This window comes from Bos javanicus, chromosome 9, assembly GCF_032452875.1.
Source record: "Bos javanicus breed banteng chromosome 9, ARS-OSU_banteng_1.0, whole genome shotgun sequence".
NCBI classification, from domain to species: domain Eukaryota; kingdom Metazoa; phylum Chordata; class Mammalia; order Artiodactyla; family Bovidae; genus Bos; species Bos javanicus.
The window spans coordinates 86,731,856-87,016,801 of NC_083876.1; the positions used below are offsets into that span (position 1 = coordinate 86,731,856).

Sequence of the window (284,946 nt, forward strand, 5' to 3'; positions counted from 1 at the left end):
TCGCCCCGAATCAGAAATTTTAGCCCTTAAAGGTAGGATTTACTAATCAGAAAGATGGTTAATCAGAAAGATGGTTCCTGGCTAATTGTCAAGTGAAGCGAAGTAAAAGTCACTCAGTCGTGTCCGACTCTTTGCGACCCCATGGACTATACAGTTCATGGAATTCTCCAGGCCAGAATACTGGAGTGGGCAGCCTTTTCCTTCTCCAGGGCATCTTCCCAACCCAGGGATCGAACCCAGGTCTCCCGCATTGCGGGCGGATTCCTTACCAGCTGAGCCACAAGGGAATATCAGTTGTATCAAGGGCTGTACCTTTTACAGCAGCGGATGGTGGGTGCGTCTTTAGTGCAAGTAGCTATAAAACCGTGTTTCAGCTCGTATCTCTACTGGTTTTTATCAATACTTTCGATGAAATAAGAGAAAACAATTTTAAGGCAAGAGGACAATTTAAGCTTATAAAGTTTTCTTTGCTCTTCGGCCTCCTCCCTTCCCTCTAATGTGCATTGTGCAGCTCCGTTGTGCATTACCCAGACCTCCTCCCCAGTGGCAGAAATACCTGCTCAAATCCTAAAGATCAGTTTTTCTCCTTCTGGTGACAGCCATGTAACTCCTTAGAAGATAACATTGCTTTCTCAGTCCTGTAAGGGGTCCCCTTAAGGTGTGCAGACATCTTTGGTGAACTTTTAAGAACAATGCAAGTGTATCATTTCCATCAGAGTTAATTTTTGGTACAGAACAGACTGGTAAGATGACCTGGGGAGACACTGGGTTGCATCTAAAGGAAGCTCTTAGCTTAAGCGCTTACCACAGGCCAGATTTCCTTCGTGGCTCAGACGGTAAAGCGTCTGTCTACAATGCCAGAGACCCAGGTTTGAACCCTGGGTCGGGGAAGATCCCCTGGAGAAGGAAATAGCATCCCGCTCCAGTACAATTGCCTGGAAAATGCCATGGACAGAGGAGCCTGGTAGGCCCCAGTCCATGGGGTTACAAAGAGTCGGATACGACTGAGTGACCCCACTTTAAGACCATATTAATGTGACTAGCTGTATTACTTGGAGAAGGCAATGGCACCCCACTCCAGTACTCTTGCCTGGAAAATCCCATGGATGGAGGAACCTGGAAGGCTGAAGTCCATGGGGTCGCGAAGAGTCAGACACAACTGAGCGACTTCCCTTTCACTTTTCACTTTCATGCATTGGAGAAGGAAATGGCAACCCACTCCAGTGTTCTTGCCTGGAGAATCCCAGGGACGGGCGAGCCTGGTGGGCTGCCTTCTAAGGGGTCGCACAGAGTCGGACACGACTGAAGCGACTTAGCAGCAGTAGCAGCAGCAGCTGTATTACTTGTATTCTGCTTATTTTACAAGATTATTGCCCCTTGTATTACCAAATATGACAGAGCCATCAATAAAAATTATGATGACTAGTCAACTTGAAGTGATTGACCAAATATATAGTGCTATAAGGTCAATGATTATAATGGAATAACTCTAGCTATGAGAAGCAGCAACAAGAGGGAACCATTTCCTGAACCATAACAGACTAGTAAGACAGGCAGTCTAGAGATTTGGGCTGCTGCTGCTGCTAAGTCGCTTCAGTCGTGTCCGACTCTGTGTGACCCCACAGACGGCAGACCATCAGGCTCCCCCGTCCCTGGGATTCTCCAGGCAAGAACACTGGAGTGGGTTGCCATTTCCTTCTCCAATGCATGAAAGTGAAAAGTGAAAGTGAAGTCGCTCAGTTGTGACCGACTCTTAGGGACCCCATGGACCTCAGCCCACCAGGCTCCTCCATCCATGGGATTCTCCAGGCAAGAGTACTGGAGTGGGGTGCCATTGCCTTCTCCGAGAGATTTGGGCTACTAGACCAAAAGTCACACTAGACTTTTGCTGTTCTTTAAACACTACTTGTGGAGGAAGGGTTCTGCCGCAGGGCCATCCTATCATGTTGGAACTCTTCTTTTCCAGTTATCATATGATTCTCTTTCACCTCGTTTAGGTCTCTTCCTCATAGTCACCTCTCAGTGAGACCTTCCCTGACCACGACAGTTAAAGTTAACCCCACATGCATACACTTCTATTTTTCTTCATAGTACTTTTTACAATCTAACATGCTATTTAGGAAATTTGTATGTTGTTTCCAGAATGTCAGTTCCAGAGGGAAAGCCAATTTTGTCTGTTTTGTTTACTGCTGTATCCCTAGTGCCCGACAGCCTGCCACATAATAAGTGAATACTTATTTGTTGAATGAATGAATATTGGCAATTAATTAAAGAAATGCAAATTAAAATAATGAAATTGTTAATGGGAAAGTAAAATAATACAGTCACTTTGGAAGACAGATTGGCAGTTTCTTACTTGATCAAAGCTAAATATAATATTACCTTCATATCAAGAAATCACCACAGTTAGGTATTTACCTAAAGAAGCTGAGACAGGTCCACATAAAAACCAGCATACAAGGGACATTCCTGGTGTTCCGGTGGCTAAGACAGCGCTCCCAAAGCAAGGGGCCTGGGTTTGATCCCTGGTCAGGAAACTAAGGATCCCTGTGCAACTAAGACCTGGCACATCCAATAAATAAATAAATCTTTTAAAACAAAAACCTGTGCACAAATGTTTATAGCAGCTTAATTCATATTTGCTAAAATTTAGAAGCAACTGAGATGTTATAAATAGGTGAATGAATATACAAACTGGTTTAACAAACTGGGATAAACATCCGTATAATGAAATATTATTTAAAGATCAAGAGAAATGAGCTAGCAGGCCATGAAAAGATATGGCAGACCTTAAACACATATAAGGAAGTGAAAGAAGCCAGACTGAAAAGGCTACATACTGCGTAATTTTGACCATATAACTTTGATAAAGGGAAATTATGTAGATGGTAGAAAGATCGGTAGTTGCCAATTTTCTGGCACATTGAGGGAGAAATAAATAGTTGAAGCACAGGGATTTTTAGGGCAGAGAAACTACTTTGTATGAGTGAAAGTGAAAGTAGCTCAGTCGTGTCTGACTCTTTTTGACTGCATGGACTACACAGTCCATGTAATTCTCCAGCCTGAATACTGGAGTGAGTAGCTGTTCCCTTCTCCAGCGGATCTTCCCAACCCAGGAATCGAACCAGGGTCTCCTGCATTGCAGGCAAATTCTTTACCAACTGACCTATCAGGGAAGCCCCTATGGTTATGTTTATTACCACATATGGGGATCATGGCATCTGGTCCCATCACTTCATTGGAAACAGTGTCAGACTTCATTTTGGGGGGCTACAAAATCACTGCAGATGGTGACTGCAGCCATGAAATTAAAAGACGCTTACTCCTTGGAAGAAAAGTTATGACCAACCTAGATAGCATATTCAGAAGCAGAGACATTACTTTGCCAACAAAGTCAAGGCTATGGTTTTTCCAGTGGTCATGTATGGATGTGAGAGTTGGACTGTGAAGAAAGCTGAGCGCCGAAGAATTGATGCTTTTGAACTGTGGTGTTGGAGAAGGCTCTTGAGAGTCCCTTGGACTGCAAGGAGATCCAACCAGTCCATTCTGAAGGAGATTAGCCCTGGGATTTCTTTGGAAGGAATGATGCTAAAGCTGAAACTCCAGTACTTTGGCCACCTCATGCGAAGAGTTGACTCATTGGAAAAGACTCTGATGCTGGGAGCGATTGAGGGCAGGAGGAGAAGGGGACGACAGAGGATGAGATGGCTGGATGGCATCACTGACTCGATGGACGTGAGTCTGAGTGAACTCCGGGAGTTGGTGATGGACAGGGAGGCCTGGCATGCTGCGATTCATGGGGTCGCAAAGAGTTGGATATGACTGAGCGACTGAACTGAATTGATGGGGCTTCTGCTCTCATTGTGTCTGCTCTAAACAAGCACCATCCACAACACAAGTACCAGTAGGGGCATGGCTGACATTTGAACCTGTGAGAGCTGATTATGGAGCCCATACAATTACCCACTGCACTACAGCTGGTGGGGCAAGCAAAAATGAAAGTCGCTTTGTCATGTCCGACTCTTTGCGGCCCCATGGACTATACAGTCCGTGGAATTCTTCAGGCCAGAATACTAAAGTGGGTAGCCTTTCCCTTCTCCAGAGGATCTTCACAACCCAGGGATTGAACCCAGGTCTCCTGCATTGCAGACAGATTCTTTGCCATCTGAGCCACCAGGGAAGCCCCAGAGAATACTGGAGTGGATTGCCATGCCCCTCTCCAGGGGATCTTCCTGACCCAGGGATCAAACCCATGTTTCTTATGCCTCATCATAGTATGATGCTATCTGTATTGGTGGGTTCCCAGGTGGCACTAGTGGTAAAGAACCTGCCTGCCAATGCAGGAGACTTAAAAGATGCAGGTTTGATTCCTGGATCAGGAAGATCCCCTGAAGGAAGACTTGGCAACCCACTCCAGTATTCTTGCCTGGAGGAGCCTGGTGGGCTGCAGTCCCTAGGGTCCCAAAGACTTGGAATGACTGAATCAACTTAACAGCAGCATATTAGTGGATACATGACATTATGTATCAATATTTGCAGAACTCTGAAAAACTAGGACACAAAAAGTGAGCCCTAACATAAACTATGAACTTTAGTTCATAATAGTGTACCAGTATTGGTTCATCAGTTGTAATATATGCACCAGACTAATTCAATAGGTTAATAATAGGGGAAACTGGGAGAGGGTGGAGAGATCCCAGCCTCTGGGATCTAATGTCTGATGCTCTGAGGTGCAGCTGATATAGTAATAATAGAAATAAAATGCACAGAAAAGCTAATGCGTTTGAATCATCCTGAAACCATCCCCCACCCCTCGGGTCCATGGAAAATTTTTCTTCCACAAAACCTGTCCCTAGTGGCAAAAAGGTTGGGGACCCCTGGTGTGTAGGAACTCCTTGTACTTTCCATTCAACTTAACTTTAAACCTTAAATTGCTCTAAAAATGTGTGTATACAGAAAAAAGATTTACAATTTTTCATCTTTTACCTTAAGTGATTCAGAAGATAAACAGTCCTAAATATGAAATTTTACATATATAGCACTTAACATAGTCTATGGCTTTATGGTTATATTTTCCATAATTACCTCTAAATATGGAGTCCCCTGAGTTAGTAACCTTCCACTCCTCTCCAACCTCACTCACATAAAAATCTTAACCTTAGTGTAGCAGAATCTTTAAAATAAAAGAGGTTTCATTTATTTTTTTCTTTCCAAAATCTAGTGCTTTGCTACATTATACTGAATGATGTTTTGCCAAAGATATCTGCGATGGTTAATCTTATGTCCACTTGACTGGGCTAAAGGATACCCAGATAGTAAGGCATTGTTTTTGGTGTGTCTGTGAAGCTATTTCTGGAAGAGACTGGTATTTTAACCAGCATACTGAATAAAGAAGATTACAATCACCATTTTATTTGGGCATCATTGAACTCCTTGAGGACTAGAATAGAACAGGCAGAAAAGGGGCACATTCGACCTCTCTGCTTGACCTAGGATATTCATCTTCTGCCCATGGACCATCAGCACAGCTGGTTCTTTGGCTTTCAGTCTCAGACCAAGACTTCAGACATCATTGACCTTCCGGTTCTCAGGGCTTCAGATTTGGACTAAATTACTCCAGAGGCTTTCTTGGTTCCCACAGACAGACGATCACAAGACTTCTTAGCTTCTATAACCACACGAGCCAACTCCTATAATACCTATACCTATGCATGCATGCTAAGTCACTTCAGTCATGTCCAGCTCTTTGCAACGCTATGGACTGTAGCCCACCAGGCTCCTCCATCCTTGGGATTCTCCAGGCAAGAATACTGGAGTGGGTTGCCATGCCCTCCTCCAGGGAATCTTCCCAATCCAGGGATTGAACTTGTATGTCTTACGTCTCCTGCATTGACAGGCAGGTTCTTTACCACTAGCACCACCTGGGAAGCCCATCTGTACCTATAAATATCTATTATTTGGTTGCATCCCATCTTAATTGTGGCACACAGGGTCATATGGGATCTTTCTTTGCTGTGCAGAGACTCTAAATGTGGCACAGTCTTATGTTAGTGGCTCTGCAGCATTCGGGATCTTAGTTCCCCCACCAAGAATTGAACCCAAGTCCCCTTCATTGCAAGATGGATTCTTAATCACTGGATCCCTAGGGAAGTCCTCAGGCAGAAGTCTTTACTGTGGTTTCTATGGAGATGGGTGAGACAGAAGTAGGTCTAGCATTGGCTGCTTTGAATAATTTCAGTGGGCTCTGCGGTACAGAGGCTATCTCTAGTTGTCTGGTGCCTGCCCTAGGATGATTAGGGCAGAGAAATACTGCCTGTTGGAGTTTAGTAAAAGCCTGATGTTGTTGTTTAGTCACGAAGTCATGTCCAGCCATTTTGTAACACCATGGACTGTAGCCTGCCAGGCTTCTCTGTCTATGGGACTTCCCCAGGCAAGAATACTGGCGTGGGCTGCCATTTCCTCTTCCAGGGGATCTTCCCGACCCAGGGATCAAACCCATGTCCCTTGCATTGAAGGTGGATTTGTTACCACTGAGCCATCAGGGAAGCCTTAAAAGCCTGATAGTGACTAACCTAGACAGCATATTAAAAAGTAGAGACATTACTTTGTCAACAAAGGTCTGTCTAGTCAAGGCTACGGTTTTTCCAGTAGTCATGTATGGATGTGAGAGTTGGACTATAAAGAAAGCTGAGTGCTGAAGAATTGATGCTTTTGAACTGTGGTGTTGGAGAATACTCTTGACAGTCCCTTGGACTGCAAGGAGATCCAACCAGTCCATCCTAAGGGAGATCAGTCCTGGGTGTTCATTGGAAGGACTGATGTTGAAGCTGAAACTCCAGTACTTTGGCCACCTGATGCGAAGAGCTGATTCATTTGAAAAGACCCTGATGCTGGGAAAGATTAAGGGCAGGAGGAGAAGGGGACGACAGAGGATGAAATGGTTAGATGGCATCACCAACTAAATGGACATAAGTTTGAGTATAAACTCCAGGAGTTGGTGATGGACAGGGAGGCTTGGCGTGCTGCAGTTCATGGGGTTGCAAAGAGTCAGACACGACTGAGTGACTGAACTGAACTGAAGAGGTGATTTACACAGACTCTGGATTGGTTGGTTTACATATAAAAGGCAGGCTCACAGAGGAGAAGTTTACTAACTCTAGAAATTAGCTCTAAGCTTCCCTGGTGGCTCAATGGTAAAGAGTCAGACTTGGGAACTAAACAATAACAGCAACACAAATTAGCTCAGCCCTGGAAGTCTCTCTAGGGTCAGCCAGGCCCCAGACAACAGAACATATAGAAAATGAGAAAATATAGTTGATACATAGAGATTATGAAGTTGCCCATCATTTTGGCATCAAATGAGGTAGAGGATGAGAAAGTGAGGCTGTGTTCTAGTGAATCAAATAAAGTAAAGCTTGACTCAAAAGAAGAAAACCCATTCCCAAATACTGGAAGCCCAATGAAGGTAGAGCAAAGAAATTCTGCAATCTGGCTTCTGCTTCCACATGGAGACCCCTTCGTTTCCTAAAAATAGTCTTAAAAGGGTAACAAGACAAGTAAAAATGGGGCCTTACAGCAAAACAGTACCCACTTATCTGTGTTACAAAATGTGAAATCATCCCTAAATAGACTCAAAAAGATTTCTACCTCCACCATTGAATTTTTCTTGCAATATTTGTCACAGATGTCCTAATTTCAAAATAGGATAGTATTTTTAAATGTTTTGGATGTTTTTTTAATCTTCTTTTTCCACGCTTTTTGTCAGAGTACCAATCAAACACTCATTTACATCTCATTTAACATCCTTGGACACAGATGTCTCTGCATGTGTTCAGGTTTCTGAAATCAGTTAGCTTGGGGAGCAGACAGCAGAGCCAGTCTCTTGATTCTGGGGCCCCTCTGACTATAGTTATGGTGGAGAAGGAGGCAAAGATTTCCCACACTTTCCTGTTTTTTCATTTCTCTCAACCCAGCTCATGTCCTTAGAAAGTTGGTTGAACAGAACATTTTGTAATCATCTCTATAAACATACAAAAACAAGTTAAAGTATGACTTTGTTTAAAATATTTTATGACCCAATAGAATGTATTCTGCTCTATTTCCCCTGGAGAAGGAAATGGGAACTCACTTCAGTATTCTGGCCTGGAGTATTCCATGGACTGTATAGTCCATGGGGTCGCAAAGAGTCGGACACGACTGAGCGACTTTCACTTCACTTCACTTCAGAATGTATTAAGTCAGTACATCAAGGTTAAAAACCACAGCTCCATCACTTACTATCCTGTGCATTCATGCTAAACCACTTCAGTCTGACTCTTTGCAACCCTATGGACTGAGCCTACCAGGCTCCTCTGTCCATGGGATTCTTCAGGCAAGAATACTGGAGTGGGTTGCCATGCCCTACACCTAGAGGATCTTCCCGACCCAGGGATCAAACCTAGTTTGCCTGCATTTTCTGCATTGGCAGGCTGATTCTTTACCAGTATGCCACCTGGGAAGCCCTTATTATCCTGTAACTCATGGCAAAAAGCTTCATCTCTATACACAGAAAAGGATGATACTGTAAAAGCAGTTTTAAAACATCTTAGGGGAAAAATAAGGTAAAATGTGTGAATGGTTTTGGAGATGTAAAAGGAATATCTTTCTCTCTTTCTTTCTTATCATCTCCTGGGGGTCTTCAAGAAGTTCGAAAATGTGTAGTTGTGTAACTCTGGAAAATAATGGAGTGGAACTGTGTTGCAATAGAAATGTAGTGACTCACTGTCTCCCAGAAATTGGAAACAGACATAGATTATGTCCCAGACTTCCCTTTGGTGCCAAGACTGCTTTTGGATTACAGAAAAAGTGGAATTCAAGTTCTGATTGGGAGACAAATAAAAATAATGGGATCAGTTGTTGGAAAAGAAAACTTATTAAAGTTTGGAGTCAAAGAGTACTATCTTGCATGAGAACAAAGATGTATTTTTTTATACCTCATATATACTTTGTTTTCTATGTATTAAATTTTTTATTTACTTGGCTGCTTGGGTCTTAGTTGTGGCATGTGGGATCTTTAGTTGTGACATGCGGGATCGTTAGGTGCAACATGTGAACTCTTAGTTGAGTTGAGACACGGAAACTCTTATTTGCCATATGCGAACTCTTGTTAGTTACAACATGCGGGGCCTAGTTCCCTGATCCAGAGATTGAACCCTGTCCCCCTCTATTGGGAGGGCAGAGTCGTAGCCACTGGGTCACCAGGGAAGTCCCTGTATTAAATTTTTTCAAGACTATCTTCAGCTATATAAAGGATTATCTTCAAGGAACATAAAGTGTCTAATGTGCACAGAAATACAAGGGGTTTCTATAGGCAAATTTAACTCCTCTGGAGACAAACAAGTGAAAGAATAATGTCTGGTCAGGAAATGGGGTGGGCTCTGTTGGGAAATACAGACTACGTTGCTCACCTTCCCCAACTACTTTTTCTTTCAAATGTATTTTGGAAACTCATATTACTAATTCAAATTACACAAACCTACATATATCCATCCTGTACATATATCTGAGCCTGACTGTGGCTCAGACCATGTACTCCTTATTGCCAAATTCAGACTTAAATTGAAGAAACTAGGGAAAACCACTAGACCATTCAGGTATGACCTAAATCAAATCCCTTATGATAATACAGTGGAAGTGAGAAATAGATTTAAGGGCCTAGATCTGATAGATAAGAGTGCCTGATGAACTATGGAATGAGGTTCGTGACATTATACAGGAGACAGGGATCAAGACTATCCCCATGGAAAAGAAATGCAAAAAAGCAAAATGGCTGTCTGGGAAGGCCTTACAAATAGCTATGAAAAGAAGAGAAGCGAAAAGCAAAGGAGAAAAGGAAAGATGTAAACATCTGAATGCAGAGTTCCAAAGAATAGCAAGAAGAGATAAGAAAGCCTTCTTCAGCGATCAATGCAAAGAAATAGAGGAAAACAACAGAATGGGAAAGACTAGGGATCTCTTCAAGAAAATCAGAGATACCAAAGGAATATTTCATGCAAAGATGGGCTCGATAAAGGACAGAAATGGTATGGACCTAACAGAAACAGAAGATATTAAGAAGAGATGGCAAGAATACACAGAAGAACTGTACAAAAAAGATCTTCACGACCCAGATAATCACGATGGTGTGATCACTGACCTAGAGCCAGACATCCTGGAATGTGAAGTCAAGTGGGCCTTAGAAAGCATCACTACGAACAAAGCTAGTGGAGGTGATAGAATTCCAATTGAGCTATTTCAAATCCTGAAAGATGATGCTATGAAAGTGCTGCACTCAATATGCCAGCAAATTTGGAAAACTCAGCAGTGGCCACAGGACTGGAAAAGGTCAGTTTTCATTCCAATCCCAAAGAAAGGCAATGCCAAAGAATGCTCAAACTACTGCACAATTGCACTCATCTCACACTCTAGTAAAGTAATGCTTAAAATTCTCCAAGCTAGGCTTCAGCAATATGTGAACCATGAACTTCCTGATGTTCAAGCTGGTTTTAGAAAAGGCAGAGGAACCAGAGATCAAATTGCCAACATCCGCTGGATCATGGAAAAAGCAAGAGAGTTCCAGAAAAACATCTATTTCTGCTTTATTGACTATGCCAAAGCCTTTGACTGTGTGGATCACAATAAACTGTGGAAAATTCTGAAAGAGATGGGAATACCAGACCACCTGACCTGCCTCTTGAGAAATTTGTATGCAGGTCAGGAAGCAACAGTTAGAACTGGACATGGAACAACAGACTGGTTCCAAATAGGAAAAGGAGTTCGTCAAGGCTGTATATTGTCACCCTGTTTATTTAACTTATATGCAGAGTACAGCGCTTCCTGAGAAGCGCTGGACTGGAAGAAACACAAGCTGGAATCAAGATTGCCAGAAGAAATATCAATAACCTCAGATATGCAGATGACACACCCTTATGGCAGAAAGTGAAGAGGAACTAAAAAGCCTCGTGATGAAGGTGAAAGTGGAGAGTGAAAAAGTTGGCTTAAAGCTCAACGTTCAGAAAACGAAGATCATGGCATCCGGTCCCATCACTTCATGGGAAATAGATGGGGAAACAGTGGAAACAGTGTCAGACTTTATTTTTGGGGGCTCCAAAATCACTGCAGATGGTGACTGCAGCCATGAAATTAAAAGATGCTTACTCCTTGGAAGGAAAGTTATGACCAACCTAGATAGCATATTCAAAAGCAGAGACATTATTTTGCCAACAAAGGTTCGTCTAGTCAAGGCTATGGTTTTTCCTGTGGCCATGTATGGATGTGAGAGTTGGACTGTGAAGAAGGCTGAGTGCCGAAGAATTGATGCTTTTGAACTGTGGTGTTGGAGAAGACTCTTGAGAGTCCCTTGGACTGCAAGGAGATCCAACCAGTCCATTCTGAAGGAGATCAGCCCTGGGATTTCTTTGGAAGGAATGATGCTAAAGCTGAAACTCCAGTACTTTGGCTACCTCATGCGAAGAGTTGACTCATTGGAAAAGACTCTGATGCTGGGAGGGATTGGGGGCAAGAGGAGAAGGGGACGACAGAGGATGAGATGGCTGGATGGCATCACTGACTCTATGGACGTGAGTCTGAGTGAACTCCGGGAGCTGGTGATGGACAGGGAGGCCTGGCGTGCTGTGATTCATGGGTTCGCAAAGAGTCGGGCACGACTGAGAGACTGATCTGATCTGATCTGACATATATCCTATGTTCTGATCATTAGATTTGATTTGTTTTTAATCTCAGTCTGAAACAGCGTGAAAAGGCCAATGGTTGCCATTGGATCCCTCCAGTGGGTGAGATATCACTGCAGAAACCACGTGCCAGTTAATATTGTTGTTGGGTATCTCATAGTAGGCAAGGAATTAGTTGAATGACTAGTTTACTATGCAACAATTTTGGCCAAAGATTTTGTAGTTTATCCTAGCTAAAAACACAGGAATGGGGGGAAGGATTGATAAAAGAAGAAGAGGAGCTAAGAGAGAAACCTATTTCTTTTTTGTGTTAAAAGTTTTATTTAAAAAAAAAAAAGACTTTTTTACCCTGCCTGAATGGCAACACCTCCAAGTTCTTCTTAATCAATAAGCAGTCCTGTTAACCTGAAAGACCTGAATTTCTTAGCATTTCTGTGTCAACCTTAAAAAATAAAACAGCCAGTTATTTTACCAGCAGAATGAGTTTGTTTAGGAATAACAGAGGAACTGCAATAAGGGACATGCTAACAGAGTTTTGCCAAGAGAACGCACTAGTCATAGCAAACACCCTCTTCCAACAACACAAGAGAAGACTGTTCACATGGACATCACCAGATGGTCAATACCGAAATCAGATTGATTATATTCTTTCCAGCCAAAGATGGAGAAGCTCTATACAGTCAGCAAAAACAAGACTGGGAGGTGACTGTGGCTCAGATCATGAACTCCTTATTGCTAAATTCAGACTTAAGTTGAAGAAAGTAGGGAAAACCACTAGATCATTCAGGTATGACCTAAATCAAATTCCTTATGATCATACAGTGGGAGTGACAAATAGATTCAAGGGATTAGATCTGATAGAGTGCCTGAAGAACTATGGATGGAGATTCGTGACACTGTACAGGAGGCAGGGATCAAGAACATCCCCAAGAAAAAGAAATCCAAAAAGGAAAAATGGTTGTCTGAGGAGGCCTTACAAATAGCTGACAAAAGAAATGAAAGGCAAAGAAGAAAAGAAAAGATATATCCACCTGAATGCAGAGTTCCAAAAAATAGAAAGGAGAGATAAGAAAGCCTTCATAAGTGATCAATGCGAAGAAATAGAAGAAAACAATAGAATGGGAAAGACTAGAGATCTCTTTAAGAAAATTAGAGATACCAGGAAACATTTCATGTAAAGATGGGCACAATAAAGTACAGAAATGGTATGGACCTAACAGAAGCAGAAGATATTAAGAAGAGGTGGCAAGAATACACAGAACTATACAAAAAAGATCTTCATGACCCAGATAACCACGATGGTGTGATCACTCACCTAGAGCCAGACATCCTGGTGAAGTTGAGTAGGCCTTAGGAAGCATCACCATGAACAAAGCTAGTGGAGGTGATGGAATTCGAGTTGAGCTATTTCAAATCCTGAAAGATGATGTTGTGAAAGTGCTGCGGTCAATATGCCAGCAAATCTGGAAAACTCAATAGTGGCCCCAGGACTGGAAAAGGTCAGTTTTCATTCCAATCCCAAAGAAAGGCAATGCCAAAGAATGCTCAAACTACTGCACAATTGCACTCATCTCACACGCTAGTAAAGTAATGCTCAAAATTCTTCAAGCCAGGCTTCAGCAGTACGTGAACCGTGAACTTCCAGATGTTCATGCTGGATTTAGAAAATGCTTTATAGGAACCAGAGATCAAATTGGCAACATCCACTGGATCATCAAAAGAGCAAGAGAGTTCCAGAAAAACATCTACTTTTGCTTTATTGACTACACCAAAGCCTTTGACTGTGGGGATCACAACAAACTGTAGAAAATTCTTAAAGAGATAGGAATACCAGACCACCTGACCTCCCTCCTGAGAAATCTGTATGTGGGTCAAGAAGCAACAGTTAGAACTGGACATGGAACAACAGACTGGTTCCGAATCAGGAAAGGAGTACATCAAAGCTGTATATTGTCACCCTGCTTATTTAACTTATATGCAGAGTACATCATGAGAAATGCTGGGCTCAGTGAAGCAGAGGCTGGAATCAAGATTGCCAGGAGAAATATCGATAACCTCAGTATGCACATGACCCCACCCTTATGGCAGAAAGCAAAGAACTAAAGAGACTCTTGATGAAAGTGAAAGAGGTGAGTGAAAAAGTTGGCTTAAAACTCAGCATTCAGAAAACAAAGATCATGGCATCCGATCCCATCACTTCATGGCTAACAGATGGGGAAACAATAGAAACAGTGACAGACTATTTTGAGGGATTCCAAAGTCACTGCAGATGGTGACTGCAGCCATGAAATTAAAAGACACTTGCTCCTTGGAAGAAAAGCTATGACAAACCTAGATAGCATATTTAAAGCAGAGATATTACTTTGCTGATAAAAGTCCGTCTAGTCAAAGCTATGATTTTTCCAGCAGTCATGTATGAATGTGAGAGTAGGACCATAAGGAAAGCTGAGCGCCAAAGAACAAATGGTTTTAAACTGTGGTGTTGGAGAAGACTCTTGAGAGCCCCTTGGACTGCAAGGAGGTCCAACCAGTCCATCCTAAAGGAAATCAGTCCTGAATATTCATTAGAAGGACTGATGCTGAAGCTGCAATAGTTTGGCCACCTGATGTGAAGAAATGACTCCTTGGAAAAGACCCTGATGCTGGGAAAGATTGAAGGCGGGAGGAGAAGGGGATGACAGAGGATGAGATGGTTGGATGGCATCACCGATTTGATGGACATGAGTTTGAGTAAGCTCTAGAGTTGATGATGGACAGCGAAGCCTGGCATGCTGCAGTCCAGGGGGTCACAAAGAGTTGGACACCACTGAGCGACTGAACTGAACGGAACTGAAACTAGGTGAACTGAAACTGAACTGAAACTAGCTGGAGACCAAAGCAGAAGGACACACTTTTATAGAGAAAAGGGGATTATTGGGAGGGTCGGTTTTGAGTAGAAATCCATTGGAAGAGAAGTGTGAAAGTGTTAGTTGCCCAGTTGTGTCCGACTCTTTGCAACTCCATGGACTGTAGCCTTTCAGGCTCCGCTGTCCATGAAATTCTCTAGGCAAGAATACGGCAGTGGGTTGCCATTCCCTTCTCCAGGGGATTCAGGGACTGAACCTGAATCTCCTGCATTGCAGGCAGACTCTTTACCATCTGAGTTACCAGAAACCTCTGGGGAGAAAGCCTGAGTTCAAACTTCTCATTGACCGAATGTGGTAGTTTCTCATTGGCAGGCTATTGCTGGGTAAGGAGAAAACCTTCCTTATGCTGGAGCAGTACACAGTAAGCCTCTTCCTTTTGGAAATGCATGGTACCTCTCTCTTCTTGTTTTGGGGTTCTACAGCACAGGGAATGATAAGGCATGAGAGCTCCCCCTTCGGGGCTTCCAGACATCCGTCATTTTATTTTATTTTTTTAAGGTTTTTTTTGGTTATGTTTTTGGTTGTTCTGGGTGGCATGTGGGATTATAGTTCCCAACCATGATGAATTCTGAGCCCCCTGCGATGGAAGCTTGGAGTCTTAACCACTGGGCCGCTGGAGAAGTCCCTACTTTTTTTTAACTTATTTGCTTTTTAAAAGCTTTTATTTTTATTAATTTTTCTTCCAGTTTTATTGAGATATAATTGGTATATAAGTTTATGTATATATTTAAGGTATACAGAGCTTCCCTTGTGGCTCAGCTGGTAAAGAATCCGCCCGCAATGCCGGAGACCTGGGTTTGATCCCTGGGTTGAGAAGATCCTCTGGAGAAGGGAAAGGCTACCCACTCCAGTATTCTGGCCTGAAGAGTTCCATGGACTCTATAGTCCATGGGGTCTCAAAGAGTTGGACATGACTGAGCAACTTTCACTTCAGTTCACTTTAAGGTATACAACATAATGAAGTTATTATTACAATAAGTTTAGTGAATATCCATCATCTCATATGTATACGAAATTAAGAAAATAGAAAAAAAATTTTCTTGTGATGAGAACTTTTAGGATTTACTTTCTTAACAACTTTCGTATATTACATAATATAACATACATCAGTGTTGCTTGTATTTATCGTGTTTTCGGTTACATCCTAGTATTTATCTTATAACTGGATGTTTGTACCTTTTAACTGCCTTCATCCACTTCCCCCCTCCCACTGCATCCCGGACTTTATTTTAAAAGGGGTTTCATTAATTTATTTTCACATTTGCTTTAGAGGGTTTCACCAAAAGTTTTTTTTAACCTGAAGTGGGGAAGAAAAATCTGTCATTGTCAATTTATAGGTTAAGAAACTGACTAGAAAAGCCCTGAGAACCCAGGTGACCTGGCTTCCAGCAGAGTGCTGCTCCCTGCCTCTCCAGTGATCCAATGAATTTTGAACTTAATGCGCGGTTGTTCCTTGGCCTTGGCACAATAAATCCCTGCTGCTAAGTCGCTTCAGTCGTGTCCGACTCTGTGTGACCCCATAGACGGCAGCCCACCAGGCTCCCCTGTCCCTGGGATTCTCCAGGCAAGAACACTGGAATGGGTTGCCATTTCCTTCTCCAATGCATGAAAGGAAAAGTGAAAGTGAAGTCGCTCAGTCATGTTTGACTCTCAGCGACCCCATGGACTGCAGCCTACCAGGCTCCTCCATCCATGGCATTTTCCAGGCGAGAGTACCGGAGTGGGTTGCCATTGCCTTCTCCAACAAATCCCTGGGAAACTTTAAAAACTATCAATACCCAAGCTGCTGCCCAGACTTATTAAATCAGAAACTCAGGTTCCCCGGAAGACCCCAGAAACAGCAGTTTTTAAAAGTGCTCAGACAATTCCCAAGTGCAAACTAAGGTGAGAAGTAATAAACCCCTCCTCCAAACATGAGGGCTTCCCCAGGTGACGCAAGTGGTGAAGAACTTGCCTGCCAGTGCCGGAGACAGAAGAGACAGGGGTTGGATCCCTCAGTTGAGAATATCACCTGGAGGAGGGCATGGGAACCCACTCCAGTATTCTTGCTTGGAGAACCCTCATGGAAGAAGGATTCTGGCGGGCTACATATAGGCCATAGGGTCGCAGAGAGTCAGACAGGAGTGAAGCGACCTAGCAGGGCACGCTAGGTGATATACCCCAACTGTGATATTCAGTTCAGTCGCTCAGTCGTGTCCGACTCTTTGCGATCCCATGGACTGCAGCACGCCAGGCCTCCCTGTCCATTACCAACTCCCAGAGCTTACTCAAACTCACATCCATCCAGTCGGTGATGCCATCCAACCATCTCAGCCTTTGTCATCCCCTTCTCCTCCCGCCTTCAATCTTTCCCAGCATCGGGGTCTTTTCTGATGAGTCAGTTCTTCGCATCAGGTGGTCAAAGTATTGGAGTTTCAGCTTCAACATCAGTCCTTCCAATGAATATTCAGGATTGATTTCCTTTAGGATTGATTATCCAAATATGATACGTTCAACAGTGTTCTGATACATTACCATTATTTTCACTTTGTAGATATATGTAAATATATACACATAGAGACATACTGATGTACACAAACAGTATATACTAAATCAAAAACAAAGGCAACGAGAATGTTTACACTCATTCAGGTGAGGAAATTCTCCTCAAATCAGAGAGCCGATCTAATGACGAAATCGGACCTTCTGTGACTTGACCCCGCCCCCGAACGTGGTGCGGCGGCCTAGAACTATAGACCCGCAGCTGCTCTCGGAGACTTCCGGGTCCCGCCCCGCCCTCGCCCCGCCCCGCCCGGCCCCCACAAAGGCCCCCGCCCCACCAAAGGCCCCGCCCCTCAGGCCCGCTAGGCCTCGGCCTCCCGCCCGCAGGCCCACGCCCGCCGCCCGCCCCCGGCCTGTCCAAGATGGAGGGCGCTCCGCGGGCGCCCCTCGCTCTCCGGCTGCTCTTCTTCGCGGCCCTGCCAGCCACCGGGTGGCTGACGACCGGCACCCTTGAGCCGCCGCTCCTGCCGCCAGCCCCGAAGGTAGGGCTAGGCGGACGCGAGTCGGCCGGGATCCTCGGGGAGAAGCCCGGGCCGGGGACTTGGGACGGCAGCGTCCGCATCGACACCTTCCACCTCCCCGCGGGCAGGCCGTGGACTGGGGGTAGGGCTCCCAAAGGGCTGGGAATGGTGGGAAGAAGCACCCAAGGAAACGGGGGCGGCGGGGACGAGGGAGGCGAGAGAGTGAAAGGGAATCTTTAACGTGTGGTTAAGCCCGGCGCAGCGGAACTGCTTGTTGCGGTAGTCTCGGCTGTTGCCGTCCTGACGGGCGTTTGCCGTCGAAAGTCACCGATCACAGCCTTTTGTAATGGCGCCTTCTTGGGGTAGAGCCGGGCTCTGGGGCGAGGCAGTGTTTATGTGCTAGGGAAACGTGGAAGTTGCTCAACGGGAGAGAGCGAGGGCGTTTCCAGGCCACCTGTCTGTTCCGGCGGGCGGCGGGAAGAAATGCCTGCCACCGGCGCGTGGGGCTCCGGGTGCGTGCAAGCCGGGTGCCTGGGGGCCTCAGAGGCAGAGAGACGGAAGACCCAGCGCCGACCCTGCCGGCCTGCCTTTAGCGGGCGGTGTTAGAGGAGCCGGTCTCTGAGCGCGGTGGGGCAGGCGCGCCAGCATCCCCTGGGAACCTGGTAGAAACGCTCCAATCAAAAGCTCCAGGGTGAGGACCCAGCAGAGTGTTCCAGCAAGCTCTCCATCCAGGTGACCCCGAGGTGGGCTGAAGTTTGCGCATCACCGCGTGCTTGTACTGAAGGGTGACTGACTGGTTCTTACTGCTTTTGCTCGGGTAGGGGGGACTGTCGCTGCCCTTAACCAGTATTTGCCACTCAGCCGTTGAATGTGTGATAGGGGGAAAGTCTGAAGACTTGGCAATGCGATTAAACGACATAGGTGCACCTTTTCTTACTAATCAAGACCTGAATGAATACCCAGCAGTCAGGGGTGACTGACACCATAAATGTCACTGTTTTACCTTCACTGTTTTAAGAGTTACGGCGTTACCCTTCCTGGCTACAAAAATAATAGCGTACCTTGGTTTCAGTTCTCTTGGGACATTCCAAGAAGCCGCACCGTCCCAAGCTCTAAGAACCACTTATATACGAAGTGGACCACAGTTGCAGCTGTTCAAAAATATGAGATCGAGACCAAATTAAAATGAAGTAATTCCTAGAGTCCTGGAATTAGGAAATTGGTTATCCCTTTTCCAGATTTTAGAGATTTATCATAGTTATTTATGAATCCCAAAGACCTTTGAGTCTATTCCTGTTACATGCTTGCCTTTAGACTGCAGGCTGATAATACACCATACTGTGGGTTCTTAGTGAGCTGTTCATTTCAGTTCTCCTTATGACTTCTGTCTGCTTTTGGAAAGTCCAGATCTACACTCATTTCGTTGGTTAAATGAATGCTCTGCAACTAGGAGGAGAATCTCATTCCTTGGAAGGTGTATGTGGGAAGCTGAGGCCTCTGAATCTAAACATTTATCAAAGTTGTATTGTGAAAATTTTCAAAGATACAGAACGTTTGAAAGAGTTTTAGAGTGGTTGTGCATATTTGATAGGAGTTTTTCTGTTGACTTTTATGTAGCAATGGTGTGTTTGAACTCTCCGCATCATGGTAACCACTGGACTACTGTGGTTATTGAGTATTTAAAATGTCGCCAGTGTGATTGAGGAACTGAGCTTTTAACATGTTGTTTAGTTTTAATTAAATGTAAATAGTCACATTTGGTTAGTGGATACCATATGCCAACTCATAACATAATGCACAACATAATGCCAACTCAGCCGACCATTTGTATTTTACTGTACTTGCTTTATCACACACGTTTTCATTTGTTTAGCTTCGTATCCCGCCTGACCTAAATGTAAGAAAATTGGTTGAAATCAGGAAAATTCTCTGTGTATGTCTTCAGTCACTCAGGTTTATTGGATTATAAGCAGTTTTCTGTTTTGTTTACATATGTAAGTTGTCAGATGTTGAGGTTATACAGATTGTGAAGTAATAAAAATTTTTTTACAGTTCATTCTTCTGTTATTAAAATGACTTGGTCACCAAGGAGAGGGAGGCAGCCAGAGGACGCTTCTTTTCTTATATGTGTAAATATTTATTTCTTATATGTGTAAATATTTATTTCATTTATTTCCCTCAGACTTACTTTAAACCAGGTATCTATTACTTTTGTTCTTAGGAAGCCATTTTGTCCCAGGTGGGCAATTGTAAGTGACAGAATCAGAGGAGAATTGAAAATGAGTAGGGGAGACTTTAGTTCTGCCACCCTTTTCTAAGTGTACACTGCCCTGGGTGACAAGCCTGTACTTCCAGTTCTGTCAGAGGCTCTTGGAAAGAACAAGAAATATGACCTGGCTCTGAACTTTGGTTTAGGAGGCAGGAAGGGATGAGAGTTTCTCCTGATGTGAAATCATTCAAGAGGATCCAAAAGAATGTAATTGGAGTTGGCCCTCTGGAAAATACAGTGTGCTCCTGTCTGTTCATTGTCTTTTCCAAAGACAACGGGCCCAGTTCTACTGGGCAGGTGATGTATGTAAGTGCAGTAAATTACTCACAATATAGGGTATGTTCTCGACAGAAAGGCAGAAGCTATAAAAAGGTTTCTCAGAAGAGCATCACTGGAGGCTTATCTCCAGACTGTTAGAAGAACAGTACTCTACAGTTTTAAAACAGATCGTCTAGCTTGGAAAGAATGAACTCTTGATGGAAATTTGGGCATAAAACAATACAGCCAGCAACTTAATGGTTTATTGAATGTTAGTTTGTTCTAAGAGATGAGTTCACTTGTTCTAACCCACACTTAATTCTAGATAAGGATGGGCCAGGAGAAAAGTGGACTGGAGCTGAGGAATCACTAGTCCTAAAGCTTCCTGGGCTCCTCTGGGAGTTGGGAAGTGGACCAAAGCCATCCTGAATAGATGGTATGGACTTACATGTTAGTATCCTGTTTATCAGGTTGTCCCAGGAATCAATAAACTCAGCCCATAAAATCACTGTCTTAGTCTCTCATTTGTTAGAAATATATAAAGTATTGGGGTTGCTCATGGTGCCAAGAAATACACTGGTATGTTAGTTTCATGTTTATGAATAATTTTTCTCTTTGAAAATTAAGAACCCCCCCGCCCTGCCAAAAGGCATTAAGAGGAGTCTTCTTTTTATTCTAGGATAACAATGTCTGTGAATACACTTAGGAAAGAATTTCATTTACAGATAACCAATTATAGTTCCTGTGACCCTGAATACTTAAAATAGTGCTTTCTTCTGTGTAGTAAGCATCTCATGAATAAACTTAAATATTTGAGTAGACTGTCTTTGAGCATACCGTGAGAGGCAGTGAAACTGTGCATCCCAAATCCTTGTCCATGGGCATTAGAAGACACCTTTAAGAAGGATAAGAGCAAATTTGTACGTGAAAACAATAAAGTTGGAAACATTTGATGTCCGCTCTCATGGAACAAATAAATAAATGGATGGTATATTACACAATGCTGTTTAAAAAAAAAAGTGTCTACATCTGCCCACATAACTGTTTTAAATTAAAGAAGGTCCAGAAAAATACATGCAATATCATTCCACTTATAAAGTTCAGGAACAGATAAAACTAAACAATAGGTTGTTCAGAGAAAGAGAACACAGGGAGTTAAACTGTAAAGGAAAGCAAGATATGTTAACATGGAAGACAGGATAGGGATTCCTTCTGAGGGGCAGTGGGAAATGTGACAGAAAGGATCATGCAGGGGACTTAGAAGATATGAATGACATTTTAGTTTTGCTCCTGGGTAGGAGATACATGGGAGAAGGCAATGGCACCCCACTCCAGCACTCTTGCCTGGAAAATCCCATGGATGGAAGAGCCTGGTGGGCTGCAGTCCATGGGTCGCTAAGAGTCAGACATGACTGAGGGACTTCACTTTCATTTTTCACTTTCATGCATTGGAGAAGGAAATGGCAACCCACTCCAGTGTTCTTGCCTGGAGAATCCCAGGGACGGGGAACCTGGTGGGCTGCCGTCTCTGGGGTCACACAGAATCGGACATGACTGAAGCGATTTAGCAGCAGCAGCAGGAGATACATGAGTGTTTATCTTTTCTTTTAAACTTTATATTTGCATATTACATGCTCAGATACATGATATATTTCATATTAAATGGATAAGTGTATAGATTATGAAAAACTTAAATTGTGAATAATGGCATTTAAAAGGCTGTAAAGGGAATTCCCTGGTGGTCTAGCAGTTAAGATTCAATGTTTTCACTGCTGGGGTCCTGGGTTCCATCCCTGGTTGGGGAACTAAGATCCTGAAAGCCACGCCCCGCCCCCCCCCGCCCCCCACACACAAAAGAGCTGTAAAAATGAAACTGATGAATTGTGGTTTGTTTTTTTTTTTCCTGATGAGTTTTTTAACAGTGTTTGTTTAATGTAGTCATATGCGATCATACAGTAAGTATAATTGAGGGAGAAGAGAATGAACTGAGTTACTCTTAGTTCAGCAAATGCATACCTACCTGATTTGTGTATTTATTTTGCAGGACAGCATCAGAATTAATGTAACTACCCTGGAGGATGGGGAGGTGTCTAAAGAACAGGTGTGTCTTTGTTATGCTTTCATTATATCATTTAGCTAAATATCATGCAGACTATTTTATTTTTTTATCTATACACCTCATTTAGTTAGATAAAGTATTTTTGACATGAAGAGTTTGTCATCATTTGTAAACCATTGGAATTAATGTATATGCTGCTTTATTTTAAGGTTGTTCTTAACATAACCTATGAGAGTGGACAGGTATATGTAAATGACTTCCCTGTAAATAGTGGTGTAACCCGAATAAGCTGTCAGACTTTGATAGGTGAGTACTGCTAAATTATTTCCATAATTATTCTGTGTTTTTAATAACACTAAATTAGTGAAACACAATTCTTTGACGTTATTTATTTCCATTTTAAATTAATAATATACATCATTACTAGAGTATATGATAACACTAATGGATTTAAAACTCTTTTCCTACTTAATATTGGTTATTTCTGGCATTTTCATATATTCTCTATCATGGCATTGATATTGCTCGGAACGGCATGTCTGGTAGGTTAATGACAATGTAAGAATGTGTCTCGAGGTAGTAAATAGGGATTTAGAAGCAAGGCAAAATCTCTTCACATTTGTAAAAAGCAAAGAGAAAAGTGAATTGTCTTTCTGCTTCTACCTTTATGTCTGTATTCCATTTTCCTTTTTAACCTTTTAAAACCTTGAGTTATTTAAAGACAAGCAAACATGTTACATTGGAATATACCCATTGTTTGAATGACATAAAGAATATGAGAAATTTGTATAGTATTCCTGTTACCTATTTTAATATACAGATTTAAGGCAGTAAATATTTCTCTGAGCACTTGTGTCCTATATTTAATTCATTATGTGTCTTTATTATCATTCCATTCATGTTTTCCAGGTATTTATTGTGATAGTTCCTTGTCCTAGGAGTCATTGTGAAGTATATTGCTTAATTTTCAAACACTGAGGGATTTTTTTTCTTTTTTACTGATTCCATCTCTATCATCAGAGATGTAGCTATATACTTTTAACCCTTTGAATTTAGAGACTTGCTGTATAGCTTAACATATGGTCAGTTTTCATAAATGTTGCTTTCCATTTGTATTTGAAAAGAAAGTTAATCATATAATTAGTTGGATATGATGTTCTGTATCTGTCAGGTCAAATTTGTTAATCACGTTCAGTCTTTTATGGATGTACTGATTTTTTTGTTTGCCCTGTGAATTACTGAGAATTGTATGTTAAAATCTGCACCACGAACACTTGTCTGTTCTTTCAGTTTTGTCAGTTTTTGCTTTGTATATTTTGCCATACAGCATTACTAAATCCATGCAGATTTAGAGCTGTTATGTCTTCTGGTGAATCCACTCTTTTGTCATTATAATATGTCCTTATTTATCTCTAGTGATATTCTTGCCTTAAAATCAGCTTTATCTAAATATATTATTTTACCAGTCACTGTTTTTTGGCTGGGCGTGGAGGAGGGTGGTGGATTGTTTTGTGGTATGTTTCCATTTTTTTTCAGTCTTCCTGGGTCCTTATAATTAAGGTGAATGTCTTACAAGCAGCATATACTTGTGGTTTCTTTCTTTTTTTTAATTCAGGCTATCATTCTGTCTTTAATTGGAATTTTAATTTACTTATATTAATGTAATAAGTGATATGTTTAGATTCAGATAGTCTATATTAGTTGTTTTCTATCTGTGTCTTATCTGTTCTGTTTCTTTTTTTTCCTTTTCTCTCCTTTTCTCCTCTTTTGGGTTATTTACTTTTTGTTTCATTGTCCCCCTCTATCTTGTTGGTTTTTATATTATTTTACTGTTTTAATGGTTACCCTTGAGATGAGTAAACTCGTACTTTTATCATTTCCCAACCACTGCAGGAATCTTAGAACACTTAAACTCCATTTATTCTCTTCTGCTTTTAAAATTTTTAATTCAATTTAATTTTTTCTTTTTTTTTTTTAGCCTTGTGCCTTGAGGGATCTTAGTTCTCTGACCAGGGATTGAATCTGGGCCATGGCATTGAAAGCCCCGGGTCCTAACCACCAGACCACCAGGGAATTCCTCCCCTTGCTGCTTTTGTGTTGCTATTTTCATGAATTGTAACTCTTTGGATTCCTAAACCCTGAGCACCATAAGTTGTTCTTAGTGTTCTCCTGTAGGCCGATGTTCTTTTGTGCTTACCCTCACAGTTACTCTTTCTTTTGCTTTTCATTCCTTCCTAAATATCTGTGTGCCCCTCTGGAGTTATTTCCCCTCTACCTAAAGAATTCTGCTCAGCATTTTTTCAGTGCAGATTTCAGTGTCCATGTGCACGTTCATGTCTCATATGTTTTCTATAGTTCTCAGTGAGAGAGTTGGTGTACTGCAAGTTAATCCATCATAGCAAGGAAAAGAAGTGCCATTACTGGCTTGAATAACATTCCACTGATGTTGTATGTATTAGTCATCTTTCTAGTCATCCCAGTTGCATTGAGTATATTTCCTTGAAAGCTGAAGTAAAAGCCTGTCTTATCACTTCACAGGAATCTTTAAAACATTAAATGCAACTACAGCAAGAGTCTTCTATCCTTAATTCTTAAAAAAAATTCTTCTTTGTAGATGTATTAGTTATATTGCTGTTTTAACGGTTTAACCCAAACGTCGTAGCCTGTGACACTATTATCTCCTAGTTCCTGTAGCTCATAAATTTGAGCTTGGCTTAGCTGGGTCCTCTGACTCTGGCTCAGCTGGGAAAGGTCTGCTTCCTAGCACTCGTGGTTCTTGACAGGGTTCATTTCCTTGTGAATTGTTCCTCACAGGATGTTAGCTGGAGTCCCTCCTTCATGTTCTTGCCATGTGGGCCTCTCTGTCGAGCATCTCACAACATAGCAGCTGGCTTTATCACAGAACAAGAGAGACTGTCAGGGAGAGCACACCAGCAAGACACCAGTCACAGTCCGTATAATCTAATCACACACGTGACATTCCAGCACGTTCACTGTATTCTCTTTGTTCGAAACAAGTGTCTAGGTCCAGCTCGCACTTTATGGAAGGCAGTTACAAAGGGGCAGGAAGGCTGGAGGGGCAAGAGTCATTGAGAGCCATTTTGGAAAGCCGTCTCCCTCAGTGCAGAAAGTCAGAATATAGAGGGCTCTTGTTGTTACTAGTTTTATTCTGTAGCAGCCATTACAGATTTGGAGGAAGAGTCATATGCATCAGTACGCTTTGATGTATTGACATGACTGCCTTTTCTCATCTCTTGAGTCTCTGTTCTGGTGACTGGCCTTTGGGCATACGAGTAGGTTGACGAGCAGCCTACCCTTCCCTGAGGGAGACTGCTGGGTAAACAGTGAAAACACTGAAATGGACCACAAGAGAGGGGAAGCTTTCCAGATAGAAGCTCAGAGGATGCGAGGGAGGTTAGGCAGATGAGAGAGAGGGCACCGTAATGAGCCTGAAGGAGGAGGACCAGGCAGAGAACCACCAGCGAGGTCATAGGGTGCCGCTGAAGGCATCTGACAAGGACACTGTGTAATCAAAACCATGTGATGGTGAGATTAATCCGGCACCATCCTGTGAATGGTTGAAGAGGGAGGGATTACAGAAGGGGAGAATAGTTAGGTAAATACCTCAAGAGTAAGAGGCTAATGAACTAGGTGTTGGGTGGGGAGGTAGGTGGAGCTGGAAAGGACACACAGAAGAGGTACTTTGGATCTGGAATGGTCCAAAGGGAACAACTGACTGGATAGAGGATGAGAGTGAACACGTAGGAGGCAACCTAGTCATTCTCGTCTTTGGTAGTTTGGAGAAGGCGGAGGGGTTTATTAACAGAAACAGAGAAGTCCAGAGGAACAGGTTTGTGAACTTAGATTGAGACCAGGGGTTAGGCCACTTGTTTCTCTATAAGAATGTAGGTACCTGTTTAAAAATTATAAATGCTAGCCTGTACCCCCTGAAATTTTAAGACTAGAGTGAGGCTTTAGCATCTGTGCTGTTCCCAGTTGATTCTGATATATAGTTAGGGTTTAGAACCACTAGACCAGGTATTTGTTTTAAATTATGTATTTATAATTCTTGGTGGAATCACTACTTCACATAGGCTATAGAATAAGAACTTAATTCGTCCTCGAAAGGAACTCGGCCCAGTTGAGACAGGTTTATAAACTAAGAACTACACTGTTGGTGCTTTAAATTTTTTTTATAAAAAGGCATGAACTCAGCATTTTAAGGATATGGTATCTAGAACTATTAAGTAGGTGTTAATTAAAAATGTATGGGAGGGGACTTCTCTGGAGATCCAATCGTTAAGACTTTACCTTCCAATAAAGGGGGTATATCTCTAGGTGGGGCTAAGATCCCACATGCTTCACAGCCAAAAAACCAGAACACAAAACAGAAGCAATATTGTAACAAATTCAATAAAGACTTTGAAAATGGTCCACATCAAAAAATAATAAAATTTAAAAACCTAAGGGAGGAGAGTGAGTAACGGAGAGCATGCTGGATCAAGGGAACAGCTCTGTAAAGGCACAGCGTCGGCTTAAACGGCTAGGCCTGCATGCAGGATATCCGTCAGGGTTCCTTTTTGGCGGATTATTCCTAGCCAATAACATTGGAGGAACAGAAACAAAATGCTGCTTTTGCAGCAGTTTTGTTGGTTTCTAGTATCTTTTTCTATAGCACTCCTCAGGTTTATAAACCAATTGCAACTGCCACCCTCCATTGCTGCTGGGATGGGGGTGGGGTTTCTCAGCCAGAACAACAGGGCCAGTAGCCGATCCCACTCCATCCTTTGTAAGTGGGGAGTAATTACGGGGCTTTCCCTCCCTCATTCCCACCCTCCCCATCAATTAACCCTGTTGTGTAAATAGTTACACCTTACTGGTTTCTCATAGCTAATCTATGGAAAAGAATAGGAAAGGTGTGGCAAGTGTGAAGTTCCATACAAAATCTGAAAGTCATCAGGCATTTTTCCCTTTAAATGAGTATAAGAATTGTAGGGGTTTGTCAAGTTGTCTTTGTTGCCATAGATCTGAAACATCAGTGAGGTCAGAAATAAAGGCAAAGATAATGGTGTACACCTGTCTTGTTCCATGTAAATGTCAACAAAATGATCAAATTCAGTAACTGATTTGGTGGCATTTTTTGTTCAAAGCTATCACTATTTTTTTTTGAACAGTGAAGAATGAAAATCTGGAAAACTTGGAGGAAAAAGAATATTTTGGAATTGTCAGTGTAAGGATTTTAGTTCATGAGTGGCCAATGACATCTGGTTCCAGTTTGCAACTGATTGTCATTCAAGAAGAAGTAGTAGAAATAGATGGAAAACAGGTAAGATAGTGCGCTTGCCATCTGGGAATTAATTGTAAAGATTTGTGTTCAGTGTTATGCACACGTTCAGTTATTTATTTCTGACTTGATAAGGAAAGAAGCTACACTAATGTTGCCTGTATCTAATCATTTAGAATTGTCTTACTTGTTTTAGCATTTACCTGTTTAGAATTTAAAATCTTAATTTGAAAAAAGATCATATTCATACATGTTTATATCTCTTAAAATTATGATCATTATTAAATAGAGCAAGTAAGTGAAGAGATTGAATTTGGTTTGTAGCTCTGCTGCCATTTCTTCTGGCCAAGTCTCTCTTAAGTCAGTGAAATGAAACTGAGAGGAAACCTCTCATAGTGAGCGCTAAAGCACACTGTGGGTGATTAAAGTTGCAAATTAATTGTCTTAAAGAGGAATTCTGTGAATAGCACAAGTTTGTTAGTTTCAGAAATCAGGGAAGAAAATTCAGTTTTAGACTCTTGCCAGGTTGTGTCACTATTCAAAATAAAGAGAATTGCTTCTACTTTTTCATAGGCTCAACAAAAGGACGTTACTGAAATTGATATTTTAGTTAAGAATCAGGGAATAGTCAGACGTTCAAACTACACCCTGCCTTTAGAAGAAAGCATGCTCTACTCAATTTCCCGAGACAGTGACATTCTATTCACCCTTCCCAACCTCTCCAAAAAAGGTACTTCAAAGACCATTATTTAAAGTATTAAGGAAATGATTTCTTTAATTGGTAACTTTTTCATCATAGTTAATATGTTTGGAAGTAAGCTTCTTTTAAAAATGCTTTATAACATGAATTGCTTTATGTATCCATTTTGTAAGATGTGGTCTGTGCTGATGACAGAGGGACATTTTGCTGAAATCATCTAAAAATACATAATAAGAATTTCATTCACTTAAGTTCATTTAGAAGAGGAAATATCATTTTTTCCACTGAAACACAGAACTTAAAAAATTTGACTTTCTGTGTGACAGAATCATAACTGCTATAGCTCCCTTCTTACTGTCTTAATTTGAGGTTCCTTTCTGGCATTTAAATCTAAACAATCAAATGTTTCTTTTTCTCCTATCAAAAAAGTGGATGTTCTCACCATCTTAAATGTTACTGGTGTAAAATCCTAGAACTAGTGGGAGAGTCACCAGCACGTTCTTGGCATTTTGGTAACTTGGGTCTTCCTTCTCAGGAGAAAGCGTTAGTTCATTGCAGACCACCAGCCAGTATCTTATCAGGAATGTGGAAACCACTGTAAATGAAGCTCTGCCTGGCAAATTACCTGAAACTCCTCTCAGAGCTGAGCCTCCATCTTCATATAAGGTAAATCAGGTATTTGGGATTATCTTTATATGTGTTACAAGCATTTATGGTTATGGTAAAGAAAGTAAGTGCTAGCGTTTAAACTGAGGTGGAAACCATGAGATTTGGATCCATGGGACATTGTTAATAATGAACTCATCACGGTTTTAATGTGACATTTTTAGGTATTCCTGTTTTCCTTCTTAGTAATGTAGTCAGATGATGATGGTTAAGGCGTTAGATTTCAGTTTGTTTGGGGGTCTTTCTCATATCCCCATCTGTCTGTTTATTCTGTGACTTCATGCATGCACACATGTACACACACGCACAGTCCCCTCAAGACTTTGTACGGTGACTCAGCACACTTGGTTGAATGTACTTTCTGAAATCAGACTGCTTAGGTTTGAATCCTGGTTCTGCCACTGACTAGCTGTGTCAGCTGGGACAAGTTCCTAGCCTCTCTAACCTTTTTCTTTACGTGTACAGCAAAGTCCATAAAGTGATGCCTTTTCTATGAGGTTGTTGTAAGCGTTTAAATACGATGGGTGCAAATGTAAATATACATTGGCACCTGTTAAGTACTCACATATGATAATAATAGTATACTGCTGACCGGGGAGACAGGGTTCAGAGAGTATGGTGAAATCTCTTTATTAGCTAGGCCCCTTACTCAAAATAATTTACATTTAAATGAGCAGGATCTGTGTTTAGTAACAAAAGATTCCAGAGATGATTCTTTGAAGAGGTTCTCGCTGAAGGTTAGGTTAGGATTGCTTGCTTTGGGTTACTGGAGAAACCTCTGTCACTTTTTGAATGCCTGAACTCTGGTGCCCTTACTAATCTTACTCCATCTCTCTCAGAGCAAGGAAGAACAGACTCTTCAGTCCTTGCCCAAGTTTCTTCTATCACTGTTGAAGTACGCAGTGAACTCCCCATCACCAATGGGCATCACCGACTTGATGGACATGAGTTTGAGCAAGCTCCACGAGTTGTTGATGGACAGGGAAGCCTGGCGTGCTGCAGTCCATGGGGTCGTAAAGAGTCAGACACGACTGACCAAATGAACTGAACTCCCTATAGGGTTCCAAAAGCTACGAATATGTCTGTCACTCTTTCCTTCTGTTGTCTTCCAAATACTGGAAACACATAGTTGACAGGTCCATTCTGCGTAAGTGGACTAGCCTTCTTGTCATGCATGCTGATACTTAGTCATGTCTGACTCTTTGGGACCCCAGGGACTGTAGCCCGCCAGTCGGCAAGAATAGTGGAGTGGGTTGCCATTTCCTCTACAGGGGATCTTCCTGACTTAGGGATCAAACCCATGTCTCTTACATCTCCTGCACTGGCAGGTGGATCCTTTACCACTAGTGCCACCTGGGAAGCCCTTTATAGTTAGACAACACGTATAAATTGTAAAGGATAGTAACATGTAACAAACACTTATGCCCCTTTTGCTAGAAAATAATTTTTTAAATTGTGAATAACTTTGAGGTACATTAAAAAAAATAAGATGTACCCATTTAAAATGTACAGTTCGATAAGTTTTGACATGTTACCACCTTACAGTCAAGATGTATGAATGTTACCATCACCTAAAACTAGAGTTTCTTGAGCTCAAATGAAACTTGCGTATCTAATAAAAACTTTTTTCTTTAGGTGATGTGTCAGTGGATGGAAAAGTTCAGAAAAGATCTATGCAGGTTCTGGAGCAGTATCTTCCCGATATTCTTTATGTTTTTGAATGTCATGGTGGTTGGAATTATAGGAGCAGTTATAGTAATAACCATCTTAAAGGTGCTTTTCCCAGTTTGTGAATACAAGTAAGTATTTCTCATTTTTGATCAACTTTAGTATTCTTAATGATTAAAAAGTAGTTGTATTTACTATACAGTAGAAAATAGAAAAATTAGGAAGAGTAAGACAAGTGGGGGGAAAAATAGTATATCTCTTTTTTTCTAGCCCATCTTTCAGCTTTAGCAAAATTAAAAGACTTTTATTGGCTACTTATATGGTCAAGACACTTGTCTTAGGAATTCACACGTGGCTAGGACAAACTCTGCTCTGTAAGACCTTAGTGTATTGGAGAGAAAGGGAACAAGTGTCTGTAATGGAAAATGCATTGTGTATAATAAGAAAGAAATGAAACAAGAGGGCTTCACTATGTATTTTCAACTGCAAAGTATCAATTTAAAATGCAGTAAATTTTTGAAGACCAGCAAGGTATTTTAGTAACAGGAGAAAGTGAAAGAAAGTAAAAGTGAAGGTCGCTCAGTCCTGTCCAACTCTTTGGGATCCCATGGACTATAGAATTCTCCTGGCCAGAATACTGCAGTGGGTAGCCTTTCCCTTCGCTAGGGGATCTTCCCAACCCAGGGATCAAACCCAGGTCTCCTGCATTGCAGGTGAATTCTTTACCAGCTGAGCCACAAGGGAAGCCCAAGAATACTGGAGTGGGTAGCCTATTCCTTCTCCGGAGAATTTTGCAGGCGGATTCTTTACCAACTGAGCTGAGTAACAGGAGAAATGCTGTTTAAAGATCTATGGTTGCATGCCAGTGGAGTACTAATTAGAAAGCTACTTGGGCCTAGTCCTCTTGCCCACTTTGTGAAATCTAGGACTGTGTATGCCATGGAGATCTATAATTTACCCTGTGATCTCCTACAGTACCAGCTAAGGATCTTCCTCTTACTCCTCCAAACCAATTAGTTTGGTTAAAGTGAACTAACCATCATAAATAAAATCAAGCAAAAATACCTAATCCCAGGTATACATTTAATTATAACCTCAAAGTAGCCCTGTCTTACTTTAGTTTTAATTTTTATATTTCAGAGGAATTCTGCAGTTGGATAAAGTCAATGTTATACCTCTCACAGCTGTCAACTTATATCCAGATGGACCTGAGAAAACAGCAGAAAACCCTGGAGATAAAACGTGTGTTTAGAACACCATCTCAAATCATGGACTCTGACTTAGCCTAATGGTTCAAATTTGCCACTTAAATATAATTTTCTTTAAGCCATTAAGAATCGGTTTGTACACTAGAGAAATTGCTAAACTCCTAAAGCTGTCTAAAACTTGATCTTTAAAGTGACAGTTAAAGTTCACCTTATTCTATAATAAGGCTGCCTGTTCTGGTGGTGAATTAAAAAAAAATTTAAATGCAATGGAACAGAAGACATGTGAATAAACTTTGAAACTACCAAAAAGAAAAAAAAAGGGCAAGACAAAATGCCAACGTGCCAATCCTTTTCAAAGTGCCTTTGTTAAGGAAATTATATACACTTAATTACTATAATATATAAGACTTTTGAAAAGCACTTTATGAAATTCTAATTTAAAAGCTCAAGAACTTAACACTTATTTTTTTATTCAGTAAAATGTGCCTTAATATTAAGTATGTGACTCAGTATAAAAATCACTGAAGTGTGTATATCATGATTTGATTGTATCCTGTACCAAGACTACTTACCTTGAATGAACCAGGATTTTAAAATAGTGACATGTTCTCACTCTAAAAATAAACTTTTTTTTTTGAAGATAGAAGTACAGTGTTTTTGCAATAAAATCTTTGCCCATGTGAGTTACTTCTAAGAGCTCCTTTCATAACACTGGCTGAAACCAAGGGTCACATCAATTAGTAAGTCCATCAATGTTGCCAAATTAGAATGTGCTTTGCTCTTGTGGTTCTAAGTATAGTCCTGTTTCCCCTACAATAATGTTTGGTCTTTTTTTAACCATCACCCATATTGACGTATATTTTACAATATGATCTAGGATATATAGTTCTTACCTTTACTCCATGTTTTACTTTCTGTTCTATTAAAATTCTTTTTTTAAAGTTTTTTTATAATTGTAACCCATCATTTAAATGGCTTATTCGGTGGCTCAGTGGTATAGGATCCACCTGCAATGCAGGAGCTGCAGGAAACACGGGTTCGATCCCTGGGTTGAAAAGATGGAGAAGGGAATGGCAACCCACTCCAGTATTCCTGCTTGGAGAATTCCAGGGACAGAGGAGCCTGGCAGGCTACAGTGCATAGGGTTGCAAAGAGTTGGGACAGGACAAGTGATTTAGCAAGCATCATTTAAAACACTTTAGAAGGAAATCACTCGATTTTAAAACCACCTTCAATTTTGGCTATAAATAGGTATGTGTAGTGGAAGAATGATAGTAAAGGAGTCATTCATTCTGCCTAGCTGTTTTTAATAAGGAATAACAGCCCTGTGTAATGTACTATGTCCATCTTCTAGACAAATAATATAGTTTACAATTTGATCCTAAAGTCACCCAGCAATTAAGTTTATTTTTTTATATTCTTCACTAAGTTGCTAGAAATCACCAGTTCTAACTTTCAACAATGACAGGGTCTTATTTCATCCTTTAAGCATAAGCTTGTAGCCTCTTGTGAGGAGAACAACGTAGGAGGCTTTCACCGGAGGGCACAGGCGCTGCGGTCAGCAGTTCCCAGCCTGCCTTCTCTCCTTACCTGTGATACTTGAGACCGTGGCAAATCATGCGGGCTTCCTGAGGCTCTGTTTTCTATGGTTGGGGTGATACAGAAAGTATTACTTTACAAGAAATTATAAATAGAAATCTTACCTAAAGTTTTATACCATTACTCTTTATTTCATTTATTTATATTTGTACTGTTAATTATTATTTTATTTACACTTTGCATCCATGAGTAATGGGTTAGTGACTTTTAAGGGTACAGTGAGCAGCACAAACATAAAGGTAGCTTCTTGCCTACAGTGCAGCCTTTTACATGTGGGCAGAATACAGTCAGGCAGGCAAGACTGTACAGATGTGTATATATATATATATATTTTTTTTTTTCTTTTAAATTGCACAGTAAAATGAAGGGGCCTTTAAAGCTCTCTCAGAATGAGGAGGGAAACTGGCCATAACACCAGGCAGGAAGGAAAGTACACTGGGTGTGGTCCGCCTGGCTACTTGTGTAAAAATATTCAGGGACTTCAAGTTATCCCCTGGCACCTACAGAGCTAGAGCCAGTCTTATTCTTCAGAAGCAACAGCAGCCACAGGCAGGGGAAGAGGATACACTCGCACGTGCGCATACAGACAGTTTTGCAAGCCAAGTAACAGCACTTTTGGTACACTAGTCAGTGAAAGAGAAACAGAGTAATGCGAAAGTAAAACAAGTCTGCTTGTAACTTGAAAAAATTGCCTTTATTCAGAATCATACTTTTTTTTCACTTACCATAACGAAAGTTTAAAAAAATATAGCGCTTGGTGCAATGAAATACTACATTTAATTATTCAAACACTTAATGCAAGGTTGCTCACAGTTTACATGTGAGAATTTAGCATGATCCAAACTCAAATATCCATTTCTCATATCTTTCAATGTCTGCAGCAGATACTGACTTTGAAACCTTTTTTAAAGCCATTTCAAAATCCTCCATAGTTGTAGGCATATGCATTTCTTCTCTTGAAAGATTTCTGATTTCTTCTGGGGTCAAACCTTCAATACGCCTTCTCATTGCCATCAAGGATGCATCCCTAGGTTTTAAATTAAAAAGACAAAAACCATAAAATGATGTGCTAGGCAAATACAAAACTGTGAACAGAAGATTTTTTTCAGTGCATGTGTTATTCTGTAATTACTTTATTATATATACATAAGTAGTACTGCACAGAATCTAGTATTGGACAATTAGGCCTGTTTTTGAGCTGTTTTGTTAGCAGTTAAATCTGAGCAAAAAGCCCAAGAAGTAGTAGAAGGATATAACAGGAGGGCAACTGAATTTAATTAAAGGTGTACCATAAAGAATAAGCATCACAGGGACAGGAGAGAACTTGTTGGCTGGAAAACTAAATATTTTCTACTGCATGTGTAAGAAAAACTAAACAGTCAAGTGGTCTCTCCTTTCCCCTCCTCTGTATTAGTGCTATTTTTTTTTAAGGAGAAACTTCAGATTCAACTACCTCCTTGCTTTCACCCAGTTTGATCCTTAACAGCAGCCACCACGTGTGCAAAGCGACAGCTACAAAGGGTTTCATACACACATTATTGCTAATCCTCACATCAGCCCTGCATAGAATGTTTACTTTGGAGGTGAGTAAACCAGTGCAGTCAAGTACCTTCCTAATAATGTCCAAGCTAATACTAAGATTAGGTCCAAAGCTACTTCAATAACGTTTTGAAGTAGAGACCATCTTTTCTTGTTACTGATACTCCTATCACATTTATGACACTTTACTGAAAATGAGACTGTACTCCCGTCTGATGTGCCAGATCAATCTATACTGGACTACGTCTCCTATGGAACAATATACTGAATGAATGCACCAATGTTAATTTTTCTAACCCAGGCACTTGCAGCAGTCACCGTGCAGACTGGACTCTGCTCAGTCATGCCTCGCTCTGCTTCCTCTGCGACCATGTCTGACATACCTGATATGGCTGAGATTATAAAATTTGGTAAGTCAAAATTGAAGACAGAAATAAATGGAAGAGGAAAATCCACTGCTTTCAAAAGAAATGACAACAGAAGCAAGCAGGCAAGTTTTAATAAGGTGTATGCCGCCAATAAGCACCATACATGCCACAAGCTCTGCCTTCTTATTTTACTTTTAGCTGTTTTAATTTTGTAAGATGCAGAGTGTGGATCAAATTTAAATGACTGTGCTGCCCTTTTCATGTCAAAGAAAGGAGAACTACTTACAGGAGGGCTGAAGGCCATTCCTGCCTCTCCCATCTGCCTGTCTGGCCAGTGGGGAAGAAAACCAGTTTACATGCTGGTGAAGGAGGAAGCTGGGAGGGGTGGCAGTGAAATCTAGAGTAAAAAGCAACTGGTCCAAGGTGTCCCATGGGCTGTTAAAATGCAGTGTAACCAGTATAACATTTTCTTTTGTTCAAATGATTTTAATTACTAGAATGTACACTTTTTAAAGTATGCAAATAAAAAGTGTTAAAACCTAAAACTTTTTTTTCTAATCCAAGACAATTACTGGTTATCTATTTTATATCAGTTGTTTTAATAACACTACCTTCTTGAATGTGTAGCTTTTAAATGAACCACAGTCTTCAGTGACATACAAGATAACCAAACAAGATAACTAGCACCAGCTAACACTAGCTTAATGCCAAAACGTGTGTCTCTGACTAGGTTATATAATGTGGGTCTTTATTCATCTAAATTTAGCATTAAAACTTCATAACAGAAGTTTACACTGACAAAAATCTATGCTTCCTAAAAACAAAACCAGAACCAGAAACAAAAACCTATACTTTGAAAATAATTCATACCTGCACACGTTGGTAATGTCCGCACCTGAATAACCCTCCATGTTTTCTGCTATACTCGCAAGGTCAACGTCATCAGCCAATTCCAGCTCACGGAGACTTATTCGTAACAGTTCCTCCCTGCCTTTTGCTATTGGGAAAAACAAAATATAAATGAATATATATAAACATAACATATAAAAATATATAAACATATACAGAAATACAAATCAATATAAACATAAATATCAACATAAACAATGTTCTATTTTTCTCCAGTCTACTTTCTGTTTTTCAATTCTTAGAGCTCATTTGCTTAAAAAATTTAACAGCTATTCCCTCACTGAATTTAGTTTATTTTTAAATTTAAATTTTTAATTGAAAAAACTTTTTTTAATTGAAATTTTTTTAAGTTTTTATGTTTTTAATTGAACTGGTTTGTCTTTTAAAGTAATACCAAACTTCAAAATTTAGCAAAACTACTGAAGAGTCAACATGAGGGACTTTCCTGGTGGTCCAGTGGCTAAGACTCTCGCTCCCAATTCAAGCAGCCTGGGTTCAAATCCTGGTCAGGAAACTAGATCCCACATGACTGCAACTAACAGTTCGCATGCTGCAACTAAGACCTGGTTCAGCTGAGTAAATAAATACAATAAAAAAATATTAAAAAAATAAAAGTTAACATGAGCTTCCTGACTCAAATGAAGATACCTGATGGTAATGGAATATAGATTCTTTTCTCAAGACGTCGTCTTAAAGCCTCATCAATATCCCAGGGAAAATTAGTAGCTGCCAGAACCATAACCATTTTGGAAGGGTCATCATTTTCAGAAGCACCTCCAACACCTTGAGGAAGGGTAAGAACATAGTAAAAAAAAAAAAAAAAAAAGCAAAGTAAAGCAAAGCTCAAATACTTAAAGATCCTCAAATATTTAGCACAACGTTAAAAGCAATGTAATCATCAAGCCTCCTTAAGACTTACAAAGCAAACTGGTTACATGTGTGAGTTTGCAGTTCAAGAAAAATGAGTTTTTGCAGCATGCAGAAAATATGACTCAAAAACAGATTTAATAAAAAGACGAGTTCAGCAAAACTATGTAATAATTTAAAAAATTCTTCAAAACCATACATATCCCCCTCTAAGGCCAATTTATCTGCATTTGTTTCAGTTTCGTGGCTAAGAATGAGGTCAGCGTGTGTGACAAAAGGTGCTCAGTGAAGGAACGGCCGTTATTTCCGGCGTGTCCCCACTGTCAGCATGCCCAGTTCACTGCTGTCGATCTCCAGGGCCTCCTCACCAGCCCCTGGCCACTGGAGCTGGGGGTCAGCACTGTGCGTGGAGCTTATCATGCTTGTACACACGCATACCATCCATCTGAACCAGCAGCTCGGCCTTCACCCTTCTGCTTGCCTCGTGCTCTTCAGAAGTCCCTCTGCGGCTGCAAATGGAGTCTATCTCATCAATAAATATAGTAGCTGGAGAGTAAAATCGAGCCTGCAGGAAGAAACCAGGCAACACCAGGTTTTTAATTCCATTTAAAAGTAATCTACAGTTAAGCGCTTAAAAAAGAGTGGAGGAGCCTCCCACACTGTGCATCTCTCCCTCCTGTCCTAATACTGAGGAGAGAGGAGAGAATTGGAAGAGCTAAAATACAGCCTCTAATACAGACTTATTGTATACTTAAATATTATATGGCAATTTCTATACTATTCAATACTCTAATTGGCTATATATGTCATATAAATACAGGATTATCCTGTACATTACAATGATACGGATAACAATAGTGGGAAGACATTTATAGATACTGATAAGTGTTCTAAAATTGAAGAAAAATTTTGTTAAAGAGAACCACTACCTTCTATATTAATAATATCACATAGATTTTTAAAAATATTTAAAATATATTTAAACTTTAATATTTTGTTTATATGTAAATTTATTTTAATGTAAATATATACAGTATTATATATATAATGTATAAATATATTTAAATTTAAATTTTTATAAATATAAATTCTCTCTAAGGAATTCTAACTAAATTGCCATTTTTCATTTGACTAATACAAGTACAGCTGACCCCTGAACAATTCAGGTATGAACTGCATGGGTCTACTACATGTAGATATTTTTCAGTAGTAAATACTATATTACTACCTAGGCTGGTTGAATCTGAGGGTGTAGAGGAATTGTGGATACAGAGAGCTAACTATAAGTTACATGCAGATTAATCTTCACATTGTTCAAGGGTCAATTAGAAGAGTCAATAAAAATGGCCTTTTTTTTTCTAAGATAAAATTCATATAACAAAAAAGTCATCATTTAAACCATTTTAAAGTACACAATTCAGTAATCAGCATATTAATACTATTATGCAACCATCATCACTGTCAATTCCAGAACACTTCAGTGCCTACCCCACCCAATAACCCCCACTGTTCTTCCCCAGCCCCTGGTGACCACTGATCTATTTTCTGTCCCTGTGCATCTGCCTCTTCTGAACACTTCAAATTAATGGGATCATACAACATGCGGCCTTTGTGTCTGCCTTCTTCCACTCAGCATGTTTTCAGTGTTTATTTGTGTTATAGCATGTACAGTACTTCATTCTCTTTAATGGCTGAATAATATCCCCCAAGTTTAATTTTGTACCTTAAATGCATTTCTTTTTCCTCAAATCAAAGGACAGGGGAGATTGATCCACTGGTCAAGTATTACCTAATAAACAGCTATACAAGATTCAGTAGTATCACCCTTTTCTTAAGGAGACAGAAGCAGCATTTTATCTATTTATTTTTGTGGGGTTTTTTTTGTTTTTAGTAGACTTTATTTATTGGAGTATAGTTGATAAGAAGCATATTATTATAGTAACTAATATTTACTGTTAATCATTTTTTAAATGAAATATCCACACTTACAGAATCACCACACAAGAAAGCTTGAAACTAAATGATGGCAAGGATTTCTCAAAACAGAGCGTTAAGTGAACAAACAGCATTTTAAAAACAGAAGTCCACAATGGCAAATGAACACAACAGACTTGACCATGCAATTGTACTGGGTCCATCAACTCTTCTGACCATGAGGTTACAATCCAGTACCCTCGAACAGGCACTGTGCTGAAAGATTCTGCCTCCAAAGTACAGATTTACTTTTAGTCTGTTCACTTGGAAAATCCTAATATTAAAATCTGTTTCTTTCCTAGTTAAAAACTTGAATTTTAAGTCATCTATTCGCTCCAAATACCAGACCACCTGACCTGCCGTTTGAGAAACCTGTATGCAGGTAAGGAAGCAACAGTTAGAATTGAACATGGAACAACAGACTGGTTCCAAATAGAAAAAGGAGTACGTCAAGGCTGCATATTGTCACCCTGCTTATTTAACTTCTATGCAGAGTACATCATGAGAAACGCTGGGCTGGAAGGAGCACAAGCTGGAATCAAGATTGCCGGGAGAAATATCAATAACCTCAGATATGCAGATGACACCACCCTTATGGCAGAAAGTGAAGAGGAACTAAAGAGCCTCTTGATGAAGGTGAAAGACGAGAGTGAAAAAGTTGGCTTAAAGCTCAACATTCAGAAAATGAAGATCATGGCATCTGGTCCCATCACTTCATGGGAAATAGATGGGGAAACAGTGGAAACAGTGTCAGACTTTATTTTTCTGGGCTCCAAAGTCACTGCAGATGGTGACTGCAGCCATGAAATTAAAAGACGCTTACTCCTTGGAAGGAAAGTTATGACCAACCTAGACAGCATATTCAAAAGCAGAGACATTATTTTGCCAACAAAGGTCCGTCTAGTCAAGGCTATGGTTTTTCCTGTGGTCATGTATGGATGTGAGAGTTGGACTGTGAAGAAAGCTGAGCGCCGAAGAATTGATGCTTTTGAACTGTGGTGTTGAGGAAGACTCTTGAGAGTTCCTTGGACTGCAAGGAGATCCAACCAGTCCATTCTGAAGGAGATCAGCCCTGGGATTTCTTTGGAAGGAATGATGCTAAAGCTGAAACTCCAGTACTTTGGCCCCCTTATGCGAAGAGGTGACTCATAGGAAAAGACTCTGATGCTGGGAGGGATTGGGGGCAAGAGGAGAAGGGGACGACAGAGGATGAGATGGCTGGATGGCATCACTGACTCGATGGACATGAGTCTCAGTGAACTCCGGGAGTTGGTGATGGACAGGGAGGCCTGGCGTGCTACAACTCATGGGGTCGCAAAGAGTCAGACACGACTGAGTGACTGAACTGAACTGATTCGCTCCAAAAGGATAATACCATTTTAAATTAAGGTATCTTTTTACTTGGATTTTTAGGCACTATGTACAAACAATTTGGTACTTTCTTTTCAAGAAACAGAGGGGGAAGATAAACTGGATGGAGGGAAAGAAAAAAGCAAACATGCAAGAAAATTTGTAATTGAAATTTTAGCTAGCAACCATCAGAACCAATGACAAAATCAAATTTCAAGCAAAAACTACTAGATTTGAGTTTTCCCCCATACTAAGGGTACATAGAAAGGTCTAAATTAAAGCAGAGGCTATGTGGCACACTTAAAATTGGGTTTGGATGACCTGGGAAAATATCATAGAGAGATGTGGAAGAGGACACGAACTGTTTCTTCTGCCTGCGCAGCACCCCTTCTTATGATAAGAGAAGCTCTCCTTTTCATTTGTACATAAATCATCTCTTTCTCATTCTTACTCCACTACTTCAAGTAAGGCCAACCTCTGCTGGAGTCCCAGGAGAGTCTAGGCACAAGCGTGTGACTCAAGCAAGGCCAAACATTAATCACCGGAGTTTTGCTGGAACAACTGAGAAATGAGGACTAATTCTCAGGGATTACCATTAGGACAACAAAAATAAGATTTAAACCTCTAACGGTGATCTTAGTCACCATATGGATCTGCCAATGTCAAAGTCAACCCAGAGGTAAAAAGAGCCAAATGTTTAGACAAAAATAATTCCCAAGGACATCTGAACTGCTGGATCCTGCTAGACCTAAAAATCTAAAACGTAACCTGATAATTCCCAGTTATGTCACCTAACATACTATTGTTATTGTTTAAATTGATTTGATTACTTTTTTTTCCCCTTTATCAGCTGCACCTGCAGCATGTGGGTTCACAGTCCCCAACCAGGGATGGAACCCATGACCCCTGCATTAGAAGTGCAGAATCTTAACCACTGGATCACCCGGGATTAGATTTCTGACACTTGAAAATGAAAGTTCTTGACAATATAACAAAACAATATACAGTTAAGTTTTTAAGTGTCTGTACCAACTCATGTGAAAAACCCTGGACAGATTTTAATATTTAAGTGGGACTACCCTAGTGCTACAGTGGATAAGAATCTGCCTGCGAGAATCTGTAGGGGACAGTGGTTTGATCCCTGGTCTGGGAAGGTTCCACATGGTCACAGAGCAACTAAGCCTGGGAGTCACAACTACCAAGCCTCAGAGCCTGTGCTCCACAGCAAGAGAAGCCACTGAAACCAGAAGCCTGCACAATGCAACTGGAGAGTAGCCCTCACAGCACACAGAAAGCCTGGACAGCAAAAAGGACCCAGTGCAACTGAAAATAAATCATTTAAAAAACAGTATTTGTCCATGTATGGAAGAAATCAACACAATACCATAACGCAATCATCCTTCAGTTAAAAATAAATTAATTAAAAATAGTAATGATAATATTTAAGTGGGCTTATTCAAAATATAGGCCTTGAGCCATGCTCACTTTGAGAGATTCTGGTGGGGCAGGGCACATAACAGAGAGGCAGTCATCTGCAGAGCAGTCAAAACCAAGACATAAGAGGCAGTACAATTTTACTCCTTGAGAGAGTCCACATGATGAAAAGGAGAAAATCAAGCTGGTTTCAGGGGAGCCATAAACAAAATTCAGAGAGGCAGGAGCTCTAAACTGCAGGCACTGGTTTGTGATTGAACCTCTGATCAAGTGAGCAGCTCAAGGTAGCACCCTCCAGATAAGATTTAAAGATGGTTAAGATTTTCCTAGGCAATACCAGGGAAGCCAGTAAAAAATAAGTTGTTTGATACATTTTATAAACTGCACTATAAAAAGAAATACTACAAATTAGCACTTTGTAAGAGGCTTTCCCTCATAGAAGAAAACAGTCCTTTTTCCTCAATACAAAACCCTACCTTATATACCTATGGCTGATTCATACTGATGTATGGCAGAGGTCAACACAGTATTATAAAGTAATTATCCTCCAATTTAAAAAAATAAATTAAAAAAATACAGTAAAAAATAAACTCCCTACATTAAAAAAATAATCAAATAATTCTTAAACAGTAATAGTAAATACTAATGAGTTCTTATGAGTCAGGGTCTATATGAAGCAGCTGAAGTGCACTGGCTGAATCCACCCTCCAAACATTAGAGGTCAGTTCAGTTTAGTCGCTCAGTTGTGTCTGACTCTGCGACCCCCATGGACTGCAGCACGCCAGGCTTCCCTGTCCATCTTGAACTCCCAGAGCATGCTCAAACTTATGTCTGTTGAGTCGGTGATGCCATCCAACCATCTCATCCTCTGTTGTCCCCTTCTCCTCCTGCCTTCAATCTTTCCCAGCATAAGGGTCTTTTCCAGTAAGTCATTTCTTCACATCAGGTGGCCAAAGTATTAGAGTTTCAGCTTCAGCATCAGTCCTTCCAATGAATATTCAGGGTTGATTTCCTTTAGGACTGATTGGTTTGATCTCCTTGCTGTCCAAGGGACTCTCAAGAGTCTTCTCCAACATCACAGTTTAAAAGCATCAATTCTTCGGCACTCAGCTTTCTTTATAGTCCAACTCACATCCATAGATGACTACTGGAAAAACTGTAACTTTAACAAGACAGACCTCTGTTGGCAAAGTCATGTCTCTGCTTTTTAATATGCTGTCTAGGTTGGTCATAGCTTTTCTTCCAAGGAGTAAGCGTCTTTTAATTTCATGGCTGCAGTCACCATCTGCAGTGAGTTTGGAGCCCAAGAAAATCAAGCCTGTCACTGTTCCCATTGTTTCCCCATCTATTTGCCACAAAGTGATGGGACCAGATGCCATGATCTTAGTTTTTTTAATGTTGAGCTTTAAGCCAGCTTTTTCACTCTCCTCTTTCACTTTCATCAAGAGGCTCTTTAGTTCCTCTTCACTTTCTGCCATAAGGGTGGTGTTATGTGCATATCTGAGGTTATTGTTATTTCTCCCTGCAGTGTTTATTCCAGCTTGAGCATAAACATTAGAGGTAGGTCCTAAATTACTGTCCTCCTCTTATAGATAAAACAACTGAGCAATAGGAGAGGAATTCTCCCACAGGTAGCTAGCTGGGAAAGTGACCGAAGTGGGATCTAAACCAGGCCATCTGACTCTAATGACCCCATACTTAGCCATTCATTCTACTGAGCTTACATTTTTAAACACCAAGTTATTCTGGAATACTGGTAATTTTTTCCCCTGAAGAGAATTTTTCAAAATGATTTAAGAGGTTCTCTATCAGACACCTACTGTGGGATGGACTATTAATAATCCATAAGAACCTGTCAGAATTTACATCCTGCCTTATGAATTATCACAGTTGAAGGAGAAAAAAATGGGAACTGAAACAGGAAGAAGCCTTTACAGAAAACGGATAACATTAAATTGTAAGGGTTTTTGTTTTGTCTTATTCTGAGCCTAGGAAGGAAGATGTAGTATAATGTTAGCATGATCATCTAAGATTTTGGCCACCATGACTAAGAATGTACATCTTTGTCACTATTTATATAATAAATGCAACTCTGTGTTCATGCATATAACTAAACAATTTCTTAAATGAGGTAAGATGGAAACAGTTAAGTGAAACTTAAAGTCCAAAGTCTAAAAGCTACTGAATTCAACCCACTCAGTCAGAACTTGTTGAATTATATTTCGTCTACTGATACTCAGATGAATGGCAGTGGAAGAAAGAAAAAGAAACTCGAAGAAGCAAAGAACTGAATTCAAAGATTATGTCATTAAATTCCAGGTATTTGATACAGTGAATAGATCAGAGGTAATCTCAGTTCCATATTTACTTGTGATTTTCACCTTTCCCCATTATTTACCAATACTGAATTTACTATATTATAACAAAGCCTGGCTTAAAAAACATAATAATTTCACATTCCTATAGCAGCAGATCAGTAACGCAGATCCCATAGCATAAGCATGTCTGTAAGCTAACAGCCATTCCTCCAGAGAAAAGGAGTCAAAGAGAAACACAAGTAATTCATGTTAGTAAAAAGTTTCTAAGGATGGAGGAGCCTGGCAGGCTACAGTCCATGGGGTCGCAAAGAGTCGGACACGACTGAGCAACTTCACTTTTTCTTTTTCACTTTCTTTCAAGGGCACAGGAACCATACCCTGGGCACAAGCGCATCCTGCCTGGTGATTCTACACCATGGAGTTAGTTACAATTAATTTTCTTCCCTTCTAGAAGTAAAGAATCATTAGAGTTGTCTCAAGCATTCACCATTTCGAACAGAAGACGAACAAGCTTCTCAGACTCTCCTCTGTATTTGGAAGTCAGAGTTGATGAAGAGACATTGAAGAATGTTGTCTTACATTCCGTTGCTACTGCTTTAGCAAGGAGGGTCTTTCCTGTGCCAGGTGGGCCCACCATTAACACTCCCTGTTGGGAATATAACAGTGTCAGCAAAGGTTTGTATGTCGTTGTTCTAATTCACAAGAATTCCATTATTAAGAATCAGTCTTCAACCAACTTACACGTAATACTGAGATAAGTTAAAGACAAAGATAAACAGAAGGATATTTTATCACAAATTTATTTTTTGCATTACAAAAGTAAGGTAATTACACATTATTAAAAATTTGGAACTAAGAGATGAGAAAAAATATAATCAATATTATAGTACTGATATCATACCCTAACACACGTACCATTAGGATCTAGATATATTTCCTGCTAGTCCTTTTGCTCAAACAAATTAGTTGATTTTTTTTTACATGGTTGTAACTCCAGGTATGTCTAGAATTTTGTATCTTGCTTATTACTTAGCATTTCAAGAATTCCAAAAAACAAGTACAGAGCGAGCCATTAGCACATTTCCCAAATCCAGGAGTTATTTGGATACTTTTCAGATCAGCGTGTGACTTTTATGAAGTACTCATTAAGGTTTCCCTGGTGGTTCAGTTGTAAAGAATCCGCCTCCCAAAGCAGGGGACACAGGTTCAATCCCTGCTCTAGAAAAATCCCACATGCTACAGGACAGCTAAGCCCAGGCACCACAACTACCAAGCCTGTGCCCCAGAGCCCAGGAGTCGCAACAACCGAGCCTGCGGGCTGCAGCTACTGAAGCCTAAGCACCTTCCTAGAGCACGTGCTCTGCAACAAGAGAAAGCACCGCAATGAGAAGCCCGGGCGCCGCAACTAGAGCAGCCCCCAGCTTGCTTCATCTCGAGAGAGCCCACGTGCAGAAATGAAGACCCAGTGAAGCCATATATAAACTTTTTAAAAAGGAGTACTCATTAGATGCAGATACGTCTTATTAATTTCTTAAGAACAATTCCAAGAAATACAGATACAAGTTCTGCAACACAACATGTAAAATGGAGTATTTTTGTATTTAGGCAACTTGTTCATATTTGCTAAGTTCATTATAAATCTGCTATGTGTATATCTTTTCAAAGATCACACTGCATCTGTTTACTATTCTGGAAACCTTGCAATAGTTTTTCATCTGAATAACACAACATATTTAAATTTTTCTGTACCTGCTCTACGTTCTACTCCCCCTTCCCTCAACACAGGTAAATATTGGCTCTCTACACAACGCATTTGCCGTTTGCTTTGACAATGTTGTTAACAGTAAGAAACTTACTTTCCATGGTCTCCTAATGCCTTTAAAGAATTCTGGCATCCACATTGGTAACACCACAGCTTCCTTAAGCAACTTTTTAGCTTCTACTAAATCAGCAATATCATCCCTGAAAGAGAAGATATTTGATTAAAACCTTAGACCACATATTTAGTTCAGTGCAGTCATTCTTGAGAGTCACTGAAAGCACATGGTTTTATGTTGCCGACAGAACGTGAAGCCTCTTCCTAGGCGCGCGGGAACTAACACACTGTGACGAGCTCCTGCCACACCGGCCAGTACACACACAGGGCACAATCTGCATCTTCAAGTCTTGGCACTCATGATTTTCAGCTTGGTGAATGAGAACACAGGTCTATAGGCCTACTCTTTATTATTATGCCATCTTATTATAAATTTCTGTTCTTAAAATGCTCATTCCATAAATTCCATAGTTTAGAAATAATGAGCCCACTAAAAAACAAACATAAGAATAAACATAGCAGAAAGCAGACACAGGTTGTAATTCAGCTGCTTCGCCCCCTACTCTACCAAGAGGTGGACAGCAAGGTTAGTAGAAATTGCCACAAAATCATCATCAACCACAAGACCACCACTACTGCAACTACGAGTACACATGGCGTGATAATATATTACAATACATGACGTGATAATATATTTTAAAATATCCCCAAAACTGCACCTAAAAATAAAGTTTTAACAAAAAATATATAACTGAATGTGCCTAACTTTGTGGGAAATGGAACTTTAGAACTTGTGATAAATTTTAGTTCAATTAGATATAGTATCTATTTTTTAATAATTTATGAAGTATAGTTGATTTACAATGTTATGTTAGTTTCAGGTGTACAGGAGGGTGATCCAGTTAAATATACATAGAGCATCTTTTTTTTTTTTTATTCTTTCCCCTTATAGATTAGTACAAAATATTGAGTATGGTTCCCTGTGCTATATAGTAGATCCTTGTTGATTATGTATTTCATATATATCACTGTGTAATATGTTAATCCCAAACTTCTAATTTTATATTAATAAAGTTGAGAACCACTGCCCTAAGTAAGAGGATATAGGAGCAATATGTATTGTATAAACCTAAAGATAACCAGCAATACATATGCATAAGAGTGACTGCCGTTTTACCTTTAAAGAATGTCCCCAAAAGAAGATGAAATTTTTGTGATCTTGTTCACATTCTGTACATAGGATTTTTAAATTTAATAAAAGTTTCATTATTTATTTCATTAAATTAAAAAATTTAAACAAAAACTGGTACAGCCTGAATCAAAGTGAAGTCTTTCATTATGTGTCTTCTGGTTCTATCCTCAAAGACTGATCTTCAGCGCATGCCCATTTCTGTTCCAAAAAGCAACATCCAGTTGTTTTGCTGTGCTATAACTTACCATCGAACATTGGGATTCTGAGAAATTATATCCCTTTCCAAAGCTTCTACTAAGTCCTTATCGTACCCAGTACTATCAAATTTATTTGTCTCTGGTTCTGTAGCTGCAGCAGGTGATTTGTTCTACACAAACAGAGGAAAAAAACATGAGCTTAAGATTAACTCAAACACTGTATTTCATTTCTATGAATCAGAAAGAAAGACTGGACTCAAGTGACATTTTTATAAAAGTTAATGTAACAGTACAAGTAATAAGGACAGAATCAAAGACTGTTAAGTCATCATTCTACATCAACATCAGAGTTTCATACTGAATTTTTATTTTTATGTAAAAAGTATGACAATGGTGTTAAACAAAAATATTATGCATATGAACTGACAACAGAAAAAATTAATATTGAGATAAATTGTGGTCACTAGTGAATATTAGATATGTATATTTATCTCAAAGCTTTAGAAGAGAGAAGGTTAAGGACAGATGGTTTCTTTAGGTAAGATGATAGGTTAATCTTTAACACCTACTCAGTTCCTACTGATGCTCCAAAAACACTTTTTGATTATTCCCATATTCCCCCAAGAGACACCTCAGCCCTTAGAAGAGATTTCCTCCCATCCTCTGTGATGTCAGTCATTAGGGCCACAAAGCTGCATGCGAAAGCACTCCAAGGCACAATGACAAACTCACAGGACACTGCAGGATATCTCAAACTTTTGAGAGAAACACAAAAACATCTATTTGAACACTGGGTGGACTGCCAGCTCAATGAAACCTAATAGAGAGCCCATAAACAGGTCCACACGAATATTCCCCCCAAATTTTTGAGAATGGTATAAAAATTTTATTGAAATATATATTATTTATAATGTATTAATTTCTGCTGCACAGCCTAGTGACTCAGTTATACATATATATATTCTTTTTCATATTCTTTTCCATTATAATTTATCACAGGATACTGAATATAATTCCCTGAGCTTTTCAACAATCCTTTTCAACAAATGGTGTTGGAGCAACTGAATATGTATGGGCAAAAAATGAACCTTGAGCTAAGCCTCACACGTTACATAAAAATCAACTCAAAATACATCATGGACTTATATGTAAAACATAAAATTATAAAACTTTTAAGAAAAAAATTTTTAAAAATTGGGATCTAGGGATAGGCAAAGGGTTAAGAACTTGACAACAAGAATACATTCTATAAAAGGAAATACTGCACTTTACCAAAATTAAAATCATTTGCCTTGTGAAAGATCCTGCTAAAACAATGAAAAGACAAACTACACACTTAAAAAAAATCTGCAAAATATATATCTGACAAAGAACTAATCTCTAGAATATATAAAAAACTCTTAAAACTCAACAGTAACCAAAAAAAGTCATTTGTATAATGGGCAACAGACCTGCCCATTATAGAAGAGACATTTCTCTGAAGAGTCTTGGTTCTGTGCTCTTATTTCCTTTTCTTAAGTCAGCTTGTACAGCGACTGTTTAGAAGAGTAGACTAATTCAGCATAGACTGTTAGATGGTTGAGAAGAACAGCACTGGGGACTTTACATTTGCTATAACCCAGTTTTTACTTTGCCCAGGTGGTGTGGAGGGGCCTTTTGGTACAACGAGCCAAACAAATGATCCAGTGCTTTACCATTTCACAGGCTAGGTATGTGCCTCAGTCAAGGGAGTGGGGAGGTGGAAGAGAGAGGATTGAAACTAAATTCTTAGAGTCCTATCTGCTTCTTACTGCAAGGGAGCGTAAGCATTCAAATAATATTAACTAGCACTGAAATCCCGGTTTATAAAGCTCATTCCTCACTAACAGGAACCAGGGAACTAACAGGAACTAACAGGAACCTTGTTTCCTGGAGAAGCAAGGGTAAATACAGGAGGAGCCTGGAACACACTATTTTGTCAGAGAATGGTGAGTACATGTTAAAAAGACTTAAGATCCAGCTTCAAGGGTCTCCCGCTCCTCAAATCCTGGACAATTTAAGCATCAGAAAGATAGTAACAAATTTTAATTCATTGAATAAAATAAGAATCCATGAGTCCATATAGATAAAATTAAATAAAGGGGAAGAGATAGAGCTTTTTCTTACAATTCAAAATCAATTAATTAAAGAAGAGATAATAGCATTAGAAAATGATTTTTCAATTGTCAGAGGAGTAAATGATTCAGGCAAGAACTGGTGGATGCTGAAACAAATAAAATTTTGATGAGAAACAGGATATTTATATAATCTCAAAAGTATCTCCCCACAAATGACTATAAAGGGAAAAAGAGTAACTTTATAGTGGAGAGACTTGGCAGACGCCACCCTAACCAAGTGATCCAATTTATCACAAGTAACAGCAATAAACACCCTGTGTGCCTCCTTATATGATATGCTGAGGAGAACAAAACTTCACTTCAGTGGCACTCCTGCCAAGAATGCACAACCTTAATCTAATCACAAGGAAACATGAGGTGAACCCAAACCGAGGAACATTCTACAAAATAACTCTTTAAAAAGGCCAAAAAAGATAAAGGCTGAGGAAATGTTCACATTAAAAGACGCTAAAGAAACGTGACAACCAAATGCAACAAATGGAACATATGCTTCTATATTGGGTCCTGGCAGGCGGGGGGGGGGGGGGCTATAAATGACATTATTAGAGTGGCAAAATTTTACAAAAGTCTGTGGATTAGATAACAGTACTGTATCAATGCAAAATTAATGATTTTTGATCACTGCTTTGTGTTTGTATGAAAAAAATGTCCTAGTATTTAGAAAACCAACACTAAAATATTTAAGGGTAAAAAGGCATGATTCCTACACTTACCTACCCTCAATGCTTCAGGAAAGATCAAGTATACAGAGAGTAAATGATAAAGCAAAAAGGGTAAAATATTAATAAACGGTAAAAATGGGTAAAGAATATGTTTCTTTATTACCAAGATAGAAAGTTACAAAAAGCAACCAAAAATATTTGTTGAATACTGAGTAGGAAAAATCCTACCCCAGGTGCAGTGTGACTATGGTTTTATTACAGTAGCAGATTTAATTCCTAAAAATTATTAAAATTTGTACAGTCTTCACTTTTAAGGTTAATAAATAACTTTTTAACTTATAAAAATCAGTAACATTTACCTTTTCTTCTCTTCCTTTATTCTGTTCTTTCTTTTCCCGACTACGAACAGCTTTCCCTCTGTCATTGTGAAGATTGTGTGTGGATGGACGGTGAACTCTGACAGCTGTACTTGGACGGTTACCCTGTGGTTTAGGGTCACTGTACTGAGAAGACTGGCGCTTTCTAGGTCCTGGTGATGGTCTAATCAAAGACAAGATCATGAAACTCATAATCAACTCTTGGAGTTGGTACAAATATAGAGGAACACACACAGTGTGTATATCAATCTATGCAGTGGCAATAACTGAACACAAGACAGAACTGCAGGTCACTGAAAGCTAAGATCCAGCACTGAAACTGGACATGTCTGTGGTGCAGTATGGTTACATGGCAGAAACAAAGGAAGGCAAGTGATTACCACCTCGCTTTTGAAACGAAACACCTGTTGTATAGCAAGGATAAATGAAAAAATAGCTTGATTCTTGAAAACTGAAAAGAGAGCAAAATAATCAGAGAAGGGAGTTTTATCAAACGAAAAAGAACAAAGCAAGGTGTAGAAATCACATTTATGTACTAACATACACACAGCTTGGTACCATTTTATTTAGAATATATCATAGTTCTCATGTTTTAATTAATAAAATTTAATCATTTTTCATTAATCATTTTTTAAAATCATTTTAAACACAAGCTGGAATCAAGATTGCTGGGAGAAATATCAATAACCTCAGACATGCAGATGACACCACCCTTATGGCAGAAAGTGAAGAGGAACTAAAAAGGCTCTTGATGAAGGTGAAAGTGGAGAGTGAAAAAGTTGGCTTAAAGCTCAACATTCAGAAAATGAAGATCATGGCATCCAGTCCCATCACTTCATGGGAAATAGATGGGGAAACAGTGGAAACAGTGTCAGACTTTATTTTTGGGGGCTCCAAAATCACTGCAGATGGTGACTGCAGCCATGAAATTAAAAGACGCTTACTCCTTGGAAGGAAGGTTATGACCAACCTAGATAGCATATTCAAAAGCAGAGACATTACTTTGCCAACAAAGGTTCGTCTAGTCAAGGCTATGGTTTTTCCTGTGGTCATGTATGGATGTGAGAGTTGGACTGTGAAGAAAGCTGAGCACCGAAGAATTGATGCTTTTGAACTGTGGTGATGGAGAAGACTCTTGAGAGTCCCTTGGACTGCAAGGAGATCCAACCAGTCCATTCTAAAGGAGATCAGCCCTGGGATTTCTTTGGAAGGAATGATGCTAAAGCTGAAACTCCACTGCTTTGGCCACTTCATGCGAAGAGTTGACTCATTGGAAAAGACTCTGATGCTGGGAGGGATTGGGGGCAGGAAGAGAAGGGGACGACAGAGGATGAGACGGCTGGATGGCATCACTGACTGGATGGACGTGAGTCTGAGTGAACTCCAGGAGTTGGTGATGGACAGGGAGGCCTGGCGTGCTGTGATTCATGGGGTCACAAAGAGTCGGACACGACTGAGCGACTGATCTGATCCGAATCATTTTTCCATTAAAAAAACCCGATACAAGCACTGGCTATGGATAGTTACAAGAACTCATGTATGGTGCTTTGCCTTTATGTAGATCACTTCACCTTTATTTTTGTGGCAGAATTGAGATCTCTCAAATACTTATTAGGCTCCTACTATTATGCTTCTAGACTTGGTTGGGGTAAGATGAGCAATAAAAATGGTAGGGGAGTCCTGTACTCAAATACCTCAGGTAGAGTTAATAAAGAAGATACACAAGACTAGGCAAATATACCAGAAAATGTGAAAGAGACCTAGTGCTGTGGCAATGGGAATGGCCTCTTGAAGACACAAAGCAAACTGGATCTGGAAACACCCTTCTACTTTAGGAGTTGACCTAAATAAGATGGTACAACTGCAGATAAGAAAATGAATGAGGAAAAGCAAGAAAGCAAGATAAGCTTAATCTACATAAAGGTCATAAAGACAAACTATAAAGATACAATGATAAACACTCAAGGACGATACTGGAGCTTCCCTGGTGGTCCAGTGGTTAAGAATCTGCCCGCCAATGCAGGGACACAGGCTCAATTCCTGGTCCCAGAAGACTCCACATGACACGGAGCAACTAAGCCTGTGCTCTGCAACAACAGAAGCCACTGCAAAGAGAAGCCTGCTCACCACCACGAAGAATAGCCCCCACCTGCCACAGCTAGAGAAAGCCCTCACATCGCAACGAAGACCCCGTGCAGCCAAACAAATAAATGTTTTTTGATAAATGAAAAATGAACTAAAAACAAACAAAAAAAAGATGATACTGAACAGATAAGCTGGTTCAGTAAGTAGATCTAAATATCACCAGTTCAGGAGGCTTGGCTGTTAGCTGACTGTCACTGAAAAGGTTTTAGAAAGACCAGTCTCATAATGAGTAAGATACACTGATGAAAGAATCACAAAAAACAGGGAGGCGTTATCAAGGCATAAGATGAGAGCCTAGCTTATGGAGTGATGATAAAAGTATAAAAGACACACTGTGAAAAAAGAGACCCCTAGATATCTTTCATATTGAGAAATGAGAATTTGGGAGGATGATAAAGCCAAACCAATGTACTGATTTTTATGAAAGGAATGATGGGGGTTCAATTTTGAATTTAGAAACTTGGGTAGCCAAGTAGGGATACTGTTTTAAAATATATATTTTTTCCCTTTAAAAAAAATAGACACTGAAATATATTTAAGTAATAAAGAATTTGAAAAAGTCACGTGTGTGTGTGTGTGTGTGTGTGTCAGTCACTTAGTTGTGTCTGACTCTGCGATCCCATGGACTAGACCCGCTAGGATCCTCTGTCCATGGGGATTCTCCAGGCGAGAATCCCGGAGTGAATTGCCATTCCCTTCTCCAGAGGAACTTCCCAACAAGGGTTAGAACCCTGGTCTCCTGCATCGCAGGCAGATTCTCATCGTTTTTGAGTAGCTCAAATGGTAAAAGTCACCTGCATCCCCACTATCCAGAGTTAACCACTTAACATTATTTTCTTATAGTTGCCTTTCATTTAAACAAAACTGGAACCATTACACATACATACTCCCTGGAGGAGGAAATGGCAACCCACTCCAGTATTCTTGCCTGAGAATCCCAGGGACAGAGGAGCCTGGTGGGCTACCACCCATGGGGTCACAAAGAGTCAGACACAACTAAGTGCCTAACACACACATACATACAAATGCTCTTATTTTTCTCTACTCATTGTATCATGAAGCATTTTTAGTATCCTTTCCATCATTACCTCACACATGACTTTTAATGGCTAGATGGCAGTCAGTCACATAAAATGTACCACACTTAATCTACTTTTTGGGGGGCAAAACCACATGGCTTGCAGAATCTTAATTCCCTGACCAGGGATCGAACCTGTGCCACCTACAGTGGAAGCAGAGTCCAAATCACTGGAACACCAGGAAAGTCCCTTTATCCACTTCTTACTGCTATTCATTCACCCGAGAAATAATTTACTGAACTATTACTACTGACAGGCACTACTCTGAATTCAAGATAAAAATTAAAAAAAAAAAAATAACTTTAATAAAAGCCTTTACTCTCACAAGTTTACACAGCAGTGTGTATGGGGGGCAGATGGGGTTTCAATGAAGAAATAAACAGTACATCAGATGATGCTAAGTGCCATCTAAGAAAATATAACAAAGAAGGGTAGGTGATATGGAATGATACAGGCAGGCTGATCAGAGAAGGCCTTTCTGAGGCAACATTTAAGTTGAGACTTGAAAGAAATTCGAGAACAAGCCATCACACACCTGAGCTGAAGGAAAGCTGAGTGCAGAGAACTGAGGTGCTTGCATCTGACTCGTTCAAGAAGGCAGAACTGCAAGCAGTGAGGCCACAGAGGTGGTGGGACAGGGGCTCACGGGGTGGCGCTGAGGGACATGCTGAAAACTGGGTTTTATCCAGTGAGGTGAGAAGATGTTTGAGGGACTTCGGCTGACTTTTAAAAGACAGTTTAAAAGAATTATACCTAATGGCTTTATACTATTTTTAATCGTTCCTCTGAAAGCCTTCAATGAACCTCCTTGTACAAACATGTTTGTGCACAGCACTAGAAGAGAATGCAGGATCGACTGACTCTGTTCCTAAAATGGGATTAAAATTAAGGCGATGTCATGGTTACAATCCCCAACAGAGTTGAAAGAATAAGCTCTCTCCAGTACTTTTGCCTGGAAAATCCCATGGACAGAGGAGCCTGGAAGGCTGCAGTCCATGGGGCTGCTGAGGGTTGGACAGGACTGACAGACTTCACTTTCACTTTTCACTTTCACGCTTTGGAGAAGGAAATGCCCACTCCAGTGCTCTTGCCTGGAGAATCCCAGGGACGGTGGAGCCTGGTGGGCTGCCATCTATGGCATCGCACAGAGTTGGACACGACTGAAGTGACTTAGCAGCAGCAAGCATGAGTACAGATTAAGACTAACAGAAAAATAAAGAGTTTTGAGGGATATTCAGCTGAGGAAGCCAAGTTAAATAAATTACAGGAAGAAACAAAAAGGTGTAGCAAATAAAGTCAAAGAGGAGGACTTTGTAGCTAATAGCTATCCAGGGCGTTTAAAATCAGAGACAGAACAAAATATGGAAGAAAGCCAGAAGCAATAAGGAGGGACCCTACAGCTCATCATTATAGACTTTTCAAGATGAAAAGCTCATTTAACAACTTTCTACTACCCCAAAGAGAGAAACCTCCTGCCTCCTCTTGTTAAGATTGCAGCAATCAAACAGTTCATTAAATCTGAAATCACCTGAATAATCACTGGGCACATCTATTCACTGGAAAGTTCTTACCAGTAACTGAGAAAGGGGTTATGGTGCTGTTACAGACTGAGTTTTTGTATTCCTCCCAAACTCATTATGCTGAATTCCTAAACCCCAGTGTAATCATTTGGAGTAAGGAAGTAATTCAAGTTAAATAAGGTCATAAGGGTGGGGTCCTGATCTAAGAATTAGTGTCCTTATTAAGAGACACCAGAGAGCTTGCTGTTTCCCCTGCCATGTGAGGATGCAGAGAGGAGGTCAGCTACTCAAGAAGACTCCTCACCAGAAACCAAACTGGCTCACACCTTAAGCTTGGACTTTCTATAGATTTAGAACTGTGAGAAATAAGTTTCTGTTGTTTAAGTCACCCAGTCTGTGGGATTTTGTTACGGCAGCCAGAGTGACCAATACAAGGGGAAAATGATGATTCTCCAGAAGGAGGGACAAAAAGAAAGTTAAGCAGGAGTAAAACATATTTATAGGCAAGATAAAATAAAAACACAACTTCACTCATCTTTTATTAGTTCTACTTTGGAAATTAAGAAAAAGTAAACATAGATGTGGAAAATTTTTCAATTTATTTATAATAAGATAAAAGGGGTTAACTAGTGTAGGTTATATTCCTTAAAAGTGCAGCAAATAACCCTTTAAAAACAGCAAAGAATAGGGTCTAAGATGGCTTATAAATCACCTATGTTTAGGTAACTATAAAGAGCAAGGTACTTTACCTATTTAAGCTTAAGTTTTCTCATCAGAAGTTGGGGCTAACAGTTTAGTACCTACCTTCTAAGTCTGTTTTGAGGATTAAATAATATATGTAAAACAACTGACATGGTACTTGGCAACACAGTAAATGTACAGCAATTGTCTACTATTAGGATTAAAAAAAATGATACAAAGTTATATATTATGGATATAGCACAACTACAACCATGAAAATAAACAATGTATAATAAACAATGTATAAAGGACTAGAAGTTGCACTAGGATGACTGTATCATTTCATCTCCACTTTTATGAATTTTCCTGTTTTTCTTTAATGAGCCTACTGCTGTAGTTTTGAGGGTTTTTTTTTTTTTTAGTGAATTCTAAAATAAAACAGAATATATACACACACACACAGACACACATATATAAAAGTACTTAAGAGTAAGGGTAAAACGTAGTAAATATTCAGAAGGTATCACCGTCAATAACAGAATAGTAGTACTTGTATCTGGAGCTGAAAAAAATGAAAGTGGCTAAAAACAATCAATGCCCATTAGTCAATCCTAAACTGGAGAAGAAACACTTCGGTATGGTACTTTTTAAAGTGTGATCCACCAACCACTTGGATTAGAATCGCCTGCAGACTCCTGGGCTCCCCTGCTATTATACCCGACTCTCTGGGATTGAAACCCCAGAATCCACATTCTGAATGAGTTCACCAAGAGATCTTTATGTATGCTAGGGTTTGAGAATGACCAATATGGCAGAGAGTGCTATCTTTGTAACCACACACATCTGGGTTCAAATCTTAACTCCACCAGCTACTAGTTTTGTGATAATGGGGAAAAGTTACCTAACTTCACTGTATCTCAACTATTTTACCTGAAACACAGAGAAAATATAACTAATTATTTGGAAGGCTTATTGTGAAAAATAAATACGATAACGTGTATTCTGTATTAGTGCTCAGAACCACATGAGTACTTAATACCTAGCACCTGTCATAAAATGTAGTCAAGGAGTAACAGTTGCAATGATAGAATCTTAAACATCTAAAAAGCACCTGAGCAATGTTTTAATGCAAGGCTCTCAAACTGGTTAAGGGGCAAAGAAACTGAAAGTCACTGTTCTTTGTAGAATGCTATTGTACACTGCTGCTGCTGCTGCTAAGACGCTTCAGTCGTGTCCAACTCTGTGGACTGCAACCCACCAGGCTCCTCCGTCCCTGGGATTTTCCAGGCAAGAGTACTGGAGTGGGTTGCCATTGCCTTCTCCGCTATTATACACTAATATATTTAAACACACAATACAAACTAAGAAATCTATTGTGTGAGTAAAACAGATAAATGACATCCACTTGCACTCCTGTCAGTTAAAAAAAATATGCAGTGGAACTAAGCATAATTGGCTCTTTTGAGCATTTCAGTAAATAGAAACTTTCACTAATTGTTCATTTGCTGGCACCAGGTAATAGCAATCTGGAAATAAAAATGTCAGAATAAAACCTATAATTGAGAACATTTTATCTTTTTTTCCTGTTAACTAAAAAGCCCACTTTTCAATTTTAGCAGCAGTGTAGCTTGATAAACAGCAGTGTTCTGTGACAGCTTTTTGAGAACTACCGTTTCAGTCTAATTTCCTCACTTTACATAACAAAATCTGAGGTCTAGAATGGTTATACGCTTTTCCAAAGCTACAGACAGTGGCAAAGACAGACCTACAGCCCAGATATTTCAGTCTCCATCCCCATGTTCCTTCCACAAGGTGTATCTCTACTCCTTTGAGCTCATTCACAAAAGAATATGTCTACCTAAATTCCATTTACTGAAATGGGTCACAGAATCACACAATTCACAATTTAAGTTACAAACGGTATTTAAAAAAACAAACCCTTGCCCATTCCCGTCTCTCAGCCCCTCAGTCCTCCTGGACAGGACCGATGCGGATCAGTTCTGTGTCAGTTTGTTTCTTAAAGGGTCTCCACTTACCTTCGTTCGGCAGGTACAGGCAAGGACCAGACTTCTCCCTCAGACGCTGGAAGCTCGTGTTGTGCGGCTTTTAATGGAGTGCTGTCTAGTTTAAAGCTCTCTAGTGTTTTCATGATATCCTTAACGTGTTTCGCTTCCACATTTATTTCCTGCCAAACCTAATTTCAAAGGAGAATATGGTTCTTTAAATTTCTATAACTAATAAATCACTGCCAAATTAAGTTGGGCCATTTATTAAGAATGCTAGAAGCCTCCATTTTGACATCAGGTATCCAGGAAACCATACCAAAATGTTTTGTTGAAATTTTAATAATGGCTCATAAATTCTTTATTTTTAATTACAAAATTAATTCTGATACAATGAATGAAGTGTTCTGGCTAATTAGGCCATTGTCACTGACTTGTGACGACGTGCACTGTAAGTCAAAGTGCACAACAAATTTAAAAGTTAGCTGTACCTTTAAAGTCTGGCAAAAATATTACTTCTGCAAGTTGTGCTTTGATGGTTCTTATGCTACTTAACTGACTTTAAAAACGCTCATCAGAATTGACTAATTTCACAATTCACTAATGGAATGCATCCCACAGGTTGAAAAATAAAGCTTCAGAAGACAAATGGCTCAATTTACATACAACCTATATATATATTCTTAAAAGCTGCCTTGACAACTTTAAAATGATATATATTTCATACATATATACATACATATATATACATATATACACATATGAAAGAAATGAAGCTAGCAATGTTTGGTTTTAAAACTAAATGATTTAAATATCCTTTCTCTCTCTCTGCTTTTTTTTAAAACCACATTTAATCTTGGCATTTCCCCAGTGGCCCAGTGGTTAAGACTCCCCCTCCCAATGCAGGGGGTGCAGGAATGCAGGTTCAGTCCCTGTTTGGGGAGTTAAGATCCTACACGCTTTGGGGCCAAAAAATCAAAACATAAAACGGAAGCAATGTTGTAACAAATTCAAGAAAGATTTTAAAAAACACACTCAATCTTTTATTTATATTTATTTTTGGCCATAGCACGTACCTTGCAGGTTCCCACAACAGGGATTAAACTTGTGTCCCCCACAGTGGAAATGTGGAATATTAACTACTGGACAGCTAGGGAATTTCCAATTTAAATATTCTCATAAAAAACTTTAGACTTCTTAAGTAAAAGTTGCTGGCCTAAGAACAAAAGGTCTTAAAAGTCTTTCACTGGCAAATTTAAGACACTTTACAAAATACTTTCCCCTTCTAATGTAAAATATGAAGAGGCAGATTTAAGGAAAGAGGTTAAGTTCAAAGAGGTAGACTATTTTTCTGTTAAAGAAATTAAGGACAAATATGGAATATTATTAAAAAGGCAGTTTAGCAGAACTTGAAGGTAATATTCTATCTAGAAGATCAGCTCAAAAAGACTATTAATTTCTATAACATTTCTCTCCTGGGACATTGTTGAACCTTATTATAAATGACACATCCAACTGGACGTGTAAGTTCTATAGTTTCTACCTATAAATTTCTTCCTTCATGGCTCAGTGATAAAGAATCCGCCTGCAATGTAGGAGCTGCAGGAGACTTGGGTTCCATCCCTAGGTCGGGAAGATCCCCTGGGGGAGGGCATGGCAACCCACTTCAGTATTCCTGCCTGGAGAATTCCATGGACAGAGAAGCCTGGTGAGCTATAGTCCATGGGGTCGCAGAGAGTCAGACATAACTGAAGCAACTTAGCAAGCACATAAATTTCTACTGCTCCTCAGTGGCTAAAATTCCTCACATGGGATTCAAGTATGGTCTGATTTACAATGTTCTATAGGGAATATGGTACATGTGAGATTCAGGTGTCATTTGCAGTTTCAACAATGGCTTAATAAAGTCAATTCTAATTTTACCAGGTCAAAATGTGATCTAGAAAAAAATTTCAAAACCATTCCTATTAGATTCCAAAAATTAGAATAATTGAGTAGAACCTATCATACTGATGATGGTGAATATGACACACTGTTTTAAGTAACATTATATACAAATCCATATAAGAAATTATACAGTCTTTATGCATAGCTGCAAAGCACCATCTATTTAAATCTGAGTATTTTAAACCACTGAAACAAACAGCAGTCACGAATCTTACCTGTTGCCATTTCTGCTGGAGGTATGTATCTTTGACTGAGTACAGATACTTGTTCATTTGGTCAAGAACTCCCTGATAATAGACCATTGCAGAGTCGTAATTTCCCAGCAATGCATATTCACGGGCCAACTTCACATTCTCACTAATCATAAGAAGACTCATGCTCAACTACAAGCTAAAAAAGAAAGAAACATTTCATATTAAGTCTTTCAAAATAAGTACTACAAAGTTTTTTAAAAGCATGCTTTCCAAGGATCCCTGAAGAAGCTTGCTTTCACACACACTATATTTTCTATCTCTGTACATTTGCTTATGATAATCTCCACTCCTTCAGAGAAATTTCTTAGTTCCCACAGTCAAACCCTACCTATGTGTCAAAGTCCCACTCAGATCAGTACCAATTTTCCCAGTATGTCTACCTTCCAAACTTGTCAGTTCAGAATGTCCCTCCCCCTTCTAAAGTCCCCCGGTACGTGACTGGGGACCTTCATCTCAAGGCACTTGTCCACCTTGAATCTCTGAGAGCAGGAAAAGATCTGAGTTGGTAACTTCAGTGCATGAAATACAAGTCTTATGGAGTATCTGCAGAACAAATGTAGAATGTTAGATGCTGTTTTTGGAAAGCAGTGTGAAACAGAGAAAACACATTTTGATGTTAGAAGACTCTTGGTAGAACTGTAATCCTGCCACCTTTGTCAAGCCCTTTATCTTTTCTGAGCCTTAGTTTTTAAATCTGTAAATTGGGATTGTTACTACTTCTTTTTTGTTTTTAACCACACCACACAACTTGTGGGATCTTAGTTCCTCCAACAGGGATTGAATCTAGGCTCTCAGTGGTGAAAATGTGGAGTCCTAACCTCTGGACTGCCAGGGACTTCCTGAGTAACCATACTTCCAAGAGTTGCACTATGAGGAATAAATGACTATTTAAAGTAGCCAGCACACTACTTGGCAAAGAGTAGGTCTTCAGTAAATGCTAACTGCACCTTCCCTGAAACTTTCCAGATGCAAAAACCAAGCATAGTCTTTGTACTTAGTAGCGTGTGGATATATGAATACAGGGTTTTCATAGCTGGGTTTTTACTTACCCTCCAGACAGCAGATAACTTCAATGACATAAAAATTGGTCCAGAAAATAAGGGAAAACTGGTCAACTTTTTATGAGGTAGAAAGTGAAAGTGTTAGTCGCTCAGTTGTGACCGACTCTTTGTGACCCCATGGACTGTAGCCCGCCAGGCTCCTCTGTTCATGGAATTCTCCAGGCAAGAATACTGGAGTGGGTTGCCATTCACTTCTCCAGAGGATCTTCTTGACCTAGGGATCGAACCCACATCTCCTGTGTCTCCTGCATTGCAGGTGGATTCTTTACCAGCACCAGGAAGCCACCACCTCAATTTTGAAAACTAATTAAGAACAATACAGAGCCTATTTCACTTAAGACCATGATGTGGTAATTTTAAATAAAACATTAGCTAATTAACAATGTATCAACAAGGACACGCATGCACGTGCACAACACACACACATATACTCCACGATCAAGAAGGTTTATCCATATAAATAACCTAAGACCAGAAAATCTACCTTATAATTCCTCACACTAACGGACAAAAGAACTACATACAAAAAAGAGTAGCACATAAACGGCAATTTATGAAGGGGAAACCCAAATGGTTAACACGTACAGATACCAGTAATAGAAGAATGCAAATAAAGTGTGAGAGACCTCTTTTACATTTACTAGATTAAAAAAAAAAATTAGTACTGGCAAGAATTTGGGGAAAAAGACATCCCCTCATATACAATTTGTGGGCATAAACTCCTACAATCATTTTGGAGAGCGATCAGGTAGTACTTAAGAAAAATTATGTACGCAGCTATCCTATGATGCTGCCACCCTACTTTTCAATAAATATTCCAGGCGAAGTTTCACAGAGACCCACCAACGAACTTGTTTTCGGATGTTAATGACAAAACTGTTTGAGATATCCAGTAGTTGGAGGTAATCTATTTCCTGCTAGGGAAAAGATAAGGAAGTATGTTGCATGCACTAACAAATACTATGTAGCAGACAGAAGCAATGAAGAAAATGTACAAATAGTAACATGGATATATTATCAAAATACAGGGTTAAGGGAATTTCCTGGCACTCCAGTGGTTAGGACTTGACACTTACTGCCAAGGGCCTGGGGAGTCAGTTCCTAGTCAGGGAACTAGGATCCCACAAGCTGCTCGGCCGAAAAACAAACAAAAAATACAGGTTTGGGAGAAAAAAAACAAAACAACACAACTTAGACACAGAACAAGGTCTAAATCCCCAATACCATTTTATAGACTTAAAAATATGTTATGTTTATATGTGGTATATAAAACACTTTTTCAAAGGACACATACACATCCAAGAAAATAAATATATTACAGTGTCTATGGAGGGTAAGATAGGGAAATATGAGTGGATAAAGAGGATGAAGGGTAGGGTTAGGGTTAAATAACTACAACAAAAGAAGTGCCTTATGCCTCTCAATAATCACAGACAGCCTGTAAGACGGCTCTCAATGACCTCTGCCTCCAGGTGTCCATACCCCTGTGTAATCATCTCCCCCTGAACCTGAGCCTGTAACAAACAGAATACACAAAAATAACGAAGTGTCATTTCTGAGATTACACTGTGACATCTGCCTTGCTCACCATCTTCTGCTCTCTGGCTGGACCACTCCAAAGGAAGCTACCCTGCTTCGAGTTGACCATGCATAGCCTCATGAGGCAAAGATCTGACGGAAGCCCAAGGGCAACAGAGGAACTGAGGCCCTCAGTCCAATGGTCCAGAGACACTGAATCCTGCCAACGATGCCGTGAGGGAGTGGGGAAGTGGATCTTCCCTAAACCGACCCTTGAGATAACTGCAGCCTTGACTGGTACCTTGACTACAGCCTGTGAAAGACTCTGAATCAGAAGCACCCAACTAAGTTATGCCCAGAGCCTAACCAAAGAAACTGTGAGATAATAAATGCTTACTGCTTTAAGCCATTTAGTTTTTGGGTAATTTGTTATGAAGCAATACAGCTATGAACTGACTCTATAAGTAATTCAAGACTGATCATCTGCGGTCCAGAAGAAAAGGAAAAAAAAAACAACAAACAAATCCCATGACTTTCTGGAGTCATGACACAGATAATTCCCACCTGAATAAAAGCTCTGGGTCAGGGACATGGCTCTCTGTTATTTTATGGATATATCCCCAGCACCACGCGGCCTCGCACACAGCAGCCACTCGGGAAATCTCTGAATGAATGAGTGCTGCCAGGTTCTGTCTCACTACTGAGATGTCTTACCTTTGTCCAGTTTCTTAGCCTCAGCTCTCTCACATTCCCTGATCCTCAACCCATCCCTACCGCAGCTGTGGCACTGCTTGGCTCTGAAGCTACATATGCCCTAGAGCGACACCCAGTCTGGGCAACAATGTAAGAAGAGCACAGCTGGGGCCTGTTAGAAGCTGTCAGAAGACGTCCTGCTGGCAGAACATCCTTGATCTGGATAAGCACAGACAGCAAACAGACTCTGGCTCTTTCATCCTCCCCACCCCACTCCACCCCCACTTAAAAAAAAAAAATCTAAATTATTGCCCTTTTGTTTTTCTGAGGGCCAGGGTTCACTGTCCCAATACTCACAGAGGTCACTCCAGGCCTTCTTTGAAGGTTCTGTGTTATGGATACTTCTTTCTACTCAGATAAAATTCCTAAGGAGTTAATGAATGGGCATTTCCTAACAAACAAATGTAAAGTCAACCCAAGGCCACATTAAAAATGACCTAAAAATTCTTGGTTATCAAAGAAATGATGGGTTTACTGAAAATGTATTAAAATACCACTCAAAATCTAAATGTCAGACAAAAAATAAATTTTCCAATTCTTTTAGCATCTCTAAGACACTCTTCTCAAATGAATGTCAACATTGTAAGTTTACAGGAATCTTCAATTTCCAAATATATACCCTTAGCCAGTGCCTGCATTCTCAGTCATGTCCGACCCCACACTGGCAGGCCGATTCTTTACCACTGAGCCACCTGGGAAGCCCTGGTGGCTCAGTGGTAAAGAATCCTATCCACCTGTCAATGCAGGAGATGCAAGTTCGATCCCTGGGTCAAAAAGATCCCCTGGAGGAGGAAATGGCAACCCACGCCAGCATTCTTGCCTGGGAAATCCCATGGACAGAGGAGCCTGGCGGGCTACAGTCCATGGGGTCACAAAGAGTCAAATATGACTTAGCCAATAAACAACAATATATCCTTATCACTGCCAAAATTACACTTCAGGAAGACAGAATTTGGGTCTACCTGACACAGTATCTGGCAATACTTGAAGAAATGAATATATATGAAGAAAAGCCTTCAGACCAAATTTTAACCACAATGAACTGAAAACGCTACCTATTGATTCAATTAATAGAAAATGAAATCGTAAAATTATAAAAATGAGACTGTCCAAAAACACACTGCTGGTTTTTAAAGAGCGATTATTAAAAAGAAAAATAACCATAAGTATAGGTTATGCGTACTTTACCTGGATAAAAAATGTAAGTTTTTCCTTTATATGATCCTGTAAGAACCACCCTTTTCCTTAAATGTCCTGAGTATTTATTTTAGTTTATGACGAAATTCATTCATTTAACCTAAGTAAGATGCAACATGAAATTTTAATTCAAGTAACAGAGCCTCCTGATGAGGGTGAAAGAGGAGAGTGAAAAAGCTGGCTTTAATTCAACATTCAGAAAACTAAGATCATGGCATCTGGTCCCATTCACTTCACGGCAAATAGATGGGAAAAGTAGAAACAGTGACAGATTTTTTCTTGGGCTCCAATATCACTGCAAACTGTGACTGAAGCCACGAAATTAAAAGGCACTTGCTCCTTAGAAGAAAAGCCATGACAAACCTAGACAGCATATTAAAAAGCAAAGTCATTAGTTTGCCGTAGTCTGCATAGTCAAAGCTATGATTTTTCCAGTCTTTCTGTATGAATGTGAGTTTTGGATCATAAAGAAGGCTAAGTTCTGAAGAATTGAGGCTTTTGAACTGTGGTGTTGGAGAAGACTCTTGAGAGTCTCTAGGACAGCACAGAGATCAAACCAGTTAATCCTAAAGGAAATCAATTGGAAGGAGAGATGCTGAAGCTGAAACTCCAATACTCTGGCCACCTGATGTGAAAAACCGACTCACTGGAAAAGACCCTGATGCTGGGAAAGAGTGAAGGTGGGAGAAGGGGACGACAGAGGATGAGATGGCTGGATGGCATCACCAATGCAATGGACTTGAGTTTGGGTAGGATCCCGGAGTTGGTGATGGACAGGAAAGCCTGGCATGCAGCAGTCCATGAGGTTGCAAAGAGTCAGACACGACTGAGAGACTGAACTGAACTCAACTGAGGAGAAGGGTCGACAGAGGATTAGATGATTGGATGGCATCATCGACTTAACAGACGAGTCTGAGCAAACTCTGGGAGATAGTGAAGGAAAGGGAAGCCTGACATGCTGTAGTCCATGGAGTCACAAAGAGTCAGACACAACTTAGCAACTGAACAACAGAGTCAAATTATTTTAAACACTAAAAACTCAGTATTACAACAAAATTTCTAGCAAACTTGATGCGATGCTGTGTAGTATTGCTGCTGCTAAGCTGCTTCAGTCGTGTTCAACTCTGTGCAACCCCATGGACAGCAGCCCACCGGGCTCCTCCGTCCACAGAATTCTCAGAATACTGGAGTGGGTTACCATTTCCTTCTCTGTAGTATCTCTATAAAGAGACAAAGTATCTTTACTCCTCCAGGATTAGGGAAAGCAGCATTCACAGAGACTGAAAAAGGTTACAGATCCAAATATCTGAGTTCCAAGATTTCTGTTCTCTGCCCAGAACAAATACCGGACCTTCCCAATTTCACACCTAAACAGGATACCATGCCCACTTAATTTTTAAAGGAATCTTAGACAGGGTTCCACTCTCACTACAGTTTTTACTGTAATGTGCAAAGGTCATTCATTCAAGAAATGTTACGGAACACATACTGAGGTACAAGGAATTGCACTGAATACAAAAATAAGACAGACCTTGAAATCCTTGAAGTTTAGTGGGATATCATTTTATTTATCCTCAGTGTTTTTTTCTTTGCTAAGTAGGGGGAAACAAGCGCAGAACATTATTAAGCACAGGCTAAAAAATCAGTATCAATGTTAAAAAATATTTACCTGCAAAACTAATGTCCTAAATTAAAAACAGATGAGGCTCAATTATGCATTTTCCCGCACACATGTCAGTAAGCTGAGTGTGTGTAACTTCAGCAGTGACAATACACTGTGAAGCAATTTTCAGAATGTTCATCTCTGGAATATGAAAGCAACCATAATGCTAATTTACAATCAGTCACTGATGATTACAAATAAGCACAATAAATAGTGACCAATGACCAATTATAGCATGGCATACCTTCATACCTTTATAATCATCATATGATAAATACTCAAGAAGCACAAGAAAGTTATCACTACAAAAAAAGCATCAAGAGAGACCTGGTCAAGGAAACATATATATGTATTTGGTAAACTTTCAGTTTACCTCGAACAAAACAAATCAGTGAATATAACAAAATGTAACTTAAAAGCCATATTCAAGCCATATCAATAAACACCACAGGCAGAACCTATTTAGCATGTTATCAATATTGACCATACTGATTTGACACACTATCTTTTAAACCAGTCAAGCAGCTAAAAAGCAAACAAGCCCAAACCATTGTTGTAAACCAAAATTTATCCTTAGTATTTGTCAGAACTGTGATACCAGTTTCAAAATAAGATGCAGAATCCATTGTAGACTATGGACCTAGCACTGAATCTTTAAAATGTAAAAGCAACTTGAATAATGCCATAAAGGACCTTTATATAGCTTTTCATAGTCTAAGAATGTTGGAAAGTTGACTGTCATTGAAAGAAAAATAAGTAAAGGAAAACATGAATTAAAAAAACACGTTGATTGGCACTACTTCTTTATTTTTTTTTTAAGGCATGAAACAAGTCACAAGTTAATACTTGTATTAATACAAGTGTTAATACAAAGAGTTTGCCACTGTTTCTTTGTGTAAGAACTCACTGATTACAAAAACCATCTCCTTTGGAAAAGAAAACAGGACTGCACACTGAGATATTTTGGCCTGTATGAACATCACAAGAATCTTTCTTGATACCTTGGCGTTCTAGCATTGTGACTATGTGGCAAAGATATTCTAAATATTAAGAATGTCCTCAGCAGTACCTAAGGCTCTGATTTCAAAGAGGAAGACATACATGAGTGCTTGCAAAAGAGAGAGGTGCAGCAGTGTGTTATCAGAAGTTAGTAACTGATATAAAAATGGCACTTGGTACTTAAAAGAGAAAATTATTTTTGAGTAAATGAGGGCTTGAGTCTATCCCCCACAAGGCATTAAGGATCCACGTCCATCTCTAACTTTATCACCACGTAATATACAATATGAAACAAAGTTTCGAGGGATACTTTTTTCTAAAAGGTACCAACTTGAAACAAACAAAAAGAGTCGTTAGCCTCCTGTAGGATGCCCAGCTCCAAAATAAGGACGAAACAACATCCTTAACAATATCACAGCTACCTAACAAAACGTAATCCCCAAAGTCAAGGCTTTTGCTTTTTTCCCCTCCACAGGGGAGAGGGTTTCGGGCGGGGAATGTGTCAAAAAAGCGAAGAAATAAAAACAGGTTCGTCGACCGGAGACGTCTCTAACGACACAGGCCTAGAATGGGATCGGCAGGGGCCCCCAAAAGTCTCCGGCCAGACAGGATTCCTCAGGTAGGAGGACCGCCACCCAAGCCACAGGTGTCAGCGACAACAGCGAGGACTTAGAACCTCGGCGCAGGCAACGGCAGGCTCACAAGCAGAATGCGCAGCGGGATCGCATCACAGGCTCCCGAGTCCCTCCAAGCCCTGATCACGGGGGTCCGGGATCCCCGCGACACTCACCTGCGGCGCAGAGGCTCTCGGGAAACCGCCCACGGCCGGGCGGAGGGGGGGAGCCGAGCGGGGTTCCGGGCAGCGAAGAAGGAGGGCCCTCCCCTGTCCACCCCAACCACCCTGCTCTCTGCTCACGGACCCAGCACTGCCTGGTCCAACCGTCACGAGCCCCAGATGCTGCTTCCAGTAGCCCAGACTTTGAAGGCAGACCCGCCAGGGTCACTTCCGGTGCCAAGGGTGGCCTCGGTGACTCCAGCGCACGCGGGGCGACGCCCCGGGAGCGAGGACGCCAGGCGGCGTGCGCGCGCAGGGCGCCGGCTGGGCGGGGCCGAAGAAGGTGGGCGGGACCGACTGTGTGGGCGGGGCCTACGGGGGCGCCTGCGCAGTCCTGGGCAGCCGCCTCCCCTGCGGACAGGTCAGGCTGAGGGGTGGTAATCAGTCAAATAAGTACTACCGCTTCCAGTTCCTCGATGTTTTCTGAAGTTCTTTGCTCACTTTTCCTCCCACTTGATTTTCATCACGCTGCTCAGAGGTTAGGAGATTAGAGTTTCTATTTTACTGGTGAATGTCAAGGGTCATACAGTTCGTTTATGACAAATCCAGTTTTAGAACCAAACACTAAGAATTGGGCTGCGGCGCTTCTAGCGATATGACATGAATACTGTAAAATAGAGAATGAGTGATCAAAGATATTCGGACACAATGCTGGTGAAATTTTATTTTCTTTTTTTGGTCAATGTTTTAATGCAACCAAACTACAAATACAGTTATGATGTTCCACGATGTATAGAAATACACGTAATGGACAGTTAGTACTTGTGGACAGGCTTCCTCCAGCCTTAATCTCCAGGCTTTTTCTTCACCTAAGGTGAAACAGACGCACTTAACACGCGGTTTCCTCTAGAAGAGCTTGGTAATTAAAATTCTGATTTTAAAGCATCCCTGCTTTTAAAAATATTTAACATACTGATTTTAAATCCCCTAATTTAACACAGACTTATATAAAGGCAATTCAAGGGAAATACATCCGTTCAGCCCACAGATGTTTATTAATCGAGTATTTACGTGCCAGGCGGCACTGTAGGCATTGAGTATATACATGGTCAACAAAATAGGATGTTTCATGGAGCTTAAAGTCTTGTAAAATTCTCAACTAAGTAGAAAAGAATAGTTTTGCTATGATGCATGTAAACTCTATTGTAATGTTAAAGTATAATTAGTATAAGAAAATACAGTGTATCTTTTTGAAATGAAAAAATAATTCAATGAGGTACAGATTAATTACCTTAGACTGAATTAAACTTCATTTTTTCTGAGTGAAAAGGTATGTTGAATTATACAGGCAATTTATAGTTTAAAAACTTCTCAGAGGGCACAAAATGAATACATATTACATGATTTCATTTATATGAAATTCAAGAACAGGCAAAACTAGCCGGCATTAACAGAAAGAGGTTGGCCTGGGGGCTGGGAGAAATGAGGGAAAATATTAGACTACCAGAAGGCATGAGGAAGTGTTTTTCAGGTGATGGAAATGTTCTATATCTCAATTAGTATAGTGGTTAAGGAGGTGTGTATGTTCATTAAAACTCATTGAACAGTACACATAAAATGGATACATTTTACTGTACATAATTTATACCTCAATGAAGTTAATTTAAAAAACACATCAAAATAGTGGTTTACACTACTGTTTCTTACTGGTTGTACTAATCTAGGGAGACTAGGGTATTCTGTTGTTGTTTTAGTCATTTAAAGTATTCTGTAGTAACCTCTACATTGAAGAGGTTTCAAACACCAGGAATTTTTTTCTTTTCCTCTATTTGTTCATGTAGAGTGGAGGCAGGCACTGGGGACATTGAACAGTTGAAAACAGAAAACGAGATAATTTGTCTAACTTCTGTCTGGGTACGAGACGTGCCACCTCTGCCCACATTTCACTGGCCAGAGCAAGTCATGTGGCCAAGGCTGACTTCAAAGTGATGGGGCAGTGAGAAACATATTTGTGTACCGCCTTCATGACTACTACAGTAGTCATTTCTTCTTTTACAGTGTGGTTTCTACAACCTCCATCCCTCTAAAATGATCGTTTCCAAACTGGGACTCAGAGAAACTAGAGATGAGTTTTTTCCTGGTGTATGGTGAATTGATTTGGTAGGATCATAAGATACATACAGGAAAGTTAACAAAAATTAGGTAAAAAGGGTAAGTGCTAGTAAAGAGTTGAAATTTTATTCAGAAGGTGTCAAGGAACCATTTAAAGTTCAAATGAATGCATAATTTATAAAGGAATAGGAAGATTAATTTGATAACCATGAGGTGAAAGATTTGGAGGGGAGAGAGAATTACATAGAAGGGAACAACATGAAGACTACTTCTCAACATTATGTTTTTGCTGTCTCTTTGCCCTCTTTTGGGCTTCCCTGATAGCTCAGCTGGTTAAGAATCTGCCTGCAATACAGGAGATCCTGGTTCAATTAATGGGTTGGAAAGATCCCCTGGAGAAGGGATAGGGTACTCACTCCAGTACTCTGGCCTAGAGAATTCCATGAATTGTATAGTCCATGGGGTTATAAACAGTCGGACACTACTGAGTGACTTTCACTTTGCCCCAGTAGGTAAATGATGTAAAGTTACATACTTCCTCCATTTGGCTAGGGCAATGTCTGGCTTATTGGTAGGCATTACTTAGATACTTGCAGGATAAATACATTGTTGTTAAAAAAAAAAAAAAAAGAATTTGGAGACACTTTTTACATTTTATCAGAGAAATCTAAAGGACTTTCACAAATCTGAGCCATCTCTTAAGGTACAGAATATGTATAAGACTAGAAAAGTATAACCATGATTAAGAATCCACCCCCCCCCAAAAAAAAAGAGTTCCTTGGTAGCCTAGTGGTTAGGATTCTGGATTCAGTCCCTGGTAGGGGAAGTGAGATCCCACAAGCCACACAGTGCAGCCACACACACACACACACACACACACACAGAATCTGCTGAATTTTTATAAATAGATTATGTCACAGTATTTGCAGGAACAAACTGAGATAGATCCTCAGTGCTATCTCACCGAGGATAGTCATAAGAATGTTCTTCCTAAATAATAGCTTCCATTCTTCCTAAGTAGTATTTTTCCTAAATAATAGCTTCTTCCTTCCTAAATAATACCTTCCATCACAGACTGGCTGCTCCCAGATTGCTGAATGCCATAGGAAAAAAAAAAAAATCACACCACCTTGAAGACTGATGCACAATTACATATCTCCCCACCTGACACATATTTTTCTGCATGTCCCACTTCAGTTCTCTCTCTTACTCTTCACATTAGTTATTTCAGACTTGCACCACTGTCCTCAAGCCAGCCACATACCCCTTTCTGCCCTTTCAGCCAGTCACTTTATCTCCACCTTCAGAGAAAATTGTGTTCAGTTGATAAGTCCTGTCTGACTCTTTGTGACCCCATGGACTGCATGCAGCACACCAGTCAACTCTGTCCTTCACTATCTCCCAGAGTTTGTTCAAACTCATATCCACTGAGTCAGTGATGCTATTCTACCATCTCATCCTCTGTCGTCCCCTTCTGCTGTTGCCCTCAGTCTTTCCCAGCATCAGGGTCTTTTCTAGTGAGTTGGCTCTTTGCATCACATGGCCAAAGTATTGGAGCTTCAACTTCAGTAACAGTCCTTCTAATGAATATTCAGGATTAATTTCCCTTAGGATTGACTGGCTTGGTCTCCTGGAAGTTCAAGGGAGTCTCAAGAGTCTTCTCCAGCACACAATTCGAAAACATCAATTCTTTGGCGCTCAGCCTTCATGGTCCAGCTTTCACATCTGTATGTGACTACTGGAAAAATCATAGCTTTGACTATATGGACTTTTGTTGGCAAAGTGATATCCATGTTTGTTAGAGAAAATAGGAGCTATCAGATTGAAATTCCCTCAACTTGCTCACTGAGACAGAGATCTGCCCACCAAGTCCTCATTTTCCTAATAACAGTCTTCCTTGATTAAGTTGGGCTTCTTGGAAAAAGGACTACATTTTCCAAGACTCTCATGTAGCTAGGTGTGGCCGTGGATCTAACTTCTGGCCAGCAGAAGTGTCGTATAGAACTTTTAGGAAGGTACCTTACAGGGGAAGGCCCTGAAAATCCCCCTTCCAGTCACACCATCCCCTTTTCAGGTTAGAACATCAACTCTGACCATAAATGACCTTTAGGATATAAGCCATGTGAAGGTGGCTTATATAGGCTTATAGGACTTCCCTGCTGGGTCAGATGGTAAAGCGTCCGTCTACAATGCGGGAGACCTGGGTTTGATCCCTGGGTCAGGAAGATGCCCTGGAGAAGGAAATGGCAACCCACTCCAGTACTCTTGCCTAGAAAATCCTACGGACGGAGGAGCTTGGTGTCCATGGGGTCGCAAAGAGTCGGACACGACTGAGCAACTTCACTTCATGTGAAGATAGCAGAACTGTACAGATGAAGTATGGACTGACGCTGTGGAGCTGCTATACCAAGTGTTGACTGCCAACTCTAGTCAGTCTAAGCAATTGTTGTTTTGGATTTTACGTGTGTGTGTGTGTGTGTGCACGCTCAGTCGTGTTTGAGTCTTTGTGACCCCCTGGACTGTAGCCTGCCAGGCCCCTCTGTCCATGGAATTTAGAAGGCGAGAATACTGTAGGCATTCATTTCCTATGCCAGGGGATCTTCCTGGAATCGAACCAGATATTGTGTGTCTAAACAGTCTTTGTTTTAGGTTTCTTATGCCACATAACCTAATCTTAATACTTTGACCAACCATACAAACGTCTCTACTTCACACTTCCACAGCTCTTTGGTTTGGCTTGTCTCATTAAAAGTGTATCTTGCTTAGTCTAAGCCCAGTTCCTCCACTTGGACTTAAAGATTTTATTTTTTTAGTATTATTTTTGACTGTGCAGGGTCTTTGTTGCTGTGCAGGCTTTTCTCTAGCTGCAGCAAGCGGGGGCTGCTCTCTAGTTGTAGTGTACAGGCTTCCCATCGTGGTGGCTTCTCTTATTGCAGAGCATGGGCTCCAGGGTATATGGCCTTCAGCAGTTGCAGCTTGAAGACTCTAGAGCACAGGCTCAGTAGTTGCGGTGCATGGGTTCAGTTGATCCCTGGCATGTGGGATCTTCCTGGATCAGGAACTGAACCCATGTCTCCTGCATTGGCAGGCAGATTCTTTACCACTGAGTCACCAGGAAATCCCCAAGATTTTATTTTTTATTTCCACTTTATGTATTTATATTTGGATAGGCAATGCATTCACATGGTTCAAATTCAAATTATATAAAAGCTTATATAGTGGGAAGCCACCTGATGTGAAGAGCCAACTCATTGGAAAAGACCTTGATGCTGGGAAAGATTGAAGGCAAAAGAGGGCGGCAGAGGATGAGATGGTTAGATAGCATCACCAGCTCAATGGACATGAATCTGAGCAAACTCCGTGAGATAGTGAAAGACAGGGAAGCCTGACATGCTGCCTGGGGTTGCAAGGAGTCGGACATGACTTAGCGACTGAACAACAAGAGCCAGGCAGTTAACTTGGTTTGATTCTGCTGGGCAGCATCTCAAATTAGTTTAGTTGTTAGATAGGATGCCTTCCACCCAGAATCTGCCTATTCTTTGTTCCACTTCAGTATCTTTAGGTAGATTTTTATTTTGCCCCCAAGTTTGTAGTTGTGTAATAGTCAATCCATCAGGAGCTTACTTGGTCATACTACCAGAATCTAGAACGATCTTTCAAGTATGTCATTTGGTTGATAGTTGGATAATAAACTTGAAGGACCTGAAAGAAGTTAAAGACTCCAGTTAGAAAGTTCTTACAATAATTCAGGCGAGTTGATGGGGGTCTCAACCAAATGAGTTTAACCAAACGAGGGGTGAAGATGATGAATCAGAAAACGTACTAGTTAAATAACTGAATTTCATGAGTCATTACACGGGAAATAGTCAAAGTACAAAATGGCCTGCTTAAATTATTTTGGAAATCAGATTATACACTAACATGAAGTGTACATTATATTTAGTTAGGGTATGAGTTCAGCAACAGGAAGGAGTGAGCAGCAGGCTAGCAATATTAATTTCAAGGGTATGAAGTAGAATTGCATATATCACTTCTGCTCATATCCCACTGGTCAAAACCTTAGTCTCATAGCACGACTAATTACAAGGCAACATGAGAAACACGTGCGCTGGTGGCACAGTTGAAACATGAACAGGGGTCGGGGCGGGGGCTGTGTTAGTAAAAGGAGAACTTAGAATGGAAGCTGGAGAACAAGAGCAGCCTGTGTCAGCCCCCCTGGAAGCTAGGTACCCTTGAGGATCCCCCTTTCCTCAACAGAACAAATTTAACCCTTTTCCAGGGAATGCAACTCAAAGCCCCACCCAGATTCTGAATCCACCAAGATTCCAGGATCTCTGGGTGACTTTACAGAAGGGAGAAGACTGGCTATTTGGGAGAACAATAACTGCCTGTGTTTCAAACAGAAATTTGATATCCTCCCTTTAGCCTTCATACATGTAAGCGGATATACTGTCTGTGTATTTGTGTTTGGCATAACAAGGTATGGTCACAATTTAAGCATGACAAACATGGATCCAAAATGTATTAAAATGACAAAGCTAATGAACTAGCTAGAAGGAGGGTTCCACAATGGCACCAGCCAGCTCCATGGTTCATGTGGTAGGAGCTCCCAAGAAGGGCTGCCACCAGTGTCTGTGGCTGAAGCTGCCCCCACCTCAGCGGGAGACGCTCCAAGACCAGCAGTGCATGTCTCCCATTCAGCTGTCAGCAAGAAGATGGTGTGGGAGTCAGGGGAAATAAGCTTGGGCAAAGAGAAATTCAACTGTGATGGAGGTCTGCTGAAACCACAGCCAGCCTGGCAGACAGCTCTTGGATGACGATGGTGATGACATATGAAGGCAAACACACTGTATACAAGAATTAACAGAATTAAAAGGGAAAATGGGTTGGTTGCGTGGAGTCCCTATCACCTCTCACCCACCAAAAATATGCTAGGTAACTAAAAGGACAAATAATTAATAGGAAATTTTTTAAAATAGTAGTAAAAGGAATCATAAGCATAATGCAGTTTGCATCAGTTACACAACAGTCTCATATAGACCAAATATAAAGTGTGTGCAGACAAGAGGATAAAAGGAGACCTAAGAATGATGGTAATACTTGAAAAAGGGGGGGGAAACCCCTAAATGCTTGTTCATCTACGTAAAATGGATTTAAGGTATAACAACAACATATATATTTGGTAGGCAGTTCATGTGATAAAGTAAAAGACTAAATAAAGGAAAAGAGATTAGCCAATAACTTCACATTTTAAAAATCATAAACTGGACTCAAATGATACTAGACGCAGAGTTTAATAGTTGAAAATTATTAATTTTTTAAACCTGTACTGACCTAAAGGAAGCCTTTAACATGAACTATTTATTGTACTTATATTGGACAAAATGAAAACATTTTACTGGTTTACACTAACTCTATTCAGTTTGCCTTAATCTAAGTAGGAATTATCATTAGCTACATATATATATATATATGTATTTTTTTTTTAATTCCAAAGTATCAGATTTTTGACCATAAATTTTCTGAGAATAAAAAGATTAAATTTTTGAATTAATAAAATCAACTTACCCTAAAAGCTTTCCACACATAATTTAAAGATTTGAATTTTGCCTTTTTTTTTTTTTTTTTTATTATGATCCCAGCAAATGTTACACTAGAGAAAATGATTGGGAAAATACAAATAGATTCATTAAAAACACAGGCTGATTATTCATTTCTACTACATTCATAAGTATGCAAAACAATTCAGTTATATTGCAAAGCTGTAATTCCTTTTCCTAACAAAGCATTACTTTATAAAACTGTAGTGTTGTACTGATTCAATTTTAATACAAAATACTTATATACATAATACAATATAAAAGTAAACTGTGGTATATAGTGCCTTCACAAGGGATCTATTAAGGCGCTTTACAAATATACCATTATATTGACCAAAATTACTTTTTGTTTTAGATTAAAACAAACAGGCTAAATGTTTTACTTTAAATACCAAAGGGATTTTTGTTTATTAAAGAAAAATGTCTAAAGTACCTTAGGTAACAGCAGCAGCAATATCTAAAAATCCTCCCACTGTATTCTCTAATTTCAACATATTATTAAGTCAGAATAAATCATTTCCACTCACAGTTTTGCACTTCGCAACAGCAGAAGGTAATAACTTTTTTAAAAAGTCAATTTCAAAGTGACTTCTTAGTCATACATTCTATAGTTTCTATTACAAATAAGGTAGAAAAGATATAGCAACAGGGCCTGCCTTAGGACATCACTGGACAATACATAACTGTATCTACAATTACATAATTACAGAACACATTTCATAAAGACTATTGATATGCATAAAAGGGGAAAGTATAAGAAAGACAGCAAGTTGTTTTTTTTTTTAATGACTGGCAAAATTATTTTAAAAAGAAAACATGATTGATCAGTGTTTTCACTCTATTTCAACTGAGAGCATATAGATTTTTGACATTGGTCTCATCTTTTTGGCAGGAAGCACCAGATTCCTACTGGAATATAGTTTGGGAATAAGTCAGCTTAATGTAGTTTAATAGTTTGGGAATATGACAGTATATCCAAACTGTTAAAAAATGCAGATACTAAAGGCTTGTACACTGCTTCATTTAAATACAAAAAGTGTATATTGTCAGAGGAAATTTAAAAGGATACAATATTGGTAGTGTCTGTTACATTTGAGAAGTAAAGGCAACACGGATTTTGTGGGGAGAGGGGGAAGACAGCACCTTAGTTTTTCTACAATGTAACTGTAACAACGTCGGTTCTCTACTGTATTGCACCATAGTCCAGAAATAAAAACTAAATGGAAATTTCAATAAATCTGAGAAAGCCTGAAGAGCAATGGGGGTAACAACAAAAGTTCTTGAATTAATACGTTTTGCATAGAATTTCACAGGACTAATCAAATGCTCCATGAAGTGAAGGCTGCTGTCTTACACAGTGCATTTTCTCACAATTCTGAGTAGAGGTCCTTCAAAATATTTCTGTATTAAGACTGTAACAAGTCAAACATGTATGTTAGTGCCCTTGAAAGGGTATGTTTAAAGTGGAGCGCTATCCCAGAAAGAGGCATTCACAAGGATATCTTATCACATGGTACAGACCTTTCTCATCAGAAATTATCAGTTTATACAAGATGTGCTAATCTGAGCACTCATCAGTAAATTTAAAGCAAAGTTCTTAATTTAATATATCAGTGTTCTTATAGGACAGAGGTCCATAACCAAGAGTTTGTGACAGGTTTCAATACATCCAACTGCAATGTGACATCTTAGGCATATCTGTTGATGTGCATTTTTCTGGGAACAGAGCCCACAATTTTCATCAGATTCTCAAAACGACCAATAACTGCCAAAGACCCACCATTACATAGTGGGTTATGCAGTGCTCTGAGAAGGCCACCTATGAAAACGTTTTAAGTGTGAGCTAATTAATCTTTGCCCTCCCCAATTCAGCTCGAACAGGCTTTGCCTTTTTTTTTTGCCTTTAATTTTACTTACATATATGATTCCATTAGCTTTTATATGAATAAGTTTGAAAATCACTAAAATTATGCCTCTTAAGTTGTGATAAAACAATTCCCTACCAGTGGAGCTTAAGAAAAGCAAATAAAATACAAATTTTACTAATGTTAGAATTAGAGCCCCTTCCCCCTTCCTACAAGATAAGCTAAATGTATTCTGGTATGAAACAACAAGTTGTCCTTAAAACCTAAGTAGTATATATAATAGTAATGCTGAAGGACATATTATTTAACTTTAAATAAGTTATGAGGTTTTGAATTTTCTAAAAGACCACTATGTATTTTTCCTAATTACTAATGGCCATCTTAATTAGGAGTTACATAATAATAATTTTTTCACCAATTAATCTGACCATAGGTAAAATGCTGCCAAATAGCCAGACTTTCCTTTGCCAGTAACAGTCCATGTATGCAGCACTGTTTTGAAAGAGGAAATCTACAACATTATTGATGACATAATCCAAAGGTACCCACAAGTAAGTTCTAATCAAAGTTTTATATGAAGTTGAAAATAATCTCTCTGCTTAACATGTGGAATTATTTTTTTTTTTAATTTCAGAGTCAAAATGTGAAAGATCTTAGCTTTTAGTACTGAAACTTTTAATTTATGGCAGCTTTATTCCCTTTAAAAACTGAAAGCAGCATTAAAAATACCAGTATGGAAAGAAAAATGTAGTGATTTGCTTCTTTCAAAGTCATTAATTTTTGAGATATATTAAAAAATTAAATACTCTACAGAGGGGAAAAAAAGATAAGCTGCACTATTTTTCATTTGGATGAGCATACTATATTTCATTTTTGTATTTCATATTTTGTATTCATATTCAACTTTGTATTTCTTATTTATCAAATGTGAATTATACAGATTATCATTAGCCTAGGAACACTCACCACCATGATGCCTTCATTTCTAGAGCTTATTTTTTCTAAGAATAAAGTTATGGGGAAAGAAAAAAAAAAAAACAGCTCTGTAAATGTGGGGTATATTTCATATTTGGTTAAAGCAAGATAAAACTAAAACTGTCTTTCAAAAAATTTTCAAAAATTCTTGTTTTTTAAAATTATTTAGCATTATGTACACATAGAAAACAGGCTTCTCCTTTTAAACAAAGCACTATTTTTTATTTTAAGTACTTTAAGTACCAAGAACTGACTATAATATTCAGCTCATAATTTACTTTCTTTATAACAAATTTTTTTCTAAATTACTGATTTAAAAGGCTGGAATAAATTAATATTTAAAAGGATTTCCATAATTTAGGAACATAAAATATTGTACACAGAGCACACATACATAGCTCTGTCACATTTGCATAATTTTACTCTCAGAGCTTCAAAAAACCCTGCGTTTCAGGCCTTTTTGCAAATCCTCATTACAATTATTTCCTAGTGTGTCAAACATACACTAGATCACGATTTTTCATCTCTGAGCCTGTGTGCTGATCATCTTCATCTGACTGCTGCTCTGAGCCTTGTGAATTAATATATTCATATTCAATAGGTTTTGGATAATTATAAGGGTAGCCATTGTCATCAAAAAACCTCCGAAAGGTAAATTCATAGAAAGCATGTTCAGGGTGCTTTCCATTTTTATACCATCCGTTGAGAGTGTCATTTACATTTTCTTCCTCATTATCATCACTCCGTAACTTGTCAGGATCAACAGGATCAAAATTTGATGTATCTGTTGGGTGTGTGATTTTAGGAATGTATGAAGCAGATTGCTGTCTCAGGTCACTGGAAAAATCAATTGTTTTAAAAAATGGATGAGCTTTTATTTCATCAGCACCATTCTTGCCTAAGCGATCTTCTGGTCCTCGGCAGAGTTTAATAATAAGATCAGAGGCTTCAGGACTCAGTTTAGCTTGCGGTGGGATGTGAAGAGATGTTTGCCAGTTGATAACCTTTAAAGAAGATTTTTAAAAATTAGAAGGAAAGAGGTAAGAAAAACAAATTTCCTCTAAGTTTTATATGAAGAAGTCTTACTGGACTATTTGTGTTTGTGTGTTTTTACATAAATTGCATGGTATTTCACATTCCTTACCTTTATTTTTTTGGTTTGTTTTTTGGCCACACCACACAGCTTGTGGGATCTTAGGTCCCTGACCAGGGATCAAACCCATGCCTCCTGCATTGAGAGTGCAGTCTTAACCACTGGACTGCCAGGGAAGTCCCTGAAGTTATTGTACTTTCAAATTCTTTTTTCTCTCTGCTGTTGAGACTGCATAATTTCTATCGATTTTTCTTTAAGTTCACTGATTCTTTCCTCTTGCCAATATCATACTATCTGGATTAGTGTAACTTCCTCTTAAGTCTTAAAATCAAGTAGTTGATTCCTCAAACTCTGTCCTTTTAAAAACTTGTTTTTGTTATCAGTTTCTTTGTCCACCAAAATGAATTTTAGAATTGGCTCACCTATTCAATTGATTTTTACATATTACTCTCATACCCTACAACCGTATTAAAGTCACTTATTAGTTCTATGGAGTTTTTCACAGATTGCCTGAGATTTTCAATATAGAAAATTATGCCACCTGTGAATAAAGCAAGTTTTTTTTTTTCTAACCTTTATGCTTTTTCTTTCACTGCTGTATTACACTGGCTAAGACATCCAGAACTATGCTGAATAAGACTCAGACCAGACATCCTTGCCTTGTTCTTCATCTTTAGGGAGAAAGCATCCAATCTTTCACACACAGCACCTACACAAACATATTTGTATTTCTACCTATGCATTTATTTCATATATACATATGTATTAAAATGAAGGCAAAATAAAGATACTTTCAGACAAATCTGACACAAACCTGAGAGAATGTATTACCAGTAAACCTGTAACAAAAGAAATTCTGAAGGAAGTTTTAAATATAATGTATTAAATGAAGTGACAGACAGAAGTTATAACTTGAGGAGAGTGTCATAGAAAAGATAGTATATGTCAAGATATGCTCAAAGAATGATTAAAAATGCCCAGGAGTGAAACAGAAAAGAGGGAAAGTTGTGAAACATGGGAGAGAAAGAAGGGTATTCCATACAGAGGGAATGGTATGAACAAACGAAAGACTTGGACTTTATAGACAAGGCTACTAAAAGGCTTCTTAAATGGGATAATTTGTGATCAAAATTGTGAGCAGCTTTTCATTTAAGTGCTAGGGAGATATAGACATTTGTTAGTAGTTTGGGGTCAGAATGTACATGAAAGGAAACAAAGCCAGCAGTCAGTAGAAAGAATAAATTGGAATACATCTTCAAAAGGTACTAAAAACTTGTAAGAGGAAGAGCCATGACTGTAGTGTGTGCATGAGGAAGGATATGGGGGTGTTAAAGTCACACGGGGGAGAGCACACGTGGAATTTCAGTAGGTTCCTATATCCTTACAAGCTCATTCTTTAATTGTAAATTAAGATGCTCTAAATAAAGGACTGATAAACGTGTATGGTATTGGGGCTTCATAATGATTATTTTGGTACAGATTCTACACCTTACCTTCACTTGTGTTTCAAATGGTGTCTGTGCCAAGAAAGGCGGCTGTCCTACCAACATTTCAAAAAGAATGACACCAACACTCCACCAATCACACAACTGTGTATAGCCTAAAATTAGACACCAAATTTATGGTTATTCATAAGCACTTTAGAAAAAACTGCTCAGAATGAATAAAATCAAAATTAATATTAAATCACCAATTTATACTATAGAATTAATACTTTTATTGTAAACCTGAACCATTAGCCATATTCTCCTGGTCTACAGGCATACTGAGATTCTTTGTAAGACAAACGTCTACCTGTTCGTAACAAGACTTCAGGCGCAATATAATTAGGAGTCCCAACCAAAGAATGTGCGAGACACCGCTGGTGCTGGCGTGCAGCTCTCCGCTCCAGTGGTTTCAGTCTATCACCACATCGACAGTTAGAGGGGTCACCCCATTCATTACTGAAATCCATGCTATCCTGCCGTGGATGGTCACCTGTATAGTAAAATACATACATAAATAAATAAAAACAAGAGTAAACCTATCTGTTTAATCTTTAGACATCCTATGCTATGCTATGCTATGCTAAGTCGCTTCAGTCGTGTCCGACTCTGTGCGACCCCATAGACGGCAGCCCACCAGGCTTCACCATCCCTGGGATTCTCCAGGCAAGAATACTGGAGTGGGTTGCCATTTCCTTCTCCAATGCATGAAAGAGAAAAGTCAAAGTGAAGTCGCTCAGTCGTGTGGGGTGCCATTGCCTAGTTTAGAGTTAACAACATTTCTCCGTGTTGACAAGCTAAGACCCAATGTATGCCAAATCACTGATGGTGTGATTATTAATAACTAGAGACTGTATTCTTGAAATACCAATAGGACAAGTCTTACACTAAGAAAAATTAGCCTAAGATGCAGTAATTTACTCAACAATAAATGAGGACAATAAAAGTTACTGAGTAGGCAGGTCTGAGAATTTGTTATTCAGGCTGCTCTCCAATACTATTCTGGACAAAGTTTCAAACAAATTAGATTTGTGTTTCATTTATTCAGCAAATGACAACATTAACAATAAAGACAATATTCTTCTCTCAGGCAGGTTATCAGTAGGGGGAAAATATAACAAATACATATGTAAGAACCAGTGATGCATCCCGTACAGAGAATCAACATGCGGTGATATGGCAAATGTGCTGAGGTGACATTTGTTTAAAAAAAAAGAGGAACTCAACAATATGAAAACCAGACAAGGCATTCTACACACAACAGTACTCGAGAGGACCAGTGTGGTTAGTAAAGGGGAGAATGGTACGAAATGGAGCAGGAAACAGCACACATGGATTTTACAAGAAACGATTTGCCTTTTACTCCAAGTACAGTGAAGATACTGGAATATATATATATATATATATATATATATATATATATATATGTATTTATATATATGAATATACTTACATATATACATAAGTATTAAATGAAGGCATTTCTTTTAAAACACGCATCAAACCTTTTCATTCTCTTGAAGTAATGAAAAGGTCTGATAATACGTTTAAAAAAGAAAACTTTTAACTGCTGTATAGAGAACAGATTATAGAGAGGACAAGGGTGAAAAAGAGACCAGGTAAGAGGCTATTAAAGTTAAGTTTGGACTATGATGATAATAGTGCAGATGGAGAAAAGTGAACACATTTAGAATCAAGGATGGGTGGTGGTAGTACAATTTACCAAAAGGGAGGGGGAATAAATAGGGAGGGGGAGAAATTAAGAATCATTTATTAGCAGTCTTAAGTTTGAAAGGGCTATTAGGAATCCTTATGAAAGGGGGAGGACATTTCTGAAGAGAGATTTGGAATTCACTGATGCAGAGGTAGTAATTAAAGCTATGACTGGATGAAATCACCTAGGGGAAAAAAATCTGAAACTAACCTAACTATAATAAACAACTGGAATGTTTGATTAAAATACAATTTCTACCCTCCAGTGGAGATTTTCAATCAGAAGACTGGAATAGAGCCTAAGAATCATATTTTTAAGATAAGCCCCAGATAAGATTCAGGTAAATCAGGGGAGATATTAAACTATGTTAACCTGAACATTAAAGTAGGTTCAGATATCTTCAGTTCTATCCATTTAATGTAAATCCGCTTGTGTTCACAAGAAGCACTGGAGGCAATAATACTTACCTCAGAGGATTGCTGTGAACATTAAATTAGAATATATATAAAGCACCTAGTCATGGTAAGTATTCAACAAATGTTAGATTGACTTACACTTCCATTAGTGCTTGGAGGGATCTTGGTGAGGCAGTGTGGTATAGCAGAAATAACATGGGCCCTGTAAGCAGACAAACCTGGGTTCAAAGCCTAGCCCTTACACTTATTTTCTGTCCGACCATGGGCAAATTTCTAACTTAGCCTCAGGTTCTTCACTCTGCCTCACAATGATATTGTGAGGATTAAAGAGAATCATGTACATAAGAATCATGTACATAAAGTGTTTAAACAAGCTGTATAACAGTCATACAATGGAATCCTAAGAGCTATGAAAATAAATGTTATTATTTATTTATATGCAGGAACACAGATGAACCTCAAACAAATATAGGAAGTCAACATAGAAGAATACATGTAGAATGATTACATTTAAATAAAGGTTCAAGAGTAGGCAAAATGAAGTAATATGTTGTTCAGGGATATGCATAAAAGTATACAGAAAAGTAAAGAACTGATTATGGAGTTTTGAAATAAAGGTTACCTCTGTGGAGGAAAGAAAGCAAAGTGATAGTTAGGGACTTCAAAAATACTAATAACCTAATTCTTAAGCTAAGTGGTGTGTAGGGGGCTTCATTTAAAAATTATTTCCAAACTGTTGTATGACAGAAAACCAGGGGAAGAGGGGGATGATTTGGGAGAATGGCATTAAAACATGTATAATATCATATAAGAAACGAATTGCCAGTCCAAGTTCGATGCAGGATACAGGATGCCTGGGGCTGGTGCACTGGGATGACCCAGAGGGATGGTATGGGGAGGAAGGTGGGAGGGGGTTCAGGATGGGGAACATGTGTACACCCGTGGCAGATGCATGTTGACGTATGGCAAAACCAATACAATATTGTAAAGTAAAAAAAAATAATAATAAAAAATTTAAGGAAAAAAAAAAGAAAACCACAAAATTCTGTAAAGCAATTATCCTTCAATTAAAAAAATTTTTTAACTATTTTCAAATTGTTATTTGTCCAACACATTTCACATTAACAAAATGTAAAGAGATTAACTCAAAAATGTTAATGACATTTAGAAATAAATAATTCTAACACATTTTCATTTTATAAATCTAAGTATCTAAAGGATTCACTCACATTTATCCAATGGAGTTAAGACCTGACCCAGGACTTCTGGCTCCCATCCAGGGATAATATCATCTTATATTTTATTACACTAATAAGTCATATGAATACATACAAATTTTATGATTTTACTCACCACTCTGGTAGTACTTAGAGTCATGTGTCCATCTGAAGCCAGTGCAGAGGCCGAAGTCAGTCAATTTAATATGACCATCACGATCAATCAAAATGTTATCAGGTTTAATATCTCTATGAATAAAACCCATTTTATGAACACTTTCGACTGCACAGGTAAGTTCTGCTATGTAGAATCGTGCCAGATTTTCTGGAAAGATGCCCATTCTAATTAATAGGCTCATCATATCACCCCCAGGAATATAGTCCATTACAAAGTATAAATTGTCTTTGTCTTGGAATGAATAATAAAGACGAACTACCCATTCGTTGTCAGCTTCGGCCAGGATATCTCTCTCAGCTTTGACATGAGCAACTTGATTTCGAAGCAGAACATCTTTCTTTCGAAGAGTTTTTGTTGCATACAAAGCCTTGGTATCTACTTTTCTTGCTAGACAGACTTCACCAAATGCTCCTATTCCTAATGTCTTTATCTTCACAAACATAGACTTGTCCATTTTAGCCCTCTTAAGACGGATGTAATTAGACTCTTTTTGGCAAAGCATCTTTCTCATTTGATCTTGAGCATCTTGAGATAATCCAACCTAGGCAAATAAACTAAATATTAAATGAGGAATTATCTTCTATACTAAATATTAAGAAATCGCTTGGAAAAAGTTCAGGCATATATATTTAAAGGTTAAAAGCATAATAATTTTTAATAAAGCATGTTAGAAATCTAGAATATATTTCAGAGAAAATTAATTATCAAAAGTGCAGCATAAGGGATAGTTAACAGGATACACAAGGTGAATACAAATGCAGAGTCTGCTGTGGAGAGCAAGGAGAAGATGCTATCAGTGGTCAGCTTTCTACTCCTCTCTAATGCACTAACAGAGTTCCCAATGTGCAATCGCCAAACATGTTAACATGCACCCTCATCTATCTCTCCCTGCACATTCATCCCAAACTACATAATCGGATTGCTTTCATTATATGCATCTACTTATAGAATGCCTATGTCTCAAATATTCTCATTTTGGTCTTCATGAAAAGAAATTCTTCCACTCCAGGTTCATTTATTCTAAAAAACTGATGTATTAAGAACAAAAGAATATCTTCTCTAGTCAACCCACTCACTAGTAAGTCAGTCTTTCCTTTTATCTTTTTCAGGGCATTAGAGTAAGGGTAGGACTCACAGCCATCACTAACACAAAATGCACAGAGTATGTCCTACCTTATTTCAAAGGGACTACTTGTTTGATTATAAGCTATCTTTTAGATATTTTGGAACATTTCAAAGAAGAGTCAGTGTGACTTATGAAGATACCAAAAAAACCCAGATAAAAACAAAAACCAAAAACCAATGTCTAAGTAGACATGGAATACCTGGATTTAGAAGGAAAGAACAATCTACTTATGACTAGTTAATAAAGGATTAATTAGGAATCTAAATAGAAAAGGAATTTGTTTTGAAAAGTAGATAACTCTAGAAACACAAGACTAATTAAAATATAGCAACCTCATGCTTCTGTTAGAATAAGCATTTGCATGCAAAATCTTTTAAGAAGGGTGGCATGCCAGACTTAGTAAAGAACTGTTTCTCTTAAAATCTTACTTGCCTACACAGTAATGGAGGCTACAGAAGTCAGCAAAGCTTCCAACACCATAAAAGTTTAAATCAGCTATTAGTGAAAGTGAAGAGGAAAAAGGAAAAATAAACTAAGAAAATACATACAGACAGACTTTAGTAAGAAATCCTAAGAGCTAAATATGGATAAGCCATATAGGTTATTATGATATTTCTCACAATAAATTCAGTTTATAGCAAGAGTAACTATACTGTGAAGTCAGATCCTGAAAAATCATTTTAAAAGAACAGCTCTCTCAAATGTCATGAGAAACTTTAACACAAATGAGCCTCTTAAGATTTGGGGCAGTAGATCTAAGACTGGGAGTCAAACCTCTGAACTGTAAACATGTGATAAAAATAACAGTACCACCATAGTATCTAAAGAAGAGAGTTACATGGAATCACAACAGATATTAATCTAAAGGGTTTAGTTATTCTGATCTCCTCTTTAGTAGATTTTAATAATTCCAGGACATTTTTCTAGTACATTATAAAAATAAAATTAGAAGGGGAAATAACTGAAAGGAGATGTCTCTGACACTTCTAATAAGACCAACCTGATGAATAAACCCCTAAGCCCCAACACAACTATAAGTAAAAATACATGTTTCATAAGTTTATCAAGAGATAGGACTAAGATATTTCTAGTTTATTTTAAAATGTAAGATAATATGTAAACTCTAGAAAATAACTCTTGCTTCAGTTTCCATTAAAGGGATTATGTATACCTAAACTGCATACTGCAAATTATACTTTTCTTAATTTATTACAATTTTATTATAGAAAATTCTGGGTAAATCCTGAAATGCTAAAATAAAATGGTATAATCTAAAGTACTTTAATGTTTATTGACTTTTAAATAACTGATAATACATTTAGCATAAAAAGAAAAATACTAGACCACAATATTTTAAAATAAACACCAAGCAAACACATGATCAAGTATAAAAATAGAAACTTTTAAAGGTTTTATACTCAGCCATAAAAGGAATGAAATAATGCCATTTGCAGCAACATGGATGGACCTAGAGACTGTCATACAGAGTGAAGTAAGTCAGAAAAAGAAGGACAAATATAATATCACTTATATGTGGAATCGAAAAAAAAAAGGTACAAATGGACTTATTTACAAAACAGGTCTAGAGTTATAGATGTAGAAAACAAACATGGTTACCAGCGGAATAAGGAGTAAACTGGGAGACTGGAACTGACATATACACACTACTCTATATTACATAGTAGATAACTAAAAAAGGCGTACCGTATGGCACATGGAACTCTACTCAATATTCTGTAATGGCTTATATGGGAAAATAGTATAAAAAAGAGTGGGTATATGTATATGAATAACTGAGTCACTCTGCTGTACAACTGAAACTAACACAACATTGTAAATCAACTACATTCCAATAAAAATAAAAAATAATATAAAAAAGTTTTACCCGCATCATTTCATTCTCTAATTGTTTTTTACGATGTAGACGTTGCTGATGAGATTTGAGCACATTTTCTACATGTTGCTCCATGAAGAATTTAAATGCCTGAGGAGAATAACTTTGAATACGAGATTCCCTTCGCTCTTCATCTTTCTTGTTTTTCCTAACGGTGATAGGTGAAGTGGTAATCTGTTTCTTTTCTTTATCTCCAGTATCAACATTGTCATAACTTTTTTCACTCTCATCTTCCTTAGGCAAGCTTGGCTGATCCTCTTTGCTAGACTTACTGACCGATTCATATGGAGGAACAGATGGGTTTTGGTGTAGCAGATGCTTAGGATAAGGTGGTGGCGGACCTTGATAGTTTGGAGCTTCAGCAACAGGCGGCATAACAGCACCCTCAGAAAAAGGACTAGGTTGGACACTCTGAACAGGCTGTGGTATCCAAGAAGGGTGTGTAGGTGCTAAAGCAGTCTGCAGCTCTGGTTTCAATACACGTATACTTTTCACAGGCTGTTGAATGGGAGCTGGTGTAATAGCAGTGACTGTTGTAGCCGAAGGTTGAGAATTAGCAGAATGATTTGTTCTGTTTCCCAATGGATTATTAAAAGAATTTGACCTCACTGGTATGTTAGGTTGCCATGTAGGGATTTCATGTCCGCTGCTTGGGGATGACTGGGCAGGAGCAGATGATGACTGAGGCCAAGTTGTTTGCAGTCCAGGTATATTAATGTTATAAAGTTCCATGTTATGACTATTTCTGTTTGGCACCATCATAGCTTGAGGAATGTTCCCATTTGTGTATGATGATGGAGCAGCAGAACCCCCTGTTTGTAAAGCAGAGGGGCTTTGTCCATTAGTTGGGGTCAAAGGATATGGAGGGGGTGGCTGCCGATTGACAGCGCCAGCAGGGACAACATTCTGGTGCATCATAAAATCAGTCTGACCGCTACCGTTCTGAATTCCAGGTCTCCCGGGTGGAAAATTAAATTTGTTAGAACTCTGCATGATGATTGGCTGTCTGCCAACAGGAACAGAATTAATGCCTCTCTGTCCCTGATTAGGAGGATTCATCGGGGATGTGTTAAGAGGTGGTGGAGGATAGCCCTCCTGCCAGGCTCCAGGTGGAACTGGAGAGATTCGGGAGATGACGTAGTCCATGTTCCCAGAATAGCGCTTTGTTTGAGAGTTTGGTTCCCATGATGGGGGAGGCGGAGTTGTACCTCTTGGAGGGGGAGTCTGGCCTCTTGGAGGTGGTGGAGGAGTGACACTCCTTACTTGAGGAGGTGGTGGGGGGTTCACTCTCTGTCCATTGCTAGGATGAGCTGGAGTAAACGCTGTTATACCAGATCCTGACAAAGGTCTTCCTACATCTGTCTGTGAGTTGGGACTTTCAGAACGGTACGCTACACCTTCTCCTAGTGGTGGACCATGTCTCTGAGGAACTAAGGATTCTTTAGAACCCTTCCAGCTTTGTTTGCGGTTAATTGATTGTTGCACACTCCCTATGGGAATAAAACAGAAAAAAACAACATGCTTTTTAACCTCCTACTTTTGAAAAATTTAGCTTGGAATTCTAAGGCTACTAAAAGATAATACTCTTTCAAGAATTACAAAAATAAAATTTCAGCATGTGGTTTTATATTTTAGAATTTTATCCATTTTTGACTAGGTAATACCTTCTCATAGCTTAAAATTCAGGCAGTACATAAGGACACTGATCCCTGTCCCTTAGCCAACCAATGTCACTGAAGGTAACCAATGTCATCAGTAAGATATTTTAAGAATACACAAGTAAATAGTACTAGAAAGGGGACAGGAAACCCTCCTACACTGTTGGTGGGAATGTAAATTGGTATAGCCACTATGGAGATTCATCAAAAAACTAAAACTAAAAGTTGCCATATGATCCAGCAATACCACTCCTGGGCATGTATTTGGACAAAACTATAATCTGAAAAGATACATGTACCCCAATGTTCACAGCACCACTATTTACAGTAGCAAAGACATGAAAGAAACCTAAGCGTCCATTAACAAATGAATGAATAAAGATGTAGTGTACACACACACACACACCCCCATGGGAATGTTAGTCATAAAAAATGAATGAAATAATGCTATTTGCAGCTACATGGATACAACTAGAGATTATCATACTAAGCAAAGTAAGTCAGAAAGAGAAAGACAAATAACATGTATCACTTACATGTGGAATCTAAAGTATGACACAAATGAACCTGTCTGAGAAACAGACTCACAGACATAGAGAATAGATTTCTGGTTGTCGAGGCGGTGAGGGTGGGGGTGGGGGAGGCTGGATTGGAAGTTTGGGGCTAGCAGATGTAAACTATTATATTTAGAGTGGATAACAACAAAGTCCTATTGTATAGCAAAGGGAACTATATTTAATGTCCATTATGTTAATAAACCATAATGGAAAAAAAATGAAAATGAATATATATATATATATGTATATATATAAAAGTGAATCATTTTGCTGTATATCAGAAACAAATCGACTACACTTCAATTAAAAAAAACAATATACCTCCTATATATACTATTGTGCCTGGGTCTTTTCATTAAAAAAAAAAGAAGATTCTATATTAGTACATAAAGCAGTTATTTACTTAAAAAAAAAAAAGTTATTACAGTTTTTCACTATATGGTTGTACCCAGATTTATTTAATCAGTTTCCCTGATGGCTATTAAAGTGGTTTCCAATCTTTTGGTTTACCCCTCCCCTCCGAAAGCAATGAAGAATTTTGTACAGATATCATTTCATAGATATGTTAGGTAGATAAATTGTTAGAAATGGCATTATTGAGCCAAAGGATGTGTCCATTTGTAGTTTTGATAAATGTAACACTGATTTTAAAAATATTTCAGTATGGCTTTTAAAACAAAAAAGTAAGGGATAACTAGCTGAACACTAAATAAGGTAGAGTTTTTACAGAGTCTCTATTTAACGGAATTTCCAAATAAACAGGCAAGAAAACATACAATACCAAAGGAAAAAAAAATGATGTGTTCAAAATAGTTTTGTCACTTAGAAAAGTGCTGATATAATGTATTTAAAATATATGAAAAATACATATGTATAAAATACAATACACATAAATAATATATTCCAGAAGGATTAAACATTTAAATGTTAAAGATGATACCATACAAGTATACTAGGAACAAAGCAGTGAACATTTGTTAATATTGGGGTACTTTGTACCTCCTGGGAAGGTCTTCCCAAGTATGACAAATATAGAGAACAACACAGTAAAAGACTGATAGATTTAAGTACATAAAACACTTAGCACCATTCAAAACAAAACAAATAAGAAACACTCATAAATCTGAAAGGTCAACACCACATTACCCTGGGAGAAAATGTATTTAAGAACACATGAAAAAGAAACTGGTAAATATTCAGAATGGACAGTTTAACACTCTATTTTATCTAAGTTTGTCAGCATCCTGGGGCTATAATTTCTGGGACAGTCATCCCTCTGGGCAAGTTACACAAGTCCTCTGACCACAGGCTCAGTCTTACCTTCCTCGGAGAATCAGCTGAGGCCAAAAGCACCAAATCACTCTCCCACTTTTATCAGTTAAGACGAAATCCCTGCAACCCTCAAGTACACTGTGCTTAGTCGTGCTTAGCTGCTCTGCTGCTGCTAAGTCGCTTCAGTCGTGTCCGACTCTGTGTGACCCCATAGACGGCAGCCCACCAGGCTCCCCTGTCCCTGGGATTTTCCAGGCAAGAACACTGGAGTGGGTTGCCATTTCCTTCTCCAATGCATGAAAGTGAAAAGTCAAAGTGAAGTCGCTCAGTCGTGTCCGACTCTTAACGACCCCATGGACTGCAGCCTACCAGGCTCCTCTGTCCATGGGATTTTCCAGGCAAGAGTTCTGGAGTGGGGTGCCATTGCCTTCTGCTCAGTCGTGTCCAACTCCTTACGACCCCATGGACTATAGCCTGCCAGGCTCCTCTGTACATGGGGATTCTCTAGGCAAGAATACTGGAGTGGGTTGCCATGCCCTCCTTCAAGGGAATCTTCCAATCCAGGCATCGAACCCAGATCTTCCACATTGCAGTATGATTCTTCACTGTCTGAGCCACAGGGAAGCCCCAAGTACACTGCCACCCTTATTGCTATGGACCTCCCATGAAGATCTCTGTTCTTCTACTTCCTAAACCCCCCACTACTGCCCTCTAGACACACTTTATTCTACGACGAGCAAATGCTCCTCCATTACTGACCTCTGCTCCAAGCTTTCCCCCACCTTCTTAAAGCGGATTATCATCTGCTGACATTACTTTCCTTTCAGCCCTTTCCAATTAAGGTTTTCTTTAAAAAAATAAACTGGGTTAAAAGGTGGAGCTCCACTTCTTTGCTCTCCAATTATGTTTCTAGATCATGGTTATTTCTGCATTCTCTTTTCAAAAGCCAGTTCTTGAGAAGCTCATGCTATCTGTGGGAGGTCACATTCGTTCTTTTAACGTACACTTAATGAACACCTACTTGCTCACCTTCATTCACCCATAAATTCTAACTTTGATACTCTCTGCTAAGCCCTGACAACATTCTATAACTTCAACATCCACATGGACAAACCATGAATCACCCTGGTTCCCGGTTCAATCCCTGGTCAAGGAACTAAGACCCTGAAAGTGGTGTGGCACTGCACCGCCCCCTACCCCCGCCCCTACACAAAAGAGGTGAAAACTGGATAAGAATTCTGAAGTATCAAGCTAGGATCTTCAACAAATTCTGCAATATAATGGGACACTTTCAGCTGGATAACTCAATGAACCTAACTAAACCTTATGTCAAAAACCAGACTTATGATCTTTCTCCACCAAGTTCTGTCCTCTGAGCATTCCCTTTCATAATGTGAAGCCTCACCATCCATGTTTATACACAAAAAGCCTAAGAGTCACTCAACTCTGTTATCACCCACCACATGCAATCTGTATCTATGCTATCAATTTTATTCCGCCTATCTCTTTCTTAATTCATTCAATTTTCTCCACCACCATTTCCCTAGTCCAAATTACCTTCATTTCCTGTGTACTGTATTTCTTATCAAGTCTACACCCTCCTTTGCTCTAATTCTTTCTCATCCACTGCAGCTATCTTTCTGAAACACAAAGTGAAACATGTCATTACCCTGCTTGAAATGTTTCCGTTACCTCCTACTGCTCTTAGGATAAAATCAGTAGACAGTCCTGCATAGTCAGGCCCCTATGCACTTCTCCACTCGTATCTTACACTCTTGTTTTCAGCGTTTGAGCCACTTTCATTTCTTCAAATGTACATACCTTACTGAAAGACAAGTCAAAGCAAAAGTCGTTCAGTTGTGTCCAACTCTTTGTGACTCCATGGACTATACAGTCCGTGGAATTCTCTAGGCCAGAATACTGGAATGGGTAGCCTTTCTCTTCTCCAGGGGATCTTCCCAACCCAGGGATTGAACCCAGGTCTCCCATGTTGCCAAACAAGCCATGCATAGGAACAAACTTCCTCCCTAAATCCATCCCTACTAACCCTTTCTTTCTTCAGATATCAGCTCTATTATCAGTTTAACAGGAAGGTTTTCTCTGATGTCCTTGATCAGGTCAAAAACCCCTCTATCGTATAAGTCCACAGAATCACATAACTCTCCGCTCTTCTTTCACACTTGTAATTCTACATGTATTTCTGTATTTGATCTCCCTCACTAGAATCTCAACTCCAAAAAAGGGCAAGAACTTTATACCCAATGCCAAGCAAAGGGCCTGAAATAGGAGTTGACCAATAAAAATTAGCTGAATGAAAGAATGAAAATATTAGGCCTCTTACAAATCAATTTAAAAAGATAAACTCAAGATTAAGAAAGAATTAAAATGTCAATTTAAAAACAATCAATAAACAAATGTTCAAGCTCACCAGTGATCAAAGAAATGTGGATGTAAACTGACAGTACTTTCATAACCATTAAACATATGAAAAGGATAATACCTAGGATTTACAAATATAGGCATTCTCATATTAAACTGATTGGGACAGTCTAAGTTGGTAACACCTTTCTGGACAGCAATACAGGCATATCTTGGATGGAGACAGTTGTGGGTTCAGTTTTAGGCCAGGTCAGTAAGGTGAATAATGCGATAAAGTGAGTCATAGACTTTTTGGTTTCTCTGTGCATAGAAAGGTTATGTTTACCTTATACACACACACACACACATGTGAATATATGAATATATATATATATATACACACACCGTAGTAAGTGGGTAATAGCATTGCATCTAAAAAACAATGTACATATCTTATTAAAAATACTTTATTGCTAAAAAAAAAAGGCTAACCATCATTTAAGCCTTCAGCGAGTCATACTCTTTATTGGTGGAAGGTTTCATATATTTATGAATTGAGCAAACGCTGCTTGCAAAATGGCACCAACAGACTTGCTTGGTGCAGGGTTGCCACAAACCTTCAATTTGTAAAAAATGCAGTATCTGCAAAGTGCAATGAAGTGAAGCACAACAATATGAAGTATGCCCATAAGAACACTTTCTGTAAATCTTTGAAAATTTACTTTTACCTAATCATCAGAAATGTACAAAGATTTAGGTAAAAGGGAATTTACTTCAGTATGTCTGTAATGGCAAAAAAAAAAAAAAAGGAGCCAGGCAAATGTCAAAAAATGAGAGGCAGCTAAATAACATATGTGACAAATCTATCTCACTGTAGCTAAGTGTTTTGTAGGCCACTTAATAACAGTGAAAGTTATACATGGTGAAGTAAGTGAATAAAGCAGCTTTTAATATGCCCTCTGCTTCCACTTGGAGAAGGAAATGGCAACCCACTCCAGTGTTCTTGCCTGGAGAATCCCAGGGACGGGGGAGCCTGGTGGGCTGCCGTCTATGGGGTCGCACAGTCGGACACGACTGAAGCGCCTTAGCAGCAGCAGCAGCAGTTGCTTTCACTCAGAGAAGGCGATGGCACCCCACTCCAGTACTCCTGCCTGGAAAATCCCATGGACGGAGGAGCCTGGTAGGCTGCAGTCCATGGGGTCGCTAAGAGTCGGACACAACTGAGCGACTTCCCTTTCACTTTTCACTTTCACGCGTTGGAGAAGGAAATGGCAACCCACTCCAGTGATCTTGCTTGGAGAATCCCAGGGACAGGGGAGCCTGGTAGGCTGCCGTCTATGGGGTCACACAGAGTCGGACACAACTGAAGTGACTTAGCAGCAGCAGCAGCTGCTTTCACTTAAACAATAAACAAAATACACACATATAAATCCACTCATTTTTCACAGGAAAAAAAGACTAAGAAATAAAACATACCAAAGTCTGGTGGGTATTTATAGTGGTGCTTTATTTCATTTACTTTCTAAATCTATGACGAACATGTTTCACAATAAGAAAAGATTATATACATGAAAAATGAATAGTTTGAATGATGATATTTATGGTTAAAAAGAAAAATATTTCAGTTGCATTATAACCAATCAAGCAGTTCTCAATCTAGACTGCTGCTTATCAGAATTAACTATGGAACTTTAGGTCCCCATCTGCAAATTCATTTTGGTTTAACAACTATAATGTTATTATTCTGGCTTGAGACTCTCGCTGTGATGCTTTTAACAGTTCCTAAGACAAAACATTTTATATACTTAAATATCTTTAAATATTATAAAATAAGAGATTAGAAAAAAAAATTGATTAATCACCTGGCTTCAAGTTGGCATTAACAGGTCTGGCAGCTGCTGCAGCCATCTGTTCCCGTCGAGGATCTTGATAACTCATTTTACTGATGAATTCAATTGCGGCTTCTATACTTCTGTTATTAGTTTTCTGAAGAGCTTGTATAACCATATCCTGACATGAAGTTTAATAAAATTTAAATCATATAATTAATAAGAAGGAAAGAACACTATAACTTCCACTAGAGAAGTTCATAATTTTGAGGAACAAGGCCTCAAGCCATAATACTAATGTCTTGTTTGTAAAACTACTATGGGGGGAGGGACAAGATAAGGGTAGGGTAGTAAGAGATACAAACTACTATAGATAAAATAAATAAGCTACAAGGTACAGCACAGTAAAAGTATAAAAATCCATACAATCTCAAATTACTAAAGAAAACAAAACAAACCCTCAAATCCTTCAAATGTTTCTTTAATATTTTCACCTTTATGTAAAGTATTCCTGTTTTCTTCTAGAGTTTTTTCCCAGATACAGTCATAATAACAGGCTTCTGAGTTTTCTCATTCTTAATTTCATTCTTATATAAACAGAGACTATCAGATTGTTAAAAACAGGATCAATCAACATACTGGAAACCACTCTTTTGCATCATGGGAAGTATTTTATTAAACATCTCTGTTGTGTTTATTAGTAAAAGACCTATGTTGTTCTGGTTCCTACCCTCTTAAGAGTCTAAGGACACAAATATAGGACAAATGGCAGAGGGAAAACACTCAGACTTCATATGATTATGTCACAAAGACTTTAGGAGACTAGGTGGTATGACAGAAAAAAAAAAAGGAGTTTGAGATCAACTGGAACCAAAGAGTCTGAGTTCCAGCAGCCCTGTATTATTTTCTCATGCTTAGAAGCAAAAATACACTCCAGCCTCACTTTAGAACTGAGTCAACTTTGGCAACTTAATTTAACATCTCAGCTCAATTTCTTCATCTGTAATTCACTCAGAATTGACATGAGGATTACACAAGAAAATACATAAAAGCACAGCAGCACAGTGCCTGGAGCTCAGATATGGCTTGTTCCCCTGTTCTGTTCCTTATCCTTATGTTATGTAAACATAAATTATACACTAACATGCAGAAAGTATACTGATACGCATTTTTCAAGAGAGAGGCAGCTACTTACTTGTCCTATAGGATTCACTATTTCAAAAACTACTTTTAAATGAGAAATGGCTTAGGAAGACTAATGGATTGAACAGACACTTTAGGCAATCGTCTTACATGAAATGACTGGAGATGACTGTGAGGCCTAGTAAAAAACGGCTGTGGCAGAGACTTGCTGCTTACTCAAGATCTATTCTTTCTTTAAAAAGCTACTAGGATTTTGATTGATGTTTTCTTTACACCTACAGTGGCCACATGACAATTCTGACCAATGAGACAAAAACACAAGGATTTCTGGAGGAATGCTGCTATCACTGATTTAGGTACTGGTCCTTCTTGTATCCTGTTTCTTAGACAACAGATAAAAAGGTACACTGTGGTCACATTTTATGTGATCAGACTTTGCAAATTTGTACCGAGATACAAAGGATTAGTAAGTCTCACTTTATGTGCAAATTTAAAATAATACAAATCACCCAAATTAAAATTCATCAGGGAGTGCTTCACTTTAAAACTGGTTAAACCAAGTGAACTGCAAACTGTATTTATGCTATTATCACATGGCAGTGCCATCTCAGTTGGTAAGAAAACTGATACCCACCATTCTTGTTCAACACTGTGGAAACCATATCCTTAAGTGCATTAGAATTTCAGCTTGTGATTTTGATGATTAATTATTATGCTGGCTTTTATTTTTGAATTTTATTGCTATATGTTAAAATATTTGTTACATCTGTAACAAAATCAACCAAGAGTTCCTTAAGTGGGGGTGTTAATGCCTGTGTGAAAAAGAGCACCCTCAAATCAGTAACTTTGGAATAGAAGTCCTGTATGATAGAAAACATTATGTCCATATTGCTGTGCTTTGGTTTTTCATGCTTAGAAGCAAAAATATATTCCAGAGATTGTAGCTATATGTGACTCAAGAATACAGTGATCCTATTTAATATTTATTCCTATGAGGAAATTAATCTTGAAATATTTAAGGCAAAAAAAAAAAAAAAAGTGAAAACTGAATCAGAATTTTGAAGTACCAAGTTAGGATCTTGAACAAATTCTGCAATACAATGGGAAGCTATCAGAAAGAATGATTCAGGAGGCAGAAGTAAATTGCCATACTCTTTATATCACTGCAAGTATAAATAATACCATTCATTCCTTATTTGAATAAATGAGGATTGATAAATGTCTAAATGTTTTTAGTAAAGCAACCTTGCTTAAGGGGCTACTAATGTCATAAGGTAAACAATTTTGAAATGTGTGATTGCAGTAAAGCTAACATCTTTGTAATGCAAAGCAATTCTTGTTATTGCCAACAGATAAAGAACAGGGCACTGACCAATGACTTACAATTCTTAAAACTGTCTATGTTAGAAAAAAATTTTAAGTTTCTTAAAGGTATGGTGGCTTCCCTTGTGGCTCAGCTGGTAAAGAATCCGCCTGCAATGAGGGAGACCTGGGTTCGATCCCTGGGTTGGGAAGATTCCCTGGAGAAGGGAAAGGCTACCCACTCCAGTATTCTGGCCTGGAGAATTCCATGGACTATACAGCCCATGGGGTCACAAAGTGTCGGACATGGCTGAGCAACTTTCTCAGTAAGGGAATGGAGCATTTTTGTTATGATTCCCTATCCTGACTGATGGGTTCACATACAGTAAGAGTTCCATAAATACGTATTTAATGATGTCACTTAATCTGATATACACATTATCACTTAAGGGCCTTTATGGTATAGCCATGTGCTTTCCTAAACTTCCTCTTCCTAGTACTATGTAAGAGGAAAGTAAAAGATCAATGATTCAGCCTTCTCTTTATTCTCTTCCTTGTGACTAAAGGATTAGGAAGAGTACTCTAAAAATCTCCATTCAAGCCATTTCTTTAATCCTCCAACTATTAACCAGGTTCTCTCCTCTACATATATTTTCTGGTACAAATCCAATATTTTTAGAACATTTAAATATAAAATTAATAGGAAATAAGATTAATCAAATGAAGAGAATGGGCCAGAAAGAATCTTTTTTCTTCCTAGTTTTGTTGTAAATTTCCCTTTTCAAATCCATTACTATAATGCCTACTTAGGTTCTCATTTTTAAAATTAAACATAGGGATAGCTGAAAATGTGGTCACTAGAATATTAACAAAGTGAAGAAATTTTAAGGGTAATTATTTTTGTGTGGTGAAACTAAAGGCAATTTTTAGTTTTTTTCCTTATACAGTTTAATTTTTAACATGGAATAGATACTTTTAAAATCAGGAAAAAAGTTACTATAATTTTTAAAGAAAATGTAATCAATGCCTGATTATTCACATTTAGTTATAATTTCCATGGCGTTTTTACCTAGAATGATTTCTGCCATTTAAAATATTCACCTGAAGAATATAATCACAGAAAAGAAATTTTATTAATTACTTAAACAAAATGATTAAATAATAAAGGCTATGAAAACTTTAAAAATGAGTTCTAAAGGTAAAAATATTAAAGTTAGTATAATTAACATGAACTGAAATTTCATCAAAAAACTGAAATTCTTGGAGATTGATCAACAAATAAATTTTTAGTTTTTGTGAGTTTAAGATTTGTATGAGAGTTATGTGAGCATAACTGCTTAATGATATCTCTGATTGTACTTCCTTCTCTGTAACATAAGCTTAAACTTCATATCCTTAGGGCTATCATTTCAACAGCCATTCAGCTCACCATTGCAACTATGACACACAAGCAGATGTCCTTACCCTGACCCCACCTGTGGCTTTCCTCACCTGCACTTTGGCTCTGACTTCATAACCTTTTAAATCTCAGAACCACAGGAAAAAACTAAAGAAATATTAATTATTTTGCTTCAATAACTGATGAAATTGTAAACAACATTCTTTGCTTGTAGAATGTACATATTTGTATGACTCACTGGAAAAGACCCTGATGCTGGGAAAGATTGAAGGTAGAAGGGGAAGGGGACAACAGAGGATGAGATGGTTGGATGGCATAACTGACTCGGTGGACATGAATTTGAGCATGTTGGTGATGGGAAGTGGTGATGGACAGGGAAGCCTGGTGTGCTGCAGTCCATGGAGTCACAGAGTCGGACATGACTGAGCGACTGAACTGATGGTAGTTGGTGGTTCAGTCGCTAAGTCATGTCTGACTCTTGGGACCCCCATGGACTGTAGCCTGCCAGGTTCCTCTGTCCATGGGATTCTCCAGGCAAAAATACTGGAGTGGGTTGCTATTTCCTTCTCCAGGGGATCTTCCCAACCCAGGAATCAAACCCAAGTCTCCTGCATTGCAGGCAGATTCTTTAGGGACTGAGCTACCAGGGAAGCTCTACATATTTGTATACATAAATAAATTCTCAGAGGCAACATTTAGGCAGTATAAGGTAAAAAAAATTCTTTTGTTTTTAACAGTGCTTACCTCATCAAATCCAGCAGCTTGCAAGTCTTGAAGCATTTGTGGATTAACTTCTGAAGGACTCCGACTTGTTTCATTTGCAAATGGCTGTAGAGAGTTTCGAATTTCCAGCAAGGCTTTATGATGCATCCCAAACTTGGGTGGATTTCTGACTTGCCTCGGATCTTCAGATGACATTTTACCCATGTTTTGCTCAGCCTTAGCAGCATCCGAAGGTTTGGATAAGTTCCTAAGGGATTCCCGAATTTCTTGCAGCATCTGCCGACTGCTGCCAGTGTAGTTACTGGCAGGAAAGGTCTTAGGCCTCATTTGTCTATATCCTTCTGGCTTTTCACTCCTCTTCATGAAAACATCTATATGTATAACCCACACAAAAGACTTTAACAGCTACTTGATTGAGATTCAGAGCTTTCCCTTGAGCAAAACTTAAAAAAATCTTTTGCAGAAGTCCCCGGGAATGTTACAATTCTTTACAATCTAAATAAAAGAAAAAATAAACAAAGCTATAAAGTGACTGACTGATAAAGCAGTGCCATGCACAGCAGGTATCCCCTTATCCAGGGGGTATACCTTTTAAGACCACAAGTAGATGCCTGAAACTTCACATAGTACCCAACCCTGTATATACAGTAGACCTCTGAACAACATGGGCTTGAAACACATGGGTCCACTCATATTTGGATTTTTTTCAACAAATAGGTACTACAGTACAACACAATCCGGTGGTTGGTTGAATCCAAGGATGCTGAATGGAGGGCTGACTGTAAAGTTATACTCAAATTTTCAATGGCACAAAGGGTCGGCACCCCAGCCCCTGAGTTGTTCAAGAGTCAACTGTACTATGTTTTTCCTATACATACATAATTATGATAAAATTTAATTTAGTAATTAGGCACAGTAAAAAATTAACAACTAATAATAAAATAGAACAATGATGGGAATTCCTTGGCAGTCCAGGGGTTAGGATTCTGTACTCTCATTCCCCAGATGCCTCAAGTTCAATACCAGGTCAGGGAACTAACATCCCACAAGCCGTGTGGTGCTCCCACCTCCCCCCTAAAAAAAAGATTTATTAACAACATACATGTAACAACATGAATGTAGCTTCTCTCTCAAAATACCTTACTGTATAAATGTTATGTCTTGACTAAGCACATATCATTTACTGTGGTGATAACTTTCATAGTTTGAGGTGCAACAGCAAAACTAGTGCACATTTCTGTTTTTCTTTTGCACAATCACAATTTTGTGTACAGATTTCTTCTTATGCTATGCTATGCTATGCTATGCTAAGTCACTTCAGTCGTGTCTGACTCTGTGTGACCCCATAGATGGTAGCCTACCAGGCTCCCCCGTCCCTGGGATTCTCCAGGCAAGAACACTGGAGTGGGTTGCCATTTCCTTCTCCAATGCATGAAAGTGAAAAAGTGAAAGTGAAGTCGCTCAGTGGTGTCCGACTCTTAGCGACCCCATGGACTGTAGCCTACCAGGCTCCTCCATCCATGGGATTTTCCAGGCAAGAGTACTGGAGTGGGGTGCCATTGCCTTCTCCGATTTCTTCTTATGGTAGATCTTAAAGTCTCAGCACATATTTTTTTTATTAAACTGAGAACTTTCACTTTAAACAAGCACTTGATGGCTTTTCTTTGGCATAGCTGAATTGCCAGCATCACTACTCTTGTGCTTTGGGGCCATTATTAAATTTTCTCAGTATCTAGGTTGCACTTAATTTATAGCCATCTAGGCATGCCTTTAGTTTGGGTTTCAACTCCAAGTTAGCCATCATTTTACTATTATTATTTACCATTCCAAAGATGGTTCTCCTTAATAGAGAGGAAAAAAACAAAATAAGAATAGTTTTGCTTCTCTATGTCAGGATACATTTGCCTTTCATTCCCCTAACACAGAAACTGGTAAATACAGGCAGTGCAGAAGTATCTGTTAAACTAATAAATGCAAGTGATTTATTCCTTTTACTCTTAAGAAAATATAATTTTGTTTTTTCAATTATAAAAAAAATGCATCCTATTGAAAAAATTCAAATATCATGTAATTATGTAAGGTAGAAGTCCCTCATAATTCCCTCCCTCAACAGAGAATCACTGTAGTAGGCTGAATAATAACATCCCAAAAGCTAACCACTTCCTAATCCCTGGAATCTGCATATGTTACCTTATTTGGGAAAAGGGACTTTGCAGATATCATTAAAGGATCTTCAAATGGGGAGATTATCACAGATTATCCAGTTGAGCAAGTACATGCATGAGAGGCAGGGGAGATTTGATAGACAGAAGAGACGGAGGCAATGTGACCATGGAGGCGGGGACTAGAGGGTGCAGCCAGAAGCCAAGGAATGCTGGCAGCCAAACGAAGATGGAAATGACAAGAAACTGCTTTTCTCCTAGAACCTCTAAGGAACAGTGGCCTCACTGATGATTTAATTTTGGGCCAGTGATACTGATTTTGGAATTTTTGCCTCTAGAACTGTAAAAGCATACATTTATGCTGTTTTAAGCTTTCAGTTTTATAGTAATGTGATTGGGTTGGCCCAAACCCAAACAAACTTTTGGGCCAATCCAATATATAAGATGAAGGAAAGCAACATAATCACTACTTTTTAAAATCACTATTATTAATACTGCATATTATAATAATTTTACTCTTAATCAAAATGGGATCACAACACACAAAATACATTATTCTTTTACATTATCATGTGAATTTACAAGAAAAGAATGTCATGTTGACCAAACTTAAATGACCAAGGAACTCTTTCCTCCACAGCATTTTATGAAATTCATGCTCCGTGTACTATACTTTAGAAAATGCTGAACCAGAGAGATTAATTCTAGTCCTATATTTACAAAGGACTTTGGTCTGTCTAATCAAGGCTATGGTTTTTCCAGTGGTCATATTTGTATGTGAGAGTTGGGCTATGAAGAGGGCTGAGCACTGAAGAATTGATGTTTTTGAACTGTGGTGTTGGAGAGGACTCTTGGGAGTCCCCTGGGCTGCAGGGAGATCAAACCAATCAATCTAAGGGAAATCAGTCCTGGATGTTCATTGAAGGACTGATGCTGAGGCTGAAACTCCAAAGCTTTGGCCACCTGATGTGAAGAACTGACTCCTTGGAAAAGACCCTGATGCTGGGAAAGACTGACGGCAGGAGGAGACAGGAAAGACAGAGGATGGGATGGTTGGATGGCATCACAGACTCAATAGACATGAGTTCAAGCAAGCTTCAGGAGTTGGTGATGGACAGAGAGGCCTGGCGTGCAGCAGTCCATGGGGTCGCAAGGAGTTGGACACAGCTGAGCAACTGAAATGAACTGATATTTAACTCTGTACTTTAACAATTACTCAAATGTAGTTACTAACATTCCTAACATCCAAGTGAGTGCACAATAGTCATAGAAATGACTGAGTTCTGGGATATGTGTAATAGTGTGTATTAGGTTTACATAAATGAATAATTAGTTTACACTTTTTCATATACACATTGAAATATTATACTTGTGAATAAATATGATGCCTGGAACTTCAAAATGATCTGATTTTATGATGATTTGGATGAGACAAAAGTAGTGATAAACTGATTATTGTTGTAGCTGGGTGACGGGTACCTGAGAGTTTACTGTACTATTTCCTCTACTTTTGTGTACACTTGAATTTTCCAAAACATGTTGAAAGTTAAAAAATAAAGAAAAGGAAATAACTCTGGATCTTGGAATGGTTCTGCTACAAATTATTCTTTTTCAAATACAAATTACACTAAAACACACAGGATTTCTTTAAAGAAACTATCAATTCCATGTAACAATATCGTTTCAACATTAGCTTTTCAAGGGGAATAGAAACATAGTTTTTTTTTTAACTTAAAAAAAAACTGGAATATAATTGTTTTACAAAGTTTCTGTATTTAAATGCTCATTTCAACTACAAGATGATCTGTATCACCTGACTTCAGAAATGGTGAAATGGATGAAATACGGCATATATTTATTTTCAATCATTGTTTATTAATCTCTGTGGCAGAGACTATACTGACATGCTGCCTTCCATTTCCCAGATTAGTTGCCAAAGCCCTGCAAGTAGATGTCTGTGAGTCAATTCTGGACTGAGGCAGTTGAAAGCTGGTGTGGTTCTCCATCTGTCATTTTCCTGCTTCAGTGACAATCTAGGTGACATTTTGAGATGGCAGCCTCCTATTTATGGAGACACTGTAGGTCCCTAAGCCACTGAATGGCTTATTACTGACTCCCATGGGGCTCTGTGAGCAAGATAGGAATCTCTGATGTGTTAAGCCATTGATATTTTGGGATTTGTTACCACAAAACAGTTTAGTATTATGTGGCAATAAAGACCATCCAAAACAAGCAGGGTCTATTTACTCAGAGCTTACTACAGGAAGGGAGTTAGCCACCATCACTTGTGTTTAGCAGAGACTCAAAGGCAGGCATGGGAGTAGAAAAACTTTATACTGAAAAAAGAGGGAAGACTTCAAGTATGCTCTACCATAAGGAAGTTGGAGGCCAGCTAACTAGAAGTACAGCATCCTGATTGCTTTGGGAAGCATATGTGGTTTTCTCTGCTCAGTCCTGAGGCAAGGTGACAACTACTGATCAAGACTTGACTCTTTGGGACTACTGCCACTAAGACTGTGCGTCACAGTTCTATTTTCATATATGATCTGGCCACTGTGTATCTGTATACATAGTCTCTCATTATCCTAATACAGAAGTTGATACCCAGACATGAGGTGCTGCTATAACACAAACATAACGTGGTATTGGCTAAATGGCCAGGCCGAGGGCTTCAAGGGAACGATACTGGAGGCTGGACAAATGGAGAACCATGTTTCACAGTAGCAAAATATTTGATAAAGTGACTTGCCTGTTATAACTTACAAGGTAACAAGGAGTCCTACTGAAGTTGTAGTTCTACAAAATGAGTTTGGAAAAGAGAATCTTAGAAATGTATGTAGGCTGCTATTGGCTATCTGGCAAAGCATTATAAATAAATGATAAGGTCATGAAAGAAGCAGCTTATTTGTAAACAAAAATAGAAAGGGACAGAGTTCAGAAATTTAAAGTCTTACAGAACTGGAAAAGCAGCTTGCTTTTAGACCGAAACACGAAGGGAAAGAATTGAAAGATTTTGAACGCAGATGCTCACTGAAACTTCTTAGCTGACTCAAGTACCCCAGTGGCTTAAAACAAACGAAAAACAACATTAAGGGTATGGTCTTCCCTCAAATAACCAATTGAGAAGAGAAATGAGAGTTCTTAAATCTTTGGATGAGGTTCCTAACACCTGTGAACTTTTGTATGGTTACTGACACATGGAACTGAGTGGAACTAAACACATCAGAGGCTTTCTAACTTTGAGGAAACTGTTTTGTTAACCATTCAAGCTCAAACTAAAAAAACTTTCAGCTCTTGGGCAATAAAATAAAAACCCTTGGGCTCTTAACTTCTTTGAGCAGTGACTTAGTCAAAAAGATTTGCACCTTCCAAAGAGGAATATTTCCCCAAAGCTCACACTTCATAGGCGACCAAGGATAGCAAAGGAAAAAGAACTCCCTGGTTCTTGGGGGACAATGGCCAATGGTAACAGAGAACAAAGGATGAGGCAGTTCCTCCCAGGAATCTCCTCTTCCTCCAGGGCTGGTTGCTTCCACAAGATCTGCCTGTGGAGGTTTTAAAATTATTTTATCAGAAACTGCTATTTCCCATTCTTCTTTTCCTTTTTAAAAAGGTTTACTTATTCGTTTATAGCTATGGTGGGTCTTCATTGCTGTACTTGTGCTTTCTCTAGTTGTGGCAAGCAGGAGCTACTCTCTAGTCGTGGTGCAAGGGATTCTCACTGCAGTAGCTTCTCTTGTGCAGCAAGGGCTCCAGGCACACAGCTTTAGTAGTTGCGGCATGCGGGCTCTAGAGCTCAGGCTCAGTTGCTCCCTGGCATGTGGGATCTTCCAGACTGGGGATCAAACTGGTGTCCTTTGCACTGCAAGGCAGAGTCTTAACCACTAGACCACCAGGGAAGTCCCCCATTCTTCTTTTCTAATAGCAGTGCTTATGATGGCCCTCCTATCCTTGTCCTACCATTGTGTACACGGTGAGTGAGAGGTAACAGAGAGGATGACAGACAGCCAGAGTGAGGATAACTTCACAGATCTTGGACCAAGAGGAGCTATATTTGGACCTGATGGAGAGATTACTGGACATACGGAACACAGGACCTGTGTGTGAACCTAACTACTGCTGCTTAGGGCCCAATATGCTAGCAAGAGAATAACAAAGTACTATCGATGTCTTTCTAGGACAGAAAGTATAGTGTTTTCTTGATTCCAAGATACATGCTTTTCCACATTTTAACATTTTTGAAATTGAGCATATCTTAAAATCAATATTAAAAGCAATTTGCCAGCTCCAAAGCAGAGAAGATCTGGAACAGCAGAGAACACACGTAACTTGACCGTAAGTAAAAGGTCAAATTTCCTTGTCACTTCAACTGCATTATTTTCACTGGCAGCACCACATGTGGTTGAATCTAGACCTTTGATTAATGTTCAAAATGCCTTCAAAAAGATTTCACTATGATGTAACATTATGTAATCAGAAACTGTCATTCAATATGCAATGCAATTAAAGGCATAAACAGCTGTCAAATTTCAGTGAGATCACAGAATTTTCAAAGGAAAGAGTCTTTTATGAAGGACAAACACTCAGACATGAAATATCTGTCAAAATCTTTTGAGTTACCTTCAGGAGTTGTTTAATTTCTAGCAATAACTCACTCAACTCAGGAAAAAAAACCATCAAAAAATCTAAGAGTTTAAGCAAAAAGGAAAGAAAGATAAAACTCCAGTATTCTTCAATATGCCCCATATTATATACTCAATCATAAAGACAATAAGGAGGTTGAAGATTATTAGCTAGGGTTATAAAAAGCAACACACCATTATGATGTTATATGAAGCCCAAAGTAAATGAGAAGAATTCCAGATTCTGAATGTGAATAAGGCTGAGGCTCAAAAAAATTGAAAGGCATACAACTGAAGGGATAAATGTATGCCACTGAAGGTTAGTTAAAAACCATGTTTATTCCCTTTGCCCTGAAAAACTGTTACTAAACAGACTGCTTGTTTTAGACTTATTAATGGTATCATCGGAGAAGGCAATGGCACCCCACTCCAGTACTCTTGCCTGGAAAATCCCATAGATGGAGGAGCCTGGTAGGCTGCAGTCCATGGGGTCGCTAGGAGTCAGACGCGACTGAGTGACTTCACTTTCACGCATTGGAGAAGGAAATGGCAACCCACTACAGTGTTCTTGCCTGGAGAATCCCAGGGACGGGGGAGCCTGGTGGGCTGCCATCTATGGGGTTACACAGAGTCGAAAACGACTGAAGTGACTTAGCAGCAGCAATGGTATCATGGAATGGAAGAAACTGACAATTCAACCTCAACTTTTAAAATAACTATATTGAATTACATCATGTAGATGTATCATAATTTATCTATCCCCTACTGATGGTCCTTTAGGTTATTTCCAATATTTTGCTACTATACTGTTTTTTGTTTTTTTTTTTAGAGTTCTAGGACTTTTAATCTGTCCCAAAATTGCTGAAGCAAAAATCATGATAAAACGTTCTGCTTTCCTTTACACCCCCTAACGCAAAAACAAACAAACAAACAAACTCCGTAGGAAAAAAATGGTTTTGTACATGGGAAGAAACAATATAAATTCAAAACTTACAGATAAGGGTTAGCTCTATCACTCTTTAAAAAGTTTATACGAATATCCAGTCAACACCAACAGGGTTACCTCCCTTGAAATGTTATCTATACGGTTTTCCAAGTAGACCCCCACAGAGCTGTATACTGTCTTGGAATGTCCTCAGAAGGCTCTGTCATTGATCAGTTAACAGAGTAAAAACCCCAGAGTCCTTTCTTTCCAATGGAAGAGGGAGAGACAGGGATAGAAAAAACTATTCAAACTTCATCTTCTTTCCTTGTGGCTTGTGGTCTCCTCCTCCTCCTCTGCATCCTCGGAAGCCTCCTTGCCCTCCAAAGCCTCCCCGGCCTCTGCCACCAAAGCCACCTCGGCCACCTCTGCCACCACCTCGGCCTCCAAAGCCACCTCTGCCTCCTCCTCGGCCACCAAAGCCACCTTCACCCTTAGGTTTGGCCCAGTCCAAAGTGACTTTGTTTCCATCAATTTCACCATCTTCCATGGCCTCCTTGGCAGCTTTGGCATCTTCCTCGCTGTTGAAGTCTACAAAACTAAACCCTTCGGAGGATCCAGTCTCCCGGTCAGTGACTATCCTTGCTCGAATACAGCCATCAAACGACTCTTTTAACGTCTCTTCTGTGGTATCCTCAGAGAGACCTTTGACAAAGAGAGTTTTGGATGGCTGGCTTCTTGCATTAGGTGATCCCCTGGGTCCTTGCAACTCCAGTCTGATGGCTCTGCCCTCAATTTCCCTTTTATTACATGAATTTAAAGCTTCTTTAGCATCTTCAAATGAAGCAAATTCTATAAATGCATACCCTTTAGATTTGCCATTTTGGTTCTGGGGCACCTTGATATGAGTTGCCTTCTCAAATACTTCCTGAAGAGTTTCTTCGGTTGCACTATAGGAGAGGTTGCTTAAAACCAGGGTTTTTCATTCACCACTCCAAGTGCTATTCTTTCCACCTCTATGGTCTTGACTTTGACCTTTCTCTCCGGTGTAGTACAGAGAAATGGATCGCCCATCTATCTCTGTTCCCTGCTTTTCTTCCAAGGTTTCTTCTGCATCAGCTTCTGTCTTAAATTCAATATAAGCAATCCCTTTACTTTTTCCATCCTTGCTGACTAATCTGATTTCCACAGCATCTTCAAACACTTCTTTTAATTCATCCTGAGTAACTTTGTAAGGCAGATTTTTAGCCAAAAGTGTTCTTGCATCTCAATCTTTCTTACTGTCTTTTCCCTTTGGTTTTTCTAGTTTAATTTCATTGCCAAAGACTTTTAAATCAGTGAGTTCCAAGGCTTTTTCCAGGTCTTCGGCAGATTCAAAATCCACATAGCCAAACTTCCTAGACACACCAATTCTGACATCAACAACAGTAAAATCATCAGATCACTGATACCCGTTTTCAATTCAGGAGCAGATTTATTGAAGTTCAGGTTTCCAACAAAGAGATTTAAAGACGTAGTTGGTTCTGTGCCTTCCACTTTTTGTTTCTTGGCTTCAGGAGCTGCTTTTTGTTTGGCCATTTCCTTCTTTTGTTTTCCAGGTGCTTCTTTGACAGGCTCTTCCTCCTCTTCCTCCTCCTCATCGTCATCATCATCATCCTCTTCATCTTCATTTTCAGCAGTGCTCTTAGCCTTCACAGGAACAGCTTTTACTGGAGCTTTCTTTCCTTTGGCTGGTACAATCTCCATAGGTTCTTCTTCAGAGTCATCTTCGTCCTCCTCATCCTCCTCCTCCTCCTCCTCATCATCATCGTCATCCTCATCATCTGTGGCAGGAGCAGCACCAAAAGCAGCAGCTGCCTTCCTCACTGCTGGCTCATCCTCCTCTTCATCACATCGTCTTCCTCTTCACTGTCATCTTCATCTTCTTCATCACTGTCTTCCTTCTTGGCATTCTTGCCGTTCTTTGCTCCCTTGCCTGGGGTGGCTGCCCCCTTCTTACCAGAGGTTGCTACCACTGCTTTGCCTGGGGTGGCTCCCTTTTTGCCAGGTGTTACCACTGCTTTGGCAGGTGTAACTGTCTTCTTGGCTGGCATAGCTGCTGTCTTTTTGCCAGGGGTGACAACTGCTCTCTTTGCTGGTGTGGCAACTGCAACCTTTTTTGTTGGGGAAACCACCATCTTCTTTGCTGGAGCTGTGGCAGCCCTCTTGCCTTTTTTCTGAGGGATAACAACCTCTTCTCCACTGCTCTCATCGTCTTCATCTTCTGACATTTCCTCATCTTCACTATCTTCTTCTACCTCCTTTGGGGGAGGAGCCATTTTCTTGGAGTCACCTTGATTTTTACCGGCCTTTGCGAGCTTTACCATGATGGCGGCTTATGACGGCGGAGTGTGGCGAGCCAGTGGCGCAGACAAGCCCAGAGGAGCCTAAGCCCCGTCGATGGCGGCCGCTAATCCCTAAGCGCGTAGGCTTGGCTGCCAGCTAGCGCTCGAGACCAAGGCGAAAGCTACTATACTGTTTTAAACACTGATAACTTCAACTGTATTGGTAATATTCCAGTTCTGAGGATGGGCGGTGAGTTCATGGGTATTCATTTTATTATGCTTCATAGCTTACATGTATACACATGTTCTTTGTACATATAAAAGTTAATAAAAATTGTGGCAATAAATATTCTTGTGTTGGGACCTCCACTGCAAGGGGGCATGAGTTAGATCCCTGGTCAGGGAACTAAGATTCCACATGCCATGTGGTGGTATAGCCAAAAATAAATACATAAATAATGAAGTGCATAATTCAATTATTTTAAGTAAATTTACAGAATTGTAACCATTGAAACAATCCACTGGGGGGGAGGGGGACCTTTGTGTGCCAATTATTGAGCATTTCTCTTTAAGATAAATTCCTAGAAGTGGAAGGAATTGCTGGGTCAAAGAGAATGAGTATTTAAAATTCTGATACTTATTATTTAGGTTGCCTTCCAGAAAGCTGTACTAATTTACAAGCCCTCCAACAATGTACAATTGACCCTGGCATTAACAAATGTGAAAGTGATATGTGAAAACTCAAGAAGTAGAGAACATTTTTAAAACAACTCTTCAACACTAAATAGCTTACCTCTTTAATCCATACCACACTGGTGCCAGATGAGTCTTTCTAATATATAGTTCTGACCATGTTACCTCACTACTCCAGAGCCCTCAATGATTCCTTTAGCTTAGTAATTAAAGCCAGAGATCTGGCTCGAAGAGCAGGGTACAAATCCCAGTTCTACTAGTAACTAGCTTTGTGATCTTCAAATGTGGGCAACAGTCCTATTTAAATAGGGTTATTTTAAGCATTAAATAAGTTTAATACATGTCAAATGTTTAGAATAAGTGCCTGACTCAATAAATGTTATTATCTTCTTACTCTTTTCACCATCTTACCCACCCAGATTCTCCTGGATGTAACAGACACTCTAATCACACCAAATTACTTGCTCTCAGCTAATGTACCTTGTGCTTTTCTACTTTCATGTTCTTACCCTTTCTGTTCACTCTTCTTGGGAAAAACCTCTGCCATATTTCTTCTTGAAGAAATGAAACCCAGCCTTTAAGGTACCATTCAAATGCTTCCTTCATGAAGTTTTTATTGAAATGTTAGTTGTTATCCTATCTGAACACACTTTGCACAGTCAAATAAAACTTATTTTTCCTGCTAAATCACAAGAGCATAAGATGTCTTGGGAATATATATATGTGTGTGTGTGTGTGTGTGTGTATTCTTCAGATGAGAAGATTGATCCAGAGAGGTAAAGTGGCCTGCCTAAGATCATATAGCCAGCTGGAAGTCATGCTAGAAATGGACTCACCATAACCTGAACCAGTCCAGGGCTCTTTTTATCATACCTACATCTTCCTAAGGGATTATGATTCACATTCTCTGAAGGAATTCTTCAATTTGTTAGACTGGACAGACAAAACCTCCATTTCTTAGAAAGTTCAGACCTTGATCAAATGTGCAAGGACCTACTGTGTAGCACATGGAACTCTGCTCAATGTTAGGTGGCAGCCTGGATGGGAGGGGAGTTTGGGGGAGAATGGATACATGTGTATGAATGGCTGAGTCCCTTCGATGTTCACCTGAAACTATCTCAAGATTGGTGACTGGCTACACCCCAATACAAAATTAGAGGGTTTTTTTTGTGTGTTTTTTTTTTAAACAAACTTATGGATCATAACTGTTCCTACTATCCCATTATCCAACACTTGAAAGTCCAACTTGCTAAGAGAGTTTTCTGATGTACACAAAGAACAAAATGAGCTCCCCCCATACCCTTCCCCCTGAGATTCAAAGCTTAGTATGAGTTCCATTTTCCAGGGATAAAAGGACTGCATTAACAATGATGTGCCCTAGATTTCTTCCTTTTAAAATAAATTATCACATTTATTAAAAAAAAAAAGTACAAGTGTAAGTCTCAAAAAACATCACTGATATCTTGTCCAGCTTAAAAGAAGTATAGATGCCATTAAAGCAAGAGATTTCAAAGTGTTACCTTAGGTGGAATTAGTTTTATAAAAAGACAGCATGTCTCCATACTTTGACTAAATCAGTTGCGAGAACAGCAACAGTAATATGTACCATCTTAGCAGCAAAGCCTCAGCTGCTCATACAGCAATATTCAAGAATCTCTGCATATTGATGACGTTTTCTCCAACTCACTTTCTAAGAACTAACTTATCAAAAGTGAAAACAATCACTATATTTTATCTTCATGATGAAAAAGGATTGCCATTTATACTTGATAAAAATGTTGACCAATGACTAAATTACTTTGCAGTCAACAAAAATCCCCCATTAATCTAAACATAATATCTAGAAGGAAAACTAAATCATCAGAGTGGAAACTATTCCAATTCTACATTTATGCAGAGTAACAAGACGAAGCATTAAAAACAAAAACACAGGGACTTCCCTGGTGGTACAGTGGATAAGAATCCACCTGCCAATGCAGGGGACACAGGTTCAATCCCTGGTCAGGAAGATTCCAAATGCTGCAGAGCAACTAAGCCTGAGCGCCACAACTACTGAAGCCCATGCTCTAGAATCCCAACAAGAGAAGCCACCACAATGAGAAGCCTGCACACCACAACTACAGAGCAGCCCCGCTCTCCACAACTAGAGAAAGCCTGCGGGCACAACCAGAAATATAAACAAACAAAAACTTAAAAAACAAAAACCGAAGAACCTACAGAAGGAAATCTATGTATCATAGCAAAAATATGTAGCAGAAGCATTTGTTATTTGCTTTTGAAGACTGCCAAGTCATATTCAATAAATATTCAAGCACACAAAAAATGTGCCTTCTCTGGCACGTACCATGATCTAGTTTCTTGCAGTAGCAGCTGATCAGGGGAACACAATGCTATTTCTTTTACTGTTAAATCAGTCAAATTCCTCCACTGCCTTAGAGAATCAACAAGCTCATTTTACCCGTCTGTCAACTTATTAAATCACAAATGTAGACACCTTAGCAGAGAATATTCATTCCAATGATAAGAGTCCTACCTCTTCTTCCACATGGAGTTAATGTGATAAAAAAATTTCTTAATCTCCAATATATAATCCATAAAGGCCTGATAAGCTTCTGATTCAAATCCATTTCCCAGATTGGAGTGAAACAATATTATTTGTGTGTGAGATTATACTTATTTCTTACCAGATTTATGAATAACTTCTACCCGACGTTATATTTTGAGTAATATGAACATACTGGTCAAGAGACATTAAATTTTGCTCCCTCAGAGAAGTACTTTCAACTGAAGAAAACAACTTTCAACTGGAGAGAATGGAGTGAAATCAAGTCATCTGAGAGTCATTCTTTGTGACACAAATTCTTTTTGAAGTTATACTAAACAGTGTCCCCTTAATTTCCTTTCCTTCCTTTTCTGTGTTTATATACATACTCCTACTCCGTAATGATCCCTCCAGCTCTCCTACCCCTTCCAACTATGTACAGTACCTTATTTACAGAGGATTGTAAACATAAGTTCGCAGCATTTGTTCAAGGTATATAGCATCTGGTTCCTCTGGGATGAAAGAACCGTGGCTCTTTTGCTGCACATTTCCCTCAGAACCACCTTTCGCTTTTCCCTCCTTCCTAAATACCGCTGACCCGAGCGCGCTGAGGATAAGCGTGGAGGGGCGAGGGAAGACAGTCCGCGCAAGGCCTCCAGCGGCACAGGTCTCTCCCAGCCTAACCTGAACCTCCAAGGCCGCAAAGCCCGGGGCTCTTCCTGCAGCCCCGGGCGCGGCCAAGCCTCCCTTCCCCAGGGCAGGGCTCCTCTCAGGTCCGTGCAACCAGCCAAATCGGGCCCGCACCAGCCGCCGCGGCCCGCAAGCCCACAGCAGCCCCTGGACCCCCGCCAGCGGGGATGGGCGTGGGCCCCCACGGCCACCGCCCCGCCAACTCCGGCTCTGGAGGAGAGAGTGCGCCCCACCCGCTACGCCAGCCTCGGACCTACCTGCAGGCGGACAGCGGGGCTCCTGGACAGCGGCCACGGGCCCGAGGGCGGGCGCTGAGGCGGCCGGAGCCCTTCCCGGGGACCCTAAGTATCCCCGAGGGGGCAGGGCGGACAGAGGCGCCGGGGGGCTGCCGCGGGCCAGCGCGGCCCGTCGCAGAGGTCGCGGGGACCTGGCTCTCCCTTCAGCACCAGGCCACCGCCGCCGCCGCCATTTTGCCTTTCACTCGGTGTCACCGCCGCCGCACTCCCTTGCAGGTTTCCCGGATGTGGGCATTTCCCGGCGTCGCTTGCGCGGGGGCCGAGGACTGGGGGCTTCTGCCCGCCTGGTGGTGGGGAGCGAGCGCGCCGCCTGCCGCCTCCCTCCCTCTGCGGTCGCCCGCTAGTCTGCGTGTCCGCCAGCTGCGTCGCCCCCGCCTGGCGCTGCCCAGGTGACTCGCCCAGTCTGCTGGCGTCAGGCTCCCTCCTCCCAAGCCCACTCAAGTATTTCAGTGTCTCTGTTTTATTATATGAGCTCTTTCTGTGGCCGAATATAGAATAAAAGATGCGTATCCGAAGGAGTTTATTTCTCAGAAGGAAACAGCAGTGAGTTGCCCTCTGAAACCTAGCTCTGGAAGTTCAGGATTCAAGATTTCTAGAGACTTTGAAATAACTAGAATTTTGCTTAGCACTTTCCCCGAGTAAATCGGCGAGTTTAAGAATTTGCTGAATCAGCCGGATTAATATATTCTTGAACCGGGACAGACTAGGGAGTTTAGAGATTTTGATCGGCCAACCGAATCGGTATAAGAGGAAGTCATTATTGCTGTAATTGGGATAATGATGACTGCGAGAAGAGGCTTTGTTAGATTGAATTAAAGTTTCAGATAGATCATTGAGTTTATGTTTAAAGGTCCTTTCCACCCATTGTACAGAGCTCCTTTGCCAATTCTGCTTCTAGAAAATATATAGTTAGTATTTTCAAATATCTCATTCTTTTTTAACTAGAGGAGACTAACTGTATTTAAGACTTCTTTTTTTCTGATGTTCAATTCGATGTTGGCTACTGTATGGAGTTCAAATGTGAACTTCTCTGTTTAACTCTATTAAACTCTGTTAAACTCTGTTAAAAGATTACATTCCAGGAGAGGTTGGTTGAAAATCTATGTTCCACAGTCACAGAGTCTGTAGAAGATATGACCCAAAGTGGCTCTAGGTCTTAACTGTTTTCAACTCAAGAACTAGGTAACCTGCAGGGTATCTTTCAGCCTCAACATTCTGTGACTAGTGTGAATCTAATATGTTTAGGGGCCTGTTTGCCCTCTGTAGGATTATGTATCTGAAAGAGCAGACTGCCCTCTGAACCTTGTCACCTGTCACCAACCCTCAGAACTTAAGTTCTTCATTTCTCTAAACCTAAAGGTGGATTTCTCCGAAAACTACTGTCTTTGGGAAACACTCCAGGATAATTCAAGGAGCTCAGGAAATTTCTCTCTATATTAAGAGGTTTACTCCTGTGAAGCCGAGGGAGAAAAGACCAGGGAAAGAAGAAAGGGAGTGCTCAGGAGAGAAGAACCAACCACCAAGATGAAAAGTGGCGGAGACTGGGAGGTGGTAGAAGACAAGGGAAGTACCTCCTAGGAGTGTTGGAGTCTAAGAATGACAATACATGCCATTGTGTTTGAAGGTCTTTTTGTGATGGAAAACCTTTGGTCCAGCTTTGGCCTATTCAGTTCTTCAATGCTTCATGGAAGGTTATTTTGCTTTTGTTGTTGTTAAGTGTAGTTGATTTACAATATTGTGCTAGTTTCGGGTGTACAGCAGTAATTCAGTTCTAAATGTATATATTTTTCAGATTATTTTCCATTATAGGTTATTACAAGATATTGAATGTAATTCCATGTGCTATACAGCAAACCCTTGTTGTTTGTCTATTTTATGTAGAGTAAGTTGTCTCATTTTGTTTTTATCAACAAAATGTAAGGGGCCAAATGTCATACTTGGGTAATTATAGGAACAGAGGCAGCACACGTGGAAGAAGTCTGCAGAGCACTGTGGTCCTGAGAACACAGGCCTTCCCAGTTCATAATATCTTAGGGGAAGGTTCTGAACTGTGAGTAGCCATATTCTCTTCAGTTCAGTTCAGTCGCTCAGTCGTGTCCAACTCTTTGTGACCCCATGAACCGCAGCATGCCAGGCCTGAGTGGAGAATTGTGTTCCACCTTCTTGAGAGCAGAGAATCTAGGTAAATTATTTGGAATTCTGAGCAGATTTGTCTCTCCAATTTTTTTCAAACATTATCAATGTGGACTCATGGATATTTCTTTAATAGCTTCGGAGTTTTTAAAATTGATCTAATTTTTCCAGCTTTGGCTGTTAAGAGCTTTTCCAGTTAACTGCTGTGTCCCTGACATACTCCCATCCTTGTGGGCTTAAAAAAACAAAAACAACAACAAAAACTTTCTCAATTTCTGGCACTGCAGAACGCTCTAAACTACCTGGTTTATTTCTCGCCCTCCAAGGAGTCTTGGTTCCTTTTATTGGGAGAATGTTGTTAGAAACTAAATCTGGGCTTGAGTTGTGCTCGTTGCTACTGAGGTATCCTTGCTTGTAGGATCTCTAGCTAAGAAATCTTGGTTCCATACTATGCAGGAGTAAGGTCTGTGTTTTGATTTGTTGCAGCTAGTATTTTACAGTCTGGTATTAATTTAAGTTCAGCTTATTTCCATGGCCTGTACAAAAATTGTTTTGAAAACTGATGCATATCTGATGGCTATGTTGGGCTGTCAACCGTTCTTCCCCCAAAGTCCAGTCATGACAGTTTGTTTATAATTAAAATTTTTTACCTGATCAGCTAGATTTTAGTCTCTTCTCCCTAATTCTGTCTTCTCACCCCCACCTCCTTTGTGGCTTTCTCTTCTAACATAGTGAAGTGTTGAAAATGTTTTGATGCTAAGATGACTGTAGTCGAGTATGTGTGTGCATGCTCAGTTGTCTCTTTTCGACCCTATGGACTGTAGGGCGCCAGGCTCCTCTGTCCATGGGATTTTTCCAGGCAAGAATACTGAAGTGAGTTGCCATTTCCTCCTCCAGGGGATCTTCCAAACCCAGGGATCAAACCGGAGTCTCCTGTGTCTCCTGCAGGTGGATTCTTTACCACTGAGACTGTAGTCTGTTAGTTCTTTTATTCTGTATTGCCACTTAAATGTTAATTGTGGTTCAGAATGATACCAATGAAATAGTTTAACAGTTGCATATCATAATTTGGGTCTACTCAGATTTCATTTCTGTAAAACAAGAGCACATCTACTGCTTCAGATCATCTAACTAGTCTGAGCTAGATATCTTGATCTCATAAGCTTAAATGAAGGCTTGATATAAACTATACACTAGTGAACTTAGTATGCTTCTTAGACAAGATTCTAGAATGGATTATTAAATGGATGATGTTTCCACAATACTGTGAAATAGAAGTGTTATTCTCAAGGGACAAGGAATTTTTCAGTTATGCTAAAATTTGGATAGGATGATTCAAATGTGCTATAGGATGGCTATAGCACAGGTGTTTTTCTCACAGTAGCCTTGTGAACAAGATAAATGAATGGGGCTGAATGTCAAAAATCAGGCTGGTTTACAAATATTTCAACAACTGCAGCTGAATACTAATGACTCATGTATCACTGATACTTGGGAAGACTCTAGGAGTGTGCCTAAGCATTACAGTCCATTTAACCCAAGGGAATGAAGGTGCAGCAAGCATGCTGGGCAATTCTAAAATGATCAGCTTCTGCAGAAAGGACTGAAAGGTGATCATTAGCTCTTTCCTAAAGTGAAATAACATTTGTCTTCTTAACCAGGAAGGATGTACCCATTGCAAGAATCAAAACCATTGGTGTTAACTTCAGGGAAGTATGGTTTACGGAGTATCAGGTGTGAAAAATTAAAGGTGTAAGTTAAATTAGCAGTCTAATTGAACAAGTATCAAAATAGTTAGAAAAGGCTGAGACAGCCACTACAAAGGAATATTGTACCCAGAACCAAGATAGATTTCTGTCATACTCTTAGCAAGGCAGAGACCACTGGGGAAGTATTCATTTTGGAAGTCACACTTTAATGGTGGTCTTTGGCAAATGAGGCATTTTTTTAAAAAAAGGGAAAACATAATTGTGAATTTAATTTAGTTCAGACTGATTCAGGGCTTACTATTATCAGATATTGTGTTAAACAACTCAGAGATGGGCCCTGTTCTTGGGCTTATGGTCCAGTAGAGGGAGACAGGCTGCTCAGCAGAGGGCAGTAAGCACAGTACAAGCTCTGCACAATGGGCTTTTGATGCAGAGTACAATTTAGCCCAGACTGTTAAAGAGGCCAGCGAAGGGTTTCTCAAGAAAATGACACCTAAAAGGAGTTCAGAAAGGTAAGCCGGATTTAGCCAAAAAGGGCAAAAAAGGTGGGACAGGGAACCCTGCCCACAAGAAACCACTGAAGAGATTTTAAAAGTTTACCCCAAAGCAGCTACAATATGTAGTTTTGAATATCTGAATATATGATGAAAGAAATTAAATTTGCTTTCCGTGGCTCCCAAGTAAAGAAGACAAATGGAAGCAAGTTTCAGTTCAGTATGTGAAAATTCATTTATTTAGTGGAAACTTATAGTAAAGCACCCCAACACAATGGAAATTCCATAAAATGATTGGTGGTTGGTTTTGTCTCATAGTGAACCTACAGTAGGTTCACATGATCATTTCATTAACCCACAATAATGATTCTACCTTTTTTATAGGATTGTTTAGGACCCCACTCACACATTAAAACCTTGCCATATGCTATATCACTTACAGCTGTCAAATGAGAAGGCTACACTGGGAAATGGGAGACTTTATCATCGTGTATTTTCAAGTAGAGGCTGGATGAAAATTTTTTGTTGGGAATCTGTGGATGTGATGATTAAGTTTAGGTTGGAGATGCCCTCAAAGATATTGTTCACCTTGGAGATCCTAGAGTCCTCAAAAGAAACTATTTGATAGTTTTCATGAATGAAAGCAGTGAGAATGAACACATTCATAAATTAGGGTTTTATTTATACTACATAAAGCTTATGTTTCTTATTACATCTGGCAGAACTCATCAACTGATAGAAAATGTGACACTATTCAAATGTACTTTCTTTTGCTTATGGTTACAAATACCCTTAAATCAAATCAAAGCTTCAAACTTCAAACTTGTTTCCAGTCCAAGCTAGTATGCTAACCCTAAATGTCTGGTTCCCTCCCTCTACCGATTATTTACTATAACAATCAAGAGAAATTATTTACATTACTGCTGGAAATTGAGAAGGGTGCCAACAGCATTCATGAAACCTTCAGCTTTTCAGCAGCAGGTAATATGATTAAAGCAGAGGCACAAAGCATTTTCCATTCACTGTACATGGAAAATGTGCCACTTGGGAGCCAGGGTCTCCCAGGAATGAGGATCAACTCTGAGCCCATTCAAAGCAAGGATGCTGACCTGCCGAGTGGAATGGGAGGATGCCTCTACTGAGTGAAGAGAGGGACACTGCAGCTTAGGCTGCTGCAAGGTATTCATATAAACGGAAATATAAAGTCAAAAGGACAATTCTTAGGTATATTATTACTGAATCCATGTTTTTACTGCGAGAGAATGTGCATTCACAAATATAACATGTATATTTCATTTTTTATGAAAAATTATTTACATTAATGGATACAAAGTGGTATGAAAAGAACTATGTCTGTTTGAGATTATTGGTACTTTTTCTTTTGACTGCTTTTTCTGTAATGAATGGCTTTTGTAATAACAAAGTTTTAAAAACTACCCCCAGCAATAAAACTAGAAACTGATTAAAATTTCCTATCAGCAACATTTTTTTTCCTTCTTCGATTCTTTGGAATTCAGAGTTACTAAATATCTTTAGTCAATTATTTTTTGAGCCATATATATATATATATACACAGAACAACAAATGCATATATATATATATTCTATTTTAAAATGTAAACAAAAAAAACTTCAAACCCCCAAAATCCTGAGAATAAGTCAACATAAAAAAATTGAACATATTTATTGGGCCAGAAAGACAAAAACTTGTAATTATCTGTTGTTGGAATTGTAAAGTAAATAAATAGAAACTTCCTGTGTAACAGGAGTGATCTTTCATTAAGGTCTTTACAATTCAATGATGCATTTACTCTTAACAAACTTTGGAAAGACAGTATCATAAAACTGTCTCAAAATTCTGTGTTAGGTCATCATTAACATTAAAGATAAGGATGGCAAAACTCTTTACTCCTATCACATCATCATACTAGTCTCATACATGTTACCTCTCAAATTTTAGTTGGAAGATGGCTCACTTACCAATGTCAAATCCTATTTTATTGCACAATGTCCAATTCAGCAATTTTCAACTATGGTGTAAAAAACTATATAAAAGCAAAATCCTTATGAAAAATGTATTTTGTCTTTTTTCAAGAGAAACAAAGCTGGGTCTAAGGAGAGTTCTATTCAAACCCATTCTAATAAAGGAACCCATCAAAACATTTTCACCTTAAAAAAAATTTGAGCACTACCAAAAACTGTCATTTTTGCTCTACTCAATTCTTACTGAAGAAAGTTTACTGAAATTATTAAGGAAATAAAATGTTGAAGGACTGAAGAAATACTTGCAGTAAAGAGAATAAATACTAGTATTGAAAAATGTCACCAGGGAGGGACATATCATACCCCACATACTGCTGATAAAAAGGAAAGGAACCTGTTGGTGGTTTGACATTATTAAGCCCTACAACATCAAAAATGAAGAGTTGGTTCCATGAGCTGTCTAGAATGGTGCTGAAGGCAGTGCTTTCATCAGAACAAGGATCCCTCTGATGTTCCGCCACATATTTCAATTCTTTTGCCATGGGTCATCAATCAGACTCCAGCAACTGTTAGAGCAATATTCAACTAACAAACTGGGCATCAACATTAACAATAGTTTACGGATGTTCCCCTTGCAAATTTCACATTTTCCAATAACAAAAATGTGCACAGAAATTGGCATTTGAAAGGCTGTAACTGTATGTTTTACCTGAAATCTTTTAGTATCTTCATGAAAAAAGCTGTCTAGTAACATAAATTGCTTCTGCATCCGTTCCACAAACAAGACAAGGACCTAAAACATCCAGACTGTTCACAGACAAGGTCCTATTAGGAAGCAAGCTTGTGATTTCAATACGATCTTTGGCAGGATCAGTGCTGAGCCAGGAGCTTATAAGAGACTGGTGAACATTAGCTTGGTTACTAATGGTATGAGACAAAAAAGTACTATTTCTTCCTCCTGGGAAAAAAAAGAAAATGGGAAAACACTGTTCAAGATCAATTTTATGCTAGTAAATCTCTGAAATTCTAATAGTTAAAAAATGTAATGATATAAACTTGTTTTAACTCTCAAGAATAACAGGCTGATGATTCCATTATAACACATCACCATTTTTGACCAAAAGCTTCTAAGTCAGTGATATTAAACACTCAAATTTTCATGGGATAACATGGCTTTCAAACTTGAACTCTTCAGCAAAGCACAAGATTAATTTTGACCTTGTCTTCCTATTTATACTTTAATGGAAAGTCTCAGAAATGTAGCAAAATGGCTAGAGGACAAGTAGAATAGATGTAGATAATATGTAGAAACCTAAACGGTTAGATAATCAAAAAATGAAGTGATCACGAGAAAATTTCTGGATGTATTTCTAAAAATATATATTTCTAAAAATATAATCAACTTGCTGTAGATCTCCTTTTATTCTTGCATTTATTTTAGGTAAATATTCTTAAAAGTAGACTTTTAGAACACTACCAAATTATAAACTTTTATCTCTGACAGTGCTCTGCATTTAACATAGAATTAATTATTTCAGTTTTAGCCTTCATTTGAAATTTTCTTTCTACTTTTTGCCAGATCAAATAAAGACAGATTTCATTTACTCTCAATAAATGGCTGACACCTACTATATGCCAGGCTCTGTGCTAAGTGCTGGGAATACAAGGCAAAGTCTCTGATACCTTGAAGTTTAAAAATTAGTGGGTTTAAATCTTGCTGATTCTTAAAGCCCAGCTCAACTTCCTTTTCTGAGAAGTCTGTCAAGATGACTCTGGTTCATGCTTCTCTTTTCTTTCCTGGAACCCTCAGCACTTGTATGCACCCCTAATAATTTACTATTTGCAACATTTCTTATATCATGATTTAACTTTCTTTGGCCCCTTCTCCTAAATTAAAACTAAGTATTCCTTAAGAGCAGGTTGTATAGATTATTTTACTTTTTCACAGTGTCTAATACTGTTCATTGCAATACCAGACACAGGATACAGTAAATGACTATTTCCAATCTAACCAGCCTTTTTCAACTATAAAATCTCAAATGCAAGATAGTGGGGCTAGAAGAAGAAATAAAAAACCAAGTGCTTAGCTACTCCTGGGTATTTATTAGAAACTAATAAAACTATTAGTTTCTCCATACATGAAGTTATTAGCACAGGCATACTCCATGCTCTGCACATTCCATACTTTTTCCAGAATTTTTCTGGAGAAGTTTTGGACTTTTACTTCTTAGTTTCTGTTTACCTTTTACTGCTCCAATATTACTCTTGAATACTGTGAAAATGAACATTAGAATCACTGTGCAAAGTCTGTCTCCTGGTCCCCCTGCTTCCACTTTTCCAACCCTCTTCCCATAGTTGCTAAAGTGGTTGTTTGGAAACATAAGACAGATCACCCCACTTCCCTGCTCAAAATTCTCCAGTGGCTTTCGGTCACGTCAGAATGAAATCTCAACTCCTGCTCCCAGTCTGCAGAGTCCTGCTCCTCAGCTCCTTCTCACCATCTACTCCCCCTCCTGCCTGCTGAACTGCAGCCACACTGGCTCTTTTCTGTTCTCAGTCTCAGGCCTTTGGAATTTGGTGTTTCCTCTACCTGGAATGCTTGCCTGTGACTGGTACTTTCATCTCTTCAGGTTTCTGCTCAGATCTTCTCTCCTCTGCCAAGCGGCCCCTCCCCAATTAATTTTTTTTTATCATCCTACTCTCTTTACTCTTCTGCATGGTCATCAGGGTATTTGATCCAGTTCTTTTCCGTTTTGCTCTGTCTCCTTTGCTACTTTGCTGTGCTCTACTATGTACTGTAGGAATGAACTCCTTTTTCCAGGCTCCCTTGCCATCTGCCTTCCAGGTGAACCCTGCGCGTGGGAGATAACTATTGTGGGTGACGAAGGCAGAGAGGCTGTGGGGAGTAGGGTGGGGGTGGGGAAAAGCTCCAGGTTTCTGACAACAACACAGTGATTCCAGCCCCAGCTGAGGTGGCACCTTTTCTGCTGATCCAGAACCAACTCTGATAGTACTTCTAACAGGGCAGTGGAGGTTATTAACAACTGTTCATTTCTGGACATTCCTCCTTTTTGTTATTTGCTCTTCCAGCATCCCCTCCATTCCCTTTTGTTCTTCTAGCCCAACACACATGAAAACAATTCCTTCTAAATCCAGGGTAGTTTCTGCTTTTCTGTTTGGACTTTTACTGAAACATCATCTACTGACTTACTGTCTACTGGAATATTTGCTCTACGTGCCTTGAGGCTTTTCTGCTCCCTGTCATGGGCTCTAACACCTAGAAGAGTACCTAGCACATGGCACTTCATAAACATTTGCTGAGTGAATGAACAAAGTTTGCAGTCATAGACAAGCTCAAAAACAGGAAGCTTAGAAAATACCAAAAGTGAAAATAAAAATTCTTTTTGATTTTAAGTGTATAGTTTCTGGATGACCTTTACTTGTGTTATGTCGCTTCAGTCGTGTCCAACTCTTTGCAACCCTACAGACAGTAGCCCACCAGGCTCCTCTGTCCATGGGATTCTCTAGGCAAGAATACTAGAGTGGGTTGCCATGCCCTCCTCCAGGGGATCTTCCCAACCCAGGGATTGAACCCGCACCTCTTAGGTCTCCTGCATTGATAGGCAGGTTCTTTACAACTAGCGCCACCTGGGAAGTCCAACCTTTACTTACCTCTGTCTTTAATCAGGAGACAAAGCCTTTTATTCTGAGAAACCAGTACCTTAATACATAAAGGATCAACTTTTGTCTTGTCATACACCTTTGACAATGTAATATAGGAGAGTGATCAGTGCCTATTCTGTGGCATGAGGGCCCACAACAATGTACTTACAAAGTTAGCCAGCTAATAGCATTTCTAGTCGTCAGCAGTATAGCGGTCAGTAGCTGATAAATTTCACGCCCTGTGATACTAAAATTTACTCTGAGGCCAGAGAAAGGAAACCTTCTGTCACTCCTTAATGTTAAAAATATGACTATTTCTCATTTGGTGTATCAAAATATAATCTAAAGTTGCCCAAAAGAATCTTCATTAAAACATTTTACCTTGGTGAAAGAGTGATGACTTCTCAGGTCCGTCTGTGGAGGCATCCCAGTGCCAGAGAGATCCATCTTCAGAACAAGTGAACAGATGATCTGGGTTGGATGGGTGAAAGTGAACTTCCCACACTATGAGTTAAGAACCAAGGTTAGTTAAACCAACATCAAAACACTACCTCTAGGCATATCATCCATTAACCTCCATCACATACCTTCAAACTCTAAGCCTGTGATAAAATCAATGGCTTCAGTGTCAAAGAGAAGGCATAATATAATGCTCCAAATGGCTGAAACATGTAGATAGGATAAAGACGTCAAGTAAATCTACTTGTGTATCGGGCCAGCAAATGAATGAAAATAAATGCTAGTCATCTGACCTACTGCTTTTTTATATAGAAAAGTATTGGGTTGGCCAAAAAGTGTGTTCAGGTTTTTCCATATCAATTTATGGCAAAACTCGAACAAAGTTTTGGCTAACCCAATGACAGTGGGATAATTCTGAAAAGATTTTTTGAAAATTGTTAAGTTCTTTTATTTTAAATTCCTATGTCATTAATATTTGAAGGCTTTATTATTGGAAAGGGAGAGGGAAGACCATAAAAGCAGTATACAAATGAAGTTCTAAGAGGCAGAGTCCAATTTTGGCTCATGCCAAGACTCTGCTCTGTATCACAGAAATAGCAACTAGCTCTCAGCAAGCCAAAACCTGGAAAGGCTTCAAGAATCTGGATCCAGTTTCAGATGAAGGACTTTTAAGAAGCCAACTTAGGACTAGGGGCTCCTCAAGCTCTCAACATTAAGGGAACTTTGTGTGCCAACAGACACCTGGGAACCAAGGACTGGCCAGGACTCCTCAGGAAGGTATCTGCAGCATGAAGGTAAAAAAAGTAGTCTGTAAGCAACGGTTCTGTGATTCTGGGTTAGGTAGGCTTAGAAAGCACCCAGAGTGTAGTATAAAAAGTGCAAGGCACATGTTTGCAAGCTGGCATTTTCATTCTGACAGTTACCACAATTAAACATGCTGCAGAACAAAAAGGTGACCTTCCTCTGTAAAAGAATGTGTTCTGGGTGAGTCCCTGTGTAAAGTACATTTATGCTGTTTCACTAAAACAAAGTAAAACAGAAGAGCCTAATAGAGCCATTGAAGACTGCCCAAATCGAGATACTTATGTATTTATATACTTTCCAATTAGAAAACAAACCTCTAGCCAAGAGTCAAGATGAACTGAAATACATTACAAGCCACTAGTGTGTTCTGCTTAACAATAAAGGCTGGTATTTAAAAACAGGCTGGTGAGAAGAGCTTTGAAACTTTATAATTCTAACTACTACTGGGTTAGCAACAACAGAATGTGATGCATACCCTATTTATTCCCCCCTCTCCCCGCCCCCCACCCCACAAAGCCCTACCTAGAAGAGGGAAACAGTTTCTATTTGCTTCTTATATATAATTTTTGGAGAAGGAAATGGCAACCCACTCCAGTATTCTTGTCTGGAGAATCCCAGGGACGGCGGAGCCTGGTGGGCTGACGTCTATGGGGTCGCACAGAGTCGGACACGACTGAAGCGACTTAGCATAGCATAGCATAGCATAGCATAGCATAGCATAGCATATATAATCTTAAAAACTAATAATCTTCCCCAAGTATTAATAATGTGAAACTTTAGCTTCGAAGTTACAATACTGGTATAATGTTTGCTTTTCTACACTTTTATTCAAGCATTAATACCAACTTTTCCCAAGACAGAATTTAAAACTATAACCCACCCTGACCTGTGGTGATAAAACATCTGTTCAGCCAAAACATCTCCACTAAAATCAAAAGACAAACAAAAAAAGGCAAGAGCCTATATCTTTTGTTCTTGCTAAAAGAAAAAAAAAAAAGGTATAATAATAAATTGAAGAACACACAGACTGGCAAATATTAAAAACAACAACCTGCATTTTGCATGGGAAAAGTACATTCTGACATACTGGGTATGACAATATAAACTGGTTATTATTTTTACGTAGAACAATTTGTCAACATGAATCACAGCTTTAAAATTATGCCAAATTTTTGACTCATCAATTCTATTTCTAAAAATTATCCTAAAAAATAAGCACATAAAGATAAACACATATGGATAATCACTACAGTTTTATGTATAATAAACATAAATTAAAGAATGTAAATGTCAAATAAGAAAGGAGTTAATTATTACAAACTTACACAATTCAGTCAAAAGTTCTGCTGTAGAATGATCCATATGTATCATTTATGGAAATTTGCTAACACTATGTTGTATAGTTCAGCCACCAAAAACTTAATGTATCTTCACAACACTTACTTTCAGCTTCATGAGCCTTTAGTAGAGACACAGGCATTGTACCTTGTCTAACATCCCAAATACTCAACATTCCATCCTGGCCGCCAGTAGCTACAACGTGCTGCTGGTTGGGATGTCGATCAACACAGTGGAGTGGCACTCGGTCACCAGTCCTTTAATGGGAAATACAATGACTTCAAACAGTGATAAAGTATAATTTATTATTGGATAACCCATGAAACAAGTTTCATCCCAGTAACTAAATGATAATTTTGTGGCTAGGGCTACTGGCTAAACTTAAACCATGTCAAAAACCTGATTACATTAAATATACCTCTAAATACTAGAATTCTGAGGGGGAATTAAAGGCTGGAGTTATTCATTCTCTCTTCAATTTGGACACATATGGAACAAGAAAATTTGATGGTAAGATATGCAAAAATTTCCATTTCTTAGCTTTTAAAAAACATTATATATCAACATAAACAGCATACTCCTTACTTCTATTCTGTCTTATTTAATGCTTAGTTTACATATATATTTTTCAGTTTGACACATACTATTATCTAGAGAAGGCTGCAAACATAGAAAGGGTATTTCTGCTTAGAAAAAGTATCTTGGACTGTATTTTTCTCCCAATCACATCTAGAGTGTATTATTTCACTATTAATTGGATCACCTGATGAGGAAAAATAAGTTCCCCATTAAATAATATACACTTCAAAAAGAAAATATAAACTTCTGATCAATACTACAAGTATTTATTAAGTGCAGTAAGGTATTATCCACACAGTCAAAGGCTTTGGCATAGTCAATAAAGCAGAAATAGATGTTTTTCTGGAACTCTTGCTTTTTCCATGATCCAGCCGATGTTGGCAATTTGATCTCTGATTCCTCTTCCTTTTCTAAAACCAGCTTGAACATTAGGAAGTTTACGGTTCACATATTGCTGAAGCCTGGCTTGGAGAATTTTGAGCATTCCTTTACTAACATGTGAGATGAGTGCAATTGTGTAGTAGTTTGAGCATTCTTTGGCATTGCCTTTCTTTGGGATTGGAATGAAAACTGACCTTTTCCAGTCCTGTGGCCACTACTGAGTCTTCCAAATTTGCTGGCATATTGAGTGCAGCACTTTCACAGCATCATCTTTCAGGATTTGGAATAGCTCCACTGGAATTCCATCACCTCCACTAGCTTTGTTCGTAGTGATGCTTTCCAAGGCCCACTTGACTTCACATTCCAGGATGTCTGGCTCTAGATCAGTGATCACACCATCGTGATTATCTGGGTCGTGAAGATCTTTTTGTACACTTCTTCTGTGTATTCTTGCCATCTCTTCTTAATATCTTCTGCTTCTGTTAGGTCCATACCATTTCTGTCCTTTATCGAGCCCATCTTTGCATGAAATGTTCTTTTGGTATCTCTGATTTTCTTGAAGAGATCCCTAGTCTTTCCCATTCTGTTGTTTTCCTCCATTTCTTTGCATTGATCACTGAAGAAGGCTTTCTTATCTCTTCTTGCTATTCTTTGGAACTCTGCATTCAGATGTTTATATCTTTCCTTTTCTCCTTTGCTTTTCGCTTCTCTTCTTTTCACAGCTATTTGTAAGGCCTCCCCAGACAGCCATTTTGCTTTTTTGCATTTCTTTTCCATGGGGATGGTCTTGCTCCCTGACTCCTGTCAAATGCCAAAGCCTTTGACTGTGTGGATCACAATAAACTGTGGAAAATTCTGAAAGAGATGGGAATACCAGACCACCTGACCTGTCTCTTGAGAAATCTGTATGCAGGTCAGGAAGCAACAGTTAGAACTGGACATGGAACAACAGACTGGTTCCAAATAGGAAAAGGAGTACGTCAAGGCTGTATATTGTCACCTTGTTTATTTAACTTATATGCAGAGTACATCATGAGAAACGCTGGACTGGAAGAAACACAAGCTGGAATCAAGATTGCCGGGAGAAATATCAATAACCTCAGATATGCAGATGACACCACTCTTATGGCAGAAAGTGAAGAGGAATTAAAAAGCCTCTTGATGAAAGTGAAAGAGGAGAGTGAAAAAGTTGGCTTAAAGCTCAACATTCAGAAAACGAAGATCATGGCATCTGGTCCCATCACTTCATGGGAAATAGATGGGGAACAGTGGAACAGTGTCAGACTTCATTTTTGGGGGCTCCAAAATCACTGCAGATGGTGACTGCAGCCATGAAATTAAAAGACGCTTACTCCTTGGAAGGAAGGTTATGACCAACCTAGATAGCATATTTAAAAGCAGAGACATTACTTTGCCAACAAAGGTTCGTCTAGTCAAGGCTATGGTTTTTCCTGTGGTCATGTATGGATGTGAGAGTTGGACTGTGAAGAAGGCTGAGCGCCGAAGAATTGATGCTTTGAACTGTGGTGTTGGAAAAGACTCTTGAGAGTCCCTTGGACTGCAAGGAGATCCAACCAGTCCATTCTGAAGGAGATCAGCCCTGGGATTTCTTTGGAAGGGATGATGCTAAAGCTGAAACTCCAGTACTTTGGCCACCTCATGCGAAGAGTTGACTCCTTGGAAAAGACTCTGATGCTGGGAGCGACTGGGGGCAGGAGGAGAAGGGGACGACAGAGGATGAGATGGCTGGATGGCATCACTGACTCGATGGACGTGAGTCTCAGTGAACTCCGGGAGTTGTGATGGACAGGGAGACCTGGCGTGCTGCAATTCATGGGGTCGCAAAGAGTCGGACACGACTGAGCGACTGATCTGATCTGAAGGTATTATCAAGCCCATCAAATTATACAATTGATCTGGAACAACATGGGTCCACTTACATATGAGTATTTTTCAATAGTAAATATACATTGCTACATGATCTAAGGTTGGTTGAATCTGGGAAGGTGGAACCTTCGGTACAGAGGATTCCTGGTATATAGAGTGCCAACTATAAAGTATACATGGATTTTCGTGTTTATAGAGGGTCAGTGACTCTAATGCTTATATTGTTCAAGGGTCAACTGTATTTGCTTTATCAAAGTTAATCAGAAATTACTCTTAACATGCAATTGAAATACAGTATAGTTTATAAAGTCAGTTGCTACAAATAATCAAACAAATTTGCTTTACACTACTGAAATTACAAATCAAAACTTACAGTGATAATATCTGTGTGGGCTCATTTCGTTGTTGTCTAAAATCCCATATTTTTAACTGTCCAATTGAATTTACTGTAAGGATCTCAGGAGTTCGAAGGAAGGTTACAGCATGGAGTGTACTGCTATCTGCATTGTCTGTAAATTAAGAAAACCACAGTGTATGTTAACAGGGCACCACTTTTCCATGAATATCTTAAACAGCGTTCCCTCTGTTGACTGAAAAATTACAAGTGAAATTTTAAATAAGTCACAATTTTATTTTTATGGAAAAATATAGGAACATATGTTAAAATGGACTCTCCTTTGATAGAAAAATTATATTACTCACAGGACATCTGAACTGTTTTCCAAATTGAGGACTAAGTTTTCATATATTTCTCTATTTCCACTTAAGAGTACTACCCTCCATGTCTGAGACAGCTGTTCAAGTTTCTTTATAATCCAATTTTATCTCCCACCACTGCTTCACCCTAGACAACCTAGACATCATGTTAAAAAGCAGAGATATTATTTGCCGGCAAAGGTCCATCTAGTCAAAGCTACGGTTTTTCCACTAGTCATGTATGGATGTGAGAGTTGGACTATAAAGAAAGCTAAGTGCTGAAGAATTGATGCTTTTGAACTGTCATGTTGGAGAAGACTCTTGAGAGTCCCTTGGACTGCAAGGAGATCAAACCAGTCCATCTTAAAGCAGATCAGTCCTGAATATTCATTGGAAGGACTGATGCTCAAGCTGAAGCTCCAATCCTTTGGCAACCTGATGTGAAGAACTGACTCACTGGAAAAGATTCTGATGCTGGGAAAGATTGAAGGCAAGAGAAGGGGACGACAGAGAATGAGATGGTTGGATGGCATCACTGACTCAATGGATATGAGCTTGAGCAAGCTCCAGGAGTTGGTGATGGACAGGGAAGCCTGGCGGGCTGCAGTCCATGGGGTCGCAAAGAGCACCTGAACTCAACTGCTTTACCCAGAACCTCCATTCTGTTGGGCCAAACACCACAGCTTCCTACAGAGCTCATTCTGACCCTGTATTATTCTGCTGACTCATCTCAAATCGATTCATCTTTATCCTTATCAGCTCTCTCTTCTGCCATGTTCTTCCTGTTTGCCTTAATGTTCCTTCTGTTTTTTCTAGTGTGTCTAAGCTTATACATCTTTATTTAGTATATACTTAAAGACTTTTGTTTTGTGACCCTCCTCCCAACTGTCACCAGGCCGGCAGTCTTTCAAAGCTAAACAAATGGTATTCCTCAGAACTAAAATAATAATAATACAAAAAACTGATTCATGGGCTCAATCCATAGAAGTTCTAATTCAAGAGGTCTAGGGTGATGGGCTGTTAAAAATCTCCTCAGGCAAGTCTGTGCAAAATATGGTTGAGAACTACTACACTAGTCAGACATGATTTAGCAACTAAACCACTACCACTGCACTAAATAATCCTTCTAAAACATGATGTGGGTACATTACCCCTTTGCTCAAAAACTTTCAATGGCTCCTTAGCTGTCTACCTAATAAAGTGTATTAGATTCTTCACAACCTGACTGCAATCTACCTTTCTTGTTTCATCTCTCAATTCTCCAAATATCTAAAGTCAGGTCAAACTACACTTTCTGTCATTCTCTGAATGGCCTTACCCCGCCTCTATGCTATTCCCTTTATCTGGTGTGCCACTTCTCAGTATTATTTATGGTCTAGAATCTAGATTAAATGAATTGCCCTGCCCCTCAATTCTTTATCCGATAATTCCTTCCAACCATCCTCCCCATAAATTTCTCTTTCTTCTACTCAGTCCTTCATACAGGCCTTATCAACATACCATCTTGATAAAGGGATTCTGCTTTGTATATTTCTAAATCCCTCAAACATTAAACCCCTGGCATTGCACATGGGCAGTGCTCAATTACTATACGACAGACCAAAGAAAGATAATTTTTCTTACCTATAGTTCTTACAGCTTCCTTGTGATCAGCTCTGAAGAGATTTATCCGACCATCTTCTCCAACTGTGACAATCTCTGGGTTGTTGCACACAACACCTGTGCATGGTGCATTGCTACAGGAAGGACTGCCCGGACCCGTGTGGTAGTGAGCTGCTGTCCACTGCTGGCTGGCTGACAGAGTCTAGGTGTCAGAAATGAGGCTATGATTAATTAAAGCAAAGCTCCCCAAAATTAGCACTTTCCCCAACTACGCTATTATTTTAAAACTTTGTTTCATACCTTTCTAGAAAAATAGTACTCTTTTCCCTTTGTATTTCAAAGTATTAAGGTCGAGGAAATACTTCCATTAAAGCTCTGTATTCACCAGATTAGATTCCAAAGAAACACTGTTTAATAATATTCCAAACTTATCTCAAATTAAAGAAACAGTTTTTAAGTATCAGGTAATTATGTGTTCAAAGACAACTCCAAATTCTTAAGGGAACTGATCTACATTGAAGAGAGAAATCTCTGCAGGGCTTTCCAGATGACTCTATTAAGAATAACGTTTAACTAGATCTGGGTCTTATACTTACTAAGCATGCCTATTAGTAAGATGACCTTTATTAATATCCAAATCTAAATAAGCATTCTCTTCCAGCAACTTAAAACTGTTAACTTCAAGTGGGCCCATTTTAAAGGACTACCCTTACCACTATGCTCTAAAGGTCAGCAATCTTAGCCTTTGACATATAAGAAAGGCATAGAAAAAATGTCAAGCCTTCATATAGTGTGTCTTTCCTTCTAATTAAAACCTCGGTTCTGTTCACAGAAGCAAAGTAGCTGTTCCTGCTCCCTCTGATGATGTCTGAGCTAGAAAGTGCTCTTTCTTCAGAAAACCAGAGGATCTTAAAAGAGAGTTACAGGAAAATTACTTGCCAGAATACCATATTGTTACATGGAACCTAAGAAAATTGAAGAGTTACCCAATTTCAATGAAAGTTCACACAAAAATGGTTCTAGAATTAGTCAACTAAAAGATGGGTAATACAATGACATTTCCCCATCCTTTTTATAGTTTTTGAGACAATAAAACTTTATTATTTGTCACTATTAAGTACAGCCTTCTTTAAGCCTTCCTAAAAATAATTAAAATGCAAACTGAGTTTTCAAAGAAAAATTCTTTACCTGGTTATTTGGATGGTGGAGGAAAATTGTCACACATCCTGTCGATGAAGCAGCTACAATTCTTTCCTGGTCCAAAAACTAAACAGAAAATTCCTGCATGTTATAAATTCATAAATATCAGCAGGGAGGAAGCCCATTTATCTAACTCAATTAGCAGTGTAACCATTTTAAAATGCAAAGAACCTACAAATGCTAAGCAAATAAAATGCCAAAGTCAAAACTTCTATACAAATAAAAGTATTTTCATAAAGAACAAACAACAATAATTTTTTCCCCCTAAACCTGTTCATCTACAATTGATTTAATTTTGTACAACTACCATAAAGGTTTAGGAAAGTATAATTCCCAGGGTCAGGAAGCTTTCCACAGAAGAAAATGCAGGGACTCTGAAGTCTTACAGATCAGAATTTGAAAACTTAATTCCATTCCCACCACTTATTACCCGATTTGAAACCTTGGCCAAGTTCTCCAAGTCTTGGTAAACTTGTAAAACGAGAATTCAAAAAGCAAAACATGTAAAGTGCCTTGCACAGTATTTGTCATATAATTCATGCTCAAAAGATTTTAGTTTTCTCATGACAGATAACAATACTTGATTCACCAGCATTCCATGAGAATGAAATTAACTTATGTAAACACAGCTTGGCACATAGTAGATGGTCAATTAAACAAACAAGCTACGATTAACTTCACATCCCCTTCCCCTAACCAGCTATATGACATGGCAAATCATAACCTACAGAGAATTCAAGTTCTTGTAAACCCGGGGTAAGACTAGACAAACTGTAAGGTCCTTTACATCTCTCAATGTATCATTCTCAATTTTTTAAAAGTTAGCTCTTGGATATTACAACAGACGTACTTGTAAATCCATTACATCACCATGATGTTTGATACTGCACAATAATTGATGGTCTCCTTCAAATCCTCCATCAGAATCCAAGTTTCCAAAATCTCCAATAGACCACATTGAAACATAATTTTCCTGAAAAGCAGAAAATTTCATTTTGAGATGAAATATACGTCAAACTCCCCGAAATTGAAATGTGCACTGCCTTCAATCAACCCTGCTTTAAAAGTATCCCGGGCAGACGGCATAATAATCATTAAAAACACAAGAAACGAGGCCACTGATGGCTCTCAGATATAAGGCGACCGAGCGTGAGATGTGCATTCGGTAGAGAGAACCGCGCTAGGAGCTACGAAACAGGAGTTCGCGCGCTGGCTGACGGGGGCGCGGTTCCTGGAAGGAAGGAGATAGCAGGGACTCCAGGCCGGGCGCAGGGGTACCTCATTGTCCCAAGAGCCCGTGGCGAAAGTCTCCGCTGTCTGCAGGCTCCCTGGAGGTAATGGTCGCCAACGAGTCTTGCTGATTTTCTGTGACACAAACTTAGCATAAATTTCCTCCATGCTGAGAGGAACCCAGGCAGGCACAGCACGAAGTACAGCGCGCGCCACTCAGTCCCGCCCCTTCTCGCTGAGCCCTGATTGGACCGGACCTTATGAGGGACGGTGGCTGCAGAGAGCCAATTCTCCTCCGTCGGCAGTGCGGGAACGAACAACCCGGCCCCAATCGCGAAGAAGATGCGACGGCCTTCCTCGTCAAGGCGGCTCTGAACCAAGGCAAAAGCATGCCAGTCCTTGTGCTGTAGGACCATCTGCAAAATCGGTATAGGAACACCGAGACAATACATTGGCGCAAAAGAATTTGTAATGTAAAGACAAATTTAAGAGCAAAAATAAAATAAAAGCAATGCAAGAGAAACGAGCTAGCAGCCACACCTAAGCAGGCTTGCATTTCACCGCGCATAGAAAAGATTAAAAACCCTTAAATTCTCCTGGAAATACGTCCATTAACGTACCAATGTATTATTAAAAACCTCTCCCTCCCTCTCCCCCCAAGCAAGTACTTTTCTTCAATGGTAACACACACTGTCAGAAACTGGAGTTGTAATTCTGAAGACCCCCAGTTCCAATTTTGAGTCCCAAACTGACTACTTTATTCCCAATATTGAAGTAAAGAATGCTGCTTCGGTTATTATCGCAGAATCCCACGAAATAGTTAATATATAAGTATATTTTGGATTGGAAATATATATATATATATACTTACATAGACACCGCATTTGCCAGGGTCTGGCTAGAACTAAAATTTGAGCATTGTTTCTGACGCAGTAGCATCAATGTCTTTACGTAGCTTTGTTTCCTTCCTTAAAAGTTTATTGGGACTAAATGATGACTGGATCCTTCCAGTCTCCGTTCTGATTAGGAGTCAGCAAGTTGGATTCTACTGGCAATGTTCCTTGCCAGTTTCTCACTCAGTCTCTTGCATAGCTGATAGCAGCAAAGCCGGGGTCCAGTCTAATGGTGGAATTTGTGAGGCTTAAATAGCTAAAAACGACACTTGTGTTAGGAGAAAAACATAGTCGCCATAGGCTACTGTAGTATTTTTTTTAATTTTATTTTATTTTTAAACTTTACAATATTGTATTGGTTCTGCCATATATCGAAATGAATCCGCCACAGGCATACATGTGTTCCCCATCCTGAACCCTCCTCCCTCCTCTACTGTAGTATTTTTAAGCAAGTGCATTATCCTAAGGAGCAAAGCATTCTCGATGCTCCACCCTCCAACCCGTGTCTCAGTATTCTTCCACTCTCTGAATTTGTGCTTTAGAGCTGAGACCAAATCAGGGTCCCAAAGTCTCTGCTAACCAGACACTAAATGTACTTGTTAGCTAGAGCCTGAGTACTCGGGTTAGAGAGGACGTTTGCCCTCGGTTTAAGATATTCAGTCTCCAGCATAGGGAGCTCTGACTCTAACCGACCTAAATATATTAGTCATTCATTGGGTTGGGTGAAGGCAGGACAGAGGAAGCCCACCGTTTAACAATCTGGACAGCTATAGGAGCAGACCCGCCACTCGCAACAGCTGACCCAGCAACGACTGCAGAGCCACCGGCAGCCTCGGAACTAGACACGCCCTGCCATCCCGCCACCTCTCTCGGTGACCAGAGCCGCAGCGAGGCACGCGGCCGACCGCACTGGGGCCCACCCCGCCTGACCGCAGGGCAAAACCAAGCAAGGAGGCGCTGCGCAGCCCGAGGTCTCAGAAAGGCCACGCAGTGGCGGCGGTGGCGCTGACTCAGCGAGGCCAAGCCGCCAGACTCGGGCAGCCGCAACGGCCCCTCGCCCGGGCAGCGGGGCGCTAGGCCACCCCCGCACCGGCCCCACCCGGCCACGCCCGAGGCCGCGCGGCGTCACAGAGCGCATGCGTGCCGCGGGGGATGCCGGGAGCGCGCAGTGGCGGCAGCGGCGACGACGGCAGTAACAGCGGCGGCTCCAGCGGGGACGAGAACGGGGCGGTGACCGTGTGGGAGGTGGTCTCACTCTTGGGGAAGCTGCTGGGCACCGTCGCCGCGCTGAAGGTAGTTCTGTACCTGCTCCGGGTGTGCTTAGCGATGGCCTGGAAATCCGGCGGCGCCAGCCACTCGGAGCTAATCCACAACCTCCGCAGTAAGTGCCACCCCCGCCGGGTGTGGGGCAACCGGGGAAGGCCAGGCCTGGTCCGGGTCCCCTGGGGCCTCCCGGGACGTTCTGTCTACTCCCCGTGCCTGCTGGAGGGCTTCGGCGCACGGTTGCACCCACGGTCCAGAGCAGCGATCGCTGGCGATTGCCTCCCCCGGGACCTGTCACTCATCGGCGATGTGGACTGGAATCAGAGAAGGAGCCCGGGGCCGCTGCTCTTGGGGCGGGGGCAGGCATCTCCCCGCGGGCCTGGGGGACGGGGCTGGGGGCGCACAGGTAGCGAGGCTGTCACTCGAGTCCGTCGCCTCCCGGTTCAGGTCCAGCGGGCGAGGGGCGCGCCCTGGGGTGGAGGATGGGGGGAGTGGGATATTGGCTAGACCTCCGAGAGACAGGAGCTGGAGCAGGGAGGACTCCGCCCTCGACCCCCGCGTCCTCACACCTACTCCTCCCGTCCTAACTCGATATAGCTGCAAGCTTTCTCGCCTATTCTGCACCCCCCCCCCATCCCCCGCCCTCCGTTTTTTCCCCTGGCGGGAGATGCCACCGTCTGATACTGGCGAGGGGAGGGAGAGGAAGATGAGAGTTGCTGTCACTGCGGATGCTGGGAGAAATTTCTGGGACGGCTGTCCATTGGAAAGCTTCGTAGGGAGCTGAGGGAGGAAGGAGGAAGGATGCTCTCCTTGAGAGACTTGTGTTTCAGGAGCTTTCAGAGGTCCTGGAGGTCCGGCGGACCATTGTGTTCTGCGGCCCGTTTTCACTTTTATCAGGGCCATCGTATGCTTTAAAAGCTGTGCATGGAAGTTTTCTCTACACCGTTGCCTTTAGTTATTGTATTCCTTCCTCTGATGATAATTTTAGGGTGGGATGAGTGCTGTGTCACTTTCTTTTTTTAAATTGAACTATAGTGTCGCCGTCTGGTCGGGAGACCAGAACCGCAGTCTGTAATACTCTCTCTCTGGTTAGAATTTATAGCGCTCTTCTTTGCCACTGACTTTGCAAATAATCACAGCCGTGCCACGTGGTATTTTTAATTGTTATAGGTTGTTTAGCTTTTCGCATGTCATGTTTTCGAATTCGATTTGTAACCTCCTTGAAGGCCGGGACTTTTTTTTTTTAGTATCTTTGAATCCCCTCATCTTAATAATCATTACTTTTTAAAAAAATAAATGCCAATTAAGTATATATTATATGCTTGGATCTAGGCTAGGAATACTAAGATTAGTGAGAGAAATAAGTAACATTGGCCGACACATGGTTAGTTCTTAATGTTAGTCATTTTTTTTTTAACATAATGTTCCAAAGTTGGAGATTGTGTCCTTAGTGTTTAGTAAAGAATGTTTGAGGAGGATACGGCACCCCACTCCAGTATTCTTGCCCTCCAGAGAATCCCATTGACAGAGGAGCCTGATGGGCTACAGTCCACGGGGGTCGCAGAGTCCGGACATGACTGAAGCAACTTAGCGCTATATATATATATATATACATATATATATGAAGATAGATATATATGAAGATAGATAAATATATGTATACACATATATATATGTTCAAAAAATGTTTAGGTTTAAAAGCCCTGTCTAACATTGCCAGTATTCACTTTATGGAAGGATACTTGATTGGAAATGGAAATATATGTGCAGTATCAGTGTTAAGAGTGATTTAGGTTCTCATAGACCAGAAGTTCAATATGTTGTAAATATTTTAATAAAACTTCTTAAAATTATCTAGTGCCTACACACCAGAAACATTCTGTACTTGAATTCTGATTAAGTAATTTTCCACCAGCAGGTTATCTCAGTAAACACTTGGCTGTGGCAGAAATTTGTAATCAATCAGGCTCTTGAAGATTCTCCTTTTTGGGCCAAATTTGTAGTAAGCCAAAACTAGATCTTTTCCCAGTGGTTTTGTAATCATTTTAAGGTATTGCATTAAATGTATTCTTAGCTGAAATTTCTAAGGATGTTTTCCTATCAGAAAATTTAATGAGAAATATTTAACATATATGGATGTTGATACTTAGTTTTATATTAGTTCTATGATTAGTAAGAGGAAATAGTGTAGGCAGATTGTTTAGCCTTTTCATAACACTTTTGCAACTTTAGTTTCAACTTCTTGCTGAATTAATTTGAGCCAATAGATTTCATATTTATTTAATAGTTCACTAATAACACTAGTATTTGCTCACATAAAAATTTCAGTTGGCACACACTGAAAATTTCTCGCTCTTTCCTGGTAATTGCACCACTGTGTATTCTTCCTTACGTAAAGGCTTCTATAATGCTGATACTGAAGTGAATATGGATTTGCAAATTGGAAGAGGAAGCAAATTACAGTTTTATTTTTTTTAATCAAATAAGGTTCATGATTGGTTTCATTTTAATATTTTATATTAATTTTATTGAAAATACCTACTGAGGTGTTTCTTCTACAAGACATGATAGAAGTATGATTTCACAGTTGATATTTATAGATTATTTTAGATTGTAATGATACATTCATAATATCTCATAGTTTATGTTTGTATTGATAACTGCTCTTAAGTGACTGCCAACCGTGGTCTAAAACTTTAGCATGCCTCAAAATCTGCTGGATCACCCGGAGAGCTCATTAAAACAAATTAAGACCGATTGCTGGGGCTCAAGAATTCACATTTCCGACAAGTTCCTAAGTAATATGCTGCTGCTGTTCTGGAGACCACACTTTGAAAATCACTGACGTAGAGAACTGAAAATTATAAGACTAAACCCTGCCAGTGTTTCAGTTGAATCATTTTTATACTTTCAAATAAAATTTTAGGGAAAAAATCTGTAGCAGGCCTGCCCAGCAGAGCTGCCTGTCGTGTTGGTATCTGTGCCATTCAGTACTGTGGCCACTAGCTACATGGGGCGCTGAGCATTTGAAATGTGAGTACACCTGAAGAACTGGGTTCTGTGTTATTTAAATTAACTTTGATACCACATGTTGGACATCACAGGTCTTTAGAAATGGAAAATAGATACTTTATGGCTATCGACTGATAACATGCTCATGAAATGTTAATTCAAAACAACTGAGAGCCTGTTTAATCCAGGGAATGTGACAATTAATGTTTACATTAGGGTTTATTTTCTACTTTTATTGGGATAATTTTATGCCGTAGTGAAAGGAGAAGAAGGGGGCAGGAGTGGATGAGATTGAGAGGTTGTCTGCTAGAGCAGGGATGTCCAAACCAAAGTGTTTGTGAAAGGTTGACTCTGACTAGACTTCAAATACTGTATTGGTCACTTAAAACAATGCTAATAATTGTTCTTTTACGTATTTTGTTGTTGTTGTTGTTGTTAAAAAAATTCAGTCCACTATCCTAACACATCAGTTGTTTCTAACTATATTTCCCTTGCAACCTTGAGTGTGCCATTTGCATGTATAATGTATGTATAATCTGTGGAAACAGTCAACTGACATTTGACTATCTTCTATGTCCCATACACTGGAGATACAGCAATGAGAAGCAAACATCTTCTCTCTTGAAGCTTACTTCTTGTGGGAGCAGACAAAGAGAATATATGTCACATGATAAGTGGCAAGGTAGGGAAAGAGGATAGGGAGTATGGGGTGGTAGGTTTGCAGTTGTAGGGGAGAAGGCCTCACCAAGGTGTCATTTGAGTAAAGATTTGATGAAGAAGAAGAAATTCAAGCCATGCAGATAGAGCTGGGGGACAGGCATACTAGACAGAGAAAATAGAATGTGCTAGATTTGGACTTGGGGTATAGGAGAAAGACTGATGTCAAGGATATGACACAAGGTTTTAGACCTGGGCAATGGGAACAATTTACCATTTTCTGAGTTGGAAATAATAAGTGAGTGAGCCGCAGGGATTTGGGGATGGGGTGTGCTAGGAAGTGTGGGAGAGTAGGAGTTTATTTGGGGAAATGTTTGGTTTCAGTTGCTTAATAAAACATTAAAGTGAAGACCCTTAATAGGCATTTAAATTTTCAAAAATTTTTAGCTTTTGTATCCTTCTTTATTTCTACAAATAAATTGAAATCATTTTCTTATTCTGTTTGGAGTGTAAGTTCTTATCCACTAACAGCATAACTAGTGGAAAAGAGAATATTAGTTTTATCATGTGCATTCATGGGCTAAGTGTAACAGGTAATAAAATGCTAGGTGACTCTTTTTTAGAAATTTGGGCCTCACTTAGAATCCAAAAAACACTTCTTTGTTTTAACTTATGTCAGTCTTATGGTTACACCCTGGTAAGTAAATTTACAGTGTACTGACTAAAATTTAATAGAAAAACTTTTGAGGAAGAATTTTAATATCAGTGTGTCTACTTAAATTTAACTAAAATTAAAAATTCAGTTCCTCAGTCATACCAACCACATTTCAAGAGCTCAGTGGCCATATGAGGTTAGGGGCTAGACTGAACAGTGCAGATGTAGAACATTTCTATCATCATAAGTTCTTTGGAGCAGCACTAGATCTAGATGATAGATTATATTACATTCTATTCAGTGTGATCTTAGTTCATTCTGTTGTGCTGTTCCACATATTTTTATTAGTATTGCACTTAGTTAAGACCAACACGCTTTAAGTGTAGCAGTGAAATACTGAAGATTTTCAGACAAGAGTGGTCAAGATGACAAGTGCACCAGCATCTTACATGATGGTTTGATGAAATGGAGGTGGTTTGATTTAGCAATGAGAAAGCTAAAGAGAACAGTAGTGTTTATTTTAAAATTAATTTTTATTGGAGTAGCTTTACAATGTTTTGTTAATTTGCTGCTGGGCAACAAAGTGAATAGTTGTACATATATCCCCTCTTTTTTCAATTTCCTTCCCATTTAGGTCACCATAGAGCATTGACTAAAGTTCCTTGTGCTATACAGTCGATTCTTGTTAGTTACCTGTTTTATATGTAGTAGTGTGTATATGTTAATCCCGATCTCATCCCCTGCTCCCTAGTAGTGTTTACATATTTGAAGGAAATCGTGTAGTGAAGGGTCAAACCAGGACAGATGGGAGGCAGATTTTTGACTCATTATAAGGAAGCACTCACAAAGCAATCCTAACAAAGATTTGGCTTTGAAAAACTTTTTTCTGTCACTGGATATGTTGAAGCAAAGAATTATCGACCATTTCATTGTAAGCGATATTGTGGAAGAGATTTGTCCTCGGCTTTCACTACATAGTAGACCTCTGAGGACCCTTCCAAATCCAAGATTCCACAATTTTAATCACTTCATGGTTTGCATGAAATCACATGTGGGGAGTGTATGTGTGTGTGTGTTATAGGAGAGAGCCAGAGAAGTTAACATTTGGTTACCTATATTTTAGAGTTTTGCATGACATTTTATTTTGTCAGAAATGTAAGGAGTCCAAGGAACATGCTCTTTTGAGAAGTAGCGTCAGAACAGATAACTGTGTATCTATTAAGAGTGATAATGGTTTAGAGAAAGATGTATTTTTAATAATCTCTGATATTTAGATGATATGCTTTATCATAACTTGGTATCACTTAAAATTTTTCTTTGATTATGGTTTATTATATAATTTAAAATTAATCCCTTTCAGACTTTCTGTACGGAGAATATCTCAGGTTCTACTTACCTCCTTTCAATGCCTAATCGTTCTAGATGGGAAGTAAAAGGAAACCATTTTGTTGATTTCTTTCTGTTCTCCCTGGCATTTTGTTAGTGGGGAAGAAATAGAGAGTCGTTGATAAACAAATGCTCAAGTCATAAAACTAATACAATAATGTAATAGTTCTTTTTTTGAGATTTAACTCTGTAACAAGTTACAGAAACTTAGTTTCTGTATGACTTGAAATCCATCTGTAGCCTGTTTTCTTATCTGTGTTTTCAGTGCTTCATACCAGCACAGGATCTTTTTTTTTCCATCTCTGCCAGGATTGCTTCCAGTCTTTTGTTCTCCCAGATCAGAAGTCTTGTAATAGTTATTGATTCTTTCAGATTGTCCCGAGATTAACTCAGTAGTTATTACAGATGTCTTTCACGGCCAACCCTTTCACTGTATTTTCATTGATTGTACCCTAGCCTAGGCTCTTAGTTCTTACTTGGAGTGATATGCCTCCAAGCGTCTGATTGGTCATCTCACTTTGAATTTCTGTCCCCTCAGGTTCATGCTACGCCTTGCACTGCTGTCTTAGTATACTGCTCTCTGTTTTGTCACTGTTCTGCCAAGATTTCTGTGGCTTACTGTATCAGTTGGAAATACCTCTTGCTTAGCTTTCAGGCCTTTTAGGGGTCTTCTACAACCTGTTCCCATGCTTCCACTCCAATCCTATTGTTCAGACTGATCTCATTTTACACATACAAAGTTTGTCTCCTGTAACAATCCAAGTATGAACAAGTAATTCAGAGTTAATATGATAGTTCTATGGTCTTGGAGATCTGGGCTCCTTTTTTCTCGTTGTGACTGCTAAAGTGTTTCCCTTGTCTACAAAGTTGATTTACCCCCATTATTTCCATATTCCAGCTGATGGGAAGAAAAGTGGGAAAAGGAGAAAACCCACATTCCTTTTAAGGGCATACATAATTTCTTCCTGTGTTCTCATTGGCAAGAACTTAATTGTAGGCTACATTTAACTACAGAGAGGCCAGATAATGCCCCCAATTCTACCACTGTGAAAGAAACAGAGACCCTGCCGCATCTTACATCTTGCTCACTGGAGCCTCTAGTGAACACTTCTAATTGCGCTTTTGGGTCTTCTGGTGATTGTCCTTATGTCTTTAAATAATATGCTTGAACTGCTATTTCTTCATCAGCTTTAGATATCATCTGCTGACTTCCTGCCAAGATGGATGAGTATTTACACCCTTTTAACTTACTCCCTTCCCCACATTCAGTTATATTGTAATTTCTGCTTCCTCTTTTGTGGTTACCTTTGTAACTTTGAGTAATATACTTTAACCTCAATTTTTTGTTCTATAATTTATAAACTGACACTATACTTTAACCCTTCCACTTTGTAAAAAAGGGTGCTTATTTTTCAACTTACTGGTGGCTATTTTACATTGTCAAAGTTGATAACATTTCATTTGGTTCTAAGCAGTAAGTCATCTGCACTCTGTTAATTTTTAATTGTTGAAAATTAATAACTATCATCACAAACATTAATGATTGGGTCAGTACCTCTCTGAGCTATGTAGTACGCGATGAGTTTATTCTCTGCTCTTTATTTCTAATATCACAGACTCCTCTACTGTTGACGGGGAATAGTCAAATGTTTTTCCTTTTTTTTTTGCTGTATGGCTAGTGGGATCTTAGTTCCCTTACCAGAGATTGAAAGTGATGAAAGTGCTGAGTCCTAACCACTGAACTTCCAGGGAATTTATATTTTTCCTTCTTTTACACTTTTATCTGGAGAAGGCGATGGCACCCCACTCCAGTACTCTTGCCTGGAAAATCCCATGGATGGAGGAGCCTGGAGGGCTGCAGTCCATGGGGTCGCGAAGAGTCGGACACGACTGAGCGACTTCCCTTTCACTTTTCACTTTCATGCATTGGAGAAGGAAATGGAACCCACTCCAGTGTTCTTGCCTGGAGAATCCCAGGGACGGGGAGCCTGGTGGGCTGCCATCTATGGGGTCGCACAGAGTCAGACACGACTGAAGTGACTTAGCAACAACAACAACACTTTTATCAGTTTCTTGAAATCATGCCACAGTTTACAGTTCTTATATAAATTATGACTCTTGTATAGAGTTTTTGTCCTTTTCTTGGAATTTATTTCCCTTTTCACCCTTCCCTATTCCTCAAGTTGAGAAGAGAAGCAAATACCTTCTTAACATGGGTCTAATTTTTTCAAGTTTTTTTTTGTTTGTTTATAGCTTGGATTCTGTTGCGTTCTCCTTTCTGGATTCTGCTAACTTCTTATTTGGATCAACATTAACCATTGTTATAATTATTTAATTAGGGCCCTTGATCCTTAGGGTTCAGGAAAATTGAGCGTGAGTGGTTCTAAAGCTGTTCACTAATTCAGAAAACCTAGTAGTAACTGCATGTTTACCTATAATTAGGCTGTACAAATGAAGTGAAACAGTACTTTGCTGTTTGCTAGAAATATTGCAGGGCACTGGCAGTTGTATATGTCAGATTGTCAAAAATGGGAAAATGATTTAATAGCTTAGTAACCGTAGCTTGCTTTAGGCATCTTTCAAAATATGGAATCCTGGGAAAAATCAAATAACCTTGTAGTGGAAATTTTGGAAATCACCTAATCATAGTCTAAGAAGTCTTTATCCTGAGCCTTATGCGTTCAGCTTCTTAATAAATGACTGGTGACATACTTTTAAAACCTGTTAGTTTTTTGGTGTGTGTGTGAATTCTATATCCCTCTATAGATTAAGAAACCTACCAAAGAAACTCAGGTGAGTTTGATAGATGTATGTTATCTAGCTTAAGGAAAGTAATCTCTTTAATATACTTGATTTTTAGAATGTGCTGGCAGCAATGTGTTTGATTTTATATATCACAAATGTTCTTTTAGAGAAGAATGTGTGAATATAATGGTAACTGGAAGTGTTGAGTGAGGCTGCTTAACCTGAGAAAGATAAAAACGTGAAATGATCGTGATTTGTTTAAATGTGTAAAAAGTGTTGGTTGGATAGAAAATTCATTATATTCTGGGTGACTTTAGAGAGTAGCACTAAGGGTTTATGTAAGTGAGTTATAAAGAGGGAGATTTCCTCTTAATATTGGGAAGTATTTTGATAATAGGCTTCCCTTGTGGCTCAGCTAGTAAAGAATCTACCTGCAATGCTGGAGACCTAGGTTCGATCCCTGGGTTGGGAAGATCCCCTGGAGTAGGGAAAGGCTACCCACTCCAGTATTCTGGCCTGGAGAATTCCATGGACTGTATAGTCTATGGGGTTGCAGAGTTGGGTACAACTGAGCAACTTTCACAGTTCACACAATTCTGATAATTAATGTAGTTTAAATATGAAATGGCTGTTTCACATCGTGCGGCTCTTCAAGTAGAGATCATGGTACCAATTTATGAAGAAGTTAGACTTGATGACCCTTCTGACTTTGAGAGTCTGAATTTGTGTAAGTCACTAAGCTATTTGAATATGGTAGTAGTACAGTGAAGTGGTCAACAGGAATCTGACATCTCAGCTTCAATGGCCCTACCCCTCATTTGCTCTGTGATCTGGAACAACTTAGTCTTTCTGTGCTCAGTCTTATTATCTGTAAGATGGAGTAATAATGGTGCTTACTTTATATGATTGTTAGAGATAATGTAAGATTGCTTCATAGTTCCTAAGTTCATATCTCAAAAGAGATAGAGTGTGTGATGTGCTTAGGGTTTTTTCTGGCATGTGGTAAATATTCAGTAAATGATACCTCTCTTATTACTCAGTTCAGTTGCTCAGTCGTGTCCGACTCTTTGCGACCCCATGAATCGCAGCACACCAGGCCTCCCTGTCCATCACCAACTCCCAGAGTTCACTCAGACTCATGTCCATTGAGTCAGTGATGCCATCCAGCCATCTCATCCTCTGTCGTCCCCTTCTCCTCCTGCCCCCAATCCCTCCCAGCATCAGAGTCTTTTCCAATGAGTCAACTCTTCGCATGAGGTGGCCAAAGTACTGGAGTTTCAGCTTTAGCATCATTCCTTCCAAAGAAATCCCAGGGCTGATCTCCTTCAGAATGGACTGGTTGGATCTCCTTGCAGTCCAAGGGACTCTCAAGAGTCTTTTCCAACACCACAGTTCAAAACCATCAATTCTTCAGCGCTCAGCCTTCTTCACAGTCCAACTCTCACATCCATACATGACCACTGGAGAAACCATAGCCTTGACTAGATGGACCTTTGTTGGCAAAGTAATGTCTCTGCTTTTCAATATGCTATCTAGGTTGGACATAACTTTCCTTCCAAGGAGTAAGCGTCTTTTAATTTCATGGCTGCAGTCACCATCTGCAGTGATTTTGGAGCCCCAAAAAATAAAGTCTGACACTGTTTCCACTGTTTCCCCATCTATTTCCCATGAAGTGATGGGACCGGATGCCATGATCTTCATTTTCTGAATATTGAGCTTTAAGCCAACTTTTTCACTCTCCACTTTCACTTTCATCAAGAGGCTTTTGAGTTCCTCTTCGCTTTCTGCCATAAGGGTGGTGTCATCTGCATATCTGAGGTTATTGATATTTCTCCTGGCAATCTTGATTCCAGCTTGTGTTTCTTCCAGTCCAGTGTTTCTCATGATGTACTCTGCATAGAAGTTAAATAAGCAGGGTGACAATATACAGCCTTGGCGTACTCCTTTTCCTATTTGGAACCAGTCTGTTGTTCCATGTCCAGTTCTAACTGTTGCTTCCTGACCTGCATACAGATTTCTCAAGAGGCAGGTCAGGTGGTCTGGTATTCCCATCTCTTTCAGAATTTTCCACAGTTTATTGTGATCCACACAGTCAAAGGCTTTGGCATAGTCAATAAAGCAGAAATAGATGTTTTTCTGGAACTCTCTTGCTTTTTCAATGATCCAGCACATGTTGGCAATTTGATCTCTGGTTCCTCTGCCTTTTCTAAAACGAGCTTGAGCATCAGGAAGTTCACAGTTCACATATTGCTGAAGCCTGGCTTGGAGAATTTTGAGCATTACTTTACTAGCGTGTGAGATGAGTGCAATTGTGTGGTAGTTTGAGCATTCTTTGGCATTGCCTTTCTTTGGGATTGGAATGCAAACTGACCTTCTCCAGTCCTGTGGCCACTGCTTTTAAAACTTTTTTAAAAATGCTATAACTGTTTTAGTAGCCTTTACAGGTAGCTTGCCTAAGCTTATTTATATAGAAACAGTACTTTCTATTTGGGTTAATGAATCCAAATTTGTAATATTTTTAGTTAGAAAATGATTTGTATCTGTACCAGTCTATGACTATTTAAGTGTTTCTCTAGTTGGTATGCCTTATTTGCTAGTTTTTAAAACATTCTTTTGTTTTTTGGACAGTGTGTATTTATACATTTTATAGTGTCCTTAAACCACCTTTTCTTATACTTAGTATTTCTTGTATTACTATTTCTTTCTAATACTGTCTGGTCAGTCAGTATTAAGTGGTATCCTTTGATTCCTCAAAACAGTCAATGATCTAATTCTGCTTTTTCCTTTTTTTCCTTTTCCCATTGTTTTTAGTTGCATTGTTTCTACTTTGTCAGAACATATAACATTTAAATATTATTATTCCACTGGTGTCTTTTTTAGAAATTTATTGCTGCCCTGGGTCTTCGTTGCTTTGTGAGGGCTTTTCCTAGTTGCAGTGAGTGGGCACTGCTGCTCGTTGCAGCGCTTGGGTTTCTCATTGCGGCGGCTTCTCTTTGTTTTTTTTAAAACAGCTTTTGGTCTTTTTAAAAAAAAATATTTATTTATATTTGGCTGTGCTGGGTCTTCGTTGCTGCGCAGGCTTTTCTCTAGTTGCAGTGCGCAGGCTTCTCGTTGCAGTGGCTTCCCTTGTGGAGTATGGGCTCTACAGCGTGCGGGCTTCAGCCATTGAGGCACACGGACTCAGGAGTTGCAGCTCCTGGGCTCTAGAGCCACGGGCTCAGCAGTTGTGGCCCGTGAGCTTAGTCGCTCTGTGGCGTGTGGACTCTTTCTGGAACAGGGATCAAACCCATGTCCCCTGCATTGGCAGGTGCACTCCCATCCCCTCTGCCACCAGGGAGGTCCTCCACTAGTGTCTTTACCCTTTTAGTCTTTTTTTTTTTAAAGCTAAAACCAGTTTTTATTCAGTAACAATTGCAATCAATACAGTAAGTGAGTGCAGATTTATAGTCTAGGAGCAGGGTGGGGATCAATGGGTGGAAAATTACATCAAGAGTACTGGGTGTTCTGGCTAAACCAATTTGACAGGATCCTTCTGGAGGCAGGCCAATCCACCCAATATTAACCTTTGCTCTACAATTGGACATGTGTCCTTTTCTGAGGTATCCCTGGTGATTGCTTCATTAGATGAAGCACATCTTCTAGAAGATTTCTTAGGAAGGACATGTGTGTTTAGCATTCCCTGAGTTCTTGCACATTTAAGACATTTTTCCTATAACCTTGATAATTTGAAGAACAGTTTTGGCCATAATTTTAAAAAGTCAGCTTTTTTGAGATATAATTTATGGAAAAATTGACCAATTTTAAGACCACGATTTGAAAATTTTGACAAATACAGTTGTATAACCACCACCCTAATGATATAAAACAGGAGTGAGCAAACTACAACCCACGGGCCAAATCTGGCCTGCTGCCTGTTTTTAGAAATAAAGTTTTATTTGAGTACAACCACACCCATTCGTTTATGTCTGTTGTAAAGCTGTTCTTGCACTTTAGTGGCAGAGTCAAGTAGTTGAAGCAGAGACTATATGGCCTTCAAAGCCTAAAATATTTACTGTTTCGATCTTAACAGAAGTTTGCTGTTCTCTGATACAGACCATTTCTTTCACCTACAAAATTTTCTCATGCCCTTTTGCAATTAATCTCCTCCTTTCACCCCCCAACCCCTAGCAACTCCGGATCAGTTCAGCCTCTATGGTTTTGACTTTTTTGGAATTCAGTGTATTAATAGATGAATCACATAGGGTAAAATCTCCTTGCCTGACTTCTTTCAGTCAAGTTAGTGCTCTTGAGATTTGTTCATGTTGTTGGGTACATTTACAGTTTCCTCCTTTTTAGTTATTAACTTGCACTTCCTTTCCTTGAATTTCTTGAAAATGCTGCTGCTTCATTCTTGCTTTGCTTTGAATATTGCTCTCAAGAAAGCTAATGGTTGTCTGTCTTTTTTTTTTTTTTTTTTAACTCTTACTAGGTAATTTGATTTTTTTTTGCCTTGAGAGTTGAATTTTTTTTTTTCTTGTTTTAAAGTCTGATAGTATTTTCTTTTCTTCTCTCTCTCTCTCTCTTTTTTTTTTTTTTTGGCTGTGCCACATGGCTTGTGGGATCTTAGTTCTCGGACCAGGGGTTGAACCCAGATGCCCTGCAGTGAAAACACTTGAGTCCTAACCACTTGGCTGCCAGGGAATTCCCTGATAATTGTGTTAGTAGATGTCTTGAATGTTGATGTTTCTGGTAATATTTACTTTCTGTTAAGTTTTCTTAGAATATAGTATTGGTATGTTTAATCAGCCGAAATATTTTGTTTGCATGTTGTCTTCTTTCTACAGTAGCTTTGACTGGAGTTAGTTTTCCTTTTTCCTTTTTTAGGCATTTTATGCACACAGTTCAAGAGCACTTGCAGTTTCTTTAATGGATAATGATATTGGTAATAGTGGTGAGAAGGGGGAGGAGTTGGTGTATCTTGCTGCTTTTCTGTTTCTGTAGGATCCTTCACTTTCTTCCTTCTTTCCCTTCATTGCTGTATCACGACGTGTCATCCTTTCCCTGCCTATATATGGTTCTCTCTCAGAAGCAGTGCTTCTTATGGTTGCCACTTCTGGCCCCACTATACTTTAAAAATAATTCTCTTAATTTAGATGATATTGGTGATTTTTAGTATATTTACAGGTATGTGCAACCATTACCATGGTCAATTTAATATTTTCATCTCAAAAAGATACCCTGTTTTGCCCTCCTATTCTCCTAACCATAAGCAACCACTGGTCTACTTACTTTCTCTATAGATTTGCCTGTTGTGGACATTTCATTAAATAGAATCATACAGTATGCCATCTTTGTGCCTGAGTTCTTTCACTTCTGTAATGTTTTCAAGTATCATTTATGTCATATGGTCTTGCCTTCCTTTTTGAAAAACGTATTTCTCTTGATCCCTATAACAGTGTATCCACTTGATTTTCTTCTGCCTCTGTGGCTGCTCCTCATCATAATCTTTGAAGGCTCCAGTCCCTTTGCATTTCTCTTAAATGGACACTGTTGTTTTTCTTCTTTGTGTTCCTTCACTTCCATTGATTCAGTTGCCATCTGTACAACTAGTCATTTATATCTCTAATCTAGATTTTTCTCCAGATCTGTTTGTCCAACTGGCTGCTATGTATCTCCATGGCTATGGTCCATAGCTCCTCCTAAATACATAGCTTCTCCTTTTTCTCCTTGGCTATGATGCTTCTCTAGGATTTCTCAGACCAGTATATGACACCAGCATCTCAAACATTATCCCCCTCCCACCTCCAAATCTAGTCAGTCAAGTATACATTACCTACTAAATATAACTCAAATCCTTCTTTTCTTCGTCCTTACTTTCATTATTAAAGACCAGATTGTGATTACCTGAGCCATCATGAAAATTTTGCTCTCTTCCAGTCTAGTCTCTACAGTGTAGCCAGAGTAATTACGTTAAACAACTACATCTGATCTTGCCACTCCCAACTTAAAGTATTGCCTCATTCATTTTAGAAAATGGAATCATCAAGACAGATAAAGTGTTTGAAGTAATGTTGGCCACAGACCGCTCCCACTATGCAAAATGTAACCCTTATATGGATTCTCCACAATCAATAGGTAAGTTTTGGATTTTTGAAAATGTCACAAATTTTACTCATTTGCTCTCTAATCTTTGTAAGTAAAAATAGACAGACCATTTTCCATTTATTACCTTGCTGATCCATTATAATAAAGCGTTGTTTATGAAGTGTCTTTTCTATTTTCTTAAAGGAGATACGTAAGAATTTTGTAAACAATTTCTTAAAGCGTCCTTTAGATGAAAACTTACAGTTTCTATTTTCTTGAAGGATATATGTAAAAATTCTATAAACATTTCCTTAAAGTGCACTTTAGATGAAAGCTTAGAATTTAAGCTGCATGCTGAATTCTCTTAGGGTCTCTAATGTTGACAAAGGTTGGTTTTTGCAGTAGCAGAAAATTCTAAAATTGGTATTGAAGAAAATGTGTAGCTAAGTTATTACTGACTTCTCTGCTTCACTTGCCCTGAGTTTTCTGGTTTGTGCTTGTTTTTAGAAAGTGCCATATTTAACTCCTTCTCCTGAAGCAGGCTTTGCTGAACTGCTGAGCCTTGGCAGTGGGCGCCTTTGAGGCTTAGGAGTGCCTCAGGATTCTGTCGGCCAGCTGCCATGCTGCCTTCTTTTGGAAATACTTTAACGGTCAGCAGAGAAGATCCTGGGGAGCTTCTGAACCCCGAAGGCACCTGCTACCACCGCTCAGTGAAAACTGCTTCCGATGCAGAAGCAGGTAAACAAGTCTCGAGAAAGCAATACTGGAAAAAACCTAAAAGCTAAAAACTAAAAAAAGACTGTTTTAATTAACATTAGGTGATAGTGTAAAGAGTAAATAGAAGTACTTTATTAGTCTCTTAAGTTCCTCTGGTTGCTCGTGCCAGTTTTTTTTTTTAAGGTGCCAAAAATATGATGTAAGTTAATTTGCAATGATTTTGCATATTTTATGATATATGGAAGCTTATTTTCTTTTTATGAATCTGAAGGGAAAAACATCATAAATGTATCAAGTTAATGAAATTCTTCCCTAACTAACTATATGGGGGAAGAAATTTTTAGAAATAGTGGGACCGTTGTACTGAGCACAAATAGCCTTTGGCATGAGTATATTTTCTAATTTTAACTGTGCATGACAGTACTCTCAAGTACAAAATGTTTTTATTTCTTGAGATCATAAACGTGAAAATAATTATTATGAAAAATAATGTATGGATGCTAGAAAATGAATTACGTGGAGCATTTCATGTGTTTTTGCAGCTGAATGTATCAGTAGTTCTCTTCTTCTTTTGCAGGGTTCCAAGCAACAATCAGTGCTCCACACATGGTAAGTTAACGTTGGTCATTTGGGTGCAAATGGATCACGTTTTTCCTCTTAAGAGTGCTTTCTTCAGTAAAAAATGGTTATAAGAACATTTTAAACTTCTAATCATAATCAGTTTTATTATTTTATTTGTAACGAATTAATTATTCTTATTCTTAATACAAGATGTGGAGAAGGAACTCTTTCTGGTAAAAACTTTCGTTAAAGTTTTTGGCGGTTGTCATTGGTATCTAATCATGTAAAAAGTAGATATAAAAAGTAGTTATTTATTTAGCGATGAGTTAATTAAGGGAAAGAATATTTTAAAAATATAATGACCATGGACTTCCTTGGTGGCTCAGTGGTAAAGAACCTGCCTGCAAATGTAAGAGACATGGATTCAACCCCTGAGTTGGAAACATCCCCTGGAGAAGGAAATGAAAACCAACTCTAGTATTCTTGCCAGGGAATTCCCGTGGACAGAGGCAGGCTACAGGCCATGGAGTCGCAAAAGAGTTGAACAAGGCTTAGCAACTAAACAACAAATGGCATTTCTATGCTTAACATTTTGAGGAACTGCCAAACTGTCTTCCAAAGCGGCTACATCATTTATAGTCCCACCAACAACCTATGACGGTTCTAATTTCAGCACTTCTTTTCACACTTGTTATTGTATGTTTTATTTTATCCATCCTAGTAGCTATGGAGTGGTATCTCATTGTGGTTTTAATTTGCATTTCCCTAATGATGATGAGATTTCAAATTTCAGGATATTTCAAATCCTGAAAGATGATGCTGTGAAAGTGCTGCACTCAATATGCCAGCAAATTTGGAAAACTCAGCAGTGGCCACAGGACTGGAAAAGGTCAGTTTTCATTCCAATCCCAAAGAAAGGCAATGCCAAAGAATGCTCAAACTACCGCACAGTTGCACTCATCTCACATGCTAGTAAAGTAATGCTCAAAATTCTCCAAGCCAGGCTTCAGCAATACGTGAACTGTGAGCTTCCTGATGTTTAAGCTGGCTTTAGAAAAGGCAGAGGAACCAGAGATCAAATTGCCAACATGTGCTGGATCATTGCAAAAGCAAGAGAGTTCCAGAAAAACATCTATTTCTGCTTTATTGACTATGCCAAAGCCTTTGACTGTGTGGATCACAATAAACTGTGGAAAATTCTGAAAGAGATGGGAATACCAGACCACCTGACCTGCCTCTTGAGAAATCCGTATGTAGGTCAGGAAGCAACAGTTAGAACTGGACATGGAACAACAGACTGGTATATTGTCACCCTGCTTATTTAACTTCTATGCAGAGTACATCATGAGAAACGCTGGACTGGAAGAAGCACAAGCTGGAATCAAGATTGCCGGGAGAAATATCAATAACCTCAGATATGTAGATGACACCACTCTTATGGCAGAAAGTTAAGAGGAACTCAAAAGCCTCTTGATGAAAGTGAAAGTGGAGAGTGAAAAAGTGGGCTTAAAGCTCAGCATTCAGAAAACAAAAATGGCATCCGGTCCCATCACTTCATGGGAAATAGATGTGGAAACAGTGGAAACAGTGTCAGACTATATTATTTTGGGCTCCAAAATCACTGCAGATGGTGACTGCAGCCATGAAATTAAAAGATGCTTACTCCTTGGAAGGAAAGTTATGACCAACCTAGATAGCATATTCAAAAGCAGAGACATTACTTTGCCAACAAAGGTCCATCTAGTCAAGGCTATGGTTTTTCCAGTGGTCATGTATGGATGTGAGAGTTGGACTGTAAAGAAGCCTGAGCACCAAAGAATTGATGCTTTTGAACTGTGGTGTTGGAGAAGACTCTTGAGAGTCCCTTGGACTGCAAGGAGATCCAACCAGTCCATTCTGAAGGAGATCAGCCCTGGGATTTCTGTGGAAGGAATGATGCTAAAGCTGAAACTCCAGTACTTTGGCCACTTCATGTGAAGAGTTGACTCATTGGAAAAGACTCCGATGCTGGAAGGATTGGGGGCAGGAGGAGAAGGGGACGACAGAGGATGAGATGGCTGGATGGCATCACTGACTCAATGGACATGAGTCTGAGTGAACTCCGGGAGATGGTGATGGACAGGGAGGCCTAGTGTGCTTCGATTCATGGGGTCGCAGAGTCGGACACGACTGAGCGACTGAACTGAACTGAACTGAATGATGATGAGCATCTTTTCATGTGCTTATACACTGTTTCTACATCTGCATTTGATGAACCTCAAAGTCATAGGTTTGAAAGTAACTACATTTTCCAAAGTCTTAATATTTTCCAAAGTCTTAATTACAGAAAAATATGAAATGATGTCCTGGTAGCAATGAGCATATTTAGTATCCAGACACTGAATCCCAAATACCACTAAAAGAAATACTAGAGCTTCATGGAGAAGTGACTAAATTTCGGAAAGTGAGGAAGTACTTAAAGTCTACTGGGGTATTATCAGGAGGACATGGGAGCAGATTTAAAGAGACTCCCAGAAACCAAATTGGAGACAATTTGAGAATCAAAAAACGGTAGATAATGAAGATAATGGATAGTAACACAGTGAATTCAGAAAAAAAAACAGGATGGAAAAGATGAAAAACAGAAGAATGTCAATTAATAAATGTGGAAAGAATAATAGAATTTTAAAAATCAGTTCTTTGTAATTATCAATGTAATTGTTGAATTAGGCAAAGATCACCAATTAATCTAAACCATTAAGAGGAAAGTTGTTGGGGAACAAAAAACATCCTTGTAGTCTCAAATTATTATTTGACATATTAATTACAAAGAGATAGCTATGCCCTGAAAAATAGAGTGATCTAGCCGTTACTACATTTACTAAGTTGTTCAGCTAAGCAAGTCCAGTGGTGAGATGGCTCAATGTTCTGTGCATCCTGATGTGATGCAGTGGGAGGTGCCCTGCAAGCTCTGTGTGGTGTTCTTGCTAAAGTTCTTTGATTTAAATCTAATCATGTGGAAATTGACACATCTAGAATGTGTGGGTAGTATGTCGGACAGTTGGGCAGGGCTTTTAAAAGAAGTCAGTGCTCTGATAGACCAAGAAAAGTGGTGGATGGAACAGAAGAATGGGGCAGAATATTCTGGAATTGGCATTTGCAAAGCATGAACTTCGAATGGATTGGAGGGAACAGCTGTAAAGGAGATATGGGGGACAACTGAGGAAACCAGTGTGATGTGTATGTTGATACTTTGTTGTTGTTCAGTTGCTAAGTCGTCTCCCACTTTTTAAACCCATGGGCTGCAGGCTTCCCTTGAGTGTTGATACTAAACAGATGATTTTCTTGAGTGTGGTAAAGGAGATGTGGTTGCAAAGAAAAATGTCCCAGTTTGCTTTTTTTGGCAGGTACATGCAAACGTATTTAGAAGTGTAGTATTATGATGTCCACAGCATATTTTCAGATGGTTTGATAAAATAGTTTGGCCCAATAGAAACAGTTGATGACTATATGAGGAGAAAAGGGTGTTATGTGCGTTTCCTGTGGGTTTAAAATTTTTCTGTGGGCTTGAAATTTTTCATAATTATTAAAAATGAGTTTTTTAAAAAACTTAAATTTTAGATTTAGAGATGAGCATGGATTATCCAAAAGAATATTAGCTATAGTGATAAAAGCATGAAAAAAGCTGGTAATTGCGATCGAAGACCTTGACATTTTAAATCTGAATAGGATTTTAATCAGAGAAGGCAATGGCCCCCACTCCAGTACTCTTGCCTGGAAAATCCCATGGACAGAGGAGCCTGGTAGGCTGCAGTCCATGGGGTTGTGAAGAGTCGGACACGACTGAGTGACTTCACTTTCACTTTTCACTTTCATGGATTGGAGAAGGAAATGGCAACCCACTCCAGTGTTCTTGCCTGGAGAATCCCAGGGATGCGGGAGCCTGGTGGGCTGCTGTCCATGGGGTCGCACAGAGTCGGACACGACTGAAGCAACTTAGCAGCAGCAGCAGCAGGATTTTAATAATAGCTTAGCATACTCTCTTTTAAAAAAACAAATTTTATGCAAACCTAGTACTGAAAAAAAATTTCTGAGTTTCTTTTGGTGTTAAGTTGGGATAGTACTGCCTATAAATTAGGGATTGGCACCTTCAATCCTTCCTAGTCCTTTCATTTTTGGACTCAGGGAAGTCCAGCTGTTACAGGAGTTATTTTGTTTCTTTGATTATTTCAGCCAAATATGACACTTGTTATCTTATTAATGGGTTTATTAAACTTGCAGGGGATACTGATTGTTTCAAAATATCTGATAAAAGTTACAGACATCCTGAAGAAAGTTCACAAACTTTCTCTTAATTAGAGATTCCATTCTTCCTGCTAAGCCTCTTATCTAAAAACAATAGCTTTGACTAAATAAAATGTTTCTAGTAGTTTCTTCAGTAAAAGTTATACCAGTGTGTCTCATAGAAACCTCATTAATTAACACTTCCTTGTTCCACTGGTTGATGTACATAATGGTAATTCAAAGATAGTATCCCACTCTATCTTTTTGAAACATCAAAGAAAGATAAGGTTAGTGAGATTTTTGAAATTTTTGAAAGTCTCAAAACTTACAGAGTTGCAAGTATATTATCAAGAACCTTTCTTTCTTTACTCCATTTGAACATATGTTGCTGAAATGATGCTCCATCACTCTTGAATACTTCAGGATGTAGTATATTTCCTATAAAGGACATTCTCCTATACAACTACAATATAGCTAGCCATCAAAACCAGGACATGAACATTGACACGTTAACTCCCATTTAATCTTCAAACTCCCTGTAAGTTTTTCCAATTGTCCTTATGATATCCTTTATAGCAATACTTTGAACATTTAATCCAGGACTCTTTCATAGTGGTTTTCACTCATTAGGCAAGAAGCTCTTTGCAAAAGAATCTATATGAAAAATGGAAAAAATCAGTTTACTATAACTCTTTTCCCAAACACAGTAGCCACAGGTCTACATTTGCGTGTTGCTCCTAAATAGGTTTTGCAGAACCTTAATTACTTTCTGGAACACGGTTTCAAAATCCTCAAATTGTATGAGGCTGCATCTACTAATAGCCTTTTCCACTTTTTGTGTTAATTGTGGGAAAAGATAGCCTCAATGTCTTTTAAAGAATTTTTAATATGGAAAATTTCCAACACCACACATGCAAATAGGATAATATAATGAACCCTCATGTAGCCAGTCACCCAACTCCATTAATTACCAACAATGTGCTAATCTTGTTTTATATAGTTATTTCTCTTTTACTGAAATATTTTAAAGCTGTCTCAAACATAATATCATTTTACCCGTAAATCGTATAAATCGGAAGGATTAAAAGCACAACTACAATACCATATCATGCCTAACAATGTTCTTTAGTATTATCTTATACCTAGTCCATGTTCAAACTTTACCAGCTGTTTCAAAAAATTCTTTTATAGTTGATTTGCTTAAATCAGGATCCAAACAAGAGGCTTATGTTACACCTTTTTAATCTTTTAAAGTCTCTTTTCATTTTAATAGTCTCCCTTTTGAAAATGCCATTTATTTATTGACAAAATTTGTTCATTTATCCTATAGAAGTTCCCATATTCATTAAATGATTCTTAGCCATATTTAACTTTTTCCTTTTTTTTCTTTTCAAGAAAATTTCCTAATGGTTCTTCTGTTCATCACATTAGGAGGTACATAAATGTTTGTACCACCCACTTTTAGTGATTGGAGTAAATAATATTTTCAAAGTTTTTTTTTTTTATTAAATTGCAGAAACCCAAAAGTGGCTCAGACAGTAAAGAGTCTGCCTGTAGTGTGGGAGACCCGGATTCGATCCCAGGGTCGGGAAGATCTCCTGGAGAAGGAAATGGCAACCCACTCCAGTATCCTTGCATGGAAAATTCCATGAATAGAGTAGCCTACAGTCCATGGGGTTGCAAAGAGTTGGACACGACTGAGCGACTTCACTTTCACTTTTGCACAGTGCACACATCTTAAGTGTACAGCTTGATGAATGTTTACGTGTCTACATATGTGTAACCACTACCAGGTCATTTCCTGCACTCCAGAAGGCTCCCTCAGTCAGAAAGGCTTCTTTTCCTAGTCAACCTCCATCCTCTAGGTAATCAGTATTCTGGCTTTTATCAGCTAAGTTAGGGAGTTTCTATTCTGTCCTCCATTTTGAATGGTACCTATATCTGATGATTAAAAAAAATTTTTTTTTTAATTTTGACATAATTTCAGACTTACAGAAATATTCTAAGAATAGTACAAATAATTCCCAGATAAAGTGTTAGCATTGTACTACATTTGATTTATCATTTATTCTCTCTCTCCTTCTCTCTCCCTCCCCCTATTTATATGGGGGGAGGAAGATATATATGTATATGAAATATATATATTTTTTTATGAACTCTGTAGGCGTAATTTGCAAACAGAATGCTCTTTATCTTTAAAAATAGAACGTTCACCTAAATAACCATACTACAGTTGTCAAAATCAGGAAATTAACATTGATACAACACTGTTAGCTAATTTACAGACCTCATTTAGATGTTATCAGTTGTTCTAATAATGTCTTTTAAAGAAAAAGAAGGTTGCAGATCAGGAGTTTCATTCAATTGCCATGTCTTTTTAATCTGGAATAGCGCCTTAGTTTTTTTCTTTTATAGTATTGAAAATGTTTATGAATACAGGCCAGTTATTTTATAGATTGCCTCTCAATTTAGGTTGGTCTGATTTTTCTTCCTGGTTAGATATGTTATACATTTTTGCCTGAAATATTGCAGATGTTATGTAATGTCAGAGTGTCCCATTTTTGGTGATACTAACATTAATCATCTGATTGAGGTAGTGTCAGTCAAGGTTCTCCACTAAGAAACTTCTAACTCCATTGTAAAGTTATTATTTTTCCCTTTTGTAATTAATGTGTCTTGGGCAAACACTTTGAGAGTATTTGCTCATCAAGTGATAATATACTAGTTTCAGCATCCATTTGTGATTTTTGACTTAATCAGTTATTACTGAACTGGTTGCCAAATGGCAGTTTTCTAAGTTCAATATTTCATCTATATTTGGAACATTTGGGAACAGTTTCTCCCTATCCTCCGTTTATATATGTGTAAAGGGATATATTTACTTACTGTCACTATGGATTCATGGATGTGTATTTTTATCAACCAAGATCTTATAGTGAATGTGCTTATTGCTACTAGATCAATGATTTTTAGTAGTGAACATACCAGGCATTTAAAGACAGCTTTTGAGATACCATTTATTAATTCTAACCTCATATTTTGGAAAAGTACTAAAATGTAAGTTCATAAAGAGGATGGAATAGAGAAGTCTTTATTTCTTGGTTTGATCCAAACCTTAACCAATGACTTTATTTGATATGTAATTTATACTGTAAACATAAACATACGTATCCTTTGGCCCCCTTACTTCTACCTCTAGCTATTTATCCCATAGATATACTTTACAAGATTATTAAAAAGATTATTATCTTATGGCATATTAATACCTTTTAAGAATATTTATCTATTTGTTATGGAAGATTGAAGCTAACTTAAGTGTCTCTCATTAGGCATATTTGTTCTTATAATACATTCATACAAACATACACTCCTTTAAGATATATTTATAAATACATACATATTTGCTTACATACGCATAAAGTGAATATGTTTGAAAGGAGTCAGTAGAAACTGGTAACATTGGTTGCCTTTAGGGAGTGAGACTGGTTGGGGAGAGGGGTGGAATGGAAACCTTTCACTGTAAATCTTTTTATAGCTTTTTACTTTGAAATTGTTAAATTTTAAATATTCACATACTGGAGATCTAAAATTATGGAAACACTTTAAGCACAAGAATTTTAATCAAACTAGGATGTTCTTACATAATTCCTCTGTAGGTGTAAGTATGTAATATGTTATGTTTTCATTGTTTTGGTAGATGACAGTAGTGGAAAAATTGTTGAGAAGTTTGCAGCTTTATTCATATGCCATGGTATATATACTTTATAGAATCTTGGGAAGAAAAATGAATACTTGCTTTGTTTTCTTTTGGCAGCATGCATATGCACTAGAACTTCTATTTGATCAGTTGAATGAAGGAGCTAAAGCTCTTGATGTAGGATCTGGAAGTGGAATCCTTACTGCATGTTTTGCACGTATGGTAAGAGCTTTATTTACTATTCTGGCCCCAACAGAAGCATATTATATGATTTGGCCATGTATTTTTTTCACTAGCAGTTTTTGAGAGTTTTCTTTCTTTTTAAATTCTGTTGAGATAGCAGTTAGAATATGTGTCACCTAGGATTTCTTTTTGTTGTGGTGGTGACAGAACATTCAGTTGAACTCTGGCAGAACTAGAAGGGAATTATTTGGTTATATCATGGAAAAGTCTAGAGGTCTTTCTGGCTTCTTGTATGGCTGGATTCAGAGAAAGATCTCAAGTTGTTATGGACAGTGAGTTTCTCTCTGGTTCTTGGTTTGACTTGGCTCTCCTCCACAAGTTCTCTGTATTCTCAGATATGCTTTTCTCTTGTGATCACACAGTGGCAACCAAGAGCTCCCAGACTTCATTCTTGTAAGTTTTCATTTGGCAGAACCAGCCTGATATCCAAACAATAGGTTTATTAGGATTGAGGGAGAACTCTTTTTACATTAAGAAAAATGAATGCATTTTTATTTTATTTTATTATACTTCAAATTTCATCATCAGAGGCTTATCTGATAATGACTATTCGGAGTTTGAGTCTGGAGGCCCACTCAGGCACCTTGGAGTAAAAGTTTATCTGTGCTCAGATAATCAAGTCAAGTTGATTAAGAAAAATCTTATACCTGGAGTCCAGCTTGGAAGGTTATGGTCTAGTTAAGGTAGCATTTATGGATCCTTTTTGACTAGAATCCATTTAATTTGCTGTCAATATATAATTGGCAGACTATTAGAATGTAAGCTCCAGAGTGGTGGGAATTTTTTCTGAGTTTTTTTCATTGATGTATCCTAAGCCTCCAGAACAGTGCCAGGCACACAATAAGAATTCAGATATTCCTTTTCAGTTGTTTGACTTGGGCTGCTGTCTATGGGGTCGCACAGAATTGGACACAACTGAAGTGACTCAGCAGCAGCAACCCTAACTAATGGGATGTAATTAAATACTAGAAATGGTGTTTAATTAATGGCTTGTTTTCTGTATTTGACTGTTTACGTTTTCAGAGGCATTATCATTTTTTTAAAAGTCATTTTATTTCTCAGTTATCTTTTTGAAAATGATACTAATTAATGTTTTTCACATGTTTACCATGTGCTGGTCAGTGTTCACAATACTCTTCATGTATTCTCTTATTAGTTCCTCATGTCATTTATGGGGTATGTACCCGCTTCCTCCTCACTTTACAGCTGAGGAACCTGATTGATAGAATAACTTGTCAAGGTTATATAGTTGTAAGTAAGAAATTTAGATGTAAACCCAGATAGTCTGACTTCAGAGTCTTTATTGTGTTAATTTCATTCTACAGTTAATATTTATGTTTAGGGTCTTTTAATATTTTTACTTATTTTTATATTTCCCACATGTGGCAGTAGAATCAGGTATAGAAATTCCTATAAAATTTTTTATGTATCTGTAATATTTAAAGTCACACTTTCAATGGAATTTAAATAAAAAGTGGTTGCACTAATAACTACCATTTAATATTGGTAGCTAAGTCCCATTTCAGGATTCTGGGTATAAAAATTAGAAACTGAAGGAAGAAAGATACCATTTTTCTTAGTATTGTAAATTTTTAAAATTCTAGTTTTATAATTACTGAAGTATCATTATTCATTTAGGGTTATGGCTGAGAAAGTTATTGTCAAATAATCTATAATAGACTGAGTATTTAACAATCAAATTAGAGACTTAAACTGTGTATTTGTCCTGATTTCTCATTACTAAATATAACTTTGGATAAAGAAATATTTTATTGACACCTTAGAAAAACTAAGACCAATGAATTATTGAATTATTCTCACTTCCAGGTTGGACCTAGTGGGAAAGTCATAGGAATTGACCACATTAAAGAGCTAGTAGATGACTCAATAAATAATGTCAGAAAGGATGATCCAATGCTTTTGTCTTCAGGGAGGGTGCAACTGGTTGGTAAGTATCAGAAAACTTTGAAAATTTCCTCTCTGGAGAATTTTTATTTTCATAAAAATCCCATGCAAGTGACATAATATTCAGAGCTAATTATTGCTGCTGCTTTTTTTTTTTTTTTTAACAATCACTTTTAAGTACTAAGCAAGAAAATAAATTACTCTAAAATGTTACACTGGTTCTACCTTGACCAGGGGTGACATGACTATTAACCATTTCAGAAAATGTCATGTTGAGTTCTTTCTTCATTACTTTTTAAAGAAGTAACATCAAAGTAATCAGTGTTGAATATAGAAAATGTAAACGGTACACAGAGGTATGTAAGATAAAGAAAGCCTCTCTTTTTCCTCATGTTTTTCAGACATATAAAAATGTGTATGAATAAATTGTACACACACACACACACACACACACACACAGTTTTTTTGGAGAAGGCAATGGCACCCCACTCCAGTACTCTTGCCTGAAGAATCCCATGGATGGAGGAGCCTGGTAGGCTGCAGTCCATGGGGTGGCTAGGAGTTGAACACGACTGAGTAGCTTCACTTTCACTTTTCACTTTCATGCACTGGAGAAGGAAATGGCAACCCACTCCAGTGTTCTTGCCTGGAGAATCCCAGGGATGGGGGAGCCTGGTGGGCTGCCGTCTCGGGTCGCACAGAGTCGGACACGACTGAAGAGACTTAGCAGCAGCAGCACACAGTGTTTAGATTGACTTATACTCTACATATTGTTCTTTTGTTTGCTTTTTTCCATTCAGTGGTATTTGTGGACACACTTCCATGTGAGTATGTTTTATATTGAGAGAAATAACAGACCTCAAAATATGCAGAAAATATAAATGTGAAGCTTAACAAGCACCTGTTTAATCACCACACTGATCAAGAAATGGGACATTATCAGTACCTTGAAAGTCCTCTGCTTTCTGTTCCCTCACCATAACTACTTCCCTTTTCCCTAGTGGTAACTAGTAACATTACTTTTAGGCATTTACTACCTAATTGCAGTTCCATAGATGATGTTCAATATCTTGAATGTTAGCTAAATGGAATCATACAGTACATATTCTATGATGAATGACTTTTCATTCATTGTTAGGTTTGTAAGATTCATCCTTCTTTTTGCATGATAGTTAATTTTTATTGCTGTATAGCAGTCAATTGTAGCAACATTACCAAATTTTTTTTTATTAATGCTACTGTAGATGGATATTTTGGGTTGTTTCTGATTTAGAGATATTCACAGTGCTGCATATTCACAATGTACGTAAGTCCAGATGCTGATATACACTCATACAAACACTTATTTCTGTAGGTGTATTATTACAGGTTCATAGAGTGACCATAGATACTGCAAAAGCTGTTTTTTGAAGTGACTGAACCAACTTACATTCCCATCAATAGTATATCAAGGTTCCTATTGCTTCACATCACAATCCCGATACTTGGGATTACTAAATTTTTCTCTTACCCACTTAGTGTATGGTAGTATCTCTGTGGTTTTAATTTTGTATTTTAATATTAATCAGTGAAGTTGAACACTTTTTCATATGTTTGGCCATTTGGATTTCCTCTTTTGTGAAATTTCTATTCAGATATTGAGTTATATTTTTCTTTGATTTGTAGGACTTTTATACACTAACCTTTTGTCTATTTATACATACTGTAAATCTCCCACTCTGATATGTCTTTTTACTCTCATACTGTTCTTTTTGATAATTAGAAATTCTTAATTTTAATATAGTCAGACTTACCCATTTCTTGTAGTGTTTTTTATATCCTGTTTAAGGTACTCTTAAATCATGAAGATACATCCTTGAATTCTTTCTCGGACATACTGCCATTTTAACTTTTTACATTTAGACCTTTGATCTTTTTGACGTTCATTTTTGTGTATTCATGAGGTGTGGGGGTCCAAGTATCTATTTTTTCTTTGAATTATCCATTGTCCCAGCATCACTTAGTTAAGTGATTTTAAAAAGATCTGTCCTTTCTCTGTTTTAAACCTCCTGTAATTCTTCACACTGGGTAATTCTGTCAGAACAGGTGTTTAAAGCACTTTTCTCTTTCAGTGGGGGATGGACGAATGGGATATGCCTCAGAAGCCCCTTATGATGCTATTCACGTAGGAGCTGCAGCCCCAGTTGTGCCCCAGGCAGTGAGTTGTTTTTTTTTTTTCTGTTTGTGTACTTTATTCAACTAAAGCTCTTAAACATTTATAGGAAATGACTTCTATTGATGTTGAAAATACCATCTATGTTACATTGTGTCCTTTTTTTTTTCTTGGCTGATAATTATGCTCAATTTGTAACTTGAATTTTAATTTTAATTAGCTGTGTATTTTAATTAGTTAGTAGGCAGTTTTTTTCATATACAAACAGTTGTATAAATGACATGAAGATGACTAAGCCGTGGCTCGTGACTGTCTTATTTCAAGCAGTATTTGATTCAACTAAGAACGAGTACACTAGTAAAATTGGGAAAATCCCCTTGGAGTTCATGACCTGGTAATCACGTGGTGTGTTATGTGCAAGACTATGTTAGGTTCATGGGTAATACCAGGAAGTATTTGTCATACATCTTATCCTCACTGACCTTACTAGAAGAGATCTATTGCACATGTATCAGGGAAATGAATGATTTGATAGCATATCATCAGCATATGATAGATATTGAAGGGAAAAGAAAATACGCCTTGTAGGAGGAGTTCAGAGGAAGGGGAGTATGTTGTATAGAATAGTGAAGGAGATTTCATACAGGAATAAAATTTGAACTGAATCTTAAAGAATAGTAGGAAGAAAGAAATCTTAATTTTCATAGTTGCAATGAGAAGATAGGATATTCTAGTAGTATATATTACATAGTCAAGGAAATATTTAAGTACAAAATTGAGTTTTCATTTCAGTAAGACTCTGATAAACTTATGTCAGCCCAAATAATCCTTGGCTTAGATTGCTATTACATGTGATTCTTACATAGTTCTTAACTAGATGACAAAGGGCTAAAATTGACTCTCTTTTGCCCAGTCTCATTAACTCCCCAACCTGGAAGTAGTTTTGTGTGTGTTTACACAGTTATAAGGAGCTGAAAGTTTGGAGATTTGTTCTGATTACTGACTTGTTACTCATTGGCTGAATGACTTTAGGAAAATGAACTGTTCTCTCTGGCCCTGTTATGTATTTTTAAAAAAAGACCAAACTAGTAGTTTTTAACAGAAGTATTAACATGATGTAGAAAGTTGTACCAGTCATAAGTAAATAATGAATTTTCATATATGAACACATGATCAGTAGGTTTTTTTTAACTTCTTAAAACTTTTTTCTTTTTTGAAAATATTGGCAACCTAGGAGGAACAATTAAAATCTAAAATAGAAATGTGTTTAAATGAAAGATTCTTGGGGATAGGACTCATCTTCCTTACTAAGATCCTAAGATGATCTTGATGGGCACTTCTGGCTTTAGCTTGGTATGAATTTGAACATTTGTAGTAGCAGGTGGAGTATTATTTGGAGGGTGGCTCTTTACATCTGATTAAATTTGAAGATAGACATGCTGGAGGGGCTTTCCAGTTTTAAGAGAATAGAGTCAAGATGTTTATGCCTCCTTTGGATACCACTTCATAACAGCTAGAAAAACAAGAAACAGAAACAAGAAATATGAAACTCTATATTCAGTTATCTAGGAGATTATATTTAACAGTCCTGAACGCTACAGTGTATGAAGACAGAAAAGCAGATAGAGTAATAACTGACCTGGAAGGGTGGAGGAAGCTGAACCAAAGAGACTGCAGAGGGGAGTATCAGTGCAGAGGCCGCTTGTTTTGCAGAACTAAGCAAAAGCTTAGAAACTGGAGGCATCAGGATCTTGGAAACCAGAGATGACGTTGTGGCCTGAAAAAAGGAGCTGCTGCTTGAAATTCTTTATGAGGAACAATTAGCCTGAAGCCCTAAGAAAATTTCCAGGAACTGAAAGACATGATTCTGTAGTTTAAAAACATCTATTGAGTACCTAGTATAATGAATTTAAAAAAGAGGTGGGGGACCCACAATATCACCATGAAATTTCAGAATATTATAAAGAGAATATTCGAAAAGTTTCCAGAAAAACAAAATGGATCGTTCATTAAGGGTCAGTAATCAGACAGGCATCAATCTGTAGATAAGCAGCATTAGAATGAACAAGTCAGAGGCAAAGCATCACAATTCTGAACTGAAAATGATTTCCAGTTTCCAATCTTGAATCCTGTACTGCACATACCACTAAATACATAGAAGAAAGATAATTTTAGATTTGCAAATCTCAATTTCTTTAAAAAGTATTCCACATACTGTTTCACAGAATACTTCTGGAGGAATTGCTTTAAATGTCATCAAAAAATGAGCGAGTAGAGAGACAGTGAGAGAAACCAGAAAGCAGCAGCCATGGCGTCTAGGAAGGTAGGACACCTCGTTCAGGAGAGAGATGGTCAGAGTTGCCCGTATTGTTACAAAGGGAAGTCCCGGTGTGACAGCTATGCAGCAGGCCTGGAGAGTAACCAGTCCAGATTTAAAGCAGAGGAGGAAAAGAACCAGAAGGGAGCCTACAAGAAAAAAAGAGAGGGAGAGAAAGGAACGTGCTTATAAATAGATTTGACTGTATAAAAATTTCATTAAGAAGCTGTTGGAAGAAACACAAAGAAAATTAAGTGAGTGAAAAAAAAAGAAAAAGCTTCAGTTTTTAACTGCAGAGAAAACAACTATTCTACAAGAAAGGAAACAGTAACTGAGTACCTCTTGGCTCAGCTGCAAATTATGTTTACACAGTCATAACAGAAAATGGTTTTCATAAAATATGATGATCTTGGTTGGATTAGGGGAAAGAAGCAGAATGCAGCTGGCCCTCTGTATCCAAGGGTTCCACATTCAAGGATTCAACCAATCACAGATTGAGAATATTCAGAAGAAAATTTCCAGAAAGTTCCAAAAAGCACAGAACTTGAATTTTTCATTGCAGTTTGAAGTTGTACCTGGCAACTGTTTAGATGGTATTTGCCTTGTTTTAAATATAATAAGTCTAGAGATAATTTAAAGTATATGGGATATGTAGGTTATATGCAAATACTACACCATTGTCTATAAGGAACTTGAATGTCTGTGGATTTTGGTATCAGAGATAAAGTCCTGGGACCAGTCCCCCTTGGATACTGAGGGACAACTGTTTATGTATGAGAGCTTAGTCCTCATCTGGCATATAATTTGAAGTAGAAAAGGAAATGTTATTCAGCATGGTGACTATAGTTAATACTATGTTAATTATTGACTATATTAACTATAGTTAATAATACTATATTATATAATTAAAAGTTGCTAAGAGTAAACCTTAAAAGTTTTCATCACAAGAAAAGAATTGTAATTATGTGTGATAATAGATGTTAATTAAGTTTATTGTAGTAATCATTTTATATTATATACATATATCAGATCATTATGTTGTACACCTAAAACCAACACAATGTTTATATGTCAATTATATTTCGGTTAAAAATAAATAAATGGCATGCTTTAGAAGTAAGCACTATAAAAAAAGACAGCTAAAAGGTTTTAAAATTAATGGATTAAAGGAGCAAGATTGAGGGAGAGGAAAGAAGTCTATTTTTTCATTGAAAATCTTGACATTTAGAGGAATTGGAAAAAATAAGGTAGACTTGCTGACAACCAAAATTTTAATTAAGGACTCCCTTCTCTGGGAAGGTTTTTTCCTTACTGTTTTTGATTGATGGTCATCTTTCAGGCTGCATTCACGTTGTAACATGTGACTTAAAAATTTTCTAACCAGAGGGGCTGTAACTGAGCAATTTTGGTTCTTTGATAGGGACGTCCTCTTTCTAATGCTGCAGGGACTCCAGCCCTACCTTCCTTTATCATGTCATGCTTCCTGTGATCCTAAATTCAGTCGTAAAACCAGAGTTCCCTTATCTCTGGTTCAGTGATGCCTTAAATTCTTAGATAGGATAGGGATTCCTTGCTGATTTTCTACACGTCCCTTCTTCCCCTCCAAACTACAAAGATTGAAAACAGGCATACAAGAATTGAAATTTTCTGCTTTGCCTTTGGTCTTCTCAAGAGGATAGTCCACATTATGTGGTTCAACTCAAACATTTTGAGCTTTGCAGTTATACTAGGTACTATGTTTGAGGCTAAGGGCACAAAGATGAATAAGACACAGTCCCCGTCATCAGAGAATTTGTACTGTAGTAGAGGAGGTCAGTAGTAAATGAGTGTGTGAGTAATTAAGTAACAAGTTTAACAGTGGAAGAGTAGATGTACTAAATAAGGTACATTTCTGCTTTCTGCCCATGGACACTGAAAGTTGTGTATAGTGATGTAAAATGACTATTAATATAAAATCTATAACCTGGTGTGTGTGTCCTTTTCTGTTTCTTTTAGCTAATAGACCAGTTAAAGCCTGGTGGAAGATTGATATTGCCAGTTGGTCCTGCAGGTGGAAACCAGATGTTGGAGCAGTATGACAAGCTGCAAGATGGCAGTGTCAAAATGAAACCTCTGATGGGAGTGATATACGTGCCTTTAACAGATAAAGAAAAGCAGTGGTGCAGGTGGAAGTGATTTTCTCTTCTGCTCTTTCTTCTTCCACACATGCAAGGTGAAAGGGTGTGGATTTTAAGAGATAAGACTGCAAGAGCCGCTTTTTTGGTTGTCACCTTTATGCTACTCCATTTTAACATCAGAAATTCACTACATTAAAAATGTAGAAAAGTTTTGCATGGTCTGTCCTTCTTTTGATTTAATTCATCTTTGGGAAAGGGGGTGAGACTTGGTTGGCACAAAGGTGTTTTTCTTTTTCAAGAGGCTGTCAGTCACGCTTTGTAAAGTTACTTTATTATCAGCCACTCTGTTTCTATACTGACAACTAATTTTTATATCTACTATATGGTCATGGAAATGAAGGCTTTCATCTGAAGAGAAGGGATCATTTCCTGCCCTAGTTCATCTTCTATTATAGCATTGTTGTGAAGAGAAAGAAGGGAAAAGATACTCTTGTCCCAGTTTTCGAAGGTGTCAATGCCAGAGAGGACACTGTCGCTCTGAACTTGACTTCTCTCTTTCAATCAGGTTCATAGATGCCTGACAACCTGTGCCTATTTTATATCCTGCTGTTATTTCAGAACCACAGTAAGGAAGAAGCTTACCATTTTATACAACAGACTGGCCAGTTGTTGAGCTCCTCTAAGTTCCTGGGGAGGGAAGAGGGTTCTGTGAGTGAGTGCCCAGGTCTCACACACCCACCCAAAGGGCCAACAGCATGTGGCATATCTTCAGCACAGCATGGCTCATGTAACGCCCACTTTTGTTTCTGTGTCTCAGCATCATTGGATATTCCCTTTGAAGCCAAGCTTTCTCTGTTTTTTCTCTTCCTTCTTCCCTGCCCACTCTCTCCAGGGGGAGGGAGTGAAATCCATAAGTAAGACATTAGCTAAGACTACTTGAAATTAACTGGCAAAATAAGAAAGGTCTTACTGTTTCCTTGTTTTAGAATCTGTTTTTACTTGACAAGAGGTACTTATTTTAAGATGATTTCTTAATAAGTAAAATGGCGATTATAGATTTAATGTTGTCATTGTTTAGTCGCTCAGTAGTGTCTGACTCTTTGTGACCCCTTGAACTGCAACACACCAGGCTTCACAGACCTCTCAATTTTGTTTTCTGGGAAGAGGAAAGATACCTTTTTAATGAATGTTTAACAGCAAAAGTGGTAATGAATCTAACTCTGTTTGTTCAAAACTGAGTTTTACTTTTGATTAATTCTGACTGGCCATTTCTGTTGATCCTTATTAGGAAGTGCATTTTAATTCTTCACCTAATGTAGTTATTAATAAAGTTAAGGACTTCCCTTGTGGCTCAGCTGGTAAAGAATCCACCTGCAATGCAGGAAACCTGGGTTCCATCCCTGGAGAAGGGAAAGGCTACCCACTCCAGTATTCTGGCATGGAGAATTACATGTATAGTCAGTCCATGGGGTCTTAAACAGTTGGACACGACTGAGCGACTTTCACTTCACAATGTAGTTATAGCTGTTTTCTTTGAATTCTAACCTGGAGCACAGCCAGGTTAAAGTTTTTTAAAAGCTAGCAGTCTTGTCAATTAGAATCAGATATAGTTACAAACTTCCTTCACTTTGCTTCTAGTATGGTTATTTAATTACAAAATATTACGATTGCTGCTCTATAAATAGGGCAAACATATCACTGAAATTACTGAAATATGGTATCAGGTAAGAGTGCTTTTTGTTTTTATAACCAGATATATATAAAACGAGTTTTGTTTTTATAAACAGAAGTAGATTTAGCTTGAAGGTAATGAAACTTAAGTTTCTGGGCCCTCACTTGCTTTGGGCCATTCATGGCCTTATACCAAATTTTATATACATAGTCTTGTTTTTAGTTGACTTTTTTTTTTTCCCTTCATAAAGCAGCTCCCCCCCACCCACTTACCCAATTATATAAGCTTCAGGCTTCCACTTACCTGTATTTTACCCCTGATAAGACTAAACTATTTGTATTCAACTTAGAATAATTTTTAAATCTATGGACAATTGTTCAGTCATTTACCAAATATTTAAATATATATATATATTGGTTTTCCTTTTGGCCTTCCAACTTTTTAAAATGCTGAGCAATTTTACATATATGCACATAGAAAACTTTTCTCCAGTTGTACTAAGAGGATTTTCTAATTTTTTCTTTTGCAAATTTACTATCTTTTCAAACGCATTTTCCTACATCCAAAGATATAGTTCTAATTACATAGATAATCAGTTACTTAGTTGTAAATCATGAAGTTTAAAGAATATAAAACAGAATCTAGAAATGAAATTGGAAAAAAAAAACTGATGTTAAAAAAATGTGTGCTGAAATTATTAGAAAATAGAATGTTTTGAAAGAGTAAAGCATCAATGGTTAACTTAACATCTTAAGGGACCATTCATCTGCTATTCATTTTTGTGTTCATAAATTGTTAGTCAAGGTCCGAGTGTGCTTAGCTAGGATTTTGAAGTGATTTTAATGAAGGGACTATTCAAAGAAATATGGGAAAAGTTACAGGAACTATAAAGGATGTGACATAGCCAGGGACCAGGGATTCCCAAGGTGATAGTAGGAAGCTGTTACCACTCTAGACCTAAAGGTGAGGAAACAGTTTTACTGGAACCCACTGACAGCAGGGACAGGGTGGGGAGCGGGGGGTCTCTGACGGGAGCTGTAGCTAGAGAGCGAAGCAGCTGCTCCCACATGTAGGAATCGCCTCAGTTCTCTCCCACTGCCCTCTTCTCTCTACCAGGGCATCACAGCAGACCGACTTAACTTTAAGTCAGAGAGGAAGAGGTTCTCGGCCAGATGTAGTCTGAAGTCAGCTTTCACCACCTCCTTCCTTCCCCTTTCCTCCCATAGAGCAGATATCTCTGCTGCTTTTTAAATTTAGGTATGGAAGAGATTTGAGAGGGCGTCTAAGTGTTTATATGTCTTGTTTCTACTGCCATCAGGCTAATCTATACTTAAACTGTCCTTGACAGGGGAAAAAAATGCATCTGTTTTAAATTGCCTTTGAAAAAGCAACTTCTAATACTTTTCTTTGGCAATTCTGTTAAATTTGTTAAATATCTTCAGTGTGATGACCTTCTAATACATCATTAATTCAACAAGTGTGTGTGTGCCCACTACGTGGGCATTGCTGCAGGGCCAGGAATACACAGCTGTGAATTTGAAACTGACCATTCTAGTGGAACTTACGTCAGGTAGAGGATCCAAAAAATCAAAAAACAAGACAAACAGGCAGTTAGAGTGCAGTGTGTTGAATCTGGCTTGAGGGTGGTAGGGAGCAATTGTTCAAGCCAGGCAGTGAAGGGATCAGAATTCCATTTCAGAAAGATAATTTTGGTTGTAGGGTAGAGAGTAGATTGGAAAGGGATAAAGCTATAGCCAGAGATAGAAGATACCTATAGCAAATCAGGGGTGCAGTGACGGTGGGCTAAATTAAAGCAGTGGTGGTAAGGATAGAATGTGATTAAAAAGTCACTTATATTTTCTCATCTCACATGGGAATTATGTAAAAAGCTTCCTAAGTCAGTTTCTTGTCAGGCTAGATGATTTTTTTTTCTTCAGGATTAAAGACTCATCCCAGTGCTTTCTTACAACTATTCCCTGGTTTCTCACCTGCTTTTCATCCTTCTCTAATTGAGGCATCCAGAGCTAGGGAGAGTGCTCTTTGATAGTGAGATCCAATCATTGCTGGAAAGGTGTGCTAGAAACTAGATGGGGGGAAAAAAAAGGACTTAGTGGGCATGCTGAATTCTCATGTCAGATAAACCCAGAAACTTGAATGTAGACTTTTGTCCCCTTATACTTGGAAAAATATTCCTTGCAATTCTGATGGATTAATAAAAGGAGAGAGAATGCCAGATAGATAGGCTGTAGACCTAGAATCTGTGGTATTATGCTCAAGACTATAGATAGGTAATAGTTGCATTAGTTGGTTGCAACTAACTAAATACAAATATTTATTTATATTTTATACATACATGTTTATTTTATATACCTAGAAATGAACGTTTTGTTAATCTTCTGGTAAGTTTTATTTTTGTTTTTAATAGCCACAAGGGTCGATGGAATAAGTCCATCTCTGTTTTGTGAAACAGAGGAATGTTTCAGGGTTCTTGTTCCATAAGTACTTTGTCTACTGATGTCTTCTTAAAGTGCCATGTATGCATGAAAAGGATGTTATGAGCTGACTGGGCATTTCTAGGATTGAGGGTATAGGTCCTAGTGTATCCAATTGATCCTGTGTTCCAAATTGTTCTATACTGTCCCTTTTTAATTTCTTTACCTGTGTTACACAGCATTATGATAAGCTTTACATTCTTAAAGGCAAGAATATATTGTTACTTTTGGAATTCTTTTTATTTTTTCATAATGCTTTGCACAAAGTTAATTGTACAAAGCTTGTATTACCTCAGAAAGCCCATGAATTAGAAAACATTCATAGATTTTGATTGTTATTTCCTGACAGTATGTATTTTCAGTTGTTATTGATAAAGAATATAAAATACTAAATATTAGTGTCTTAGAGTTATTAGCCTAATAATTATGTGTATAATTATTTATTTTACAATAAAGTAATATGTTATATATAGTTATTAATCCAATTAATATTAAACTAAATAATATAAACAATCTAAATAAGCTAATGTTAATCTAAATACGAAATCAAGTGGGCCTTAGGAAGCATCACTAAGAACAAAACTAGTGGAGGTAATGGAATTCCAGTTGAGCTATTTCAAATCCTAAAAGATGATTCTGTGAAAGTGCTGCACTCAGTATGCCAGCAAATTTGGAAAACTCAGCAGTGGCCACAGGACTGGAAAAGGTCAGTTTTCATTCCAATTTCAAAGAAAGACAATGCCAAAGAATGTTCAAACTACCGCACAATTGGACTCATCTCACATGCTAGCAAAATAATGCTCAAAATTCTCCAAGCCAGGCTTCAGCAGTTTGTGAACCGTCAACTTCCAGATGTTCAAGCTGGATTTAGAAAAGGCAGAAGAACCAGAAATCAAATTGCCAGTATCCGTTGGATCATCAAAAAAGCAAGAGAGTTCCAGAAAAACTTCTATTTCTGCTTTATTGACTACACCAAATCCTTTGACTGTGGATCACAACAAACTGAAAAATTCTTCAAGAGAAGGGAATACCAGACCACCTGACCTGCCTCCTGAGAAATCTGTATGCAGGTCAGGAAGCAACAGTTAGAACCAGACAAGGAACAGCAGACTGGTTCCAAATTGGGAAAGGAGTATGTCAAGGCTGTATATTGTCACCCTGCTTACTAAACTTATATGTAGAGTACATCATGCGAAATGCTGGGCTGGATGAAGCACAAGCTGGAATCAAGATTTCCAGGAGAAATATCAATAACCTCAAATATGCAGATGACACCACCCTTTATGGCAGAAAGTGAAGAAGCACTAAAGAGCTTCTTGATGAAAGAGGAGAGTGAAAAAGCTGACTTAAAACTCAATATTCAGAAAACTAAGATCATGGCATCTGGTCCCATCACTCCATGGCAAATAGATGGGAAAACAATGGAAACAGTGACAGACTCTATTTTTGGGAGGCCCCAAAATCACTGTAGATGTTGACTGCAGCCATGAAATTAAAAGACACTTGCTCCTTGCAAGAAAAGCAATGACCAACCTAGACAGCATATTAAAAAGCAGAGACATTACTTTGCCAACAAAGGTCCATCTAGTCAAAGTTATGGTTTTTCCAGTAGTCACGTATAGATATGAGAGTTGGACCATAAAGAAAGCTGAGCACTGAAGAATTGATGGTTTTGAACTGTGGTGTTGGAAAAGACTCTTGAAGGAGATCCAACCAGTCCATCCTAAAGGAAATCAGTCATGAATATTCATTGGAAGGACTGATGCTGAAGCTGAAGCTCCAATACTTTGACCACCTGATGCAAAGAACTGACTCATTGGAAAAGACCCTGATGCTGGGAAAGACTGAATGTGGGAGGAGAAGGGGACAACAAGGATGAGATGGTTGGATGACATCATTGACTTGATGGATATGAGTTTGAGCAAGCTCCAGGAGTTGGTGATGGACAGAGAAGCCTGACATGCTGCAGTCCATGGGGTCACAAAGGGTCAGACACGAGTGAGCAACTGAACTGAATCTAATTAATATTAGCACATATATAGGGCTGCCATCTATGGGGTCACACAGAGTTGGACACGACTGAAGTGACTTACCAGCAGCAGCAGCAGCAGTTTTAAAAAGCCTTTGTAGAAATTTAATACATACTATTTTTTATTTTAAATGATCTATGCATGTAAGTCAGATTAAAAATATGGTTATGTAGAATTTTAAATATTAGGAAAAATTAAGAAGGTTAATAGATTTTGAAGTCTTAGGATGTGACAGGGTTACATGCCATGGCAGCAAATTTTTGGTTTTCCTTAACAACTTAAATGTTATAATTCAGATCTGTAAACTCAATTTCTTTTCCTTTTTTTGTGTGTTTGGGTGGGGGCGGGGGGGATACTGTTAATATCCTTGCCTTCTATTTGTTTTCCGCAGTAATATTCCTATCAAAGTAATGTACATGCATTTAAAAATAGGAAAAAAACAAACAGAAAAGAATAAAAGTCATCCATAATCCCAGAATCTAGAGATAACCTCTTGTTAACATTTTAGATTTTTTCTTCTTTTCTATATATCCATAGAAGTATATACATTTCTTTTGTATTCCTGAGATCATAGTTTTATTTTATAATCTCTCTTTATTTAATAAAATATCATCAACATTGTCTTTCATCATTAAATATTTTTTAATGGTATGATTTTTTTTCACCAGTTTTATTGAGATATAATTGACATATAGCATTATAGTAGTTTTAGGTGTACAACATAGTGATTTGGTATGTTGCAAAATGATCACCACAATAAGTTTAGGTCTTACATTCAAGTCTTTAACCCATTTTGATTTGGGGGGATGTGGTGTTAGGATAGAGGTCCAGTTTCATTCTGTTTTCATGTGGCTGTCCAGTTTTCCCAACACCACTTATTGAAGAGACTGTTCTTTCTACATCATATATTCTTGGCTCCTAATTAATTGACCATATATGCATGAGTTTACTTCTGGGCTTTTTACTCTGTTCCATTGGTCTCTATGTCTGTTTTTATGCTGACTACCATACTGTTTTGATTACTTTGGCTTTGTAATATAGTTGGACATCAGGAAGTGTGATACCTCCAGTCTTATTGTTCTTTCTAAAGATTGCTTTGGCTATTTGGAGTCTCTTGTGGCCCTGTACACATTTTAGGATTGTTCTATTTATGTGAAGAATGTCATTGAAATTTTGATAGGGATTTTATTGACTCAGTAGATTACTTTGGGTAGTATGGATATTTTAACTATTAACTCTTCCAGTTCATGGGTATGAAATATATTTACATTTATTTGTGTCATCTTCAGTATCTTTCATTAACATTCTGTAGTTTTCAGTGTACAACTCTCACCTCTTTGGTTAAATTTACTTCCAGATATTTTATCCTTTTTGCTATAATTGTAAATGAGATTGTTTTCTTAATTTTTCTTTTGATAGTTTATTATTAGTATATAGAAACAACTAATTTTAGTTATCATCTGCAAAAAGAGACAGTTTTACGTCTTTCTTTCCGATTTTGATGCCTTTTATTTCTTTTTCTTGCCTAATTGCTCTGGCTAGGATTTCCAGTACTATGTTGAATAAAAGTGGCGAGAGTGGGCATCCTTGTCTTGTTCCTGATTTTAGAGGAAAAGCTTTCAGTTTTTCACCATTGAGAAATGATGTTAGCTGTGAGCTTGTCATATGTGGCCTTTATTATGTTGAGGTACGTTCCCTCTATACCCAGTTTGTTGAGAGTTTTTAATCCTTTTCCCTTTTCAAAAAAATTTTTAAATGGAGAGGATATTTAGAAATGTACTATATTGTTGGGCAATAAAGATATTTATTGACAAAATCCTTAGTACTTTGCAACTGTAAAATGTGGTAAAATGATTTAAAAAAATAGTATCTTTAATTCATATTTTTAAAAGCACGAGTAAATTTATGAATAGAGCATTTTGCAAGTAAACTCTTTGAAGATTAAGTATTTTAATGCTTGCATGAATTTCATTAAAAGCTGTTTCATGAGAATTATAGTACTTATATTATTTGGAAGAATATATTAAGAGGAGCCAGAACTGGTAACTTATCATTTGACAGACAATCCAGTGTTGTATGACAAAGACAACTTATGGGAGAAGTCATTTTTAAAATATTTTCTTGCACAATTTATAAATTTCATATTTTATAGAAAATACCATATTGTCCAAAAATCCCTTAATTCACCACATACCTGGGAAATTTTAGCTCTTTATTTATCTTTCCTTCAAATTTATTTAACAGCTTTTTAAAAACTTAAAAAAAAAAATTTATTACAGACAAGTTGCAAGAATTGTGCAAAGAGCTCCTGAATCTCTTCATCCAGAGTTAACAATTATTAATTAACACTTTCCACATTCCTTTTCTTTCCCTCTTTCTATATACACACACACACACACACACACACACATAACATTTTTTTCCCCTGGATCATTTGATATTTAATTGCAAACATCCTACTTCTTTACCCCTAAAGTACTTGAGTATTTAACAGTGTTGCTTGTTACTCAGATTATCCTCAAATAAGAAGCTTTTCTGGTAGCTTTATTTTTTTACTTTTAGCAGCTTTATTGAGGTATAGTTTATATACCATACAGTTTGCTTTAGACTGCATTTTTATTCCTGCCTTCCTCTCACTGGCAGTTGCTGGTACAGTGCTGCAGCTGGCTGAGCAAATGGTTTCTCTTAGAGCTGATAAAGCTGCCTTATGAAATCAGCTGACAGGTATATTATACCTACAGATGATGCTTTTTCTCACAGAGTTTGGTTTGAGATTGACCCACTCAGTGATTGCTCAACAATATACTCAACAGATACTCTAAACAAAAGACTAAATTTTTGTCCAGTTTTGTGAATATAAAGACTTATCTGAACTCTAAATACTTAAGTTATTATTGTACAATAAATAGTATTAGCAAGATCCTGGATCTAAAAGTTATCATTTCTCTGAATTTTTGGTCATGAAGGAAGAAAATTACTTTTGAATTAAAAAAATAAAGAATTAAGGCCCTTCAGTTTTCATTCTTCATTCTGGAGTAGCATGAACGATGTTTGAAATGGCTGATTTCCATTTTTGCTTTGACCTGAATCATTTGCTTAGGTTTTTTTTTTTTTAATGTAATATATTGCTTGGGGATCGGTATATTTTTACTGATTTATTAGTTCTATCTAAACTGTTAGAAAGCCAAGTTTATCATATGTAACTCCTACTTATATATTCCTCTCTTTCTCCCCCAGGGATGAACTGTAAAAGCAACATCACCTTGACCAGTATAATAATATTACAGTGGATTGCTCATCTCAGTCTTCAAAGCTTTTGAAAATCAACAGCATCACAGCTTGTTTTGAACTTTCTTACACTATTTTCAGCATGAAAATGTGTGGATTTGTGGGGTTTCTAATTCTTCAGAGAGGCATAGAAGCCAGATTGGAAAGAAGAAGGATGCAGAATATAAATTTGTGTATTATTACTTTAACATGCCCACGTTTTCCTTTAAATATTAAAAGAAGGGGTTCTGCAAAATGGAAAACATGGTTTGTGAATTGATTTTGAGGAGTGACTTTTCTTTTCTTAGGCACTTAATTCTTTTCTGATGTTAATTTATCGGACTGCTTTTGTGCATCAGATAACACCACCATTCACAAGTTAAGATTCTTGGTTTTTGGGTGTATGTTAGATGCTACTAAGAAAATAGAGATGAGCTTCCTTTTTAAAGCTTTTGATGTGGTGTCATAGAATAGCATGTTGTAGATACAATCAGCTGCTTTGTTACCTTAAAACTAAGCATTTGTAAATATTAAAACTTAAGGAAATGGCAGGTGATGTCCCCTAAAACACTCGGCTGTTCAGATTGGACATAACTGACATAGTTCTTCCTTTTTCTCTTTAAAAATAATAGGAGACTTGTAGCTTAGTATTGTTTTTTGTTTCTAACTTGCTGCTCATAATGTATATGGATTTAACATGCTGTGTAAGCTGTGTCCTAGTTACTGAACAGTTTATGCAGTGCTGCTTTGCCAAATAAAGTTAAAAGTGAAAGAGGCATTGGTGGTGTTTGAATATAGAAGAACCATATGTCCACCAGGTACAGAATGCTAAGGTCACAGAGAAAACATTGTTTCTCTGATGCTCCATTTTGTGAGATCTGAGTAAGTTAAGAGCTTTAATCTAACTGCACATTTGAGGAATGTAACGGTTTCTTGGGGACAAGAACTTCACCTCATTTATTATTTTTCTTTGCCTAACACAGGGCCTCTTATAGATGTACCATATGTGCTGAATGAATGAATGAACTGACCTGATGTCAAGAAAGAGCAGGTTAAGGATAAATTTACCGAAACCCATCTATGACCTACAAATAGATTTATTAATATAACGACTGTAAAATGAGTTTAAGTCAGTAACACGTTGGGATCTTGCTTAAATGTTGTGATCTTCTCTTTTACAGCAGGATCTTAGTTTTTTAAATGGCTCTAAATCTTAAATACACGCTCTAGAAGTTATCAGAACTGGCCCTCCCAACAAAGCCCTTCCCTCTGTTGTGTGCAAGTGTGTATGATTCTGGCAGGCAGAGCCTTAGTGAGGTGCTGAGGCAACTTTCCTCCACCTCTTAAGTTAAAGTCTAACATATCACTTCTTTGAAAATAGCTTTTAAAAATTGTACATACATCTTTGACGAGTGTCTCCTCTTGGGCAGTCAGTGTCTTAGGCACAGGAAACTTGCATTAGTTGATGACCAAACTTGTGAGTTCATTGCTGGCTTCAGTTTGCTGTGGATAGTGTTGCTTCTGGGGACTCAGGCCGTGAACTCTTTTGATCCAGGACTTGGCATTTGCAATAGCTTCAAAGGTCAAATATTCTCAAGGACTTTAAATTAATTCTTCAACTTATTCACTCGTCTGTATCCTTCCTAGCCATGATCAACAATTTATGTTAAGTCTCTTTGTTAGGTCTTGGGGATAGAAAAAGGCCCTTACTCTCAAGGGGTGTGTAGTCTGTAGTCCGGTTGAGGGGACAATTTATAAATCTGATAAGACAAACTGGTAAGTGGCATCTGATTGGTGAAGACACATGCTATGCCAAGCCTTGCTCTTGGACTTCACACTTTTTGAATTAAAAAATGTTTAGGAATTTCCCTGGGAGTCTAGCGGTTAAGACTCCAAGCTTCCACTGCAGGAGCTGGGCTTTGATCCTTGACTGAGATCCCAAATGCTGTGTGGCCAAAAAAAAAAAAAAAACCCAAAAGATTTTTAAAAAATTTTGAATAAGGAGGAATGGATTTTAAGCAAGCACCATTCATTAATGGGTAAAGATGAATGAATTTTAACTATATGAACTTTTAATTTACATATGTTTTGCTCAAAGAAGAGACCAAATAGAGCGCCACTAAGAAATCCTGCTTGAAGAGAACTGACTGGCCCTTGGGGCCCAAGGAAGTGTGTGTTTATCTATTATAATAAAGAGGAAAAAACCTGATAATTTCCCTATGCTTAATCCTTCCAGTATCACTGGGGCAGTGGTCGTGTTGGTTCCCCACTTCAGGCTCTTTTTTTCTAACTGACCTGTGTTGTCCTGGGTAGGACTCTTCATGCCCCCTTGCTTTGGTTCCTAGAGTGCTCTCCTGGGCCGTGAAAGCCTGCCTCCTTTCCTCATTCTCTCCTTACCCCATCACCCCCACTCCCCACCCCCACCCCTATTTCCTGTGCTGCTTTTCTTCCCTTTCCCTTCACTTCCTTCCCTTTTTCATGAGAGGAAGTTCTAGGGCTGCTGGGTCTAAAGAACTCATCCTCACTTGGGTGGAGTATCCAGGCTGGTGATGGTCACAGTGAGGATACTTTAAGTATTAATACAAGAGGCAATGATCCAGGGACCTAGGGCAGCCGAGGACATCTGTATTTGAATTCCCACGCCTTGAACATTACTGTGCCCCTTACAGCCTTGCATCACATTGAGTAATTTCTTTTGCCAGCACTGTTTGTTTAGGTTTGTTGGTGATTATCCTATCAGGATTTTGCCTAGAAATTAGCTTTCGGATCAAAGAGGCTGCAAAATTTCCATGATAACACTATTGTATTAGTTTTCAATCAATAGTAAAAAGGATATTTTCTTGGGGGTGGGGGGGAGACCTGTGCTACCACTGGCCAGTGTCATGAGAGGAGATACACAGCATATCACTAGCCAAAGGAAAATTCAAAGTTCAAGCACGGTTCCTATTGAATATGTATCACTTTTGCACCATCATAAAGAAAAAAAAAGGTAAGTCTGAGCAACATATCAAGTTGGAGACCATCTGTACTAGTAAGTATTAAAAGTTGTAAAAAAAAAAAAAAGGCTTAAGAATAAAATACAATTTATTAAAGAATATTGTACACATAGATATGGAACATCTTTTTATCAAGAATTTCAACACCATAGCAATACTAAATTGTGTTTTAATTTCATGTATAAAAGATGTGCTGAAAGATGCATGCCTCAACAGTTTTTATGTTATTGAATATGGCTGTAGGTGACATCCTTCTATATAAAAACAAACTGCACAGCATCACATAAAGAATACAAACATCTTAAGTTCATTCATACAGTCATTTCTCTAAACTCCTTAAGGAGAAATTTAAATCTTTGCTCAACTCTAAAATTCAACAAAATGCTCGAGTTTCTCAGGAAATAAAAAATAACCAATTTGTTTTCTGACCACTAACTACCCATTTCTTAATATATATCTCTGACCCAAATTAAGTCCTTTGCTAAAGGAACAACCTACATCAGCTTCAGTCTAAACATAGTTTTCTAGAGGGTTTTCAAGTATCTTAAAAGATTTACCACTTATGGTAAAAAAAAAAAAAAAAAAAAACTATTATATAAATAGAACACATACATTCGCCTCAGTAATTTCTAGAATGTGTATTGTCCCAGCATTAAGCAATGGTGGAAATAATATGCCTTTAAAATCTTACAGATTAAAAGGCAAAAGATGCTAAGCTAGATGCTGGTTTTCTATAAAGATGAATTTGTGCAAAACTCCCTTATGCTCTGGGAGTATATAAGCCTGGCATTAGCTGTTTGCATACTGTAACAATTTAGAGCATTAAATAAATAATGGGAAAACTGCATCACTCCACTGAATGGAAGAATCACCGATTCTTAAGTTGATTATTTATTCATGAATCACTGACTTATTTTTGCAAAAGCTGTACCCAGAGATCCATTCAGTGTTGTTTTTCCATTTGAATGTGGTTTTTTCCTTCCCTCAACACTAATGTTGAAAACCAGTTTCTATATAAGTGAGCTGCTATGGTCTGGACCATTGAGCAGCATTGAGTAGATCCAAGAAAGAACTAAACATCCTTGTTCATTTTTCCCTCAGCTAAGTGTTAAGTTTTTGACCTGCCAGGTTCTCTGCTTCTGCTTTGATTTCCTATCTCACTTGATGACCATGTTAGAGCTACTTGTAATCGAAAGTCTGAGTTACTCTCCATTGGGAGAATGAAGCAGCCACGTGACATGATGTCAGTCAGCGATTGGAAAGAACTGCTATTTACCTTCCCGGAGGCCTCATTGACCTGATCATTAGGCTTATAGCTTAGATATTCCTGCCACAGGTAATATCTCATTGAAGGTGTGTGCTCAATTGAGATCCATCCCCAGAAACAGGTTTTGAAGAGGAGAAGGGAAAGGAGAGCACTGGAAGCTGAGAGGAAGGGGAAGGCCACGGGACAAGGGATGCGGGGTGCTATGAAGTGCCAATGGCTGGCTTCTGTAAAGCAAAGTGTTAACACCGCCATTGTCAGGCGCCTTTAGAGACACTGAATTTTCTGCCTTGGCTAACTACAAATTCCTATTTTTAGGGATAGCTTACATAAATCAGAATTAGATTTGTAAAAGTCTTTAATCATGTGGACTCCTCTAAATTTCAAAATGTGTTACGTACTTCCCAAGGAAAATCAATAAATAAAAGCAAAGGTTGAGTATTTGCAGAATCTTCCAGGGTTTTCAGTAGTTTTCTTAGCTTAGTTAAAAACAAGAGGTAATAAATATCAGAACTCAAACTATGTATAAATTATAAGTGAAACATGTCCTTGCCCTCAGCTGTTTAGATTCCACTTATTATAGATACATCCCATTTATGAGGTAGTCAGATTCCTCAGATGTAATGGGACGAGCTTTTTTAAGTTTCTGTTTCACCAGTCGTAGTCGACAGGCAACCATGAGAAGCAGCAAAGCAGTGATAGCCAAACCCAGGGCCAGAGGCAGCACTGCACCTGTGCAAGGTCAGAAATGAACAAGGGTGAGTCAATGATTAAGAACAGTAACAGCTACAATCTACTATATGATAAACACTGTGCATGCACTGTTTTATTTAACTTGAACAACTCAGTAGGTACTTGTACTACTACAAGTACTATTAATACTACAAGTAGGTACTTGTACTACCTCTGTTTGGCAGATTAACTGAGGTACAGAAAGATTAAGTAATTGGCCTAAGAGCACACAGCTTGTAAACTGAGGTCTAGGTCTCAAACACAGACTTCCTTAAAGCCAACTTGTGTGTCAAGTTCCTATGAGATGCATATGCCAACAGCGGGTACAAATGTTGTAGTCAGACTCCCCTATATCCAACTTTAATAGACATCCTGTAAACAGACAACCGCAAAGACACTGTAGCCATAGGAAATATTTTCATTGTAGCTTACATTTATGGATTCATACATGATCATTCTCCATTAAAATAAATATGGACAAACTCCTGATTCCTTGCTCTGGTTAGGGCTTAAAGACATTTTTATTTCCTAAAGCCAGAGAACCTACTCTCAGCCTGTAGAACCATTATTAAAAACTTGAGGAAGTGACTTCCCTGGTGGTCTAGTGGCTAGGACTGTGCTCCCTATGCAGGGGTCCAGGTTCAATCCCTGGGCAGGGAACTAAGAAACTAAGAGTTCAGGCGCTGCAACTAAACATGCATGCATGCTGCAACTAAGACCAGGTGCAGCCAAATAAATAATTTTAAAAAAGGCAAAAAAATCTCTACTTCTCTTTCATGGGTTTTTTCCCTGTGGGGTTGGTCCTAGACACCTAGACTAGAAGCATCTTTTAGAGCCATCCAGGAGTCCAGAAGGGACAGACTGTACCCCAGATCAGTCTGTCTTATCAAGCTCAGCAGGGTCTATTCTTAGTCTGCTTTGCTCTGTAGTCAGGCCAGGCTTGGAGATGGTATGGTGGAAATATTTTTAGCTACAGGGGCCTTGCCAACTGGTGGAACTAGAAGAGCAAAAATCTCCATTGCATAAACTGACTTCATAATATTTTCTTTCATTTATTTATTCATTCATTTTGCATTAATAGCCATGTGCCTGACACTGGTAATCAAAGATAGTAAAGAGTGCTTTATACATGAAGTACTTTAATTCTCACAACCACCATATGAGTTCGTACTGTTTGTATCCCCAATTTACAAATGAGGGAACTAAGTTATCGAGGATTAAGTGACTTGACTAACTATGGGACGTGGTAAAACAGTACAGTTTCAGAACCACTATTTATACCACTTCTTCAAAAGTTAAATGAGAGCATTTTCTAATGCCACTTTCTAATGATCATTTTCAAATCTGGGTAAGAAAGACATTTAAATGAAAAGATACAATAAAGTATTATAGTTACTATGGTAGAATTATATATGAAGTGCAGATATAAAAAGGAGTGGTCCATGCATCTGATTCCTAGGACGTTTGCTTGCACGATTTAGATGACTGATGGACCTTGTTTAGGGTAGGCGAGGGAGATTATTTTTTGACAGTTTCATATTGAGATGCCTACAGCCATGAAATTAAAAGACGCTTACTCCTTGGAAGGAAAGTTACGACCAACCTAGATAGCATATTGAAAAGCAGAGACATTACTTTGCCAACGAAGGTCTGTCTAGTCAAGGCTATGGTTTTTCCTGTGGTCATGTATGGATGTGAGAGTTGGACTGTGAAGAAGGCTGAGCGCTGAAGAATTGATGCTTTTGAACTGTGGTGTTGGAGAAGACTCTTGAGAGTCCCTTGGACTGCAAGGAGATCCAACCAGTCCATTCTGAAGGAGATCAGCCCTGGGATTTCTTTGGAAGAAATGATGCTAAAGCTGAAACTCCAGTACTTTGGCCACCTCATGCGAAGAGTTGACTCATTGGAAAAGACTCTGATGCTGGGAGGGATTGGGGGCAGGAGGAGAAGGGGACGACAGAGAATGAGATGGCTGGATGGCATCACTGACTCGATGGACGTGAGTCTGGGTGAACTCCGGGAGTTGATGATGGACAGGGAGGCCTGGCGTGCTGCGATTCATGGGGTCGCAAAGAGTCGGACACGACTGAGCGACTGAACTGAACTGAACTGAACGCCAATCCAGGTAGAATTTTCTATTTGGTTCTTCGATTAGTTGGGCTTAAATATGTGAAGGGTTGGGACTTCTCTGGTGGTCCAGTGGTTAAGAATCAGCCTGCCAAATGTGGGAGACATGGATTTGATCCCTGACCCGGGAAGATTCCACATGTCATGGAGCAACTAAGCCCATACACCACAACTACTGAGCCCGTGTGCCGCAACTACTGAAGCCCGCATCTCCTGGAGCCTGTGCTCTGCAACAAGAGAAGCCACTGCAAGGAGAAGCCTTCACACCACAACTAGAGAGTGGTCCCTGCTCACCACAACTAGAGAAAGATCGAGCACAGCAGCAAAGACCCAGCACAGCCAAAGTAAGATAAATACATAAAATTTTTTAAAAATATGTGGAGCCCTTTAGGATTAAGGTGGTGGTTGCAGCTACAAAACTGGGTGAGACTTCCAGAGAGAAAGGGAAGAGAGAAGAGGGCCAGGAACAAGGCTCTAGGAGACATCAACATTTAAGAGGGCAGACAAAGAAGAGAACCAGAAAGCATAGAAAGAGACATGTCAGAGGGATGGCTGGCAACCAACCGAGCGGGGAGTCCTGGAAGCAGAGGGCTGAGGCTATTTCAAGAGGACAGTGGTCAGCAGAATCGAATGCTAAGGAAAGGTCAAGTGAGGCGAGGCCTGGAGAGGCCACTGCGCTTAGCAATTGGGAGTTCATTTACAGGGAGATTGAAGGCTGAGGGATGCTGTTTTGTTTCTTGTATATTTTGAGAGCTGAATGTGTCTAGGGGAATGAACCAGTGGAGATTATAAACATGGGGAGTTAATAAATGATGGAAAAACAAACTTGAGGTGATAAGGAGCTGCATCAAGGTTGGGGGAGGGATACTGACCTTGGAAAGAGGGGATACTTTTCCTTTAGCACTGGAGGAAAGGAAGAGAGGATGGAAGACTTCCCTGATGGTCCAGTGATTAAGACTCCACACTCCCAATGCAGGGGACATGGCTTTGATCCCTGGCTGGGGGATTAAGATCCCACATACAGCACAGTGGGGCCAAGAAAAAAAAAAAAGAGAGAGGGTGGGTACTGACAGGTATTGGGGGCAAGTAACTGAGAAAGTTCACTCCTGATGGTGGTGGTGGTTTAGTCACTAAGTCGTGTCTGACTCTTGCAGCCCCATGGACTGTAGCCCGCCAGGCTCTTCTGTTCATGGGATTCTCCAGGCAAGAATATGGGAGTGGGTTATCATGCCCTCCTCCAGGGGATCTTCTCAACCCTGAGATCGAATTTGAATCTCTTGTGTCTCCTAAGTTGACAGACAGGTTCTTTTCCACTAGCGCCACCTGGGATAGCTTTGATTTTCTGAGCTTAAAATCATTCCCAGGTATAGCTGGCCTCCTCTCCAAGACAAGAGGAGCTGGAGCTGAGTACACACTAATGGCATTTCAAACTCTGGTGTATTTGTGGAATCCTAGGTAAAACTGAAGAAAATTCTCAAGAACATTCTGGAATTGTCTGGGTTCAGGAGGATGGGATGAGGAGGTTGCATCAGTGACTCTTGATACAAAACAGTGGTTTGAGTGAGGCCAGTATTCCCAAGGGCTTCCCAGGAAGCTCAGTGGCAAAGAATCTGCCTGCCAATGCAGGAGACGCTGGAGGCGTGGGTTCAATCCTTGGGTCAGGAAGATCCCCTGGAAAAGGAAATGGCAACCACTACAGTATTCCTACCTGGAAAATCCCATGGACAGAGGAGGCTAGGAGGCTACAGTCCATGGGGTTGCAAAGAGTTGGACATGACTGAGCATTCATGCACAATATTCCCAAAGAGAATTGTAAAAGATAAGAGTCTGTGATAAACCAACCATCTAGAATTTGACTCTTGAGCTGGTGCATACATTCCAGTTTCCTAATGGTGACCCTGAGGAAAGAAGTTCTGAAAAGGTTCAGTTTGGCCCTGAAGGTGTCAGTTTCCCTGCATCTTCCAGTACTAGTCACAAAGATGGATAGGTTACAAAGGAACTGGATGAAAAAGAGACTTTGGTCAACCCTAGGAATCTAAAACCATTTCTTACAAACTGGATTCCGACACCCAGCCCCAGTTCTGCTTGTTCAGGGAAGGAAATTGATTACAGGCTGCCTTTCTAAATGCATATGACTTGTTTGAAGATGAACACCAGCGTTCAGGCTTCAGGAGAAGAGAGCTATGATTGAAGACCCCAGTCCCAAGAATGGGACTCAGAGGGAGCTATGGCAATCATAAAACAGCATATAATCTAAGGGGATTTTCTGTTTGCCAAAGTCAGATATGGCTTCCCAAGTGCTCCGTAGTAAAGAATCTGCCTGCCAATGCAGGAGAGGAGGATTCAGTCCCTGGGTCAGGCAGATCCCCTGGATAGGAAATTGCAACCCACCTCCAGCATTCTTGCCTGGGAAATCCCATGAACAGAGGAGACTGGCGGACTACAGTCCATGAGGTCACAAAAGAGTTGGATACAATTTAGCAACTAAACAACAACAAAAAGTCAGGCATAGGGTTGCTCTACTGTCAGATCTGATTCCCGGCTAATGAATCAGGAATGATTTATTAATCAATTTGATGACAAAGAAGATGACGCCTCACATAAAGTATTTGCTAGGATACTGAAAGTTATTTTCAACTTTTAAATACTCAGTTGGCATACTTTAATGCTTTTAGTTCAGGTAATTTAAAATTTCCCATCTTCTTCTAAGGGCTTCCCAGGAGGCACTATTGGTAAAGAACCAGCCTGCCAGTTCAGGAGACATAAGAGATGCAGGCTTGATCCCTGGGTCTGGAAGATTCCCTGGAGAAGGGAATGGCTACCCACTCCAGTATTCTTGCCTGGAGAATCCCATGGACAGAGGAGCCTGGCAGGATACAGTCTATGGGGTCTCAAAGAATTGAACACGACTAATGAGAAACACTGGGCTGGAGGAAGCACAAGCTGGAATCAAGATTCCCGGGAGAAATATCAATAACCTCAGATATGCAGATGATACCACCCTTATGGCAGAAAGTGAAAGGGAACTAAAAAGCCTCTTGATGAAAGTGAAAGAGGAGAGTGAAAAAGTTGGCTTAAAGCTCAGCATTCAGAAAACGAAGATGATGGCATCTGGTCCCATCACTTCATGGGAAATAGATGGGGAAACAGTGGAAACAGTGTCAGACTTTATTTTTGGGGGCTCCAAAATCACTGCAGATGGTGACTGCAGCCATGAAATTAAAAGACGCTTACTCCTTGGAAGAAAAGTTATGACCAACCTAGATAGCATATTGAAAAGCAGAGACATTACTTTGCCAACAAAGGTCCATCTAGTCAAGTCTATGGTTTTTCCAGTGGTCATGTATGGATGTGAGAGTTGGACTATGAAGAAAGCTGAGCGCTGAAGAATTGATGCTTTTGAACTGTGGTGTTGGAGAAGACTCTTGAGAGTCCCTTGGACTGCAAGGAGATCCAACCAGTCCATTCTAAAGGAGATCAGCCCTGGGTGTTCTTTGGAAGGAATGATGCTAAAGCTGAAACTCCAGTACTTTGGCCACCTCATGCGAAGAGTTGACTCATTGGAAAAGACTCTGATGCTGGGAGGGATTGGGGGCAGGAGGAGAAGGGGACGACAGAGGATGAGATGGCTGGATGGCATCACCGACTCGATGGACATGAGTTTGAGTGAACTCTGGGAGATGGTGATGGACAGGGAGGCCTGGCATGCTGCGATTCATGGGGTCTCAAAGAGTTGGACATGACTGAGCAACTGAACTGAACTGAACTGAACTGAAGAGACTTAACACACACACACGCACACACACTCTTCTAAAACACACCATGCTAGTTTTCTCAGAAATGAGTTAAGTAGATGAACTGGGTATTCTGTTCATAAGACTGGGAGTGACACTCAGGTATATAACAATTAGGACAGGCACCGGGCAATTAGAACCAAAGGTCTCTGGACACATCTGGCCATGGAGGCAAGGGGCGAGCCCCGTTGTCTGTGTCTGTCGGCAGGGGGCGGGCTCTTCTTTTTTCTTTAGTTTATTTTTTGGCTGCAGCACTGAGTCTCTGTTGCTGTGAGCAGAGGCAGTGACGCTCTGGTCGCGCAGCGCTGGCTTCGCGTTGTGGTGGCTTCTCTCGTGGTGGCACACAGGCTTAATTGTTCCACAGCATGTGGAATCTCCCCGGATCAGGGATCGAACTGGCGTCTCCTGCATTGGTAGGCAGATTCTCAGCCACTGGACCACCAGTGAAGTCCAACAGGCTCTTTTTATTCAAATATCCTGGGACAGCTATGTCCAGCAGGTCTGCAGACCAGGCAGCATCTAGATACTTGATATCTGGATTATTTTATTATTTATTATTTAAAATTTTATTTATTATTAAAAATTTATGTATTATTTAACAATTTTATTTAAAAATTATATGTGACCATTGTTACGAGACTACTTCTAGGATAAAAAGGAAGTCTTCTCAATGTTTAGATCTGTAGCTTAATAATATTTGGTTCTCCTAAACTTTATTTTACTAATTAGTTTGTGAGATTTAGGATCAAAATCTACCTTTCTACAGGACTATGTTGAAAGTGTTTCCTATCTAGTTAAGAATAACCTAAACCATGACATTATAGTTTTCTTTCTACTTACTAAATATCCCCTCTACCTCCTGCACCCTTTCCCCATTCCTGTGTCTTCCATCTCTTGTTACTGAAGCACTTGGAGAGAGAACGGTACACTCTAACACCTCTGCCCTTGTTGATCACAAATAACAGTCATAATAGCCATCATTCATATGGCTTATTGCATGAGCCAAGCAATATGCTAAAAGCTCTATATGATGTCCTATCTATTCTCCCTAACAGCTCTGTGTGGCAGGTATAGTTATTACACCTGTCTGACCAATGAGGAAATTGAGATGCAGAGAGAGAAGATAACCGGTCATGGAGTTAGTGATGGAGCAGGGGATTTGAACCTTGGCATCTGATCTGAAAGCCCATGTTCTTAACCACTGTGTCCTGAGTACTACTCATTCCACAGAATGTTACCCCTGGAAAGGGACTGTAGTGATCATCCTCTCCAGTCAACTCAGAGAACAGAAAGCTGAGGACCAAAGCTGTGAAGATACTAGTTCAAGAGCCCCAAGATGAAGTGTGATATAGAAGATGAGAATACACAGTTTTTCCAACCCATATACCCTGTTCTTGTCATGAATTCTTGCAGATTCAGTTAATAAGCTCAGCTACAGGATACGTGGTTCTGCAATTGTTCTGACTCTGCAATGAATTTCCAAGGTGAACGTTTACCTGCTTCTGGGGCTGGGTGTTCCCCTCCTCCTCGATTGCTCTTTGACTCAAAAATATAATTTTCCTCTTTTCTGTTCTTCCCTGAGGAACCACCATCTGTGGAAAATAAATAAAACATATTGAAGGTGCATCAGAAACTTCAGGAAATAGACATGAAAATACAGCCTCATATATATATATATGTATATATATACATATATATATTAAGGTAGGGCTTAAAGAAAGGACTTACAGGCTTTATTTCTTCAATAAACATAGGCCTACGTTTGATACTAAAACACGAGATAACCAATGTGACCAACCGAATAAAGCAGAGGTGAGGCTAGTGAAACACCATTGGACGGAGACGGGAAACAAGCTCACCACTCCAGAACTTACCCCTCACTCCACCCCCACCCCTACCCCTCCACCCAGAGAAGGAAGGGAAAAGCTCAGCTAGAAAAGTCAAGGGTTAGGTTTGGACTTTATACCATAGAACGCAGAAACAGTCCAGAAACATTTTTTTCTTTAGAAACTGAACACGTAAGTCACTCACAAAGCAACTTCACTTTCTTACCTCAATGCTGTTTGGCAGGCATTAATAGCTCTTTTGCCTTTTTTTTTTTTTTTTTCTAGTTAGTCTCAGAGAGGTTCAGTGCTTGCCCGGTTTCATTCTGGTAATCAGTGAGTCATAGGGTTGAGATTTAAACTCAGATGTGTCTAACTGCTTGTTTGTGGAAACCAGCACTTCTGATTTAATGATAGCTTGTTCATTGTTTAACTGTTCTATTCAGTTATAACATACTCCTGAGAGCAAATGTAATAGAAGATTAAATCTTAGAATTTTCATCTCAGGTTCTGGTGAGCCATGGTTGTATCATTCTATTATCTGCCATTTAGGAATTCATAGAACTTGTGTGCTTAATGATATTGACAATATTGTAATGAATGAGTTAGTGGAGTTACCCTCAGGCTGAAGTGTAATTTCAGGTGAGACTTTTGCAAAATAAAATGCTCAATGGAAATGAATCAGAAGTGATCTGCTGATGTGAGGAATTTTATGAAGAAACAAACAAACAAAAAACTGTAAAGCTTCTTCAGCATATTGAAAACCAGGGACATGACTTTGCCAACAAAGGTCCGTCTAGTCAAGGCTATGGTTTTTCCAGTGGTCATGTATGGATGTGAGAGTTGGACTATAAAGAAAGCTGAGCGCCAAAGAATTGATGCTTTTGAACTGTGGTGTTGGAGAAGACTCTTGAGAGTCCCTTGGACTGCAAGGAGAATTCAACCAGTCCATCCTAAAGGAGATCAGTCCTTAGTGTTCATTGGAAGGACTGATGCTGAAGCTGAAACTCCAATACTTTGGCCACCTGATGCAAAGAAGTGACTCATTGGAAGACCCTGATGCTGGGAAATACTGAGGGCAGGAGGAGAAGGGGATGATAGAGGATGAGATGGTTGGATGGCATCACCAACACAATGGACATGAGTTTGAGCAAACTCTGGTAGTTGGTGATGGTCAGGGAGGCCTGGCATGTTGCAGTTCATGGGGTCAAAAAGAGTCATACACGACTGGGTAACTAAACTGAACTGATGGGACCAGATGTCATGATCTTAGTTTTCTGAATGTTGAGTTTTAAGCCAACTTTTTCACTCTCCTCTTTCACTTTCATCAAGAGGCTCTTTAGTTCTTCTTCACTTTCTGCCATAAGAGCAGTGTCATTTGCACATCTGAGGTTATTGATATTTCTCCTAGAAATCTTGATTTCAGCCTGTGCTTCACTGAGCCCAGCATTTCTCATGATGTACTCTGCATAGAAGTTAAATAAGCAGGGTGACAATATACAGCCTTGAGGTACTCCTTTCCCAATTTGGAACCAGTCTGTTGTTCCACGTCCGGTTCTAACTGTTGCTTCTTGACCTGCATACAGATTTCTCAATAGGCAGGTCAGGTGGTCTGGTATTCCCTTCCTTTAAGAGTTTTCCATAGCTTGTTGTGATCCACATAGTCAAAGGCTTTGGGGTAGTCAATAAAGCAGAAGTAGATGTTTTTCTGGAACTCTCTTGCTTTTTCAATGATCCAACACATGTTGGCAATTTGATCTCTGGTTCCTCTGCCTTTTCTAAATCCAGCTTGAACATCTGGAAGTTCACGGTTCATGTACTGTTGAAGCCTGGCTTGGAGAATTTTGAGCATTACTTTGCTAGCGAGTGAGATGAGTACAATTGTGAGGTAGTTTGAATATTCTTTGTCATTACCTTTCTTTTCTTTTCTTTTCTTTTCTTTTTTTTTAAACATTGCCTTTCTTTAACAAATAGATTCAAGGGATTAGATTTGATAAACAGAGTGCCTGAAGAACTGTGGATGGAGATTCATGACATTGTACAGGAGGCAGTGATCAAGACCATCCCCAAGAAAAAGAAATTCAAAAAGGCAAAATGGTTGTCCAAGGAGGCCTTGCAAACAGCTGAGAAAGGAAAAGACTTAAAAGGTAAAGGAGAAAAGGACAGATATACCCATTTGAATGCAGAGTTCCAAAATAGCAAGGAGAGATAAGAAAGCCTTCCTCAGTGATCAATGCAAAGAAACAGAGGAAAACAATAGAATGGGAAAGACTAGAGATCTCTTCAAGAAAATTAGAGATACCAAGGGAACATTTCATGCAAAAATGGGCACAATGAAGGACAGAAATGGTATGGGACCTAACAGGAGCAGAAGATATTAAGAAGAGGTGGCAAGAATACACAGAAGAACTATACAAAAAGATCTTCATGACTCAGATAACCACGATGGTGTGATCACTCACCTAGAGCCAGATATCCTGGAATGTGAAGTCAAGTGGGCCTTAGAAAGCATCACTATGAACAAAGCTAGTGGAGGTGATGGAATTCCAGTTGAGCTATTTCAAATCCTAAAAGATGCTACTGTGAAAGTGCTGCACTCAATATGCCAGCAAATTGGAAAACTCAGCAGTGGCCACAGAACTGGAAAAGGTCAGTTTTCATTCCAATCCCAAAGAAAGGCAATGCCAAATAATGTACCAGAATACTTTATATTTAAAGGCGTCAGCTGATTATAGCTCATTAGATGATATTTTCCAAAGAAGTTAGGTCAATGAAAGAGGACCTACTCCCTTCAAAATAAGTTTGTGGAAATAGCCATCTGATTATCTTCATTTGTGACAAGTACATTTCTTTAACTAAATCTTCCATTCATTTGAGAATCCAGTTGATTCCCACCACCATGCAGGAAGACAATAGACTATTCAGAATGAAAACATGATATATGGGGCATGTGAAAAAAAAAAAAGAAACCCTTTAAATATCCTTTGTGAGAATGTCCCCTCTGAATAAAATACTTTCCATGATAATCCAAAGATCGAAGTTGCTCACTCATTACCTCCAGAGATAAGTCCAACAGTGAGGCTTTGGCATATTTAGCATGGGAATTCGAGAAAGTACAGGCAAACCCCCTCACCTCCATACAGAAATTGTGCATTCTCCTAAGTCCATGCCAGAGAAGGCAATGGCACCCCACTCCAGTACTCTTGCCTGGAAAATCCCATGGATGGAGGAGGCTGGTAGGCTGCAGTCCATGGGGTAGCGAAGAATCGGACACAACTGAGCGACTTCCCTTTCACTTTTCACTTTCATGCATTGGAGAAGGAAATGGCAACCCACTCCAGTCTTCTTGCCTGGAGAATCCCAGGGACGGCGGAGCCTGGTGGGCTGCCGTCTATGGGGTCGCACAGAGTCGGACACAACTGAAGTGACATAGCTTAGCTTAGCTAAGTCCATGCTTTAATCCGGATCCTTAAAAAATTTGGCTAATCTGCTGGGATGAACATGTATTCTAGTTTAAAAAAGAAATCCAGATTCAGGGTTAGGAGGGAGGCTCAAGAGGGAGGGGACATATGCGTACCTGTGGCTGACTCATGTTGATATATGGCAGAAACCAGCATAATATTGTAAAGCAATTATTCTCCAGTTAAAAAGTTATTAGACTAGTCAGCAAATGGAAGAAGGTTGTTAGAGCGTGGAATAAAAAATTTAATTATTAAAAAGAAAAAACAACCCAGATTCAGTGTGAATGGGGATACCCGACCATTTTTCTAGCCGATCTGCAGAACTGGAAACCAGATGTCTTTTCCTTCGGCTGGGTCCACACAAGAGGACTGCCTTGTTAACAGACGACTTGGACCACACAGAGAACAGGCCTTAGAGCTGCAACCACCCCGGAAAACAATCCAGCCATTGTGCTTCTGCATCACGAGCAAATGCCAGCCCCGCTGTGCCTCTGAGAGTACAGAGCATGCGTTCACCGGTGGGACTGAATATTCGCCCACACCCTTAACTTCATCCTTAGTAACATGCTTGGCATAAATTCCTAACAGCAGGCTAACTGGGTCAAGGCATACATACAAGGCTTCAGAAACTGCCCTCTGGAAGACTGTACTAATTTGAATCCCACCAAAAGTAGGTGAGACACTTCTCTATACACTTATAAATATTATTATTATTATGTTTTCACCTTTGCCAATGTGGTAGATTAAAAAACTTCCTCTCATTACTTTCTATACTACATTATTAGTATTAATCTTAGTATCTCTTTAGCATGTCTTCAGTGAGTTAAGTCAAGTCTTATTTATCCTCCCAAGCCTGTGCGGGAAGGAGGGAGCGGAAAAGTCAACTTGTCTATATTTACTGTACTAGCTGATGATCCTTGTAAAACACTGGTATAGGTCACAAGCCATAATGCATTAAAAATTTTTTTAATGAATGGGTTTGGTCTTCATCACTTTGTGCAGGCTTTCTCTAGGTGTGGCGAGTGGGGGCTACTTTTTGCTGTGGTGCGTGGGCTTCTCACTGCAGTGGCTTCTCTTGTGATGGAGCACAGGCTCTAGGCATGTGTGCTTCAGTAGTTGTGGCTCTTGGGCTTTAAGGTGAGTAGTCTCAGTGGTTGTGGCTCAAAGGCTTAGTTGCTCTGGGGGATCTTTCCAGACCAGGGATTGAACCCATGTCTCCTGCACTGGCAGGTGGATACTTATCCACGGCATCACCAGGGAAGTCCCCAACAATGCATTTTTAAACCTACTTATATTATGCTGAGTATAACATAATTTCAAATCACAGGAAGTCAGAAGCTTCGGATTCTAGTCTGGTGGTTCAGGGATGACAGAAGAGGAAGGAAATGGGGGCTGCTGTCCAAACAGAAACCACACATTGTGGGAGGCCCTTTCTAACACTTTCAAGGCTCTATTCTTTTCTTCCCATTTTCTTTACCCTGGACTTTAAAAAAAAATATTTTGACTGTCTTAGTACCCAGACCAGGGACTGAACTTGTGCCTAACTACTGGACCACCAGGGAATTTCTACCCTGGATGTAATAATTTTGTGATTTTGATGGAATTTAATAACATGAAAATATTCATAAGTGAGAAAAACGTTTTGTAAAATAATATCTTAATTTTGTTATAAGTGAATAAATGTACATGTGTCTGTATATACATTTTGTTGTGGATCACAAAAAACTGTGGAAAATTCTGAAAGAGATGGGAATACCAGACCACCTGACATGCCTCCTGAGAAATCTGTATGCAGGTCAAGAAGCAACAGTTAGAACTGGACATGGAACAACAGACTGGTTCCAAATAGGGAAAGGAGTATGTCAAGTCTGTATATTGTCACCCTGCTTATTTAACTTATATGCAGAATACATCACGTGAAATGCCGGGCTGGACGAAGCACAAGCTGGAATGAAGATTCCTGGGAGAAATATCAATAACCTCAGATATGCAGATGACACCACCCTTATGGCAGAAAGTGAAGAGGAACTAAAAAGCCTCTTGATGAAAGTGAAAGTGGAGAGTGAAAAGCTGGCTTAAAACTCAGCGTTAAAAAACCAGTATCATGGCATCCGGTCCCATCACTTCATGGGAAATAAATGGGGAAACAATGGAAACAGTGAGAAACTTTATTTTTTGGGGGGCCCCAAAATCACTGCAGATGCTGACTGCAACCATTAAATTAAAAGACGCTTGATCCTTGGAAGAAAAGCTATGACCAACCTAGACAGCATATTAAAAAGCAGAGACATTACTTTGCCAACAAAGACATTACTTTGCCAACAAAGACATTACTTTGCCAACAAAGGTCAGTCTAGTCAAAACTATGGTTTTTCCAGTAGTCATGTATGGATGTGAGAGTTGCACTATAAAGAAAGCTGAGTGCTGAAGAATTGATGCTTTTGAACTGTGGTGTTGGAGAAGACTCTTGAGAGTCCCTTGGACTGCAAGGAGATCCAACTAGTCCATCCTAAAGGAAATCAGTCGTGAATATTCATTGGAAGGACTGATGCTGAAGCTGAAGCTCCAATACTTGGGCCACCTGATGCAAAGAACTGACTCATTGGAAAAGACCCTGATGCTGGGAAAGATTGAAGGCAGGAGGAGAAGGGGATAATAGAGGATGAGATGGTTGGATGGCGTCACAGACTCAGTGGACATGAGTCTGAGTAAGCTCTGAGAGTTGGTGATGGACAGGGAAGCGTGGTGTGCTGCAGTCCACGGGGTTGCAAAGAATCGAACACAAGTGACTGAACTGAACTGAACTGGGAGAAAATGCAACAAATTGTTAATGGTGAGTTTTGCTACATAATTTTACTTCTTCATATTTTTCTGTATTTTCCAAATTTTCTACAGTAAATACATTTTACTTTAGTGATTAGGAAAAATAATATATAATAGAAATGCTGCTGCTAAGTCACTTCAGTCGTGTCCAACTCTGTGCAACCCCATAGATGGAAGCCCACCAGGCTCCCCCATCCCTGGGATTCTCCAGGCAAGAACACCAGAGTGGGTTGCCATTTCCTTCTCCAATGCATGAAAGTGAAAAGTGAAAGTGAAGTCGCTCAGTCGTGTCCGACTCTTAGCGACACCCTGGACTGCAGCCTGCCAGGATCCTCCGTCCATGGGATTTTCCAGGCAAGAGTACTGGAGTGGGGTGCCATTGCCTTCTCCGTATAATAGAAATAATAACTGGATATTATCTCGCTGCATCTGTGAAACTCCATTCTTTACACCTTCACAGCCCAAGTCAAAGGTTTATTATTAAAAAGAAAAAAATAGAGACGCAGGGACTTCCCTGGTAGTCCAGTGGGTAGGACTTTGCACTTCCACTGCAGGGGACACTGGTTCCATACCTGGTTGGGAAAAAAGATTTCCTGTGCCGCTGAGTCATGGGATGAATGACTCCCCCACCTGCCAAATAAGGAGAGCTAAAAATATATTTCAGATTGGGTGTCAACTCCCATTCACCAATGGTGGCAGCCTAGAGCATTACTTGCAAAATGATTCTGAAGCTGTCTTCCCCCACCCCCCTCCTCACCCCCACAGAAGACAGAACTGGGATCACAGAGCAGGATCTAGCATGGATTAGGGCTTGTGGAGGCCTGCATGAGTCTACGGTTATTTATCTTCCCTGAAACAGACACCAGGCTAGACAGAGCCTTCGGGGTTATCACTGAAACCTGTATTAACCAATGAGGAAACTGAGGTTCAGAGACATGAAGCAACTCCTCGGGGTTCTAAACACAGAGCCGGGACTAGACCTCATGAAGGAGACTGGCCTTGGGTCTCCACTGTTTTCAGCTAATTCATTCACATTCACACGTGCCTCTCCAAGAAAGTGACGGAGCAGGAGTTCACCCACTGTGGCCTCTGAGAACTTCGTTCGGTCGGTCAACTTCATCCCTGTTGCCAAAGACACCTGGTCCCCCCGACTCTGCTTCTTAGGTAGCTCTCTTCTCCATATAAACATTTCATACAGAGAAAATGGATTAAGACAGTCCAAGCCTTGTATGAAGTGACAAAGTTCTCCCATTAGGTGGCGGTACCAGCAAGGAACAGATAAAACAGGTCTCTGAAAGGCACTTGCCTAATGGTTTAGTTATTAAGATTCTGTCCTTCCAGTGCAGAGGCTGTGGGTTCAATCCCTATTTGGGGAAAAAAGATATCTGTGGTATGACCAAGGTTTTGCTCTTTTGTTTTGTTTTTTAAATCTTTTGTAGGGTATTTTGTAGATATATTTGTATCAAAGCACTTTAAAATTTACAAAGTAGATTAGAAGGAAATATTAGAAGTTAATGTCAATAAAAGGGTGGTATTTTAAGTTATTTCCATTTTCATTATTTGCATCTTCTGGATCTTCTATAATGAACAAAATAGTTTCATAAAAAAGTTACTGAAATAGTGAGAGATTATTTTGGTAATATTTTGTCTGTGCAGTTCGGCCTCTTGTCTGATTGAGAGAAGATAATGGACCAGTGTGGAAGAGAAAGGAGACAGGCAGGCCCTTGATATTGTTTCTTATTTAAATGTGAAGGGTGTACTAACAGGGGGTCTGATGATCAAGGTGCTGGGTGCTTTCTGTCTTTCCGTCAGTCACCAGGTCTTTGGGAAGGGAAGGAAACGGCTGGGAAAGCTGATGTGTGGGGGCTGTTTGGCACTCAAGCGACAGGAGCCCTGCCAGGAGTGCAGTCCCCACTGTGCTGCTGGCATCGCCAGCCTTTGGCCCTCAGGAGCAGAAGCAAGCCCACCCAGCACCCTCTAGTCCAGATCCTGGCCAACCTGCTAAAAGACAGTGGGATCTGTCTTACACAAAGGCCTTTGCTGTGGGCTTCCCAGGTGATGCTGGTGGTAAAGAACCCACCTGCCAATGCAGGAGAAGTTAGAGATGCTGGTTTGATTCCTGGGTTAGGAAGATCCCCTGGAGGAGGGCACGGCAACCCAGTATTCTTGCCTGGAGAATCCCATGGACAGAAGAGCCTGGTGGGCTATAGTCCATGGGGTCACAAAGAGTCGGACGCCACTGAAGTGACTTAGCACGAACATGAGCAAAGGCCTTTTCTACTTACTTTCTTCTCCATGCAACCTACTCTGGTCAGTTGTGGTGTTAACCCTGCCCTCAGTTTAAGCTCAGTCCTTAGTTTGTCCCTTTCTGGGCCTCCTTGGTGACTCAATGGTACATAATCCGCCTGCCAATGCAGGAAACACAGGTTTGATCCCTGGGCATGGAAGATACCCTGGAGAAGGAAATGACAACCCACTCCTGCCTGGGAATATTCTTGCCTGGGAAATCCCCTGGACAAAAGAGCGTGGCAGGCTACAGTCCATGGGGTCGAAAAAGAATCAGACATGACTTAGCAATGAAAGAAGAACAGATTTTGGTAAAATGTATGCAGAGTTTGAATTCTAAAAGACATTCACAAAAGCATACGGAAATGTGATCATCTATATTTCTCTCTGTCATATAACTATCAAAATATAAAGGTGTAAAAAATTTTCAAAGAGAATCCTGTAATGCTTTAGGAGTATGAATGTATTTTAAAACATTATTAGCCATCTTGTAAAAAAAGATGATAGATTTAGTTAATTTGGAGGCATGACACTGAATTGCTAGCACATGCTACTTTTTCAACATAACACATTATTTTCTTTACATTCACTTGCTTAGTGTGAAGAGGATTTACATAAACATGTAGGGGCTATACTGTTTCACCGGAGAAGGCAATGGCACCCCACTCCAGTACTTTGCCTGGAAAATCCCATGGATGGAGGAGCTTGGTGGGCTGCAGTCCATGGGGTTGCTAAGAGTCGGACATGACTGAGCGACTTCCCTTTCACTTTTCACTTTCATGCATTGGAGAAGGAAATGGCAACCCACTCCATTGTTCTTGCCTGGAGAGTCCCAGGGACGGGGAGCCTGGTGGCTGCCGTCTGTGGGATCACACAGAGTCGGACACGACTGAAGTGACTTAGCAGCAGCAGCATACTGTTTCACCTCACAATAACCTAAAATTTAGCACTTAGAGTATTAGTTTCCTTTAACATAGGTGTTAAAATTTTTAAACTCCACCTTATTTACAATAAATGTATTGATACCTCTGGAGTATGTATTTTGTTCCATTGCTAAGTCGTGTCTGATTCTTTGCAGTCCCATGAATGGCAGCCAGGCTTCCCTGTCCATCATTATCTCCCGAGGTTTGCTCAAACTCATGTCTATTGAGTCAGTGATGTCATTCAACCATCTCATCCTCTGTTGTCCCCTTTTCCTCCTGCCCTCAATATTTTCCAGCATCAGGGTCTTTTCCAATGAGTCAGCTCTTCACATCAGGTGGCCAAAGTATTGGAGCTTCAGCTTTAGCATCAGTCCTTCCAATGAACAGTCAGGGTTGATTTCCTTTAGGACTGACTTGTTTGATCTCCTTGCTATATATATATATACATATTTATGAATGTATTTAATAGGTGTTCCTTGCTATAAATAATCAGCAAAAATGTCAGGCTTTTTTTCTTTTTGGCCAAATCATTTGCTTTAAGTCTGTCCTTTCTTTTAAGATATGTCCTTAACACTCTTCAAATAGAAGCTTACTTTGAGCCAAGTGTCATTATAGAAAATGAGACTCTTTGAGAAAACCAGCTTCAAGTCCTTACCTGGCATCTCAAGATCAATGCGACTTTCTGGTCCCCAAAAGGTGGAATGATTACTCTTCTCTGTGGTTGATAATTCAGGTGGCTGTTCTGGGGTGGTAGCTTTCTCAGACTTTTCTAGCGACGCACTCCGGCCTGCATCTGTGCTTGGTCCCGTGGTTTTAGGCCGTGCCGTGGTCCTGTGGGTCACCATCTTTCGGTTATCGCTCACTGAGAGTGAAAGAACTACTGTCAGTTAGGTTTCTCGCTGACCTTTACCTAAAACCACGACATTTGCAATAGATTGAAAGCATATCATCTAAGATATTTCAGGGCCTCATAGCAAACTACTAGCTCTTGTTTCCAAAGTAACACTTCTAAGTAAACAGTTGCAAGAATTAGCTTTCTGAAAGTTCTTGTAAAGAAACAGACAAAGATACACTTCCGCCTAAGATTCTGAGGTTAGTCACCCTTCCTCAAGTTCTTCATTCAAGTACTTGCAGTTCTTCAGTCAACTTTTCACAGCCCGTCCTTCCTTGCAGTATTTATGCACACACTGTTGTTCAGTTTAAATCATGTCTGACTTATGTCCCCATGAGCTGCAGGATGCCAGGCTCCCCTGTCCTTCATTATCACCCCGAGTTTGCTCAGATTCACAAGACCTAGCGACCTAGTGACACCCTAATGTCATAACTTTTCTAAAAAATCTGTCAAAACAAAAGATTAACTCATTTTAGTTTTTTTAAAAGCGTATGCTAAACAGCCTTTTTAGGATGGGGAAGACTCTTAGAAAATTGAAAACTATCTCTTAAAATGTTAAATAATACAAAAATTTGACATTTGTAATTTGCATTAAAGATTTACGGTAAATGTCCATTGAATTTAAGGCATAGCTGGTTCACATGAAGTTACACTGAAACCAGCAGAAAAAGTAAATGCTGAATGTGCATTTACTGTCAGAATACAGACATCCCTTCTACCCCCAAAATGTGATGCAGGTGACTCACGATTTTGACAGAAAGCTTCATCAGACCCGTCAGGACACTGCTCCACTCCGTCGCAAGCCAACATGATGTCAATGCAACAGCCATCATCACAAAAGAAGTGGTAGCGTGAGCAGACACTCGAGCATCCTGTTTGTAAACAAGTCTCAAGTCACAGGAGTACAGGAAAGGAAAGGGCTTCCACCGTGTCAGGATTAACCGAGACTGTGTGTATGATGGAATGCTTTTGGGCAAGGAGACGTAGGTAATGAGGGGACACCTAACAGTCTGTGCAGCAGCAGTGGGTTCTGGAAAGGTTAGGGGGTTCCTTCTTGACCCTCCTGACTGAACTCTCAGAATCACCATGGGCTTTTCATCTTAGGGTCCTTCTCCAAGCCAACAATGCTAAAGAGGTGGGAACAGAGAAGCAGCAGCTGCAGTCTTCCCCATCCAGCTCTGGGTTTCCTCCCTCAGGTGACTCACTCTGCATTCATTTGTTCCCCCATCAGATCCTCAGCAGGCCCCCTAACACGGGTTCACCCTCTGCACAGCACTTGGCTGGCTGACCCTATTTTATCAGAGATACTAGTTTTTTTTTTTTTTTTGTTAAGTGTACCATTTTTAAAGTCTTTATTGAATTTTTATAATATTGTTTCTGTTGTATGTTTTGGTGTTTTGGCCCCGAGGTATGTGGGATCTTAGCTACCCAACGAGGGATCAAACCTGTGCCCTCTTCATTGGAAGGTGAAGTCTCAACCACTGAACTGCCAGGGAAGTCCTTGTGTGTGTGTGTGTGTGTGTTTTGTCATTTTTAATGATTTTAATTTAAAAAAATTAATTAATTTATTTATTCTTGGCTGTGCTGGGTCTTCCTTGCTGCTCAGGCTTTTCTCTAGTTTCAGTGCCTGGGCTTCTCACTGAGGTGGCTTCTCTTGTTCCTGAGCATGGACTCTAGGGTGTGAGGGCTTCAGCAATTGCAGGGCTCTAGAGCACAGGCTCAGTAGCTGTGGTCCACGGGCTTATTTGCTCCGAGGCATGTGGGACCCTCCTGGATCAGGGATCCAACCAGCATCTCCTGCCTTGGCAGGTGGATTCTTTACCACTGAGCCACCTGGGAAGCCCAGAGACACCGCTTTCTACATGCTATGTGTGTTTTGCATTCACATTTCCTAAATAATAATTTTTACTGAGATCAACTTTCTACTATCGAACCCTGTTTGCTGGCCATCACAGATCCATGGTGCTATAAAGCAAAAATAGAATCTTTAGCTACTAGCTAGTGAGAATTTTTTTTCTATGAATATTGAAATTCCCTCCATTTTGGAGTGGTGGTGGTGGTTTAGTCGCCAAGTTGTGTCCGACTCTTGTGACCCCATGGACTGTAGCCTGCCAGGCTCCTCTGTCCGTGGGATTCTCCAGGGAAGAGTACTGGAGTGGCTTGCCATTTCCGTCTCCATTTTGGAGTGCCCAAGAGCTTTTAACCCTCAGAGTTACATGTATTTTCTTGAAAGACATTCTCTGTACCCCCAGGTCAGGAGTAAGCCAACTAATAACCACTGACACTGGTGATACAGACTAAAGGTATCAGGCTAAAGGAGTCACAAGGAGTCTGTATTCTCCAGGGACAGATGGACTAGATAACTGTCTCATAACATAGGAGAGCAACACATGATGATATTTCTGAGCATAGAATACACGTCCAAGCGAGTCTTGGAAGCATTCTACTGGAAAGAAGTTCAGTTAAAACACTGGGAAAAGAATTCATCTGGGTGGAAGGCAATTTGAGGATACCTAGATTCTGGAGGAAGAAGAGGTGAAGAAAATAAATGGTGGCAGGGACATCCCTCGTGGTCCAGTGGTTAAGAATCTGCCTGGCAATGCAGGGGACAAGGGTTCGATCCTTGGCCTGGGAGGATCCCACTTGCCACAGAGCAGTTAAGCCAGTGTGCCACAACTACTGAGGCTGTGCTCTAGAGCCCCGGAGCCACGACAACTGAGCCCCCTGGCTTAGAGCCTATCCTTTGCAACAAGCAAAGTCACCGCAACAGAAGCCTGTGCACCACAACTCGAGAGTAGCCCTCACTCTCTGCCATTAGAGAAAGCCCTGATGCAACGAAGACCCAGCGCAGCCTAATAAATGAATGTGTGTGCTTAGTGCTTAGTCACTCAGTCGTGTCTGACTCTTTGTGACTCTCTGGACTGTAGCCTGCCAGGCTCCTCTGTCCATGGGATTTCCCAGGAAAGAATATGGGGATGGGTTGCCATTTCCTCCTCCAGGGGAATCTTCCCAACACAGGGACCGAACCTGTGTCTCCTGCATCTCCTGCATTACAGGTGGATTCTTTACCCTCTGAGCCGATACAGAAGACCTAATAAATAAATAAATAAGCAAACACCTATTAAGAAACGGTGGCAGAAAGAAGGGGACAAAGGGAGTCAGCAGTTCTGGCTGAGCACCTGGGCCTAGAAAGGAGTATCTGCTTCGGTCATGGGGAAGGGGCTGGGAGGAAAAGCAGAGGGAGACTGCAGACACCAAGCCAGGATGCAGCCTCTGCTCACATCTTTTAAACTCCTGACGTGAAAATCCTAACCCCCTCAAGGCTTTCCTGACTTCCTGGTAACTATGGAGACAGATCCACGCGGACAATTTATCCATGTATTTCTGAATCCGTGGTCTCCGGACTTTTTTGACCATATATATCTCCCATCTATAAATCATATGCATGTGCCACTGTAGTAACGTATTTTAATACATGTCATAAAATAGACTGAAAATGTAAAGAAGATTAAAAATGAATAAAAATATAAGTTCTGATATTTTTTTTTCCATCTTAAAAAATGTCTTGACTGTCTGTGGGGGATCCTATACGGAGACCACAAAACTGGGTTATCTTGGAAGTGTCCGTTGGCTTGCTCTCTGAGTAGATTGTTGCTTGTTTGTTTGTTTTTTATTCGTTTTGACTAGATTATTTTTTGCAAAGCTTGAAAACATATGGCCTCTGTATCCAAATCTGAACCAAGTTATCACAGAAACAAGGGTATGCGCTTGCCTGTTTACTACAGACCTTGCCATCTTTGATTACCAGAAAGCAAGCTAGCCCCAAGATCTATGTATATAATGAAGGGGACAGAAGCCCTCTCAATCCCCATCTCTCATTTTCAACGTCTCTATGCGGTGTCCTATAGCTTCCCAGGTGACTTGGTGGTAAAGAATCCACCTGTCAATGCAAGAGACTCAGGTTTGATCCCTGGGTCGGGAAGATCCCCTGGAGAAGGGAATGGCAACCCCCTCCTGTATGCTTGCCTGGAGAATCCCATGAACAGAGGAGCCTGTTCTGGGCTACAATCCATGGGTTCGCAGAGTCAGACACGACTTAGTGACTAAACAGCAGCAGCAGCATGTGGTGTCTTATTAACTTTAATTCAGTTTGTTATTCCAATCTAACCAGTGAGTGATTCCAGAAGACAGTTAACACAACAGAATTCTTTTCATTTTCTGTATAAAGTTATATACATAAGATCTCTATCTCTCAAAGATGCTCAGTTGTGTCAGACTCTTTGTGATCCCCCTGGGCTGTAGCCCACTTGACTCCTCTGTCCATGGGGTTATCCTGGCACTAATACCCAAGTGGGTATTACTTCCCTTCTCCAGGGGATCTTCCCAACCCAAGGATCAAACCCTGGTCCCCCACATTGTAGTCAGAATTTTTTTACCATCTGAGCCACAAGGAAGCCCTATATAAAACCTATTACACCCGACTAGCCTTTCAGTAATAAGAGGTGAATCATATCACCCTCTTCAGCTTCTAATATACTTTTGTCATCTTGAGAAAGGCCAGAAATGTACAACTGGCAACTTGGCTGCTCTCTAGTTGCCTTGGGAGCCCAGAAGACTGGCCAGAGTAAATAAACCAAATCAACAAGTAGCTGGTTGATGTCAGCCCTCAGGCCATTTCTCCCTTTGCTAATTTCTGTAGGGCTGACAGCTGCCCAGGAGCACTTCGGTCCCTGGCTAGGGAGCCCTGTTGCCAGGAGCACAGCTCTCCAAGCTCTGCACCTCCCCACTGGCCGTGACCGCAGCTGGACTGGGTGCCATTGTTTTCTACTCGCCACCTGCCCTACTTCCTGCCCCAGTGCACAGTCAGCATTGCCAGGGTTGTTTCAGGTAACTGGCTCTTCTGTAGAGCTGCAGTAAGACCACAAACAGGGCCTCGCCCCAATATGGACTAGAAAGCTGGCTGGCACATTCCCCATCGCTGACTCACAGTCCTCTACTGGACTGGAGTTTGGGGTACTATTTGCAGCCACTCTTCATTCCTCCAGGTCAAATTGAACCGTGGTTGAACAGGAGTGAGTCAACCTGATTTTTTTTTTTTTAAGATTTACTTGTTTATTTTGGGCTGCACTAGGTCTCCGTTTCTGTGCTCAGTCTTTCTCTAGATACAGAGAAGGGGGCTACTCCCCAGTGGTGGTGTGAGGCCTTCTCATTGTGGTGGCTTTTCCTGTTGCCCAGCATGGGCTCTAGGGCACGTGGGCTTCAGTAGTTGCGGCACATGGCAGGGCTTAGTTACTCCGAGGCATGTGCAGCCTTCCTGGACCAGGGATGGAACCTGTGTCCCTTGTGTTGGCAGATGGATTCTTAACTGCCAGACCACAAGGAAAGCCAGCCGACCTAATCTTGAATGTTGCTAGTATCTGTATCTTGCTAGCACTGTATCTTTGTGGAAGGCAAATTACCAAGGTGGCAGAGTTCTTAGAATTCTAAAGTCTCCTTCCTTCATTTCTAATATGCACACTGACCCTTGTCTTTGGTGGAAGACAAGGTCAGCCAAAGTACAAGCAAATCCAAGCATTATATTCTTTCTCCTGACTGCTCACTTGATTGCGATCCAAATATGGAGGAATCAAGGATATAGGAGACAGGCTACAAGTTTGCTAGAGCCAGGGTTAGTGAAGGGTCATTAATCAGGGCTGGGGATCAGGTCTGGGGAACTCAGCACCCATGCTTGCTCCCTTGCACACAGTTCCCATTCACTGCAGATGCTGAGAAAGTATCCCCCGACCGAGTGACAGGACTCTAGACACACACACGCGATTCTGCAATACCTCTATAGCTTTAGTGCTGCCAAGTGCCATTTACATTTTTTTTTTAACTTAATGAGCTAATCTTAGAACTGTAGATGTTTGGGAAAGCAAGAAACAGATAAATGAGAGAAATGAGTTTACAATGAGCAACAGAATGTGGGAACCATTATATATATGTCGAGCTATATTATCAACGTATCTGTGCTTCTGTGTAAAGTGTCCATGAAAAATTTTCAACAGTCCTTTTAAACTGATACATGCACTGTATATGTTTTAATTTGTTTTAAATCTACCTCTTAGCTGCATTCTTTGAACATAGTATCAACTAGCCCACCCTCCTTTAAATGGGAGGGTGGTCCCCACCCTCTCCTGGGAAACCCAGATGTCTTTTATGAAACTGAGTCAAGGAAGGATGGGGCATCTCTAAGGTCCTGTGACTCACACAGTCTATTGTCATCCCTGGAGTGTAAAGTGTTCCCCTGCTTCACTCAGCAGTGTCACTTAACATGAAATATAGTCGAGCCTAGTTTTGTCATCATATTTTTATGATGACACATTTTTATTTTAAGATTTTCCCACTCAGCAACAGCTAAAAATAAAACAGAAGCACCCATTATATTGCCCAGTTAGGATATAAAATGGCAATTTTTTTTCATGTGGACCATTTTAAAAGTTTTTTTTTTAATTGAATTTGTTACTATATTGCTTCTGGTTTTTTAAAAATAATTCTATTTACTTATTTTTGACTGGGCCGGGTCTTCACTGCTGCTCGGGCTTTTTCTCTAGCCGTGGTGTGAGGGCTCCTCATCGCAGTGGCCTCTCTTGTTGAGGAGCACGGACTCCGGGGCGTGCAGGCTTCAGTAGTTGCCGCCATGTGCTGGGTAGTTGTGGCTCCTGGGCACACCTTAGTTGCTCCGCCGCATGTGGGAATCTTCCCGGACCAGGGATAGAACCCGTGTCCCCTGCATTGGCAGATGGGTTCTTTACCAGTGAGCCACCAGGGAAGCCCTTGCTTCTGTTCTGTGTTTTGGTGTTTTGCCCTCAAGGCATGTGGGCATCATAGCTCCCTGGCCAGGGATGGAACCTGCAATCCCTGCCCTGGAAGACGAAGCCTCAACCACTGGATGCCAGGGAAGCCCCTAAAATGCCAGTTTAACACCACCCTTCCATCCACAGCCTGGCCTCTGTTGGCCACTGTGAATGCGAGGGAAGGGCTTTCTTCTCACCTCCTGTGGAGAAGGCCACGGGAAGCACGGTCACTGAGACGTTGTCGGAGCTCCTCTGCCCGGCAGTGTCCATCACGGTCAACTGAAAGGTGTATGCTCCTTCCCGCAGGTGGGACAGCTTCAGGGTTCCGGACTGAGGCACCTGATACCAAACAGGAAGCATCACAGTTAAGAGCCCGAAGCACAGAATCTGACATCTTCCTGAGCTGGGAATCAGTGCCATCCTTGCAGCAGTCCTATGATCCCCTTCTCCACTCCTGGTCCTAGGTCTCAGAATACTGATCACACACACTTTTGGCAGGCTGGCCAGGAGACTTGAGCTCCAGTGGGTTTGGGGCCTGACACCCCCTTTCTTTGGGAAACTTCCCTCCCACCCCCACCCACATGGTTGCAAGGGAAGGGTCATTATGACCCCTCCCTATGGCCACAGGGGTGCAGCTAAGCCAAAGGGAGTGGGTGGCCAGGCAGGTGGCCTGCCCAGAGGAGGTGGCTGGGCAGACTCTCGCTCTCTCTGACTCTGGCTCAGAATCAGGCAGGCTGTGCCAAGCGGCAGCTATGCGGCAGGTGCCTCCACTGTTTATTGCTTCGTGGGACTTAGACAGGAAAGCAGGGGAACTGGGGGCAGGTGATGACCACACCGGAGTGTGCTGATGGGAGCCCTGCAGCCTTGAGCAACGTGGTGTGAGAGAGAGAGGCTCTGTCCTCTGCCCAGCTGGTCTGCCCGAGCGCAGACCTAAGACTGCCGAAGGCCAGCAGCCCGGGGGTTTGCTGCCCCAAGTGTACCGGGTGGATGGGAGGACTGAGTCAGAGTGTGGTTGTGACTAGGGGATGCTGAGTGAGGCCTAGATGAAGTTAATGGAGATTTTAAGAGACCAGGGAAGCACTGAGGCTGGGGGCTGGGTGGGGCATCCACACAGACATCAGCCTCACCCAAGCCCTGGTCTGAGTTTTGTGAAGGCGAGTGAGGTACTGGGCTTCTGGGTGTCAACTCTCAGTGTGCCAGTGTCCAACTACACCTCAGCAGGCTGGGCCTTCTCCGGGAAGCCTCTTCCCAACGCTGGGGCTGGACGGACAGAGCACCCCCCCTCTAAGGGGCCTGTCTGTTCACCTGGGCTCTGAAGGCTCCCTCTGGCCTTCCTAGGTACCTCCTCTCTGAGGCAGGAAAGACTGGATCCCGATCCAGACCTGGGAGCACACTAATTTCAGTCTTTTCAAATGAAATAACCCTTCCCTGCTTTCTTTCTTTGTGTGTGTGTGTGTGTGAGTTGACAATCTTCATTAAACGGCAGCTCTAGTTGTCCTTATTCACTTGGCAGGATTAATATGGTTTTTCAAAATAATTTTATTTATATATTGGTTGTACTGGGTCTTCTTGTCTTTTTGTAGTGTTTGTGGGGTTTTCGTGGTCACCTGATGTGAAGCGCTGACTCCTAGGAAAAGACCCTGATGCTGGGAAAGATTGAAGGCAAGAGGAGAAGGGGAGGCAAGAGGAGAAGGGGAGGTCAGAGGTTGAAATGGTTGGATAGCATCACTGACTTGATGGATATGAGTTTGAGCAAACTTTGAGAGATAGGAAATGACAGGGAAGCCTGGCACACTGCAGTCCATTGGGTCACAAAGAGTTGGACACCACTTAGCCACTAAACAACAACAACAGCAACAACTGGGTCTTTGTTGCCGCTCAGGCCTTGCTCTAGTGGTGGTGCTCAGGCTTCTCACTGCGAAGGCTCTTAGGCGCATGGGCTTCAGTACTTGCAGCTCAAGAGCTCAAGTAGCTGCACATCACTCCCCTGGGGCTCTAGAGCATAGGCTCAGAAGCTATGGTGCATGGCATGTGGGATCTTCCCAGACCAGGGATCGAACCTGTGTGTACTGCATTGGCAGGTAGATTCTTCACTACTGAGCCACCAGGGAAGCCCCTTAATATGGTTTTTAATGATCCAAATTTCCCTCTGGCCCTTATGGGGCAAGAGCACTCTAGTAAATATAGCCGAGGTATGTAAAAGTTTGTCTCAAAAACTATTTCAGATAAATAGAGTTTGAAAAATCTGCTTAGAGGGGAAGGACAGGTATGTCAGATTTTGCAGCTCAGCTACCCGTGGGCATGATGACAATTGACTGTCTCCATGGGAAAGCTCTGAGAGCTGCTGGGTTTGGACACCAACAGAAAAGGTAGATGCTGACAACAGCTGGCAGAGACTGGATCTTGCCTGAAGGGCCTCCGAAGAAGGCTTTGCAATTGGCACCGGTCCACACCTGCAGGCCTTTCCTCTGTGAGCGGAAACTAAGTACAGGAACTTAATACCAAGAGCTTTGTGTGAGATTTAGTTTGATAACTGCAGAAGTCAACAAGATCCTGTTAGTCTCCTGTGAAAATTCTTCTACAAAAGGCTTCTTGCCCTTTCTTGTGCAGCAATCTGTTTAAAGAGTTTGCTGTTTCACCTTGTCTCCCAGACCCAGAGAGAAAAGGAAGCAAACACTTTGACTTTTGGATTTCCTCATTTCACATTGGTTTTTCCCTCTGTGGTTTTATTTCTTGGATGCAGAAAACTTTTTCAGGTTTTTAAGCCGTAAAAGGCAAAACACTAATTTGATTTGATTATTTTTTTAAGCTTTTTTTTTTTTTTTTGCATTAGTGATCTTAGTTCCCTAACCAGGGATTGAATGCCCTGCATTGGGAACGCAGAGTTTTAATTACTGGGCCACCAAGAAAGACTTCCCTGGTGGCTCAGACGGTAAAGCGTCTGCCTACAATGCGGGAGACCCGGGTTTGATCCCTGGGTCAGGAAGGTCCCCTGGAGAAGGAAATGGCAACCCACTCCAGTAGTCTTGCCTGGAAAATCCCATGGACGGAGAAGCGTGGTAGGCTACAGTTCATGGGGTCGCAAAGAGTCAGACATGACTGAGTCACTTCACTTTCCTTTGTGACATAGCTTGACATGCGCTTTTTTTTTTTTTTTTAATTGAGGTATAGTTGATGTACAATATTAGATAAATTTCAAGTGTATAACACAGTGAGTCAATAACTACTCCATTTATAGTTACTATAAAATATTGGCTATATTCTCTGTGCTGTACAATACATCTTTGTAGCTTATTTATTTTATACAAAGTAATCTGTACTTTTAATTCCCTGGTCCTTTTTAGTTTAGTTTTTTAGCTAACAAATGCTATCTTTCTTCAGCATCAATATAAGAATATATAGAACTGTGAGATAGATGATTTCCCTCCAAGCATCCAGGCATTTCTAGACGTCTCCTCACATTTATGACACTGGGAAGGATTTACACACATACACACATACACACAGATGTATATGCAGCATATCCAATTTTTGTTTGTTTTTGGCCAAGCCCCAGGGCGTCTGGGATTCCCTAACCAGGAATCGAACCACACCCATGTGCATTGGAAGCTCAGCGTCTTAGCCACTGGGAAGAACCACAACACACCCAATTTGTAACTTGAAAGTTACATTACCTTTAATAAAACAAAGAACTTCTAATCTCTGCCCAGGATCTGTTCTATAGTAACAGAGGCTTTGATGGTTGGTCTCTGGCTAAAATCAATTTATAACTCAATCTGTTATTCTGGCTCTACTGCACCTCCCTAAAATAGTAATTTAGTGGCAAGGAACATACATTTGCATTTCTTTATATACCACACATATATACATACATGATTATTAGTACAACACTTGGTTACAAAACGAGTACTACCTCTCTATTCCCCTCACCCCCGACAGTTGCTTTTAAAGTATATAAGGCAATGGGCAAATTGTCATAAGTAGTGACAAGATGTCATACAAAATATTTCAGTAAGAAATTCCATTGAACCAATGAACGCAAAGGCATGCTAGCTTTCTGCCTCTTATCAACTTGCAAAACAGAGAACTCTGTTAGTGGTTTGAAGGCCATTAAGATCCTTGTTGTAATCCATTGCCATCTCCCAGCACACACACAGGCTGAAGGAGACACGGGGGCAGCTAAACTGACCAACAGAGGCCAGAACATAAACTGCTATTATTAATACAATTGTCTAGATAATTCAGGTGAGCATGCTTAGGTTCTGTTCTTTAGTTACATGTTCCTTTTTCTATTTACTTTTCATCACAGACATGACCCAAAATTTCATAAAAGAAGCAAAATGAACTCAATTTTCTGTATTTTCCTAGTCAAAAAAAGAGTAGTGAAAGTGTTAGCTGCTCAGTCGTGTCTGACTCTTTGCCTCTATCTCAGCCCAATCAGAGAATAATCATCTTCTTACAAACTTAGGAAGAAGGGCTAGAGGCACGAAGAAGCAGCATATAAAATCCAAGGGGTTGAGCAAACTTAGTTGCTGACAGTGTGTAGAAACATATGTAGACATAGAAATAGAGGAAATGGGGATGTCTCTGGTGGTCCAGTGGTTAAGAATCTTCCTGTCAATGCAAGGTACACAGGTTCAATCCCTGGTCTGGGAAGATTCTACTTGTCACGGGGCAAGTGAGCCCTCATGCCATGACTACTGCAGTCCATGTGCCCTAGAGCCCATGCTCTAAGATGAGAGAAGCCACTGCAGTGAGAAGCCTGGGCACCAAAACGAGGACTAGGCTTCACTTGCCACAACTACAGAAAGCCCTTGTACAGCCATGAAGACCCAGTGTAGCCCAAAATAAAGGGTCTGCCTGCCAATGCAGGAGATGCAGGAAATGTGGGCTTGATCCCTGGGTTGAGAAGATCCCCTGGAGAAGGTATAGGCTACCCACTCCAGTATTCTTGGGCTTCCCTGGTGGCTCAGATGGTAAAGAATTCGCCTGCAATGTGGGAAACCTGGGTTTGATCCCTGGGTTGGGAAGATCCCCTGGAGGAGGGCATGGCCACCCACTCCAGTATTCTTGCCTGGAGAATCCTCATGGACAGAGGAGCCTGGTGGGCTACAGTCCGTGGTGTCACAAAGAGTTGGACATGACTGAGCAACTAAGGACAGCAAAACACAGCATATGATTCCAAATTCCATGCTCGTAGTCACTGTAGAATCCTATCTCTGAGTTAGCAGAGCTTTTTTTTCTTTTAATATAAATTTATTTATTTTAATTGGAGGCTAATTATTTTACAATATTGTATTGGTTTTGCCATACATTGACATGACTCTGCCACAGGTATACATGTGTTCCCATCCTGAACCTCCCACCTCCCTCCCCATCCCATCCCTCTGGGTCATCCCAGTGCACCAGCCCCGAGCACCCTGTATCATGCATCGAACCTGGACTAGTGATTTGTTTCACATATGATAATATACATGTTTCAATGCCATTCTCTCAAACCATCCCACCCTTGCCCTCTCCCACAGAGTCCAAAAGACTGTTCTATACATCTGTGTCTCTTTTGCTGTCTCGCATACAGGGTTACCATTACCATTTTCTAAATTGCATATATATGCGTTAGTATACTGTATTGGTGTTTTTCTTTCTGGCTTACTTCACTGTGTATAATAGGCTCCGGTTTCATCCACCTCATTAGAACTGATTCAAATGTATTCTTTTTAATGGCTGAGTAATATTCCATTGTGTCTATGTACCACAACTTTCTTATCCATTCATCTGCTGATGGACATCTAGGTTGCTTCCATGTCCTGGCTATTATAAACAGTGCTGCGATGGACATTGGGGTACACGTGTCTCTTTCAATTCTGGTTTCCTTGGTGTGTATGCCCAGCAGTGGGATTGCTGGGTTGTATGGTAGTTCTATTTCCAATTTTTCAAGGAATCTCCACACTGTTCTCCATAGTGGCTGTACTAGTTTGTATTCCCACCATCAGTGTAAGAGGGTTCCCTTTTCTCCACACCCTCTCCAGCATTTATTGCTTGTAGACTTTTGGATAGCAGCCCTTCTGACTGGTGTGAAATGGTACCTCATTGTGGTTTTGATTTGCATTTCTCTGATAATGAGTGATGTTGAGCATTTTTTCATGTGTTTGTTAGCCATCTGTATGTCTTCTTTGGAGAAATGTCTGTTTAATTCTTTGGCCCATTTTTTGATTGGGTCATTTATTTTTCTGGAATTGAGCTGCAGTAGTTGCTTGTATATTTTTGAGATTAATTCTTTGTCAGTTGCTTCATTTGCTATTATTTTCTCTCATTCTGAAGGCTGTCTTTTCACCTTGCTTATAGTTTCCTTTGTTGTGCAGAAGCTTTTAAGTTTAATTAGGTCCCATTTGTTTACTTTTGCTTTTATTTCCAATATTCTGGGAGGTGGGTCAGAGAATCCTGCTGTGATTTATGTTGGAGAGTGTTTTGCCTATGTCTTCCTCTAGGAGTTCTATAGTTTCTGGGCTTACGTTTAGATTTTTAATCCATTTTGAGTTTATTTTTGTGTATGGTGTTAGAAAGTGTTCTAGTTTCATTTTTTTACAAGTCGTTGACCGGTTTTCCCAGCACTTGTTAAAGAGATTGTCTTTTCTCCATTGTATATTCTTGCCTCCTTTGTCGAAGATAAGGTAACCATAGGTGCGTGGATTTATCTCTGGGCTTTCTATTTTGTTCCATTGATCTATATTTCTGTCTTTGTGCCAGTACCATACTGTCCTGATGACTGTGGCTTTGTAGTAGAGCCTGAAGTCAGGCAGGTTGATTCCTCCAGTTCCATTCTTCTTTCTCAAGATTGCTTTGGATATTTGAGGTTTTTTGTATTTCCATACAAATTGTGAAATTATTTGTTCTAGTTCTCTGAAAAATACTATTGGTAGTTTGATAGGGACTGCATTGAATCTATAGATTGCTTTGGGTAGTATACTCATTTTCACTATATTGATTCTTCCGATCCACGAACATGGTATATTTCTCCATCTATTTGTGTCCTCTTTGATTTCTTTCACCAGTGTTTTATAGTTTTCTATTATAGGTCTTTTGTTTATTTAGGTAGATATACTCCTAAGTATTTTATTCTTTTCGTTGCAATGGTGAATGGAATTGTTTCCTTAATTTCTCTTTCTATTTTCTCATTGTTAGTGTATAGAAATGCAAGGGATTTCTGTGTTTTGATTTTATATCCTGCAACTTTGCCGACATTTAAAGCCTTCTGCATTCTTATTCCAAGAATCATTTCTTAGAAAGACCTGACCCACAGCTCATGCACAAAGCAGCTGCCTGTTGTGATCTAAAAAGGTCAGATACTCCTTACACACACACACACACAGTCCTTTAAAACCTCTAAAAGCTCTCCCCGACCCCTATCCTCACCCCACTACCGACACAAAAATGGAAATGCCAGGACCTATGAAAGAAGAGTGACAGGAAGTCAGGTTTAAATGCAAGAGGACCTGGAAGCCCAGTGATGCCAGAAGCCTATTGTTCTGTAAATTTAGTGTTCCCGACCAGGAAAGAGACTTCAAAGCTCCCGCTGCTATTGGAGTAGAGCTTTCACAACTCAGCTTACTCAGTTTATTTTTCATGAGGTAATACCTATTTTTTCCCCAGGGAGATTATTTTTAAACCTTTTCTAACAAGTATTTTTTCTTAAAGAAAAAAAAGCAGTTAAATATTGAAGGCTTTGAGCTACTGTGTAAAAAAAATTCATGCCTAAAGACTAGTCTACCTCAAGGCTCCAGGTTAACTTTGAAACAAAACAGGTATGAATTACTCATCTATTATGCTCTCATGCATCTTCCTTTTTAAGTGGAACAGTAAATCCTAGAATTTGCTGTGGTTTGGGGGGTAGGTTGCGTTTTTTTTTTACTGACTGACATCACCCTTCATTCTTGAAACAAGATACAAAGAAATCCTTAAAACCACCACAGACTACTCATACATGTGCACCAACTTATCCCCAGATGTTTCTTCGGAAATTTGCAGCCTTGATAATCTTCTGTGTCTCAAAAATGCCCCGTGGGCTGCTGTAACTTTTTTTGTCCTTCATTAAAATTTTAAGGTGAATAAAATAGCTGAGAGGCAGTAATGTAGGTGAAATTTTGCTGAGGTCCATATCTGTTCTGGTGCCCTGACACATGGTGGGTTTTTTTTGCTTCTCTGTCTCCCCTTCTGTCTTTGCTATCACCCCCTGCTGCTGCTGCTAAGTCGCTTCAGTCGTGTCCAACTCTGTGTGGCCCCCCTGTCCCTGGGATTCTCCAGGCAAGGAAACCACTATTCTCTGGTTTTTCAGTGTCAAAACCCACACTTTTGGGTGGCTTCCTTGATGATCCAGTGGTTAAGAATCTGCCTACCAGTGCAAGGGTGCTTAGTCACTCAGTCGTATCCAACTCTTTGCAACCCCATGGACTGTAGACTGCCAGGCTCCTCAGTACATGGGATTCTCCAAGCAAGAATACTGGAGTGGATTGCCATTCCCTTCTCCAGGGCCAATACAAGGGACATGAGTTCAATTCCTGGTCTGGAGAGATCCTGTGTGTCTCAGAGCAACTTGGCCCGTGTGCCACAACTACTAAGCTCATGTCTAGAGCCTGCAGGGTGCAACTCCTGAGAACACATATCAACGACTGAAGCCCGCACATGCTAGAGCCCATGCTCAGCAACAAGAGAAGCCACCGCAATAAGAAGCCCAAGCACCACAAGGAAGAGTAGCCCATAAATAAAATAAATGTCTTAAAAAAAAAAAGAAAGAAACTGCACTTTTAAAAAAGTCCTGTTTAGGAAAAAAAAAAAAAAAAGAGAGAGAGAGAGAGAGGAAAAAGCACTGTCCAGAAACCAGTGGAAAAATGATGGTCCTCAAATGAATCAGTGGAACTCTGTTTCCTTGGGTGATTACAAAAGGGGACTGTGTGGGACTTATAAAAGTGCCATTGTTGCTTCTAAACTTACCAAATCTGTTAATTAATTCCAAAAGAAACATATTATTCTTGGATCTCCAGAGGGGTGTGTGTGGGTGTGAAGCGGAGAGTGTCTGGAAACCAGTGCAAAACTGGTGATCCCCAGGAAATGAATCAGTGGAACTATAACTTTCCTTGGGTCAATACAAAAGGGGCCTGAATGGGACTTACTTACAAAAGTGTCACTGTTTCTTTCAAACTCACTGTTGGTTAAGGTTACTAAATTTAAGTAATTCTGAAATAAACACATTATCCTGTATCTCCAAAAGGGGGGAAAAAAAACCATACTGTTTTGACTGATCTGGGGTGGCCTCTGCCTGCAATCAAGGGCTTTGGTTCTAGAGACTGAGGTTGGGGCACAGCAGTGAGAGCTGAATCCTAGACACTAGACCAGAGGTCAGGGACAAGGCCCTGGCCCTTTGGCTTGACAGAAAAGAATTCCCACAAAGACAGAAAGTAGTGAAACAAGTGTTTATTAGGAGGAAAAAGAATACAGTACATGTGGATGGACACATGGCAGTCAGAGAGAGAGTCACGACCTAGTGGCAGTCTGAATCACTTTTATGGGATATTTTTTCATTTGGGTGTCCTTTGGCTGATCATTTTGATTTGCCTGGTTGAGAATCCATATTAGGAATATTTCAGGATCCTCCCATGCATGCACGCACATCTCTCAGGCAAGATGGATTCCACCGAAGAGGTCTATGGGTAGATTTGACATCACTCCCCTTTTGACCTCCAAGGAGCTTTCTAGTTGGGAGGGTCTCCTTGATTTCAAGAATGAGAAATATGTAATATATGGTCTCTAATCTTTTATCTGGGCAGGGGCCCAGCCTCCTCTCTCGATGGTCCCTCTATATTTTGGAGTTTCTGTCCACAGGGAACAAACTCCAATGCTCACCCTGGGTGTGTGTGTAGGGGGGTGGGGGTGGGGGACATGAGGTGGGGCGTCCATCTATCTCATACCTCAAGACCAGAGTTTGGAGGATTTCCTCCACAGGCACTGGAGGTATGAGGTTTTGTTCCCTGTTAAAGGCCTTCTGGGCACTGTTGAACACAGGGAGTAAGTATTTGGGGTTCCTTGGGAGAATCTCTAAGAGAACATTACCCAGGCATGAACATAATCTGTCTGGGTACAAGACAGGATTACCAGAGACCATGTGGATACCATCGAAGAAAAGATGATCTCAGAATAAATAGAATAACACGCTTTTTGACTGTTTACTCTGTGCTGCTCACTGTTCCCGGGGTCTTATTTGCATTTGCATTTCATCCTTTCATCACAGTAATAATGTTAGGAGAACCACTGACTGAAACCGCCCACTCACTCTGGCCATGTTCGACAATAATCACTTGCATGAGTTGCCCTACAGTAGTAAGGAACGTGGAACCTATTGAACTACCTCCAACTGAAAGAATTCAGCGAAGGTCAGAAGGAGAGAGTAGATGCCAGTCCATATGTCCTACCGTGTGTGTGTGTGTGTGTGTATGCTGTCACTTCAGTTGTCTCCAACTCTGTGTGACCCCACGGACGGCAGCCTGCCATACTCCTCTGTCCATGGGATTCTCCAGGCAACAATACTAGGGGGGTTGCAGTGTCTCTTTATGTCTCCTGCATTGGCAGGCAGGTTCTTTACCACTATGTCCTACCAACCTCCCAGAATCCTTCTCGCTGGAATCCATCTTGGCTGAGAAATCCCTGTGCTACCAGGAAGGACCCTGAGTCAGAATGATTGGCCAGAGACAACCTGGAAACTAATCCCATCACCGTAAAGGCCAAGACTGTGAGCCAAGTGGCAGAGCAGTTCTCATGGGTCCCCTTATCCTGCTGTTCTCCACCCAGGTGCCCCTTTCTAGTGAGTTCTCTTACTCTGTCAGCACCTGTGTCTCCTTGGAACATTTGTGCCCAAGTGTTAGACAAGAGCCCAGTCTTGGGCCATGGAAGGGTGTCCCTATTCATGCAACGATAATACCTTGAAAGAGGGCTTTTGTTATCCCATCTGGCACAGGGAAGTGGTGAATCGAGGATTCAAAAACCAAAGCCAAGCAGAGGCTGTGTTAGAATTTCTCTTTCATTCACTGTTAAACTGACTCACTGAGGGAGGAAAGAAATATTTGAAATGTGATAGGAAGCTTTCTCAGTTATTTATTAATATCATTTCTCTTTTTAAAATTTAGAAACAGTTTACTCCCCTTCGCTCCTCTACCCCTACCCCATGGTCTAGAATATCTAGGATAACTTTTATTAAAGGGATTTACAGTTTGTTTCATGAAGACTAGATATTGTCCAGTAGCCAAGAAAAAACAATAGGTGATATGTGTCTAGGATCTACTTTGATGAGATACAAAGTAATTGTTAGATAGCTCTTAGCGGCCCTTCCTAACATCAGTGTGAGGCCAGAGTGTGGAACAATGCTGATCTTGCTAGGAAGGATGATAAAAATTTGAGGGTTAAAAGGGAAGTTTTTTGAAAGGTTAGCAAAATAGTCAATCATTTTTTTTTTAAAGGAGCCAATCAATTAGCGAGTGTTAGCATCCTAGAGAGCACAAAGTATAGTTCTAGGCTTCAGGAGATAAAGGGAAAAATTTTTAAGAAAGGAAGAAAGAAAGATAAGAAGGAAGAGGAAGGACAGAAGGAAGAAGAAATGGAAGAAGGAAGAGAGGAGGGAGGGGAGGGAAAGAGGAAGGGGGAGAAATCCTGGTAGCATACAAATGACTGAAATCCCTATCCACTCTTCACTCTGTCCCTCATTGAAAATAATTCTAAAGAAATCTTTCATAATCCTTATAAATTCTGCTGTGATAGTATAGATTTAATATATTTTCTTGACCTGTTATCAACAAACATAATTGAAAAACAGAAGACAGATATAGTTATTAATAGCCTTTACTCTTCAAAGATCACATGGGTTCTCTGGAACTTTGTGTATTGGTTAAACAACCCAGGCTGCCTTGAAAACCCTGCTAACTAAATGTTTAGAAAGTCTTTTAATATGTTTTTAAATATTCTCCTTAACATATATGATTCTTTCCTTTTATGGTCATTTTCAGTATTGACCCAGATTATTTCCCAGGCAATCTTACTGAGGAGGGGTAAATCACAAAACATCTACGTAAGACAGAAGACAATTTGAAATTTGACATTTATTTTGTGTTCTCTTTCCCCTAGGACAAAAAGTCAATATTCTTCTTTCTATTATGTTCCTTTACCAGAAAACATTTTCTCTAAGCCTCAGTTTTAAAATCCTATTTTAATCCATTTAAGGGGATCTAAAAATGAGATTAATTAGGAGACTAATCATTCAGTCTCATGAAACTTGAGTTTTATTAAGAGGGACCCATGTATCTGTTTGCTCAAGACAGTCTCAGTTTATCTCTGTGGTCCTGGTGTAATTATTATTTCCACTTCCCAAACATGTTTCAAAGTAGATAATACACCTATATGTTTGTAAAAATTAATTATTTATAGCAGACACACCAGTGTGCAATTGGTTTTAAGTTAATAATGAAGTTATTAGTGTAAACAACATCCATCCTTTAGTAGGCTTCCATTACCTGTGGCTCCACCTCCAATGCAGGAGACACGGGTGGGGAAGATTCCCTGGAGAAGAGAATGGCAACCCACTCCAGTATTTTTCCTGAAGAATCCCCATGGACAGAGGAGCCTGGCAGGCTACAGTCCGTGGAGTCACAAAGAGTCAGACATGACTAAGCAACTAACACTTTCACGCATGGTATTTTAAGACAGTTTAGCTCAATTTTCCACATCTGATGAGTGGAAATCAATCTACAGATTTATGAATTTCAAATCTCCCTGAACATTGTCATATTCTGTATCATATTTTACATTCTGACTTCAGATTTAACGTATTACATTAAATAATCATGAAACTCAGCAACATATAATGGACTATCTGAAAAAAGTGTCTTCTTACATTTAAGAATGTGTTACAGAATAATATTCAGTTAAACGGATGTAGAATAACCTGTTAGAAAGCAGAAAATATGTAACTTTAAAGTCGGAAACCTCTTGGAATTCCCTAGTGGTCTGGCGGCTAGGGCTTGGCACGTTCACTGCTGTGGCCTGGGTCTAATCCCTGGTCAGGGAACTAAGATCCTGAAAGCCGCATGGGTCAGCCAAAGCACAAAACAAAACAAACAGATCCTCTTGGTCATGGCCAGTCATCTCTCTTACTCATTTTCTTCATAAATGAGGAAACCATATGAGCTTTTCCATAAGAATATGAGCTTTTCCTTATACTTAGTCCATTTAAAGTGCTGAGAACAATACTGGACACACACCAGATGCTAAAATAAGGTTAGCTATTAATTTTATCATAATTAAGGTGGCAGCATAATTCTTCTTAAGATGGAGAACCTCATTTATTTTTGTTTTTTGGAGACCTAAATGGGTGATTTGGATGTGAAAGGATAGGTCCTAGAAACTGGTCTTAAAGTATTGCGAAACAAAGCGAGGGTTGACTATTGTACTATGGAAGATGAGAAAAGGGGTGAGAATTCTGCAGATAGTGAAGAGAGGGGAGGGCTCAAGAAGGGGTTGGGATAGGCACTCAGTGGAAAGCCTGACCAATGAGAGTTGAGTTACCTTTGAGGGCATTCATGAATGTCTCACGAATATATATTTATATATATTATAGTATATATAAATATATATAATTATATATATTTTATATAATTATATATATAATTATATATAATATACATTATAGTATATATAATTATATACTATATATATATACTATATATACTATATATATATAATATATATATAGTATATATATATATAATTATTTACAACTATATTTATATATTAATATAATATATAAAATACATAATATAATTATATAATATATACAATATATATTTATATGTATAATATTTTATATATAAATTATTTATAAATAATTATAAATAACCACTATAAGACAGTTGCAATTTGAGAGCAAATAGCTTCTCTATTGCAGGCTTTGTTGCTAGATGGTGGCTTTATAGTCTTAAGTCTATGTGCTATCACTGTTATAACTTGGCTAGGGAATTGGTCCACAATTTCCTCTTTTTTCTTTCCTTAGTTCTTCTGACCAGAGATGGAATCCCCACCTCCTGCAGTGGAAGTGCAGAGTCTTAACCACTGGACTGCCAGGGAAGCCCCACACATTTTCCTCTTTAGTCAGCCTTAAATGCCTAATTTTGTTACTTCTTTATAAACACCTTCAGTAAATTTAATACTGAATCATAAGCATTATTTTTATTTGGCATTCATACACACAATTCATAATCTACAGAATAAAGCTTTTCATAACAACTGTGAAAATCTAGGTGATCATAGAGACAGATTTGCAATCGCTTGACCAAATATATCCATGAGTGCCAGTTAATAGTCAGCATCCACCTGAAGGGAACTCTCATAGAGGTCTGATCAGTGGCTTGTTCATGCACCTTTTCTGATCAATCTTGAAAGTAAAAGTGAAAGTGTTAGTCGCTCAGTTGTGTACGATTCTGCGACCCCATAGTCTGTCCATGGAATTCTCCAGGCAAGAATGTGGGAGTGAGTTGTCCTTCCTTCCTCCAGGGGATCTTCCTGACCCAGGGACTGAACGTGGGTCTCCTGCACTGCTGCTGCTGGTGCTGGTTTCTTTACTGTCTGAGCTACCGGAGAAGCCCTCTTTAAGGCTTAAGATTTATCAATCTTAATTTTCAGAAATTCAGTAAAAATATATTAATTTTGCAGCTGACACAATGCACAGAGGAATAATAAACACTGGGTTGGCAAAATGTTCATTTGAGTTTTTCATCAGGTTTAGTATCTTACAGAAAAACCCAAACAAAATTTTTTTTTTAAACTTTAAATTTTGTATTGGGATATATAGCCAGTTAACAATGTGACAGTTTCAGGTGAACAGTGAAGGGACTCAGCCAAGCCCAATATAATGGATGATACTCAAAGTTCAAAAATTATTTCTGTTGTAGCTGAAAACTACACTTAAGTATAAAAAGGATAAACATATGGCCTTGCAGTCAGGTTCAATAAATCAATTACACAAACACAGAATGGGGGAGACCTCAAGATGGCTATTTGTGTGGAAAGATGAAGTAGGCTTTAGATGTTCCTTCTAATGGAAAGCTCAACATTAACCTACCCTGGAGGAGGAAATGGCAACCCACTCTAGCACTTGCTTGGAAAATCCCATGGACAGAGGAGCCTGGTGGGTTACAGTCTGTGGTATCACAAAGGGATGGATGGACATGACTCAGCATGCATATTTGTAGTTTCTGATGGAAAGCTCAACAGGAACCTATAGTGAGAAGCAGATACTAAAATAGTTTATGTAAATGAATCTTCATTAATAGAAGTGAGACAATGTCTGGATCACAGGAGGTAATAGTCTGTCAAGAAGAACCACAGTTTAAGTATGGGTTTCAATTAGGGGGTTCAGATTTTAAGAGGGGCATGAATGAACCTGAGAAAATCTAAAAAAGGCTGGATGGTAGACAGTCTAAGAGCCAATTCATATGAGGAACATTGCAAGAACTGAGAGTGTTGAGTTCTGAGAAGACCATTTTCAGTGGTGACGTTCATTAAAAAAACAAAAACAAAAAAAAATGAACTTTAATTGCTGCTGCATAGACTAAAAAGATGTGTTCAGTGCTTTTCCAAAAGGAAGACCCAACATAGTTGCATAGAAGTAACAGGGAGGCACATGTATTGGCCCAGTAATGAGAGCTGATTAAAGATGTCATAGGACATGACGCGAACTAGTGAGCTTTCATCTCTGGAAATACCAGGCAGGCTGGATGACCACTAGAAGGGAGGTGAAAGCAGGGCCTCTTGTATGGATAGGAGACTGGGTAAGATGCTGGTCGAAGGTCTGGTCCAATTCTAAGACTGTATAGTCTTTGGATAAATCAATGTGCTTAAATCAGTCTTAAGGGACTAGCTGATTACTGTTCTTATTTTCATCCCAAGAGAAGAGAAATCAGTATTTCCTCACAGTGGGAAGAGCCTGTGAAGATGTAGGAAGGAGAAGACAGCCACCTGCAAGCCAAGGAGAGAGGCCTTAGAAGATAGCAGACCTGCTGACACCCTGACCTTGGACTTTCAGCCTCTAGGACTGTGAGAAATACATTGTTTAAGGCATCCAGTCTGTGGTATTCTGCTATGGTAGCCCTGGCAAACCAACACAGATTTTTCTCCACCTTCTCTGATTGGAGTGATTGGATGAAGTTTATCTGCCTAAGCCAGGAAATACTCTTATCTACAAAGAGGCCCAGCAGGGTTAATACAAAGCCACTTTCCTAACAACTGAAGACTCTGTTTATACAGCAATTCAACGTTTGGGTATTTATCTGAAGGAAACAGAAACACTAACTTGAAAAGACAAATAGGACTTCCCTTGTGGTCCAGTGGTTAAGAATCTGCCTGCCATGCAGGGGACACGGGTTCAATCCTTGGTCCAGGAAGACTCCATGTGCCATGCGGCCACAAACTGAGCCCATACTGCAACTACTGAAGCCAGGTACTCTAGAGCCTGTGCTCCACAACAAGAGAAGCCCCTGCAATGAGCACCCTTGCACTGAAACTAGAGAGTAGCCCCTGCTTGCCACAACTAAAGAAAGCCCGTGCACAGCAAGGAAGACCCAGAGCAGCCAAAAATAAAATAAATAAAATTTAAAAAGGATATATGCACCCCATGTTCACTGCTGTGTTATTACAATAGCCAAGATATGGAAACAGCCTAAACGTCCATCAACTGATAAGAGCATAATGAAAATTTGGTGTACAAAAAGAAGGAAATCTTGCCATTAGCAACAACATGGAGGGTCCTTGAGGTCATTATGGTCAGTGAAATAAACCAGACAGAAAAATTAAATACTGTATGATCTCACACTTACATGGAATCTAAAACAAACAAACAAAAAACCCCAAACCAAGCTCAGAGATATAGCGAACAGACTGGTGGTTGCCAGAGGCAGGGGGCAGGACTGGGTGAAAGGAGTCAAAAGGTACAAATTTCCAGTTATAAAATAAATAAGCCATGGGATGTAATGTACAGCATGGTGATTTCAGTCAATAACACTGTCTCTTATTTGAAAGTTGCTAACAAAGGTCCATCTAGTCAAGGCTATGGTTTTTCCAGTGGTCATGTATGGATGTGAGAGTTGGACTGTGAAGAAAGCTGAGCTCTGAAGAATTGATGCTTTTGAACTGTGGTGTTGGAGAAGACTCTTGAGAGTCCCTTGGACTGCAAGGAGATCCAACCAGTCCAATCTGAAGGAGATCAGTCCTGGGTGTTCTTTGGAAGGAATGATGCTAAAGCTGAAACTCTGGTACTTTGGCTACCTCATGTGAAGAGTTGACTCATTGGAAAAGACTCTGATGCTGGGAGGGATTGGGGGCAGGAGGAGAAGGGGACGACAGAGGATGAGATGGCTGGATGGCATCACCTACTCAATGGACATGAGTTTGAGTGAACTCTGGGAGATGGTGATGGACAGGGAGGCCTGGCGTGCTGCAATTCATGGGGTCGCAAAGAGTTGGACACGACTGAGCAGCTGAACTAAACTAAACTTAACTGAAGAGAGTAAATCATAACAGTTGTTACCACAAGAAAAAAAAATTGTAACTTTGTGTGGTGACAGATGTTAACTAGACTTACTATGATGATCATTTCACAATATATACGTATATCAAGTCATGATGTCCTACATCTGAAACTGATATAATGTTGCATGTCAGTTACATCTTAATTGAGTGTAGGTAGGCACTGGACAAGAGGCTCATTCCCATCAGCTGCAATTCCAGCCCAGGTAAGCCTTATGAAAATCAGTGAGGAGCACTTGATAGGAGGGCTTAATGTCAAACTCCCGTCACTTAATTAACTCAACTAACTCAGGTAGGCCTAATGCTAAGTGAGAAGCTTGCTTTCTGGATCATGTGAACAGTAAGTTCATTTTGTTGTTATTTTCCTCTCTATGCTCTTTTGTATTCTTCATATTTTCTACTTGGGCTGTGAACTGAAACAAAGAAGAAAGGAAAATATATAATGCTTTTAACATTTCTTAAATGTTCTTAAAACATTTTTTAATCCGAGTCAATAAAACAAAGCATGAGTCTTTCTCCTTGAAGGTTTTATGTGCTCTGGAGAAGTTGACAAAAAAGCAAGAATGAAGGTAAGCTTTAAAACACATGGCCAGGGTCTTCCCTGGTGGTCCAGAGCTGAGGACTCCATGCACTCACTGCCAAGGGCCTGGGTTCTATCCCTGGTTGGGAAGCTGAGATCCCACAAGCTGAACCGTGTGGCCAAAAAAATAAAATAAGAACAAAACACATGGTCAGGATCACTGTTTACTCAGAAGAAAAGTAAATTCATATAACAAGACACCTTTTCAACAATCATTTTTATGCTTTCTCCACACTGCTGCCAATTTATAGACATTCGAGGACTGTAAGTAGAAAGATCACTTTGCTGAAACATTAGTTTTCTTTATTACAACATGAATTACCTTCATGTCCACTGTCGGGTCACCTTGCAGCAGTGTCCACTCATACTGGACAATGGCGTGGTCATCTGTGCTTTCTCGGCCATCCAGAATCACGCCATCTGTGGGCAGATGCAAAACCACATCCTGCCCAGCCTTGCTGAGTGGAGGCTCATCCTTTTCTGTGAAAGAAAAGAAATAATTCATAGGAGAAATGATTCCCTATTTTTTCTCATTTATTATGAGAGGTATTTTTGCCAAGAGGATGTATAGCAACTGAAAGTTATTTTCTTATTTTCATTGCAATAAATTAAATCTGGAAAGTTAAGGCAAGTTCTTGGATTCACATAAAATTCACATAGAAATTCTTGGAATCCAATTTTCATCTAGGAAAACAGAAGAGATTCACAGCTTCTTACTAGTTTTTCTAAGGGAAGCTGATACAGAATTTGAGATACCCTAAAATATTAATAGCAAACAAGTGTGTATTGATATTTAGCTTTTCTCCTTCATAGTAATTCTCACTGTGTCCACTAAATATTAAACATGATGGACAGCCACTCCAGGGATGGTTGATAGAAGCCATCAGATACAGAAAACATTCTTAAGAGCAGAATTGTGGATATTTTATGTGATTTAAGCATCCTATTAGTAAACTTATGCAAATGCACATATATTTTGATGAAGCTTAGTAATTTCTATTTTGATGTGGACCATTGTTAAAGTCTTCATTGAATTTATTATAGTATTTCTTTTGTTTCATGTTTTGGTTTTTTAGCCATGAGGCATGTGGGACTTAGCTCCCCGAGCAAGGATCAAACCTGCACACACCCCCGCCCCCCCCCACCCCCGCATTGGAAGGTGAAGTCCTAACCACTTGGCCACCAGGGAAGTCCCCAAAACGTAGTAATTTAGCTGGGAAGAAATAACTCTGCAGGCTTTTGTAATACATCCTTCTTGGCATCCACTATTCCACTATCTCCTTCCTCCTCTAGCACCAAAACTTGATCTGAATTTTGGGCTGGACTTCCTTAACTTATTTTGAATGATGTTGTTAAGACAGTGCTCTCCTTCTGCGCAGCTGAAGTTGCCCCTCAAGCAAACTTCTAAGGGCCAATCCAGATACCCACTGCCTTGAAGAGGAAAAGTTGAAGTTTTACATACCCTCCTTCTCCTGCCTCTGTAACTCAGCTTGCCCCTTGCAAAGTCTAGATCAGATAGGTCACACAGTCTCAGAAAGTGGGGACTTGCAATACTAGGAATTGGAACTTATCTCGCTCACCCTTGTTCTGCTCTTTGCAATCACTCAGCCCCTGCAAACCTGCTTAACCATGCCTGTTCAGGTCAGGCATCCCCCTCCTCATCGTGACCACTGTTCCCCCACATGAGAAACCCCTTAGTTTAAACCAGCCTATTAACAGCTAGTGTTGCCCACTACAGTCTGTCTATAAAAACTCTGTAATCCCTTTGTTCGGGGCTCAGAGCTTAGAGTGTTAACTCCTCTGGGCCCGCTGGCGTAATAAACCTGAGTTCTCCAACTCTCCAAGTGTGGTGCTTGGTTTCTCGAGTACTGGTTTCTGCAACAGCCTGACATTTGAAGCTAGCAGTAATCCTATTATTTTCTCAGACTGCAAGGAGATCAAACCAGTAAACGCGAAAGGAAATCAACCTTGAATGTTCATTGGAAGGACTGATGCAGAAGCTGAAGCTCCAATACTTTGGCCACCTGATGCAAAGAGCTGACTCATTGAAAAAGACCCTGATGCTAGGAAAGGTTGAGGGCAGGAGGAGAAGGGGACAGCAGAGGATGAGATGGTTAGATAGTAACACTGACTCAATGGACATTAGTTTGAGCAAACTCCAGGAAATGGTGGAAGACATCCCACCATTGCACGCATGGATGGCATGCAGCAATCCATGGGATCACAAAAAGCTGAACATGACTCAGAGACTAACACAAGGAATCAGCACATTTGCTGTTGCCAAAGGGTACATATTCCTATTGAGAAAATGAGTCCCATTTTTACAGTCATTTAAAACAATGAGTAATCAAATTATGCAACATAAGCAACCCCTGTCTTAGAAGACAATTGGTCTGTTTTTTACCCCTTAAGCAAAGAGCCAGTGCCTGATGACTTTATTCTGCTTCTCTCAGGGAAGCAGAGAGATGACAACTGCTTTACTAATAGGCCCTCTTTTAGTTTTATAGAGAACTTTTCCTTTGCTTCTGAAAGGTTCATCACTTTCCACGCAATGGTTTACATTACAATTCTGGAATCTTTTGTGCCTTGCTGGAGAGCTTGTGGGATCTTGGTTCCCCAACCGGGATTGAACACTTGCCCATTGCGAAAGTGGAAGAAGAGCAGAATTCTAACCCCCGGACTGCCAGGGAAGTCCTAGGCCCTGAAAGATTTACCCAAAAATATTTAAGATGGAAAAATCAGATAAGCTTGGAAATACTGCACATGTTATAAAACTAGTCCTGGCCCTCCTGGAAGAAAAAAAAAGTCACTGTAGTCATTTACTTTTCTTTAGGGAAGCTTAAAGATATGGTTTATGAACACAGTGAAATCTTCATATTCTCTAAATTGGTCGTTGTATCAGAAATAATAGAATTGTATTCCCTCCTCAGTTTAAGTCCAGGCAAATTACACTGTATAATGTATTTAAAAATAAGTCAGAGCTGGGACTTCCCTGGTGGTCCCGTGGTTAAAAAATCTGCTTGCCATGGAAGGGGACATGGGTTCGATCCCTAGTCTGGAAACTAAGATCCCACAAGCAGTGGGGCAACTAAGCTCATACACCGCAACTACTGAGCCCTAGAGCCAGAGAGCCTGAGCTCTGCAACAAGAGAAGCCACTGTAATGGGAGGCCCGTGCACTGAAACTAGAGAAAGCCCGCATGCAGCAATGAAGAACTAATACGACCATAAATAAACATGTAAGTAAATAAAATCTTAAAAATAAAGCAACCCAAAGCGATTTGGCTTAGGCGACTTAAGCCAGAAACAGGTCTTAAAAAATAAACAAATGACAACAAAGAGAGGAAAGGAGTGTGCCGTCACTCAAAAAAATTTGACTCGATGAACAACAAGCTTAAATGTCACTTTGAGTTTTTGTTATAAAAATGTAATAAGCCAATGTGAAGTACTCTGGAAACACTGATTTCTTTTGAAGATTAAGCATATTTGGTATGATCCACAGAGATGAAATAAAACTCATATCCATCTTGATGGAGCATATCAAGGGGGCACTTTATGCAGAGAGGTATATTAACTACTCTGATTTTCTATATGTTGCTCTGAGCAATGCCTTACTGACAAGAAAGAGGAATCTGGGTCTTATTGCGTGGGCACCAATAGCCAAGGCTGAGGATGTGGAAGTGGGGCCAGCCAGACTAAGAGAAGAGCCCTAGATATTAAAGGTCAAAATCCATCTTGATTTTTCTGTTTGTTTGCTTTTGTGAACTTTTTTCTTTTCTTAATTGCACATGTCAGGAAAAAGTTATTTACAACCCCAATATGATTGTTTTCATTTTTGATGTCTATTGTTCGTCTTTCCCCATCTGAGCTGCTGATAATAGCAATTAATGTTGGTGATGGCAGTGTTTAGCTGGTCAGTCGCGTCCAACTCTTTACCACCCCATGGACCATAGCCCGCCAGGCTCCTCTGTCCACGGGATTTCCCAAGCAGGAATACTGGAGTGGGCAGCCATTCCATTCTCCAGAGTATCTTCCCCACCTAGGGATCGAACCCGGGTCTTGTGCATTGCAGGCAGATTCTTTACCACTGAACCACCAGGGAAACCCAATAATAAGTAACAGATGACACCACCCTTATGGCAGAAACTGAAGAGGAACTAAAAAGCCTCTTGATGAAAGTGAAAGAAGAAAGTGAAAAAAGTTGTCTTAAAGCTCAACATTCAGAAAACGAAGATCATGGCATCTGGTCCCATCACTTCATGGCAAATAGATGGGGAAACAGTGGAAACAGTGTCAGACTTTATTTTTGGGGGCTCCAAAATCATTGCAGATGGTGATTGCAGCCATGAAATTAAAAGATGCTTACTCCTTGGAAGAAAAGTTATGACCAACCTAGATAGCATATTGAAAAGCAGAGACATTACTTTGCCAACAAAGGTCCGTCTAGTCAAGGCTATGGTTTTTCCAGTGGTCATGTATGGATGTGAGAGTTGGACTGTGAAGAAAGCTGAGCACCGAAGAATTGATGCTTTTGAACTGTGGTGTTGGAGAAGACTCTTGAGAGTCCCTTGGACTGCAAGGAGATCCAACCAGTCCATTCTGAAGGAGATCAGCCCTGGGATTTCTTTGGAAGGAATGATGCTGAAGGTGAAACATCAGTACTTTGGCCACCTCATGTGAAGAGTTGACTCATTGGAAAAGACTCTGATGCTGGGAGGGATTGGGGGCAAGAGGAGAAGGGGACGACAGAGGGTGAGATGGCTGGATGGCATCACTGACTCGATGGACGTGAGTCTGAGTGAACTCCGGGAGTTTGTGATGGACAGGGAGGCCTGGCGTGCTGTGATTCATGGGTTCGCAAAGAGCCAGACACGACTGAGCGACTGAACTGAACTGAACTATTTACTGGGTGATTTCTTTGTACCAGGCATCACATGAAGCATTTTTGAGCCATAAATTCACCCAGTTTTCACAAGTCTTTGAGGAAACTAGGTCAGATTGGCTAAGTTAGTTGCCTAAGACCACACAAGTGATGAATTTGTCACTTGAGATGTCAGCTCAGATCTGTCTAACTGAAAGGCTCTACTTAACCCAGTATATTTTGGGAGCACTCACATGTATTCTAGTTACAGTAAATATAAAGTTACATCCTGAATTTAACCCAACTTATTGATGTATTCTTACTTATTGATATTTATTCATATATCCTACCATTGCTTGTGTCACTGTATAAGCTTCACAGTTGTCACTTTAAGTCCCTAGCCTCTACTACTGGACATTACTTTGTTACCAATTTTCTTCACCATCATACATAATGCCACAATAATTTTTTTGCTCATACTTTTCTTTAGCATGGATCATTTTCCTTAAAACATATCTCAGGAGAATGAATATTTTAACATTCTCTGATGTCTTTCTTGATTGATTTCCAAAAGAGACATTTCAGTGTACACTTCCAGTGACCATGTATAAGTTCTCCACATGCACATCAATGTAACTTCAGTAAACTTATTATTGCCAGTGTAACAACAGTGCATGTGTGTGTGCTAAGTCACTTTAGTTGTGTCCGACTCTTTGTGACCCTATGGACTTATAGTCTGCCAGGCTCCTCTGTCCATGGGATTCTCCAGGCAAGAATACTGGAGTGGGTTGCCATGCCCTCCTCCAGGGGATCTTCCTGACCCAGGGACTGAAAGAGTCTCTAAGGTCTCCTGCATTGGCAGGCGGGTTCTTTACCACTGGTGCCACTTGGGAACAGTAACCTGGTATTAAATGAGTTTTTCTGATTATTTCTAAGGCTGAACATTTTTCCATGTTTATCAATTAAATATCCTCTTCTGGAAGCTGTATTCATATGCTTTACCTACTTCTTTTTGTTTTTCTTACTAATTCACAGAACCAGGTCTCCTGCATTGCAGAAGGATTCTTTATCAGCTGAGCTACCAGAGAAGCTCCTGATTCACATAAGCTTGCTATTAATATAATAAATACACTGGTCTCATACCTTCCCAGACTTCTATTTGCAATTTCTTTTGTTTCTTGACATAATGAAGTTTTTAAAAACATGTGTATACTACATCCTTTCTCTTTATGATCTCTTTAATTGATTAGAAAGTTATCTTCCCCCCAGATGTATAATAGTGAAATTTATTTTCTTCAAATCTTCTATGTATGGAGTAACCTACGGCCTAATTTTTAAACAAATTATTTATTTAATTCTTTAACCCATTTGGAATTTCTGTGTGATCAGAGTTGCAGGTCTCAATGTATTCCCACTGGTTATCTCAATAGTATTACATAATTATTTGCAACTCCTTTGTGATATTTATTTATAACACAAAAGGGAGAGGTTGAAAATGTGAGAAACATGCAATAGGTCAGGCACTCACGGAGGGATGAGCTTTGAACATTCCCAGGTCAGTTCTTTCCTTTGCTCTTGGAGTAGATGAGAGAAAGGCCGGGGGTGGCTATGCATGGGTTTACAGAGGGGATGGCAGAGCTCTGTCCAACACTGACTTTCCCTAATACAGATGCAAGCCTGACTTCTCAGATTACCCAGCGTTTGCCCAGAGATCCTGGTTTTCAGGCCGAATATCCAGTGGAAAGAGCATAAGGGTGCTGGCCCGTGAGCTCTTGGAGACTGTATTCTCTGGGTCCCCTGAGGTCCTAACCGCTCCACTGCCTCCTTCCTGCTGCTCCTCACTTTCATCAGAAAACATCGACCCCCAGGTCCTCCAGTCAGCCACACAATACAGCCAAGGTCCCATAGTGACATCAGGTACGTGGGAACCGCCTTTCTAATTCACAAAGCATGTCCACCCTTGATCCTCATGACAGCCCAGCTGGGAGGCAAGGCCAGCACTCAAGTCCTAGGAGGATGAGCAGGGAACCTCACGGAGAAGAGCCGGCTCTCAAATTCAGGACTCAGGACCGCAAGCCCCCTGCCCTGCCCTTTGCACACGACTGCAGGAAGACTGCGTCAATTCAGCACACCTCTCTCTCCAGCATTCTCCACTCCTTCCCACCTTCTCCCATCATCCCAGGTAGCTGCTTAGTCAGTCTCACCCTGGAAACTCAACTGAGGGCATCTCTGCTTCCAGGTGTCCTGATGCTGTTGGAGAAAGCATTCAAGTTGCCCCAGAATACAGCTCCACAACTCACAGAGCACAGCTCACGACTCATATAACTCAGCTCACAGCTCACATAACACAGCTCACAGCTCCACAGAACACAGGTCATAACTCACACAACACAGTTCACAACTCACACAGCACAGCTCACAACTTACAATGCATAGCTCCACAAAGCAGGTTCTATGATACCTTTAGACAGGTTACTTTCTCTCACCAAGGCTTCGAGTACCCTGGAGATTATGAGAGAACCTAGATTTGGAAAGGACAGATTTGTGAGGACAGAGTGAGTTCATGTGTCTAAGGAGCTTATAGCAGTGCCACTTATCAAACTCAATAAATGTCCACAAAGAACAGGGCTGATGGGGTCTGCTATAACAAAAAACAGGGCTGATGGGGTCCGCTAAAAATGTGAACTGTGCAATTCCACCTGGCCCCCTGCCCTTTTTTCATAATCCTTGTATTCACCCTCAAATGGACCCTAAAACATTTTCTGTAAATTTCTAAACCATTTTCATGCTCCTTTAGCCTTAAACTACATGTGCTCACAGCTTCAGAAAAACAAAAAACATTCAAGAAGGAACCACTTAGTCTCAGAAGCACAGGGAACTTCAGGAGGTTAAGGATCTAGGCAGGAAAAACACGAGACCTTTGCCCTCTCTGCAGACAGAATGAGGAGACCTTTGCCCTCTCTGCAGACAGAATGAGGAGACCTTTGCCCTCTCTGCAGACAGAATGAGGAGACCTTTGCCCTCTCTGCAGACAGAATGAGGGCATTTGGGCCAAGCGGCACCCTTCCATGTTTCCATATTCCTGGGATCCAAAGAACTTGTGAGCAGAGCAGCTCTTTTCCTGAATAAGGACCAAGCCCAGTGGTCCTCTGGGTGTACCCTTGAGCATCTCCAAAGTGAATTACTAGACAAACTTCCCCCCGCCCCCGCCCAGAGAAAGGAAGGTCAAAAAGGAAGTAGAAGAAAAAAGGATTCAGAAACTTCTACAATAAACTAAAGTCCCCCAACCCCCCATGGCAGATATATTCTTTCCTTGTTTCCACTTTCCTGTTTCCACTGGCTTATAAGAAAGCTCCATTTGGCAATGCTGGTTTTCTCCAATTGTGCAGTGAGAAGGGAAAGGGATTTTGTTTCATTGGTGCTGGGATTTATTTTTGAATCCCTGCTTGGGCAGAGGAAAGCCGTGTGTGAAACAGCCATGGGTGGGCTCGGGGATGTAGGTGAAAGTGCCTCCCGCCTCCACTTCAGGGAGAAAACTTTGGGGTCCTTTGCAGTGTGTGCCTTAAGGCCTAGAAATCTCAGGTGACCTTGGATGTTTATTCCACTGGAGGTGGGAAGGGAGGTGGGCCATTGTGGACACAGATTTCCAGACCATTCTCTTTGGACCTAAAGATCATGGAGACTCAAGATTTCCAAAGTGGCTGAGGCTATGCCCCTCTAGTCTTGTTATGATTTCACTTTTGCGTCATCATAAAGCAAACAGCAACAGAGTGCAATCAATCACACTCAGCTGAACACAAGCAGGCCCAATCAAGGTTTTATTTCCTGATACCTTATCTCCACCTGCCACTTTTTTTTTTTTTTTTGCCTCCTGTTTAGGTCTTAATTCTCATTCTGATCATCCCCAGAATAAAAACCATCAAGCAAAAAGCATCTTTTTTAGCTCCTCTTCAAAAGAGAGGTGCTTTAAATTTTATTTTCAATTAATTGAGTTCCTTTTCTCCCCACTCCTTAAAAAACTATTTCATAGGAAATAGTTAGACCCACTTCAAAATAACCTGACCTATTCCCTTCCGAATTTTGTCTGATGAAAGCAACTTTAGGTGGAATCATGAATCCTGAGAGCCAAGCTAAGAAATAAGGGTGATTGCTATGAGCAATCTGGCATCTAATTAGATTTTGTTCTTGTAATTACTTGACACAGACCATACCTTATAAGAACCTCTGAGACTAAAATAGACTTTCCCCCCTGAAATTTTCTCTTCCATTAAATCAAATTTCTGTGAATCTTTTCAGATCAGTATTCCTCCCTAAGTTAAGAAAAATTCCAGAAGCAGTCCACCGTGCCCGCTTCCACCCAATCTACTAGGGGTTTCTCAAAAAACATCCCTAGGACTGAGACATCAAAGCCGGATGTTTCATTTCTGACTTGACTGAGGAGGGCCCAGTGGTCCTGCCTAGGCAGGTCTCCCAGACGCAGCCACCAACAGGTACAAGGGCAGCGACAGCAGGGCCCAAGCGACCAGGCCCGGGCCTCGGGTGGCGTGCTTACCCAGGCGAGGCGAGGCCCGGGTGAGGGCCGGGGCGCCGGCTTCCAGGCCTTCCTGCTCGCCCTCTGGGGAGCGGCTGAGGCTGTAGCTGCTGTAACCTCGGTGCAGCGCGAACTTGCAGACGCTGCGTCCTCGCCAGGTGCAGTTGAAGAGGTAGCAGCCGAGCGCGGTGGCCGGGGGCGCGGGCCGCCGGGGCAGCTCCACCACGGCCACGGAGCAGTGCGGCTCGAGGCAGCAAGCCTGCAGGCACTGCCGCCAGTCCCGCACGGCCGCCGGCGCGCTCAAGAAGCTGGCGCCGGCCGCGATCGAGTCCTTGGTGCGGATGATGGCGTCGGGCCTGGCCCTGTAGCCGCCGCCCCCGGGGCCCGGGCAGCCTTCCTGAGGGTCGCCGCCCGCGCGCAGCTCGAGCTCCAGCTCCTCCTGCGGCCTTTCCTGCTGTAGCTGTCGGCGGAACTCCTCCAGCAGCTGTTCCACCCCCGAGAGCTGCGCATGCAGCTCGGACAGCGGCGCGGAGGGCGAGCCGGCCGCGCGGCCACCGGGCAGCCACAAGCACAGCAGCAACAATCCAGGCAGTGCCCGGCGCGGCGGCGGGCGCCTGCGCCCCAAGCCCGCGCTCTCCCGGGCGGCAGAGGCCATGACGGGCGGCGGCGGAGGAAGTGAGGCGACGCCGGGCGTCAGAGTGCTAGGGAGAGGGAATACGGGTGAGCGCCGGCCCCGGGGTTCTCCGGCGCGGCCGCGGCGGGCGCTAGGCACCGGAGACCTCAAAGCGCGGCCTCCCCGGGGCCCCGCTGCGCCCCCGAGGCCGCAGGCGCGCAGTCGCCGGCGGGAATCGTAGCGGCTGGAGGCATAGCCGGCCCGCCGCCCTGGCACCGCTCCTCGTCCCTTCCCAGAAGTCCGGGCGCGACAGCGACTCTCTGCCAGGAGCCGGGAAGCAGATCGTCAAGAAGGAGGCCGCGTCTACCGGATCAGCACCCGGAGGTGAACAGCGGCCGCGGGAAGTGGGGCGTGTCAAGCCTCGCCCAGCCCCGCCCCTCCGGGCCCGCCCCCCGCAAGTTCGGCCCCGTCCATATTCCGCACCCCCACCCTTTTTTTTTTGTGGGCGGGGAAGGTAGCCGTCAGATATGCAGATAACACCACCCTTATGGAAGAAAGTGAAGAACTAAAGAGCCTCTTGATGAAAGTGAAAGAAGAGAGTGAAAAAGTTGGTTTAAAGTTCAACATTCAGAAAACTAAGATCATGGCATCTGGCCCCATCACTTCATGGCAAATAGATGGGGAAACAGTGGCTGACTTGATTTTTCTGGGCTCAAAAATCACTGCAGATGGTGATTGCAGCCATGAAATTAAAAGACGTTTACTCCTTGGAAGGACAGTTATGACCAACCTAGACAGCATATTAAAAAGCAAAGACATTACTTTGCCAACAAAGGTCCGTCTAGTCAAGGCTATGGTTTTTCCTGTGGTCATGTATGGATGTGAAAGTTGGACTGTGAAGAAAGCTGAGCGCTGAAGAATTGATGCTTTTGAACTGTGGTGTTGGAGAAGACTCTTGAGAGTCCCTTGGACTGCAAGGAGATCCAACCAGTCCATCCTGAAGGAGATCAGTCCTGGGTGTTCATTGGATGGACTGATGTTGAAGCTGAAACTCCAATCCTTTGGCCACCTGATATGAAGAGCTGACTCATTTGAAAAGACCCTGATGCTGGGAAAGATTGAGGGCAGGAGGAGAAGGGGATGACAGAGGATGAGATGGTTGGGTGGCATCACTGACTCCATGGACATGGGTTTGGGTGGACTCCGGGAGTTGGTGATGGATAGGGAGGCCTGACGTGCTGCGGTTCATCAGGTCGCAAAGACTTGGACACGACTGAGCAACTGAACTGAACTGAAGGTAGCCGTGGGAAGAAGGCAGTGCCCCAGAGGGGCCTAGTGCCTCCCCTACTGGCCTCCACTTCCGGGCGGGCATTCTGGTCCAAGCATGCTGGGCTTATTATTATTTTAATTAAAAAAATATTTTTGTCAGTTAATAATTTATTGCCTTTTGACTTCAGGTGCACTCTTCAGTACACCCTTGGAGATAAACAAAGGACTTCTTTTAAATCATTATTTTTTTTTCTAGTAGCAGAGAGAAGACATGATTTTATGTTTTACCTTTTTTTTTTTCTTTAAGTATAATTGCTTTACAATATCGTGTTAGTTTCTGATACACAGCAAAGTGAATCAGCCATATTTCAGTACATGGAAACAAGCTAAGTGTCCATTGACAGATGAATGGAAGATGTAGTACATATATATAAGGGAATATTGTTTAGCCATTTAAAGGAACAAAATTGGATCATTTTTGAGATGTGGATGGACCTAGAGTCTGTCAGAGTGAAGTAAGTCAAAAAAAGAAAAATAAATATCATATGTGAAAAATAAGTATCATATATTATATTATATAATTAATTTATTATAAATATATATTATATATTTATGATATATTATAAATATATTATATTTATAATATATTATATATAATATGATTATATATAATATACATAATATATTAATTATTATATCATATTAATAATTATATTATAATATATAATATAATATAAAACATATTTATAATATAATATATTTATAAATATATTTATATTTTAATATTTAATATATTTATATTTATATTACAAATATATATTATATTTATTAATATATTTATAGTATAATATATATTTATTTATATATTATAAAATATATAAATAAACAATATAATTAATATATTATAAATAATATTATATTATATAAATAATTATATTATATTAAAAATAAATATCAGATTATAATCTCATTATTAACCAGCCAGACCTGCTCCGTTGTCTTCCCAATGCGATGTGGGCTCCTGGAGAGAGGGGGAAGGTGTCTCCTTGTGATCTCAGGGCCACTCTAGAGAAGGGACATGCTCAACTGGGGAACCATCTGGCACCATCTTCAGCCCTTCACCTCCAGTGTCCATGGTTGTTTTCACCTTAGCTCCCCAAGATGCTCTTGGTAACAGAAGACAGGCAGTGCTGTGAAACGATACACACAGAGTTGTCACATTCATTCAATTTTCTACAAACTTAACTAGAAATCTGAGCACAGTTGCTTAAGGGGAGCTACAAAGTTCACTCTACGGTGCGCACAGAGGCCTTTAGCTGAGGCGTTATAAGATTGAGAGGAATTGTTTTATGTGACCTAATAAAGTGTGGGCTACTTTATGACCTATACCCCTATGAAAAAGTCCAACCCAAGGAAGGCTACACCTGAAAGTTCTAGCTGCTTGTAAGCTGCTGCTGTGTCTCATTTATTTCTGAGTCCGTTTCTATTGATTCATTTTTCTCATGATTATGAATCACATTTTCTTGTTCCTAGCACATCCAGAAAATTTTTTTTTTTACTAGAAACTTGAGGATTGTGAAGTGTACATTTTTAAATGTCTAGACTTTTAGGAGGGTATGAATAAATGACTGGATAGGGAAATAGCAGTCTCTGCTGTAATTTATTTTCACAGCTAAGAGTTAGAAACCTATTGCTTTCAAGTAAAGAACAGAGTAGGAGGTGAAATTGGAAACTAAACATAGAGAAAAAAATTAAAAAGTTAATTTAGTATTTTTTGCCATTCTATGAAAAGGAGAAAATTTAAAGTTGTGTGTGTGTGTGTGTGTGTGTATTTGAGTGATGTTGAAGCTTAAAAAAAAAAAAGATCTCTTAGCCCCAAAGGCTACGTCTGGGCTGTAGCACTTTGGGCTGCAGTTTCCTCCATTGTGAGATATTTACCCCACATGACCGCAGCCACTTTCAGATGCCCTGAGAGTCACATAAACTCCAGTTTTGTTTAAACCTCAGAGCTTGAAAAAGCTTGCTATGAGGAGAAAACTCCACATGTAATAAGAATGGCTCCAGAGGTATCATCAAACCCAGGACTTCCCTGGTGGCTCAGACGGTACAGTGTCTTGCTTACAATGCAGGAGACCTGGGTTTGATCCCTTGGTTGGGAAGATCCTCTGGAGAAGGAAATGGCAACCCACTCCAGTACTCTTGCCTGGAAAATCCCATGGACAGAGGAGCATGGTGGGCTACAGTCCACGGGGTCGCAAAAAGTCGGACACGACTGAACAACTTCACTTTCACTTTCATCATCAAACCTTCTAAAACTAATTATTATTATAATGATTAGTATTAAAAATCAACATGTATGATGATATGATATAATAACTAACAATTGTATATGATTTCCTGGTTTGCAAACACTTTCATACACACGATATCACACAACCTTCACAAAACTGTTAGATGGACAGGTGACCTCATTCATCTTGGAGACAGTGAAGACTCAGCACAGAGTGCAACCCATTCAGCTCACTTGTTCCACCGTGGTGGGGGAGGGCAGTGGGATGAGGAGGGGGTTGGGGGTGGGACCACATTGTTCAGTGGCATCAAGTCCAAGCCCTTAAAGCACCCACATAGCTTCCCCACTTTGCTAACTTCCCAATCTTTTTGAGAAAAATGGAAATGACTTTTTTCCCTTTTTTTTTTTTTTTTAACTATTAAGAATGGTTATTTCTAGGGTCAAGATGGGAGCAGTGAAGGGAAGTGTTCACTTTCTTACTTTATAAGGCTTTGTATTGATTGATTTTTTTGCTATGACTTGTGATAAAGGAAATCAGTCCTGAATAGTCATTGAAAGAACTGATGCTGAAACTGAAACTCCAATACTTTGGCCACCCGATGCAAAAAACTGACTCATTTGAAAAGACTCTGATGCTGGGAAAGATTGAAGGCAGGAGGAGAAGGGGATGACAGAGGATGAGAGGGTTGGATGGCATCACCGACTCAATGGACATGAGTTTGAGTAAACTTCAGGAGTTGGTGATAGCCAGGGAGGTCTAGTGTGCTGCAGTCCTTGGGGTTGCAAAGAGTTGGACATGACTGAGTGACTGAACTATGATAAAGGAAGTAAGTTATTTATCATTTATAAATGTATTTATAAATTATAATTTCTAAAATAAATAAACTGATTTCTATTATTTTGGAAATAAGATAGCTTTGATTTGAAAGCCTAAACATCAAAACCTTATGAATGGACAGAAGAAATTTTATGTGAGGATACAAATGTCAGAACTGTGATCTGAATAGATGGAGATGTTTCTCTGTTTTATAAGATCATTAAGGGTAAAAGTCCAGCAAATTGAGAGTTGCACATTATACATCAATTTATTGAAGGTTGGAATGAGGTTGTCATTCTAGTGACTGTCTTAAATGCTTTACAGGCAATAAACAAGTTAAACTAGTGTGTGTAAAATCTTTACAAGGGCACCTGGCACATGGAAGATGCTCAATAAATAATAATCATTATTATTTCTTGTTCTACCTTTTAAGTTTACTGGAAGAAACCAGGTCCCAGAGAAATAAGGGAGCTTCCCCAAGATTAGAAGATGTGCAACTAGCTGAAGCCTGAATCCCCTACAACCTGTTGGCCCAGAAGTCATGTTATCAAGGTTCGTCCCCATCCTCACCCCCTTCACAGCATCTGCTCTGTCCACATGCCTGGAGCCCCAGCTCCCAGGTGACCCACCTCGTCCACTGCTGATGGAACCGTAATGAATTCCTGGCCCGAGCCCAGAATCAACACTGTCTCCCAAGGACAGAGAATCTAGGAACAATGGAATCAGTGAGGGAAGTGCAGCTGGGAGGCCAGTTGGGCAGGGGGGCACATAGTCCTGTGTGGGGTGATGGAGTAGAGAAGCTGCTCAGCTGAGAGGGTGCAGGGGGCACCTGTAGAGCATAGGGTACACACAGTCCTGAGAACTGAAGGCAGGGGCTGCCTGACAACTTTCTCATCCCAGCAGCTTCCCTGGGCACCTCCCTGGCCTCCTCCTTGGATTCTCTGCACAGACTTGTATATATCGTCACTTAGTGATGGGGTTTGTCATGGTAAAATTAGACTTCCCTGGTGGTCCAATGGTTAAGAATCCACTGGCCATTGCAGGGGACATGGGTTCAATTCCTGGTTCGGGAAGATCCCACATGCCACAGAGCAGCTAAGGCCGTTCGCCACAACTACTGAAGCCTGAGCACAGTAGAAATGGTGCTCTGCAACAAGAGAAGCCACCAAAATGAGAAGCCCAAATCAGAGAGTAGCCCCCACTCACTGCGCATAGAGAAACCTCACACACATCAGTGAAGACCCAGTGCAGCCAGAAAAAAAAATCTCTCTGAGTTGCAAACAATAGTAGCCTACTTCACAGTGGCTTGAGGAAAAGCACCAGGGAGCTTTGGCATGTGAGATATGTCACTTATGGGCAGGGCAGGAAGCATCGCCAGGGCCAGAAAGAGGGACAGGATCCGAGGGCGGAGACCCTCAGCCCAGGGCAGTTGGTCCCCAGAGGCTACTTTCCTTCCAGGCCAGATGGTTTTGCATCTCCACCCCTCTGAACACAGAATTCCTGTTTCTCTCAATGTCTAATGTTTTCTTCCCTCCATGTAAAAAGCCTGCAGTTGCCACAACTTAATTTCCCGTAATGCACAGAAACTGAGCCCATGGACTGTGGTTCAGGAGAAACTGTTAGGAGTCCAGCTGGGTCCTGGGCGCCCAGGTGCGGAGGTCATGAGGTCCAAGCATGGCTAGGGGCACTGCCTCTCCCCGCTGAGGGCAGAGTGAGAGAAAGGAGTAGTGAGGAGTTGCGGGGAGGCCCCAGAAGTTGTCTTCTACTTGACTAAGGCAAGGCCTAGTGTTTGCTTAAACACTTCTATTCATTTTTATTGCAAATTTAAGAGACACTTTAAAAAAGACTGTGCTCAGACTGCCAGTCAGTGTTCTGAGTTCAGCACAAACATTGATCATTGACTTACCCCAACCTCACACACCATGTACAAGTACTGTCCCCATCTTATCCTGGCTGGGAACGCGAGACTTCACATGTCCAAGGGATTCCATCTTTGGGTCAGCCTTACTCTTCACTAGAATGCTGTTCCTTGTATTCAGTTACAGTCGGTTTTGTAGTTTCCACACACTTTTTATAGTTTATTTTCTTGAGGTCTATTTGAGCAATCTATAATTTTTCTCAAGTGATGGTTCTTCATATATTTAAAAGCTGCCATTATAGCCTGCAAGCAACTCTGCCTGTGAAATTCAACACAGTGTTAAAAGCACTGTGACCCTGGGGCAATCCCAAGACTACTCATCTATAATGTGGAAATGATCGCGTAACCTTACTTCCCAGGGTTGGTGAGTCGATTAAGTGAAAACAGCTGCCACAACGGCAAGCCCGAGAGAGAGGGTCCGTAACTGTTGGCTGCTCAGCCCTGCTCTCCGTCCACAGATCCATCCATCCTAGCATGAGCCCTTTAGATCTTGATCCTGAAACCTAACACCTTCTATCCCATCTGGCTTTGAATCGTCTGTAAAGTGTCCTACGTCCTTGTCCAAGAAATTGATTAAAATGATGGATTGTAAAGGAAAGCCAAGGAGGAAGGCTTGAGGTACTCCACTAAGACCTACCTCAAGGTTAGCATGGATTCACTAATTTGAACCCTTTGGCTATGACTATTAGGTTACTCATCCATCCAGGTGCTCTTGCTCAGCCAAATTTCTCCATCTTTTCTGCAAACATATCATGAGAGCTTGTCAAGTAACTTGGAATTGCAGTGCATTGTATTTGCATAAAGTGATTTTGCTCAGTTGTGTCCAACTCTCTGCGATCTCACAGACTGTAGCCTACCAGGCTCCTCTGTCCATGGAACTTTCCAGGCAAGAGTACTGGAGTGGGATGCCATTTTCTTCTGCAGAGGATCTTCCCCACCCAGGGCTCGAACCCAGGTCTCCCACATTGCAGACAGACACTTTACCGTCTGAGCCACCAGGGAATCTCCCAGTTTACAACACCAAGTTAAACAGATGGGTACAAGTCCTTAGCAAGCGACTTACCGTCCTGATGAGCACCGTTTTCCTGTGAGTTCTCCAATAGGCCCATAAAAGCTCTTTGTACAATTTTTTGTAATCCAGGGTTGTTTTTAGGTACAAGTTTTGCAAAATCTATCTTTTGAAAAGTTAGATTGGCTTTCGTCCAATTGTGTTGTCTGAGCAGTTTTGATAGTGTCTATCTAGTTTTCTATTGCTATTGTAATAAATTAGCACAAAATGTAGTGGCTCAAAATAAGAGACTATTTATTACCTTATAGTCTGTAGGTTAGGCTTGGACATTTTAGAGGTTTTTTTCATACACTTTGCCAAAATATCCTCCAGTAAAGTAAAAGGCTTTACTCCTGCTAACTAAAGGTCCTCCATACCCTGCCAAACTGAGGACTCACATTTTATAATATTTGGTCAATTTTGAAAAATTTTTGAAATTGCTGAAATTAAAAATATTCTCATCTTCCCAGTAATCCTAACTCCAGGAATTTATTCTGCAAATATATTCATATAAGTTTGGAAAGATGTTTGTACAGATGGTTATTGCAGGATTTTTTTTTGGTGAAAGGAATAGCTGGAAACACCCTGAATATACCCAAGTGAGAGATACTTAAATAAATTTTGGTAGAAACATGCTTTGGAATACTCTGCACTTGTATCTCCCAAGTACATCATTAAGTGACACACAGAGGCAGCAGTGTATGTACAGTGAAATCTTATTTGTTAAAAATATACCTACTCTCCTTCCTTTTTTAAAGGAAAAATTGCATGCTATAACCTATATTGTTTGTTTTTCTATTCAGGGTGGGAAAATAGGTATATTTGAAAACCACAATGGAAAGAAAGACTGATTTGTAGGTACCCCTATTTTTATCAAGGGAATAATTTTAATGAGCCCTAACTCTTGTATGTACGTATGTATGTAAATAATGTTCATCGCAGCACTGTTTACAATAGCCAGGACGTGGAAGCAACCTAGATATCCATCAGCAGACGAATGGATAAGAAAGTTGTGATACATATACACAATGGAATATTACTCAGCTATTAAAAAGAATGCATTTGAATCAGTTCTAATGAGGTGGATGAAACTGGAGCCTATTATCAGCAAAGTAAGTCAGAAAGAAAAACACCAATACAGTATATTAATGCATATATATGAAATTTAGAAATATGGTAACAATGACCCTATATGTGAGACAGTAAAAGAGACACAGAAGTAAAGAACAGAGTTTTGGACTCCATGGGAGAAGGTGAGGGTGGGATGATTTGAGAGAATAGCATTGAAACATGTATATTATCATATATGAAATAGATCGCCAGTCCAGGTTTGATGCATGAGATAGGGTGCTCAGGCCTGGTGCACTGGGATGACCCTGAGGGATGGGATGGGGAAGGAGGTGGGAGGGAGAGTCAGGATGGGGAACACATGTACACCCATGGCTGATTAATGTCAATGTATGGCAAAAACCACTACAATATTGTAAAGTAATTAGCCTCCAATTAAAAATAAATAAATAAATAAAAAATAAAATAAAAAATCCCAAATTAAAAAAAATCATCCCTTAAAAAAATGTCATTTGTCTATTTATGGCTACACAGGATCGTTACTGTTGCGTACCAGCTTCTTTAGTTGTGAGAAGCAGTGGCTACCCTCCAGTTGTGTGCTGGCTTCTCACTGTGGTGATTTATCTTGTTGCAGAGCATGGGATCTAGGAGCCAGGGCTTCGGTAGTTGTGGCATACAGGTTTAGTTATCCCACTGCATGTGGGATCTTCCTGGACCAGGGATCAAACCCATGTACCCTGCATTGGCAGGTGGATTTTAACTACTGTGCCACGAGAGAAGTACTCAATCCTGTCATTTAATGATTCTTGTGTCCCAGTGGTTATAACTGTGGTATTAATCTTTCTCTTATTCTCAGTTTTTTATAATGTATTTTCCAACTTAAAAGTGCTCAAAGAATAATAGGAAAATAGCTAGATTTTATGTCTATTTCATGCCTTGACTAAAAGTACCATTTTGTTTTGTTTTTTTACTGATGCTATTAGACTGATAATTGCTTTGAATAAGATTTAACTTGTTTTCTTCATTTGGTATTACATTTGTAATGCAGCATTTTAAAAAATTCCAATCAATTGAATGGGATGTTCAAACAAGATCTAAGGTAAGTATAAGAATTCTGTTTATTTTCAAAGATAGTGAGAATGGTATGATTTTGCCCTAGCACTTTGAACTACACAAGGCCCAGAATGTACTTTATGGTTAAAGATTTGCCATACGTTATCATGAGGGGATGCTAAGGAATTCCGTTTAAGGTGATGAAATCACTATCTGGTTCTCATTTTCTGTCCCAGAACGAATTCATAAATCCCCTCATAAGGATGCTCCTGTTTAATAAATGCATGCAACTAGTATTTAACATGGAAATAATACAGGTTGAACTGTGTAAATTTACTTTCTAAGGCAAGGTAAGAAATTAGAATATATGTTGAAAGCTGGAAAGTATATTATTTTCAGGCCAAATAAGTTGAATATAGGAAAGATTTGTTCTCTAGTTTTGTGCTCTTACAGCTTACTGAAGGATGTAAATATATTTCATCTATATGCCAATGTATTTAACAAATAGCAAAATGTGTGTAACCTATGTATATGCTATGTTTGCTGCTAAGGTTTCAAATGATAGGCTACTTTCCTCAATGGTCAAAAGTACTTGAGTGTGAATTTGTCATCAACTTATTCTTTTTTCGAGTAAATAATTTATTAATTTATTAAATCTGAGTTTAGCTAAAAAGTATATATATATATATGTGTGTGTGTGTGTGTGTGCGTGTGTATTTCCAGAGTTTCTGGCTGACATAGTTGTTAGGATCCCAGGCTTTCACTGTGATGGCTCGGGTTCAAACCGTGGTTAGGTAACTGAGATCCCACAAACCACAAGGCACAACCAAAAAAAGAAAAAAAAAATTCCATGTCTCCATTACGTGGAGCTCAGAGTTTGCATTTAAAATATAAGCTACTGCATATACACACTGCTATATATAAAATAGATAAACAAGGACTTACTACATAGCACAGGGACCTATACCTGATATTTTGTAATAATCTATATGGTATATATACGTATGTATAATCTATAACTGAATCACTTTGCTGTATACCTGAAACTAACAAAAGATTATATATCAACTATACTTCAATAACATTTTTAAATTAAAAATAAAATATAAGCTACTTTAGCACAAACAGTGTTTGTGTTACCATGTGCATATTAAATATTTTTAAATATGATATTTATAATAAAGTATTTTGAGTCCATCAAGAAGAAAAAGGGCCGAGGTGAATAAAGAAAAAAATTTCTTAAGAAAAGGAAGTCAGCATTTCTGCAAAGGGAGAGATTTGGGGTTCTCCAGTACTCTTGCCTGGAAAATCCCATGGATGGAGAAGTCTAGTGGGCTGCAGTCCATGGGGTCGCTAAGAGTCGGACACAACTGAGCGACTTCCCTTTCACTTTTCACTTTCATGCACTGGAGAAGGAAATGGCAACCCACTCCAGTGTTCTTGCCTGGAGAATCCCAGGGACGGCAGAGCCTGGTGGGCTGCCGTCTCTGGGGTCTCACAGAATCGGACACGACTGAGCGACTTAGCAGCAGCAGCAGCAGCAGTCAGAAGGGAGTAGAGGGCTTCTCTCTGGGGGATCCTGGAGAGTTTAAAAATAACTGAAGCTTCTTCAGTCAATGAGGAGAGCTGATATTTGTTGATCATCTCTTGGGCACCGAATGAAAGCGAAAGTCGTGTCCGACTCTTTGCAACCCCGTGGACTATACAGTCCATGGAATTCTCCGGGCCAGAATACTGGAGTGGGTAGTCTTTCCCTTCTCATGGATCTTGGCAACCCAGGGATTGAACCCAGGTCTCCTGCACTGCAGGCAGATTCTTCACCAGCTGAGCCACAAGGGAAGCCCGAGAATACTGGAGTGGGTAGCCTATCTCTTCTCCAGTGGATCTTCCTGACCCAGGAATTGAACCGGGATCTCCTGCATTGCAGGCAGATTCTCTACTAACTGAGCTATCAGGGAAGCCCACTCTTGGGCACCCAGGGCTTGGCAAATGTGACCTCACTTTTTCCTCACTCCTTGGTGAGAGTGGTCTTGCTTCTCTCTCTGAGCAACTGAGGAAGAAACTGAGGTGAAGTGAGGCTGCCCACTCACCCAGCTCACCAGTCAGAAAGGAGTCATGAGGGGAGAGGTGGGCAACTCTGACTGTGGCTTGAGTTTTGTTTCACTTCTGTGCTTTGCACCTCTGTAAGACAACATGACACTTAATACAGTAGGAAGTGGAGTCACCACTGCAGATGAGTGTGGAGGAGCGTCCGCAGAGAGAGAGTGAAGTTGGGGGTAGTTTAGGGAGAAATCTCTCTGGACACTCCGGAAGCTCTGGGTGAGCCCAGCGGAGCAGCTATGACAGCCCAACGGCAGCCTGGCCACACACCCAGCTTGCTGGCTGATGGCGCTCTCTGTCATGGGCTTGGGGTGTGTACGTCCTCTTGGTCCAGGGTGAGGGTGAGGGAGAGAGCAGTGACTGCAAGGAAAACCCTCACTATTGGGGCGCACATGGCTCATACCAGGCTGCGTGTTGCTTCCTGTTGTTGTTTTGAAGCTGAGGCAATCCACACAGTGACTCACACCACCTACTTGATGTCTCCTGTTGGCATCTTCAAAGCTGAGGCAACATGGGTCTGATCAAGATTAACTCAGTCCCCAGGCTCTCCTGATCCGTGACCACACCCCACCACTCCTTATTAGGAGCTCAGCTGAGCTGAGAGACTAAGTTAACACCCTTACTGTGAGAACACAGGCCAGCGTCTGAACCCAGAGGAAGTACAGCTCTCATTCACTTTTCCCCAGTGGAATGGCCTGCATAGAGCCTGCCTCCCTGATCAGAGAGCCCAGAGCAAAAGGCTCCAGCAGCTTTATGGACCCTGAGGTGGGGGTAGGGGAAGAACTCAGTGTAAAGAGACCTGGGCCTGAGTCTGAGTGGGGACGGGGTCTTCAAGCTTTCTCCATTCTCTTCTCTTATGCAGGCCTTAGCAGAGGTACCACAAGAGAACCTTGGCCCAGGGCCTCAGAAACCGAGACTAGGAAGGAAGAAAGTGCGAGGATTGTGAACATCTCTCAGGTCTGGGCCCTGAGAGAGACTGCAGTGCCCAGCTGTCAGCAGTCTGGGGTTGAGGAGGGCAGCTCTCCACGTGAGGCTGGCCAGAAAAGTCACACAGGTTTTCAGCCCAGAGTTGGACTCTTCACCTCTCTGTGGAGAGGGTTGTTTTCCCATCACCTCTCTATTCACTGGCTTGTACCATCTCTCTCTTCCATTCCATCAAGAGTTAATTCCAGTCCCTGCCAAAAGTTTTGGGGAGTTCTGGTAAAGTGTCAGTACACAAGCTTCTACCCTTTCTCAGGCTCTGAAGAGGAGGGCGACCTATTGGGCAATCCAGGCCAGGATGAGGGGTCTTCCAGCTTTAGGCAATGTCCCAGGTCCACGTTTTCAGATCCTCGTTGTTGGCACTCAGAGCTGTCCCCATCCTTCCCCATCCTACCAGCCCAGCTCAGCAGCAAACACCCACGTCATCATCACCCAGGTATGGCCTCCCTCTCCAGCTGCTCCTGCTGTAAACCAGTTGACTCAGAGCAGAAATCAGGTGCAGGAAGGGTCAGGGTTGAGGCCTGCTTCCAGGAATGTAGGACCAGTGATCAGCCAAAATTGTGCACCCTTAACTGTTTTGTGTGTGTGATAAAATACAAATAGCAGAATCTACCATCTTAGCTAATTTTTTAAGTTAATGAATTAATTTATTTTTGGCTATGCTGAGTCTTGGTTGCTGCACACCAGCTTTCTCTAGATGTGGTGAACATTTGTTGAAGTGCATGGGCTACGGGCTTCTCATTGAAGTGGCTTCTTTTGTTGTGGAGAACAGGCTCTAGCCACACAGGCTTCAGTAGTTGCCACGTGAGGGCTCTAAAGCATGCCAGCTTCAGTAGTTGTGGCCCGCAGACTCAACAGTTGTGGTGCATGGGCTTAGTTGCTCCACGGCACATCGAATCTTCCTGGACTGGGGACCAAACCCATGTCCCCTGCATTTGCAGGTGGATTCTTATCCACTGTACCAACAGGGAAATCCCATCTTAGCTATTAAATATTTTTAAGTGTACAGTCCAGTGATATTAAATGCAGTCACATTGTTGTGTATTCATCACCACCATCTTCCTCCATAGACCTTATCACTGCAAACCTGTAACTCTGTACCCATCAAACATTAACTCCCCATTTCACTTTCTCCTTGACCCATGAAAACCACCATTCTACTTTCTGTCCTATTATTTTGTCTACTCTAAGAATCTTGTATATGTGGAATAACACAGTATTTGTCTTTTTGTGACTGTCTTATTTCACTTAGCAGAATGTCCTCAGTTCAGTTCAGTCGCTCAGTTGTGTCCGACTCTTTGCAATCCCATGAACCGCAGCACACCAGGCCTCCCTGTCCATCACCAACTCCTGGAGTCCACCCAAACCCATGTCCATTGAGTTGGTGATGCCATCTAACCATCTCATCCTCTGTCATCCCTTTCTCCTCCTGCCCTCAATCTTTCCAGCATCAGGGTCTTTTCAAATGAGTCAGCTCTTTGCATAAGGTGACCAAAGTATTGGAGTTTCAGCTTCAACATTAGTCCTTCCAATGAACACCCAGGACTGATTTCCTTTAGGATGGACTGGTTGGGTCTCCTTGCAGTCCAAGGGACTCTCAAGAGTCTTCTCCAATACCACAGTTCAAAAGCATCCATTCTTCAGTGCTCAGCTTTCTTTATAGTCCAACTCTCAAATCTATACATGACCAATGGAAAAACCATATCTTTGACTAGACGGACCTTTGTTGACAAAGTAATGTCTCTGCTTTTCAATATGCTGTCTAGGTTCGTCATAACTTTCCTTCCAAGGAGTAAGCGTCTTTTAATTTCATGGCTGCAATCACCATCTGCAGTGATTTTGGAGCCCAGAAAAATAAAGTCTGACAGTGTTTCCACTGTTTCCCCATCTATTTGCCATGAAGTGATGGGGCTAGATGCCATGATCTTAGTTTTCTGAATGTTGAGCTTTAAGCCAACTTTTTCACTTTCCTCTTTCACTTTCATCAAGAGGTTCTTTTGTTCTTCTTCACTTTCTGCCGTAAGGGTAGTGTCATCTGCATATCTGAGGTTATTGTTATTTCTCCCAGTAATCTTGATTCCAGCTTGTGCTTCACTGAGCCCAGCATTTTGCATGATGTACTCTGCATGTAAGTTAAATAAGCAGGGTGACAATATACAGCCTTGACGGACTCCTTTTCCTATTTGGAATCAGTCTGTTGTTCCATGTCCAGTTCTAACTGTTGCTTCCTGATTTGCATACAGGTTTCTCAAGAGGCAGATCAGGTGGTCTGGTATTCCCATCTCTTTCAGAATTTTCCACAGTTTATTGAGATGTTAGAAAGAACCAAAACTTGATCTTTCCCTGGTTCAACTACCTGAATTTCACTCTTTTCTTCATTATCAGAAATGTTTTGACAGAGAATATTTGAGGAAGAAACCATCTCAATCTTGGCTAATACATTTAATAAGGAAAATAGGGAATTGGAATATTCTTGAATGTAGTTGTCTCTAAATTTTGACGCGCAAAGAGACTGAAAAATGTAATGTCAAGTGGATAAAAGGCTTTCAGAAGAGAATGTAGGTATAATCCTGTTACAATGTATTAATATTCCATTAAAATGGACATATAAATACCACCCGTATTACATATATTGAAACACTTGTAGGAATATATACTAAATTGTTCATTATTTAATATACTCACTTCATTATGTATTTCTCTATTGTTTAAACTAGGTTTAAAAATAAGATTCTTTTAATTTTGCAATCAAAATTTCCAGTCTTTTAGAAAAAAGACATTACAGTTTTAAAGACTTCCTTTGATTCCTTGGTGGTTGCAGATTTTTACTATCCTCTGCCTTAGTTTTTTACCTTTTGATACCGACTGGGGACAGACATCAGAGACAAATGGCATTTCTGTAAATGACTAATTTCCAAAAGCAAATCAAGTGATGAATATCAGAAATCTATCTCTCTTTGGCTTTATTTTCTATTTCCCCCACCTTTCTCCCTTCTCTTACTTGTTTCTTTCTTCTCCAGCATCTAGCATAACCCTGGAGAAGGAAATGGCAACCTACTCCAGTATTCTTGCCTGGAGAATCCCAAGGAGAAAGGAGCCTGGTGGGCTATAATCCACAGGGTCGAAAGAGTCAGACATGACTGATCACAGCACACAGCACATCTAGCATGATACTTTAGACAGGGTGCTCTTGTCCTTTCTGCCACTAACAAATCTTCCTAAATTAGCTGTCCCTTGCCTCTTCCCATGTCTCACAGCTGAACTTAACCCAAAGCAATGACAAGGTTGTAGAAAATGGTAACAGGGCGCAGCTCAGTACCAGAGAGCTAAATTTGGAGTTCCTGGGTTTTACCACTTTATATAGATATTTTCCCAAAAGTTTTCAGGCTGTGGTTCACCATTTAGTTATTTCCTCAAATTCATTGTCAATTCATCACATGTGGTTGTTTAGAGCCAAGAATTTTGTAAATATCAGACATGTTATCTTTTAAAAAAATCTAATCTCTTCTAAGAATTTTTCCTTTTACTCATGCATCTAAAGTATAAATGGAAAGCCAGGTGGTAGCAACGATATTCTGATTTTTTTAAAGTCACACTCCAATCTGCTTGAATTACAAGACTAAACAGTGCTGGCTCAGTGATTTAATGGGGTACAATCAATCAGTGCTTCCTGTTTTGATTATCTGCTTCATTAAACATGATGCTGGGCACAAAATCCATGTATCTGCCAGTCAAAATGAATATTGCTTTGAATTTAGGTCTTGGCACAGATTAATAATCCCTGACTTCCTCTTTAGTCAAACGTCTGTTATGATGCGGCAAAATACAAAACTTCTTTCTATAAATATTAGTAATGAACAAATAAGAGGTTGTAGTAAAATAGCCAAGCAGGAGAGAGGAAACATCAGTAGAGCACATGGCAGCTTAACCCTTTGTCTTAACAAGGAAAGCCTCTCACTCTCCGAAAATATGAACAATCCTTTGCCACACATCTTTGTTCTTTTGCTCCCTATTCTTGAGGTTAGATTCTAGGATCCTAGAGATACCCAAAGGACAGTGTTATAATTTAGCTATCCATAGCCAGACACTTTTTATCATGTCTGAAAGCTTCTGAAATCCCTTTGATTGGACTCCAGTCATACCCTCCCCACAATTCCCACCCCTCCCAAATTGATACAAAAGGCATCGACACAATTGGCACACAAGGTAGAGAGGTGGTTGTTGTTTCCTTGCTGCTTCAGTTCAGTTCAGTCACTCAGTTGTGTCCGACTCTTCGCGACCCCATGGACTGCAGCACACCAGGCTTCCCTGTCCATCACCAACTCCCAGAGCTTGCTCAAACTCATGTCTACTGAGTTGGTGAAGCCATCCAATCATCTCATCCTCTGTCATCCCCTTCTCCTCCTGCCTTCAATCTTTCCCAGCACCAGGGTCTTTTCCAATGAATCAGTTCTTTGAATTAGGTGGACAAAGTACTGGAGCTTCAGCTTCACCATCAGTCCTTCCAATGAATATTCAGGACTGATTTCCTTCAGGATTGAGTGGTTTGATCTCCTTGCAGTCCAAGGGACTCTCAAGAGTCTTCTCCAACACCACAGTTCAAAAGCATCAATTCTTCCATGCTCAGCTTTCTTTATGGTCGAACTCTTACATCCATACATGACTACTGGAAAAACCATAGCTTTGACTAGATGGACCTTTGTTGGCAAAGTAATGTCTCTGTGTTATAATATGTTGTTTAGGTTGGTTATAGCTTTTCTTCCAAGGAGCAAGAGTCTTTTAACTTCATGGATGCAATCACCATCTGCAGTGATTTTGGAGCCCAGAAAAATAAAGTCTGACACTGTTTCCATTGTTTCCCCATCTATTTGCCATGAAGTGATGGGACCAGATGCCATGATCTTCATGTTCTGAATGCTTAGTTTTAAGACAGCTTTTTCACTCTCATCTTTCACTTTCATCAAGAGGCTTTTTAGTTCTTCTTCACTTTCTGCCGTAAGGGTGGTGTCATCTGCATATCTGAGGTTATTGTTATTTCTCCTGGCAATCTTGATTCCAGCTTGTGCTTCACTGAGCCCAGCATTTTGCATGATGTTCTCTGCATATAAGTTAAATAAGTAGGGTGACAATATACATCCTTGACGTACTCCTTTCCCAATTTGGAACCAGTCTATTGTTCCATGTCTGGTTCTAACTGTTTCTTCTTGACCTACATACAGATTTCTTAGGAGGCAGGTCAAGTGGTTTGGTATTCCCATCTGTTTAAAAATTTTCCACAGTTTGTTGTGATCTACACAGTCAAAGGCTTTGGCATAGTCAATGAAGCAGAAGTAGATGTTTTTCTGGAATTTTCTTCATTTTTCTATGATCCAGCAGATGTTGGCAATTTAATCTGTGGTTCCTCTGCCTTTTCTAAATCCAGTTTGAACATCTGGGAGTTCACAGTTCACATACCACTGAAGCCTGGCTTGCAGAATTTTGAGCATTACTTTGCTAGCATGTGAAATGAGTGCAATTGTGCGGTAGTTTGAACATTCTTTGGCATTGCCTTTCTTTGGGATTGGAATGAAAACTGACCTTTTCCAATCCTGTGGCCATGGCTGAGTTTTCCAAATTTGCTGGCATATTGAGTTCAGTACTTCGACAACTCCAATAATTTGGCCACCTGATGCAAAGAGCTGACTCACCGGAAAAGACCCTGATGGTGCTTGGAAAGATTGAAGGCAGGAGGAGAAGGGGATGACAGAGGAGGAGATGGTTGAATGTCATCACCACCTCAATGGACATGAGTTTGAGTGAACTCCGGGAGCTGGTGATGGACAGGGAGGCCTGGCGTGCTGTGGTCCATGGGGTTGCAAAGAGTTGGACATGACTGCGTGACTGGACTGAACTGAACGGACTTTGACAACATCATCTTTTAGATTTGAAATCGCTCATCTGGAATTCTGTCACCTCCACTAACTTTGTTTGTAGAAATGCTTCCTAAGGCCCACTTGACTTCACATTCCAGATGTCTGGCTCTAGGTGAGTGATCACACCATTGTGGTTATCTGGGTCATGAAAATCTTCTTTGTATAGTTCTTCTGTGTATTCTTGCCACCTCTTCCTAATATCTTCTGCTTCTGTTAGGACCATACCATTTCTGTACTTTATTGTGCCCATCTTTACATGAAATATTTCCTTGGTATCTCTAATTTTCTTGAAGAGATCTCTAGTCTTTCCCATTCTATTATTTTCCTCTATTTCTTTGCATTGGTCACTTACAAAGGCTTTCTTATCTCTCCTTGCTATTTTTTGGAACTCTGCATTCAGGTGGGTATATCTTTTCTTTTCTTCTTTGCCTTTCATTTCTTTTCTCAGGTATTTGTAAGTCCTCCTCAAACAACCATTTTGCCTTTTTGGATTTCTTCTTCTTGGGGATGGTTTTGATCCCTGCCTCCTGTACAATGTCACGAACTTCCATCCATAGTTCTTCAGGCACTCTGTCTATCAGATCTAATCCCTTGAATCTATTTGTCATTTCCACTGTATGATCATAAGGGATTTGATTTAGATCATACCTGAATGGTCTAGTGGTTTTTCCTACTTTCTTGAGTTTCAGTCTGAATTTTGCAGTAAGAAGTTCATGATCTGAGCCACAATCAGCTCCTGGTATTGTTTTTGCTGACTGTATAGAGCTTCTCCATCTTCAGCTGCAAAGAATAGAATCAATCTGATTTTGGTATTGACCATCTGGTGATGCCCATGTGTAGAGCTGTCTCTTGTGTATGTTAATTATTAAGTCCTGTCCAACTCTTTTGTGACTGTGTGGCCTGTAGTCTGCCAGGCTCCTCTGTCCATGGGATTTTCCAGGCAAGAATACTGGACTGGGTTGCCATTTCTTTCTTCAGGGGATCTTCCCAACCCAGGGCTTGAACTGGTGTCTCCTGACTGGCAGATGGGTCCTTTACCACTGAGTCACCTGGGAAGCTCCAAGGTAGAAAGATACAAAATTCTAAAAAAATAAAATCTAGAGAATACAGTCACTGCTCATATTAAAGATAGAATAATATAGCTATCTATAAGAATCCTGACTCTGCATTTTAGAGTAATTTGGGGATAAATCCATGATTTGCTGCTGGGAACTCAAATGCTTAGCAGTTTGCTAAGTTACATTATAGCTTTCTCCAGCAGTCTCCAAAGTGCCTTCCAAATCACTGACAGGACAGTTTTGCTGGCCCTGGATCGGGGGTGGCAGGAATTCCTTGCTGGGAGCGAGCTCTGCCCGTGGCAAAGGTCATGAGGAAGGAGGCTTGGCATACGCAAAGGCGGGATCGAGCCTCAGGAGTACCCCTGGAAATTCTCGAGCATCTACCCCCCAAAACCAGAGTCTGCCTACTTTCTGCTTTGTGTTCTCACCTACACCTCTGACTTTATGGGGGGCTGTCCCCCACTACCTCTCTCTGAAAAAAAGAGTTAACTTACAGCTCCAGTTAATAAAGTTCCTGGGTGTGATAGTGTTTCAACCTACAAACTCCTTTGGAAGTCCTCTAGCCTGCCTGAATAGGTTTTTCCGGCCACATGTGATCGTTCAGAGCCTCCCAACTGTGAGAGGCAGGAGATGTTCTAAACTGTCTAAACACAGATTCCTTTGAGCAGTTAAAAGATTGATTAGAAATTGTATTGGTGAAGGGATTTTCACTTGTTGGGCCAATGTTTGCTGCTAAGTTTCCATATCCCTTACCTGCTGTGTCCCTGGCAGTGTATTGATTAATATAATTGGTGTAAGTAGTAGCTTTAATGTTTGCAACCTGGGACCCTTGAGTTAATTCTTTTTCTTGTTGTAGCCCACCACACCTTTGCCCTATAGGAATGCAACTTTAATGCTTTTGGAGGGTGGCACCTGACTAGTCACCTTTAGAGAAAAATAAGTTTTCTGAGTTAACATTTAACATAAGTTAAAATGTTAACAGGCCTCTGGGCCAGAAGATGATGCAAATCACCTAAATTTTTGCATATGATAAGTTTGCAGGAAGAAAGCCTGGCTTACTCCATGACTCTACCCCTTCCCCCATTATCCTCTATGCATAACTTAAGGTATAAAAACTACTTTGGAAAATAAAGTGCGGGCCTTGTTCACCGAAACTTGGTCTCCCCATGTCATTCTTTCTCTCACCTTCTGGCTGAATTATTCAGCCTCTTTTCTCCACTGAATTTCCTCACTGAGCTATCCTTATTTCAGCCTCTTTTCTTCACCGAATTTTCCTACTGAGCTATCCTTATTCTATTACTCTTTATAACCTTAATTAACGTTTAATTAAGCAATTGTTTCCTGATTCTCGCCGACGCCGTCCGCGCTTCGAATTCCCTGGATCCACCGGGGCTGGACCCCGGCAATTCCTGACATGTTTGTTGAACTGATTGTTCCAAGTCTGGCTTTTCCAGGCTTGGGGATACCAGCTCTGAGTCTTTCTAGGGTGGTTGCTTCAAGACCAACTGTTCCAGCTCTGGCTGCTCCCAGGTGAGATATCCTAGGTCCGTTCACTCCGTATAGGCAGGTTTCCAGAAGAGGTCACCAAGCAGTCCTATGCCAGAAATAGAAACCCAGGAATTCTGTGGTTGTTGAGCCCTGAGTCACAGAGTCGCTTTTCCTCCGTCAGTTGTTTTTCTGGTTCTGGAATCAGGGCTTCACCTATTTGTAGCTAAGTTTCAGGATATTGGAAAGTTCTTGCATCTGCTGGAGGCTGATTCCTGCCTCTGAAGTCTGTCGTTGAGCACAGACACCTGGGTCTGAGTGAACATGATTCTGATCTTCTGTTTCTTACCTGGAGCCTTCTCTTCCTTCTTCGCTGCACTTTTCTCGGCAGGTATGGGCAATAGTTTTACTCTGGGGCTTGTGGAAGAATCAGGACTGTCCAGTCTCCTTGTTGAGGGTCTCAGCAGATGACCCTTGCAAGGATACCTGGTTTCCTCAGGCCCAGAAATTTCAGACATTGGTGAAGAGTCCCTGGAATTGGATGCTTGGGGCCAAGCAGTCTGGGTCCACCCTCATGTTGTGGAGTTGAAGCAGAGAGAAAAAACCTGTGAGCTAGATGGTAGGAAGAGTCCAGGCTTAAGAACCTAGGTAGAAGGGCTTAGAGAAAGGTGAAGACCTCCAGGTGTAAAAGAATTAAGAAGATGGAATGAATGGAATCAACTGTCAGATAACAGGAGCCAACCAGCCCAATCTAGAGAAAGGAAAAAAAAGTCTTGATTCTTAAATGAGGTCAAACTCTCCAGCAGGCAGGGGTCCCTCCCTTGCCTGCCCTCCTGTCTTCGCCCAGAGTACCTGCTGCCCTCATAATAATGACTGTGACCAAATTGAAATCAGGTGAGAGAGGCTTGCTGCGATGACCCAGTGAAGTTTGTGACTCCACCATAAAGTGGATGGTGGAAGTGTGTGATATTGTTGAAAAAGAAATAGAAGATAAAAATCCTTGTCTTTACCTCTATTCTGAGCAGATGTTGTTCCCAGATGCTCTTGTCTTCAGTTTAATAAAAATATTTTGTTGTTGTTTAGCCACTAAGTGGTGTCTGACTCTTTGTGACCCAAAGGCCCACAGTCCGCCAGGTTCCTCTGTCCCCGGGATTTCCCAGCAAGAATACTGCAGTGGGTTGACATTTCCTTCTCCAGGGGATCTTCCTGACCCAGGGATCGAACCAGTGTCTCATACACATGTCTCCTGCATTGTAGGCGGATTCTTTACTGCCAAACCACCAATAAAAATACTGTTGTTGTTTAGTCACTCAGTCATGACTGACTCTTTGTGACCCCACGGACTGCAGCCAGGCCTCCCTGTCCCTCACCGTCTCCTGAAGTTTGCCCAAGTTCATGTCCATTGCATCGATGGTGCCATCCAGCCATCTCATCCTCGGATGCCTTCTGTTTCTGCCCTCCATCTTTCCCAGCATCAGGTATTAATAAAAATACTAATTCTTTGCAAATGTACTGCACCTCCACCACAAATAGCCACTATTTTCTGACTAGAAACTGAGGGAGGGAAAGCAGTTCAGCCCCTGGGCCTGGGGGAGGCATCAGTGGGTAAAGGCAGGTGACCCCAGCTGGCACCTGTCCCCATGCAGCTATTCTTGTGTGGCATTTCCAAGCTAAAAGAAAAAAAGATTGACAGGAAATTGACAGGGGGTGTCAGTTTCTTCCCTGTCCCTGCCCTTTTTAGGTTCCCTTACAACCTCCCTCCCCTTCCCCCATTCTCCTGGTGTCTCCATTTAATCCCTGATGTGCTGTAGACACATCCACGTGGATGGCTGAGAACTTCCCCAGGGAACATGCTGATGCCAGTACAGTAACCCTAACACATATTGGGGAGGGGGTCAGCCGTGTGAAGAGGAAGTGACTCAAGAGACAGAAAACACTTGGTCCTGTCTGAGTTCCGCAGTTAACAACCTAGTTGAAAAAACAAAAACCATCTCGTGGGAAGTAAACATTATTATACGATCAGTTGTAGGGTGGTCTCTTGTCAAGATAAAGTCCTTGTATGGGGCCTGGGAGGATGCCAGGAGTAGCAGACTCTGGAAGTAGAGAATTCCTGGAGTCAGTGCTGTGGGTGGGGTGGAGTGTTTCCCAGGAACTTGGCTCAGGCTCCTGAGCCCTGTTTGCCCTGAAACTGCTTCTGCTGCTGCTAGAAAGAGTTCGGGACACATGTGGCCGTGGGTATCTAAGGGTGGGGCCGGTGAGGGGGGATGGGTCTCTCTGTGCATATTCCTCACTTCCTGCCTGAGCTGCTGGACAGACCTGGGGGAGAGCTGGGAAAATCTAGGATGGGGGGAGGGGTAAGAGGAAAGGCAGGAAGGGGAGGAGGAAGGTGAAGGGAGAAGAAAGGATGAGGGAGCGATTAGGGGACAGTGAGGGGGACCCAGCCTGGAGAGGGGCAGGCAGAGCGCTCCTGGTAGAGGGTTCACGCCCCCCCCCCCCCCCCCCGCCCGCCCCCCCCCCCCCGCCGCCCCCGCAGCCCCCCCCCCCCCCCCGCGCCCCCCCCCCCGCCCGCCGCCCCCCCCCCCCCCCCCCCCCCCCGCCCCCCCCCCGCCCGCCGCCTCCCCCCCCCCCCCCGCCTCCCCACCCCGCCCCAAGTCCTGGCAGCCAGCCTCTCCCCAGAAGCACCCGGAGCTGTGTGTGGGCTTGTGACTGCAGCAGGGTCCCCTGTCTTGGGGGAGGACTCATCAGAGTATGAGTGTGTGTGTGTGTGTGTGTGTGTGTGTGTGTGTGTGTATGTGTGTGTGATAGAAAGGGGGTTGTGCCTGAGAGAAGGGCAGAAGAGAAGTGTGTGTATGGTGGTGACAAACTTATTTGTGATGAGGAAGGTAAGTGTGAAGAGAGTGAGGGACCACTGGGGAGAGTGTGTTGGGTGTTTGGGGAGCAACTACAACTCATTAGTATGTCAGGACGTTGGGTGTTTGATGTTGTGTGTGTGTGTGTGTGTGTGTGTGACTGTGGACAGGTGAGCCTGGGACAGAAGGGGAGTGGACAGTATGCGTATGCAGAGGGCCCGGAGGGGGATGCCCTAGGGGACCCAGAGAGGAGAGAGACAGTGAAGGGAAATGGCTGTAAGGGGGAAGTTTCTGGATGGCAGTGGACATAGATGGGAGCCTTCTGTGTGGAATTTGTGTGAAGCAGTGTGTACAGACAGTGTAAGGAAGCCAGGGTCCCTGTGGGAGGGGAGCCCAGTGTGTCTTGGCAGAGAGTGGAGAGTGTGGAGGGCAAGCAAGCAGGCACTTGTGTGTGAAAGAGTGTGTGGTGGGGGATGGGGGTGTGCAAAGTGGGGAGAGGGTGTGAGGAGACCTACATGGAAAATTTCTCGAGGGCTTCTGTGCACAAGGGTGGAAGGAGTATAAGTGAGAAGCATGAAGTGTATGAGGGGTGTATGAGTGTGTGGAGCTGGAGAGTCAGGGTGTGGTGTGGGTGACGGAGGGCAGTGTGGAGTGTGAGGGGGCTGGTCTGTGACGGTGGGAGCTGTGAGAAGAAACATGGATGGGGAGTATGGGGCCAAGGAGGGTGATGGCTGTTGTTGGAGCGGTTGCCATAATGACTGACTTCCTCTGGCTCGCCTTTCCTTGGCCTGGACTTTAGAATAAATTAATGGGTTTATTCCTGGCCTTGACCTGGAACTGAAGTTATAAGGGAGCCAAAATTGGCAGGGATAGTAAAGAAACTGACACCCCCATGTCACTTCCTTTCAATCTTTTTTTCTTTTTGCTTGGAAATGCCACACAAGAATAGCTGCCTGGGGACAGGTGTCAGCTGGGGTCACCTGCTGATGCCTCCCCCAGGCCCAGGGGCTGAACTGCATTCCCTCCTTCAGTTTCCAGTCAGCCTGCAGCCTCTGAGCAATTGTATTCCCTTCAATCCCCTCCTGTCTACAAAGCTCACGGGGAGGGACTCCTGGGGGTGCAACAGGTGGGAGTGGGGACACCAACGGAAGTGGGTTTTTGTGTGTGAAGATAAGAGTATGAGACACTGAACGGAAGTGGAGAGGTCGAGAGGAAGTGGAGAGGTCGAGAGCGGTTGGTGTCGAGGGATGGGCAGTGTGGGGCAAAGATGGGAGGTGGAAATGAAGCAGAAGAAAGTGGGGGGAGGCGGGGGGGGGGGGGGAGGCGGAGTGGGGGCAAAGAGTCAGACACGACTGAGCAACTGACCTGACTGACCTGAACTGATATCTTATATCCCCGGGACCTATTTATTTTGTAGCTGGATTTTGTACTTTTGCTGCCGTCACCCCTTCCTCCCATCCTCCCCAAGCCCCATCTCTGACAATCATCACTCTGTTCATAATATTTGAGGCTTTTTTAAAAAGCTATTTTTGGTTCCACACAAGTATGGTAATATATTTGCCTTTGTCTTTCTGGCTTATCTCACTTAGCAAAGTGCCTTCAAGGTCATTCAGTGTTGTCACAAATGAGAAGATTTCCGTCTGTTTTATGGATATCCCTTATGTGAATATATATATCTCTAACTTTTTCTCGACACTCATCCATTGATGGAGACTTAGGTTGTGCCATGTTTAGTGCTGCTCTCACTCCAGTCTGTCTGTTGCTCATGCCTTGGGTTCTGCTGTCTCCACCTCACTCCACGTGAGCCCCTCCCAAAGTGAGTCTGGTTTGAGTCAAGCCTGATTTTGCTAAATCCCTTTAGTGTCAACAGGCCATAAAGCTGGACTTGGTGTGGACTTCTGTCCTTTCCCACAGGCTTTTGGAGGTGAGGAATCATCAGAACTCAACACTGCGCTTGCCTAGTAACTGCTATCACACAATATGGAGCCCTTTTCCTGGTTAATTAAAAAAAATTTTTTAATTGGAAGATAACCTGGAGAATTCCATGGACAGAGGAGCCTGGTGGGCTACAGTCCATGCGGTCACAAACAGTCGGACACCACTGAGCAATACACACACACACACACACCTGCTTTACAACGTTGTATTGGTTTCTGCTGTGCAACAATGTAAGTCAGCCATAAGTATATATATAGCCCCTCCCTCATGAACCTTCCTCCCACCCTGTTCCGATTCATTTTCTGTGTCACTTGACAAGGCTGAGGATGCCTCTAGAGCTGGTAAAACATGATTTCTGGGTTTGTCTGTGAGGGGGTTTCTACCAGATATTAGCATGAGAATGTTCACAGAGAGAGCATGAGAGTGGTTTTATATGAAGTTGTACTTTAAAAGTAAAGTAAAAAGCAAAGTCAAGTCGCTCAGTAGTGTTTGCCTCATAGAGACCCCATGGACTGTAGCTTAACAGGCTCCCCTGTCCATGGGATTTTCCAGGCAAGAGTACTGGAGTGGCTTGCCATTTCCTTCTCCAGAGGATCTTCCTGACCCAGGGATTGAACCCAGGATTCCGGCATTGTAGGCAGATGCTTTACCATCTGAGCCACCAGGGAAGTCCAGGGAAGTTGTACTTTAGGTGTGTTCATAGGAAGGGGGCGCTCAGGGCTTCCTATTCGTCCATCTGGTTCCTGCTTTTGTGCAATCAATGATCTTTGATGCTTATTGTAATTGTTTTGTGGGCCAGGACCTGTGCCCACATTGGATGGCAAACGTAATCCATAAATGCTGTGTGTTCTGACTGCTCCACTGACCTTCCCTTCCCTCATCTCTCTCTGTGTCCTGAGACCTCTTGAGTCCCTGAGACACACAATACTGAAATTAGGCCAAAAATAACTTTACAGTGGCCTCAAAGTGTCCTAGTGAAAGGAAGCATCACACAGGAGGCATGGTCAAAGCCAGGACAAGTCAGAAGACAGGCCATTTGCATCAGTTAATCAAGTTGTGAATGCAAAGGAAAAGTTCTTAAATGAAATCAAAAGTGCTCCTTTGGTGAACACATGCATGATAAAGAAGGAAAATTTACCACCAAGGGAAAATGGTAAAATTGGTTGAAAAAAAAAATCCTAAGTAGGATGGTCATCAGATGTGGTAACAGACATGATATGGTACATCTACTGTGTCACTGTGATTGGACACCAGCTTTGGGATTCCTAGGGTCTGAACTCCTGAGGTCTGAAGTGAACAGCATTCTCTGCCATCTCATTTTATGAACAACAAATTATATGTCAGTAAAATGATAGCTTTTAAAATAAATAAAATCAGTTCCAATCACCAAGAAGATAATTGGTAAATAATTTCTAAAGCTAGAAAACTACATTCCAAGGGAGAAATAGCTTCAGGACCTGTATAACTTTGAGCCAGCCTTGTGTGAAACTGTCAAACTGAAACTGTCCCAGGATCTTCCAGTGGTAGTTGATTAGCCACACCAGCAGGATCATTCAGTAATGGATTCATCGCTGAATGAGGCAGAGTGCCCACTGAGACAGAACTGGACCAATTCTATAAAGATAAATCACAGTTTTTTCATCATGTGCTGCGTGTGCTTAGTCTCTCAGTCATGTTCAACTCTTTGTGATACCATGGACTACAGCCTGCCAGGCTCCCCTGTCCATGGGATTCTCCAGGCAAGAATACTGGTGTGTGTTGCCATGCCCTCCTCTAGGGCATCTTCCCAACCCAGGGATCAAACCCAGGTCTCTTGAATTGTACGTGAATTCTTTACCGTCTCAGCCACCAGGGAAGCACTTTTTTCATCATACTCACTCTCAAAACATAATATGGAACAAAAAAAATTCATCATCTCTCATTAAAAGATTTGTATTAAAAAATATGCAAACTATGCAAACAGCAGGAGATCAAAGGCAGCCAAGCAAAGACTGAGTCCTGAGGCCAACAGAGCACCTGTTGGGGCTTCCTGGGTGCAGCATCACCTGCAGAAAAGAAAGAGGTGTTGGCCCAGGAGATTGAGGAAATTCTGTCACTATCCTTGGGCTGCCCCTCCCCAGCCCCCCTTCCAGACCCGCCCTCACTGAGGGGCTTCTATGTCCTCCACCCCCACCCCCACCCCAGGCCCAGCAGCTTCTTGTCACGTCCTTCTTCCTTCCTGTGTCACAGAGTCACCCCAGGCCTTGACATCCCCTGCTCAGGCTCAGGACTGCAGCCAGTGAGGAATCAATCTGCTCCCTTTACTCAGGTCTGGATCCTCCCTGAGGGGGTCCTAAAGGACCAGGGAGCAGGTCCCCGGAGGAGGGGCCTTGCTTCCTGACAGCCTTGGGGGCTGCAGGCAAACCTCCTTCCTTTGCGCCCCTCAAGCCTCTGAGAAGCACACACAGCTCTCAGGACCAGGGTCCCTGCCCCCATCTGTTCCTGGTCCCCCCAGCTGGGCACCTCCACCCCAGCTTAGGCACCCCCATCCCCAGACACCTCTGCTCAAGGCAGGGCTGCTCAGTGATGGAGGCTCTGGGTCCCCAGGAGGCTGGTGACCGGCAGGCCACACTGAGTCAGAACTGCTGCTGCTCCAGGAGCACAGGCCTGGCCTCAGCCCTTCCCCCAGTCTCTGCTGTGGGGCTCCTGCCTTGCCTGCTTGACCCAGGCCACTTCCTGTGAGAACGGGCCTTTGGAGTTGGGTCTGCAAAGGCCTTCCCACCCCTTCCTTGTGGGATGAGAGCCCGGCCCCTCTCGTCTTGGCCCCTGGGTGGGTCCCCTCCCCGCTGACACATCATGTGGAGCCCCTATGCTGCTCTCAGCCCCCGTGAGTCCTGCCCTCGCCCTGAGTGCCTGCTGTTCTCACACCACCTACCGGGGCCCTGCCAGCCAGCAGTCTGTGCTCAGTCAGGGGACTTGGCTAAACCCTCTTAACTTCAACAGGCCCCCAGCCACCCCCCACTTCCCACTGTCATTTAACAGTGAGGACCTTTCAGAACTGAGGCCAGAGCTTGTCCAAGTTCTGCTCTCAGGTGATATGGGGTCTTATTCACCTGCTCATTTCCACGATGAGGCGGTTCAGTGAGGGCAGGGGTTGGCTGGGATTCACCTTCCCCATCCCACACCAGGCCCTGTGCCCCTGCCTTTTCTCCCTCAGTACCTGCTCCTGGAAAGGACTCAGCCTAGGAAAACAGTTATGATGAAACTGGTGAGGACCACGGGGAGGATCCAGGGTTTGGACTTGATGGGTGGGGCCATTGGCTGCACTGTAGGGGGGCCTGTGGTCGGTGATGCTGCAAGGAGAGTAAGAGTGAAGCCCTTGTCCAGACCCCAAACTCGGCAGATGCCTCCTCACCCCCCTGACTCAGAACCCCTACTGTGCAGACAGCTTGCACCCATCACATGGAGGCCCCTGTGTTAGATCCTCAGGCGAGATGGGGGGAAGGGAGGAGCCCAGTCCTCACGGGGCTCTGACAGCTAATGGGGGAGCAAGGTTTCCAACACAGCCACTCATTCCTGCTGTGACATCAGAGATATGAGGATGAAGTCCTCGGGAGCTGACAGCAGAGGTGGTATTGACAGTTTTCCTGAAGTGGAATTGGTGACATTTAAAAGAAGATTTTGGAAAGAGGGTACAGTGAGAAATAAATCCCAGATATCAAAAAGACGTCTACAGGATTTGGATCAGCAAAAATCTACATTCAGTAGTCCAAATGCCTGTGCTGTGAGGAGAGATGTCAGGAGGTGGAAGAGGAAGGAGGATGACAGAGCATCCCGGATCATTGTTCTCCCAGGATCAACTCACTTTTTAAATTTTTTTTTTTACATTTTTTTATTTTATTTTTATTCATGACCAAACCATTATTAATTGGGGTATAGCCATTAACAGTGCTATGACAGTTTTAGGTGAACAGTGAAGGGATTCAGCCATAGATACACATGTACCCCTTCTCCCCTAAACCCCTCTCCCATCCAGGCTGGCACATAACACTGAGTAGAGTTTCATGTGCTATACAGTGGGAGCTTGTTGGTTATCCATTTACAAATAGCGGTGTGTACATGACCTTCCCAAAGTCCCTATCTATCCCTTCCCCCGGGTAACCATAAGCTTGTTTTCTAAGTCTGTGAGTCTCTTTCTGTTTTGTAAGTTTTCTTGCACTATTTCTTTTTAGATTCCACATATAAGGCATGTCTTATGATATTTCTCCTTCTCTTTCTGACTTAAATCACTCAGTATGACACTCTCCAGGGCCATCCGTTTCAGGAACAGCTCACTTTAGATAGGTCACTTTGCCAAAACACACACACACAGACACACACATGCACACACAGACATTGGGTCCATATCACCTTGAGTGGACTACCACTTCCTTATACTCGTCTCACTTACCTGAGGTCTTCAACATTTTCTCCCAGCACACCATAAAATCCTGAAGCCAGGCCCGACAGTCTCCCATGGAGACCTTCTTGAAGAAGTCGGTCACAGCTCTGTCATTCTCCCACTTCTCTTTCATCTGTCTCCCTCTAGAATGATCTATTGTCCAGTGCCCATTCTCTGAATCAAAGCGGAGGCACATTTCTCCATTGAAGCCGAACTGCCAGGATGCACTGATGTGTCCATCTTCTTCACAACGGCACGTCATCCTGCCCTGCAGGGTCAGAGGGTCTGACCCCATCGAGGAAAAGAAAGAGCTCAGGCTCTGGACTTGACAAATTCTTTGCCTCACTGTGGTCCACCTCCCCTGGGCCCAGGTAATTGGCCCTGTTCTCTCCTCCAAGGCCTGCTCCTTCCACTGGACTACTAGGGAAGGACCAATACCCAATTGAATTTTTTACCCATAAACAATGGATGCAGCCCCTTCAGTATTTGGACTTCCTAACTCACCCCTAGACTCGATGGACATGAGTTTGACTTGATGGACATGAATTTGAGCAACCTCTGGGAGTTGGTGAAGGACAGGGAAGCTGGCATGCTTCAGTCCATGGGGTTGCAAAGAGTGGGACACGACTGAGTGACTCAACTGAACCGAATTGAACTCACCTCTGGCCGTGTGTTTTTCCGGTATAATGTCAGGCAATTGCCCCTTGAGGAAGTTCCCAATGTCTCTCAGTGTTTCTGTCTGTGTTTCCCAAGTGTTCGTAGTTTTCACCTCTTCTCCCAAAGGACTTGTGGATTGGATCTTGGTGCCACCACAGTGATAGGAGAGAAAAACATTCCCATCGACCTGGCCTTGAACTACACACCACGGCTCTCCAGGACTGGGGTGAGGATAGACGGTGAAGTTGTAGCAAAGAGAGTGAGCATCTATGAAGGAAAATGCAGGTGAGGGCAGGTTTTGGAGAAGACCCATTACCTCTTCCCCCAACTTATGTGAGAGCAGAGTAAAGCTGCAGAGCTGGGTTGGTAGAGCAGGAAGGCCCCCCTGCCCCCTAACACCACCTACAGGCTGAGCAAGCAGAGAAACCACATAACATTATCTCTACTCTGCTCATAAGGCCAACACAGAACCCAAAGCTGCAGAAAGGAGAATTCACAGGATTTAGCAAGGCCAGGGAGATGCTGCTGATCTACCACTTTGATGGGTCTTGGAATCCTGGAGAAGGCCTGGCCCACATGGCATGAAAGAGAAAATCCAGAACTTCCGAGGCAGGTGGTAGAGAAGGGGATTAAAGGCTCAGAGAAGTGAATGTGCCAGGGCGGGCACGGTATGAAAGGGCAGGAAAGTGTGCAGTCCACCAGGCTCTATGGAGCCCGAGAGGAAAGAATGGATGAGAAGCATCTCCAACAGCTCAAGGGTGACTTTTGCTGAAGGTCAGGGACAGTGGTGGGATTGGTGTTCCTGTGTGCTTCCAGCAGGAGTGAGGAAGGAGAAGGGGAAAGAGCTGATGCCAGGTGGAGTGCTCTATGTCAGCAACAAAGCAGATGCAGTGGCCAAAGTGACCAGAGAGCCCCACTGTAGCCAAGACTTACTGCAGAGAGTACGTCGCTGGCTCACAGCACAGGGTGATCATAAAGGCAAAGAGAAGAGCAGTGAGCCCTGTTAAAAACTACATGATTGAAAGGAAAAATTATATAAAAAAATAGAGACAAACACAAGGCTGGATGTTCAGGAGGCTGAGTGCAGACATCCCAACAAAATGTCTGGGTCCTTTGTGCAGTATCCAGCACTGAGTCAGGTTTTATATTCAGAATCCATCACTAGAGACAGAGATGCCAGGCATCAGCAAGGAGGGCCCTCCTCTCACCACAGCAAGTGCAGAAGTCCTTCTGGCCTTTGGAAGCCACACGGTCATTGACTGGGGTAAGTGTACACTTGGTAGAGAAGCCACCCCCACATTCATAAGGACCTAGAGTGGGACTGGTATCATGTCCAGCAGTCTGAAACATCATCATGGCCTGCCTGTTATTACTGTGGTGCCTGAGATCTGTGGTAAGGAGTACACATCTGTCCCACGTGCTGCCCACAGGAGTGTCACCCATTCACTGGTCCTCATAGTGCTCATTTCACATTCACTGCATTTGCAATATGAATGAAAAATCTTCACAGTTAGTAAATTACCATGGGGTGAGGGCTACCATAGAAGCGATTTCCAAGTTCACACTTCTGACACTGACCTTCATCCCCCAATAGTACATGTAAACAATATCATATTCTGGAGAAAATGACAGAGAGGAGTACCAATCTACAACCCTCCAGGGCTGAAGAGTGTCGTCCCTATCCTATCTCCATTTAATTCCCAGTGTGGCCATAGATTTCTGTAATTGTACATATGATATATTTCAGGCTCTGCAGACCATAGTTTTCTGTTACAACTGCTGTCCTAGCACAAAAACAGTCACAGACGATTGGTGAATGATGATTTGCTTCTTGGGCAGATGACCCAGCAGAACCTGTGACGTCAGAGGTGCTATGTGCCGAATATGGCATTTTACTTGGAGGTTCACAACACAGACCCTTTATGTCCTGAAGCAAGGCCATGTGATTTGCAGTGGGGAATACTACAGCATTTCAATGTGGCTCCTGGTATGGTCCTGGGGGCTGGTGGAGGTGAAGCCTCTGGTCATGAAATGTCAACGTTGTCTATCATGATCTGGGCTCATCAACCCCTAGTCATTAGTTCAGATAGACCAGCCACCATAGGATTAAAGCGATATGGTGGTTTGGCATAAGAAGGGCCAGAGGCAACAAATAGGAAGAGAGCAGCAGGTGGCTTAGGCCTGACATCAGAATTGTAGGACCACTATTCCCTGGGGCCTGCCCTGTGGTTCAGCGGTATGGAATCCGCTTGCAATGTAGGAGCTGGAGTAGATGTGGGATCTATCCCTGAGTGAGAGAAGATCCCATGGAAGAGAGCATGGCAAGTCACTCCAGTGTTCTTGCCTGGAGAAACTCTTGGACAGAGGACCCTCGTGGGCTATAGTCCATAGGATCACAAAGAGTTGGACATGACTAAAGTGACTTAGCATGCACACACTATTCCCTGCTCATGCCTGAGGCTTCATGCAGTGTCCCCTATATCTCCATGGACCAAGGAAGCCATTCTAGAGCAGAGGGGTCAGGGAACAGTAGCCCATATCTGCTGGACCCACACTCCTTTCACATTCACACCACCCAGAACCTACAAGGTAGGACAGAGCAAGTTTTTGGTTCACTAACAGGCAGCTAAGGCATCCCTTGCACTAGTCCTTAGGGGAGGAGTCATCTGTTACTGTTTTGTGACCCAGGGCAGTCACATTGTTCTTTTGCTTTTTTCAGGTCGTCTTTTCCTGCTCTTGTAGCACAAATGTGGAGATGCATAACACACACAGACACCACATGGCCTGTGGAGACCAACAGATTTACTCTCTGTCTTTTGAAGAAAAGGTTCTCCAACTCCTGTCTTAAATATAGCTATAAGAGGCCACTGTCTCCATAGTCTCAGGGAATATGAATGTGGGACCAAAGGGTAGAAGTGGGGGTGCCCGTCCTCACCCTCGTGCCCTGTGTCACACACTTTGGGAAACTCTTCTCCCATCTCTCCTGCTTTACGTCCTGGGGGCCAGGCTGGGAGGCTTCTGCTGGGGTGAATTCTCAGGCAAGAGGATAGGGTGCCAGTTGACAGAGGGCAGGTTTAGGATCCCTTCACAGATGGGAAGTTGTTGGAGGCCCTGAGGTTCTTTGGACGGGGAGGGATATGGAAAAAATAGTGTTGTAACCAAGCAGGACTCTAAGGAGGCTTCCTAGGACAGACTCCACCCATCTCCCCGCCCCTCCCTCCTGCGCTGGCCCCCCACTTCCCGCCCAAGTGGCGGACTCCACCTAGACCCTTGCCCATCTCCCGCCACCTCTCCTGCGGCCAACGCAACTGGTCAGACTCCACCCAGCCTTCCCCTGAACCGCGTGGGTTCGGTCCCTCGGAAGCGGCCGCCACCTTTCCTGCACCCACTTCAGTGACTCCTAATTCCGGGAGCCCGGGGGGCTGCAGCAGCATTTCGTGACGCCGACCTGGCTCTTTCGTCTCCTTGCCTTCCCTCCCTTCCTGCTGGGATTGATTTCTTTTTCACCCAGATCTTGTCTTTTCCCTGCAGGGGGACGGCAACCTGCCGCGAGTGGGGGCGGGGAGCAGGAGCCCAGCGGGAAAGGAGCGCGCGGAGCTTTAAAGCAGGGAGGCGGCCTCGCCGCGGCGTTCCCCGAACCGCCTCGGACACCCGATCCCTCTCCGGTCTTATGGCCCCGTGTCCGCTCCCCAAAGGTTAATCCCCGAACTCACCGCCTCGCGCCGTGCAGAACCGGAGAGCCACGAGTAGCACCTGAGCCGCGAAACCAAGACGCGCTCCGGGGCCAGCCTTCCTGTCCATCACCACGTGGAAACTGGTTGGATCCGACCTTGCCGGGAGCTATTTATACGAGGGCTAGCCCGGCATCAGTCCATTCTCCGCCCCCTCACTGACTCCGGGCAGTAGCCGCGCCCTCCTGACTCACTCCTTTCTCCTCCAGTCCCTCAGCGGGGGACTTTCTCCTCCAAGACATTCTCGCCCCTCAACCTTCCTCCTCATTCCCGCCTGCAGTCTTCCTGCGGTGGTGGTTTACTCGCTCAGTCGTGTCTGACTCTTGCGACCCCGAGGACTGCAGCCCGCCGGGCTCCTCTGACCATGGGGATTCTCCAGGCGAGAGTACTTCAGTGGGTCGCCATGTCCTCCTCCTTGGGATTTTCCTGTCTCTGGGATCGAAGCCGGATCTCGTACGTTGCAGGATGAGTCTTTACTGACTGAGCTTCGAGGGAAGCCCTGCTTTTCTTAAAAGACTCAAGATTGCACCCTGCACCCCCCCCCCCCAAAAAAAACCACCACCCCCACCGGCAAACTCTGTGGATCTCTTGAAAGGGCCTGGAGAGAGCCCTTAAGTGCAGTGTCATCAGCAATATATTTTCTAGTAGTTTCTGTCCGAGAGTAGTCCTAGACCTTTTGTGGGCCAAAGTAACTGTTCATTAGGAAGTTTGAGGACTGAGGCCGGAATCCGATTTTCCAGGTTCCGCGTGGAGACCGGGATCCAGCGCTGCCACCGGGCGCCCCCTGGCGGTCTCTTCCGGCTGCTTGTTCTACTCTGGTGCGTTCGTGCATGCTAAGTCGCTTCAGCCATGTCTGACTCCTAGTGCCCCATGGACTTTAGCCTACCAGGCTCCTCTGTTCGTGGGGATTCTCTAGGCAAGAATACAGGAGTGGACTGCAATGCTCTCCTCCAAGGGATCTACACTGTAGCCTGTGTGATCCATTTTCTTCCCCCTCATAATTTACTTTTATGCAGTGTCCAAGCAGCATTGAGCATCTCACGTTCACGTCTCAGGGCTATCCACTGATGAAGAGTGAGATCATCCATCACTCGTTGGGACTGACAAGGCCTCCTAATTCTTGGGAAGTGGGTCTACCAATAACATTGAGAGGTCAACATCTATGATAGAGGGCTCCATCTCTCTGTTATCATGGGGCTCTTGGCCTCTGCTAGCTTCAGGGGTGAGTGAGCCCTGACCTCGGAGGGTCGTGCTGACACTTCAGCACGGGCAGTGCTCCATTTCATGTCTTGTCACTGAGTGACTCTGGGTTCCCTATTTATAGATGTGGAAATAGATTCGAGCAGAGTTTTAGGGAAGTAGCAAGAGCAATCAGGTGGAGTTTCATGTTCTTAGAAGTATGCTCGTTGTCAACACTCATTAAAATTACCTCCCAGTTGATTCCACTCTCATCTGGGGTCTAGACTATGTCCAGGTGCCAGGAGCATGCACGGGTGGGGGTTGCCAGGCCTGTCCAGAGAGGCCCGTCTTCCCCTACCTGGCTGTCCTGACCAGGACTCTAATGCTGTCCTTCTGCCTTTCTCCTGCTCTCCTAGTCATTTGCCTCTTCACCAGCCTTCTCCACTGGGCTACATGGTCCCCATGTTGCCTCTTGCCAGAGATTACACCCAGGGCCCTGTCCCCAGGCCTATGCATGAGTCTTCCCCTGACACATCGATCACCTGAACCCACCAAGTTGCTGCCCCACCCAAGCCTGAGTCCTGTCCTCCTCCCAGCCCCCATGTGTCTCTTGTTCCCAAATTGTTACACACCAGGCTCTTGGCCTCCTTCATCAATAGAAATCAATCAGAGGCCAGACAATAGAAATAAATTTCTTAAAAGAAATTGAGGCATGGCTTTACTGGGGGTCCTGGTTCAGCAGAGGGGACAGAGAACAAATGACAGTTTCCTTGCTTGCTCACTCCCCGAGGTGGTGGGGTGAGCTGGTTCCTTCTATGGGGTGAGGGGAGAGGTGTTCCCAGGGGTCAGTCAGAGGGGTGGCTTCGGGGACTGGCTGAACCCTCAAGTGTTGTGTGCTGGGGGCATGTGAGGCATCCTGCTTTTGCTCTGGGCTCTTGAAAAGTGGCAGTTAGGCTTTTCATCTCTTTGTATCTTTCTCCCAGAATAGCTTCAACTACTCCAACTAAAAAACAGTCTATTTTTAAAAACCTTTTTATTTTGTATTGGGTATAGCTGATTTACAAACCGTGTTGGGATAGTTTCAGGTGAACAGCTAAGGGACTCACCTGTACACATGCATGTATCCATTCTCCCTACACTCTCATCCTGACAGGGCAGGCACATAACAGTGAGCAGAGTTGTGGGTTCGTTCTTTGGGCTGGGAAGATTCCCTGGAGAAGGAAAGAGCAAACTACTCCAGTGTTCTTGGTTGGAAAATCCCATGGACAGAGGAGCTGGCAGGCTACAGTCCATGAGGACAGAAAGAGTTAGACACACACAGAAAGAGAGCACACACACAGACACACCATGTGACACACTTCGGTCCTGAACAGTTATCCATTTTAAATAGAGCAGGGTGTATATGACTTTCCCATACTCCCTAATGATCTCTTTTCCCCATCCTACCCCTAGCAACTATAAGTTTGTTCTCTAACTAAGTTTGTGAGTCTCTATCTGAGAATGCAAAACGTCCTTAATTGCTGATATGAAGAAAGTTTTATGGGTTTGGATGGAAGATCCAACCAACCACAACATTTTCTGAAGCAAAAGCCAAATCGAGATCAAAGCCCTAACTCTCTTCATTTCTATGAAGGCTGAGAGAGGTGAAAAAGCCGCAGAGGAAAATTTGAAGATAGCAGGGGTTGTTGCATGAAGTTTAAGGAAAGAAGGCATCTCCATAACATAAAGTGCAGAGTGGAGTAACTAGACCTGATATAGAAGCTGCTGCAAGTTTTCCAAAAGATTTAGCTAAGAGAATCTACGAAGGTGGCTCCACTGAATCAGAGATTTCCAGTGTAGACAAAATATCCATCTATTGGAAGAAGATGCCTGCCAGGACTTTGATACCTAGAGAGGAGTGGTCAATGCCTGGCTTTAAAGATTCCAAGAACAGGCTGATTCTCTTGATAAGGACTAATGCAGCAGATTATTGGAAGTTGATGGCCATTTACCACTTGAAAAATTCTAAAGCCCTTTAAAGTTAGGCCGAATCTGTTCTGCCTGTGCTTTGTAAATGAAACAGTGAAGCCTGGATGACAGCACACCTGTTTACGACATTGGCGCCAAATGTTTTAAGTCCAATATTGAGACAAATATTGCTCAGAAAGAAAGATCACTTTCAAAATATTACTGCTGACTGACAAAGCATCCAAGAATGTGATGGAGAAGTACAATGAGATTCATGTTATTTTCATGGCTGCCAACACAACATCCACATGAATCATGCAGTAATTATGATGTTCAACTCATAGTATTTAGGAAGTACATTATAGGCTATAGCTGCATAGATAGTTATTCCTCTGTTGGATCTGGGCAAAGTCAACTGAAAAATTTCTGCACTGAATTCATTTTTTGAAAAAACTTATAATCTTTAAAAAAAAACATTTACTAATTTATTTTTTTGGTCACATTGGTTTTAATTGAGGCATGCGGGATCTTTGCTGGGTCATGCAGGAACCTTCATTGCAGCACACAGACTCTCTAGTGGTGTCGCCTGGGCTCAGTAGTTGTGACACGTGGGCTTAGTTGTTTGGCGACATGTGAGATCTTGGGTCTCTGAACAGGTAGTTTTCTGAACAAGTATCAAGCCATCATTCCTTGCATTGGCAGGTAGATTCTTCACCACTGGACCACCAGGGAAGTCCCTTTACATTGGATTCATGATTATAGATTCCACTGAAAACAGTGAATCACGGGAATAGGTTGAAATGTCAACATTAATGTGAATATAGAGAAGTAGATTTCTACCATCACAGATGACTTTGAGGGGTTCAAGAATTCACTGGAGAAAGTATGTGCAGATGTAGTGGAAATAACAAGGAAGCTAGAGTTAGAAGTGGAGCCTGAAGATGTGGCTGAATTGCTGCAATTGCATCATAAAGCTGAAGTGAATGAGGGTTCATTCTTATGCATGAGCAAACAAAGTGGTTTCTTGAGACAGAAACTGCTCTTGGTGAAGAAGCTATGAAGTTTATGGAAATGACAACAGAGGATTTAGAATAGAACATAAACTTAGTTGAAGAAAGCAGCAGCAGACTGCAGAGGATTAACTCCAATTTTCAAAGAACTTCTACTGTGGGTAAAAACACTGTTAAAGGGCACTGCATGCTCCAGAGAAATCTGTGAAAGGAAGAGTCAAAGGATGTGGCAAACTTCATTGTTGTCTTCTTTTCAGAAATTGCCCTACCCACCCCAACCTTCAGCAACCACCATCCTGATCAGTCAGCAGACAGACACTGAGACAAGACCCTCCACCAGCAAAAAGATTTTGACTTGTGAAGACAGAGATGATGCTCAAACTACTTTATTTTAGAAACAAAGTGTTGTTAATGAAATTCTGTATATTGTTTATTTAGTTGTAAAGCTATTGCACACTTAACAGATGTCAGACAGTGTCAATTAACTATATACAAAGTGAGAAATGAAAAATTTGTGTGATTCACTTTATTATGATATTCAATTTATTGCCCTGGTCTGGAACACAGCCTGGACTATCTCTGAGGTTTTGCTGTATCTACATGGCTTTTGGTCTACATTTTGCATCTGGAACTAACATTGGGTTGGTTGTGTAGTAAGAAGGACAAACGATCTACTCGAGATGCACTGAAATACACATCTCAGGACAGGATTCAGTTTTACTCCTACAAACAATGTACAAAAACTCCTGTTATTGCATTTCCTGTACCACTTGATCCAGATTTATTTTAAAGGCTGTCAGTTATATGAATATATGAGGATATCCCAGCAATTTTTTGTCAAGTTGATTATTCAGGATATGTTCAATCTTTTCACAGGTTTACAGTTCTATGAAGACCTACATGACCTTCTAGAACTAACACCAAAAGAGATGTCCTTTTCATCATAGGGGATTGGAATGAAAAAGTAGGAAGTCAAGAGATTCCTGAAGTAACAGGCAAGTTTGGCCTTGGACTACAAAATGAAGGCAGGAAAAGGCTACTTTGAGTTTTGTCAAGAGTACACACTAGTCATAGAAAAACACTCTTCCATCAAAACAAGAGAAGACTCTACACATGGACATTACCAGATGGTCAATACTGAAATCAGACAGATTATATTCCTTGTAGCCAAAGGTGGAGAACCTCTATACAGTCAGCAAAAGCAAGACCTGGAGCTGACTGTGGCTTAGATCATGAGCTCTTTATTGAAAAATTCAGACTTAAATTGAAGAAAGTAGGAAAAACCACTAGGCCATTCAACTATGACTTAAATCAAATCTCTTATATTATTCAGTGAAAGTGACAAATAGATTTAAGGGATTATATGTGGTACACAGAGTTCCTGAAGAACTATGGATGGAGGTTCATGACATTTTACAGCAGGTGCTGGCCAAAACCATCCCCAAGAAAAAGAAATGCAAGAAGATAATATGATTTCTGAGGAGGCCTTACAAATAGCTGAGAAAAGAAGAGACATGAAAGGCAAAGAAGAGAAGGAAAGATCTATCCATCTGAATGCAGAATTCCCAACAGTAGCAAGGAGAGGTAAGAAAGGCTTCCTAGATGATCAATGAAAATAGAGGGGAAAAAAAAAAAAAAAAAAAAACCCAGAAAGGGAAAGCCTAGAGATCTCTTCAAGAAAATTTGAGATACCAAGGGAACATTTCATGCAATAATGGGCACGATAAAGGACAAATTGAAAGGACCTAACAGAAGCAGAAGAGATGAAAAGGGGGTAACAAAAACGGACAGAAGAAGTGTACAAAAAAGGTCTTAATGACCTGGATATCTACGATGGTGTGGTCACTCATTTAGAGCCAGGTATCTTGGAGTGTGAAGTCATGTGGGCCTTAGGAAGAATTACTAAGAACATAGCTAGTGGAGGTGATGGAATTCCAGCTGAGCAATTTAAAATCCTAAACGGAGATATTCTCTAAGATGGCAGAGGAATAGGACGGGGAGACCACTTTCTCCCCCACAAATTCATTGAAAGAACATTTGAATGCTGAGCAAATTCCATAACATAACTTCTAAATGCTGGGAGAGGACACCAGGCACCCAGAAAGGCAGCCCATTGTCTTTGAAAGGAGGTAGGGAAAAAACTATAAAAGATAAAGGAGAGACAAAAGAGGGAGGGACGGAGATCCATCCTGGGAAGGGAGTCTTAAAAAATAGAGAAGATTCCAAACACCAGGAAACACTCTCACTGGTGAATCTTTGGCGAGCCTTGGAACCTCAGAGAGCAACATAACCAGGAGGAAAAGTAAATAAATAATTAAAACCCACAGATTACGTACCTAAGGCAACTCCCAGCGGAGAAGCCATGCAGTCCCTTGCGTCCGACACTAGCAAGCGGGGGCTTGGCAGGGAGGCACGGGTTGCATTGCTTAGAGTAAGGACTGGGCCTGAATGCCCCGAGGGCAATCTGAGGAAACTAACTTGAGATAGCAAGCCAGACTGTGGAATAGCTATCCTGTGAAAAGCCCTAACCTAAAACACTGCCAGGGCCGCTCACAGAACAAAGGACTGAGCAGAGCTAGCCGGCTGTGGACTGGCCCGTCCCCCGCCGGAGACAGACAGGCAAGGGCAGCCAGAGCCGGAAGAGGGCAATCGGGGCCCCAGAGATGCATCATCTACCAAACTGCAAGCAGGCTTCATTGCTAACCAAGACTCCTTGGGATTCTGGACGGTCTACATCTGCCGGGAGGGTAACAGCCAGAGATCAGCTCCACAGAGGAGACACAGGCACACCTGAGAAGGTGCGCCTATTGTACACCCAGAAAACTGAGCCACTGAGACGGGGGAGGGGATAAGTAGCAGCCCGCCAAGCACCTGGTCAACTAAGCTGCTTGGACTGGGGAAGGGCACAAAATGCAGGCCCAATCAAGTCTGCGCCTTTGTGGAGTACCCGAGAACCTGAACCTGAGTGGCTTTGACCTGGGAAGTGCACTCAACCCCGGACCGGCCTCAGACAGTTCCTGGCAGAGCAACCTCGAGCCTGAGCAGTGTAGACGGGGAAAGCTCACACGCCATGAGCAGGGGCAAACCCAGTGTGGCCGAAACACTGGGAGCACTCCCCACAGATGCCAGTGATATTTGTTTGCCATGTTCCTCCCTCCCCTCAGCACAACTGAACAAGTGAGCCTAAAAAAAAGTGATCACCACCACCCCCTTGTGTCAGGGTGGAAATTAGACACTGTTCAGACACTGTAGAGGCCAGCAAACAGAAGCTAAAATAAACAGAGGGAACCTCATTGGAAGTGACAGTTGCAATAGATTAAAACCCTGCAGTTAGCACCGACTACATAGGAATGGATCTATAGATCTTGAGAAGTGTAAGCCAGATCAAGGAAGTATCTGAAAATGAACTGACCCCACACAGTCCACAACAACACCAGAGAAAGTCCTAGATAAATTTTTACTTTTATCATTTAACAAAAAAAATTTTAACTCCTCTGCTGCTGCTGCTGCTAAGTCACTTCAGTCATGTCCAACTCTGTGTGACCCCATTGATGGCAGCCCACTATGCTCCCCCGTCCCTGGGATTCTCCAGGCAAGAACACTGGAGTGGGTTGCCATTTCCTTCTCTGGTGCATGAAAGTGAAAAGTGAAAGGAAAGTTGCTCAGTCGTGTCTGACTCTATTACTCCTTTAATTTTCAGTTTTATAACCTACTATTACTTGGGGGGAAAAAAGACCCTATTTTTAAAGCAAACTTCATATATATATATTTTATAATTTTTGTGACTTTGCTCTTTTCTTTAATATTGTATTTTTGAGAATCTAACCTCTACTCTAGATTTTTAGTCTTTGCTTTTTGGTATTTGTTATCAATTTTGTACCTTTAAGAACCCAATCTTCAGTAATCGTTTTTACTTGGGAGTGAGATTACTGGCTGGATTATTCTCCCCCCTTTGGATTCTCCTTTTTCTCCACCAGGTCACCTGTATCTCCTCCCTCCCCCTTCTCTTCTCTGTCCAACCCTGTGAATCTCTTTGTGTGTTCTGGGTTGTTCAGAACACTTAGGGAACTGATTACTGGCTGGATCTGTCTTTCTTCTTTTGATTCCCCCTTTTATCCTCCTGGCCACCTCTGTCTCCTTCCTCCCTCCTCTCTTCTCTGTGTAACTCTGTGAACATCTCTGAGGGATCCAGACTGTGGAGAGCGCATTAGTTCAGTTCAATTCAGTCACTCAGTTGTGTCTGACTCTTTGCGGCCCCATGAATTGCAGCACGCCAGGCCTCCCTGTCCATCACCAACTCCTGGAGTTCACTCAAACTCATGTCCATCGAGTTGGTGATGTCATCCAGCCATCTCATCCTCTGTCATCCCCTTCTCCTCCTGCCCCCAATCCTTCCCAGCATCAGAGTCTTTTCCAATGAGTCAACTCTTCGCATGAGGTGGCCAGAATACTGGAGTTTCAGCTTTACATCATTCCTTCCAAAGAAATCCCAGGGCTGATCTCCTTTAGAATGGACTGGTTGGATCTCCTTGCAGTCCAAGGGACTCTCAAGAGTCTTCTCCAACACCACAGTTCAAAAGCATCAGTTCTTCAGCGCTCAGCCTTCTTCAGAGTCTAACTCTCACATCCACACATGACCACAGGAAAAACCATAGCCTTGACTAGACGGACCTTTTTTGGCAAAATAATGTCTCTGCTTTTGAATATGCTATCTAGGTTGGTCATAATTTTCCTTCCAAGGAGTAAGCGCCTTTTAATTTCATGGCTGCAGTCACCATCTGCAGAAATTTTGGAACCCAAAAAAATAAAGTCTGACACTGTTTCCACTATATCTCCATCTATTTCGCATGAAGTGATGGGACCAGATGCCGTGATCTTCGTTTTCTGAATGTTGTGCTTTAAGCCAACTTTTTCAGTCTCCTCTTTTCCTTTCATCAAGAGGCTTTTTAGTTCCTCTTCATTTTCTGCCATAAGGGTGGTGTCATCTGCATATCTGAGGTTATTGATATTTGTCTCGGCAATCTTGATTCCAGCTTGTGCTTCTTCCAGCCCAGCATTTCTCATGATGTACTTTGCATATTAGTTCAATAAGCAGGGTGACAATATACCAGTCTGTTGTTCCATGTCCAGTTCTAACTGTTGCACATAGGGAAGTGATTAGTGGCTAGCTTGCTCTCTCCCCTTTTGATTCCCCATCTTCTCCTCCTGGTCACCTCTATCTCCCTCTTTTCTGTGTAACTCTGGGCCCTTCTCCGTGTGTCCCTCACTGTGGAGAAACTTTTCACCATTAACCTAGATATTTTATCATCAGTGCTATATAGATGGAGAAGTCTTGAGGCTACTGTAAGAATATGACTGAAAACCAGAGGCAGGAGGCTTAAGTCCAAATCCTGAGAACATCAGAGAACTCCTGATTCCAGGGAACATTAATCAATAGGAGCTCATCACATGCCTCCATATCTACACTGAAACCAAGCACCACCCAAGGGCCAACGAATTCCAGAGAAAGACATACCACGTAAATTCTCCAGCAACACAGAAACATAGCCCTGAGCTTCGATATACAGGCTGCCCAAAGTCACACCAAACCCACTGACATCTCAAAAATCATTACTGGACACTTCAGCACACTCCAGAGAAAAGATATCCAGCTCCACCCACCAGGACACCGACACAAGCTTCCCTAACCAGGAAACCTTGACAAGCCCCACGTCCAACCCCATCCACAGCAAGAAACGTCCACAATAAAGAGGAACCACAAACTGCCAGAATATGGAAAGGCCACCCCAAACACAGCAATATAAACAAGATGAAATGGCAGAGAAATACCCAGCAGGTAAAGGAACAGGAGAAATGCCCACCAAACCAAAGAGGAAGAGATAGGGAATATACCTGATAAAGAATTTCAAATAATGACAGTGAAAATGATCCAAAATCTTGAAAACAAAATGGAGTTACAGATAAATAGCCTGGAGACAAGGATTGAGAAGATGCAAGAAATGTTTAACAAGGACCTAGAAGTAATAAAAAAGAGTCAATATATAATGAATAATGCAATAAATGAGCTCAAAAACACTCTGGAGGGAACCAACAGTAGAATAATGGAGGTAGAAGATAGGATTAGTGAAGTAGAAGATAGAATTGTAAAAATAAATGAAACAGAGTGGAAAAAAAAAAGAATTAAAAGAAATGAGGACAACCTCAGAGGCCTCTGGGACAATGTTAAACACCCCAACATTCGAATCATAGGAGTCCCAGAAGAAGAAGACAAAAAGAAAGGCCATGAGAAAATACTTGAGGAGGTAATAGTTGAAAACTTCCACAAAATGGGGAAGGAAATAGTCACCCAAGTGCAAGAAACCCAGAGAGTCCCAAACAGGATAAACCCAAGGCGAAACACCGCAAGACACATATTAATCAAATTAACAAAGATTAAACACAAAGAACAAATATTAAAAGCAGCAAGGGAAAAACAACAAATAACACACAAGGGAATTCCCATAAGGATAACAGCTGATCTTTCAACAGAAACTCTTCAGGCCAGGAGGGAATGGCAAGACATACTTAAAGCGATGAAAGAAATTAAACCTACAGCCCAGATTACTGTACCCAGCAAGGATCTCATTCAAATATGAAGGAGAAATCAAAAGCAAAAGCTGAGAGAATTCAGCACCACCAAACCAGCTCTCCAACAAATGCTAAAGGATCTTCTCTAGACAGGAAACACAGAAAGGGTGTATAAACTTGAACCCAAAACAATAAAGTAAATGGCAATGGGATCATAGTTATCAATAATTACCTTAAATGTAAATGGGTTGAATGCCCCAACCAAAAGACAAAGACTGGCTGAATGGATACAAAAACAAGACCTCTATATATGTTGTCTACAAGAAACCCACCTCAAAACAAGGGACATATACAGACTGAAAGTGAAGGGCTGGAAAAAGATTTTCCATGCAAATAGAGACAAAAAGAAAGCAGGAGGAGCAATACTCATATCAGATAAAATAGACTTTAAAACAAAGGCTGTCAAAAGAGACAAACAAGGACACTACATAATGATCAAAGGATCAATCCAAGAAGATATAACAATTATAAATATGTATGCACCCAACATAGGACCATACAATATGTAAGACAAATGCTAACAAGTATGAAAGGGGAAATTAATAATAACACAATAATAGTGGGAGACTTTAATACCCCACTCACACCTATGGATAGATCAACTAAACAGAAAATTAACAAGGAAACACAAACTTTAAATGATACAATGGATCAGTTAGACCTAATTGATTGTCCTAATGAAATGTCCTATAGGACATTTCGCCCCAAAACAATGAATTTCACCTTTTTCTCAAGTGCACATGGAACCTTCTCCAGGATAGATCACATCCTGGGTCATAAATCTAGCCTTGGTCAATTCAAAAAAATTGAAATCATTCCAAGCATCTTTTCTGACTACAATGCAGTAAGATTAGATGTCAATTACAGGAGAAAAACTGTTAAAAATTCCAACATATGGAGGCTGAACAACACGCTGCTGAGTAAGCAACACATCACAGAAGAAATCAAAATATGCATCGAAATGAATGAAAATGAAAACACAACATCCCAAAACCTGTGGCATATTGTAAAAGTAGTGCTAAGGGGAAGGTTCATAGCAATACAGGCTTACCTCAAGAAACAAGAAAAAAGTCAAATAAATAACTTAACTCTACACCTAAAGCAACTAGAAAAGGAAGAAATAAAGAACCCCAGGGTTAGTAGAAGGAAAGAAATCTTAAAAATTAGGGCAGAAATAAATGCAAAAGAAACAAAAGAGACCATAGCAAAAATCAACAAAGCCAAGAGCTGGTTCTTTGAGAAGTTAAATAAAATTGACAAACCATTAGCCAGACTCATCAAGAAACAAAGGGAGAAAAATCAAATCAACAAAATAAGAAATGAAAATGGAGAGATCATAACAGACAACACAGAAATACAAAGGATCATAAGAGACTACTAAAAGCAACTATATGCCAATAAAATGGACAACTTGGAAGAAATGGACAAATTCTTAAAAAAGTACAACTTTCCAAAACTGAATCAGGAAGAAATGGAAAATCTTAGACCCATCACAAGCATGGAAATTGAAACTGTAATCAGAAATCTTTCAGCACACAAAAGCCTAGGAGCAGATGGCTTCACAGCTGAATTCTAGCAAAAATTTAGAGAAGAGCTAACACCTATCCTACTCAAACTCTTCCAGAAAATAGCAGAAGAAGGTAAACTCATTCTGTGAGGCCACCATCACTCTAATACCAAAACCTGACAAAGGTGCCACAAAAAAAGAAAACTACAGGCCAATATCACTGATGAACATAGATGCAAAAACCCTTAACAAAATTCTAGCAAACAGAATCCAACAACGTATTAAAAAGATCATACACCATGACCAAGTGGGCTTTATCCCAGGGATGCAAGGATTCTTCAATATCCACAAATCAATCAATGTAAGACACCACATTAACAAATTGAAAAATAAAAACCATATGATTATCTCAGTAGATGCAGAGAAACCCTTTGACAAAATTCATCATCCATTTATGTTAAAAACCCTCCAGAAAGCAGGAATAGAAGGATCATACCTCAACATAATAAAAGCTATAAATGACAAACCCACAGCAAACATTATCCTCAATAGTAAAAATTGAAAACATTTCCCCTAAAGCCAGGAACAAGACAAGGGTGCCCACTCTCACCACTACTATTCAACATAGTTTTAGAAGTTTTGGCCACAGCAATCAGAGCAGAAAAAGAAATAAAAGGAATCCAGATTGGAAAAGAAGAAGTAAAACTCTCACTGTTTGCAGATGACATGATCCTTTACATAGAAAACCCTAAAGACTCCACCAGAAAATTACTAGTACTAATTAATGAATATAGTAAAGTTGCAGGATATGAAATCAACACACAGAAATCCCTTGCATTCCTATACACTAACAGTGAGAAAACAGAAGGAGACATTAAGGAAAAAATTCCATTCACCATTGCAACGAAAAGAATAAAACACTTAGGAATATATCTACGTAAAGAAACAAAAGACCTATATATAGAAAACTTTAAAACACTGGTGAAAGAAATCAAAGAGGACACAAATGGATGGAGAAATATACCGTGTTCATGGATCAGAAGAATCAATATAGTGAAAATGAGTATACTACCCAAAGCAATCTATAGATTCAATGCAGTCCCTATCAAGCTACCAATAGCATTTTTCACAGAACTAGATCAAATAATTTTACAATTTGTATGGAAATACAAAAAAAAAAAAAAAAAAAACCTCAAATAGCCAAAGCAATCTTGAGAAAGAAGAATGGAACTGGAGGAATCAACCTGCCTGACTTCAGGCTCTACTACAAAGCCACAGTCATCAAGACAGTATGGTACTGGTACAAAGACAGAAATATAGATCAATGGAACAAAATAGAAAGCCCAGAGATAAATCCACACACCTATGGTCACCTTATCTTCGACAAAGGAGGCAAGAATATACAATGGAGAAA

The 284,946-nt window shown here is 40.7% G+C and overlaps 8 protein-coding genes and 1 long non-coding RNA gene across 20 annotated transcripts; 2 read left to right on the top strand and 7 right to left on the bottom strand.

Annotated features, from left to right (window-relative positions):
* The first annotated feature begins 17,320 nt into the window (after nt 1-17,320).
* On the top strand, nt 17,321-32,377 carry GINM1 (glycosylated integral membrane protein 1). The gene is made up of 8 exons (XM_061428279.1): nt 17,321-17,637; nt 22,188-22,244; nt 22,412-22,508; nt 27,377-27,528; nt 28,060-28,216; nt 28,722-28,852; nt 30,488-30,651; nt 31,661-32,377. Exons 1-8 carry the CDS (start codon nt 17,518-17,520, stop codon nt 31,770-31,772), a joined length of 990 nt encoding a protein of 329 aa, XP_061284263.1. The 5' UTR covers nt 17,321-17,517; the 3' UTR covers nt 31,773-32,377.
* A 1,622-nt stretch (nt 32,378-33,999) lies between these two features.
* Nucleotides 34,000-68,317, bottom strand: KATNA1 (katanin catalytic subunit A1). 3 transcript variants are annotated; one of them, XM_061428269.1, is made up of 11 exons: nt 68,227-68,317; nt 60,077-60,251; nt 57,948-58,105; nt 50,469-50,649; nt 47,340-47,461; nt 45,943-46,048; nt 44,574-44,732; nt 37,449-37,575; nt 36,792-36,926; nt 36,105-36,231; nt 34,000-34,354 (listed from the first exon to the last, which is right to left on the bottom strand). In XM_061428269.1, exons 2-11 carry the CDS (start codon nt 60,236-60,238, stop codon nt 34,156-34,158), a joined length of 1,476 nt encoding a protein of 491 aa, XP_061284253.1. In that variant the 5' UTR covers nt 60,239-60,251; nt 68,227-68,317; the 3' UTR covers nt 34,000-34,155. The 3 variants fall into 3 exon arrangements, with proteins under 3 accessions (XP_061284253.1, XP_061284251.1, XP_061284252.1); XM_061428267.1 differs by lacking the exon at nt 68,227-68,317 and adding an exon at nt 68,097-68,185; XM_061428268.1 differs by lacking the exon at nt 68,227-68,317 and adding an exon at nt 61,165-61,390.
* Nucleotides 68,318-76,192: 7,875 nt separating this feature from the next.
* LATS1 (large tumor suppressor kinase 1) lies at nt 76,193-114,297 on the bottom strand. Its single transcript, XM_061428263.1, has 8 exons — nt 114,209-114,297; nt 100,018-100,491; nt 95,463-95,610; nt 87,747-89,245; nt 84,694-85,276; nt 81,521-81,703; nt 81,220-81,326; nt 76,193-79,637 (listed from the first exon to the last, which is right to left on the bottom strand). The coding sequence occupies exons 2-8, from the start codon at nt 100,357-100,359 to the stop codon at nt 79,128-79,130; spliced, it is 3,372 nt and encodes a 1,123-aa protein (XP_061284247.1). The 5' UTR covers nt 100,360-100,491; nt 114,209-114,297; the 3' UTR covers nt 76,193-79,127.
* Nucleotides 107,721-110,114, bottom strand: LOC133254147 (nucleolin-like). Its single transcript, XM_061428264.1, is given in 3 exon segments — nt 107,721-109,142; nt 109,145-109,594; nt 109,597-110,114. Coding segments are annotated over 3 exon segments (2,058 nt in total). The 5' UTR covers nt 110,069-110,114; the 3' UTR covers nt 107,721-108,006.
* Nucleotides 114,298-119,244: 4,947 nt separating the features above from the next.
* NUP43 (nucleoporin 43) lies at nt 119,245-136,136 on the bottom strand. Of its 4 annotated transcripts, XM_061428272.1 has the most exons (11): nt 136,046-136,136; nt 135,276-135,553; nt 134,662-134,820; nt 134,453-134,539; nt 134,025-134,147; nt 133,163-133,240; nt 131,996-132,176; nt 130,050-130,185; nt 126,935-127,086; nt 124,610-124,732; nt 119,245-121,523 (listed from the first exon to the last, which is right to left on the bottom strand). In XM_061428272.1, exons 3-11 carry the CDS (start codon nt 134,818-134,820, stop codon nt 121,294-121,296), a joined length of 1,269 nt encoding a protein of 422 aa, XP_061284256.1. In that variant the 5' UTR covers nt 135,276-135,553; nt 136,046-136,136; the 3' UTR covers nt 119,245-121,293. The 4 variants fall into 4 exon arrangements, with proteins under 4 accessions (XP_061284256.1, XP_061284255.1, XP_061284254.1 ...); XM_061428271.1 differs by having other exon boundaries at nt 135,276-136,057; XM_061428270.1 differs by lacking the exons at nt 135,276-135,553; nt 136,046-136,136 and having other exon boundaries at nt 134,662-134,871.
* A 6-nt stretch (nt 136,137-136,142) lies between these two features.
* PCMT1 (protein-L-isoaspartate (D-aspartate) O-methyltransferase) lies at nt 136,143-179,287 on the top strand. Of its 4 annotated transcripts, XM_061428275.1 has the most exons (9): nt 136,435-136,678; nt 151,025-151,129; nt 152,373-152,404; nt 160,434-160,538; nt 162,387-162,507; nt 164,576-164,661; nt 168,929-169,098; nt 176,787-176,931; nt 178,482-179,287. In XM_061428275.1, exons 1-9 carry the CDS (start codon nt 136,450-136,452, stop codon nt 178,485-178,487), a joined length of 999 nt encoding a protein of 332 aa, XP_061284259.1. In that variant the 5' UTR covers nt 136,435-136,449; the 3' UTR covers nt 178,488-179,287. The 4 variants fall into 4 exon arrangements, with proteins under 4 accessions (XP_061284260.1, XP_061284259.1, XP_061284261.1 ...); XM_061428276.1 differs by lacking the exon at nt 176,787-176,931 and having other exon boundaries at nt 136,143-136,678; XM_061428277.1 differs by lacking the exon at nt 176,787-176,931 and having other exon boundaries at nt 168,929-169,145.
* LOC133254154 (uncharacterized) lies at nt 164,655-180,000 on the bottom strand. The gene is made up of 5 exons (XR_009738584.1): nt 179,913-180,000; nt 172,711-172,805; nt 169,693-169,737; nt 166,256-167,082; nt 164,655-166,129 (listed from the first exon to the last, which is right to left on the bottom strand). It is a non-coding gene; the product is annotated as an uncharacterized LOC133254154 (long non-coding RNA).
* A 1,577-nt stretch (nt 180,001-181,577) lies between these two features.
* LRP11 (LDL receptor related protein 11) lies at nt 181,578-237,147 on the bottom strand. 2 transcript variants are annotated; one of them, XM_061428265.1, is made up of 7 exons: nt 236,077-237,100; nt 226,987-227,144; nt 208,666-208,807; nt 202,379-202,504; nt 201,396-201,602; nt 190,921-191,016; nt 181,578-183,503 (listed from the first exon to the last, which is right to left on the bottom strand). In XM_061428265.1, the coding sequence occupies exons 1-7, from the start codon at nt 236,708-236,710 to the stop codon at nt 183,349-183,351; spliced, it is 1,518 nt and encodes a 505-aa protein (XP_061284249.1). In that variant the 5' UTR covers nt 236,711-237,100; the 3' UTR covers nt 181,578-183,348. The 2 variants fall into 2 exon arrangements, with proteins under 2 accessions (XP_061284249.1, XP_061284250.1); XM_061428266.1 differs by lacking the exons at nt 181,578-183,503; nt 190,921-191,016; nt 201,396-201,602; nt 202,379-202,504 and adding an exon at nt 206,719-208,401 and having other exon boundaries at nt 236,077-237,147.
* A 27,223-nt stretch (nt 237,148-264,370) lies between these two features.
* Nucleotides 264,371-271,810, bottom strand: LOC133254158 (UL16-binding protein 1-like). Of its 3 annotated transcripts, XM_061428285.1 has the most exons (6): nt 271,244-271,804; nt 268,465-268,502; nt 267,535-267,798; nt 266,884-267,159; nt 265,654-265,786; nt 264,371-264,499 (listed from the first exon to the last, which is right to left on the bottom strand). In XM_061428285.1, exons 1-5 carry the CDS (start codon nt 271,330-271,332, stop codon nt 265,671-265,673), a joined length of 783 nt encoding a protein of 260 aa, XP_061284269.1. In that variant the 5' UTR covers nt 271,333-271,804; the 3' UTR covers nt 264,371-264,499; nt 265,654-265,670. The 3 variants fall into 3 exon arrangements, with proteins under 3 accessions (XP_061284269.1, XP_061284270.1, XP_061284271.1); XM_061428286.1 differs by lacking the exon at nt 265,654-265,786 and having other exon boundaries at nt 271,244-271,810; XM_061428287.1 differs by lacking the exon at nt 268,465-268,502 and having other exon boundaries at nt 271,245-271,803.
* Nucleotides 271,811-284,946: the final 13,136 nt, after the last annotated feature.

Coding starts and splice junctions, on each gene's coding strand:
- NUP43 (XM_061428270.1), bottom strand. CDS start 134,856: ATGTATTGTCTCGGTGTTCCTATACCGATTTTGCAGATGGTCCTACAG. Junction 134,540..134,661: donor CAGCCACCGTCCCTCATAAG/GTCCGGTCCAAT, acceptor TTTGTGTCACAG/AAAATCAGCAAGACTCGTTG. Junction 133,241..134,024: donor GTGATGTAATGGATTTACAA/GTACGTCTGTTG, acceptor TTTTCTGTTTAG/TTTTTGGACCAGGAAAGAAT.
- PCMT1 (XM_061428275.1), top strand. CDS start 136,450: ATGCCGGGAGCGCGCAGTGGCGGCAGCGGCGACGACGGCAGTAACAGC. Junction 136,679..151,024: donor GCTAATCCACAACCTCCGCA/GTAAGTGCCACC, acceptor CATTCATTTTAG/AAAATGGAATCATCAAGACA. Junction 151,130..152,372: donor GGATTCTCCACAATCAATAG/GTAAGTTTTGGA, acceptor CTTCTTTTGCAG/GGTTCCAAGCAACAATCAGT.
- LOC133254158 (XM_061428285.1), bottom strand. CDS start 271,332: ATGGACAGGAAGGCTGGCCCCGGAGCGCGTCTTGGTTTCGCGGCTCAG. Junction 267,799..268,464: donor CCAGCGACGTACTCTCTGCA/GTAAGTCTTGGC, acceptor TTTCCTTCATAG/ATGCTCACTCTCTTTGCTAC. Junction 265,787..266,883: donor GAAAATGTTGAAGACCTCAG/GTAAGTGAGACG, acceptor CTCTCCTTGCAG/CATCACCGACCACAGGCCCC.
- KATNA1 (XM_061428269.1), bottom strand. CDS start 60,238: ATGAGTCTTCTTATGATTAGTGAGAATGTGAAGTTGGCCCGTGAATAT. Junction 58,106..60,076: donor TCCAGCAGAAATGGCAACAG/GTAAGATTCGTG, acceptor CTTTGAAATTAG/GTTTGGCAGGAAATAAATGT. Junction 34,355..36,104: donor GACATTACCAACGTGTGCAG/GTATGAATTATT, acceptor TTTAAAACCTAG/GGATGCATCCTTGATGGCAA.
- LRP11 (XM_061428265.1), bottom strand. CDS start 236,710: ATGGCCTCTGCCGCCCGGGAGAGCGCGGGCTTGGGGCGCAGGCGCCCG. Junction 201,603..202,378: donor TGAAGCTTTCTGTCAAAATC/GTGAGTCACCTG, acceptor TTTCACTCTCAG/TGAGCGATAACCGAAAGATG. Junction 183,504..190,920: donor ACACCCAGCCCCAGAAGCAG/GTAAACGTTCAC, acceptor GACCTTGCACAG/GTGCAGTGCTGCCTCTGGCC.
- GINM1 (XM_061428279.1), top strand. CDS start 17,518: ATGGAGGGCGCTCCGCGGGCGCCCCTCGCTCTCCGGCTGCTCTTCTTC. Junction 28,853..30,487: donor AGCCTCCATCTTCATATAAG/GTAAATCAGGTA, acceptor TTTTTTCTTTAG/GTGATGTGTCAGTGGATGGA. Junction 30,652..31,660: donor TTCCCAGTTTGTGAATACAA/GTAAGTATTTCT, acceptor TTTATATTTCAG/AGGAATTCTGCAGTTGGATA.
- LATS1 (XM_061428263.1), bottom strand. CDS start 100,359: ATGAAGAGGAGTGAAAAGCCAGAAGGATATAGACAAATGAGGCCTAAG. Junction 95,611..100,017: donor AAGCTGCTGGATTTGATGAG/GTAAGCACTGTT, acceptor ACTTCATGTCAG/GATATGGTTATACAAGCTCT. Junction 89,246..95,462: donor TAATGCCAACTTGAAGCCAG/GTGATTAATCAA, acceptor TTATTCCCATAG/GGAGTGTGCAACAATCAATT.